At 41.4% G+C, this 288,358-nt stretch overlaps 5 protein-coding genes, 1 long non-coding RNA gene, 1 other non-coding gene and 4 pseudogenes across 13 annotated transcripts; 3 read left to right on the top strand and 8 right to left on the bottom strand.

Moving 5' to 3' along the window:
* Nucleotides 1-17,828: 17,828 nt before the first annotated feature.
* On the bottom strand, nt 17,829-18,366 carry LOC102540348 (large ribosomal subunit protein P1 pseudogene; annotated as a pseudogene).
* A 41,379-nt stretch (nt 18,367-59,745) lies between these two features.
* Nucleotides 59,746-59,847, bottom strand: LOC116277055 (U6 spliceosomal RNA). The gene has a single exon (XR_004186521.1). It is a non-coding gene; the product is annotated as a U6 spliceosomal RNA (small nuclear RNA).
* Nucleotides 59,848-63,201: 3,354 nt separating this feature from the next.
* ECHDC3 (enoyl-CoA hydratase domain containing 3) lies at nt 63,202-84,561 on the bottom strand. 4 transcript variants are annotated; one of them, XM_072955178.1, is made up of 7 exons: nt 82,078-82,209; nt 80,769-80,942; nt 79,781-79,918; nt 71,777-71,898; nt 70,159-70,256; nt 67,986-68,186; nt 63,202-64,052 (listed from the first exon to the last, which is right to left on the bottom strand). In XM_072955178.1, the coding sequence occupies exons 3-7, from the start codon at nt 79,786-79,788 to the stop codon at nt 63,741-63,743; spliced, it is 741 nt and encodes a 246-aa protein (XP_072811279.1). In that variant the 5' UTR covers nt 79,789-79,918; nt 80,769-80,942; nt 82,078-82,209; the 3' UTR covers nt 63,202-63,740. The 4 variants fall into 4 exon arrangements, with proteins under 4 accessions (XP_072811279.1, XP_072811278.1, XP_015102410.1 ...); XM_072955177.1 differs by lacking the exons at nt 79,781-79,918; nt 80,769-80,942 and adding an exon at nt 84,426-84,561 and having other exon boundaries at nt 82,078-82,288; XM_015246924.3 differs by lacking the exon at nt 80,769-80,942 and having other exon boundaries at nt 82,078-82,199.
* A 280-nt stretch (nt 84,562-84,841) lies between these two features.
* LOC140691482 (coiled-coil domain-containing protein 144A-like) lies at nt 84,842-93,244 on the bottom strand. The gene is made up of 4 exons (XM_072955120.1): nt 93,189-93,244; nt 89,892-90,672; nt 87,949-88,103; nt 84,842-84,881 (listed from the first exon to the last, which is right to left on the bottom strand). Exons 1-4 carry the CDS (start codon nt 93,242-93,244, stop codon nt 84,842-84,844), a joined length of 1,032 nt encoding a protein of 343 aa, XP_072811221.1.
* On the bottom strand, nt 90,860-128,120 carry LOC116277021 (ankyrin repeat domain-containing protein 26-like). Its single transcript, XM_072955179.1, has 15 exons — nt 128,076-128,120; nt 118,110-118,237; nt 115,959-116,013; nt 113,597-113,716; nt 110,128-110,315; nt 107,882-107,996; nt 104,019-104,079; nt 103,743-103,930; nt 102,335-102,462; nt 101,861-101,922; nt 99,284-99,375; nt 96,552-96,624; nt 94,586-94,836; nt 92,058-92,131; nt 90,860-90,924 (listed from the first exon to the last, which is right to left on the bottom strand). The coding sequence occupies exons 4-9, from the start codon at nt 113,606-113,608 to the stop codon at nt 102,409-102,411; spliced, it is 618 nt and encodes a 205-aa protein (XP_072811280.1). The 5' UTR covers nt 113,609-113,716; nt 115,959-116,013; nt 118,110-118,237; nt 128,076-128,120; the 3' UTR covers nt 90,860-90,924; nt 92,058-92,131; nt 94,586-94,836; nt 96,552-96,624; nt 99,284-99,375; nt 101,861-101,922; nt 102,335-102,408.
* A 2,908-nt stretch (nt 128,121-131,028) lies between these two features.
* USP6NL (USP6 N-terminal like) lies at nt 131,029-258,691 on the bottom strand. Of its 4 annotated transcripts, XM_072955173.1 has the most exons (16): nt 255,760-255,924; nt 242,426-242,512; nt 217,226-217,336; nt 183,019-183,086; nt 180,908-180,990; nt 172,749-172,788; nt 164,769-164,849; nt 157,359-157,466; nt 155,039-155,148; nt 152,832-152,880; nt 151,900-152,020; nt 148,937-149,031; nt 148,229-148,294; nt 148,036-148,135; nt 145,331-145,483; nt 131,029-132,919 (listed from the first exon to the last, which is right to left on the bottom strand). In XM_072955173.1, the coding sequence occupies exons 3-16, from the start codon at nt 217,248-217,250 to the stop codon at nt 131,502-131,504; spliced, it is 2,517 nt and encodes an 838-aa protein (XP_072811274.1). In that variant the 5' UTR covers nt 217,251-217,336; nt 242,426-242,512; nt 255,760-255,924; the 3' UTR covers nt 131,029-131,501. The 4 variants fall into 4 exon arrangements, with proteins under 4 accessions (XP_072811274.1, XP_072811275.1, XP_072811276.1 ...); XM_072955174.1 differs by lacking the exons at nt 217,226-217,336; nt 255,760-255,924 and adding an exon at nt 258,554-258,691; XM_072955175.1 differs by lacking the exon at nt 217,226-217,336.
* On the top strand, nt 133,907-134,681 carry LOC102538881 (glutathione peroxidase 1 pseudogene; annotated as a pseudogene).
* Nucleotides 147,586-154,561, top strand: LOC140691526 (uncharacterized). The gene is made up of 2 exons (XR_012067236.1): nt 147,586-147,961; nt 154,038-154,561. It is a non-coding gene; the product is annotated as an uncharacterized lncRNA (long non-coding RNA).
* Nucleotides 258,414-259,056, top strand: LOC140691481 (uncharacterized). The gene has a single exon (XM_072955119.1). It carries the CDS (start codon nt 258,445-258,447, stop codon nt 259,054-259,056), a length of 612 nt encoding a protein of 203 aa, XP_072811220.1. The 5' UTR covers nt 258,414-258,444.
* An 11,705-nt stretch (nt 259,057-270,761) lies between these two features.
* LOC102540841 (mitochondrial glutathione transporter SLC25A39 pseudogene) lies at nt 270,762-271,873 on the bottom strand (annotated as a pseudogene).
* A 15,337-nt stretch (nt 271,874-287,210) lies between these two features.
* On the bottom strand, nt 287,211-287,794 carry LOC102541084 (large ribosomal subunit protein bL9m pseudogene; annotated as a pseudogene).
* Nucleotides 287,795-288,358: the final 564 nt, after the last annotated feature.

Below are 288,358 nucleotides of genomic sequence, written 5' to 3'. Positions count from 1 at the left end.
TTTTATTATTGCTGCATTTGGTCCCTGACTCCTGCTGAGAATTACAACCTTCTCACTACATTTAGTTCCATAAGTACTGATTCATTCGTTTTTGTAGTTTCGTGACACCAACTTTTTTATTATAATATGCTCAATATTTGTGGATCTAACATTAACCCAATATTTTTAGAAAGAAAAAAAATCATTACTGTAAAATTGTATTTTTATAGCTATGCTTTGTGCCAAATCACTAAGATATATTAAATTTTTTGAAGGGAGGTATGATTAAAAGATAGTGAACAAGCAAAGTCAACAACTTAAAAATGATTTTCCAGTGATAGAAAATGCAAAGTCTCTTTAACCAACATTATAGGGGTTACAGAAGAAATTCCAGTTATGTACTAAGGTTTACATATTTTCAAAAGTAGAAGTAAAGATGAATGCTATTAATAAGTATACTTTATCTTGTACTATCAGAAGAAAAACAAATGTCTTATCACAAAAACCATGTTAAAAACTCATAACAATTTTATACTATTTTCACAATGCTCAACTGGACCACAACTAAAAAAAGCAAGCAAAGCCTTAAGATTGGTCTGCTAAAAAAAAAAACATTGATAATTTACTCCAATAATTTAATTCTCAGTTTTTCATAAAATGATGATAAAAAATATTTACATAATTGACAGTTGATCATTACGCGGGAAACACAGACGAGATAAATAACAAGGCAGCCAGGACACCTCGTGTGTAAAAGTCCATGAAAATGTCCATCACTTAAGTTATTGGATGTTTTTCTCACATTAGTAAAATACTTCTTTAAACAATTCATTTTGTTTAAGGTTTTTAAATAATGGTTTTGGTTGAGTTTGAGATCAGATATATGTGAAAGTATAAGAACTGAATTTACTGAAGTCTTTGTTCATTCTTGCCACAGAGAATCCTTTGTAAGTAAACATTTATCATTTAATAAAGCTAAAAGTTAGAAAGTTAACAATAGAATTTATCACCGATTGTTGATATGTTCTTACAGATTGACCCAATACTAAACTTTAAAACTTACTAATTGCAGTTGAAATACTTTCCCTCATGCCTTTGGTCTAATAAAATCTGTAATCTCTGATTAGAGATGGGTGGTTTCCTTGAATTATTTTAAAAAGCAAAATAGAATTCTACTCACATAGAAGAGGAGAGGCATGTGGGATAAAGAGCTCAGAAGGTGGTATGTGGTGTTTAATTCTCAGTCATGAGACCCTAAGAGAACTGTATGAATTTGAATAGCATATACATTAACTCATCTTACATAGAATTGTATGATCTTCACCCCAGGTTAAAATCCATGCATTAATTTTTTAAATCTTCTATGTTACATATCAGTAATGATTTCCTTAAAGTCTGCATCTAAAATATTGAATAACCAGATATGGTTTGACAAAGTGAGGTTACAGCTCTCAGACCACAGAGAGACATGAAAAATACTCCGCTCAATTAAATTCAGCACAGTAATGAAACATGGGTGCCAAGGGGACATAGTTTGTCCCTGTATTTGCTGGATTTGATTTATATTTCAAATGGAAAACTAGACTCTGGTGTTTTTAGGGTGAATTGAGAGTTTCTGCAAAGTTTAACTATGCTATGGATAATAATTGCATTAAATTATACAAGAAGAGCAATGGAGTAGATTGAAACATGGGGTCACTCACTGACTTAGCTTTTATTTCTCTGGCCCATGGAAACTATGAGAATATGAACTAATCTACCACGTAAGAAAGTTATGGGGTGATGAAGCAACAGGTGCACACATCAGACTGAGCCACAGTCATACTGAGACCTGGGGTTAGCAAGGGATGTGCAGAAGTCATAGTCCATCATTTTCTCATACTGTACATACTCAAATTTCTCTCTCTATCCATCCAAGTATCTCTGCTACAATCAAGGGTTATGGGGAATCAAGGCTACAAAACTCTGGGCTATTGGACCAACTGTCCTATTCATGGGGGAACCCCTTGGACCTGTGAGGAAAGGTATTTTCAATACTAGATGGGGAAATGCAGGGGAAAAAAATACCAACAACTTCTGAGATAATGTTCTGTGTGGACAGAGAAATCACTTTCAGTTGGGATTAAACAGGAAACTGTTTAATGGCTGGATAAGAGGGGTGTTTTTTATTGAGTGCAGTTCATCCACTGAGCATTTTGCTGGTAGTAAAACGTGGAGAGTAATTCCTCACTGCAATATAGTTGTTAGCATTGGAAGAGATGGTGTTTGTAGAATATATGAGTTCAGCAAACATGAGGCCAGAGGGAGAAGCAGAGAGTCAGACTAGACTGCACAAAGGTCCACAGTGGGCTCCGTTATCCTGTGACTCCCTGCCCCTTGGGCCTCTGGAATCTGGTACTTACTCCTAAGCTCTTTGCAATGCACATTTTTTCTGTGTAAAACCTATTGCTATATATGGTTATCTAACTTTTCATTTAGCTACACAAGATTCAAAAAATACTGATACACATCTACTGCATTTCCAGCTGTGGGAACTCAGAGATGGATGAACAACATGGTGTTTTTGCCATACCCAAAAGACAAATTCAGAGTTTATTCTTTGGATGTGTAGGCTGGGGCAGGGATGGGCATGAGTGGAGAGCAAAGAGGGAAGGGAGGAGGGGAGACAAGCTTTGGAGCACAGCATCACATGTGTGCCCACAGATGACATTGGTATCTCTAGGCTGCTGTTGACTGGAGTACCAGGTTTTAGCAAAATCTGCACCCAGTGTTCTCCGTCCTAAAAATACTCACTTATTTTAAAACACGATTTCTTCACAGGTAGAGGTGACGAGGGCCATATTGTGTTTTTACAACTCTCAGAAAAGAAAAATTTCCAGCCACTCCTCTAATCATTGGGCTTTGCCTATGCATTAAAAAAAGAAATGCTACATAAGTGAGTTATCTAACTTCGATAGACGCCACTTGGCCATTCCAGATTATTTAGTTAGAATTACCTGGTCAGAGAAGGACTTAACTGCCATAATTTTTGGTGCCAAAATTATATATTACACACATACATATATCAACAAGTGAATTGCCTCTCTTTTCATACATATATACATACACATACATGTGCTTGGGATTGTTTACGTATATGAGACCAGGCATTAGAAAAACAACTCCTGGAAAGTCTTTAATTAAAGGAAAACCCACGGTGTTCAATTCTAAAGCCCAGGAGAGAAACAGAGAGGGAGACAGAGACAGAGAGCGAGAGAGATGTTAAGTGATTTCACTTGATCTTGAACTCGAATGCAGTTGTCTCCTAGGATATGTGAACGTGTGAGTGAAATTTATTTTCTAGATGAAGCAAGAGGAGAAAAGAAAACAGTTATGGAGTATGGTGTATAGACGGGGGTGGGAAAATACGAGAACATCAACCAACAAGGCAGACGCCCAGCTTGATGGGGGCTGGTTAGGGTGAAGTGTGTCGCGGAGTCTGAGCCACTAACCAAGGGCACAGCAACTACAGATTTGCATTTTCCCTCTAATTTCCAAGAGGAGGACGATGCGAGAACTCAAATTTACACACTGCATCACCGCTTCCTGTGCTGTCAGACAAGCAACTTGGGGGAACAAAATCCTTAGACACTACTGTTCTTCTGGATTCTTAAAGAGATTTGCTCTTCATTAATTTGGGTGTGACTTGGTGCAATTTAATGGATTTAATGTCCAAATGCCTCCCTCAGCTTCACTTGCTTTCCCACAGGAGCGCTACTTAAAGGTTTTAAATCACCTTAAATATACAGCCAAATTTTTCTTTCTCAGTTTTACTTTCTCTAGTTCAGGTTCCTCTCCCCATACTACGGACTCATATTTACTCCTAGAGTTTATGACAAATAGTTTGATGCTTCATTTTTTTCCCTACTGTTTCTGATTTTATAAGTGCGATTTTATAAACATTTTGAAGCTCAGAATCAAAACTTAAACTCCAATTTTTACAATTCAGTTTGGGAACTGACTCCTGAACCACTACGATTTCTCAGTCTCATAACTTGCATCACAGCTGAGACCACAGATAAGCAAGACAGGGCTGTATTTCTCATGATGTCTAACCACATTGATTCTCCATTGTTTGTTATTTTGCAAATGGATTAGAGAGAAATATTTGGCTAATTGGTAGAGCACCTATCTGATGGCTCAATAATCAATCTTCAATGGATCATAATAGAATACACCCTAAAGAAGCTTCTCCAGATAAGTGATAATGATATGAGTGACCTTAACTCTCAAGATATTCTTGCATGTCTTGAAGCTAATAGGAGGATCTGCAGGGCACATTAGGAAATTAACATAGATAAGCCTTACAGCTCCGGATTTATGTCTATTCCAGCTAAGAGTACCTGACTTCTGAGCATATGAGTAATTGCGTTTGTATGCATCATTCGCCTCTTTATAACAGTATTTTTTGCATAAATGAAACTATGGAATTTTCAAGTTTCTATTTCATTTTTCTAGCATGCGTATAGATTCTGGTATCATGTATATATTCGTTAGAAACAAAATTATTAATCTTTGAATTAACCAAGTTATCAAATCCATCATTATATTAAAGATTATTCCAATTAGCCACTTAATGAGTTGAGAGATGAAAAGGGAAAAAAAAACATTTAATGTTAACTAGAACTATTTTCTTGGAAAGCTGTTAAATTGTGTTTCTGTCCAACAATTGTGTATCTATCTTCTCTGAAACATTGGTACTAGCTAATATCTACATGTTAAAGGGCTCAACCTGTCTGTCAAGGCATAGAAGAGAGATTATACAGTGATGTGGATAACAGCAAGGACTTGCAGCCAGATAGTCTGGTTTAAATCTAGACTGTCCCTTATTTGCTGTGTGACATCGGGAAGATTGCCTAACCTCTCTGCTTCTCATTTTCCTCACTCACCTGTAAAGAAACTTTAGAAACGTTAAATTAACTAATGTTTATAGCAATGCCTGGCTCGCAGTTGGTGCTACAAAAGGGTTTACTATTACTATTGTTGTCATATTATTATTGTTATTAACTTACTGAAGTGTCATCCCAATACAGGCTAATAACAAAGATTCTCAAGGAAGCTGCTAAGAAAATAGATTTGTCTTGACCTCAAACGTAGAAATTCAAAACGTCCTTATTGACTAGATGGCTATCGCAACATGGCTTACCACAGGTCATGGTTTTCAGTGATGAGGCTGGGCAACGTTGTCAGTCACTCAGTGACTAGATTTTATGATTGCTATTTGGCCTCCCAAGCTTGCTGAGTTTCTTTCCTCTTATACATGACAAAGATAAACCAATGATGTTTTTGTTTTGATTCCTCAAAGGAAGCACTTCATGACGCTTTTGCACACATGCTTTTAAGATGTGTGAGAATGTGTGAATGATATTCTTTGACTGACATTTATAGAACCTATTTTGATATTAGCAGGAAAGCATACATGTGGTTAAATAAGGCCACTATGTCTCTATAGGTTAAACCAGATAGAGTTCAATATAATTTTTTCTTGAATTGTAACCAACCTTCCATTTTTAACATTGTATATTTTCTTCCACAAAACACAATATTGCTGGCACCATACTAATTAATGTTACATCTACAGCAAATATGTAATTGTCTTAAATGGTATTTCCTGAGCCAAAGTTTTCCAGGTAAACCTAGGCATTAAGACATCAGAAGGTTTTCATGTAAATCAGTAATGGGGGCCCCCTGCCCATGAACGTGACCCTGACCTCTTATGAGCACAGCTGCTGTGAACTTTTTTATTTCACTAATGTCTATAAATTGTACTGAATTTTATCACTTAATCGTTCATGTCTCATTGGCATACGTGCATGAGACAAGGTGTGAAATCTTTTAAATATCATGACGATGAGGAGACAAAGTTTCGTTTCTTTGTCTCAACCTTAATATACATGAACTGACACCAATGAGATTGCGTCTCATCTCGTCTTACTTATGACGTATTATCTCATTGATATGTGGGTTGATGTGTAGGTTATAAATAGCTAAATGCATTTTTTTCTGTTGAGCTTTTAATTGGACATGACCTTTCTTCTTTTTTGTTCACTGAGATTCTGTGAGTACTCAGGTCATCACATGCTCTCAACTTCACCAGAACAACATGGATGCTGAGGATAAATGTGGCCACTTGTGCACATAAGTGATGGGCAGAGCCATAACTAAAACCCACTTCAACAGGGTTTCAACTTTTATTAATTAAAATGAGCCAGTGGATCTTTTGCCCAACACTAAGATGTTTATATTGAGTCAGAAAGAAGAAAAAATTTTTTATTCATTGAATAACTCTATTAGAGTAAGTACCAGAGAATGTAAACTGATACAATTTTATACGTCATTTAAACATTTTTAAAGCAAAATTTTATCTTATTAAAATTTAAAACTACTTTTATCAAAGTTTAAAAGTGCATATTTGTTGGTCTAGCAGTTGATTTTTTAAGGTAAAATATTTTTTAAAAAATACTAAAAATATTTCTTTAAAATATTTTTTAAACTTTTTTTAAAAATGATGTTCACTGCAGCTTTGATTTTGAAAGAAAAAGTAATATTATACAGCTATTCAAAAGAATGGCATAGCCCTACAGGTAGTGACATGGAAATTGATAAAGTTCTAGGCAGACACTATCTTTGCAGAAAGGCATGTAAAGTATTGTTCTATAATTTTAAAAAGAAGAATGAATATTTGCATGTGAGTGTGTGTGTGTGTCTGTATGAAATACTCATCCCAAAGCTTTACCAGTGACTATCTAGGAGTAACCTGTGAATTGGCAGAGAGAGAGGAAATAGAAAACCTTCCATTTTTGGTTTACATGCTTTACAGCACTTAGATCTTCATAAACATGCGTGTATTAATGTTATAACTGAACATAAAGACCCAACCACACAAAACTGTTAAATGTATTAGATGAAATGCAATTTGCCAGGTTGTAACATCCTCCCAGACATGTCTCACGTGAGTGCCCAGCACCACAGAAATGGGAACAAAAATGGGCAGCTCTGACCAGTATAAGGTCACCTCCAAGCTTAAATACAACAACCAATGGAAACAAATATTACATTCTACATCCAGCAAGAAAATTCAGCCACAGCCTTTGGGAGATAATTCCAAAATCTCACCAGCACGGTCAGCTGAACCCAGGTTCGTTTCATTCTCAGAATTTCATCTACATTTGCCTGAGATTTTAAATTGAATAATGGACTGACTGTGTGTGAGCAAAACACATGCATTTCTTTTATACTTTTTAAATAGCAGTGCAATCTGGGGAGACCCTGCTGAGGGAGCAGGGGGGCTGGGCGGCGGCAGGGGAATGGGTGCTGTGTGAGATAGGACTTAATGAGATAAGGGAATACGTATTTTTGTGAGGGGAAAAAAAACTTCATAACATTTTTTCATATGAAACATACACAGGAATAATGGAATAGATTGTATCTCCTGAAATGTGGCCCACAGTAAGTTACTGTTGCATGTCTTCCTTCCATAGAAAAGGAATGAATTGGAGACATTCACTTATAATGAAAATTGTCTGTATTTTTCTCAACTGAGAGCGTTCATTGAGACTTCATAGAGTAGTTTTATTATGTATTACATGGTAAGGAAAAAAACACATTTTTTTGTTCCAACAACAACCTTTTATCAGACACAACAATACACCTCCGCGGTACTCGTGTCAAAAAGAAACTGCTGCAGATTGAAATGGTCAAAATGCAGGGAGTTTAACTGGTGATCTGGTTTCTTTCCCAAGTGTCCTTCACTGCAGCTTTCAGCAAATGGACCACAGGCAGATTTGGGGGAATAAAAGCAGCATCTCCCTCTTCCACCACCACCGTGGTGCGGCCTCTCGTGTGTGTGTGTGTGTGTGTGTGTGTGTGTGTGTGTGTGTGTGTGTGTGTTGTTGTTAATGTTCCCCACCCCCAAAGCGTTCATCAAAGAGAAAGCGAAGGAGACGGGAAAAGACTGTGAACCTTCTGCTGCGTGCTGGTCATGCTCTGGAGGGTCTGAGAAGCCAGCCGTCAGCAGATGTGCAGAGATAGGGCAGACGCCGCGCGTTAGCTGCGTTTCTGTCCCACCAAGAGCCCCGGCCTCTCATGCTTTATTACAACCTGTCATCTCACCCACATTTTCAAGGTGGCCCCACGTCTTCTAGGTGCTCCTTCTCAAACAGTTCTCATGTTTCTTCATGGTTCTTTTTCTTTTGTTTTGTTTTCTTTCTTTTTTTTTTTTTTTTTTTTTTTTTTGAGCTGTTCCAAACACTTCTGAGCATGGCTTTTAAGAGCTATTTTTTCGTAAAACCCATCCTGACAATATTTCCCCTGACGCTCCTGATGGAGCAACACCAAGTGGCAGCATGTCTCCTGAAACCACTCCTTCCCCTGCCACTCAGTTCAGTGTCCATTGATTACTCGTCAGTGACACTGGCATTTGCTAGATTTGGGTTTTGTTTTTAACATGTTTCATTTGTTACCAACATTGGTATAAAGTGTTCTTCTTCTTATTATACTTTCCTGAAAAAAATATTTTGTAATTTCCTCTTTGTCCAGAGATTCTTTGGGAGATGTGTTTCAAATCCAAGCAGTTAAGAAGTTTTCATTTATTTTTGTTATTTATTTCTAATATCTGGGATTACACTCATACCACGTGGGTCTTAAATGCTCTACTCCGTGGAATGTATCTAAATTTTCTTTGAGGCTAAGTACCTGGGCAATTCTTGCAAATCTTCCATGGCTCTAAGAAACGAATTTATATTCTTTCTTTGCTTGGGACAGTGCTTTATGTGAAAATATTTATTACATTGAGCTTGTTGGTTATATTATTTAAATCTCTGAGTTTGCTTTTTTTTCTGTTCATTCACAAAGAAAAAACATGGCATCTTCCTCTATAATTTTGTAGGCAATTTCTCCATCAATCACTAGAATAAATTTCCATATGCATTTTGTTTTATGTCTGGTGCACAAAAGTTTACGATCCTACAGTCATGGCGAGTGGTGGTGATTTTCACATGTGAATGTCTTCCTGGTTCTGTTTAAAGCTCTTGGCATGAATTCTATTTCCCACCTTTTCATAGTCTGCCACTCTATATGTCTTTGTTCATTTTCACTTGCTAATGTCATCTATTCCAATCTTTACTTAAAAATTTGGTGGTGACAGATTTTCAGTTGCAGGAAAACTAACTTAATTATTATCATTGGTTCATGGCACACTGAAATCTAATTTAAAAAAAAATTAATAAAGCAACAAGAACCCACAAAGCTACCAGGCAAAATTTTTGGCAATAAGATCTTGGCAATAATCTTCATTTAATCATATTGCCCTCCTACCAACCCATCTCCCTAATTTTCGCTACCCAAAGGAGCATGATCCTAAAATCTGTGTTCATTTTTCCTTGCTTTCCTTTTTGTAGACTTTAATTGCATCAATATACATTACTTGAGATACATAATTTAAAAACTGAATGTGTCACTCCATTTATAAAATGGATGTCATACTGTATGCAGAAATCTGTGACTAATAATGCTGACACTTATCCAAGCTGTTGTGTTGCTCTCGTTCACTTATTTTGACTGTTACATAGTGTTTCATTTAGTAAGCATCCTGCAGTTTATTCACTGCTCCCTCCTAATGGGTATTTGTGTTGTTCTGCATTTTCAGTTCAGATTTTTTTTTTTTTTGCTAATACTATAATTATAAATTTTACCCCATCTATTCCATTTGCTTTTTCTCACAAACCTCTCACTCCTGTAGTTCCTGGGTCCCTCCTGCAAGTTGCTTATTATCTTTTCCCCTCTGCTGTTCATCTCTTTGGTCTCTTTGTGTATTTGCTTTTTGGTTTGTGTTATGAAGGTTTATTTTACTTTATCTGGTAAATTGACAATCTTTTTCTTTTCAGTTCCTCTATCAAATTTTTAAATTTGAACATTTCTCTTTACTTCTCCAAGAAATATCGGGGGGGAGGGAGGTGTGCAGGGGGTGGATGTGGATGTGTGTGTGATCTACATACATCTACTTGATCAGTCGCATTACTTTCTCTTTTTTGTCCAAGTTATCATGTGACTCTCCAATTAATTCTACTTCAGTTGGAGCTACCAGCTGCCTTAGGTCACTGAGACCCTTAACCAGGTGGTAATTCTCCTTTGCCTAATCAAAGTTTTCAATTCCCTCACCACCCATAGAGGCCAGGTCATTTGCATTTCTCAAGCACGGGAGACAGTGTAACAGTTTGCTCTCTGCAGACTGATGAGGAGCTCACTGACAAACCCTTCTTCCTCTGTGCAGTGCTATGGAAATGGGGATCCTCAGCTCCCCGTTTCTCCTAGAGCAAGTGTCTGCCTTCTCTGAAGTTTAAAAAAAAAAATGAGAGCAATTCAGATCACCAGTTAAACCCCCTGTATTTTGACTGCGATCACGTAGCTCAGAGAATCACAGCCAGGGCAAGACAAAACAAATGTGTTGGGAAGATGAAACTTTTCCCTAAGGGGCCCAGAGACTTTGTGGGTGGCCATTAAACCCCAGAGAGGGACGCTCTCTGCTGCCACTGACAGCTTGCTGGCAGGGACCAGAAGAGAGACCACAGTGTTTCCGAGAAGAGCAAGGGAAACTTAGAACTCAGTTGGGAGGGTTAAAGAACACTCTACGTTCCTGATACAGAGGAAAATAGGAGTGCCTTCTCATGCCAACTCAGAGAACAATTTAAAGTTTTACTTTCACCTCTAGGACATTCTACATCTGGTCCCTTAAGAAAGCAAACCCTCTTCTACATTTTATCTCTGTCTTACAGTGCAAACTTCTTAAGGCCATGAGTTTTATCTTTGACTATGTTATATACAAGACTGATCACAGAGCTGGAGCTAATTAGTGGTTTCATGTCATCCTCATCATTACCATTTTAAGTGTAGGTGTATATCAACCTGACAACTCAAATTTATAGGATAGATAAACGGAGAACATTTACTCACTTTGCAAAAGAGGTCTGCCCAGGGTTTATTACATCTCTCATTCTTTCAAGTTTTATCAACATAGCATAGGACATTTCAGGAACACACGCAATTTTATAAAGTGGAGAATGCAACCTAAGCCAGATTAAAAAAATAAATGCAAGTTTCCATCCTGCATTTCCCTTTTTAAGATCACATTCACACGGGATGTGCCTGGTGCTGCCTCTTCAGGACCCTCTCACCTTCAGACATCAATGGATTGAGCAACTTCTCCCGTCACCATTGGCACTCCCTGTCTACCTCCTTCTTAGACCCACTTTTCTAGGAGATTCTGGATTATTTTTGACTGGATCTAGAGATCTCACCAGAGTTGTTCGTTCATTCATTCGATTTTTGTGGGGTTTACTTTGGTTGTTGATTTCATAGCAGACACCTGACAATCATTTGATCATATTTTAGACACCTTCTATTGCAACAAGCACAATGATATTGTGTTACTAAAAAAAAAAAAAAGAACACCACTATCACTGTGAGATACCACTGATTCTGAGATGAACTCTCGTTACAGTGCTCAAATGTGAAAGCATCGATAATACACAAGTGATGAAATACAGAAGCGAGCATTTCCCAGCTTACAGCACAGAAACTTCAGGGCTAGTTTTACGCCTGCAGGGTACCAAGTCTTAGAACAGCTTGCTGCCTGCCACGTTCATAATCAACTGTTCCTAATTTCCGAATCAACTTTACCATAACTGGGAATACAGAACAATCTCTGCCCCACCCGTTGTGGGGTCCTGGTAAGTCTAGTTTCCTTAAACAGGATTAGTCCTGGGAATCTGTGTCCTTAGAAGTCCCCCTTTTCTCTTTCTGATCACATTACGGTTTGTTTCATTTGTTTTTAATAACTTTATCTCTGTTTTCCCACTTGGCATGTCAGCCTCCTCATCGAGGCTGTACAAAGCTCACACTGATGTCTTAGTCTGTTCGAGCTGCTCTGACAGAAATACCTTAGACTGGGCGGCTGACCATCAACAGGCATTTATTCTGCTCTGGAGCCTGGGAGTCTCGGATCAGGGCGCCAGCACAGTTGGGTGCTGGTGAGGGTCCTCTCCAGGCTGCAGACTACTGAGTTCTCTTTCTATCCTCACGTGGCAGAGAGGGGAGAGGGGAAGTCTGCTCTCTCCTGACTCTTCTAAGGGCACTAATCCCACTTGAGGTGGCTCCACTCTCATGACCTCACCTAACCCTAATTACCTGGCAGGGACCTCATCTCCTGATACCGTCGCATTGAGGAGTAGGGTTTCAACCTATGAAGTTCAGGTGCGTGGTTGAGGTCACATTCAGTCCATGACAACTGTCTGGATTGGAAACCTAGGATTCTGTGGGGCTCATTCTAGTTCCTTCAGCATGGGAGTTGGGAAGAATCCTGTACTTTACCGAGGCTGCACTTAAGAGAACTGCTTGTTGCCAGGTGCCTCCGTTTCCCATTCCCCACATCCACCTCCTCAGAGATCAGTACGTTTTAGAATCGAAGCCATGATCATTCCACTCGCCCAGGTCCTATGTTGTTTTGCTGGATTCCCAATGCCAGGGATCAGCTCTTCTCCAGAGCAGTGCTTGAAACTTGCAACCATCCCAGCGGTGCTAGACCGTGCGTTTCTAGGTCTCAGACAGCCTGCCTTTGGGGGCAAGCCAGAGCCTGGCGGTTAGCATGACGAGAATAGTGCCTCTCCCACCCTCGTCAACATGAGGTTCTGAACTACTGGCCGGAACTCAACGTTAATAAGATAAATAAAAAGCTCGTCTATCCTGCACACTTTCAGATTCCCAGATCAGAGATCCTCTAATTCACAGCACATTGTTTTCTATTTAGTGTGGACTCAAAACTCGGCTGCCAACACAGAATTCCCTTGCATCGGTACAGACCAATGTGCTGTGTGGACTTCAGTGCTGTGATCCAGCTGGGCTCGGGTGGCCCCATCTCCCTATCTCCTGCCCTGCCAATGCTTCCCTGGGTCTCTGTGGAAGGAAGGAAGAAGAAGAAAAGAGCAATCTTCCCTTTGTTCAAAAGACTTTTGTCACTCTCTTTAGAGCACATAAAATGTAGGAGAGGGAACAGTGATTTGGCGCTGGGAGACCTGGGTTGAAACTAGCAACTGCCGCTGACCATCCAGGAGACTGTAAAGGAGCCTCCTCTCTCTGAGACTCGGTTTCCCCCTTGGAAACCAAGGGCCGAATCTGCCCTGTGTGCAGCATTCAAGTGAGACGGAGGATCGAAATAAAAATGACATCATAAACGTGAAAAAACCTGTGAACTTTCAGGTGCCACGCACCTGAAAAAGATGAGAGATAATCATCCTAATGGGGACTGTCTCGTCACATGATGTCCATTTTCTGTGCCCTCTTGTTTTCTCTCCTGGCCCCAGTACTCTTAAGTCTCTCCGGCCACTCTGGGATTTGATGACCTTACCTATGGGTGGTGGAGCATGAATTCATGCAGGATTCACAGACTGACAGCTGCCCCTGAGGAACAAATTTTAAGTTAGGAGTAGACGGGAGGAAGGTGAGACTGCCTGAATGTGGAAGGCAGACTTGAAGCTGCTGCACGCCAGTTCAAGGCTGAGATTAAAAACGGTGTCCTTGAGCCACACACCCCCTCTCACCACACTTAATTCTGAAACACACTTCAGTCACATGCTTTTCTGCAGCCTGAACAATAAAATCACACTGTTCGTGCACAAAGAGTTTTCACATCTAAGAAACAGGCCCATTGTACATTTTTATTCACTTTTATCCACATTTTTCCATAAAATCTATTTGTATGTAGGAAATGCCCACTCTTCAGACTGTTTCACTGAGCGATCTTTAAGCAATGGTCAATCCTATTTGTGTTACATTTACAGGAATCCTTGAATTTCCTAAACTAAAGAGGAGAATCTGCTGTTTGGCTAAGAAATCTGTTCAACTTAATACAGATTTTATACCTCCTTTCAAATCCCAGACTGAGCTCTTCTTTTTCGGATTTTCAGAAACCAAGAAGAACTTATTTCCAACAAAACTGTGAATGTAGCACATATCTCTGTCATTAAAGGCAAACAGGATCTTTCTTGTATAAAAAGCATATGAGTCATCAGCCCTAAATCTGATCTGGTCCTAATTCAATTAAATCATTACATTCTTGTCTTTCCACTGATTTTCCTGCCTACAGAAAACCATGCAATGAATGTGTTAAACGGCCATTTTAAAATACTATGCACATCCAAAGAGGGGGAAAAAACACAATTTAATGCTAAGGAGGGGAATAAACTGCTGATCTTTTTTTTTTTTTTTAACAAATGGCTGGGAGGGTTATAATGTATTAGATTTTTTTTCCAGAGGTAATCTTAGATGTGGAGTGAATGAAGTGAAGTCTGTTATCAATCCATAACATCTGCCGCAGTGTCAAGTGATGAAATGGGCGACTCCGGAGCCCAAGACAGCTGGGACGGCTTTCTTAATGCAAGAGGGTATTGTGCAAACAAACAGACACTGATACGGTCTATGGTTGTCACAATTATTCAGGCTGGCGATACATCTTCCCGTATTAGCTGCTTGAGCAGTCCTATTTCTTTTAAAAAGTAAACTACTGTGTAACAATCACCATCCTGGCCTGTGAGTCAGTGGGAACAAACAGAATAAATACTCTGGAAATAAAACTTAAATATAAATTAAAATCTATCACCAGAGCAATAAACTGAAAAACAGACGCAAGATGAAGCAAAAGCAGACAGAACACACAGAGCAAAAGGGAGGGGAGAGAATAAGCAAAAACAAATAAATAAATAGACAGATAAAAATTCAAAACACTACTTAAAAAAAACAACTAAGAATTGGTAATAATTTTCTTTAAGCTTTATCGTGTTAGGGATTCCCATGTATTTTTAAGTTAAGGTTATTAAAAAATTGTTAGTGCAGCTAATTTTAATTAATTCGTGCTCTTGCTGAGGTCTGTGATCAGCATTACAGGGATGATTATTAAAAATGATGAGCCTAAGTTTTAAACATGAGTAAAGATTCTATAAAAGTAAGAAAAATATTCAGTCAATAATTTATTATTTACATAAATCTATATCTAAAGAAGGTACTGAATTCAATTACAAATGGAGGCTTCATTTCATCCAGATAAGCTTCCTGGTGGATATGGAAATGATTCAAATTGGAAATTTTACAGCCTGCACATGAGCTCCGGTTCAAATATTACACAACACGTTCTCAAACACATAACCTAGCTTTTGGATAAATAATCTGGAACCCACTGCAAGAATTATTATACATTCAAGTTCTCTGTGCACTGGGCACTGAGAATAATTGAAAGCAAGGCTGTTTTCATGAGACCTGAAAGCTCATCTAGTCTCGTCTAATAATTGTGCAGATGTGAAAGGTAACGTCGAAGAGTTAAAGATGCTCCTAGCAGGCCATTTACTTTGTGCTGTGTGCTTATTCCATCATGTTAAGCTGCCTCTTTCTCTGTTACTGATGTACCTATGGTGGGATCAAAAGTAAGCCATTTTCAGATTTTGTTAACAAGATGACTACCTGAAAACTAAACACAAGTGGGAAATTAAATCCAGGTTCCTCAGCTTTGACTGAGACATATTGTTTCTTAAAAATAAGGGTAACAAACCCCACATATCCATTCAGAAATTTTTATTTCAAATTTTACTAAGTGTATACTGATACGAGTTTTATACCAAACATTTTCTAGTACATGTTCATTCATGATTAAGTTAAGTCCAAGTGCCATGAAGGCTCCGAAATGCCTGAACTATTTCTGTAAGGAAAAAGTATCACCTTATTTGTCATTGTATGTTTCTCAACACATCATATAATGCTTGGTAAATGACAGCTATTCGTTGAATGCTGATTTTTTGTTGTTATTGTTGTTGTTGTTATGAAGAAGCCAAAATAAACTCAATTCATCTCAGAAGTTAGATGTAAATATTATGAGAAGACTTCCTCTCTGACCATGGAGCATAGTTGCTCATTCATTCATTCAACAAAGACTTGCTGAGCACCTCCTGTATGGCCCGCTCAACTCAACACGTTAAGGGTAAAACTGTGGAACAGTGAACAAGACAGAAACAGCTCCTGACCTTAGCAAGCTTTCCATCTCTCAGAAAGGACCAACAACAAGCTTGTGATCACGAACATCGCAAAGGAGAAATTCAGGGAACCATATCTGTATGTAAAAGGGAATTCAACCCAGTGTGGGTGGAGGCCCCTATGGAATCACAGATGATTTCCCTAAGGACCTGGCCTGTAAGGTGAGGGCCACGGAAAGAATAGGAGTTAGATATGCAAAGGTCTGGGTCACAAGGATGTCATTCTAGATAGAAAGGCATAAGCAAGAAAGAGCATGGTGAGTTTCCAAGCCAAAAAAAAAAGCAGGTGTGACTGAGGGACAGAGATGCTGGAAAAGGAGGAGGCAAGGTGCACAAAGACAGCATGGCTACATAAAATCAGTCTTGAAAGACCAACATGGTCATATTGTATAGGGACTTAGAAATAGGAGTAATATTCAAAATAGATAACAATAATTAAAGCACAGGCAACAATCATTACAGCATTGACATCAATCATATAGGAAAGACCCCTATCTTGCCCTCTAACCCTAATCTTGGCCCCCCACAAAAAAAAATCAATATAGCAGCAGTTACATATAGGAATGTGGGGTATAGGACAAAAAATTGGGTCTCTAAATAATGGCCTATAGCCAAGCAGTCCGACTGGCCTTGACTTATTAGCTCAAGCCAAGTGTTATATGTGTGAAAAATAAACATTTATATGATTTAAACCACTATATCTGTGGGTGTCTTTGATAGTCGCAGGTTAGCTTTACCCTAAGATGGCTACATAGCATGTTCAGGGTAAAGACAGAATTACAGCTTCAAGAGAATGACTTACCTTGTCCATAAATATTCTGGCAGTGAATAGCCAAATACTCATCACCTTTCAGAAAGTGATGTTTTACAAATGGTACCCCAAAGAATCATCACCGAGATGTGTAACAGTTGAGATAAAGGGAGGCTTTATACAAAATAAATCCCTATTTGTTTCTGTATTTTGAGCAGTTAAAAAAATTACTTGACCTAAGACAAGCATATACTAAAGCAGAGGTTTTAGAACCCTAGGACTGCTTTGGGACCTCCCAAATGGCCACGCCCTTTTATGTCTAAAGTGAAAAATATTTCATGTGGCCTACAAGCAGGACTGATTTTTCAGGGAGTATGCACAAGCTGTTTAATATCTGCATTTGTACTGATTGGTCTGAGAAGACTTTTCAGGAATGGCGTCCTCTCTATAAAGCTACCCGACCCCACTAGCGCTCCACACACCCCTCTCCTTGCCCCACTTGTATTTCTTTCCGTAGCATTTTGTTTTTATATCCCACTTTGTAACTTACTCACTTACAGTCCTGCCTGCTTACTGTGTTTCCACACTGGAATAAAAGCTACACCAAGGAGAGGATCTTCATCTGTTTCCACTTGTTGATGTATTCCAAAGAACAACTAGAAAAGGATTTCTTACCCTTTTGTAACTGGAAGGGAGTTCACACTACATGAACGACAAACCTGTACCAACAGTTCATATGCTTATTCATTTTCCAAATAATATTGTAAGATAAGTGTTGTTGTTAAAGTGTCTGTGCATCTGAATACTGTTCCCAGCTTCACCCAGCTTACAGATGCAAGGTCCAGGATTTGAATCTAGGTCAGTCCAAATCCAGAACCAAAACTTGTTCTAAATAGCAACATAATTCACTACTCATTCATTCATTTGCTCTTTTCTTTTTTTTTTTTTTTAAGAGCTCAGCTTTTTATTGGATGTGTTCCTGCAGAGGTTTAGTCAAAAAGACCAAAGCCCATGTCGTCATCAGACTCCTCGGCCTCTTCTTTCTTCGCGTCCACTTTCTTCTCAGCCGGGGCGGGGCCTCCGGCGGGGGCGGGGCCTCCGGCGGGAGGGGGCGGGGCCTCCTGCCGGGAGGGGGCGGGGCCTCCGGAGGGGGCGGGGCCCTGCGGGCGCACCGGCCCCCACGGTGCAGAGGAGGCTCCCGATGCCGACGCTGGCCAGAGCCTTTGCAAACAAGCCCGGCCAGAACGGCTCGACGTTCGCGCCGGCTGCTTTAATGAGGGCGCTGATCTTGCCCTCCGTGACGGTCACCTCCTCATCGTGCAGGATGAGGGCCGCGTAGATGCAGGCGAGCGCGGAGACCGAGGCCGCGGCGCGGGAGAGCTCCAGGCGGGCGCTGCCGGGCGCGGTGCTCGTCGCCGGAGGAAGGGAGGGCCTCACCCCATCGCGGCCTTCGCTCCCTCGGAGAACCGAGCACCTTGGCGGCAGCTGAGGGGAGAGCCATTTGTTCTTATTTTTTAATTTAAACATTCATGTGTAGATACAAGCAGTTAAGGGACAGCGACCTCATCTGTCTTATTTACAGTGACATTCTCAGTGCTTTAAACACTGCTGACAGGGTTAAACATTCAATAAAACTTTGTTGAATGAATAATTGAGTGTGTAATGGTTGGACACCTATAGTGTTCGAAACACTGTTGGATCCTATTGGGGTACAACTTTGAGGGTATAAGCTCTCTTAAGTCATAAAGCCTTAAGAGTCTAAAATGGAAAATACATATTGTACAAATAATGCCACAATAATACCGAAGAGAAAAGTTGCAATGCTGTCAGTGCAAAGCAGAGAAGGAGAAGCCATCCATGTGAGAAACTCACCCCAGTCTTCTTTGAAGATGTGACAAATGAGCCAGACATTGCAGAAGAGATTGAATGTCTACAAGTCAAGTTCAGGAGTTGACAGGAAGTTTATGACTGATAAACAAGACAGCATATTCAAAGATACTGAGATAGAAACACAAGGACAGTACATTCAGAGAATAGTAAATACTCTTGAAAAGCATTCATCTTTCCCCAAACAGCTATACTGGATGCATCTGTATCATTTGTGATAGCTACGTAGGTGGTTCCATGATATGGATGGTCATACGTGAGGACCACTGAATCTACCAGAGAATATTTATCCATGAAATCCTTTCTAATGATAATGGTATAGAGCGGTGGAACTCTGATTTAGCCTCTTTCTCATTTAGTGATTTTTAAAAGTTTGTTTCAAAGTTTTCCAGAGATATCCTATACATATGACTGAGCATGACCTCAAAATACAAGATGCTCAGTTTTGTTTCACTTTTTTAACTTTGTAACTAACTCAACCAAATAACTGAATTGATTGTGTTGGGATGGCTATGGCTTACCATCCTCCTGAGAACCAACTCATGAGTTTGTGGTCCGATTATTTTTTAGGATACTAAGTGATGCTAAGCTGATCTATTCACTTAGCAGAGTCTCACTGAGTAGTTACGGTGTCAGAGGCCCAGTGCTAAGTGATGGTCATACAAAGATAAATAAAATATAATCCCTGACCCTGAGAAGTCATCATCTATATAGGGCAGTCTTTCAACTAGCTTAGTAAAAAAAAAAATCTCCTACTAAGCTAATCATGTACAAATCACAATCCATAGAGAACTTTCACTCTAGAATGATCTAGTATGAACCGCAAATTTTGAAATTAATTTAGCTAAGCTCTAGATCAGTTTGTAACATTTCTTTTGTACCCAATCTCTTAAAAGAGGCAGATTTCACAAAATTTAAAAAAAAAATCTTTTGTACATCAATAGCAAATACTAGCAATTGGTCTTCCTTCCCTTTCCGTCTCTCTTTATGTCTTTCTGTGTTTCTTATGCGTTGAATCCAGTACTTCCCTTATGACAAGACTAACTGATATTTTTGAAAAACAGTTTCTCATGACCTAAATATTCAGGAAGTTTCTCTAATATTTGTGATGCTTTAAGTGAGCAGCACAAAAAAACATCTCTTCAAATGGACTTGATGAAAATGGGGGTTGTTACACCAAGGTATCTCAACCAAGCTTGATAATTTTTTTTAAATTGATTTCTTACATTAGTATTTGTATCACCCAATTTCTCTAGCTGAAAATGCATTCACAGACTTAAGAAGGTATGCCACAATTTGCTGTTTTTCACTCTGATTGAGAATCATCATTGAGTGGTTAAATCAATTTTGTAGGTGAAGACTAGTTTTTTTTTTCCCCAAATGAAAGAAAGCATATTAGAATAAAATAGAATAGAGGTGAAAAATATCAACTGCATTGCCTGGAGAAAGTATGAGCTTTGTTTTATATGGAACATTTTTAATGTGGCTATGTATGTTGAGTCAGGATGTAATTCTTATTTTGGGAAACAGAATAGCTGGAAGAAAACACTTCATTTAGGCACTGATAATTGAGAGTGGTTGGAGGGAAGAATTATTTTTCTTCTAAATAGTTAGGACACTGGTGCTCTGGGCCATGGAGGTCAATCACTTGGTAAAGATCTCTCGCTGGGTCTGCAATGATAATGGAAGCCACAAAGTAATTGATATTCTTTGAAATGGCTCCTGCAGGTGATTTCTCCAGTGACTTTTTCTCATACATGACTGAGTCTGCCACTATCTTTCCAAAACCAGAAATATATTTCTTGCTTGAAAACTAGGCATAAATTTGGCTTTTCTTTCCTCAAGGGAAAAAAAGGCCAAACTGCATTGGTATCACAGTACAGAGTGCTGTGTCCCATCTGTTGTCTTGAAAGGCTTTACGGCACCATCTACATTCGTCAACTTTCTAGTCTTTTATCTTGGACACCTTCGTCAACATCAGTGGAATGATTATTATTCAGGACTTCGCACTTTTTCCAGAATTTGCTAAACTCTGGGTTTAACCACTTGTTTCAAATATTGCGATCAAAAATCTATACACAGCCAAACAGATTCTCCCATTCATAATCTGTTGTTCTCTTCTTAGTTGGTTTTGACTGAAAAGGAAAGTTGCTTTAACCATATTCTCATTTGTTCTGAATCCATTGGTGTTTTGACATGAGTTACATCCCTTTAAAAAGTTAGTTGGAGGCAGAAAAGAAATGATCTTTTCCTCAATCTCACCCACTGCCTTTACTTTTCATTGCTAGACATAATTACTATGTCATTTAGGTCTCAATACAATGCCTATGTTGCTAAATTGCGCTAGAAAGCCGCTGATAAAGTCTTTTGATTAGTGGCAGACAGCTTCTGTGGATGTCAGCTCGTGTTCACGGCTGGCGTCTTTCAAGCAATTCAGTTCTTCAGTAACTTTGTGTACTCCTTCAGTTAATTACTGCCCGTGCAGTCTGGGGAAGGAGTTGAACTGATGAATGTCATTACCCTTTCAGGATGCTAAATAGATGGTTCCACAAATTCTGAAGGTGCCCGAGGTAACACTAGTAGAATTATCTGTAGCTATATTTTCTAACTTGCACGGGGAAGTCCAGGTAACACGTACCTTCTACCTTGTTTGGATCCCTGATATCTTTTGTGAAAACTTTTGTCTCCCCTAATCTAACACAATTCCCTATGTGACTCTATTAGAGATTTACTCCTAGGAATGGGCCTTTTTTCCAGTTATCACCTAATAGAATACAATTATCCCAAAATATATTAACACTCTATAAAGCATTACCTTCTCGAGAAGAATGTGTTAGTTCCATCATTTCCTAGAAGGACGTAACGGTTTTGTGGAAAAGAGCATGTTTTTAGAAACAGAAGGTTTGGGCTCTCTTTCTAGGTCTCCCACATTCCAGCTACTGCACAGGAAAAGTCGCCTCCCCTCTCTGTCGGTCAGGCCAGAGTAAACCTACTTGCCCCACCTACCTTCCTCACGGGGCAGTTGTTCGTATTAGGTAAGTGAGGGCAGGTGCAGGAAGAGAAGTGGGATTGTTCGGTGACTAAGGGCACAGGCCCTGGAGCAAGCGTCCCTGGGTTCCGATTCCACTGAGGCTCTGAGTGCTGACTGGCAACCTGTCTGCGTTCAGGCACCTCACCAGCAGAGCAGAAATAACAACAGCAACTAACTGTGCATGGGTGACTATGAGAGACACAGAATACGCGTGGGGCGCTCAGAGCAGCGACTAGCACACAGCGAGCACAACAACTCTGCTGGCTGCTACTGAGTGAGCACACTTGGGGCGCTGAAAATGTAGCAACTACATAGGAGACCTTACGATGGCTAGCGAGTCACAGCCCCTGTGAAGATGAATCAGTCCTTGTAAGTTTAGATGGAGCGAGTTTGAAGAAAATGGACCTTCCAACCTGAAAGCATGAGAAGCAGATCTCGGTAAAGTTTTATCATGGGGAGCTCTGGGTCTCAGAAAACAACAAGAAAATAATTCAGAAAAGAGAAAGCGGATTTGGAGGACAATGGCAATTGGAGAGGACTGACAGGAGGCCCACACTGGACTGCTGAGCCTGCAGTGGCCTCACAGTCTGCTTCCCGTGTTCTCACGTGCAACGGAAAACGCCTGAGGACGTAACGAGAAAATTTTTAGAGATTAAAAGAATTTCAACACCTTACATGTATATTTATCTCCTTGTGTCACGTTTTCGCTTACCCCATCCTACCAGGAATAATTTTTACAAAAGAAGCCTGAAAATGATACGCATTAAAAAAAAAAACCTACCAGAAATTGCACACATAAATGTAAGTTTTTCTTCAAAGTAAACATCTCCATTCAATTATAATAGCCAAATAAAAATTTTCTATAAACTCATAATAAATATGAAACATAATAAATAACTTATTCAGCTATTCCAGTAATGCAGCCATTGCTCAAGCTATTCTTAGAACTTTTTTCTTGAATCGCTTTGAGTCAATTTTGAGCTACAAGAAGAAATCAGTAGTGTTAATTTAATAACTACCTAATTATTTCATTGCATTTTTTATTAATCAGTTGGCTTATCTCTTTTGAAGGTTTCTGTTTGCTTTAAGGCTACCAACCTAATGTCTTTTCTCCTGTGATCAATGATCTCTTTTGTTCCCAAAGAATTTATTTCACTCAATGATCAAACAACTTTATCTGCACAGGTCTAGATAATAAATACTTCAGGTTTCGAGGGCCATCTGTTTCTGGTCACAATTACACAACTCACCTGTTTTACCTTGAAATCAGTTAGGGACTACATGTAAATGAAGTGGTATGTTGTGGTTCTAATAAAACTTTATTTACAAAAACAGGAGGTGGGCTGGATTTTTAACACTTCAAATATTGATGAGACTAATTTGCCTTCCTTTTAGGAATAAGAATTAAATAATGATGTAACAGTATCTGACACATCGAAGACACGCAAGACATGCCTTTCTTCCCTTCCCAGCAGCGGTACCAGCAGCGGTAATGTAGCAGAAATCACATGAGCTTGAGTCCACAAGACTGTTTAAGTTCTGGCACCAATTAGCTATGCAATTCTCTGAGGTTCAGATCTGTAAAATGGAACCATCTTTTGTCACCATATGGGACTCTTATGAAACGTAAGTGTGACAAAGCATCCAACATTTCTGCTCAGAGAAGCTATAGTAAAAAAAAAAAAAAACTATTTTAAACTCTCCTTGAAGGGTAGGAAGGGATAAATTGGGAATTTGAGATTTGCAGATACTAACTACTATATATAAAATAGGTATACAACAGGTTTCTTCTGTCTAGCACAGGGAACTACATTCAGTATCTTGTAGTAACCTATCATGAAAAAGAATATGAAAATTAACATATGTATGTATATGTATGACTGACTGAAACATTATGCTGTACACCAGAAACTGACACACTGTAAACTGACTACACTTCTATACACACACACTCACACACATACATATAAACAAAATTAACTCTCCCTGAGGATTTCCATTTCAAAGTCCTGTCCAAAATATTTCCTGAATGGCAAATGTATCAACTTTATTATATCTCAGCAGCAGCAGCAGCAGCAGATTTTGGAATTCTCAACTGGTCTTTTGCTAGAAATCAGGTTCCATGGGAGAGAAATTAAGACATCTCTTCCTCACATCTCATAGAACTTTAGAACTAAAACCACTGTCAAGATCAGCCCATCATTATCACCTTACAGGTAAAGAAACCCAGACTCCTAGAGATTAAATGACACACTCAGAGTAACTCAGAGACTCGGGAAGGGTTCAGACCAGGCCTCCGTGCTCAGGACTCTCACTCCAGCATGCTCACAGCCACCCCACTTCACTGGTTTCCACACCAAGTAAGGCTCGAAGCCCGTTCTGTGCTCTTTGGGCCACCTGGTTATATGTGTCAGAGTTGGCAAGTGCAGAATTATTTAACCTATTTGTATTGCAAAGGAATGGGCTCTAGCCAACTGCAGAGAAGGGAGCTCAGTAAAAGGGGAGGATACTGACTGCACCTCCACCATATCAAGTGAGGCACTTAGAAGATAGACTGGCTGACATCTATTGCTGGAGGTAGGGTTTCGGTGACATCACTGAACGTGTGCACTTGGATTTCATGGGACCGCATCCTGGAGGGCCCAGGACACTCTTCACACCATTCTTCCCCACTGAAAGAACTTAGAAAATGTCATTGCACAGACCATGCAGCATAAGTGGCATTTTGAACACACAGAACAATGGCGTGACATTTTGAGCTGCTGAGAGCAAGCCACTTGTGTGTAGCTATACTACACACGTCCTAAGTAACACCCCTGTCCTGCCCTCCCCTCTCCTGCTTGCTCTCAAGCATCCTTACTTCTTCTGCTGACTCAGTTCTACATTTTGTCCCTTCATCAGCTCAACTCACCGAGAGAGTTATTAACATGAAATCCTCATGCTCTTTACAGCATTTGAACACTTTCTTTCTAGTTTGCTTCTCTTTTTTCATTGTTACTTTTCACATAAACAGACATCTAGGAATCGAGATGCTCTTCAAATAATTTTCCAAAGAAAGAAAGACCTTCTTGGTTGCTAGGATTAGAATCTTTATTGTTTTTGTTTGAGTGTAAAAGTGTAGAGATGTGTGTGTATTTGTCATATATGACATGTTTGTTCTTGTCAATGTATCCCAAATGCTTATTATAGATCTTGTGTACGTGCCAAGGGCCATCTCTGTAAATTAGTTTTTAGAAGTATAATTATTTTTCAAAAATGTTGAGTCTCTACATTTTCTTATTAGTTAAAAAAAAAACTCCATTTAATCAAACTTGTAAAATTCAGCATCCATGTTTGAAATGGCTAATGTTAAAGTATACTTTTTAAGTGCATTTATTTTTACATGGATATATTTTATATACCAATTTGCTTGTTCTGCCTTCTTTCACACTGCCCCCCTCCCCCGGATTAAAATGTTCTGACAATTACATCTGCAATAAAAATCAAACACATAACCATGCATATTTTTAAGAAGAACAATGAATATACCTTCCTTTTCTCATTTATGTTCTCAAAAGTTCTATTGTTTTCTGAAGACAAATGTTAATTGATATGTGATTGAGGGATTAAGAGAAATGTAGGCCCTCTGTTAGCCGTTTTATATCACTGTATTTTTTCCCATGTCTGGAAATTTTGAGTTAGGAGGCACACAGATGATACTGAGTGACTTGTGGCATGGCCAAGCTGCCACTCCGTCGCAGACTCTCATCCCAACACCACATTTTCCATTAGGATGTTTCCATCAGGATCAAGTTCCTCTTCAGGGATAAGAGTGGCTCATCTTGTCTCCCTGTGCTTCATAAAGGCAGCCTGAGAAAGCCCATAATCAGCAGAGTTATCAGTAGCTGATTTAGCTCCTCCTAAATGTATTGGTAAAAGAAATATCTGCGGGTCATTTTAGCCACTCACTCCTGATACCTCCCTGTCTCAGCAGCCGCCCCCATCTCTCTCTACTAATGTACTTAGTAGGCGGAGTATCTGTACCAGTTCAACCTCATTGAGAGGCTTCACAATTGTGCTCCTGCTCCTAATTCTAAACCAAGATTTTAACCATGTGTGACTGAGTTCAGAATAAAAGAGCAGAGTATTTATTAAGATAAATAAAAACAAAACTGTCCCTCCCCAAAAAACATACACAAAGCAGCCAAATAATGAAACAGAAATATTTGGGTTTAAATTATCCAAGTCATATTCCAAATAATTCATTTTAATTTGATGGCACAAAAGCTTTAAAGAAAATAAAGGACAAAGTATATGAAGAATTAATTTTCAGTAATTTATTCATCATCAAAAATTATTATTTTTCTCCGTTGCACCTTGATCTATAATCTTAAACCTGTCTGCCATCCAAACCTATAAAACACCAGCAACTTTAGTGTCAATATCCACATTTTAATACTTGTTTGGGCCTAATAATTTGAAATGAATTGTGGTCCTAGTATTTATAATATTTGGTAGCTCTTTTGGTTTCATTAAAACATATTAAAGATTTTTCTTTTGATGTAAATATTTTATGTCTAAATATAATTTTATATGAAAATACATTTGTTGTATTCATTATCAGTTCTTGATATAGGATTTTAAAAGATACATTTGTTATGCTAAATTTGGTAGCACTTTGGAATTCAATCAGAAGGACTGAGATTTGAAACCAGGAAATTTGGGGAAATAAATGTTGCCAATTCAAAAAAGCCCCAATCTAATACAGTAAAGAATGAGGCTACATGGCAAAGGGAAGTGACTATTACAATTTAAAATTATATTTCCATTAGCACTTTGTAAAGAATCTTGTTCTTTCTGACTTGGTAATGAGACGAAAGTTTCGGAAAGAGCAGGCTCTGAAGATGTTTGTGAACACGATAAGGAAATGAAAGGGAAAAGAACAAGAGGTGCTAAAAAGGAGCAAAAAGGGAACATTATAAAACACCTTTTCACAGGTCTTCTCATGCACAATATTTAAATACAAACAGTAACTAGTGTTACACCAGCTGCTCTCGGGTTGGCAAAATATATCAAAGTACAGCATATTGGAAGGAGTCCTGAGTCTCCATTTACTGTATCTATCCAGACACATCAATTCTTTTCACTCCAGCCTGATAAAGTGGAACTGCAGCAGACAAATGAGCCAGTGGAGCTGACATAATGTGTTTGTCACAAAGAAGCACTGGATGAAAAAGCATGACTTTGATCCTCAGTGAGGTTACTGTTTTACAGTACCATGAATTTAATTCTAATTTGATGCCTTAAGTCACCGTTCACTGTTTATTGGCCAAAGTTTATTCCCATTTCATCTCCAGCTGTTAAAAGGCTAACTCCAGCAATCCTTACACAAGTAAAACTCCACCCCCAACCAAAAAAAAAAAAAAAAGAAACAAACAAACAAAAAGAAAAGGATGGAAATTTACATGCAAAGGGTTGACTTATGATCTTTTAACCCGATAAAACTACCATGGGTTGATGACAAGAGGTTAACTAGCAGGTGGATGACAACTGTTCCCAAACCCAAGGTGGAAGCTTGATTTGAATTTAAATAATGATACATGCCAGACAGTTGCCAGAGAATTATATACTGTCTGAATATATATTTTTCTGAAATTTTCATATATAAAAAGCTATTCTTTCTTTTTATAATGACTTGAATATTTTTGAAAGTAAAGGTTTGGATTTGAGTTCTGAATGACATGAACTATTTCATCACTATTCTCCTTTAACCAAGTAAACTGATTCCGTGATTTTCTTTAGCTCATCAGACAAATAATAATACCACAGGTGGAGTCTGTCACTGGTGAACTGGGATGGGGCAGCACAGAACAATGGGCTCCCAGGACCAAGGCTCTGAGCAGATGAGTAAACACTGCCTTGAACAATTGTCATGGGGTGGAAGATTCTTTCTTGATACTTAGTACTGCAGCCTCGCAGATTTTTTCCTTTTAATTTCTTTAGAGTGCGTGGACGATTAGCTCAGCAGATGAAGAGCTGAAATGTAATGAATTAAAATTGGTTTTGTGAACCCAGATCAATAAATGAATCCCAGCCTGGCTATAAAGCACATGTTAACATAGTAGGCAGAAGACAAGCAGAAAGAAAATACCGTCCCTGCCAGCAATCTTTAATAATTAAAATGTATCTCTCCAATCAAATGTTTGGCTGAAATATACTGAAGGAATTATAATACAGCCATATTGCAAGGTTATGCTTACATTCTACACAGGGTTAGTTATTGCTTGGTAAAATAATTAAAATAACATGCCTGCTCATGATCTCTTAAATAATCTTTTTATTGTATACTTTTTGGATGATGGACAGCAATCTTTACAACACACATCTCCATCTCTCAATAAAGATGGGTATCTTTGTTAATGACAGACAGCAATCTTTACAACACGCCTCTCCATCGCTTTTCACAATAACTTGAATTACAGCCACATTTTTGGCCATCCAAAAAACTCTCTATAGACTCTGTAGATACATCAGCAGTCTCAGTTTCTTCATGGCTGGACACACCCAGGATGACAGGGACACAGAGGTGAGTGGGATCTTTTAGGGGAGGCAAGAGCAGAAGGTCCAGAGAAACCACGATACTTAGAAGTTAGGTTTATCACGTAGAGGGGCTTTGATGGCTCCAAGCCAAGAGAGTTTGGTCATGAAGAAAAAGGTCACTACATTCCTGTTTTTCTCCACGATCAACTGGTAAGATGTGGTTAGCTGATAAGTATTTTAAAGTTAAAACTATCTGCCTCACCAGGGCAGTAGAGCAAGATTCATTTTGATTTGATTTCTGAAACAAGATTAGAAAATGAGAAGGAAAAAAAAGCGTGCTCAAGGTCCATGTTAAGACTATGTCCTAAGATTTCTGGGAAACCTAAAGAAATGCAGAAGTTGCCATCTGTTGGTGTCTAGGTTCTTTAAGGATACGTGAGCCAGGGATGTCACTGTTTCTCACAGCCATTACCTGCTCATGGACTGATGCTGAGGACCAAGAGGACCAATAGCACGTAACCAACTACCCCGGTGCAAATCCTCATGGCACCAAAAATGGATAGCGGTGGTAGCCAGGAACAGAACATTGTGTCTTCTGTTGGCCCGGCAGCGCATGAACCAAGGATGTTCAGCGTGCCCACGGCAAAGAACAGTAGCACAATACAGCCAGTACGTGCCGAAGCAGGCTGCGAGAGGACTCCGGGCCAAGGAGGCAATGTACGCCACACTCCTGCTCTAGGCCGCTGTGCTGATGGCCAGCTTTCTATCTGGTTGAGTGAGCTGGGCCCAGCGAATGGCTTGCAGCCAGTTTTTCAAGCAGTTTCATCTCTGTCCCTCATCAAGCAGCAAAAACATCGTGTTGGTAAAAGAGACGGTCAGTGGACGAAGCTTCTCCGGGCTGGAGCTGGGAATCGAGCTGACGGAGAAATGGAAACTGCTCTTCCTGAGATGTTAACCCCGCTCTGAGATGCTGGCTATCAACTGGCAAAAGAAGATACTACTGCCCTCATGAAACTTCTGTGAGATCAGTCAACATGATGTTAATTTTGTAAAATTCAGATCTGAAGCCGAGAGAGACTAAACAGGCTTTCTTAACATCACTCAGCTAGCAAGTGGTGCAACAAGGATTTGAATCCAGGTCTCTTCAGCCTGGTTCCCTCTTGTTTCTAGTATGTCCCACTGTTACTGCTTCTGCCCGACCGCCTATGATTCAGCCCAGACAAATTACTGGACATAGATTTAGCAAGGCTGATAGAGGGCAAGCCACAGAAAGAACTTGAGAACAGTAGAGAAATTCAGTTCTCTTTAGGCTGACACTATTGTTGAGACAAGTAACATGTCAAATAACAAAATTCACATGGGAAGAGGGAGGAGGGGCTGATTCGTTCACTCATTCTCTTTAATGTAGAACTATTTACATTCATAGAAAAGTCATCTAAACCAAGAAACATGTGGGCATATCAAACAAGAAAATAAAATGTATGCTTTGTTTTAAAATCACCTATACATTCATCGAAAAATATTAGACTCAGATGGAAATCAATAACCCTCCAAAAGGTAGTAGAATATAAAAACTGCCTATTATAACTTCAAATCTAGGGAAATGTGAGTTAAACAAATTTGGCTTTGAATTCATTTAATGGCTTTAGAGTGAAGCCTGACATCCTGTGGCCTCTCGAAATATTACATGTTTATTTGAAAATAGAGATTTTTTTTAACTTGATTGTTATGTCAGTCTCCACAATGATTAGGAAATTCTCCACATTTGATTAGGAAACCTTTTGTAGAATCTGATTACAGTCATTAGCGATCATAAAGATGAACGTGTTGAATCTCTAATCTAAGAGTCGGATCATACGGATAATTGGGATCTGGGTTTATCCAGGCAATTAAAAGTAAGGACCTTTTACCGACACTATCCTCAAAGCCTATGCCAACGGAGTGCTTTACAAGCACAATTGTCATACAGTGATGTTCACAGGTTCCCCTCTGCGGTGACAGGCGACATGAACGATTCCAACGAGGTTGCAGCACTGTCATTCAGGTTCCTCAACCAGAAGGGATGGTGCAACTGAGTTCCGGTGTTGTTAATAAGGCACAGGTGATGAGAAAATCCTCCTATACCAAGGCACAGGCATCGCATAAAAGCTTTGGGAAAAGCCAAGTCTGCAGCACCATCAGTCTTATATAAATATATAGAAGTGGCAGGTGCCTTCTGTGTACCACGGTGACAGCAAACTCTACTGCAAAGAGCATTCTGCATTAGGCCAAAACCTTCTGCCTTGTCATTTTAGACCCATTGCAAGGTACAACAAACATGCCTTCTGATTTTCCTTGAAGACAGTGTGTTTCTACAAGAATTATTTTCACCCTCTTAAATATTCTGTGTTTGACATGATTCTTTTCCCATGATTCTTTCATAAAATTATATATCAGAAACATTTTACATTAAAAATCAGTAGATAAGGTTAAGAGCACTTTTTTCAGAACAGACGGTCATGAAATATGTATTTTTAACTTTGACATACACTAATTGTACAGAAATTGTCATAAAGGATTTAGTTCTCAACATGCTTAACTCTACTGAATGTGGGGCGTGCTTCCATAAAACTCTAGGGAGAAAGCAAGCGCGCCAATTTAAAACAAATCGTGGCAGACAGTGACATCTGGTGGATGAAATGATTATAAATTTAATAAGGTTTTCCAAAAAATGCTTTTAAGTACAAGTTTACCATATAAATATATTAGGTTAACACTATCTTTTTAAGTTGGTTATTTGGGATTGGGGATACTTTGTGCGCACAGAAATAATGTATATGGAGGTTAACACAAAATCCTAACTAACTTGCAAAGAGATTTTGAAATGTCGTTTACTTTCAAAAACCTTAATTATGGAGTCTTAGAGCTGAATGGCACTGGACAGAACTATTCCAGACTAACCATGTTACAGATGATTACAGATGAGGAAACTGAGGCCCCAGGGGATTAGGTAACCTCACATCAGTCAGGCTGTAGGGTAATCATTTAAGGCTAGAGTGAATATCTCAGATTCTTTTGACCACATCCTACCGCCTGAATCATATGTCCCAGAGTATCCTGCACAGATAGCAATGCTTCTTTGAAGATAAGAAATCAAAGTTTCAAAGTATAATGTTAAGAATATGTACCCTTAGTCTTTTCTAACTCTGCATCTTGAGTAGAAGGATCAAAGATTTCTTTTTTTAACATTATTTTAATTGAGTTGTAGTCATTTTACACTGTTGTGTCAAATTCCAGTGTAGAGCACAATTTTTCAGTTATACATGAACATATATATATTCATTGTCACATTTTTTTCTCTGTGAGCTACTACAAGATCTTGTATATATTTCCCTGTGCTATACAGTATAATCTGGTGTATCTGTTCTACATTTTGAAATCCCAGTCTGTCCCTTCCCACCCCCGCCCCCTTGGCAACTGCAAGTTTGTATTCTATGTCTATGAGTCTATTTCTGTTTTGTATTTATGTTTTGGGTTTTTTGTTTGTTTGTTTTAGATTCCACATATGAGCGATCTCATATGGTATTTTTCTTTCTCTTTCTGGCTTACTTCACTTAGAATGACATTCTCCAGGAGCATCCATGTTGCTGCAAATGGCGTTATATTGTTGGTTTTTATGGCTGAGTAGTACTCCATTGTATAAATATACCATTTCTTTATCCAGTCATCCGTTGATGGACATTTAGGCTGTCTCCATGTCTTGGCTATTGTAAATAGTGCTGCTATGAACATTGGGGTGCAGGTGTCATACTGAAGTAGGGTTCCTTCTGGATATATGCCCAGGAGCAGGATTCCTGGGTCATATGGTAAGTCTATTCCTAGTCTTTTGAGGAATCTCCATACTGTTTCCCACAGTGGCTGCACCAAACTGCATTTCCACCAGTGGTGTAGGAGGGTTCCCTTTTCTTCACAGCCAGAAATCAAAGATTTCTGACCACTTTTAACTAAAGCTGATAAAAACTTCCATTTCTAATTCACTGGTGGTGACTCCCATGGAAGGCGGCTCAGCCTAAGTAGAGATCGGAGGAATGTAAAAGGGAAGACTGAACATTCATGAATTTTGTTTTAGTGAGGAGGCTGTTAATTGAGGCTTCATGTATTTAGAAACCGCACAGATTATTTTTGCTGTCTGCCTATTTGTTCTCAATAACACCTACTCCCCAGGCCACCAATCAAAACAAAACAGAATTCCAAAGGAACTGACCCACTGGTTATTGATCGCTCCGTTAGGACACTTGGAAGTGTTATAAACAGATGCCAAAGTCTCTTTGTGCTGGCTCGCTGAGAATCAGAAAATATCCACACACTCTAACAAGTCCTTGGATGCCAAAAAGATTGTATCCTAATGTTAACAAAGCTCTTCATTCCACAGACAGTATTTGTACAACCTGTTTTATCCTGACTTGGACTTCGTTAATCTAGAACAATTACTTCCACCAAGATTCTCAGTGTTTCCTTGTCAAATTCATTGGTTAAATCACTTCACAGTCTTGTCCTCTGTCTTCTTAGAATAACAATGGCCTTTAAAGAACAGCTTGTCATTTTCCATCGGAAAGACCTAGGGTTGTGCCTCTACTGGGCAACTTGCATACGGTGACTGAATGGCAGGGAGAGGGCAAGACCAGCCCACTGGGCAGCCCACTGGGGCTCCCCGCTGGGCTTGCCAAGACTTTGTTGAGTCTACATCTTAGTTCAGCTTCTCTCTTTGCCCAATCCTGCTTCCTCTTCTCCTTTTCATGGGTGCTAATCCCAAATAAATATCTTGTGGATTATTTCAATTCACAGTTAAGATTAACGAAAAATCATAGAGGAACCACTACAAGCAGATTTAAGTCCAGCCTGTACTGGTCTGCCTCGGGCCCTAATCTGGTACAGCTGGAGCGACTCCACGCACCCGTGCAGGCTTAGACTTCCCACACGCCCAGGATTCAGTCTTACTCCCACGCGAAGGGAGGTTACAGATATGTCTTTCGGGTGATTCAGCTTCTGGTGGATCTTAGCCAGTGCGGCTCTGATCTTACACTCAAATCTAACAACTGATGTCAGCGTTTCTTTCTATAACAGGATCCTAATCTTATAGAACAAGGGCCATAGTTAAGTCCCTGATTTGTTCCTGTGTGACTAATTCCTGCTTCGATACACAGTGGTACCCTAGTTCCTTCAGAATTGTTGTGCTGAGTGTTTCACGTTGCTGTTCCTGGGGACAGAATTACTGTAGCTGGACAACATGGTAGCTGGCCGTCTGCAAACCAGGCACAGGCATTGCCACAGCGGCCTCTCGGGCTATTTCCAACTCTGAATCCCCACCGCCCTGATGCGATCTTGGCTGGACTTCCTTGAGTTAATGATATTCCTCACTCAGAGCCTGGCATTTAGATCCTCCCATAAAATTTGCTTCAAGCTCCTACCTCGCCTTACAGACACTTCTTCATCAGAAGCTGCCCCCCCCCCCCCCGCCCAAAATCTGGCATGAGCTCTGCTTTCACTTTTACTCTCCTCTTCCCACCATTGAAACAATACATTTTCCTCTTCTAATGCCCTCCGGGCGACCGCCCTGCAGTCCGGTCCCTCTGCTTCTTTTAAAGGTTTCTCTTTTCTTCTCCTTTGTTTTGTTTCTAAGGCATTTTGCTTTGCCCTTAAGGGACATTTGCATAGAGCAGCAGAGCCCTCTACTGGTCATTCAGGTCAACTTCCTAAAATGCTCAGTTAATATTAAATACTGATTTTCTCCACTTTCTTCTCTGTTGGTTGGCGATGGTGTTTAATATGACCGAGGTCACAGCAAATGCAAACCCAGATTTCTGTATGTCTTGTGGGCTAGAAGGACTTAGGGTGCTGAGCTGCTGAGTGAATATCCACAGCAAAGCAAAGGAAATTAGACAGAGTAGATCACAAATGAAGTGACAGTTTACAAACAATACAGGCAAAGCTGATGTGACGCTCCATATGGGCAGTTCCGGAAGGGTAAATGATTCTAGCAAAAGGTGCCATGAAGTGGAAAAGTGGAATGCTTACCAGATTTCCTTAATTTTTTGTTTTATTTTTTAACTTTATGTATTTATTTTATAATATTTTTTAAGCTGAAGTACAGTTGATGTACACTATATGTTACAGGCATACAATACAGTGATTCACAATTTTTAACGGTTAGGGTATAGTTATTACATAAACTATTGGCTCTAGTCCCCATGTTGCACAGCACATCCTTGTAGCTTATTTTATACCTGACACTTTGTACCTCTTCAGCCTCCACATCTATCTTGCTGATTCCCTATTTTTTTAACATTTTTTATTGAGTTATAGTCATTTTACAATGTGTCAAATTCCAGTGTAGAGCATAATTTTTCAGTTATATGTGAACATATATATATTCATTGTCACATTCTTTTCTCTGTGAGCTACCATAAGATCTTGTGTATATTTCCCTGTGCTGTACAGTATAATCTTGTTTATCTATTCTACAATTTTGAAATGATTTCCCTATTTTTGATGCAACAAAATTTGAAGTTCTGAGAGAGTTAATCCTCAGGGAATTTGCTGATGCACAGCAGGTGGTTATGCATACTTATTAAAACATTTCATGAGCAAAACATAGTTCTTCTAATAGAATTACTTGGATATTCTAGCAGGCTAAGTTCTTATTTGAGATATATACACTGATATTAAAAAAGGTAAAAAAGAACATTCCTCAGATCCATAGAGATCTCTGACTTTGATAGAAACTGGGTGGGTGGCATTGTAAGGTTCTGTGTGGGAGGGAGCAGCTGAGAGACAGAGACAGAGCGAGGAGACCGAGAGAGAAATTAGTGTTTCAAAACCTTCAAGGAGAGCAGGGTACTTAAAACACGCTGAGTGAAATTTTCAAGATTCATAGTGAACTGAAGGTTGGTTAGCGTTTCTTCTAAAATTTGCTGGAAGAACTTGTGTTCTGTGTGGTCAATGATCTTTACGATACGATTATTCCACACCGTCCTCCACACTGAACCTTGAGTAATCCCAGCCAGCTTCCTACTCTTAACAGTTCATTTCTAGCAAATTACCTTGTAAAAGGCATCCTTGTGGGTCCTTACGGATACGGCGGATGAGAGCGCAGCTGCTCCTGAAGCTTAACCTACTGCCAACATGTGATTCTATTTAGTCTGTCTACATACAACTCACTGGAAAGGTGGAGCCCTGTTTTGTTCCCAGCTGGTTGGTGACAAAATAACATTCTGAGCAGAAGTGACATGAATTAGGCCACTCCCTCACTTTACTATTTAATGGAAAATGAGTCAAAATGACATGTGATAGGACAAAAGGCTAGTTCTTAGGGCTTATCACTGCTATCACTGAGGATGGCATTCACGTGATTCTAACAAGCATTTTTACCAGGGGGAAGACGACATATTGGGAAAACTTTGAGTTTCTGTGTCTGTCCCAGCTCTGCCTCTTAGTTGCTGGCTGGCATGTTAACTTTAGTGAAGACGAGGAATCATGGACCCTAAATGACACAAGGTCCACGGGGCACGGAAATAAGGGGAGTATTTTTCCACAGCCAATAAAATAATATTTAAAAGACTGTATTTAAATGCTTACCATAAATCAGTCAGATTTAGTATAAGATGGGGAGGCACAAATGTCATTTTTGTCTTGGCCAAGACATTAAACTATTTTATTTAGCTGAATAATAGTTATAGCTTCAAAGAAAAGACTGGGGTTGTTCACGTTCCATTTTTGTCCCTATTGTCTGGGGACAAAGTCTAAGCTAGCTCTGTGGCATTAAGTTTCTTAGTCACGTTGGCTGCAAACGTAAAAGTGGTCCAAAAACATGGCGAGGCCTGCAAAGCAAGGGGAAACGGCTAAAAAGTGACACTGCTCAGTAACTGCAAGTGTCCATGGGATTATTGTGAGGGAATGGACACGCTCTTCACCCGTCTGTCTTCGTGAATACAAAACCATTTAAATGATACTGTCTGTTTCAGAGAGAAATGACACCAACAGTCTCATAAAAATAACTTTCATGAAGCATGCACATTTAATAACAATGCCCATTTTCATACGAGTTTATCATCTTGAAAGCGGTCCCCCCAAGATACCACATCTACCCACACTAGCAGCCCGAGTCCGGCAAAGCGAAATTCGTTTCCATGCAACACTGTGAAGACGCTGAGACAGGGCTTGGGGGTTCCTGACTTCTAGTCGGTCTCTTTTTGCTGCACTACGACGCTTCATTCCACAGAGACAAGTCATGCCTCCTACCAGACAGGGGACCGTGGCCCCTGCAAAACAACTTCTCCAGGCAACCTTGGGGTGGGGCTATGCAAACTATTCCACTGGCCAGTCAGAAAATACCCAGTGACTCAGTTAAATAATCAACTCTAGTACCAGAGTAAATGTGTGGCAAGAACATCTCTGGTGCAATGAATAAGAAAGCACAGAACTGCCAACAGGCGGCAAAGCCCAGGGGTAATTGTTTTTATATTGACTGGAATCGTGCTTACTGTGACATCTTCCTGATTGTGTCAGGATGAGGGTTTGCTGCTGAACTGGGGGTTGGCTACCCACGGGATGATTTCCAGTGCCTCTCTTCCCATCGGGAGATTATTTCTTGGCGTGCCAATAGTTATTCTGTTGCTGGAGGGATTTCTTGTAGCTGGTTGTCTCCGTTTGATGCTTATCGGGAAGGATTTGGGCCAGCCTTGCACCTGCAGGGCTCAGGAGAGTAACCTTCATCTTTCCGCTCACAGACAAGCCATCACGGGATACATCCGGGGCCGCTCATGGCCTTGGTTTCTGTTCTTCACACTGTCTCATTTTTGGCAGTTTTGAGATATATCCTGCAAGAGAAACTCGAAAGATTATTTGAAGACATCAACATTCTCTTATATTGAGGTATTTACTGCTTAAACCTCGCAATCCTGGGGAAAGAGAGCGGGCTGTCACGCTTTGACACATTTAACCTCCTCAGCGCTGGATGTTTACATACTGAAGAGCCATCTACACAGCCCTAATTAGTCACAAAACTTTGGAAAATTAGAACAGAATACAGTCAAGCACTCTGATTGGTGGATCCTGGGGTACCTCAGAGCCAGGACTCAAACTGATGAATTTTGAAACGGGGTGTAATTTCACAAATATAATGATCAACATCATTTGGCCCTACAGGGAATATTGAACTATTATTAGCATGGAATAGTCATGAGAGCCTCAGAGTCCAAACATTTTTGAATCTGGTTTGGTTTCTGCTCCTCATTAAATTTATGACCTCCAAACCTCCATTTAACCATCTGTAAGTTGAAATAGAGCGCTACGCCTTCAGAGGGGCCTAAATCCACGGGGCCATACCCATGCCCCGTATTAAGATCCCTCTAGGTTATCCCAAAGTACAGTTAGGACTGACAAAACACCACCTGTAGCTTAGTTCATTGTGTGCCACAAAACGGACGTTTGGTATCAAAGTAAATTATTGTCGAATGTAGTCAAGTAGATAACTTTCCAAGATATTCCTACCGAAAGCAGTTACAACTGGTTCTTTTTCTCTACTGTATTTGCATGAAGTTAAAAAGTAAACTTCTCATAAATGATAGTTAACACAGAAAGTTAGAATTAATTTGAAATTTGAAATTACATTACCCCCCAAATTAAAACAAAATGGAGACACACACGCAGAAACTCACAGGTAAGGCTTTGGTCCTTCTTTCTCACTAATCATGCACTGCCAGTTATATATATGGAAAAACAGGGGACTACATTCTTTTTTTTTTTAACTTTTTTTATTGAGATATAGTCATTTTACCATGTTGTGTCAAATTCCAGTGTAGAGCACAATTTTTCAGTTATACATGAACATACATATACTCATTGTCACATTTTTTTTTGCTGTGAGCTACCACAAGATCTTGTATATATTTCCCTGTGCTATACAGTATAATCTGGTTTATTTTTTCTACATTTTGAAATCTCAGTCTGTCCCTTCCCACCCCCCATCCCCTTGGCAACTGCAAGTTTGTATTCTGTGTTTATGAGTCTGTTTCTGTTTGGTATTTATGTTTTGTTTTGTTTTATTTTGTTTTGTTTTTTAGATTCCACATATGAGCAATCTCATACGGTATTTTTCTCTTTCTGGCTTACTTCACTTAGAATGACATCCTCCAGGGACATCCATGTTGCTGCAAATGGCATTATGTTGTCAGGTTTTATGGCTGAATAGTACTCCATTGTATAAATATACCACCTCTTCTTTATCCAGTCATCTGTCGATGGACATTTAGGCTGTTTCCATGTTTTGACTATTGTAAATAGTGCTGCTATGAACACTGGGATGCAGGTGTCATTTTGAAGTAGGGTTCCTTCTGGATATATGCCCAGGAGCGGGATTACTGGGTCATATAGTAAATCTACTCCTTGTCTTTTGAGGAATCTCCATGCTGTTTCCCACAATGGCTGCACCAAACTGCATTCCCACCAGCAGTGTAGGAGAGTTAAGAGGGGACTACATTCTTGAGGCTCAGGAAGAAAAATGTTTAAGAAGGAAGTTTTCATTTTCTTCTCTAATTATCCATGTCCTGGGTGAAAATAATAAAGGAAAACCTGATTATGAGACGATCTATTCACTGGATTGTTAATTTAAATTAAAAATTAAAATTTCCCTTGGAGTTTCCCTTTGGTTTTCCATGCAATGACATTAGGTTGGATTAAATGTGACTTTGGTCAGCTACTATCTGCTTAACTCTAAGTGAGCACCCCTGGACAAGCTACCCAGGTCATTGCTCTGAATTTTATTCCCATTCATTTTCTCACTTTCTCAAAAGGCAGTGAATTTTAGAAATTTCTGAAAAATTTATCATGGGAAGTACCAGCAAAAGTATTGATAATCTCAACATTCATATTTTAAATTATAGACTATTTGATAATGATGTTGTGAATGTATGGTATTCAAAACCCACCAAACTGAAGCCAGATATTTAAGGAAACTGTGTGTACATTAGTTAGAAGAGTATGTGTGTTAAGACTTACTAGGTTAGTTAAATCAAGGGAAGGAATCAAGGTTGAAGGAAATAAGTTTGTAGCACATAAAACAAAGTACACTGAAGCAGTGCTTTTTTAATAATGTTTTATGGCCATTACGCTTTTGTTTTTCCTGTGAGAGTAGAGAAAAAGAAAGGATTATAACCTTTCTAAGGCCTTTAAAGATATGTGCGTTCATTTAATTTTAATAATAAGAACTTTAACCAAAATCTCACAATGGCATTCTTTGAGGGGCACAATGAATACAGTGTGTGGCACAAAAATGCTTGATATAATATGTATAATATGTGCTTTATTTTCTTAAATTAGCATGATATTGCTCTTGAGAATTCAAAAGGGTAAATGATTCTATAAGAATCATGAGGCTCGGAACTATATTTCCATTCCTTTTGCTCACTTCCTCAAAAGGTAGTGAATTCTCGAAATATTATTATATTTTAATATTAGTTAATTTAAAATGTTCACATATTATATCGTAGTATTTTAGGAGTCAGTTTATAAGGGGAGGGGGGTCTTAACGCTGGTGTGGCCGTCCCCGCCTTTTTAAAGTTGCCCACTAAGAACCTAAACCTTCTGTTTTTTTCAACTTCTTCATCTATAAAATAGGCTTGAGAGTATTATTTTAAATAACATCACAAGAGATAATTGAATATATTTGCTCATTCATATCCTATAATGACTGCTTTCTTAACAGCAGATTTTGTTATGATGACTTGTAGGACAAATTTCATCTTCATAGCTCAAGAATGTATGAAAAAAGAGGTTGATTAAATACATAAATACATCAAGGATAATGGGCATCAAGTGTCTTACCGTCCATATGAGACAGGATGGAAGGGGGAAGGGCACAGCCATTCAAGGAATGCCACAGCAATTAACATAAAAATGGAAGATTCAGCCCCCAGGAGGCCTTGAGGCTCAGGATGCTGAGAGATTTCCCTTCTAGCAGATCTTGAACTTCATTATACGCCCATTGTAATACATTAACATGGTGAATAACATGCCCACAGGCACCATGGCAGTCCCAAGGCTAGCCACAAAAGGCCAAAGAGTGGGAAATGGCCAACTTCCTGGGAAGCCCAGCCCCTTCCCCTTAGACTGGTCCTTCCACTTAGCATATGAAGCCACCAAGCCCATAGAAACCAGCAACACGGCGCCTCACCGGTGGCCCCTCTCTCTCCCTCTTCCGAGATGGCCCACACTCTGTCTATGGAGTGTGTACCTACTTTTAATCTGAGCACCAACCCCCACACCTTGTGGCCTTTCTCTTGCCTTTCAGTGTATCTTTCTGAATAAATCTACCTTCACTCAACTGTGCCTCACTCTTGAATTCTTTCCTGTGCAAAGCCAAGGACCCACACTTGACGGGGCACATCCCAGGGGCTCAACCGAGACCTGGGACATGGCCCTTCTCATGCCCCATGTCTGTTTTCCTGCATCACATAGAGGGGGTTACATGTATTGAAAGCAGGGAAATGAAAAATAAATCTAGGAGGTTAGACAGGAATTGGAATAATAATGTGATCTCATACTTTTTACTTTTTATTTGCTGATGTTTGTTAGAAAAAAAACTTATTTAAAATGCATGCAATGTAAGAATCCATTCTATTGTTTTAGAGAACATGAAAGGTGAACTAGAATTCAGAATGATAATTTCGAGGAAAATCTGACGTGTTTACCCATTCTGTCAATACCCAAAGCAGCGCTATGCACCTAGTAGCAGTTTTCTGAATTTTAAGCTGACTCTCTGATAATGTAAATATTTCAACAAAGTTTGCCTTGCAAACACAAAACCTGATGAATGAAGTAAAAATATATTCACTGTGAATATATGGATCAATCCATTTAAGATAGTAAATAAAGAATTAAGGCAAGAAAAGAAAAAGAAAGCCAAATAAAAACTTCTTATCAGCTCAAAATTTCCTTTCATTTAATTTTGATAACAAGGGGGAAAAGTGTATTCAAACTTGAAAAAAAAATTCTTGGGTCAATTTTTTTTTCCACTAATATTCTTCCTGGTGCTCTAGGCAGAGTCTACCATATGTAACCAAGAGTATACTCTTGATTGAAAATGTCTCTGGCTTCTTTTTGAGTCAAACTAAAAGAATTTGCATGTGAGTCATTCAGAGATACTAATGCAATCCTGCAGAAGACCTTTTTATAACTGTATCTTTCCTTGACTTCTATGGAATAAAGTTATAAAAATCCTATTCTAATGAAATCAATACATTATTTTTCAAGCAGCCATTCACCATTGAAAATATCTTTTTAGTCAAATCTAATAATCTTTTTTTTTTTTAATCTCTTTTCTTCCTTTCCCCATGAGTCTGCGCATTTCAATTGTCAGGTATGGCTGAGGTTAGGAACGAGAGAGGGAAGCCACCAGGAATAATCTTGGTTCTTTCAAATGCTTCCAATTTCCTTTGTTAAAATCTAAAGTATGTCTTATCAAAAGAAAGGGGCTTTGGCTTTTCCTTTGCATGTGTATGAATTGGTCACAAAAATTCCTTGCTGAGAATAAACATTCCTTACTATTCTGGGTCATGGGTGCATCTATATGTTCAAAATGTGTCATTTACTCTAAAGTCAATGCATATATTTCATTCTATAAACAGACTATGTTAGCACTCTCCTGAAAAATATGGTTCTTGGATGTTTAAATCTAAGTAAAAATTTGCTTTGTTTGAAAATGAACACTTATTTTTCCACAGTTATATGGTGAAACTTAGTAAGTTAATAACTATGGCCCCTTAATTTATTAATTAAACAGAGCATTTTGTGTGCAGTCTCTCTGTAATCCATCCTTGCCAGGGCTCATTAGAGCATGCACAGAACTGCCTACCTCCAGATGTGGCTTCTTTCTTAAATACATTTTTATCAAAAATAACATTTTGACTATTTAAACTCTTTATTTCATCAATAATAATAATAAGAGGTATATAAACCTGGAATTCAGGCAGAACCTCTCTAGCCATGGGCCCCACTCACACCTGCCAGCCTCTGAATGAAGCGAAAAAGGGACGGGTCAGGGCCATATTTGATGTGTGGTATCCTCTGTGACAGACTCACAGAGTGCTGTGTATTTTTCTCAGTGCCAGGAGATGTGAGTGGCTGCTATTACTTGTCCATAACTTAGAGGTGATATCCTGACAAAATCCAAACCACTGGACACTAAAAAAAATTCATTAACTGACTGGCCTTTACATTTCTGCGATGTCTGTCGGCCACTTCCTGGTATGCATCTGCTACCTTAGGTCTGCTGGGCACTCAACACTTTCCACTCACCAAGTCTAGTAGCGTGCTGTCACGGGCAGAGCGGACCAGTGCAATATCCTCTGGAGAATTAAGATGCTCAAAGTCCCCGAGACAACTTCATGACAGAGTGTGCAGTAGTTAGCATAGCTGAAAGGGGAAAGAGTTGATTCATGTTGCTCCATCAAGTAGTTTTTGTTCTTTCCTGCAGCTGTGAATACATAACTCATTCACCAGATCTACATACAGCATGTGAAGTGCTATAAACCGTATCAATCAGCCTAGTGCCTAGCCTAATTTCCAGTAACTCACCATCATTTGCCTTGTTCTGATTTTCTTCCCCAGGGACTAAACGGATATGTTGAAAGAGACATTATGAGCATCACCACTCAGGCTTCTGTCAGCTCTTCTGGGGTAGTCCGGATCTCGGACGCACACAACTAAGTTTTCCGGGATGTAATATTGCTTCTATTTTGACTGGGGTGGGTAGGAGGCTTTTTCATGGGATTCCATTTGGCCACATTAAAATTATGACCCTTACTCCATAGGTCACAGAACCACAATATGGGTTCTGCCAGGTGCTAAGTTTGTGTGTTCCAATTATATGTTTGCGTTAGGAGGAAATAACCACAGGTAGGTCTATGAACCTAGTAGACTCGCTGTAAGATAGATTTTGGCCAAATTCTATTTATCACCTCCATAAACCTATCCCCACTTTTACCAGAAAACCTGCAAATGACTCAGACCCTATTTGTGAAAGATAAAAGGAACATTTAACAAAGATATTAGTGACCATCATCATGGTGGCCAGCTTGCTCTTTCATCAGTGGGCTACAGCTCTGTGAATGGAGTTAGATCTGGATATTGATTGAAAGATGCCAATGAGCCACCGTAGCAGCTGAGATAAGCCTTTTGCTCACCAGGCCTTGAATTTTTAAATTATGCAAATTAAGTAACCCTCTAGTCCACGGTCCCTTTATCTCATGCGTAAGACCTCCAAGATGTACTAGCTTTCACCACAGGTCTTTACAGATCAAGACACTTGGCTGCAAATCATGTCTTTCTGATCATAATGGTTCCTAAGCGACTGCGCCTGTGGCAGTTACGTGCTGCCTAATCCCTGCCACGCCAGCATCCTACTGCCCTCATTTAGATGATGGGGTCCCGCTCTCCACCGTGTTTCAGCCATCAACCATAACCCTTGAAGATGATGAAAGGAATGTACTCCAGGCCCTTCAAGGGAACACAGTTATGTAGTATGTTTGAAGGTCTTAAGTTGAAAACCATTTTAATATATCTACTCTCCTGAACTCTCTGACTGCATCTCAATAATATGCCAACGAAGTTTTGGCGTCTTTATTTTATTTCCTTTAGGTCTTCACCATGTTCAAGATTCAAGAAACCATAGTTAAATACATACAAATACATACAAAAATACACAGATGTATATTTATATTAGCAGTGTCATAAATGGTGGTGGGGAGAATTTGGGATGCTCTGTTGTAAGGCCCTGCACCAGACCTGAAGTGGTATAGTGCTATGTGAGGCGACCTTATTATTCAAAAAACAGTTACCTGTATTTACAGTTATAAGTAACTGTATCTGTAGTCTGACTAAACAGGGATTAGCATACACACGTATATTAACCTCCTCTGTCAGCCGCGAGGGCCTAGAAGCGATGACATCCTGTAGCAATAAGCATACCTACCAGATCTTGGTTTCTAACACCACTTTGCAATAATAGGACCCATGACTCCTTGGAAAAATAGCTAAATCCATGACTGGAATGACAAATATAGATAAGATGATCCTAGAACAGCATGTAGTTCCCGCAGGTGGGGATGTACTCAAAACAAACCAAGACAAAATAAACCCCCACAATAATGGGGGTTTGGCAAAGAGACACTGACACACTGATACATTCTTAGTAGAAATTAATGGTTTAAAAATTATATATATATATATGGAGCATACAAATCTTCCATGCAAAACAATCACAAACAATTTGTGCAGCTACTCCTCCCTCCAGGAGGTTAAACGTAACTCCTACTAATTAAATGTAGGCTGCACGTACACACTTCCTTCCAAAGAGTACAGTGTGAGTGTGTGTGTGTGGGGGGGGGTGTTTGTGTGTAGGAGGGTAAGTTCAGTAGAGAAACCAAAGTCATCAACACCAAAAAATCTGAGAAACTGTCACAGCCAATAGATACCTAAAGAAAGATGAGGACTCATCAAAAATACAGTTTAATACCAACTCGAGTGGATCATTCAGAACCCAGAAAAAATGCAGAAACTTAAATGAAAGAAAAGTCCTGTGAGAACTGTTATGCCTTATGTTTAAACCTCTCTGATGGGCCAGGGCTGGGGGACAAGATGAAGAATGGTAGGGCAGGAGTCAGAAGTACCCCCGACGTCAGAAAGAGGCCAGCCCTGGAGGAACAAGGCTACGCACCTAACAGTGCTTGGAGTAGCACCGCGGTTCCATGAGAACGTATCCAAAAACAGTTTCCTGACCAGAATCTGGGACATACGGAGAATAGCTTTGGGTCAGATAGCAAGTCAGGGACACGGTTTTGAAAGTAGATTCTTGGAAGCTTGAGCTCATTGTGGAAGGTGAGGCAAAGAATTAGAACAGAAAAGAACCTCGGGGGGGATGTGCATGTGCGTGTAAGGGTGAGTGGAATACCTATTTCTGAAAATTACAATACAGCCCATGAGTGAAAATTTGTAAGGCAGATGAACTATCTTAGATCTAAAATAATGATGGTTTTATTTTTTTCATTAAAAGGAGAGATTTTTTCCCATTAAGAACAAAGCTTTACATTAAAGAGACACTTTTCTTTCCATAATAATCGACTTCTTGTTACACATGATATGTGTTCACGCAGCAGTCAGTTTAATCTTTTTTTTTTTTTCTCTTTTTCATTTAGGAAGGATATGCTCTCCTCTTCTTGAATTTAATCAAGAGAATGAGGATAGTGGTAGTGGAGTTTCTGGATGCCTCCTTACTGCTTCATTCCAACAGAGACATCTGACAAGTCAGAGAAATCCCCTGATTAAGAAGTAAAAAAGGAGCTTGATATGTTATGAGATGGCAGCAATATGTGCTTATTAAACAGCATGTCACAAAATAATGACCTGACAGTTGCCTAATATCATACAGTTCCTCATTTCCCATGAATGCCTTTACTTTTCTGTTTCTCAGAAGACAGAGAAATGAAATGACTTTTTTTTTTTTTTTTTTTTTGCCCCAGCAAGTGTGTTTGTGCTGATCACACAGCTCTGGAACCCACAGTGTAAAAGCAATCAGTTACTTAGAAGATTTTGTAAATTAAGCCCCTTTGTGCCTTGGAGACCGTGTGATCTAGGTCGCTTACAGAGCAAGTTAATACAAAGAAAAGTAACACTGGCTTTCTCAAGCGCAGCTTCACTGAGCATCCTATTTTCTGCTGTGGACTGCGCACGTCTGGGAGCACAGACCTGGAGACAGCAGACCTCCACAAAGGGAGGCACCGAGTAGCAGGCTCTCTTTTATTTCACTATCTTGGCCCAGGTTCCAAGTGCATGGTTTCAAATAGTAGAAGCAGAATAGCCCTTCCCAGAGCACAATGAATAAAAAAGCACCTCGTATTCGATGAGCGCGGCTCTCAGAGGGCCGCGGAGAGGTGGGTGTTCATGTTTGCAGCATTGTCACAAGGTCCCAAAGTGATAAAGTTAGTAACTCTTAAAATGAAAGTTGCGTTTATAGTCTTGACCCTTTGGTGATACAATAAAAGCTGGGGATGTGGGTCTTCTGCTAAATAATCTCCTTTTGTTCACTTTCAATATTCCAGTATCATTATGTAAATGTTTTTATCATACAAATAGAATATAGCTGGATTTATTTTACTGAAAATATTTTTTTCTCAATGTAGGAATATAACCCCTTACAACTATTTTGAATACTCATGTGTTTGTACTTACCCATTGTCAATTACTTTTTACTTATAATTCATAAATCCCCATATATGAAATGAGATACTAATAGTTCAGAGTGATATTATAATTATTATGTGAACAGTTATATATAAAGAACATATAATTGTCAGGTGAAAAATAAAGGATATTTTTCCTTCATTTTCCTCCATTCTTTGGAGGTACTGAATCTTATTTTTATTGTTCCAATGGTCACAATGAAAGCTTACCCAAACATATTTTAACATCTATTCAAGCATCACAGTAAAATGAGGAATATATACAGACTTCCTGTTCCGAACAAGCCAGGATTTTGAGCACCATCCCACATAACTTCCATCATTTAAATATATGATTCCACTTCAGACAATTTTTTCCATCAGAAGGCAATTCTTAAAAAAAAAAAGGCAATTCTTTCTGAATAATATCAGTAATCTTCACTTTTATATTATAAATGCATTTTAAGATTTAATGATTCCTTTTTACTATTTATTGATTCTCTCTGTTCCTTAAACCCTGGTTCTTTCTCTTTCTTACATTTTATTTTGCTGCAGTGGATCTTATTTTTCCTAAGACAGCTTTGTTGGTGACATTTTTTTGGTGGGGAAGGTAATTAAGTTTATTTATTTATTTATTTATTTATTTATTTTATTTATTTATTTTTAATGGAGGTGCTGGGGCTTGAACCCAGGACTTCTGCAGGCCAGGCACACACTCTACCACTGAGCTATATCCTGCTCGCTTGCTGGTGACATTTTTTAGTCTTTAACACGTTCTTTTCTTATGATTTGGAGGGATAAAAAATTCTAACTTCAGATAATTTTTCCTTCATCTTAAAAAATGTGAATGACATTTTGTCAGCTAGATTTTCAATAAGAAATCTTCTGCTAACTGTTCTGATTTGTTTCCCTACATTTTTTTTTTTTTAGTTCATAAGCTCAAAAATATATGTTTAGGTAAGGGTCTTTTAATTTTTTATCTTCATTGCTGTTCAAAGATCTACTTTATTCTCAAGATTTGTTCTGGTTTTTCAGTTTGTAGAAATTCTTCTTCAATGAATTCTTGACTTAGTCACAATGATTACTTTCCCCTCCACAATTCCATAACCCCTCCCACATAATCATGTATTTTCCCTCTTTTCCTGGGAGCTGTGCTACATGGATTTTGGATCTGCTCCATCTATTCTCCACGATTCTTTCCTCTCAGCTCTTGCGTGTCTCTCTCTCTCTTTTCTCCTCTGTTCCGGGCAATTTTTTTGACCCTATCTTGCAAAATGCTAATTCCCTTTGACAGAGAGCTGACTACTGCCTCTACAGCTCATGAGCTGAGTGCCTACACAGGTAGGTTCTCCGTGACAGCGTTTGGGTGAGACGCAAGAAAGGAATTTGGGGAAGTGCGTAATTGCCAGTATAAAGAAACTTGACATTCACTGTGGGGAATTTTAGTGTATTTCATTAATAGCCAGGGCTGTCTTCTCCCTGCCCCCCACCCCATACTATTTTGGAGTTTTGGAATTTTCTCTTCTGTTATCTCTCTTTATCGTCCACCCTCAGGCCTGCTTTCTGGACCCCTCACCCTCCCACAGGTCTCTTACTTCGCTCCCAGGGCTGCTTTTCAGCGCTTCAGGCTGAGGACAGACTCTCCAGCCCACCACTGTGAAGGCATGGGACCAGGGGGAGGGGGCGTGGCTGATAGGCCTTTTATTGACTCTTCCTGTGACTACCCGATGGCCAGTCTGACCCCTTGCCCTTGTCTACCAGTCCTTGGAGTTACTCCACGTCGTGAGAGCTCCTCTGAAGAAAGGTCTTAGGCCAGCAGCGGCCCTTTTCTCTGTGCGGGGCTGTTGTTACTGCTTTGGTTTCTGACTCAGGCCTGCCTTCGTTAGCTGCCCCCCGTTGCCCATCCATCTCTTGGAATGTCCAAATGAATCTTTTTTCTATTTCTTCCTTTGACTTCTTTCAGCTCTATTACTGATTTACGTGTGTTCTATAGTTTTTTTTTTTAATTGAGAATCTTAAAAAAAAGAGGAAGTAAGCAATTGTGCTTAGTCCGGCATGTTGAAGAGGAAGCTCGGCAGAACCTGGCCAAGCTGCATTAGCTGGGTCAGCTTTCAGTTACAGCCTCCTTCCCCTCTGTCAGCTTTTATTATCGAATTTATACGATCGGGAAATGAGAGAATTGCCAGCCTCCTTTGCAGGGGCTGTGTGACTCAGTTCTGGACAAAGAGATGCAGGCAGAAATCTCGGGGAGGTGGGTTCCTTTCGCAAATAAAGAGTGAATGCGCTTTACCTTTTTTGCCCCCTCCTATTTTTACATTTTCTTTATTTCTCTTTTCATCTGGCAATCTTTAGAGTACAAACGTAGCATCCAATCCAACATTCCAAGGATGGTGGGACAACAAAAAGCTTGGTCTCTGATAGAATAAATGAACACCTGAACCGACATAAACAGTATTTTCCCCAGGTCTTCTTTTGGGGCGGGTAACAATCTTATTTTTAAAAGCTACTTGTTCACAAAAGAGCTGTGTGCATACCTCAACTTCAAACCTCACGCACGTATGCCAACATAGACAAGGCCCTGTTTTGCTTGTTGTATTTGCAGGAATAGTTTGATTGCAAACCACAGAAACCCAATATGTTGAACATTAAGGAGAAAATGAATTGGCCCAGGTACCACGTGACAGGGGCGACAAAGACGGTGCCTCTATCAGGGAGGGCAGAGGGGGCGACAGGATTATAAAACTGGACCCCATGAGTGTTTGGGCTCTGGGCCTCTTTTCTTTGATACTGTCTGCAGGGAGGTTATTCTCTAATTTTTGCTCCACCACATAGAAGGACACATGCTGTGGACCGCACTGGACAGACAGACATACAGCTTATAATGGAAGAGAAAAAAACACCTTCTGTTAATCATCCATGTTTGAAAATCTCCGAGGAGCTGCCCACTAGGCCAGTCTGAGCCACACGCTCAGCCCACAAGCTACTGCTCCCGCCTGTCATGTGAGGAGAGTGGGTGAGGACATTGGGGGTCATAAACTGACTCTTGTGACCAGAAGGGTAGCATTCTGTGACTGTCATTCTCATCCAGACAAAAAGTAAGATGGGCAGACACTGGGGAGTCAACACAATGCATGGATGTATATGTTGTACATTGTTGTTTCCCACCATAGATGTAATAATAATGGGGACCTCACAGCACTTTTGTGAGAGCTGGGTGACGTATAGGGGAGGGGTTCGACATTTATAAAGCAGCACACTACATGAGGTTGTTTCTCTAATATGGTTACAGGTACCTAAAATATTGCAGTTACCTTCTTTACCACTAGATGACAAACACAGGGCTTCGAGCTCCACGTGTCTGTCCTCTGCCGCAGCGGTCCTGACTGCCCAGTGTCTGAGGCCGCGTGGCGTCTCCCTCGGAACAGAGGATGCACCAAATGGCTCAGCTGAAAACGAAAGGCGGGGGTGCAGCTGGCCCCTTGCCTGGCCCCTGAGGGCAGGTGCCACTGCTGTTCTCTGGCGTCTGCCACCTACCCTGGATCCACATGTGGGTTAGGGTGATCATTACCTTTCCCCACCTGCCAACAGGGCTGGCTTAGGCTCCCACCCACAGCCCAGGCTGCCCTGAGGGCTGGTTCAGAAATCACTGTTGGCCAAGAGAGGCTTGGCTCTCATGGGGGGCCACCCCTCCATTGTCACCCTTCCCAACCAGATGGAGGAGGAGCCTTGATGTGCAGGAGGTGCCCCAGCAGTGTCGCCCCCCCCCCACCCAGTGACAGAGCAGGAGCCCAGGGGGCAGAAAGGATGTGAATGAGACAACAGAGAGGGTATGGGATGCTAGGATGGAATCCTGAGAGAGGCTGAAGGGCGGAGACACTGGTCTAGCCTGGCTCAGATCCAGCAGAGAAAACTGACCTGTCCGTTAGGAACCCGGGAAAATGCTTTCTGTTCAAGCTTACAGCAGGTTGCTGTTTTGAAAGATGACTGCCGTCTTTGATTTGCTGTCTTGGTGGTTTGACTGAAGGGGAAAAGCCCCCTGTGGTGTTGACTTAAGACTTGCCAGCCTGGTGTCACCTCTGTACTTCTGGAGCCAGCCCACCTGTGCTGTGACATTCCAGCCACGGGGCCTTAGAAGCGTTCCTTCTTTCCCCTTTGAAGTGACAAGCCCGGCATTCCGGCGTCCGGCTCCGTCGGGGCCGAGCGCAGTGAGGGAAGCTGGTCATGTGGGGCCTGACCCCTCCAGGCGCAGACAAGGGAGCCCCTCACGGTCAAGGCCAGAGCGGCACGGGGACCTCGCGCAGACAGCCTCGTGGCTTCCAGAGACGCCGCCCCTGAAACAGATGTCTGTCTCCTTGTCCCCTTGTCGGGAATACCTGCCTTTCTCCTGGGAAGGCTTCGCCTGAGGAGTTCCTTCTCCCCTGAGGGGAGACCAGACTCAAGTCCGACGCCAGTGAGGACACGTGGGAGTTTGAATCCCAGGAGCAGGGTGGGGTCAGAGGATGGAAAATGGAAGGCATGCGTTAGATGGAGAGCTTTTAGAAATAGAAATACCTTTCCTTTTTTTAAAATTGAAGTAAAGTTGATTTACAATATTATGTTAGTTTCAGATATACAACATGGTAATTCAAAAATTTTATAGATTATAGTCCATTTACATATATTACGGATACTGGCTACATTCCCTGTGCTGTACAGTATATCCTTGTTGTGTATTTATTTTTATATGTAGTAATTTATATCTTTTAATCCCATACCCTAATTTGTCCCTCCCCTTCCTTCTCCCCACTGGTAACCACTAGTTTGTATCTCTGAATCTGTTTCTGTTTCATTATATACATTTATTTGTTTTATTTTTAGAGTCCACATATAAGGGATAGTATAGAGTGTCTTTTTCTGTCTGAATCATTTCACTAAGCATAATACCTTCCAGGTCTATCCATGTTGTTGTAAATGGCAAAAGTTTCATTGTTTTTGATGGCTGAGTAGTATTCCATTGTAATATGCCTTTCCTTTTTTAACCATAAGAATGTGTTACCTATTCAGACACTTAAATAAGATGTGATAAAAACACTCAAAGACAAGGCAGACCATTTTCAAAAGAGTGATAATTACACTGATTTCTCAGAATAGCAGCAGTGAAAACCACACACAGTTGAATATCTTCAATGTGTTGGGGGAAAACTATCAATCTAGAGTTGTGTGTGCTATAAAAATGTTTTTCAAGAACAAGGGCAAAACAGTGTGGGAAATGCATATTTCTAGGAGTTCTCTGTTCCCTCTAATCCAAGATATGTTAAATGCATACATAGATGTATATAAAATTGCTAAAGGTTATAACTGATGAAAATTTATACCTGGTTTAAAAAATATGTTTGTAGAGAGAAAAAAGGACAAGGGGAAAATATTAAAGGTTTACATTTTCATGTAAGGAAAAACAGAGGGAGTCTGCCACCAATAGACCCCCATTAAAAATAGAGAAAGGGCTTATATTTCAGGAAAGAAATCCCAAATGGAACATATAAGATGCAACAAAGAATGATGATACAAAAAAGTAGTAAATATGTAAGTACATCTAAACAAGTACTGACCATATGAAAAAGTAGAGGTTTTTTTCCTCTAGAATTAAAAAGGAAGAACTAAAATACACAATACCAACAGCACACACATTGGGAGGGAGGTGATCTGAGTTTTGCAGGAAGGTAAAAATATTGGTAAACTCTTGTTTTGTTTTGGGGAGGAGGTAATTAGCTATATTTATTTACTTGTTTTATTTTATTTATTTATTGATGGAGGCATGGGGGATTGAACCCAGGACCCCGTGCATGCTAAGCACACACTCTACCACTGAGCTATGCCCTCCCCTCTTGATTAACTTTTTAATTTTATAAGCATTCATGTTAAAATTTCCAGGGAAACCACTAAGAGAATAGAAATAGAGTATTCAGTGTCCACAACAGAGGAGGGAATAAGTGGAATTGAAAAATAAATTCCAAAAGAAGGAAGAAAAAAGAAAACAAAAAGCAAAAACATAGGCTAGGACAAATAAAAAGTACAAATTACGACAAAAAATAAAACAACTCCAAGTATTTGAGTAATTGGAATAAATGTAATGGAAGATGATCCAGTTAAAAGACAAAAATTGGGTTTTTCTTAAAATGCAGCTGGATGTTGCTTATGTGAGCTGGGGAAGGACACAGAATAAATGAAATCAAAAGGAAAAAATAAGATTTCCCAGGCAAATACTAATTAAAAAGGAAGCTGGAATCATTACAACAATATCAGACAAAAAGGATGAAGGCAAAAATGAATTACTAGAAAAAAGAGGATCACATCAAAATGATAAAAAATCCAATTTACCTGCATGTACCTCAAAGATAAATAACACAAGTTAACAAACCCACCACTACAGTGGGAGATTTGCACACACCTCTCTTAATGATTGATAGATCTAGCAAACTGCAAATATAGAAGATTTAAACAACACAATTAACAAGTTTGGTCTAATCAGCATTTACAACACACTAAACGCAGCAACTTCACAATACCCTTCTTTTGTGTTCACATAGAAAACATATGAAAACTGATGACGTCCTAAGCCAGAAAGCAAGTCTCGGCAAATTTCAAAAGACTGGTGGTATCAGAAAACACATTATTTTACTAGAAAGCAATTAAATTGGAAATCAGTGGTCCAAAGACAATCAGAAGAATCCATGTGTGTAGTCATTAGGAATTTATATTTCTAAGTAACTCGTAGAAATACTACTAGAAAGTAGAAAGTATTTAGAACTCCATGAAAGTAAAAATATTACATATCAATACCTGTGGCTGCAGCTAAAACATGATTTAAATGTTTACAATATTAGAAAAGAAGGCTGGGATTTAATGAACCAAGTAAGTAACTTTTAAATTAAAAAAAAATAAATGAAAGAATAAACAGAATAGACAAGAAAAAATAGGAATGGGAAACTAAACAGAAAAACAGTATAGAGAATTAAATTTCAAATTTCAGTGTTTTGAAAATGCTAATAAAATTGACAAGCTTTTGGTAGAACAGATCCAGAAAAAATAGACAGTATCAAAATGAAAAGGGAAATGTAACTATAGGTGTCACAGGTATTGAAAAGAGAGTATTATGAACGATTTTATGTCAGTAAATTTGAAAGCATAGATGAAATGGACAAATTCCTAAAAGAGCTTATCCAAGAATAAAAGGAAAATTATTTCTTTAATGGCCATCTGAATAGTCATATAATCATTAAAGAAAATGAATCGGTATCTAAAAATCTTATGACAAAGAAAACAGCACATCCAGAAAGTTTTGCTAGAGAGTTCTATGAAACACTCAAGGAACAAACAACTCTAAATTTACACAAACTTTTGCAGAGAAGAGAAAAAGTAGAAACAAACTCATCTTATTTTGAGGCCATTAAGCCCTTGATGCCAAAACCCAAAGAATGTATGAGGAAGAAAAAACTACAGGTTGGTGTCATTCATGAACACAGGTGCAAAGTCCTAAACACAATTTTTAGTAAGCTGGGTCTAGAAAGCAAATAATGACCAATATGAGTTAGTCCCAAGTATGTAAGGTTGGGATAACATTAATTTTCCAATGGAAAGTATGACATAAATTGATTAAAGGAGAAAATACTTACGAAAAAGGAGAAAAATCATAGTCATCTCAGTAGATGACAAAAAAGCATTGGATGAACTTAACATTATGCATGACTTTTATAAATGTTGCAAACTTTTTAACCCAATAAAAGATATCCATAAAAAATAGAAAACATCATATTTAATGGCAAAACATTAAAACCACTCCCATCATCACCCCCCACTCTTTATTCTATATTGTATTTTAAGTCCTAACCCACAGATAAGGTAAGAAGAAAAATGTAACAGGAATTGAAAAATATTCCCCTCCCCACATCGGGCCACCCCCTGGGCCAGATCTGTGTCCACACCAACATCCGACTCTTGTCATCATCTCTTCTCTTCGATTTCCATTCACAGGAATTCTCTGAAAGATCTGTTCCCAAACCTAGAAAAACAGTCTTAGGACAGAAATGATCTTTAAATCTATACCCTGAGAAATCCCAGTATGATGATTTAACAGCCGGACCGCAAAAGATAAGTTTTTCTCCACCTTCAAGGACATTAAAAATGAAGGACCTTCACCGTGGGAACTGTTTCTGAGTCATTGCTGCTCATTACCACGCATGGGCTTCTCCTATGGTTAAACAGTGGATGAAAGTAAAAAGAAGAGCCATTTTTAATGGAGCATATACACTCTTAGATGAAATAATCAGAGAACACAAAATAACCACTGTTAGCTTTAGTGCCAGTGGCTCCTGACAGCCTTCCTTTGAACAAGTACTGAAGTGACAGGCGCTCTGCTCCGAGTTACTCAAAGAAGATGGGAGTCTTCCCTTTGTGGTTTTCAACCTGGTTCTGTGCTAATTCCTATTTTTATGGAAAGGACGTGCGTTCACAAAAATGAGTTTTATAATGAGAAATTACCCAGAAGATGAAGCTGTGATTGACGACTCTTCTCTAATGTTTTGGTAACCCAGTCCATAAGTTAAAAGGAAACAGAGTATGGGCAGTGTTTCTTTTCTGCTCTTCAACTTAATTAGGGCTTCACTAACATTCTCAGACTCCATTAATCATTTTCATTTCTCCCCTAAAAGTAATTTATAGACTAAAGCCCTGAAAATGATTGTGCTTTAGTCATCACAACATATCCGACAACACATCTCTCAGCCCCAGCTCCCATTTCACACCTGTAGTCTCTGACACCTCCCACCCCTTGTGGTACCAAAGATGCACATTTAGAAACAATCGTACAGAGCTGATCTGGCAGGCCGGTTAAAGTAGTTTGGGGTCCTGGAGTTCATGTTCTTCCAAGCTTTCTGTTCTCAAAAACTATGTTAAAAATAAAACAAAGACTCAGGGAGCGGCAGTGTAGCTTAGCGGTAGAGGGCATGCCTAGCACGCACAAGGTCCTGGGTTCAATCCCCAGTACCTCCGTTTAAACTAAATACACCTAATTACCTCCCCCGCCAATAACAACAAAAAAGATTTAAAAGTTTTTTTTAAATAAGTAAAACAGAGTCAGTGCAGCATCCACCAGTGAACTGCAAGATCCTAATTAACCTTTCTGAAATCCTGGATGCCTTTTGGGACCACGGGCCTGGCGGAGTCGGCTGTTTTCATTTTCCTAACCCAGACGGCCAGCCTGTAAGAACACAGGGCTCTGAGTGTCTCCGGAATCCGGCCTCACCTTGTCTCTTCAGCCTCCTTTTCTATCACACAAGCCCGCTCATCCGGCCTAATGCTCTGCTTGGGTGGGAGCCATGTGTGGACTGCACTCCCCTCCCCGTCTTCAAAGCCGAGCTCAAAGTCCACGGCAAACCTCGTCAAACTCCATCGCCGCCCCTCCAGCTGGCTCCCCCGTCCTTACTGCCTATTTTCCACTGCTTGGTAACGACGTGATGCCACCTTTGTCACTGTGATACAGCTCGCCATGTCAGATTTCATTATGCACACAATCCCTTTTCCTCAGTGAGACTATAGGCTCCTCGTAGGCAGAGTTCTTTTTTTCCTTAAACTGCAGCCACAGGATTTTGGAAAACATTTGTCACAAAATATTGACTTAGAACTTATTACTTAACCAAAATTTATACTTTATTTTGTATTTTTTATGGAGGTATAGTTGATTTACAATATTGTGTTAGCTTTAGGTGTACAGCATAGTGATTCAGTATTTTTGCAAATTATATTCCATTACAGGTTATTACAAGATAATGGCTGTACATCCTTGTGCTACACAGTACCTCCTAGTTGCTTATCTGCTTTATATTTAGTAGTCTGAGTCTGTTAATCACATACCCCTAATTTGTCCCTCCCCTCCTCCCTTTCTTCCCTTTGGTAACCATAAGTTTGTCTTCTATGTCTGTGAGTCTGTTTCTGTTCTGTATATACATTCATTTGTATTATTTTCTTCAGAATGGTCTGGAGCAGGGCGGGGTGGGAGGAGTGGGGACGGGCAGATGACGCAAGATTGGCCGTGATGATGGATTAATTCTCCACTGATGATAGTTAAAGCTGGACCAGGGGCACGTGGGGGTTTACTATATGTTCTCTCGATTTTCCCATTTGCAATTGCTCATATTAAACAAAACAAAACAAAAACCAAACTTTTTTGGGAAAACAGCCATTCCAGGCTGGATTCATGTATCTGGCTGTAGGAAGGTCGGCATCAGTGCTGATGCGTGGCAGGAGCCTTAGACGTCTCCGAGGGTCTTCCTAAGGCACCACTGTGTTAATTAGTGCATTTCAGGGGCGAGCTAAACAGTCCATTAAGGAAACTGGACACCTTCCTCCAACACCTGCTGGTCAGGCTTTCTCAAGGCAGACTTGTCATTCATGGTGAGAATCTGTCATCTCTAAGAAGTAAGTCCTGGTAATTATTTCACCAACAAGTTATCCATTATTCATTTTTTAAAGAAACAGAGACTATCAAACCTGAAATATGTCTTTAAAGGAATGGGGAGGCACCAAGCCAGAAGATGCGCCGTTAACTCAAGGCTGGTCGTTCATCTGAATTCTGTGTGCGAGCCCCGGGGCAGCTGTCAGCGCAGGAGTGTTTAAGTGGGATTATCTGAGCTCTTTGCTGCTGCCAAGACGGATGGTTTCTAAGTGGAACCTCTTCTCCTCACAGTGACCAGGAATGATACTGAGTAAAATAACGGTCACAAAGAACATCACCAGGCCCCTAATGAGAAGCTGTTGACAGAAAAATTGCTCTAACATTCATCAAAAAGCCAGTGAATGTCAAGGAAGGAACCAGAGATGTAGCAGCTCATAAACTTCTCCAGGGGCCTCCAGAGGGGAGTCGGGGGACAACACACGGCTTCTCCTTTTTCCTGAATGCTGCTGAGTAAACTTCCAGAAAGCTTGGAACATTTATGGGGCAGCTCACTCTGACAGTCACCAGGGAGGGTGCCCCAGCTTTCAGTCAGAGCATCCTGTTTTGGGTACCAGTACTGGCTAGGTCAGTATCTTTTTCGTCATTTAGACCTTGTCTGTGTGATGTGACAATCTATAAGGTAACTGGGCACTGAGGTCTCGTCCGGCTTGAAAAGCCAAAGCTTCCCATAGACAGTTCCACGTGCTCACGAATGGGTCGGAGTGGAATTTTCCTCTCGATTTCTGTCATATTAGTTGCCTGTGGGGTTCATTTAGCAACCAGTCCTGTGGCCTCACTGTAACACATCTTCCTTTGCTCAACTTTGTTTCCACTTTTTGTGTGTGTGAGGGGAGGGCATGTTCCCTGAGTGGCTGATGCGAATCTGCCCCTTGACTTAGTTTGGTTTCCCCAAAGGCAGACCCCCAATCAAGGACTTGTGGGAAGGTGGTTTATTTGGAAAGTCACCCCAGGAGGCACAGACGAGGGCCGGGGGCCAGGTGAGGTGGGAAAACAGATGGAGTTTGTGCTAATGAGCAGGTCGGTGCTGCGGGTGGTGGGCTTGGCTCTGCTGGGCCCCGGAGGGTTGGACTGGTCTTATGCTTAAGAAAACCCACCCCATGGTGCCCAGCACAGTGCTTTGCAGTTAAGTAGGCACTTAATAAACACATGTATGGATCTTTAAAAATCCTTTCAACTTTTTTTTAAACTCAGAAGAAAAAATCCAAGCAACTAAAATAAAGGAAGTTGAATCTGATTCCCTGGGAACATGGTAACCTGTGAGGGAGGGGTCACCACTGGAAGCCCAGCGGGAGGAGGGTGTGAGGGGTCCCTGTGGGGTGTGGGCTGGGGGTGCGAGGCACAGTGAGTGACCCTGGCAACTGTCCATCCCCCTTAGGGACGGGGAGGGGCTGCTGATGTGGAACTAAGGGCCTTGAAGAAACTTCATGGGTGAAAAGCTGGGCAGACCAACTGGCTGTCATACGGGATAATTACCAAAGGATCAGAGCAATAACCCTGACGGCAGTGAGAAATGGACCAAATTTGGCTTCAGGTTTAAATCGGCATATTAACCATTTCAATAGATTCTGTCAAGAGCAAATCTGTTAGCTGTCTTCACCCCTTGCCAACCAGCCGTGTGTCCTCTCTACCTGAAGAACGTGGAAGCAGGTGGAGGCCACCACTGTGCTTTAAAGAAAGGAAACGGGCTTTTTGGAAACCCTGGGCCTGATTTCATCCACGTGGAGCAACGTGATTCCCGAATATAAGCCTACACTTGCTGACGGCCCTGGATCTACAGAGAAAACAAGGACTTATTTCAGTTTCTACTCAGCTATGTAACTTTACAGAACTGATTTAGAAGATGTGGTCTGAGGATTTGGAGCCATTTCTTATGTCTATATACATGTGAGTCCGTACGGGGTGGGCTGCACCCGGACAACACTGAACTGGACCCAGCGAATCCCCTGGAAGGTCTGCTCTGTGCTGGGCAGTGTCCAGGCCTGAGGATGAAACAGGAACGAGGACTCATGTGGCCCTGCAGGAACGCACACTCCTGTTGGGGGGCAGAGAGCATGACGCACTAGGCTGTGATGTGAAAATGGTACTTCAGGGTGCTTCCTGCACAACTGAAGTGTCTACAAAGTGATGGAATGTCGCTGTCACATAAAGCCAGTAAGCAGGGTGGCCTGGGGCAGAGCCCAGCTCACAACTGGGCCCCCTGGGTTTTAAACCCAGCCCCGCCCCCTCCTGGCTGTGTGATGACGGGCAAGTCACTTAGTATCTTTGTGTTTTAGTTTCTCTTCTGTAGTGTGGGGTTCATAAGGCCTACTGCACAGAGATTTTGTGAGGATTAGCGTATTAACATCCATCAAATGCTTAAAACAGTGCCTGGCACAGAGCAATCACTAAATGAATTGGAGCTTTAATAAGCTCTAAATCAAACTCCACTTTGACCAATTCATTTTTGTTTCCTTTTTCCAAATACCTAGAATTTTTTTTACAATGGTAAAGACAGATTTTATTCCAGTTTAATTTTTTAATTGAAGTATGGTGTATTTAGAGTATTTTGTTATTTTCTGGTGTACACCACAGGCATTCCATTTTACAGATATATATTCCTTTTCCTGTTCTTTTTCATTGTAGGTTTTTACAAGATTTTGAATAGAGTTTCCTGTGCTACACAGTAGGTCCTTGTTGTTTATCTGTTTTATATATAGTAATGCGTATCTGCAAATCCCAAACTCCCATTTAAAAACATGGAACACTTCACAAGTTTGCACGTCATCTTTGCACAGGGGCCGTGCTAATCTCTGTGTCGTTCCAGTTTTAGTATACGCGCGGCTGACGCCAGCACTACGTTCCTAGAAATTTCTAAAACTGTCAAGTACCATCTCAGTACAGAATTTGGTAAGATAAATATTGAAAACATACAACATATAAGAGGAAAAGTTCTTATATGTGTAAACAAATACTTGCAAACTGATTTGGGGGTCAGTGCGAGGGACCTTCCCGGGCAGAACAGGGGATCCGAAGGAAATATTGCACTGAAATCAACCAGGATGTCTGAAGATGGCCATGCCGGGGCCCTAAACCCTAACTTGGACTCACTCACCCCGCAGCCTCCTTCCTCCCCTCCACCTGAGCCGGAGGGCCGGGACCATCCCACCCAGAGACCCTGCGGGCCCAGCACAGACAGCTTGCAGCTTCTTCCGGGCCTCTGTTTGCGACCTGAAAGATATCTTTTGGGCTCTAAAACAGGAAAGAAAGACTCTTGCAAGACTGAAACTTTGTATTTTATTAACTGTAACAGGTCAACACCAGTCAGGCTGAATTGAACTCTTACCTCTTGATGACTGCCAAGAAATAACCATCATTTGTTAATCAAATATTTTAAAGCCATTTCAAAACAAATTATTCAACCCCTTTCCCTAAACAGAATGACATTTAGTGCAGGATGTGAGTGTATTCTGATGTTCCATGTGACACGTGAGCACCTGGTTGCTAGGAAGGCCCTGAAACTGCCCAATTGCTCAAGTCCCCGCCCCCACGTTCCTCTCCAGTGACTGCCCACAACTTCAACACAAGAGCCACACCACCTCCACCTTTTAAACTACAGATACTGCTGGAGAGATACCTGTCACTTCCACCCTGAGGCAGGGGTTCACACATTTTAGCGTGCAGCAGAAGCACTTGGAAATCTTTTTTTAAATGCATATTTTGGGTCCCAGAAATCAGAATTTGTGATTCAGCAAGTCTGGGGAGGAGCCCGGTCGCCCAGGGAACATACTTTGGAAACCCTACTTAGTGCAGTGGGTTTTCAGAGGATGGAGCGAAGAAAGGGGGCACCTGGACCAAACTAGGGGGGCTGCCGGTTTGGGTAGAGCCCTGCCCACTGTAGGCCCTTCCCAGCCGAAGACATCTTCTAAAGGTTCAGATGTGGCCCCCAGGCTCTGGACATCTGTAACGATTTCTCGTTCTCCAATGTCATTTACACTTTCCAGGTAAAAGGCCCATCTTCTCCATTTGTAAAAGAGCATTTTCTTTGAATAAAAGCTACCTGTTTCAGGTTTTGCAGTGAGTTTCCAATCCCAGCATGGTAGAATCCGGAATGCCAGAACGAGGACGACCAGGGGGTCCCAGGGGGTCATTTTTACAGAAGGGGACCTGAGCGCTGAGAGAGGTCCCGTCACCTGCACAGTCTTACAGCTAGTTCATGGCAGGCCTGGCACTTGAACCCCTTTGAGGTCAGATCTGTGCTCTCCCCCGAATCCCCTTTGGTAAGCAAAGCTGTGCGGCCTTGGCTTGGCCCTTCCTGATCGGTTTCCTCTGAGTGTACCGGTGGTGGTCTCTCCAGGCCGGAATGGTAAACTTTTCAGTACACTGGGAGCAATACAGTGTGGTGGTCAGGAATCATGTAGATCCAAACCTGCATGCTGGCCCGACTGCGGCCAGTGCCTTAACTTCTCTGAGCCTCGTACCGTACATACCAGGGCGGGCAGTGACAGCTGCTTCGTAGGGCTGCCTGGCGAGTTTCGGCTCATTTAATCACCGCACATTCTTGCCTGGCGGGTCCCCCCACATTCACTGGTGTAAAATTAATCTGTCACTCACTCCATCTGTTTCTGTTCTCTGGGGCCCAGGCTAGCCTTCAGAATGATCTCTCACCCAGGCCGAGCAGCGGAAATGCCCATTTCACTGACTTTCGAGCCCCTGCCCCTGCTGGCACGTGGTCTGCTGGGCTGAGCTCAGCAAAGCTCCCTGAGAAGTAAACGGGGCGGACGGAGAGATGAACACACGAGGATTTCCAAAAGCAACCATCACGTGTGGTCATCGGAACGTCTTCATCAGCTATCCCAGTGGAAGGAAGCAGCGATGCAAATTAACCTCAAATTGGTATTTGCCTTGGGGATGAATTGTATGGCGCTGCTGGTTGGGTAGCAGGTTTTCCTTCTGGATTATTTTCTGCACCGGCGATTATTAAGATTTATGGCGAGTCCCCTAGGGGGCTGCAGCTCACAGGCTGGGAAGCCAGCCTAGAGGCCCAGGACTTCCTGGTTTGAGGCTACGGTGCAGCTCCTGCAGGAATCCGAGATGCAGCCTCTGGTTTTCATCTGCCCAATGTGTGAGGCTTTGCTACTTCGGGGGGCTCCACTGAGGCGGTACTTCTGAGCAGACCGCCACAGCTCTGTCCTCCACAACTCGGTTTGGTATTTCAGCCAGTGGGTTATCAGCGTCAAGGTAAAAGCTCTCCGGCAGGTAAAAAGCTCTCTCGGTCCAGCCTTGGGTCTGGAAAGCCACATGGTGCAGGGGTCAAGCCTTCAGGCCAGCCTCACTGCAGCCCAGGCGCCCCCACAAGGCGGGCGGCCGGGGAAAGGGCATCCCGGCTTTCTGGGGCGGATGGAGCCTGGACCCCTCTCTCCCCCCGTTCTCACTGACTGACCTTCGACAGATGGGTCTTAGACTCCCATCCGTAAACTGGAGATGACAGTGGGCCCTGCCCCGCTGGACTCTGATGGGGGTTCAATGTTGGAGTCAATACCACGGGTGCCTGGAGTGTCCTGGGGGCCAGTGAATGGTGGCTCTGATGGCCTTTCCTCTCCTGGAGGAACATTCTTAGCCTCCTGCACCTCCTTTCCAGGAAAACACTCTTCTGAACTCTGACCAGTCTCAACAGAAACCCTCGAGACACCTCCCGTGCAGGGGCTGCCGGCCCCTATGATCAGAATGAGAACCACTGTGTGGAGCCTCGTGGTTCTCTGTCTTGGCACTCATCACATTCATGGCCACATTCGCCTCATAGGTTAAAAAAAAAAAATGACTTAAAGAAAGAAAGAAAAACAGATCAGCCCCAGGGTGCAAGCTGGAGAACAAGAGATCCAGGACATTTCTGGGGCTTCACTGGACCGGAAGCCAGATGCTCAGGTCCTCATCCAAACACTCCCTCGGTTAAGGAACTCGAATGGCTGATGCTGGTTTGGAATCTGCCAGAAGCAGAGCAGGTCATTACCTCGTGGTACAATGTGTGTTCTGCATCCCTCCCTCCCCTCCCCAGTGCTTCCCTCCGCGAGCCCAGGGCCTGGTTTCCTTCATCACAGAAGCACCAGGCACCTATGAGATGTCCACAGTCCAGGCATCAAAGAGTTATTTGATTTTCTTCTTTCAACCAGTTTACAGTCTGGTTGGGAAGACAAAATTAGCAGTCTCTCTAAACATGTAAACTTTAATCACGTAAGATTATCCCAAAGCCATAGGCATGATGATTTCTCAACAGAATCAAGATGTTCAGAGTGGGGAGTATCTCGTGGAGATCTGAGATGTGTCACCTGGAGCAGACAAGTGGCCCCACCTCACGTTAGAGGCCCTTTTTGGTAACAGTCAGGCTGAATTTCTTCCTTCATTCCTCAGTTTACCACCACCTCCTCCCCTGTGAGGGCAACCCCACACCTCAGGGCCTGGGCAGGGGCACATCACAGCTCGCTTCCCAACACTGCTGGCCCAGCCTAGAAGCCCCTGGCCCTTCTGCTCACATCAGCACCTGAGTCTCCATTTCACTCCTTCCCCAGGGGATCGTGGCTCTTAATACAGACCATGTGCCCTGTAACCATCACTAATGCGGTAAAAGCAGGCTGACTTGTGCAGCAGTCACCAGACAGTGGCGGTGGCTGGGGACCCGAAGGCCGGGGCGAGCAGGTTTCCTGAGCGCTGCCCACTGGGCTTATGCCCCTGGGTCCTCTGATGAGGCCACTCAGTGTGACCAGACAGGTTTTCTCTTCTGGAGGAAGGCCTTGATCCCCTCCTGCCCATCCGGCAGGCCCAGGTTGTCCACCATGGTCTGGGAGGCGAGGTGGTAGGCGGTCCTGAGGTCCTGGGCCAGCTGCCTGTAGAAGGCGGCTTTGCCCAGAGATACCACGGGACGGCTCAGTGAGGCCACCTTTCTCGCTATCCTCATGGTCTCTTCCTCCAGCCGCTCCTCCGGCACCACCCGGCTCAGCAGCCCGTGGAGCAGGGCCTCCTGTGCAGACATGGCCTCCCCGGTGAACAGCATCTCTAAGGCCACCTGAGGGAGGAGACAGGTGCGGTTATTAAGGCACTGACTGTCCCGGGACCCAGGCCCATTGCCTCAGCCCATTTACCTGCCCCTCAAACTTCATGTCTCCCATCACCCCTAAGGCCTTCAGGCCCCCGACTCCCGCCAGGGACGGGATCCCAGGGTGCCCAGGAGAGGGAAGGACCCTTCGTGTCCTGCTCCTTCCCCAGATCGGGGGCCCTGGCCTCTGTCCAAGGAAGAGGATTCCATCACCTGCCTCTCGAGGGGGCCAAGCAAGGACCGAAAACGCTGTGGCAGTGAGCCCACCGCTCCCATCACCCACTGCAGGGGCCACTTTCTGCCCCCTCAGCCTGCTGTGAAAGGAGCCGTCAGGGGCGCAGACGGAACACACAGCGGGCTGGCCACCGGGCACAAGGTGACATTGGCCCCATTTTCTCCTCTGCAAAGCCAGGGCAGTGGACTAAACCCAGCGCTGCCCAGTTTTGGAAACTTGATGATGACATGTTGGCGGCAGGAACTGCTGCCTGTGGACCACTTTAGAGACTACTCTGTAACTGAGCAGGAAGAGATTCATCACTGCGAAGCGTGGCTGAAGCCCTGTCTGAAAGGGGAGCGAAAACCCAGTGCTGCTGGCTCAGGGCTGTCGAGTAGGACCCCGCAGAAGGCTCGCAGGAGCCCCAGCGCAGGGGAAGGGGCCAGGAATCGGCAGAGTGCCCCTTCTCCCGGGACCCGTGTTCCCGGCCCCCCGGCAGCTTCCTACGCGATCCCGCCCTGCATGTGCCCCGCTCTGGCCGCGGGGCCCTCACCCGCCTGGTGGGCTCACGCTACTTCGCACGTATAGATTTATAGGGGTCGTACCCAGACAGATTAAATAACGGATGGGCAGTCCCTGAGGAAAGGAAAGCCTATTTTATTGTCAATCAGCACAACCTTTACTTACTGTTTAAGTTTCCCCTACAACTTCAGATAAGAGAATAAAATACCTCCTCTCGCCCTTTTCCATAAGCAACTCCTGCAGCCTGGTAGGGCGGCACCTCCTGGGTCCCCCTGACAGAAGGTGGCGGCTTCATGCTTCCTCTTCCCGGGAGATTTGCATTAAAAGCAACAAAAAGTGCTTGAGGCCAAGGCTGGGCCCGGAGGCTGGTGTCCCCAAACTCTAATCCCAGATTGGCCACGCACTAACCACAAGACTTTAAGGGGCTGATTTAACGCATCTAAGTCTATCTCCTCATCTGAAAAATGGAAGTCAAGACCTCCCTCCTCCTGCAGAATTGTGAAGACGGAGAATCTGTGTAAAGCTTAGACTGCAGTGCCGGGCACTCAGCAGGCACCTAATAAGTGCAGTGGCTGTTATTAGCACACTTCCTCCTGTAAATCTGTACAACTTACTAATGTTGGCTTCAGGTATCACAGCCCCAGAATGGGGGGGTCATTTAAGGCAGAGTGGTCTTTGGGTCCCCTCAGGTCACACGTAGGACAAGAACCAGCATCAGGGGCTGCTATGCGGCAGGACTTGGAGGGGAAGGAACTGACCAATTAGCTGGGCGACATTCGGTGAGTCACCGAGACCCCCAGTCCCTCCAGTGAGGTGCGGTGCTGAACCCTGCTCCCTGGTGGCCGCGTGAATCACCGTTAACAGTTACATGCAGATTCTGATGCGGCCGGTCGGGGGCCCTGAGACCCTCATTTCCCCAGACTCTCTGGTGACCAGCACACAGGCTGACCAGCACACAGGCTGAGGACCAAGGTTTTCACTTAACACTCTCACCAGCTTGGAGGTTGTACTCTGATCTAACGAGACAATTAGGAAATCAGATTCCCCAGGTGCAGAGTTACGGCAGGCAAACAGGTGGAAGCAGGTGTTCCCGCGTGGCGACCTGACTGGTTTGGGAAGAGGGGGCTCTGGTTTTTGATGTGCTCCCCCAGGTATCCACTGCTCGAGGGGCTGGCTCTACGTTTCCAAGCAACATCAACTGTGACTGGGGAAGGGAAGGGAGCAGCTGCACCAGGCAGGTTGTTTATACGGTGCAGCGAAGATGCATATTTAACTCACATGGGGAGGGAGCACTTTACACTGTGGGAAATTATTCATGCCCAGACTCAGTCTGGCTTGAACACAAGGGCTCCCAGTGGACAAGAGGCAGCATTTCCTGCACAGCTGAGCAGTTCCCCAAGGTGACCAGCAGAGGACACTGGTGACCCACGCCTGCGACCTCAGCTGGCGTGAGAGGCATGGAGCTTCCCGGCCAGGCCGCTTGGCAAAGGCACCTGCTTGTTCGCTTCCCGGGGATGCAAGCCGGGTCGCAGGCCGTGTATGGACCTGTCCCTGCGGTGTGACCAAGCAATGACCACAGGCAGGTGCGTTCCCATCAGGTTTATATTTTTGTGAACCCCTAGTTTTCCTCCTAGAGGGGACCACACAGGCGAGGTTTCTGCAACATGGTTCCGGGACTTTAAGGCCTGTTCCCGTCATATTTTCTCCCTCTTTCTTCTCAAAAAGGAATTTAAAATTGGACACATATAACACATTCTGTAAGTTTCTAGGACTCAGTTTCTAAGCCTTGATTTTAAGTTTGTTTTAAGAAAGAATGGATTCTTGTCCCAACAGTAAGGCTGATTTAAAAGTTTCAAATGCCTCATCATGGAACCTTCCAGAATGTCAGGTGTTGACACTGAACAGCAGCAGGTAGGCCAGGCTGACAACCACCTTTAATGTGCAAAAGGTCTCAGAGATTTGATTTGCACAATTGTAAGACAGCTCATGAATGAGCTCCAACAATAACTTGGTAATGCACTTTAACTTAATGTCCCGGCCCTGAGTAGGGACTTAAGAAGTATTTCTCGAATTAATATGTAACATTTAAGGTAAATGTGATTCCGGGCAGGATCCAAGTCCCCCCCGAGTCTGAGGATGCTGGAGTGACCTGCTGGGTTTTGAGGGTCACCTTTTCCAACATGGTGCCATTGGGCTGGGTTTCTTAAGTGTGTGCATTTGTAGTTATCTGTCTGCAGGATCTTCTCACAAACACACATTTGTGTAAAAACGAATGAGGAGGCACACGGAAGGGAGGAGTGCTTCCCTGGACTTTCTTCTTAGTCCTGTGCCTTGACTTCCCTCGGTCTCATTTCTCTAGTGCCCTAGGCATTTGAGCAGCTGCTAATATTCCTAGTTGATGCTAAAATAGATAATGTATTCTAGAAAGCAATTTAGGTTCCCTACTTGCTATGACTTTGGTCCCCACCTTTAAAAACAGATTTCCAGTTGAGAACAAGGATGCATTTTTCTGGAACAAGGAAACCACCAGTTTCCACTTAAGAGATGCTCAGTTAAACCTTTAACGATGTTATAGGAAAGAGGACAGCTTTGTGAAGAAAGTGGACTTCACTCTGGTTAGCGATGACAGAGCACTTTTGGCAATGTGGCTCCTTTTGGGGTCGACACACCATGAACAGGATGTTCCTGCAACCACTGCAAACCTCACACACGCAGTGTATCGGCTACTTTCAGTCCGTTCGGGAACGAGGCAGACTGTCAGCAATCAGCCAGTGACACTAGTGTCCCAGCCTGGCCGATGTCACCAGGCTATTCTATCTCATGGCCCACCTTTCTGTGCAATAAAACTGGTCTCAACTGCATTTCGAGTATGAGTGCAAAAAATGTGCACCTTTGGGAAAACAATGCAAATCCAAAACCTAACCAGCTGTGCTGAGGCGCAGGTAAGAGTGAAATGCTGTGATTTACAAACTGCAGGCCCCTGGGAGGAGCCACAGAGGAACAGGAAGCTGGCCATCCCTCCCCAGTCCAGACAGGAGCAGGAACACGTGGCGTATCAGCCAGGCTGTTCTGAACCAAACGGCACCTTGAACCAGAAAGTCCTGGAACTGACCTCCCAGGCACTGGAGGATCACAACCAGCGGGGTGCGTGCGGGCAGTTCCCTTACCTTTCTCGGCACCGCTCTCCCCAAGGCAACCCCGGGGGTGGAGCAGAAGAGCCCGATGTTCACGCCCGGCGTGGCAAAGGAGGACTTGTCACTCGCCACAGCAATGTCACAGCTGGCCACCAGCTGGCACCCGGCCGCGGTGGCCAAGCCGTTCACCATCGCGATGACGGGGACCGGGTGATTCTGGATCATCATCATGACCTGGAGAAGCAAACACACCGGCTTCACATCATCCAAGCGTGAGGTGCGACATTAATGCCTGTTATCTCCTGTGACTCTGCTGTTCTAAGAGCCCTTTTCAATGCATGGGTGTGTCTGAGACTATGAAAAATGGGTAGAGGAAGCCACACAGAGCATTAACTTGCATTAAATAGCGACTGTGAACCAGACCGCACAGCTTGGCCGTCCTAAGACTCAGGAGGAAGGAACCAGGACACCAGGCTCAGAGGGGAAGAGACCCCCTAAGGCCACTAGATCTGCAGGGGTGTCTGTGGGGTCTGCGCCATCTCTGTCCGACTCCAGGCCCTCGCGTGTCCACCCAGCATGGCTTCCACGAGGATGCTGTCCCCACTGCTGCTCCCCTAGCAACCCCGCCAGAGCAGAGGGCTGACCCTGACCTCTGGGAACGAGCAGTTCTGTTCTGACGTCCCTGCATGAGCTCTGGCATTAAAAGTCAGAAACTGGTATTGGGTACTTCCTTGAAAAATTAAGGTGGGAAAGGACTGGTCAACAAATTTCCTTAGTGATTACCTCTCAAATCACCACCATGGACACGCTCTCAGTTCTATTAAGATGGGGGGAACACCCTGCTGTCATCAAAATCAATAGGATTCCTAAGACAGAGCCATTGGCACAGAGGGGGAGCCAGAAGCTGGCCCGTGTGGGGCCTCCCCCCAGATCTTCAGCACTTTGACTTATTTTTGCAGCTGATGAAATAAATTGACTAACTTCTCCATTTTTCTCCCTGACACTCTAAGCAGATTGTGCCGCTATGGGAACTTCAGTTTATAAATGGTTGCCCTTCGACCCTGGCGGGAGGGGGACGGGAACCACCTCTGGGCTGGCATCCCACGCGGCAACGCCAAGCAAAACGACTTTCAGGGGTTCGAAGATTTTGCCTGAAGAAGTCTCATCTCTGTGTTCATGAACCCCTGTGCTTGCCAGCTTTATCATAAAGTGACCAACTATCTATGTAAGGATATAGTATCATATTTTTGACTTTTTTGGAGGGTGGCCTTTTGAGAATCTGGTAACTGACCCTCCCGGAGGAGAATGCACATACTTTCTCCTCGGCTGGTGGGCTTGGGGGGCCGTGCATGTAGGGGAGGGGGAGGGGCAGCACCCCTTCTCACTGGACCTCCAATACCGAGGAGAAGTGCAGGGGCGTCTGAAGCCTTCCTGCAAAGACAGAAAAGGTCTGTGTCGGGTCTGGGTGTCATGCGCCACCTAGCCTGCTGAAGGTACGGCTTGGCTGTGGCTGTGGCTTGGGTTGCACAGTCTGTCTCCTGTCTGTCGTCCAGGAGGGGCTAGGATTCCGCACAAGCTGCTGGGAACTACTTAGGGAATCCAGTGTATCAGCAGCATTAAAATATCCCTACCTTCGATCTAGGAATTCGCCTTCCACGAAACAATCTGAAACAGGGTGAAAAGCTATCTGGATAAAGACGTCTGCCAAATCATCATTTTATAATAGTGAAAACTATAAATATATAAAAACAAGTAAATGGCTATATAAACTGAACCATCTCCATGCCGTGGAATGCTGTATTCTCATTACAATGAAATTTCCCAGGAGAAGTATCAGCACGGTGGTCTGGAACCAGGCTGCTGGGGTTTGCTACCCCACCTGTCACTTCCTTGCTGCCCATCCCTCAATCTTAACATCTGTAAAATGGGTATAATCACAATAACCATCTTACAGAACACGAGAATTACAGAAATTAGCATATCTGGAGTTCTCAAAATATTACCTGGCACACAGTAAGCATGAAATGAGAAGTCCAAACCAAACAGTTGCTTGGGTGAAGGGCTCACCAATGACCACAGGAGTGTCACAGTTCTGCAGTGGTTACATGTCCTGGCTAAAACCTTATCTGTAAACTAGGGGGCTAGTGCAATGTTTAATATGATGATCATTCCCAGGCTTGTGATGTCGACCGCCACCCTGGCTTACCTCCGAACAGGTTCGAAATACTTCAGCGTGATAATCTGGGCCTTGTTCATCCGTCAGTTCCTTTAAGTCATGCCCAGAGGAGAATACAGGCCCCTCAGCTGCCAGTGTTTCCAATTGAGAAAAGAAAAGAAAAAGATGTAAATAACCCGAGTGGGGACGTTCACTTCCTTGTCCACTGAGTAACTGGAGGGAGCGAGCCTATGCATGCTGTGGGCACTTAGAGTTAATGGCCAGATTTTGATAAGAATAGTTCCAGTCAGCTTGAAGAGCTATGGCCAGTATCCTGTGATGACAGCGCAGGAGTCATGGAAACCAGGGGCAGCGCGTGTCTACAAAGAGGAGGCTGTGACCAAGGCTGCACTTTGCTCAGAGTTGTCCCTTTGGTGTGTCACTCCTTTGTTTTTGGACTCGGCCTGGCTTGAGTGTGTGGACTCATCCAGGGCTGTGTAAACCACCGGGCCTTCCGCAGCGGCCCTGCCATTTAGTCTACAGATGCGGCCACCCCTCGGGTTGGCATCAGGAAGGTCAGAGCATGAAGACAGTCCCTTTACTTTATAAACAAGAGATGGCAGGATGTGGTTTTATTGTCACGGTTGTCATTAACAACAACAAAATGTAATTCCACTGATAAGCTGATAACACTTTCTCATCTTTCCTTTGGTGGCCTGGTTCTGACAGGCAGTGTTGGTCCCTTCAAACAAGTGAGGAGACGGTGTGGTTGGAAGTGAGCTGCCTTGGCCGCACCCAGGTTACACCCCCACTCCCCCCACCCTCAGCTGCTGACCTGACCTCTACCAGCTCTGTTTCTTTTCCCTTCCCCACATAGAACAGTTGGAAGCGTATGTTCCACCATTGATAAGATGGTCACATTCTCCAAAAATACTGAACCCTAATTAGGAAAAAAAAGCATCACAGAGCATCATCCACGTTTCTTGTCTGTAGATGCTTTAAAATGCTGACATCGTAGGGGGAGAGCTGAGTGGTAGAGCACATGCTCACCATGCACGAGGTCCTGGGTTCCATCCCCAGCACCTCCATTTAAAAAAATAATAAAATAAAATACAGACATTACTATTACTTATACCACCGCCATCATCATCAGGTAATTTGATAAAAATTCTTACTGGAAAGAGAGCAAGGAAAGAAATGGGTAAATAGGGCACGCTTTCAGGCACCGTTCAAGAAGACTGCGGCTCTCAGTTGAAAGCTTGGTCAGAACAGAGAGACAAACCAATCAAGGGCCCTAGCAGCCTGGTCCCAGCTTCCAGGCAGTCCTCCAAAGGGCCCGGCGTAAACCCACTGGAGAAGGTCCGTGAGGAAATCAACTCTCTGATTTTAACAGGAAGACCAGCAGAACCGCGTGGGGCAATGTTTAGTATCCGACAAAAAGGAAAAGACACATATTTTCACTGCATGGTAATCTTCGCTGTAATTTCCACAGCCAACAGTGTTAGGACCACAGTTCCAACTACACACAAGTTCTCCATAATTAATTTCTTGTAAAGGAGCTCCAAAACAATTCTCCCTTTGAATGAGAGAATGCCCCAGTTAACCAAAGAATTTTGAGACACCTCCTCTGGGTTCTGCAGAACACTGAGGATGGACATCAGATAAATACCTGAAATGACAATGACCTTCAGATCTTGGCTCTCGGCTTCATGAAGAATGTCTTTTTGGAGAGATTTCAGCATCGCCAGCGACAGTGCATTTCTTTTCTTTGGATTGCTTAAGACAATGCTCCTGCGAAGATCATTTTATAATTACTGGGTCGTGCGCCAGTCAAGACAAGAGAGGACCCCTGAAATTCCTTTCTACTTTGGGGGCTATTTTTAAAACATCAGAGAAGAGAGCTGTGGGAGCTGAGAGGCCAGTGAGAGAGTCTGTCAACTCTCTGGAGGGACAGCTAAGTCAAAACAAAGGGACTGCCAGAAGCACAGATGGGTTTTCTCCTGTTTCCCTAGATATGTTTCCCTTTTTCTCTAGATTTGCTGTCACAACCCCTATTGCCACCTCCACAGGAAGGGCAAGTCACAGCGGTTCCAAAAGCATCACCCTCCACCCTGCAAGGCTGCGAGCTTTGTCAGTCTGCGGGAACCGGAGGGACGTGACACACGGTGCTACCTTCAACTTACTTCCATTGTTCTTTGGAAAAAATAAGGTTAGGAAAGGAGCCAGGAACAAAAACAGGCCCCCATATCTCCTCCCACCCGCCCCATGGAAGAGATGGCCAAGGTGCAGCTGCCGATACAGATGTATGACAGCATTTTTCCATCTTCTCTGCCGTGGCATCCTGTAATTCTGCAAAAGAATTTATGCTGCCCGAGAATAGGACGATATGTGAAAAACAAAGTGACAGGACTGTACAGCGCGAGGGCTCTCCTGGCCACGTCATCCCCTCAAAGCGGGTGTTCAGAGCCTGCTCACTGTTTTAAGGTCCCCCACATGCTGATCATAACAACATGTATTGTCATCTTACTGCCTGGACACAGAAATGTCTTATTTTTGCTCTTATAAGGCACGGGCAATGAGCCAGACACCAGATGATAGTTATGTACTTTCTGTTTCCCATCAGTCTGTGCCCACATGTTTTCAGCCTCCGTCAATCCTCTTGGAATATGACATTCCCACTGCTGTGTGTCAACTTGGATCCTCTGTCAAAGCCTTCTGTATCACTGTTTTCTGGGAAACCACTTTGGTGACTGAATTGACTTCAGTGCAGTAAGAATAACCATTTTCTTGGGAATGCCACTTTGGCTTGGCTGCTATCTTCAGGTGGCTGTGACAGTCGTCCTTTTGTTTCTCATAACAGGTTCTCTCCCAAATACAAAAGTGACTTGTAGCTGACGTGCTGATAGACCCGGAAACCTCTGTTGTGGGGGGTGGTAGCGAGAGACTGCTGAGAAACCAACCTTCCAATAAAATGAGTGTGCTCACTGTAGCGAACCTAAAAAGCTGCCACCCCATTGGTGACATGTTTAAATTCTAAGGCTTCAGGCAAAATTGTGTAAAACAGATGCCAGCCCTCAACTCCCTTGACCCTTCACATGTCCCATTTGACCTCTGACCCTGCCAGAGTGCTCTAAATTGCCAAGTTCACTCTTTAACCCAGCATAACAAGGTTTCTATTCCTGCCACTCCACTAAAACTGTTAAGACCGGAAGCTCCTAACTGCCAGAACCAAATCCAGTGGCCATTGTATCATGTGCTCCTCCTGGAAGCACATTCTTCCTCTCCTAGTTCCTCTGGCCACTCCTCCGTGACTTCTGCATGGGCCCCTAGCCTTCTGCTCACCCCCAGATGCCAGCGATCCTCAGGGTTCCCTCTTCTGCCTTTGCTTATCCAATACACTCTTCCTAGGCAACTTCACCATGGCCTTGGCATCAACCGCTACCTCCGTGCTGATGCCGCCCAACCTTTGTCCTACTTCTCTACTACTTTCCTTCTATTCTCCGAGCTGCAGACCCACAAGTTCATCCACATGTCTCCTGGACTTCTCCGGGGATGCCACGGTGTCCCTCGGGCATCTTCGCCCCCCCCCCCCCCCCGGGACCAAACCCGCCCCTCCCCTCTCTGCTGACCTCAGAAAGCCATCTGAGCTTGCTGTTCAACTCGCTGAGAACTGATCCCTCTCCTCCTTCTCATTCAGCTGGTCACCACCCCCGGTGGATTCCTCCAGAACATCTCATGGACCTGAACTCTCATGGTGGCTGCCTTGGCTCAAAGCACGGGATGTCTTCCACCTGGAGCTTTAATACCACCCTGGAGAGCCTTGCCCAGGCCTGCTTCCAGCGGGGCCCCTCCCAACGAGCCAGGAGTCCACTGGGGTATTGAGACGGGGATATCACCTGGAAATCCCCACACTCTTCCAAACCCCACTGCAGTCACCTGAGCCCCTGGGATTCCCTGCGCCCTTAGACCCAGGTGGCCAAGAGCAGTTGTGTGTAGGGGGAGAAGGATTAGACTGTATGCATGCTGCTGCATGGGGTGTCTGCAGACCTGTGTGCCAAGCCCCTGGCAGAGAGTAAGAGGGGGCAAGCACAGAGTGGGAAGACAAGAACAGAGCTGCAGGCTGGCACCTGGCTCCCCAGCGCTTTGGGGGAGGTCCTAGGAGCGAGAGGATCGTAAATTCAAACAGCCTTCCAGGTTTATGAAGGCCTGCTTGTCAGGGGAGGAGGAGAAAACAGGTTTTGCAGTTGGCTTGGTTTGAAACATCTAAGTACTTAGACACATTGTTTAGCCTGCCCCACCCCCTCCCCCTGTACCCGTGCCCCGGCCAGACCAACGCGGGGGCTGGGGCCCTTCTGCACTTACTGCCCGGGTTGTTTGCTTGAAGGGTTTTTGGCTTGTTGAGCCAAAGGGCAGAGCTCAGAACAGTGTGCCCTCCATCCGGTTTATTTGCCCGCCCCCACGAGGGCACTTCTGGGTGAGGGCCAAGGAGCAGCTCAGCTAGGCCTGATCTCGCCTTGGAGCCGGGTCAAGTTTGTGAGCACAGAACCCTCACTGCAAGGCTTTCTCAGAGGCACAGCGACGGTGGGGCCACCAGCAGGGCTGCCCACACCGACCCCGGGGGTTTAGAGGAAGTGCTGGCGCCGCCCCAGGAGGTCCCACCCAAGTCCTCCGCGTGAGTCCCGCAGGGTCCCAAAGGCCACCGAGCCCGGCCGCGGGACCTCTGCCAGCACGGCAGCCGCGGATTCCCTCCCGTCGGACACCCCAGCCAGCGCGATCGGCTGCAGTGGCTACACGGGGGTCCGCGGCGGGCGGAGCTGACCGCTGGCCCGGCCTCCCCCGTCCCGGCTCGTCCCGGGCCCGCCGGCCGGCCCCCCGGGGAGCGGCCCCCACGCCCGCGGGCCCGGAGGGCCTGGGCGCCCGGCGGCCCGGCGCTGACCTGATGCCGTCCCGCTGCCGCGCGCTGGTGGGTCGCGGCCCCGGCTCCGGCCGCTCGGCCTCGGCCGGCCCTCGGCTGCAGAAGCCGGCGGCGAGCGGCGCCCACGGGCCCCGGCGCAGCCAGCCGGGCCCCTTCGCCCCCAAGGCCCGCACGCCGGCGGCGGCCATGGCGGCCAGAGACGCGCGCGGACGCGGGAGGCCGAGCGCTGCGAGGGGCGCTGCTGCGAGCCGGGCCGCTGCGCGTGCACCGCTCGCGGCCGCGGGCAAAACCGGGCCGGGGATCCCGGGCCCAGGCCTCGATCGGACGCGTCTCCCGGGGGCCCCTCCCCCACCGCCCCGCCCCCAGTCAGCCTGGCCCCGGTCACTCCGCCCCCGAGGCCCCGACCCCGTCACACCCGCCCAGAGGCCTCGCCTCCGCCACCCTGCCGCCGCCCCTGGAGCCCCGCCCGCGGAGGAGCTGAGGGCTGGGGCCTGGGTGACGGACTCTTAACCTGCAGGCGGGCTCCAAGGTTTGTTTGCCTTAGCAGGGTCGGATGAAAGGGCTTAAGGGAGGCGAGCAGAGGTTTGGCTTGTCCCGTTTTGCAACACCAAGACATAGTGGTTTGCCTAGATAAGAAAAATGAGTGTCATCAGGCGGCGAATGTGTGAGCTAGGGACGCCACTGTTTTACAAATTGCTTCATCCTACCCTGGGAAACCCTCCCAGGTCACTACGTGAGCTGAATCCCACTCAGGCATTGGCTTTTGAGTGCTTTGTGTCCTCTCTTATCGAGAACTCATGGGATCTACGTTTATACCTTGCTTTTTTCCAAAGCACCCAGGTGGCAAAGGAACTCCCTTTTCAGGTCTAAGTGGCTGACACGAGACAGAGCACATCCTGCGGCTGAAAGCTTAAGTGTGATGAGAAGATCCTCGTCATTTGCTAGTTAACTGCTTCCTGGGTTCGTTAAATTTCCAGTCTGGAGATTTGCAGGAAACTTGGAAGGAATGGTCTGTGTCTTCAAAGATCTTCCAGTCTCTAGGGGAGACACCATGCCCAGGGCCCTCCTCGGGCTTTCTAAAAGCAAGTTTAAGTGCCTCAAACAACGCAGCCTCATTTCTGACTCACACCACTGTTCTCCTGCAGATCAGCTGAAAGCTCTTTGGCCAGGTTAGCACTGTCCTCTGTTTGGACAGCTGTCTCTATAGCAGAGGAAAAAGAAAGAATGGAAGAAGCAGGAACTGGCACATAAAGCTTCTTTCCGGAAACGCCACTTGCCCTCGTGTTTCATTTGCCAAAGCAAATCACACAGCCACACTTGACTTCAGACGTGCAGGGAACTACAGCCTCCCCGTGTGTTTGGAAGAATCAAGTCTTTCTGAGGCGTGACCACCTAATGGTTAGCACAGCTGCCCAAGCACAGAGCCTTGACATTATAAACCATCTGATGCTTATTACTCAGCAGTCAGGGACAGAATTCCACGTGGGCTTAGATTAAGTTTCTGCCACCGGGAAGAATGGAGTTTTGAAATACAAATAAGCTGAGAAATTACAGGAAGTTAAATTTCTAGAACACTCGAGTTTGTGTACTGGGGTTTGTGTCCCCTCTCAGTCATACATGCTCCCTGAGGACCATGCAGGATCAAGAAGTCTGATTAGAATCATCACCATCACCACGGGAGGACATTTCTCACCTTCTTACAAAGGTGAGTCTCACTGGCAGGGAGGAGTGTAGGGCCTGGAGGAGAGGAGAGACATGGAGGACAGGGCTTTGAGAGAAGGAACTAGGAGGACACTCAGAGCCTGAATGTCACAGACGAAAATGGGAGGTTCCACACCTGCTTCTGAATTTTACTTAATACTAATGACAGTCGTCCTCTGTGAAGTCCCCCACTCTGCCATTTTGCTTACACCTTCTCAGGACAACTTGTGAGGCAGGCTCCATCATCCCAGTCCGGAGAGCCCCACTCGCTCTCGGCGCTGCGGTTTCAAAGGTGGGACTGGGCGCTGGAGGTCACCTGAAGGGCGCTGTTGCGGAAGAGGTTTCGGGCCCATCTGAATTCCTGTGCCTGCTCTCCCATCCCTTTCATGTCCCCTCCCTCCTCACGTGTCCTTCAGAGCCTCAAGCCCTGGTCTGGGAGTGGAGGAACACACAAAGAAGGGAGAGAAGATGGACAGCCATCGCATTATCCGAGCAGGAGCTAGCATCACTTGCTGAAACACTCGCCCATCATTAAGAGCTGCGAGAACCTTTTCATTCAAGCTGTCTCTCCAGGCCTCCTCTGCCTCTCGTTAATTTTGGTAGGGCTGCTTTCCTTTCTTCTCTCTTGTTCAGTGCCTTTCTAACCTGTTTTTCCTTCCCCTGGACACAATTTGATTTCCAGGTTGCTAGCAGGCTTCTCTCTGGCTTTGATTCATGTGTGTCTTCCCTGTGCCACATGTCTTTGCCATACATACATGTCTTCACTACCTTTTCGCAGTCCCTTTAAAGACCCACCGATGCTCGGCAGAACGTCGCAGGAGTAACGTACAACAAAAGACAGTTCTAGGGAGCCTGGCGTCTCAGGCTGGATGTCGGAATGCAGGAAGACTTAGAACTCCTCAGGGTGCAGAGGAAGCACAGTGAAGGGCAGATTCCCCAGCTGTCCATGGAGCGGTTGTCGAACTTCTTTTTGTTGACTTCAGGCCCTTCTCAGACAGGCGTGTGATGCCATGGTTCACAGGCCCAATGCGAAAGACGTGGGAGCTTGGCTTCAGCGGAGAGTTCTCTGGCATCCGGCTGCCTCTCCTGCTCTAGCTTTCCGGCCGCATTCTCCCCACATCTGTCCCTCGTCCCCCCCAGCAAAAAGGATCACAGGAGGGTCAGGCACGCACAAACCAGCATGTTTGGGACATTCATGGTTTCACAGCTGCAGATGCTTTTCAGTGCCCGGGTTTTATTTTGTATTTTATTTGTAATCCACCAGTCATTATCCAAACGTCTTTTGCGAACCTAAAACTTCTTTGCAAAGACCCATGCCTCAGGTTGGGTGAAAGTTAATTGAGAAATGAAATGGAGGAGGTAGGATGCATGGATGAAGTGAACTTCCTTTATCCCCTTTAGCACAAATTCTTGAGTTTGCTCATATGGCTTAAACCTGAGGAACTCAGTAACTTCAGGCAAAGGATAAGGCAAAGTGGTACAAACTGATGGGAGGGGTGTGCATGGACGATGTTTTGAATGATCTTGCAAAGGGTCTAGTGGTGGAATTGATAGAGACTTTTTGGAGATGCTGGTCTTGGACGAGGCATCAGTGGAGGTGTGGAGGGGGAAGTGAGCAGTGGAGTCCGCTTCCATTTGGAAGGTAGAGAGGACCGAGGTGCTGTTGCATTGGATGTGGGTGTGAGAGAGACAGGACCAAGGATGACTCTTAAGCGTTTTGCGGTGAGCAACTTTTTTTAACCCCAAAGTTGTCGTGGTTATTCTACAACTTGAAAAGTGGTACAGAAGTTGTGGATGAGCCTGGACAGGGATCCAAATAGCCTGGATTCAGATCCTTGCATTGCCACTTACTTGTTGTGCGAACCAGAGCATCTCACTTAACCTCTCTGTTTCCATTTTGCCACCTGCGAAGTGGTGATAACAGGGCCACCTACCCCTCAAGTCAATAAATACATGTAAAATGCTCAGCACTGGGCCTGGCATCCAGCAAGCACCATATAAATGTTTGCCATTATTATGTTAAATGATGCACATGGAATGTGCGTCGTGTATGTGTATGTGTATTAAGAGCTTGGGAAACACAATGCTTAGCGACTATTATTAATTTTTTCAACAAAAATGTATTAAGGTGAAAGTTATAAGAACAGAAACCAAAAAGATTCTAGTCCAGTTTTCCAGATGCTCACAACTTAAGGGGACATGCGTGAACCTACAGACAATAATTTGCATATGACAACAGTAAGCACTGAAATGGTTATTTACGCAAATATAATAGGAGCCTATGGAAAGGTCTGTGCTGGGGGGGGGTGTTAATGGAGGACTTCCTGAAGGAGGGAGCATATGAACTGCACCTTAAAAGATGACTTAAAAGAAGTGAAGTGACTATGAAGCCACATGACTGACTAGGAGCAGATGCAGAAGGAAAACACTAAAACCTCAGAGCTTACACGAGCTGTAGGAGGGCCAGCAGCTAGGGCTGACTTCTCTGGGGTTCTTACAGGGAGCTTTAGGCCCATACAGAGCGAAAAACATTAAGAGGGCGGGTGTGAGCCAGTCCCCCCATGTGGCAGCCTTCTATCTGGGGGTCCCTCTGGTAAGCCCCTGTGCAGGGCTGAGCGGCTCTAAAGCCCTGGGTCTTTTTTTTTTTTTTTTTTTAATTGAGGTGTACTTGATGCTTTTTCTCCTTACCATCAGTGGAAATGATAAAGTAACCTCTCTATTCATCTATCAAGGGAGTGAGATCACTGCCAGAAACTAGAATGCTTGCTGTTAACAATTTTGAGATTATGGAAAGTTCATCAATTCCTATGGAAAATATTAACAGCCTCTCCTTGGATGAGGCCACTGTGAATGTCACTACGTCACTGTTGCAGGCAAATGGATTTGAATTCAAAATATTACTTTATCCAATGGACCAGAAATGAAACCCCCAGAAAAGAAATATACACATATACAGGCTTTAAAAACCCTCTATACTTTCTGTACATATAGTATTGGTTTTTAAAATATGTAAATATACAAATTCATACACACACATGTTTGAAAATGACTAAATACCTCAGCATTCATTTTCTTATTAGCCTTTTCTGCCTCCTTTTATTGGGAAAGATGATGGGTCAGGATTTCGTCTTGTATTACTCTGGCATTCTGCTTTTGAGAAAGTTGCCTCTGAGCGTCATTTCACTCTTCTAAACTCTGGAGACATATTTCATTAGGTTTTGGGTTTTGTAACATAAAAAAATTCAAAAAAAGCTTAGAAGGAGAATCTTTAAAAAATTTTTTTAAACTGTTAAAAAGAAGTAGCCTTTTTAAGCACAGGGATTTTTAATGCACATAAATAACTCAAATTCTAATATAAATGACAGCTAAACTTATTACAGAGCAAAAACACAAGGGATGTAGTATCGTGAAAGAAATTTTTTTAAACATTTTTTTAATTGAGTTATAGTCATTTTACAATGTTGTGTCAAATTCCAGTGTAGAGTACAATTTTTCAGATGTACATGAACATACATATATTCGTTGTGACAAATTTTTGGTGTTGTGAGCTACCACAAGATCTTGTAGATATTTCCCTGTGCTATACAGTATAATCTTGTTTGTCTATTCTGCATATTGCTGTCAGTATCTACAAATTTTGAAATCCCAGTGAAAGAAAATTTCTTTATAAGGCATTTAACCAGTTCCATCACAGTCTGAAGGCAATTTAGCTTGGATTTTAACTTCAAAAAGCCAAAATTAACACATGGATTTGAATTAAGACTGTAACTTTGTTGAATGGACAAAAACCATCAATCCTTATGTTAATGATTAAGCTCAATTTACCTTCCATTCCTTCATTCAGAAAAGAGCATCTACTAGATGCCAAGAACACCAAGAAATTAGTAAGTTAAGCTCTAAATGTCATAGTTCATATTTATGATGATAACTTTTTTATTTTTTATTTGTTTTAAATGAAAATATAGATTAATTCAAAGGCATATTATAAATAATATTGATGAAATAGTGTTAGAGATAATGAAAATTTCACCTATGACTAATTTACCTGATTTGGTTTATTCTTTATGCTCTTCAGTTCGAACTCTAGTGCTCGGACAGTGCTTTCAAGTTGCTATTTCTGGTAAACTTGTTCATTGTATTCTTTTTCCTTTTTAAATCTTCCTTAGTTTTTTCATATAATATGTAAGCATTTTTCTTTGTTTCTTGTTTTAATGTGAATCTGCAGTGAAATATGCTTATCTTAAAATTTATTTTGTTAGAAAATAAAAAGTTCATTTTATGATCTGGTTCTTCACATGCCGATTTATTACCCTAATGGAATTTCTATGTTCTCAATTTTTTTTTTCATTTCTAAGTCTCACATTTTAAATTCCTCACTTCAATGTCTTCATAAAGATATATATATTTGAAAAGTAGCAATGAACAGACATAATGTTACTGAGTTTCAGTCAAGAGTAACTCTGGTGAATAGTGGAGGAAAGAAATTTTGCAATTATTCAGTAAGGTTTGAGCTGAAGATTACCATTTTTTTCCCCACATAGTCACAAATTACTCCTTCATTAGGACAGAGAATTTAGTTACTAATTAAAAGAGAAGTTGCTGTTTAGAAACAAGTTTATAAGTTCATGAGAAATAAAATTTCAACTTCATGAAGTATTACAGGGACTCCTACATGATCTCCAGCGGAAGGTAACATCCGCAGGCGTCTTTTCCAGAACACAGACCCGCTAATTAGCATAATCCAAGGCGAGGCTGGGGAGTCTACTCCCTGATGCCCTACATTTTATGTTTCTTCTTTTGCAACACTTTGAACTTACCTTGTTTATTATTAGTAAATCATTTTCAAATCCCTTTTGGAACAAGGCAGGATCCATATTAAGTAATTACACAATAAAGAGTAATCCGTGCTTTCAGCATAGACCTTTGAACTGACCTTATCTCCGCATGAGAGAGATGCTGAAGAAACTAACCAGTAATCACCTTCCACTTTACTTTTTATTCATCCATTCATATGTTAAGAATCAAACTGCATAATTTTTTTTTAAGTTTCTGCCTTGAGAAAAATGGTCATTTCATAATTCTGCAAGTGGGAATGTAAAGTAATATAAACTTTCTGGAGGATAATTGAGAGATAAGGATCAAAGATCTTTTTTTAAAGAAATATAGAATGAGAATATATGTGTATATATATTGCTGTATTATTTCCAAGAGTCTCATATTCCACAATATTAATGAAATTTTCTCCTCTGTAAAATCCCAAAAGGTCAGTTAGCAATGATAAAACTTCTCCTACGTATCTACAGTATTAAATATAAAGAGTTCAAATATTTCTTTAAAACCAAGAAATTCAGTACCTCACACTGCAGAGCTCTCGTTCCCACGCCACATTTTGATCCAACTGTGAATTCGTTTCTCTTGTTTCCAACTGTTCTTTTTGTAGCCTGTTAACCTTATTTTCCATTTTTTTAAGTCTTCCTCTAAGTAGTTCATAGTCAGCTTCTTTACTTTCTATTAATCTTCTGAATGAATGAACTGCATTCTGAATTTTGAATAACCTAACAGAATCTGCATTAGGAAGAAAGCAAAAATAAAAATAAAATGTATGAGTAATTTTTGTGTATAAAGGACTGTGCATTTCACATTCACTCATCCATACATTGAACAGATGGTGCTGAGCATCTATTCTGTGGAAGACATTCTTCTAAGCTCTGCAGATATTAAAAGAATGACAAAGTAATATTGTGAACATTATGCAAATAAATTTGACAATTCAGATGAAGTGGGTAAATTCCTTGAAAGAGAGAAATTATAGAAGCTCAATTAAGAAAGAGCACATAAGCTAATAAGCCCTATATCTTAAAAACCAAAACGGAAGTCCTATTTAAAGACCTGACCACAAAGACAATTCCAGTCCCAATGGCTACACTGGTGAATTCTACCCAATATTTTAGGAAAATTTAATACCAACTCTACACAAATTCTCCTCAAAAAATGAAGAGGAAGAAATATGTCCTCATTCTACAAAACAAGCATTAACCTGAATCCAAAACCAGACAAAGATATTACAAGAAAGAAAACTAATGTCATGAAAATGGAGGTAAAAATTCTAAACAAAACATTAGCAAATTAAGTCCAACAATACAGGATAATTCGTCACGACCAAGTCGGGTGTATCCCAAGAGTGCAGGGCTGTTTTAACACGTAAAAATCAATGTTATTCATCATATTAACAAACTAGAAAAGAAACACCATATGATCATGTCAGTGGATAAAAAGAGGCACTTCCCAAATCTCAACATCTATTCCTGATAAAAACTTCCAGCAAACTAGGAACTAAGGGAACGTCTTCACTATGGCAAAGATCTGTGCTAGTCTTACAGCTGACACCATATGCAGTGGTGGAAAACGGAATGCTTTTCCCAGAAGGTGAGGAACCGGACAGGAATGGCTTCTCTTACTCCTATTCAGCACTATACTGGAGCCAGTGCAATCAGGCAAAACAAAGAAACAAAAAGCATGTGGGTAGGAAATGAAGAGGTAAAACTGTTTGCTAATCAGCGGGGAATATGATTACATGGTGTGAGTCAGCTAACTCCAAGCTGTGGGCTGGGTTGCTTGCTGTGGTAAATAAAGTGTTACTGAAATACAGCCACGTCCATTAACTTCTGTATTGTCTATGGCTACTCTTGTTGCAACAGTGACAGAGCTGATTAGCTGTGACAGAGAATGTATTTATTGGCTGCAAGTCTTAAATGTGAACTATCTTTAGTAAGACAGTAGTTTAAAGAAGAAAAAGCTTGACCACCTTTGGTTACATAAAAAATCGGAGAGAATCCATAAAAAGGCTACTAGAACTAATCAATGGGCTCAGCCAGGTTGGAGGGCACAGAGTCAGCATACAGAAATCAGCTGTATTTCTATCATCAGAACCTAAAATTTAAATTACATTATTTTAAAACAAACAAATAAAAATATACTACTTACAACCGCACTGAAAAATAAGAAATACAGGTAAACTCATAAAAGACGGAAAGACCCAGACACTAAAAACTCTAAGATATTACTGAGAAAATCAAGGAAGACCTATATAAACGGAGAAATAAACTTTGTTCGGGGTTAAAAACTCCATATTGTTAAGAGGTCAAGTCTCCCCAAGTTAATCTACAGATTCAACATTATCTACATCTAATCTCCAGGACACAACAGACTTTTTTTTTTTTTTTACATTGACAAGCTGGTTCTAAAATTCATGTGGAAAGAAGGGTAATAAAAGAAAACAAGATGAAGCCAGAGGACTGTGGCCTTTAACCACGGAGCTGTGAGAAGCAGGAGCTGGATTTTAAGCAAGGGGGTAACATGTTGAGGTCTAGTAATCACGGTTGCGGTGTAGACCAAGGTCCCAGGAGGGGGAACGGCGGAGCAGAAAGTCCTGAGGTGATTTCAGCGTTCTAGGAGGGAAGCAGTGATACCCTGACCTTGGGTGAAGGCGTAGGGGCAGCAGAGTCAACAGAACGCACAGGGAGTGGGAACGGCCACAGCCCCTGGCTGGCAGCGCGCAACACGACTGATTCTGCTTTAACACAAAGCAGGTTTCTGAGGCGCAGCGGACTGTGACGTATCCGTGCTCCCTAGGGCAGTACTGGGTGCGCACACGTTACCACGAGACACTTAAAAAGGGTGTGAAGTCACACGGGGGTCCTACCTGTACTCTCTGGGCCAAGTCGTTCGATTAGCCTCAGGGTGTTCTTATAATTAGGGTAAAGCGACTCGCAGTCCTCAGAAGCTGTTTCCGGTGACAGAGTTAAGTCATCGAGGTCATCCACAGAATTCACCTGCTCTTTGACCTACAAATAAATAATGCTATTTCACAGTGTCTCCAACATAGTTAGAAAATATGCTCAGTGTACTGAGGTGATAAATATCCATTTTTTTATGAGAGCAAAAACACAGACACTTCTTGAAAGAACCGATCTTTGTCAAAAGGCTAACTTTATCAATAGTGTTTCTCAATTATTTTTACGTAAATGTCTCTACAACAAAGGAGGATTTTGTTTTTCCACTCTATTTTTTATAAAGTATTTTCTACTGCAGGATAATATTTTTATAATTAATATTTTACTATATCTTGTCCCTCTTAGTAGACATTTTCTTTGAAGACCTAAGGGGAAAAAAAAGCAATTTATTTCAGCCAAATACTAAATGTTGAAAATACAAGAAATATGTAAACCTATTATTTTTTATATAAAATCTTTGCATTAATAATTAATTTTCAATAAAAGATCTTAAACAAAAAATGGAAACTGACATTAAAGGACAAAGAAAGTATACCAATTATATTATTAACAAAGTATTAAATTTAGATCAAGCAGACAAGCAAAGGAAAAGGAAAAATGTAACGTTACCTGCATTATTTGATAGGAAAAAATATACCAGGATTTTCTTGTTGTTGTCATTTTCAATAAAAACTGGCTTTTATGGCACTAAAACCTATTTGGAAAGTATTACTTAAGTCCTTATATGAAAGAAACCCTTTTCTAATAACCATGATACTAGCTTTTTTGAGGACTTAGTGTGCAACCGCTGTGCATTATTATCAGCACTTTACATGTCTTAAAGACATTTTAATCCTCACAACAATTCTGGGAGGTAGGTAATACATTAGGTACTTTACCCAGGAAGAAAATGAGGCACAGAAAGGCTAAGTCACTTGCCGAAGCCCCTATGTCTGCCCAGAATTCCAACCCAGGCAATCTGGCTTCAATACTTGCATTTCACAATGTGCTAAGAAAGTACTATTTATTTTTAAGTATTTTTAACTAATATAGTAAATGAATCTCTATTATTATTCTATGTCTAGGTATAATTATAAATAATAATTTCTGGGGCATATATCCAGAAGGAACCCTACTTCAAAATGACACCTGCACCCCAATATTCATAGCAGCACTATTTACAATTGTCAAGACATGGAGACAGCCTAAATGTCCATCAACAGATGACTGTGTAAAGAAGACATGGTATATATATACAATGGAATACTATTTAGCCATAAAACTGAATAACATAATACCATTTGCAGCAACATGAATGTTCCTGGAGAATGTCATTCTAAGTGAAGTAAGCCAGAAAGAGAAAGAAAAATACCATATAAGATTGCACGTATGTGGAATCTTAAAAAAATAAATACAAAACAGAAATAAACTCATAGACATAGAAGACAAACTTGTGGTTGCCAAGGGGGTGGGGGGTGGGAAGAGATAGACTGGGATTTCAAAATGTAGAACAGATAAACAAGATTATACTGTAGAGCACATGGAAATATATACAAGATCTTATGGTAGCTCACAGCGAAAAAAAATGTGACAATGAATATTACGTATGCTCATGTATAACTGAAAAATTGTGCTCTACACTGGAATTTGAAACAACATGGTAAAATGACTATCACTCAATAAAAATGTTAAAATAATAATAATTTCTGAATCTTAACACCTATTTTTTAAAAATAAAAAGACTTTAGACCTAGGCAATACTGGAAATCTACTTTCAATAAAGATTTGCTTTTGCTAAAGAAATTAATCAGCGGCATGCATTATCCATTCAGCTGTTTGTTCATGCATTTGACATGTCCTTATGGAGCAAACAAAACATGTTAATGACACTTTTGGTACAGGAATGATGGCTTTTGTAATTTAGAACTTAGTAATCCAAAAGTAATCATTTCTGATAGATTGTTAATAGTTTATTATTCTATTGTATATAAACAAAACCTTCCCTTTCTTCCTAGAATCTAAACAAATATTAAGTTAATATAATCTGATAGTTTACAATAGCATACAAAACCATAGCCACCCATGATGATACTGTCAAAGACACTATAATATCTAGAATCATCAAGGAATGATTAAACCCTATTCAATATGGCCTAAGTGTTTGTATAGTTATTATGAGTATACAATTTAAAAAAATCTATATACAATGGTGTAACTTTAAAGTCATTATCTGCATATTCAATTGTGTAAGAATATTATGCTTCAGAACCAATGAATAAGCCCTTACAACAAAACCATATATGAATAGAAGTTTACTACAATATTTTAAAGATAACGTAATACAATTAATACACTTTCTAATAACGGAAATGCAAACAAGATGAAATTGAAAAACACGTCTTCTATGGAATCACATCCAACAGCATACAGGCATGCTCTACAAACTACCATCTTATCATTAAGAAAAGAAAGGGAACCCCCACGAGCCCCACGTTCCCCTTCAGTTATCGCCCAGTCCTCTCCTGCCTTCCCAGGGAATGTTCTCTAAGGGGCTGTTCACACTGATTCACTGCAGCCTGGCTTCCATGGAGACGTATTATTGAAACTACTTCTGGTCAAAGGCACTTGTCCTCAGCTTAACCTTTCGGCGAGTTCCTCTGATACAGTTGAGAATTCTCTTGCCTTGGCCTTTACACTATATGATGCTGTTCTATTTCCAGAGAAGGTGATCACTGCTAATACGTCTTCACCTAGAAATAAAGAATTTACAGATCTTCCCTGCCATGACCTAGATCTCCTTCACTTAAACTGCTGTTGTCATTCATGGGTAGCAGACCACCAGCTAGTAAGGCAGGCTTCTCAAATACATGTGAAGTCACAGATGCTTTTAACGTCTGTTTTCCACTTTCATTCTTTACTTCCTTCATATGCAAGCCAGGACAGCTACTTTAAAACAATCCATTAAAAAGCCAATTTTTAAAAATAATTCTACTGATTCTACTGAATTCTACTGAAAAAAACAATTTTTGTAAAATTCCAAATCTCACCCATCTTCAGTCATTTATTAATTCACAAAATGGTTATCAAGTGCCAATCATATGCAAGGAAACACAAATTCTTGCTTCAAAGACAGATACACAATTATGATACAATGTGATACGCAAGAGCTGACATATGGAAAGTAGTAAGTGAGTATGAGGAAGGCTTTACAGAAGAGGGGAAATAAACAGGAGATCATGAGCAAAACAGGAGGTCAGGAGGAAATTATTCTACTTAAGAGATGAGAATGTGAGCACAAAGATTAGGCACATGGCATCTAGGTGTGTCCTCGGAACCTGGAAGGAAGAGTGCAAAATACATGGAAGCAAGTAGAGAGATGAGTCTGGGAAGAAATTCTGAACAATATCTAGGAAAATAATAATTACCTACTGTTGAACACTGATCTAGGCTTACCTATCAGAATTTCCTTTCTGCAGGGCAGGAAACTGCTGGTCATCAGTTTTTCCCCTCTTCCTCCGCTGAGTTAGTCCTTTATAACAGTTGCCATCACACATGGTTTCTGATGCTTTCAGTTCACCACTTTTGTTCCTGTTCTCTTCTATTTCAACCTTCAGTGAAAGTTTGATACAAAGGGTAATTATTACTTTATTCATGATAAAGACTTTTTCATTCACTTTATTATTTGACTCAGAGTTTGCCCTAATTTCAATTGATTAAAATAGTTTTGTGCTTATTTTAATTTTATCATTTCAAGTCATTGAAATGTTTGTAAATTCTGCTTCTTTCTGTTTGAGGAAAAGAAACAGAATTTCCAAAATTTAAAAAAGGACTTTCTTAATGTTGTGCTCTTACATCCACTCTTCCCCATGTGAATGGCAGAGACAGAGAAATAAAAAGACAAAGGCATAAAATTTGGCCTCTTCTGTCTTTACCACCTAGATTTTGTATTAAACAGCCAGACTTAGAAGATGTCACACCTTGGTGCTTCAGTAACAGAAAGGGAACATTCTTCTTTCTGTGCTAAAGCTATCCTTTCCCCACTACTTTTTTTAATTCTTGTTTCATTTGGATCCTGGGGTATCAAAAAAGTGGTGTTCAATAAAACATGTAAACCCAAGTTTACCGAAAGGAGCAGAGTGAAACTGATGAATTGCCAGTTAGTGTGGAATTCTGCAAAAGGAATAATGCTACCCAATTTCACATTCAATAACCACGACCATTTTATAGCTAGAGGGCATAGGAGTAAAGAGTGATCTACCTTAGCCCCACTGTCTACTGATAACGGGAACACAACCAAGAAAGGTTAAGTGATTTGTCCAAAGCCCCTAAAGCAGCAATCTTCAGCATTTCACGGTGTCAAAAGAGACGATACACTTCTGTAACACTGAATCTAATACACTACCAAATAAATTCATCAAACTGATCAGGTAAGTTAAAAGTGTGACTTTGGCAAAGCTGGTGGCAGGGCTCATCTCCTTTTTCTATTAAAGGAGAACACCTTCAGATTTCTGTCTATCTTTCATACTCTTTGCACCTCACACAAAAGCACAAACACATTTTAAAAATCTATTACTAGAAGTAAAAAAAAAACCATTCAGTGCACCTCAAAATTCAAGTTTTCTCCTTTGGAGATAAATACTGAACTTTTTTTGCTGAGGGTTCATACTACCTACATGATAAAATCATACATGTCAAAACTTAGTACTATTAAATAATATAAAGTAAGGGTCTGACTCAACAGAAACACCCGAGAGTGGTGATTCAAGAAGATGTGGGAGCACATGTATTTGTTCTTAAGAATATCTCAAAGCGGCCATGATGGAATTCTGAGCGCCCAGTGATCAGTGAGACAGATAAGCCCGCACTCACTAACGCACAATACACGGATCAGTTTAGTGGGAGTGTGTGCTTATATCCCTTCTCTCAGTCACTGCTTCCTTCCCATTCTATGGAAGTGCAACTTATATTTAAGCCAATAGATTAAAACAAAACAAAACAAAACCCTTGAGCTTATTGTATTTCCTAAGCCATTTCACTCGCATTTATTCCGGCTCAGACGGTCACGTGGCACACAGCTGAATTACTTTCCCACTACATATGAAAGACTGGCACAGAGACTTAGGTTGATTAAGGAACAAAACCCAGGAAAACACTTCCCTGAGTTCCTGTTATTTAGATGGCAGAAATAGTCTGTTTCTACACGATTACATATTTAGATGACCCCATTTTATACATAAGCTATTTTCATAAGTGGAAAATCAGATCAGATATGGATCAGAATGGAAGAGATTATTGATAAAAAGAAAAACCAGAGTAGCAGCAAAGGAACTTCTACCTCTTTTTGAAGCTGAATTTTCTTTTTCCAAAGCCAAGAATTCTACTTGTAACATGCCTACCTCATTCTTAAACCTTTGCATATCTTTGTGTAACTCTTTTAGATATACTTTGGATGTTCTGTTACCATTTGACGGCAAAGAACTCACATCTCCTAATTCGGGGTCCATGATTTTAGAGTTATTAGCACCGCAGTTATCTGCAAGCAATGGCTTCTGGAGCTGGTCTTGTATTGGTTTGGTTTTCTTATAAGTATTTGAAACAGCAGACATAGCGTGACTTTTTATCTGAATCGTGTGTTTCATCTCACCGGGGCGGGAAGGCCACAAGCCAGGAAGGCTTTCTGGGTCACTGACCTGAGGTGCGTGTCCAGTGTCTGATTTCCAGGGAGCACTCTGGTTCCTTTTTTGTTTTCTTTTTGTATCAAATTCTTGGTCTTCTTTCACTTTAAATGGAACTCGATCCCTTACTTCATTTTCTCTATCATTATAAAAACCCTCCTCATTTTTGTTAAAAACATGTTCAGTGTCTGGTTTATCATTTTCATTTAACTTATTTTCATTTAAAGAAAGTTTTGGAGATGACTGGCAGCCATACTTTCTTGACTCAGACTTGAAGTAAGATGGAAAAACACTTTCAAGACTGGGCTCTTTGTGTGGAGGGAGCGCCTGGGATCCTACAGAGACGGAGGCTCCAGGTGCAACTTTTTCTTCAGAATCAAATATATTATTTGTCACATTGGAAGGTAGTTCCTTTAAGTCACCATGTAGTTCAGAGTTGTCATGTAGTGGCGCTACCTTACTATGAAGAATTTTTGCATTTTTCACCGTTTTTACTGACTTTCTGATTTAACTTCTTTGTGATAAATTTTATATTAATTTTCCAGTCTAATTTGCCTTCTTTGACCCACGTGTCCTCATGCTTCTCCACACAAGAATGTTTTGAAGATACAGGTATGTCCTTTCTGTCATGTTCCTTATTCATTCCCGGTTCTCCAGGCATTTTTTGCAGATGCACAAGTGGAAGATTACTGTGCCTGATTTGATCTTCAGATTTCTTTTCTTTCACAGTACATGCTTGTAAAACACATTTGTCCTTAAGTAGTCAAGTACGGATAAAAAAAAATTAGAAAATAATTAAAATTTAACAAACTTCTTAATCTACATTTGGCTACTCACAAACTAAGAAGTGAAAAATAACTTGCCTTAGCCTTGAAATAGGAGAAAAACAGGAACTCAGAAACCTAACTTTGTCACTGTTTGTTTCAACTAAACAATTCATACATGTTAAATCTACCAAGAATTAGAGATTAGGTTTTTAACATTACAAAGGCTTCCTCACTAAAAAATATTTCACCTCACATACCCTAAATAGTGAGCCCCTCCAGTGCATGTAAAGATTTTTTAAAAGGACTAATAACTGGAGAATAGGCAAACTGTAAATTATTAGGCACCAAAATCAATTAACATCAATCGGAAAGAGGAACAAATTCCTAAATTTTAATGCAAACGATATACTATGATAGTGATCTATCTCAATATGTATTCTCTGCATCCATCAAGTTGTATCATACTCTAATATTCACTAGTGAGAGTGAATAAAAGAATTTTTAATAATATTTACTGATTTTCTACCCTGAAATGAAATAAATTAGAAAGGTTGTTTGTTCCCTAACAGCAAAGGTCCAATCCTGGAAGGTTTGATTCTCTTACCAGGCAGTTGGGTTGACTCTATGACCCCTATTCTCTCCCTGAGTGTAGATTCTGAAATCGATTACATAGAGATCACAAGACAGAAGAAATCTTTCATCTTGGCATCAATGACTTGCAATTTGAAACTGCAAATTTTGGACCACTGCGAATGACTCTTCCTTACATGAAACTTAACTCGGTGGCCATCACTGCTATATTGCTTACAATTTCAACTACTTAATCACATGATTTAATATCACCTTCTTTATCATGTGAGGAAGTTATAAAAATGGAAGCAGCAAACAATATTCAGGAAGGTTTTTTGCCTCAATTCCAAGGATAAAGTTTACTATAAATTATTATAAATAGACCCTAACAATACTTTAAGCTTTGTAACTAGATAAAATGCTATTAAAAACTAAATATTAAATAATTACTTATTGACTCTAAAAGTCTAGTTTGAAAGGCAATTTCTTTTGAACTGTGTTATTAAAGCACAGTATTAAACCAGAAATTTAAATTTACAGTTTTACATACGTGTGAGTGGTTATTTTCACTTCCATCAAGTCTTTCTTGCTCTTCCTCAGATGTCCTTTGTAAGTCTAGGTCTGCTGAAAAATGAATATGCTTAGTTAAAATCCACTACTTAGAACAGCTAGATAAAAGGCATAATCTTTATAAAAACAGATAAAAAACATTTCATCAATTGACAGTTTAAATTAAGCTTAATCTTTAGCTGGATATTTACTTCTTTAAGAAATACTTCTAATTATCTAAAACTTCAACAAAATATTTGGGAAATACTAGATGTTCCCAGATTAAAGGCATACAAACATCTCAAAGTTTCATTCACAAGTTCATCCACCAGACATGAACAAAACAAAGAGAAATAAAACAAAATTTAAAACTACAGTAGAAACATACAAAGTCACAATAGACTCTATTCTCTACCTCCTAACAGTACCTTTTTACCAACATACCAAGCTTCAAGAGCAACGTTATTCATGGTTTCCAAAATTACAGTTACTTTTTATGATTTTATCTTGCCTTAATCTGAAATGTCTCCCTCTACTGTTCTGACAAATTCCTTTTTCTCTTTTAAGACTCAGCTGCTCTGTGAAGTCCTCCTTTATTACAGGTGTCTTTCCACGGAGACACAGGGATCTCTTTCCTCGGAGCTACCTTGGTACTTCACAGATTTTTCTAGTGTATCTTCACCAGCTGAACTGTAAACTATTTCTTTACATGTCTATTCTCTTTGCTCCTATGCTGTAGAGGACAAACTCTACAAAGAAAAGTACCTTTGTATAAACAGTCTTTATTTATTTTACTCAATAATTACTTATTGAGTTCCTGCTTTAGCAGTAGGTACTGAAGTTTAAAGAAGATTGTGTTTAAAAGGTGTCAGGGATGGCTCTTCTGGAGAATGCCTGAGCTGAGACTTCAACAATGAGGTCAGCCAGCTTCCCAGGAACGCGGGGCAGGAAAGGAAGAGAGCACGCAAGGCTGGGAAGGAAGGGAGAGACGCACACGAGAGGGTCAATATTTGTGTGAAATACAGGGCAGGTGAAGAGGGCATCACCAGCAGTTCAGAACACCAGAGCAAAGGACAGACAGAGGGCGCTAGAGAAGGAGAGCCAGGCAGAAGTCAGACCACGAAAGCCTTACCTGTCCCTGTAAGATGCCTGGACATTAATATGCTTTAAAGAGTGTTTCATGGTCATGTGTGCATTTGAGATAGATCACTCTACGTGCTGCGGGAGGGATGAATTTAAAGGGCATAAAAATAAATGGAGGGAGACAAATTTGAAGGCATTAATAATGCAAAAAAAGAAAAAAAATGCAGGCTTGAACTGAGGGAAGCTTTCCAGAAATATTTAGGATTTAAGATTATCAGGGCCCAGCACAGAATCTTTATTAAATAAATAAATGCATGACTACTGGGTCCCTGGAGAACTAGACTCTGCTTATTACTACATAAAAGGTATCAACTGAGAAGAGACATGATCTGCATGAACTATTTTCAGTTGCTTCTACTTCTCTTGTAGCTTTTCTGTTTCACATCTTCCCGTGTTGAGGGAGCTCATGTAGGTGTCTTAAGTCCTGCTTTCTGGATCTCCCAAGCTTATGAAGAAACAAGAGCAAACAAATCACTTGTTTGGTTAAAAAAAACTTGAGTTTATAGCCTGTAGTCACTACTGTAGGAGATAATTGAGAATCTTTTGTAAATATGACATTAATTCTACAGGTAAGGAAAGAAAAGAAGATAAAACTATAGGAATAGAAAAAATATTGTACAATTTATTACTACAGCTCTGATCATATCACTGATTAAGGTACTAAATTAATTGGTATATAAAGTAGAACACATATTAGATGTGGTTAATCAACAGACTGGGTATCCTAGAAGAACTAGAATTGATATTCCATACATTATTTTTAAGTGATAAAGCACTCCTTAAAAACCAATATCCTTTTTGACCGATCAGTCCATCAAAAATAATAAAACAAGCTGATACACTATGTGGACAGTTAAGAAGGAGGTCCTGTGTAGCAAATTCCCAATGACTGCCACTACTGCTGGGAAAGCCATTTCTAAAGTACAGAAAGTCAGAGAATATACTAGAAATATTTTGATATTTAGTTGCAGAGGTGCTTTTTCAGTTACACTGAATATAGCTATAACTAATGCTTATAAATTCAGAGCTAGATAAAAATAAAGCTAAGAAGCCGTACTTTGAGAAGGGAATCTTTGGATGTCCACCTAGGTTTCCCAACCGGTCACAAAGCTCTAGACACCATCCTCCTACCCGCTCCCAGGACTGTGCTAAATACTAGTCTGAACGGACTCACTTTCTCCTAACCCTCTTTGCTATTTAATACGCTGCTTTGGTCAGAGGATGAATGTAAATGTCATGCCAAAAGGTCTCGTCTGGTTGCAGGTTGCATAAAAGGAGTAAATACAAAGGCGATCATGCCGCAAAGTGATTTCTGCAAAGTCAGAGTATGGTGAAGCCATGCACAGGTGGACTATGGCTAGCTCTCTATGCTGCTTTATTACCTACTTTGCTGCTTCTGTTCTCTGGCAGTTGTGACTCACACAGGCCACGGAGCGCTGCATTTTCTGACAGAGACACGGCTCCAATATTCATCCGGTCTTTATCTACTAGGGCCGTCTGCCTCAGTCCTGTGGGTGCTGACTGGTTTGTGGTCACTGATTGTGATACCAGTGGACATTTATCAACTTTCAAATGCTCGCCACTTTAACCAGCCTCATTATTGAGGCTCAAACTAGTAGAATCCCAGTCTGAAGGATCTGAAAACAAAGTTTCCAGTTATTAGAATGTGAATAGCCATACAAACGTGACTAACTTGTACAAATTCTCTTTGCAGAGCAGCAGCCCCACGTCCTGCTCTCCCCCCAAACACACTGCTCCCTCCCAGCTGGCTGTACTTTACATGTCACTGCTGTTCACATAGGGAACCACTGTCTCTCTTTTTTCTACTTTTAATTTTCTAGTATTACTTATTTGGATTCACTCACACTCTCTATTAAACAGTCAATATTCTGTAAGAGCTTTATGAATAAACATGACTCTTCAACATATGAATTTTTTCATTAACAAAATGTATGTCTAACCAGCCATTTACTGGACGTTTAAATATGCATGACAGTATTGTGTCCTAGAGACATGGGCTTTAAGAAAACTTACTGAATGGTACTACTTAAATTACAATGAGACAGTCTTTCCTCAGTGTACCAGTATCTTCAGAATTCTTTCCTTAAGGCGGATAAACATCATAAATTTATTTAAGAAAGGATAGCCTTGAGTGACTAATTTTTTTCATATACAAATAGGGTAAGTCCAGGTACAAACTAGATCCAAAGAGCACAGGGTGCCACGAGACAGGAAATATGTAACAAAAATGTTTTCCTTTTTTTTCAAAAGAATTAAGTTGTCAGATTTGAACTTTTTAAGACAAGTTAAAGAAAAAAGGCAAGAAATGTAGAAGTGAACTTTAAAGCCCGTTTCATCACAAGGGCTCCTTTATCATTTCACATCCATGAACCCTGTTTAAAACCGCAGTTCTCAAGTGTCATCTGAGAAGCCCTGGAGCCCCAAGTTCCCTCCATCTAGGGAGTCCATGAAGTCAAAACTATTTTCACAATAATACTGAAAGCTATTTTCATTCTCATTCTCCGCTAAGTGTGCAGTGGAGGTTTCCAGATACATGACATGTGATAACATCATAGCTCTAATGGCTAATGGAATGTTTGCATGTGCTTGTATTTTAAATCTTTCAGTTTTATTTTCTAATATAATAAACATCAATAGGTACAACCCACTTAAAAGTTCTTCAGAATTCTCAATAATTTTTAGTAGTATAAAAAAAAAATCCTAAACCCCGAAACTTTCAGGATTGCTGTTTTAAAAGATCATGTCTACCAAATATTAAGGTAGGACTAATTACTTCCATCATTTTTAATAATCAAAGACACCACCCCCCCCCACACACACACAGAGCTAATCAAAGCATCCAGTTGGCTTAAGATCTTTGGGGGAGGGAAATAGCTCAGTGGCAATCCCCAGGAGCTCCATTAGTAAATAAATACATAAATAAATAAATATCATCAATGTGACGGCACTTAAAATGAAATAATTCAAGTGAAATATGACTGACATGCTAGCCAGTGAAGCTTTACTCTATGTGAAAGTCAGATTCAATTAAGCATTTTAAAACTCTGGAAAAATCTTAGAACCTAATAATCAATCTCTCAGAATCCCTAAGAAGTATAGGGATTCCAAACTGAGAACTTTAGTGTCTCCCAACGTTAAGAGAAACATCTGAGCTAACTGACATTTTAAAAAATCTTTTTCTTATGCTTATATATTTTTTTCAAACATGGATACCAATAATAACATCTGCCTTACTTACATCGTCTTTCAATTAAATTTGAAAAAATAAAAGGAATTAGGAATAAGAAGACGGTACTTCATTTCAGAGTTAAATTTGTATTGCAAAATTTACCTGATTTGAATCTTTGTAAATTCTTCATTTCGCCTGTTTTATTAGGAACAGAATCTTTCACTCCAACTGCAGGCTGAATGATTTTGAAACAAACCGATTAATAATGTACATTTGATACAATCTGTAGCAATAATTCAAGGGGGGAGGGTCTCGCTCAGTGGCAGAGTGCCTGCTTAGCAGTGCATGAGGTCCTAGGCTAAATTCCCAGTACCCTCATTCAAAAAAAATTCCAGATAAAAGTATAAAAGTTTTTACTTTCAAGTGAGGAAATTTTTCAGTAGAATCTAAAAGCCAAAAGGGACACATAATCAATTATATGTACATATGAAAGCCAACTATCCATTCACGCAGCATTAGTACTGAGCGCAATCCTCACGCTTGCTTTGGAAATGAACACGTTAGGTTTCGGTGTTTTGTTTTTCAGGAGCAGTTAGGACAGCAACAAGACCGAAACACGAATCCATTATAGATACTGAATAAAGAGCAGGAATATAGGTTTAACAAAACATGCAGTTAAGATTTCAAAAGTACGATTATGTTTCAAATGACTTTATAAAATAGAAACATGCACATATACAAATGTGAACATGCTGCCTGAGGAGGAGAAAAGCCATCTTTAATCAGAGGAACAAATCATGGCTCCAAGAAGACAAATGTGAAAGCTGATGGTAAAATGCAACAGCACATCTTTAATGCGACTGACACCATTAGACTACAAGTATTTATCATGCTCTTCAATTTGTCCTGTAATTTAGGAAGTCCACAGTTGTGATGGTGGTTCATTTGAATGTGTAATTCAACTTCTTGTCAGGGAAAAGTGTTATGAATTGATCAGCTTGGGTACACACTTGTAGAATAATAGTTCACAAAAATATTCATTTTTTTCCATACCCACGTGGGCTATTGGTATGCCTACATTTCTTGGATCCTCTAGCCATCAAAGTTTTTGATCCACTCATAAAGAAGGTATATAAGACACATCTAAGAAAGAATGTATACTGAGTGTTCAATATTGAAATCTAATGATCAAAAAAAATTAATTGCTACAGAATTATTAGATATTAAAAGTCTTCTGTATTTCAAAATCTGTGTTGAAAATAACATTGAAAATAACACTTTTGGCATTTATGGAATGAACCCTATTAATTTCATTTCCAAAATTAGTTTGGTTTGGTAAATCAGACTAATGTTTAAAAGGATTTTTGTGAAACAACTATCTTATCAAAATATTAGCTATCCTTAAAAAAAAAAAACACAGCCAATGCTTCATATTCAAATTAATCTCACTTGAATAACAACTACTGATGCAACATGTATCTTTGAAACCTGATAGGAGGAGTGGCTGTGGTGTACCCAATTCTAGGCCCCCTCCTGATTCCGGTATTCTCTGGAGTGGCAATGACCTAACCTTGCTTCAGTGCAAATACACTGATGCCATCGATAAGGAGTTCTCTCAAGTTACCTCCTCAATTCCAAAATCACCTACCTGCGGCTTTTTTTTCCTCCTTCCTTCCTTTCACTTTCCTCTCCAAAGGTACCTCTAGATCTGTGGCCTTAATTCTTCCCCTTTTCTATTCTTTTGACGGATGATCCCCACCACTTCTTTTTCCTCTCTGCTTAGCAGCAGTAGCTTACACCTCTAATTTCTACTTCAACTCTTTGCCTCCCTCTGGCTATGAACGTGCTCAGAAAGAAAAACACAATCATGCTTTTCCTTGATGCTGTTGTGTCTTTAAGTCCCCAGTGGCTCTTCTTCCAGATTCCCCTAAACACAAGTCTACCTCTGAGGTGGTCTGAAGACCAGCAACAAGAGTGTCACCTGAGAGCTTGTTAGAAACGCAGACCCACTGCTCAGAATGTGCACTTTTCACTGAGTCCCCAGGTGACGGAGGAAAATGTGAGAAACTCTGGTCTATACCGAGTCTGCTTCTACAGCACTCGGACTTAACTGATCCTTCTGAAATCCAGCCTCACACGTCTCACTGTAACACTTCCCCAAAAGCTACATCAGAAGTTGCAGACTTTCCAACGGACTTTTTACCAGGCTCCAGCTCCCCTGACCTCCCTGGAATGCACCCTGCTCTCTTCCTCTTTCCCACTCTCTTCTGTTGGCCTATGAGACACCATCCTATAAGGCAGCAACACGCTGCATGACACGAAGGTCCAGACATTGACAGCTGACCACACATGCCTGTGCTCACCCACGGCAGGCACACCCAGCTCTGCGTGATCAGGTACCGCAGTCCTCACTGCCTTCCTAATGATCAGGGGGCGGGGGAGTGGAACATTCTGCTGTGCTTCCCAGACAAGCTTTAGTGCTGGAAGCAGCTCACTTCATACTCATCTCATTTCAAACACTCTTCTCTTCTTTCTTCTAAAGAGCTATTCTACATTACCACCTCCTGCCAGGGACCCCCCCCCCTTTTCCTTCATTTACTCCCCTCCTCCCTGCCTCTCTCATTCTTCACTCCCTCCTTCCCTCCTCCTGGCTTCCTGACTGTCCTCAGGTCACAAAGCATCTTGAAAGCAAGCTAACAACTGAGCTCCTTAAACAGCATTCTAGTTTAATCTGTTGCTGACAACTGGTAAGATATACAATTTACCTCTTTTTCTCCTCTTTTTCCTCACTATATGTTCAACAGGTGATTTTCTTTGGCTGAGAGAATAGATCCAAATCCATGTTTTAAATCAACATTCTGTCAAATGACTTTTTTATACAATCCAGTGCTTACTTTCTATTTGTCCATTTAATGTATTTTTTTCTCCTTGACGTGCAGCTCCAGATAACTGATCAACATAGTTTGGTAGTTGAATCTCGGAGATACTGTTAAAATTAATATTAATAATGAGTTGCATAAAGATTTCCTAATCGCTTTCTAAGAAAATACCTGCGTTTCCTACCTTATTTTTTTTTTAAATTTCCTACTTTAAAAGCAATTAGATTTAAAAACAATATAAGCATATCCTGGAAACCCAAACATTTAAATAGAAAATTTCATATACACTCTCTAGATCAAGTCTATCTTTTATCTTCAGTTGGCTTTTGACTCTGTAAACTGAGCATGGAAATCCAGAGCAAATATTTTCACAGACAAAATACTGACTTACATGCAGATTTCAACAAAGAATTAACTTCAAAATACCTAATTCCATTTTGCATTCCTCAACAAAATAAGAGGACTTTTTTTAAAAATACGTATTTTTATATGTATAACTGAATTGCTTTGCTGTATACTTGAAACTAGCATTATAAACTGACTACACTTCAATAAAAAATAAAATTAAAAATATGCATAAATATATGCTTTGATAAGTATACGTGCTATAAATTTAAAATGTTTCTTAGGACAGATATTGTTTTTAATATTAAAATAACATACTTGGCATGAAAAGAAGCCTTGGAGTCTGTCATGTTGAGTATTAACAGAACACTGTGGAAACTGCTACATTTCAGTAAACAAAGGCTTAGCAGAACCTAACTATTATTTGATAAAACTTTTATTGATAGGAAAAATAGCTGAATAAAATAGCAAAGTAGAAAGAAAAACATTTATGTTTAAATTAACAGCAGAAAATTTTTAAATGTAGCTATGCAGCTCTTCAAAAAAGTACCATAAGCTTTACTTTAACAAGGGAAGAATAAGAACACTGCTTAGTGACCACCCGCACATGCCAGGCCCTTATCATGCACATTCTCTTCTCTACACACAGCAATTATAAAAGTAATTCTAAGGACGGTTACCCACTTGCTGCTTCCTGGCCACTCCGAGATGCTGGAGCACCGTGATGAGCAGACGGGATCCGCTGTTCTCTCTGTCCGGAACATCCCTCCCCGGGACCTTCGTGTGACTGGCTCCTTCCTGTCCATCACCTGGCAGCTTTGGTCACACTCAGCTCTTTTCTGACTACCTGAATTCCACCCTTACTCCACCCTCGTCCTAACTACAAACTCCCCCACTGTTGTCTAACCTAACGCTCTCCACGTTCCTTAGATGAAGGACCTACTGTCCCTGAAAAAGGGTTCGTTTACTTGTCCTTCTGTTCCTGCCACTAAAGCCTAACCCCTCAACTGCTACATTCAGTGTCTAACTGCCTGGTGCTAGTTGGTGTTCAGGAACAGGAATTTATTTAAGGTCAAAACATCTAAAATCCCCAGAAGGCATCAAGTACCAAAGCACTACATACCTATCAGAGATCTCCGATAACAGCCTACTGACACTCAACATACCCCAAATGAGAAATCCCCGTGTCCGCTCTAACTTCCCCATTTTATTGGCCTTCAGATTTTAAAAAAGTGTCCTCAACATTTCAGTAGGTCACTAGTGGGCACTGTGATCATTCTGTCTTACATTTCTATAGCACTCTTTACAGTTGACAGTGTGTTTTCACACTTGTTACCACATTTTTGTTCACGACACATAACCGGAGAGGCAGGTATCAGTACCACGTTTTTGAACGAGGTCACTGACAATCAAACAAGTCAGACAAGTTTTTCCTAGATCCCACAGTGGGTCAGAACCAGGATGCTACCACGTCTGCTGACTTCAAGTACAGTGCTGTGCCACTAGGCAGGAGCTGCCGAGATCCAAGGGCTCAGGCTCTTCTGACCTCTTTCCACGGCTATCACCTTGGAATAGGTCATCACTACCCTGCACTTAGCTGCCTTCAAGTTCGGTTGCCATAAAGGTACTTAGTGCACGCTATTTTCCCTGCCCAAAATGGGCTGTCCTCAGTAAAACATCACTCAACCAAACTGCTAGTATTTTAACCCCACATATTTATTATTATTCCCCAATGCGTCTGCTTCTCCTGAAATATTCCTTGCAGATCTACTTGACAATCCAAATATAATACTTCCAAGTCACAGGCACTGTCTTTTCAAGGTCAAAGTGGTTAAACAAACAAAAACATTTTTTTTTTAATACAACCTGTTTCTCTTTGAATCTAAGAGTTTTTCACATCCATTTGTAACAAAGAAACAAACATCTGGTCACAGGCTGACCAAGAATAATTCTTTAGTTTTTAGAAAATGTAACTTCAGAGCCCAAACCAATTCCCTGTGATTTCTAAGCCTTGGTTTTTGCGCTACATACACCAGTTTCATTAGGTGAGTCTGGAAAACTAACAGAAGTGCACTCTGCAGTGGTTTGACATGTAGCGTGGAATGACTTTACTAAGTGTAGGTTAAAAACATGAGGAAAAAATTTTGCTGCACAAACGCAAAAGTAAGAAAGTAAAGTCAAAATATCCCTCCATTTTTGTTTTAACATCACACAATGCTTATATCTGAAAATAATAGAAGACAGTACCTCAGAATCCCAGGATAGTTCTACACCTTCCTTTTCTCCTAATCCTAATGCTGAGGCTGCACCTACAAAATGCAGTCACAGATACATTAATGAGAACATGTACCACTGGGGAGTTTAAATACATATATAAGTCTATCTCCATTCATGACTATGTCAACAAAATAAAGTGGCAGAAAAGAATTTCAGAGGGTTGAAGCATTTTCTGGAAGAAAACTTGGTCATAGTTGGGACATTTATGAAGAAAGGTGGCAAAAGAAAAACACTTAAAAAGAAATGGTTATCATACTTGGATCTACACACTTCAGATTTTTTACACTAGCTTTTTTTTTTTTTTTTTTTACTGGAGGTACTGGGAATTGAACCCAGGACCTCGTGCATGCTAGGCATGCGCTCTCCCACTGAGCTATACCCTCCCCCCCCAACCACACTAGCTTTTAAGCTGAGAAGAAAATCCACAGATGTTCACTAACTTACCACCTCTGTCACTTTCGTGTGCTCCCTCAGTAGAAATCAATGTGTTGTGATCTGCTTGCTCCTTTAGGACGTTTTTAATAGTCCAAGTGCCGTCCTCTTTTCCCCGTTTTTGGCTTTGTTGTTCCTTCCTATAAAAAAAAACAAAATGTAACAAAAACCCGGCTTCAGAAAACATCGTATTCCTACACTTGGTCATTCAATCAATCAGTCAGGAAGACAACATATATTGACTGTATCCATCAGATCATAGGCATTATCCTGGGAGAAGCTGGCAATATATATAAAAGACAGATTCTGCTCTGTATTCTAGGGGAGGTGGAGACACATGAAAACGAATCAGCACAGACAAGTATCATTCAACAGCTCTACACCTGAAGTGAACAGATACAGTAAAGGCACAAAGGAGAGAAGAGACCTGTTGCATGTCAATAGCTCAGGGAATGCTGGGAAGACCAGACTGTGTCTTAAAAGACAGACCCAGTGCAAAGAGCGGATGTGAAGAGGATTCTAAAAAGGGCAGACTGAGCCAAAGGTCGAGGTGTGAAACAGCATGATAAGTCACATGGAAAACTAGAACGCAGTTACTGGGGATGGAATGGAGAGACAAAATTTGCTAGATTAAATGTAAGACATCACTTCATTAATTTAAATGTGAGGATTTCTAAAAAAAGAAATAACTTCAAGTTAAAACTAACTTCCATAGGGAACTATATTCAATATCTCATAATAAACTATAATGGAAAAGAAAAAAAATAATTTAGATATATACATATATAACCAAATCACTGTACTGCACACCCGTAACACGTACAATACTGCACATCAACTACATTTCAATTAAAAAAACAAAATTCTATAACCACACAGAAAAAGGGTGAGGATCAAATTTTTCTTTCCGTTGTTCATAAAATCAGCTATATGTCCTTCAGAAGAGTCTGAGCACTTTTTTCCATGACCTGACTTCTCCTTCTCTTAATTTGAATTTGAGATAATTTCTATCGTAATTTGTACTATAGAGCTCCTGCTCTCACTTAACCCCACTATTTCTGCTGTGTTTGTATAATAATCTCTCTCATTTTGACACTCACTTATCTTTATATTCATCTTGTCCTTATTAAGCGAATCCTTCCCCTTTGTATTCCTGCCCATCTTCATATTCATCTGGCTGTTCTTTCCAGTTGCTTTCTTCTTCTTTCCTTTCTTAATGGCACACTTGAGAACTGTTTATTGCCACCAACCTTTACAAACCTCAGTCCTGCACATGTGCCTCTCTTGTTATCACGCTGTTTTCTATTGTGCTCTTGAGGACTTCCATTTCTTGTGTAGGATCTTTTCCATCCCCACGAGAATCAGGGGGACGGTAAGTGAAAAAGCACAGGAAGGAAAAGTTAAAAACAAAACGTCTTACCTCTGTAACACCAAGGACTGCTGAAGATGTGAGAGGTTCCGGTGCTGGGAAGGCAGGATGAGAAAAGCCTGGAACTTCGGTTGATGGCTGGGGAAAGGTTGTAACCACATCTTCATTTTTATTATCAGAATTATTGTCCTCAAAGGAGGTGCTAGTTCCTGGTTTCAAAACCCCATCTTTTGTCTCTGCTGTAATGAAAACAAGGTATGGCAGATGAAATTATCTATAATTTCTAGTCAGTGAAAACACAAGAAGGACAGTCTTCAAATAACTCACTGTTTATCATGGGTTCTTGCCAGGCCTGAATTAGCTTTGCGAAGCTTGGATGCTGGACTTTCTAGAGAAGAAAATAACAGCTTTAAGAACAACAAATATGAAATTGAATAAAATAACTGTAACATTCCCCATTCCTAGATGATCTAACACAAAGAGCACTGGCTTTGGAGTCATTCAGATATGGATTCAAGTCCTGGGTCTGACATTTACCAACCTACATCTTCTCATGGGGTGAGGATTATGAGAGATGACCTCAGGGGTCCCAAAATGTTACTTTCTTTACCCCTCATTGATTTATTATACAAACACTATGGTATCCATTAGATGACTTTCTTGACCAAAATGATCTAGAACAAAAGCTTATCCCTGATAGTTTAGAGTCCTATTGAAAAATCTAACATTAAGAAATTTAAAGTAAGTGTTCTATTTTGAAACGTGCTTGCATGATTTATATATGTATGAATGATCTCTCATGGGGGAAATATGAGAGTTTACTTTTTAGCAGTATCTTATTTGGATGAGTTAGAACAGCAAACAGTATAAAGAATAAAGTAAATAAAAAGTAGCCCCTTCCTCCTCTCCCCTCTGTGCTCCTTCTCTTTAAAAGGTTCCTCCTTGACCTCTTCGAAAGTTTCTCTGTGAAGTCATTCTCTAAAACGCATTTCAGACATTTGCTGGTTCCAAAAACCTTTGCTTCTATCACAGTGTCTCTCAGGCATTCTGTAGTTACCTTACTGCTCAACGACTACTCCTGACACTCTAAACACTGCTCCAGAGAGAACCATGTAGCTAATGAATCAGGCATTTCTAAGGAGCCACGCTGAGGAGAAAGATACCATACTGTCCGCAACATGTGTAACCTATCCAATTACAACTAGGACTAATCTCATAAAGCTTGCAGACATTCCAATGGGAATATGATTATTTGCATGTAAAGAAAAAGGTTTTCTTAAACCAACTTATAAATTCTAATTTGAAAAATTCCATCCCACTCTTAAGGGGTCATTATAAAATATGAAATAGACTATAAACTAATACAGTCTTTAAAATCTTGAAATATTTATCAAAATATGTTATACAACAGGAATTGTAAATTCAAATGCTTACAGAGGCAACGTAGGTGACCTGAGTAAGTGAAGGTCCCAGGTGAGGACAGCAAACCGGAGAACACATGCCCCACCGAGAAGGGGCCACCTGTGCAGGGCAGACGGCATAGGAGCCTGGGCTCAAGGGGGACCAGATTTGATTCTTTAGGAGAAGTTCTGAAATGCAGATTTCTGCACAAGTCTCCTAAATTTTAAATGTTGACTCAATGTATGGAGGCAAACAACATATCCAGGGGCCATGTTTAGTTTATAGCCCACTTGTGTTCTTATGTTTGCTGTGTTTCCAAACAGTTGGGTATAAATCAAGTATTTGTATGTAAAACCTTGCCTTTCTTTGGTATCACATATCTCACAAACAAAAACACTGGGCCCCAACATGTAATAAAAATTGCGATTAAGACTCATCATACCCACTTCAAGGATTTTTCCAATGCCTACTAAAACTACAATCTATCTGTATTGAATTCTCCCTGATTGTTAATCAAATGGATAATTAGGCTTAAGGATTAAGAGGTATAAACAATCAAGCACAAAATAAGCTACAAGGATGTATTGACATCATGGGGAATAGAGCCAATAGTTTATTATAACTATAAGTGGAGCATAACCTTTAAAAATTTGTGAATCACTAAACTGCATACCTGTAACATATAATATTGTACATCGACTATACCTCAGTTAAAAAAATATGATACTGTAAAATAAATACATTTAAAAAAGGCTCATAATACCCCCTTCAAGAATTTTTCCAATGCCTACTAAAACTACAATCTACCTGTATCTAATTCTCCCTGATTGTTAATCAAATGGATAATTAGTTCACAAGACAGCTGAAACTAAATTATTAAAACAATTCCCATTTGTTACTAACATCATGGGTTTTGATGTTTAAAACTGCCATCTTGTATGGTGTACTTATATATAATGGAATATGACTCAGCCATAAAAAAGAATGGAATAATGCCATTTGCAGCAACATGAATGGACCTAGAGATTCTCATACTGAATGAGGTAAGTCAGAGAGTGAAAGACAAATCCAGTACGGTATCACTTAATACGTGGAATCTAAAATATCACACAAATGAACTTATTTACAAAACAGAAATGGACTCACAGACATAGAAAACAAACTGACAGGGGAAGAGGATTTGGGGAGGAATAAATTAGAGGTTTTGGACTAGCAGATACAAACTACTATATATAAAATAGATAAACAACAAGGTCCTACTATATATACTACAGGGAACTATACTCAATATCATGTAGTAAACCATAATGGAAAAGAATATGAATATATATATATAAATGAGTAAGAATATATATAAAAATTGAATCACTTTGCTGTACATGAGAAACTAACACAACACTGTAAATCAACTAGACTTTTAAAAAAGACTGTCATCTTGATTATGCTAGGGCTCAGTGAATCTAACAGATACACTGCAAGAGTCTGTCACACGCTTTAACCAAAAGAAGGCTCATGATTTCCTATTACTGCAATCAGAAAAACCCTGTTGACCTAATGACCTGGATGGGAACAAAAGGTGCAAAATCTTTAAAGGTTCTGGCTCTACTTATTAAATCACTCACCCCAAGCAAATTTCTAAGACTGTCTAAGTGCTACTGAATGATCAGCGGTTAGAAGGAAAAAGGAGCTATTCTTCAAGCCAATAGATATTGCCAGTAATATTGCCAGTAAACTCCTCAATCACAGAGGAAGAGACAGATAAAAGTCAGGCTAACATGGCTGGAAAGGAGAGCACTGAAAGAAGCGGCATCTATCAAACTCCCGCTCTTCTAGAGATGTCTTATTTTTGAGATCTGTGAATTTACCTGTATTACACGTATCCATTCAACGAGCATGGAAGACCCCAAGGTGAAGGTGTACATGGAGAGCCATGTGGCCACCAGCACAAGTGAATGCCCCTGCTGGCTGTCAAACATGACCTGACCTCACTTGCCCAGATTCTAGAACCTGGGGTCCTGGGGCGCTCAGGGCCTGTGGCTTGCTGCCTCCCTTGCCCAGGTGCAGTCACCCAGCTCCCCCTGCTGCTACTGGGTTCCTTCCTCCTCCCACCCATCCCCAGTAGCACCCCTGCCCCTGCAGGCAGCCAGCCCTTGCCATCACTTCACTCCCCACAAGCCTTCATCTTCTGTAGGCCCTGAGCCTACCACCCACTCCCAGGCACCTCCTAACGGGAAGCTGTTCCTTCTGGGGTAGAAGTGTGGCTGGGAGACAGAGCTCTGCCCTTTCTGTGGGCACTACCTCTGGCCCCCGGCCTTGGCTTTGGAGTTGCTTCCATGGTAACAGGGCCTGATGTATTGTATTCAGTATACATATTACTATAAATAAAACACCTGTAGCTAGAAAAGACCCTGTATTTCAAATATCTTGTACATAAAGTTAGTTGAGCTATATATCTCATTTATCGCCTCGATATTTGCATTACAGCGGAGCAGCTGTGTTGCAATTGACGTATTCTCAGCCAAGACGGTGTAATGGAGAGCAGTGTTTTGACTGTCGTCCTCAAGATTTGGGTCAGCACCATGTTCCAGCAAGATAATGACACATCCATCATTCTGGCATTGTACAGCCTGTTGGTATCACGCCAAGAAACAGACTGTAAGTGCTAGGCATTCCAAGTTAACATTCCCCAAGTTCCATCAGTTCGTTATATTTAAAACAGATAAATTCATTTTTATTCTAAGTAATTAAACCAGATCCATCTCACATGGACATGTTTGGCTGCTACACACCTTGATGAGAGCTGTCTTGCTTTCCTTGTCACAAGCATCCAGATTACAATTCCACTGGATAAGGAGAGCCACCACTGATGACTGGCTGCTGATGCAGGCTAAGTGTAGGGCAGTCCTGCGAACATGAGGGGACTTTTTAGGAAATTAGAGCATACTAGTTCAAAGATACAATTACTCACGTAACTGTAAACATTCAACAAACAGCATGCTATTTCTACCCCTTTAAAACTAACATTTAGTCTTCTTATCTTAGTTCTTTCTATGGAGAAACAACCATATTTATTATTACTCTTATTACTTACCACATTAATGGAAGAACAACCTGCTTGAATAGAAAGGGCATGACATTGAAATTCAGCTCAACTTGGGTCTGACTTCTACTTTAACTCTCACTTATTAGCTGTCACTTAGCCTGTCTGTGCCTCAATTTCCTCATCAACAAAATGGGCATGAAGTAGTAGTTATCTCATAGGGTGCCACTGTGATGCTTAAATGCAAAGTGTCTGGCAGTTCCTTGCACAAAATAACAGCTCAATAATTGTTAAATAATATTATAATTGTTATTGTTACTACTATTTTACAAAGACAATATTTCAATTAAGTAAAATGATAGTATACCTACTTTGCTGCTGCAAGGATGAGAGAGAACACTGTACTTCAATGACTCTAACATGCTCATTTGCTCACACTTCAACATCTCTGACATGCGAAGGCAATTTAAAATTCGTCTTACAACCATAGTTGGCAGCATTTTTTTGTTTTACTGCTTCTCATTTTTCCTGTTTGTCTAATTATCATACTGTCTTTTTGTCTCATGTTGCTTTTTGATTGTTGTTGACGTATAACATTACTACATAAATTACAGGTGTATAATATAGTGATTCTCCATTTTTAAAAGTTATACTCCATTTGTAGTTATTATAAAATATTGGCTATATTTCCCATGTTGTACAATAGACCCCTGTAGCTTATTTTAAACCTAACAGTTTGTACCTTTTAGCCCCCTTACCCCTATATTGCCCTTCGACGCTTCCCTCTCTCCATGGTGAACCATCAGTTTGTCCTCTTTATCTGTGAGTTGGCAACATTTAAAACGTCTTATTGGCACATAAAATAGCACGGCGTCATACAACCCATGGTGCCTTCCAGTAAGTGAAGTAAGGACCCACACAACAGGTCTACTGCAGTTCCAGTCACATGCGTGGCTTTTAAATAAACTTTAGTTCTTAAAAGCATTATAGGCAATATTGTAAATCAAGTATACTTCAGTTTAAAAAATGATAAAACAAAAGCATTATGAGGAAAGAGAACTAAAATAACAAAACAAAACAAGAATTCTGGAAAAAGCCACTCTTACTCTGATTTTCAAGAAACTTTAAACCCAAGGGAATTCAGGATTCGAATGAAGTGGGATGGCTCATTTTATTTGGTATTTAGATTTATACATTGTTATGAAATCAAACATTTCCAATGATCAATATTAATATTTAACATTATAAATGTTCAAAGGGCAGGTAAAGGTTATCTTTTACAATTTTCTACCTTCAGACAAGCTTTCATTTGATAGAAGGGAGGAGCAGCTTTAATTGGAAATGAAGTGTTAATACCTCAGTTTTTAAGGTCTCATCTTGCTTATAGGGGGTAACATGAAGTTTTTAAGGATGAAAGGGCTCTGAGAGACAGACAAAGGGTCCTGAGTAGTCTGTCTACTACATAATAGGTATTCAAGTTATATTTGATGAATAAATGGATTGAAAGAATGAAAAAATATAGTTGGAGAGTTCAGTCTTTTTAAACTTTTAGAAAGGAAAGCAATACTTTTGCAATAGTAACAGTCACTTGCATTTGCTATTTTTGCCTTTATTTTCATAAGGACACAACTAAAACTTTACAAACTTTTACAATATTAATAATCATTTATTTTACTATTTTTTATTTCCATATGAATATATAATATATAATATGATGGTATAAAAAATGTGCACATTAAAAACAAGATGCTGTTTTATTACATTTAATTTTGTTGCTGTCATTATTGATATGCAGTTCAATCACGTAAAAACTATCAGTAAAGTGCTCTGTAAGGGGAATCATGAGCGGGCCCAAAACCAGCTAAAGCTTTTGCCGCCCAGCACGTCTGCGGGGCCCTGGGCCCCGTGTCAGTTTCCAGGAGCCTCGGAGGGAAAACTGACAGGGGGGTCTGGCCGGGGGCTGCTCCCAGGCCCGCCCCGCCCCGCCGCTGTTACCTGTTCTTCCCGTCTCTGCTGTTCATGAGACTTTTCTTGCATGACAGCAACTCCTCCACTGTGTAACTACCGCCTATACATGCAGCTCTGTGGAGCTGCTTTAGCTCGCTATCGTGGACTGACACCCAGGCACGGGGTTCTGACGATTCCAGCAGTCTCCCTGCCGGCTGCTGGAGATCCTCCGGCTCCTGAAGTTAAAAACTTTTTTCATAATCTGGCCTATTGCCTTCCAACATCGCTCACTTCCCTCCTGGCCTCTTGCCACCTTCCGATCTCAGCACTGGTGCTACAGAGCCACAGAGGTCTTGCTGCCACACCTTGGCTGCAAAGCTCTATGACTTCAAATGTTCTGTCCATAACAGTCATAGCCTAGCAACAGCACTGACCCTCAACTGTCCCTCAATTGTCCCTCCAGAGCCAGTGTCCCTGTGAGCGGGCACAGAGGCCCGGAGGCCCAGTGTGCCTGGTGCGCACGTGGGAGCCTGAGGTGTTTCAAATCTCTGCGGTTGCTTGTGGGCCACTTTGGATTCCCTTCAAATGTTGGTGCTAGGGGGCTGAGTGTTTCGGGACATTCCCAGAAGTGAGGCTTGCCCCTGAGAAAGTCATGTTTGTATGCGACTGTGGTTAGAGTGGGGTGGAACCACAGGATGCCGAAGGCCTAGTCCCCCAGCGCTCCCCACCCCCGCCAAAATCTCTACATCTCCTTACCCCTCAGTTTATTCCTTTCCACATCCCTCTGGGCCCCAGCCAGTCTCCAGGGAATTTAGCAGATGCAAACAGCAGAAAGCTGTTTTCATGGTTTCAGAGATTGTGGCAATATGTATCATTAAGTACAAACTTGAGGAACCAATACACACTCTCCAGATGAAGTGAAAATGCTTCCGCATGCCTGCTGCCCCTGCTCTGTGGCTCAGCCTTACGTTTAGACGCGTTCTTCACTTTTATTTTTTGCTTTTATTTCCACCAATTAAATTTTTAATCAGTCCAAGATTTATTTAGGAGCATGGTATAACATTTGAGAACTTTTTAACCACGTAACTACAAAAACACCACGTCAGTTACTCAGCGAGGCCAGGCTGCTGGCTGACCACTTGCAGGAGGGGTGGAAGGCAGGGCAGGCCTCTTCTTCCTGCCTACCTCCATCCTTCCTCCCTCAGCTGGCTAATTATGGCTTCTGGCCCTGCCAGGGTCAAAACTGCAGGGGGCGGCAGAGTTCCTAAGTGGCTGACACTCCTGGGAGCTGGTCTTGAGTGGACTGGACCTGGCAAGTGTTTTGAAGCTGACTCTCTCAGGGGCATTTCTGGGCCCACACCTGCCCTCGCCTGCAACTCCCCTGACCTAAGGGAATGTGGTGTTACTAACTTCCCCTTTTAAGCTATCTTTTCTAGTAGCATATACTGTTATTTCCCTCACCTTGAAAAAAAAAGATGCGCTCACCCTCCCACTATGGCCCCGTTTCTCTGCTCTCCGGCACACACGCCTCCTGCCCCTGCGAAGGAGCTGTTCCCGTTCGCTTCCTCTGATTCCTCTCATTTTCCATCCAAGCAAGGTTGCCCACTCACTGCAACTGCTCACGACAGGGTCCCCCACCACCCACCAGGTTCTGACGCCACAGGGAGCTCTCAGTCCTCTCCCCTGCCGCTGCTCTCCCCGACTTCCCGAAGCCCTTTCCTCACGGGGCTCCCCGGCTCTCAGGCTGCTCTGGTTTCCTCCGACGGCCCTGGCCGGGCTTCTCAGTCCCAGCCCCCGAGTGCTGGCACTCAGCACCCCTGGGGCTCAGTCTTCCGGCCTCTGCTACCTTCTGCTGCCGCCCCCACCTGCCTTAGGGCTTTATGTGTTCTCGACAAGTTGACAACTTCCAAACTGCCATTTCCAACCAAGACCTCCCTCCTGTATTCCAGACTCAAATACCCACTGCCTCTCAACGTCATGTCTTGGAAGTCTAACAGGACTTCACGTTAATATATCTACAACTCAACCTCTGATTTTTCCCTGTAAAAGTTGCTCTTCCCAATAGTCATCCCTACCCAGCAGCTCCATCTTTCCAGTTCCTCTGGCCGAAAACCCAGTAACTCTTTCATTTTCACAACCCACATCCAGTCTATCGACAAGGCCAACAGCTCCACCTTAAGAACACATCCAGATGCTGACCAACTTCTTACCACCTCCACGGTTTACTGTCTCGTAAATGTCTCTCTGCTTCCGCCCTTGCCCTCTGACGGCCTGTTTTCAAAGTCACAGCCAAGGTAAGCAGCGAAGAGGCCAACGTCACTCCTCTGCTGAAAACATCCAGTGACTTCCCATCACGGGAGTAAAGGTGAAGTCCTGTCGGGCCCTGCAAACCTGCTCCACCAAGACACCCCGCCCCCACCCCCACCGCTCTGCTCTCTTTTCTCCTTCTTTCCTCCTCACTGAGTCTAGTTCCGCAAAATGATGGAGATTCTCAAACATCTCATTCAGCGTTCACTCTGAAATGCGAGTATATTTTACATCAGATTTTAACAAGAAGGGTATTACAAATAAGTCAGTGACACCCCAAATCTGATCAGCTGATTAGGCTGAGGTGGAATGAGTAACGTCTAACAGCACGGAGAAAACAAGCATTCAGAGCACATAATTCAGGCCTGAAAAAATGTACTTATCCTCAACCGGTCAATATCAGCACCCAAAGGAAGCAATTCTGGCACCTCCACTGAACGCACACCCCTCTTCCCAGCACACCCCTCTTCCCAACACACCCCTCTTCCCAGCACACCCCTGTGCCCAGCACACCCCTCTGCCCAGCACATCCCTCTGCCCAGCACACCCCTCTGCCCAGCACACCCCTCTGCCCAGACACCCCTCTGCCCAGCACACCCCTCTGCCCAGACACCCCTCTGCCCAGCACACCCCTCTGCCCAGACACCCCTCTGCCCAGCACACCCCTCTGCCCAGACACCCCTCTGCCCAGCACACCCCTCTGCCCAGACATCCCTCTGCCCAGCACACCCCTGTGCCCAGCACACCCCTCTGCCCAGCACATCCCTCTGCCCAGCACACCCCTCTGCCCAGACACCCCTCTGCCCAGCACACCCCTCTGCCCAGACACCCCTCTGCCCAGCACACCCCTCTGCCCAGACATCCCTCTGCCCAGCACACCCCTGTGCCCAGCACACCCCTCTGCCCAGCACATCCCTCTGCCCAGCACACCCCTCTGCCCAGCACACCCCTGTGCCCAGCACACCCCTCTGCCCAGCACATCCCTCTGCCCAGCACACCCCTCTGCCCAGACATCCCTCTGCCCAGCACACCCCTCTGCCCAGACACCCCTCTGCCCAGCACACCCCTCTGCCCAGCACACTGCAGGTCACTCAGACAAGCACTTCTTCCAGGAGTGCTTGTTTAAACAAATGCCTTTGTATAAAAACAAAACACAACAAATCCTTGCGCCCAGCACAAGGGGAGAGATCGAAGGTAAGGGCGGTCTCACCTGATCCTGCATCAGTGCCGCAACGTGTAAGGTTTCGCCTCCAGGGGCCGCACACAAATCCAGAATCCGCTGTCCCGGCTGAGGATCCAGAACATGAGCTACCACAGCAGATGGCGAATTCTACAGCGGCGGGCGGGAGGGGATCAGTCAATTATCATGATCAATTACCAACAACTCCATGTCATTTTAAATTTCATAATCATAGAACATGAAGATACCTTTGGGGGTAATCCAGTACAGCGCCCTCTGCCAAGAGTGTTTTTTCTAAATATACTAGTGTCAGGAAATTCACAATTTCCTAGGGCATCCTGTGATCCCACAGGACAGTCACACACACAGACACACACATGCATGACACATTTCCCCAGTCAACTCAGAAAAGGAAAAAAAAAAGCATATTGTTCTAATCTCAATTCAATGGTTCTCAATATTTTGGAGGCCAGAGACCTTTTAGAAGTATGAGAAAGCTTTAGATCTTTCTCCCAGAAAATGTACAGACTTTTGCAATATCAGGTGCTTCACCATCTAACTCTCCTTTAAAGAATCCTCATTTGGGGCTGTTAATGCCACTACAGGCGCACTTGGGTTCCTAGCTCCTACCACTTCCACACTCTAGTAGGAGAAAAGTAAAATGTGGAAAAAAACTTAGCTATTTCTGATTGGTACCTAGAAATATATTCTGAGATTGTATACAATCCGTCTATAGCAGTAAGTTTTATTAACTCATTAATTCATTATCAGTATTAATTATATGAAGACAGCTACTACAGGATGGCAGTCAGCCTTAAGTAAGACAGAATACCACCACAAAGAAATTCATTTTTTAAATTACTGGGCAAGAAAAAAAGAGGCTCACAAGCACAAGGCTAGTTATCATTTAAATTTAAAGGTTTCAGTTCATTCTCACACCAGAACACTTATGTCTGTTATTAGTATGGACTCAAGAAGTGTGTGAGGAGGTTACAAGGCTCTCAAGTGAACCCAAGGTCACCACCTCAGAACAGAAAATCAACGGTGAGATCGGAGACACCAGGGAGCAAGTTCTCCCCTCCCTGTGCATCAGTGAAGCATTAAAGTCAGAGCCAGTGGTTCCGGAACCTGAGGAGCAGTCCCTCCACGCCGTGCACGAAAAACAGCCCAGCCTGTTACAGGCACTTTTTCTCAACTGCCTAATTTATTCCAAAAATATTTTAAAAATTGAACTCCAATATAAAAATACTAAAACACACAAATGGCTACTGGAGATTCAGTGATTCTTTACCTAGAGTCAATGGCCATCCCGCACTCCTAATAGAGACAACATTAACGCAGTGGCCAAAGACGACAAATTTCCAATCAAATGTAAGACACTGAGAACCTGGTGGTTATGCAGTAAGTTGAAATCATGTAATAGCCCAAGTGGAAAGGCTTCCTGAAACATTTAAACGATGACAAAGTTCTCCTAGAACAGTTTATAGTCTACTACCTTTCTCTACAGTGTGTCTCAATCCTGGCTGCATGACAGAATCACCTGGTGAGTTTTTGTTTGTTTTGTTTTTCTCATGTGTGGTTTCTCATCTAGAACAGTTAAAAGCAGAATTTCTGGCAACAGGGCCTAGGCAGCAGTGTTTTTCGGATCCCGCCCCCCCACCCCCAGCTGACAGTCCAGCCAGATGTGCACCACTGCAATGCTACAGTGATTCACACCTTGGCTGCAAATTCAAATCACCTGGGAAAGCTTTTCACCATCCTGACTCAGACCCCACCCCAGCCAGACCAACTAACACCCATTCAGGTGGTAGGGGTCCAGGCAGCAGGATTTACTTAAAGCTCTCAGATCATCCATCCTCATCTGGCTCTAAAATCAATTACTTACAGAAACCAGGCAATGAGAAGATTAAGTTTCAAGCACCACGTTTAGATTTCAGGTAACCTAGCATATAACTGAAAACAGCATTTAAGTGCTAAACCTTTAACTGTCAGTTATTCCAAGTGAAGGGCATCGAAGGTTATTTTTATAATTCTGTGGACTGTGTTTCGGCAATGCAAGTTTCCTTTCTGATTTTGAAAAACCAGATAATCTTGCACAGTTACAATTTTCATGATTGTGTGCAACACTCCCATTAACTTTAAAAAGTGTACCCTTGTGTAACTTCAAGTGCCAAAGTGAGAAAGAATCATCACTGGCTTTTACGCCCCCGGCTCATGCACAAAGTGAAACCTTTCATTAGCTGCTGGAAACAACTAACAGTACAGATTTAGGGGTAATGGTTTCCAGAGAAAGGCAACGTAGGAGGTGGCCCAAAGCTGTCACTGGAAAACTGAGTAACCCAAGGTGATCCCAGGAAAATGGTCCTGATGGTCAAATACGTAGAAATGTTACCTGTCCTTCTGGACGATCACATGGCGTGGTGGCACAGGAAAGGCTCTGAGAAATCCTGTTTCAACAGAAGTAAAAAAAACTACTTTTATTGAGTTCCGTTTTCCAAATTTTATGCTCATGTTCTCTTTTCTCCCTTGTAAGTTTCTTTACTTATTGATTTTTGCATAATACCTTTTGCCAAACTACACTCCACCTTCACAAAATCAGAGATGTGGGTATGGGGTCTGATCTCATGGGAATCTGCCCAGACTGAGATGCTGGGAAGTCGGTCACAGTGCCAGGCCCTGAAGTGGAAAGTCCCCCAGTGTCAGCAAGCCTTTGCCAGCCAGTCGACTCTGCGGGGGGGGGGGGGGGGGTGCCGGGACCCATTTCCAGGCAGCGCCGAACAGTCCAAGGAATTGCTTCTGGTGGGACTCAGGCTCCTCTGTAGTTGCTCAGCTGCAGCAGACAGGAACTCCAGCTGTTAGCACTACTACATTTTGGCAACTGCCTCACGCGCTGGGACACGGTGGCCTTTAGCAAAAGTCTGTGCAGGGAACAAACTCAGTCAAGTGTAAGGAGACTACAAGTCTTCCCAGGAACCCCAGTGTACCAGGTACAGGGTCCCTGCTTATCCCTCCCCGGGCTCACTCAAGCTAGGCCCAGAATGGCTTTTCCCAATCAGCTGGCATCAGGCGAACCCCCCACGGTGCAGTCAGTGTCCTTACAGGAGGCTTTCAGACCCTGCTTGGAAGTACACTTGAATTCACTAGGACTCTCAGTTCCCCTCTAACAAAGCAATTATCCCTAGTCCTGCTTCCGCACATGGAACCCCAGGTGCCTTCATACTGGGGTCAGCAGCGTGAGCAGTCTGGGTGTGCCAGGACTAGAGCCACAACTGGCTTTACCAGGCACGGCGGCAGCTGGCTAGTCTAGTTGGTCCCAAATACCGCTGTCCCTCAGAGGAATTTGGAATTGTCTGTTGCTGTATCGAATCAGAAGGACAGCGATGTGAGGGCCTCCTTCTTGTCTACTGCTCAGCCTCCTTGCTGTTTCCTGACTTGCTAATACTGTTTTGCATCCCTGTGGGATTAACCACTTTATCACCTACTCTGATGTTACCATCCTGAGCCCCAGGGGGAAAAGATGTTTCCGGGCCTGGGGGTTTCCTGGTAATGACACAAATACGGGACTTAGTCTCAGAAAATCGGACCGCTCGCCTGCACATCACATCTCCACGTGTCTGACGTGACTTGCCAAGCACGGTAAGCACCGGGAAACTTTCCACTGGAAGTCCCTTATATAATTAGGCGGGTGTAATTATGAGGTCCCCGGACTATATCATAGGCTCCTATGTGGTTATAAAACATGCCAACAAATTCTTGGATTTATTTCCCAGAAATAGGTGGAGACTACAGTGAAAAAGGGCCAACTGTGGGCACTGACTTCTGACAATCAGACTGCAGCAGACCAGAGGGCTGCCCCTCCCCTGAGGTGAGCTCACATAAGGGGCATAGCTTCCTCCTGGGAAGTGTCACTGCTGTGAAGATGCCACGCTGGGAAGACCCTGAGTGGAGATCCCCCAGACAGAAATGCCTGAGGATGGCAAGCTCCAGCTGCTCCAGCTCAGACGCCACACGTGGGAGTGAAGAGCCTCTGAGATGTCCTCAGCTGCTCCTGAGACCATCATGGTTGTTAACAGACACTTAGTTCGGGGTGATCCATTACTCAGCACACACACAACTAACATACTTCTTAAGTGGGTTACAAGGGGAGCTCTTCCTCAGCACACACCGCTGGCCTCTTCAGGACTCTCCCAGCTAGTCAGGAACAGCAAAGCACGCCTGGCCTCCCAGACTAGCCTTAACGGCCATCCTCTCCATCACTCACACCTGACTTCTCACTGCTCACCCCAAGTGCTGGCTCATGCTTCCTATTTTTGATGCATCTGGTTATGAAGCCTAGTTGGTCACTTGGTTGCTAACCTTGAACACGCCACGCCCCTGCTTTTCAGCCTCCCATGCACCCACCATACGCCTGATCGATGGATGAACTGCATGTCTGGGCACACCCTTAGGCCCCATTCCTTGGCTTCTCCCCTCACAGGCGAGCAGCGCTGTCGGTCCAGGCCTGCGGCCAGCGCCTGCAGGTTCTGCAGGCTCACTCACTCACTTGGGTGTGGAAGCAGCGTCGATGTGACTCCAGGAGCAGAACAAAGCTGATAATCTCTCACTGTTCAGTGGTAGAAGGAGAAAACTCACATCTTCATCAACAGTGCTATGAGCCGGTACCAAGCACGACTGCGCAGTGAGGACAGAAAAGTTAGACAGGAGGTCTCGTCAGGCTGTGAATGGGCACAACTACCGATTTTCTTATCCCTAAAACAGAGATGATGACAGTGCTGGTGCAAGGACCAAACAGGACAGTATCTGCAAGATGCTTTGCCCAGGGCCCGACACACAGGAAGAGCTCAATAAATGCAGGCTGTTCTTCCTCGTATTCCATGTTGTCTCAAGCTTAATACACCCAACACTGAGGCCTCTGTATTTCCTGTTCCTCCCACATCTTCCCCATCCCAGTTAATGGCACACTATCCTTTGAGTTACTCACCCAAATAAAAAGAAACAAAGAAAAAGAAAAGAAAACCAAAAAAAAAAAAAAAACCCAAAACACCTAGAGTCATCCCCATCTCCTTTCCTTCACTCACATCCCACACCCAACTCAATAGCAAAGGTTTTTTGGTTCTGTCTTTAAGATATATCCAGAATCGACCACTTCTCACCCCTCACTGATCTGCCCTTGTCCAAGCTCTCGTCACCTCTCCTTAGTTTACAGCCAAGATGTGCGAACTCCCCAGCCTGCTGCGACCCACCTTCCACATGACCTGACCCACTCTTCAACCAGCAGCCAGGAGAACTATGTTTAAACGGAAGGCACATCAATTTCTTTTTTTTTTTTTTCCCTCAAACTCTTCCCATGATTTCCCATCCTGCTAATGACCTCACGATCTCATGATCCAGCCCCAGACCTTCTCCCTTGTCAATTCTGCAGCCCCTCACATATTCTCAGCTTCAGCCTCACTGGCCTTCCTATTGTTCCTGAAGCACATCAGCCACTCCTGCCTCAGGACATTTGCACTTGCTGTTCCGACTCTTCTCCAAATACCTAAATGACTTGCTCCTTCAGCTCCTTCAAAAGGTCAAATCCTCCCAAGGGGTCTTTGCCAATTATCCTAGCTAAAACCACACCTGCCAGCACTCTCCGTCCCTCTCCAGGCTTGAATCTTATTCCTCACCAGCCACTTCGCTATGTGTTGGCTTTGCCTTGTTGTTTCTCCCACTGGCGTGTGAGCCCCATGGTGCAGAGCTGCTGTTCACTGCTCTGTTCCCAGCGCCTAGAAACAGTGCCAAATACATGGTGCTCAGTAATTGTTCACTGAAGGGAGGGAGGGAAGGAAGGAAAAAAGGAAGGGGATACAGAGCACTACTTCTTTGCCTCTAATGACCTACAAAAAATCCAGGCTGATCAAATGTGGAGCCTTGCTTGGGTTCTACGCCAAAATGGAGGCCTCTGTACTTCCTTGGCAGGGAAGGGATGTGCGACGGCCCTTTGGGTACCTGTTCCTTCATATTTCACTTCTTGCAGCTACAGTGTAGTCACCATTAGTTTGTGGCTCCTGCTTTTGCTGATCTGAGGCACCTTCCCCATCATATACGGGGCAGAGGTGAACTTTTCAGATAAAAACTTTTGCCCAAGGTGAAGAGGAGAGCAGGCTCCAAGATCAAGTCTTCCTTCTGGGATGCTAGTTCTGAGGGAGGCCCGTTGGCTTTGGGGGGTGGTCAGTGGCAGGTCCCTGAGTTAATTTACTCATGGGCTCGCTCACAGCGGGGTAAATGTGGGTGGTGCCTAGTTCCTGGGTGGGTCAACAGCTTGGCAGGTTAGAAAGCGTGCTGAGCAGGGGGTTGGTGTCAGGACACGGGTTTTAGTCTAGACTCTGCTACCCACCAGATCTCATAGCTCCACCGTCTGAAGGAGGAACAGCTAAGGAACCTGCCACAGCCCCGTGACATGGGTTCCTCTTCACCTTCTCGGGGGACAACATCACAGCTGTCTCTACACACCCCCAGTAGGTTTGAGACCAGAGCCTTACACGTAATTGGTGAGGAAACAGGAAAACAACTAAGGTATTTGGTGTTGACACCATGGTTCATATACAAGAGCTTTTTCTTTCTTGATTTGTTTTCACTCATTCATTCAGTGAACACTTATGGAACATCCATCTAGGTAATGGAGGCAAATCTGCAAAGGGGTCTTGACTCCATTTTTCCTTTATCTCTGAGCTCTAACCCTCATGCTGCTCCCTGGAGTGGAGGCTAAGACCCCTCAGGCTAGAAAGGCGGTTGGCTTCTGTGCCAAATGGTTGACACAAATGCTTCTCTTTAGAGAAGGGACAGCCACCGTAAGGCTCAGATGAAGTCTGCTGCAGACGCCACATCCTGTAACCCAAAGGGCTGGCGACCTGTCTCAATGCGGGCTTCAGAACACACTCTGGGAGGGTGCAGAGGGGGAGGCAGGAGAGCAATGACTTCGGATTTGCTGGAAACAAGCATGGCAGGAGCTCTGGATCCCACAGGGATGGGTTTGTCAGAGTTGCCATCCTGCCATACGGCATGAGGCCCAGGCGTAGCAGGTGGCAAAGACACAGCCTTAATTACTAGCTTAATCAAGGAATTAGGTGGGTTATAAGTCCCAATCCACAGCTTGGGCTAGCTGAATTTCATCCTCTCCCTTCCCCACAGAAATGCGCGTCCGGAAGTAAACGAGAGTGGGTGTCATCCACGGGAGTACTTGTGCTGAACGGCCCGGTCTGTCTGCATACGTGGCTGGAAGAAAAGTGATGTGTTAAGGAGGAAATACCCGCAGGCAACCCCTCCACTCGCTGGAAGCTGCTCAGGAAGCTCCCAAGGTAGCATTTACCCTTTTCCCTGGAGGACTTGCTGAATTGCCTTCTGGAGAGGAGAAACACCATCTCCAGCAGCCAGATGAGCGCCTCCCAGGGGTCTGGACCTGGGAAAGGACTGAAGTCTGCAGAGACGTGGCGGACACACCCCGCCATCTCGTTTATGCCCATAAGCTCTCCAAGGCAACGACTGTGCGCTTCGTGCTGGGCAGCTGCCTCTGGCCCAGGAAACTGCTTGGCCCTTGGGTGTGGGTATCAGGGGGCATAGGAACCCTGACTGCTCAAGGGAACTTGGACTTGATCCTTGTAACTCACAGTGTGGTCCCCAGTCTAGCAGAGTCAACGTCACCCGGGAGCTTATAAGGATTAGAGAATCCTAGAGCAAACTGCAGACCTACAGAATCAAACCTGCATTTCAACAAGATCCCCAGGTGATTTCTATGCAAATTAAAGTTTCAGAACAAGTGACCTGGGTAACAGATGGTACAGTCCAACTCCCCATTAAAACTGTTTCCTCAAAAATTCTGTGTGACTTAAAATTGGATGAAAAGCAAGGTCTATGAAAAATCCAGGCCACTTAATAGTGACTCGTAACTGAGATTCGGTATCTGTATTTAAATACACATATGATGCTGGGGTTCTCAAGGGAAGTTATACCAGGTGGTAAGTCTCTAAGATATGGGGTGGTGGGGTACAAAGCAACAGCGGATGGACAGGGAGGGTGTGGGGGACATAAAGGCAAACCACGCTTTGTAATTCTGCCCATAGCCTGGTGGGTGACATCCTTCACGGCACCGTGGAAGGTCTTCCCACTGCACGGCAGGGCCTGTGGAGTTCAGAGTATCGACTTAAGCTACTGAAACCTGCAACCCATGAAGCTGGGTCAGCTGTACCCCACTGGTGATCTCTCAGCCAGCAAAGCCCGACTCACTTTCACACCAACACCCAACTTTGCTACTTCCGAACTCACTGCGGCCTGAGTCATTTCCAGAGACTCTGGGGCCCCAGAAAGCACAGACGGGAAAACCCTGCTGAAAGCAAGTTCACGGCACGCGTCACAGACAGCCGTGAAAGCTGGGCTGAACGATGGGTATTTAATGCGGCGGCCGTGGCGAGCCACTGAAGGCTTTTAAAGCAGGAAAAGGACAGAATCCAGGTTGGGTTTTCAAGCTACAACTTGATATTGTGCGGTTAGTAGAACGTTATTACCTTAATCCAGCAAGCGTTATGAAGACGTCAACTAAGAATTTTTGTTCTTTAATTGAATGCATAGCGAACAAAATGTGACTTTATTTTGATGGACAGTTACGGGCACAAACACTGTGTGAGTGACTCGGGGCACCACTGCACAGGCCAGTCCACACAGTGATGCAGGGAAACCCTCAGTCCGGCTGGGCTCTCCTCACCCATAGTGTCATTTCTTGAGTATCTGTGCCAGGGTTCGCTGGTTGGTTGGTTTTACACATCACTTGGTCTTCATCCTCCTTTCTCTCTCAGGCCGAGGGCGGTCCAGCTGCCGGCAGAGGGCATCCAACTCTGGACTGGCATCTTCAATCCACTTCGGGACAGAGCAGCAACAAGGAAAGGTGAGGCCCTGGGTAAGACACTGGACAATTCTGGGCTCGCTTCTTCATCTGTAAACCTTCTACCCTGCAAAGGGCATAACTTCAGGGACTGCCTGGCTTGAGTCCAGAGTGTGGCCTCCCGTCCTGAGAGGGTCCCCAACGGCAGTATTCCAGCCCTGCCATCCTGTGTGTGGAAGATTCCTTAGTTAGTTGGGCCAGTTCCTTCTGGCCTCTTGTCCTCAGGAGAAGATGCCAGGTGACCAGATTCTAAGTTGGTAAGTTGTCCCTGCTTCCCACCAACACATTTCATCTTAGAATATCTGGTTTTCTTTGCATGGATCTTAATTTCTTGTATCAGCTTCAATTAGTTTCTAGTTTTCCTGCCTCCTCTTGGCTTCTCTCAGACCCAACTCCGATGCAGTCGGGTTTTTTTTAATACACTACACAGATACTCCTTCTCAGGACTCTGATTAAACTCACACACTTCACCTGGCATTACAAAAGCTGTTTCAAGCCTGGATTCCTTCTCTGAGGTTATCTGTCAACAACCTATCCATAAATTAATAGTAATGGTATGTTTATTAGTTTCCAAGGACTTCTATTAGTATATTGATTCCGAGCAGAAGCTTAGCATCCGGTTTAGGTAAAGATTTAATTTCCTACAAACCACACAATCTAATCATATCATCTGGTGTTCAAACAAACACTAATTCAGTGGCCTTTGAATTCTGATGTGTGCACCAGGGCTGAGCCACACAGAGTCACAGAGTTTTCACCAGTCTGCTGTGACAATTTTTTTTTAAAAGAAAGGTCAACATAGTGGATTTTTAAAAAGCCAACTATATTCAGTTTAAAAGACTGTCCGTTTTTCTCAGTTTATGCTCTTACTTCCTTTTTTTGTGTTAGCAACATTCTTTAAGGTATTTTTCTCTTAATAAATATATTTGACAAAATACAAATGGACATTTCTGTAACAGTGCCACAAATTTTGGAGAATATTTTACTGAGCCATGAAATCCAAAATAGACTATCCCAGGCTAATGGGACATCCAGAGATTTTAAAAAGATGAGCCAAGTCCAGGTTTACAACCTCCCCACCGCTTTCTGGAATCATAAACACCCACCATTGTTTCTGGGGGGACAGGCAGGGAGGAGACGGGCTTCCCACACAGACGTTTAAACAGACCAAGTCCAACATCAAGTCCACATCCACGTGCTCAGCAGGAGACTGGCGGTGGGCGAGCTGACTCCCTGTCTCTCCAGGTCTTCACACTTCTGAGAGGCCTGCCTTTCAGAAACAACTATTATTGCCTTTCTTTCACTCACAGGGCAACACTTTGATCTTCAGCTTCCCTGGGAAAATGACAAAGTGCCCCTTCATCCCAGGTCGCACCAGCCTCAATCAGGGTGTGGCTTCCACTTGGTGTCCTGGGCTCAGGGCTCCCGGCTGGGACCACCTGCTGCCTCCCAGGGGAGCCCCAGGGACTGCTCTGATTTCCCTGTCCCCCCATCCCCCACTGGAGGACCAGCAAGGGAAGGAGCGGGCTGTTTGCAGGGAGGGAGCGGCAGGCTGCAGGCCTCTCCACCGCGGTCGGCACTTGCTGAGCTCCACCCCAAGGCCTGCCAGGCCCCCTCGGTCGGGGCCTTTAGTAGGTGACCCAAGTGGGAGGTCCACGCTCCGCCTCGCTCTCACCTCTGATTCCCGCCGACCGGGGCCCCCCCACCCCGTCAGGGGTCCTTCCCCCTCCTCAGCTCCCTGTCTCACTTCAGCGTGGCTCCTTCTTGCATCCCAGGGGCCTGCCCATCGGTTCTAAAACCTTCTTCACCATCTGTCCTTCAGGCTTCGAAGCCTCGTGTGCGTACAACTTCCCTGGTCCTCCTTGACAGCCCCCATCCCCAAATCTATAATGAGCCACCCTGTCCCCACACAACCCATGAACTTCAGCACCATGATGCTGAGTCAGCTTCAAGGTGGGCCTGAGGCGAAGGTGGGAGCCGGAAAGCCAATGGCTAAGTGAATGCTGTTTGTAGCTTGGTTCACTTAGCAATCAACCAGACATCTTTCCAGGTCAGTCCGTATCAGCATGGCTCTGTAGTTTTAATGGGTGAACAGTATTAACATTCTTTTATACGGTTATACTGTAATTTCACCTATCCTCGACTGACAGACATTCTGGTTATTTCCAATTTTTCTCTATCACAAACAAATCTCTCTGGAACTGTCAGACAGCATGACCCGTCAGTCCCCTATTCCTCATATCCTACACATCAAAACAGAAGCCACTTCCTCACCAAATCTAATCTGCCCCTTTCTCCTGAGTCCTTTTCATCGGATGGTGGCCCACTATCCACCCTACCCACTCAAGCTGGGAGCCGTGCAAGTCAACCTTGAGCCTTCTTCTCCCCGCAACAGTACAGGGGATGTTGAAGTACATCAGCTCTGAAGAGAACAATTCTATTTACAAGAGGAAGAAAAATAAAACACTTAGGAATAACTTTAACAAAGGATGTGCAAGACTAAAACTACAAAACCGTGCTAAGAGAAATTAAAGATCAAAATAAATGGAGAGACATGCAATGCTTATGGGAGACTCAACATTGTTAAGGTTCCTGAATTGATCTACAGATTCAAAACAATACCTATCAGAATCCTAACAGGTTTTTTTGTTTTTTGTTTTTTTGGCAGAAACTAACAAGCTCATCCTAAAATTTATACAGAAAAGCAAAGGACCCAGAATAGCCAAAACAATTTGAAAAAGAACCAAGTTGGAGGATGATTTCTTCCTGATTTCAAAACTTAGAGTACTTACATATATGGTCAATTGATTTTTGACACAGGTACCAAGAAAATTCAGTTGGGGAAAGCATAGTCTTTTAAACACATGGTACTGAGACCACTGGAAATCCACATATACTTCGATCTTTACCTCACACTTTATACAATAATTCAACATGGCTCATAGACCCATATGTAGGAGCTAAAACTATAAAACTTCTGGAATAAAACATCGGTGAAAATCATTTATGACCCTGGGTTAGGGAGAGAGACACAACACTAAAAGCATAATCCATGAAGAAAAAAATAATAAACCGGACCTCATTAATATTAAAAACATTCACAGTTCAAAAGACAACATTAAGAAACGGGAAAGATATGTCACAGACCAGGAGAAAACATCTTCAAACCATATGTCTTATAAAGGACTTGTATCCAGAGTATTTTAAAGAACTCTTTTCCAAAATAAGAAAACCCAATTAAAAGGTAAGCAAAAGATCTGAATAGTCATTTCACCAAAGAAGACACACGAATGATCTACAAACACATGGCAAGATGCTCATCATTAGCTACTCGAGAAACACAAATCAGAGCCGCAATGAGACATGGCTGCACACCCACCAGAACGGCCGTGACAGCAAAGCACAAACAGCAAGCGTTGGTGAGGGTGTAGAGACATCAGACCCCTCAGGCATTGTGGATGGACAGGGGAAACGGCGCAGACATTTTGGAAAAGAGTGTGGGAGTTTCTTAAAAGGTTAAACATATCATAAAAGCCAATAGCACTCCTAAGTATGTACCCGAGGGGAATGAAAACATGGCCACACGAACACTTACACACAAATGGTCATGGCAGCAGGTGAAAACAACCCAGCGTCTAGCAGCTGGTGGCTGCATAAACAGAACGTGACAGAGCTGCGCAACAGAAGACAATTCAGCAATAGAAAGGGTGTTACTGATACAGGCTCCACGGATGAACCTCAAAACATTATGCCAAGTGTGCCAGAAGCCAGAAGCAAAAACTAAGTATTATCCCATTCCATCCACAGGAAATGTCCAGAAAAGGCAAATCAGAAAAACAGAAGGTGTTTTAGTGGCTGCCTGAGGCTGGGGGTGGGAATGGAGACTGACTACAAATAGGCACAAGAGATCTTCTTGAGGTGACGGAAATGTTCTAAAATTGGTTTGCTGTAATGGTTGCACAACTCCGTAAACTGACTGAAAAAATCACTGATGTGCACACTTAACCAGGTGAGCTCTATGGTGGGTAAATTACACGTCCTTAAAACTGCTGGTGGGGGTGGGGAGTCCTGGCTCCACCCCCAACACGCCGGGAAAGTTACTGCAGCTCCCTGTGCCTTCAACTTCTCACCTGTGAACCAGGAAGTCAGGTAGTGCATGCCTCGAGGTCACTGCAAGCACCAACTGGATTAACACAGGTGAAATACTTAGCACAGTGCCAGATACGCCAGTAATGCCAGTGATTTTTTACTTAGTAGTGTTCAAATTAGTCACCATTCTTCATTACTTCTTCCCTGGTGTGAAGCTCTGGAACCCCCTTTAGACAGAAGACCTTAGACAGAACCCCTGCTGCCCTCACCCCAACGTCAGGCTTGCACCCCCACCTCTGCATCCAGCCCCAGGGCACATGAGGCCCTCCACAACCTGGTCTCTGCAGGACCCCCCCACCCCACCCCCACACCAAGTTCACACTTACCACGGCCACCCTCTCTGGGCAAATGCCCTTTCTTCTCCCTCTCCTCCATCTGCCCTGTGATTCCTCACCAGCTCAGCTAAGGCGACGCCCCTCACAGGCCCTCCCTGGTCCTCCTGAGCTGGGCCTTTCTGTGCCCGTAACAGTCACCACGCCCATCTCCACGCTGAGCTGAGACATGGATTACAAAACGCATCTCCTACCCTGAAGTATGAACCTGGCCCAGTCCCAGGGCAACCAGGACCCGGGAGGGGCTCGACCAAGTGCTGGCTGGCCGAGCAGGTGCCCGGCCTGTGCAGCCAAGTCTCGGCTCCTCACGTGGGGAAAATCACTCAGGCTTCCAGGGAGTGCAGGCTTCCTTCCAGCAAGTCACTTAAGCAAAGGGACAGAGGTTATGTAGGAAAATGGAAATAAATCTTCCTAGGGCTCTACCTATTTTGAAGAACTACGGTCAGCAGGAGTGAGAGCAAGTTCAGGGCTCAGGCCCCCTTCAGTGGAAGCTGTCCACACTTCCCACAGCTCTGGGCCCTCCATCAGCGTTCACAGACAGTTGGTCATGCCCATCTTTCCAGTGCAAGTTTTCCTAACTTACCTGAAATCAGAGTTTCTAAACTCTGAAACTGATCTGTTAAGAATTTTGGGGACCGCTCACAGTGAGCATATACAACAACTACTTTTTTTTCAAGTTCCCCAGATAATTCTAAAGACTAGAAGACTCAAGAGCTACTTTCAAGAAATCTAAAATTTGTTCCTCTGTTTTTCAGTGTTCTTATTGATAAAATGGTGGCAGTTATGCTTAGATTCATGGATAACTGAAATCCTTCTGAAAGTGCAATTCACAGATCAATGTTCAACGGAATTTTTTCCTCCTATTCTCAGTACCTTAGGTCACTGTCAAAGTCAAGTCCGACTTACTGAAACCATCTGGTCAGTAAGTATCAATATTCATATCAAAAATGTATTTAAAATCTACTAAAAGACAGTTAAGACAAAGGGAAAAAAAACACATTGCCACAATGAGTCTTACTAACCCACAATCAAGTGCATATTAAAATGAAGGTGTGAGTGCAAAAGGTAACCGAGAGTAGTAATATTTCTTGAAGACTAAGCTGTAGATCCTTACCTTGATCTTGGACTTGCAACCTCTATGAATAAATCCTGATTTGTGGACACGGAATGTTTTTCTCTAACCATGAAAATGGAAAGAAAGGAGATCTCAGCAAAGTACTAAGCAGGCATCATTTCTGTGCTTACGATCAGCGGGCCCTAAGGGAGATCTGAATGACGAACACAAAATCCCACGTTCAAGCTGACATTCAATGACATACAACAGCATTAGAGTTGTCTTAAAATGAAAAAAGTTAAGACGATCGATCACACTACATCTTGTAAACATCTGATTTTCTCTTCCAAAAATGTCCCACTGGTGGAATCTCTCTTCCTTCAAGAAACATTCTGTCACTGGCAACGAAGGAGATCAGAATGATTTTGAGCTAAAGACATTGGAGTTCCTGAAATCCCTGATCTGCCTAAAAGTAGAGCCTCCCCCAAAGGACTCAACGGTCATAAATCCCCTCCCGGCAGCTCTAACCTTCTCTCCTGGCGCCACAACCAAACTGACACCAACTATTCCATCTCCCATCTGCTCTCCTAAGTGTCCATTTATTTTCCGTAAGTGCCCTTCTTCCTCATCCCTTTCCCCTACCCCCCCGGCTAACTGTAGTACACAGACCCCAAGTCTAACCCTCCTGAGTGACTCATCACTGGGTACCACATGGACGCAGGATGCACATGTTACTAAAATTGTCTGTTTTTCTCCTGTTAATCTGTCTTTTGTCAGTCCAATTTATACCCAACATGGATCCAATCTGACAGATACAGGTATCTTCCAGCTCCAAATGCTATTTTAAAAAATTCTAAAAACAACGTAAGCACCTGAAAAAGTTGAAGTTTTAAAACCCTTTGAGACCCTGGGTCTAGTTTCTTTAACGTTTCAAAGTAAATATGAAAAAAGAAAAAAAAAAAACTATACCAAAGTGCTTATTGTGCTAAGCAAAGCAAAACTGCTACAAAGAAAAACGCTCAACAGTGGCAAAATATTTACCTACTGGACGTGCAGTTACAGAGTAAAATCAGTCTCCACACCGTGAAAAAAACCTATTTTTTTTATAAATATATTTAACCCACTTTATGAATATTATTTCATCTTTCATCATTATTTCATCATTTACCTTTTATTAAAACATAAATTTGAGAGAATAAAATTGTACTGAGGCAAAATAACTTCGAATTAAATTTTTCTTGACAAACTAACAGAGAGCTACATTTCACAATGAGGGAGACTGAGAAGACGACCTCATTATTACTCACGATTGAATAAAACAAAGGCAAGGTGAGGCGGGTCTAAATACAGAACTACTGGGAATTAGCAAAGCATGGAGCAGAGAACCGTGATCAAGCTGAAGTCACGTAGGCAAACACTGGGCACCATCTACTCAGAAGAGAATTAGCTTCCCAAGTATCAGAGATGCGGCACTTCTGACTTACGAAGAAAAAAGCACATAAAAGACACAGAACAAAATACTTAGTTAGCATGTTAAAAACAATCAAATCAAAAAAAGTATACAGATAAAAAATGTCATAGATGACATAAGAAAATAGTGTGTGTGTATATATATTTTGCATATATATATATAAATATAAATCTACAGTATTTCCACTGTTGATATATATATTTTGGAGCAGCTCAGAGGCTGCTATCATAAACTAAATTGTACAGCTTGGTTTTATTACAAGTCACAGAGTCATGGTTTAAGACTGGAATTCATATCCCCAGCTACATTTGTATATACATTTACTACTAAGCTTCCACATGATCTGAGTCAACGGCCTGGTGTGCCCGGATTTAGTCTGAGCTTCTGTGCAGTGCTTAACCGCGAACACACTGCGTTTGCTTTCCCATTTAATAACATCATGACCGAGTTGGTTAAAATTACATTAGACTCATTATATACATAAAAAACATTGTCACATTCAGGAGCTAAACGACTGTTACTCTCGTTTTAAAAGACACACCTCTGTACCTTGAAAGCTTAAAGTCTCAACTTGCAACAATAAGAGCCATCTATCTGAGGTTTTCTACTCTCTCTGAGGCAAACTGGAGCAAAGGAATGTTGACAACAAAGTCAGACTTTCTTGGAGTGCCCAAAACGTGGTCAGTGTTTTGGCAACTGTAGTGTAAAACAAAACTTTAAGAGACACTGCTGTCTTCGTTATGATGATCCTGAATTTTTTTCACTGAAGCGAACAAACAAAAAGATTTCTGAAAGTATGAAATTTACACTATTTAAAACAAAAAAGACCCAACTCTTAAGATTCCAGTAATAATTAGGATCGTTTTTTCACAATTTTACACAACGATAATTTAATGGCCTAAGTGCAGCAATATCCATTGACTACCTTCTTTAAAGATAGAGTGTCAGGAAAAGATCGTGTAAATGCCACCCGGGCCCTTTGCAAGGAGGCTCTGCAGGAATTCAAGGGGCAGAAGTAAGAAGCAACCGTATTGTTGATCCTGCTTTCAAACGAATTTCAGAGGAGCCTGCTCCGCCGCCCCATGTGAGTGCTTGATGGTAACGTGCAGCTTCTCCTGCTGGCGCCCACCGGACAGCTGCGCCGCAGCACTGTCTGGGCATCTGGCAAGGAATATTCTGCTCTGAGCTTTGCAAGAGTCAGACCAGAACAAAGGGCACAGATGCACTAAAACAGATCTCTTGGTGAACAAGGATCCTTTAAGCGCTGCACCTTTGGCCATCAACTTACTTTAACTGCCCCGATTTTTAAGCACCATTAAGTGGTTAGCCTTTCTCTCCAATGTCTTCAATTTTCAGATTCAAAGAAAATGCCAGCAACTGGATGAAAAAGCTGAGCATTCTGTGAGACACTGAATTAAGTCAGGGCAAACCCTTAAGTCAGTTTAGGACCTGGGTTAAAAATAAAAGGGGGGGGGGAATTTGACCAAAAGACAAGTTAGAGAGAAAAGAAGAATAAATTATTCCATGGATCTAGATTAAAAGTAGTTTCTTTCGTTAACATTTCTTTAGTTCTGTGTTCAAACGTGTAATGCACAGATGCCCATGGTATCTAGGGAAGGACACATACACTACACACAGCCTTAAAAGTAACTATTCAGCTCAGGTTTTCAGTGCTTTGTAACATCACTCAAAATAGAATGGGCTAACAGAGTACGAATATTCAGATGTCGGAGAAAGATACAAATGAAACCGAGCGTACGTCCCTAAATGCTATTGCTATGTTTCCACATTAAATTCCTTTTGACAGGTTCAGTGATGATGCAAGTTAAAAGCTCATCTTAAGCAGCATTTAGGTGGGGATGAAAACGCTCCCATATATTCTTATTACTAACATACATCCGAATTGTGTGAGTTGTTCACAATTGTATAAAATACTGCTTTGGCAATTATAAACACAGCAACGTAGGTTTCACACGGTTTCTATTCTCTTGTCTGTAGCAAGCACAGATAAATTCTCACAGCAATACTGATTCTTGGATGGAGAGTCCATCCCGATTTCTGTAGTGATGAGCCGGAAGCGAGGGCCCTGAATACTGATACCCAGATGAACTGGCATCTTCCAGCGCTGGGGAAGTTCTATACCGCACTGGACTATCTACAGAAACCGCTGGGAGGCTGTGGTCCTGAAAGGGTCCACGTTGAAAGGTGGAATATTTTGGTAAACTGCTTAAGTGGCTGTGGTCTGCATCTTGAGCCCACGACTGTCCATGCATCTCTGGTCTGAACGTGTAACCCATTTCCGACCATTTTCTGTTATCTGGCAAACGATCTGCTGGAGGAAGGATGTATTTTCCATTCTTCGGCGACCCTGAATTGCCCGAATACCCGCTGGCACCAGAATCCACAGGGAGAACTTCTATTCTACTGGATGGCAGGACGACTGGAGTCGGGCGGTGGGAGGGTTTCTCTGGAGAAGCATTGACTGAAAGAGTAGAACCATAAGGTCTCCTGGGAGGATTCATGTGAGTCCCAAGGGTGAACGGGGGAGGCACAAAGCTGCTGTGAGCAGCAGGGATGTGCCTGGGAGGAGGGTTTCCATGGTAACCGGGGGGATTACTGTAAGATGGGGGATGCCCTGTCCCACGATCTTCCCCATTGAACTGAGGTGGGTATTTTGCATAACCTGGAGGCTGTACTTTAAAAGTAAACTTGTTGGGTACTTTGGGTGGACTGGAGCTCGGCTCGGCATGCCTCCTGGGACTGTGCGAGTAAGCGACGCCCCTGGGGCTGTGCGAGGACGCCCGCTCGAGGGCCTCTTCCAGAGCAGCGCCATTCTCACTTTCAGGAACGTTATCGTACTGGGATGCATTCGAGCCCCGCTTCCCTTCGTCAGCATCCAAGACCTTCATCTTCTGCCTGACGCTGGGTACCCGAGCATCTGCTGAACTCGGGACGGTGATTCGAAGTGTGGGGTGGGCAGCTCTGCTTCTGCCTTCGACGGCGTATTTGGCAGCTTTTTCAATAGCTGACGTATCTGACGGTTTATTCCATTTGGGCACAAACTCCTTCCTGATGTTTGAAATGGCATTGCTATTCTGGTTAGCAGCTGCATGGTTATACTGCCTGGAACTGTCTTGCGGACCTGATGGAAGCCTTTTTTGAAAATCTGCCTCATCTTTAAGCTTTTTGCTTTCCTCGTCCACTGACTTCCGCCTTGGCTGCCTCACTCTTTCCGGGGTACCAGCTCTGCTCTGATGGTGAGGGGAGTGCTCGTGTGTCTTGTGAGGAGAGGAGCTGCTTTCCCTTCTGCTGCCTGTCTGGGGACTTGACTTGCCCACACTTCTCTGTCCGTTGCTCAGGTGACTGACGCCAGCCAGCTGACATTCAGGGGGAAGTTGTCCCAAAGGTTTCTTTGGAAATTCTTCCTCTTTACCTAAAGGGAAAGATAAGTTCATAAGCAACATAAATGCACAAGTGCATGGACCAAACAGAAGAAGTACATTGTGAGTAACTGTGTGCTTTTCACATGTGCACTCACACACACGTGCACACACACACACAGAGAGCATCAGAGGCTTAATACTTGATACTAAACCATACCAAAACGCAAGGTCTTACTAGGCAATATGCAAGTGGGAAGATTTACCACCTTATGAGTAAGGGTCATACAACTGCAATAACACATGATTCTTATATTTTGTTAAGACACACTGCTACATGATTTTTGAAGAACACAAGTCTGATGTTCTCATTTCTATTCCTAAAACAATCCTGCAGGTCAGTAGTTCAGTGTCTTACCATTACATTCCTTCCACTTTAGACTACCTCCACTAAAACGGTTCTGTAATCTCAGTAAACCTTTTCCTATCAACTTCAAGCAGGCCTGCCAAATTAAAAAGTCAACTGGTGACCAACCGTGGTCTCCAAGTTGTCCTCAAATAGCTTATTATTACCTCAAGTACCTTCCACAGAATAAAAAGAAATAATATTCTCCATTTCAAAATTAATATTCCAAAAGACTCAGACTTTAAGCCTGAGATTTGCAAATACTAACTACTATATATAAAACAGGTAAACAACAAGGTCCTACTGTACAGCACAGGGAAGTATATTCAGTATCTTGTAATAACCTAAAATGATAAGGAATATAGAAAGAATACACACACACACACACACACACACATATATGAGTATAACTGAATCACTATGCTGTATACCAGAAATTAATACTACATTGTAAATCAACTGTACTTCAATTAAAAACATTTAAAAAAGGCTTTTCTAGGCAGTGGCACTCCTTTATTTCTCCAAACCCACCCACGTGGCGCGGCTCGGCGCTCGGCGGCCCCGCGCTCTGCGTGCGCCTTCTCCGCGCGCCCGCGGGCCGGCGGGGAGCCGGGGAGCCGGGGAACCGGGGCGCCTGGGCGCCCTGCCGGGTAGGTGCTGCGCACTGAGAACGTGGCGTCGCTGAGGCACAACGGGCCGGGACTACACCCAGATGAATGAGCTGCAGCAGCGCCTCGGGCCCCGGGGCCTGGTCGTGCTGCGTTCCCCGTGCAACCAGTTTGGGTATCAGGAGAACGCGAAGAACGAGGAGATCCTAAACTGCCTCAAGTATGTCCGACCAGACGGCGGGTTCGAGCCCAACTTCGTGCTCTTTGAGAAATGCGACGTGGACGGCTCAGAGGCGCACCCGCTCTTCGCCTTTCTTCGTGAGGCCCTGCCCACTCCCAGGGACGACGCCACTGCCCTCATGACCGACCCCGAGTTCATCACCTGGTCTCCAGTATGCCGCAACGATGTCTCCTGGAACTTGGAGAAGTTCCCGGGGGGCCCAGATGGTGCACCTGTGCGCAGGTACAGCCGCCGCTTTCTGACCGTCGACATCGAGCCTGACATCGAAGCCCTGCTGTCCCAGGGGCCCAGCTCTGCCTAAGGGGCCCCTCCTATCCCTGCTGCTTGGCAGTCACAGCGCTGCCCTCTGGGGAGTCTACCCAGGAAGGTGTTTCCTCTAAACCTGCATGGAGGGAACGCCTGATGTCCAGGAAAATTCCTGAGATGGGTGCTGTCCTCTCTATCCCGGCTTCCCCTTTCCCAGACCACAGCATCTCACTAATAAATAAAGTGCTGGTTGTCAGCAGAAAAAAAAAATTAAAACGATGCTACTTTAAATGCAAAAATGGGGGAAAAGAATAAAAAAGAAAATCATATCATATACTTCTAGCTTTATATTTTAAATAACATTGGAAAATTAATGAGAAATTAAGGAAGGTGCAGTAAATTGGACATTTAGTAAACTGTTTAAAAATGATCTCTTGCAATATGGATACCCAGTAAATACCACCTTGAAAAAAACAAGACTTCACTTGTAAAAATTTCCTAGTATAAGATACATGTTTTTTACCTGTTACAACATAATAACATATTCTCACTTAAAAATAAGTTGTTGCTCTCTTCAAATACCCAGCCACCCGCCCATCTAACACAGATTTCCCGAGTAAGCACAAACCGTCAGTCGTGAGCAGGCAGACGCAGCCACTGTTTTCATGCAGCTAACGTTCTTGGTGATGACAATCGTATTATCTACCCACATATCATAATTTTCTTAAGATATTAAAAAAAATTCAATGAGCTTTTCTTTGTGAAGGGAGGGAGCAAAGAATGATGGAGACGCAATATCCTTTAAGTAGTGAAGATACCAGAATCAAAATTATTGAGCTAAAAATAACCTTTATGCTATTCTAGTTCAGTGGTTTTTTAAACTTTTTGAAATTAATCTTTTTAAAAAACCAAATTTCATATGAAACTCCAATATATAAAGAAAACATAAGCCAACTGCTCTAGTTAAAGTGGAAGGGCTCGGAGTACCTCCCATTCACCCCTTCTCCTCTTCCCTCAGCTGGGCAGCTTCTTAGAGCCTTGGGGTTCCAGAGAGATCCAGTACAGCCCGTGATTTATAGGAGGTGAAGCAACGTCTCAGAGAAAGAAGCCAAGTGATCTTTAGTGGCAGAAACTGAGTGAGAACCAGGACCCAATGTTTTCACTCCCACTTCACTGCTGTCTTCCACTATGCCATGTTCACTCAACCTGAGACACATGGGATGGTTTTAACTGCATTTAACCTCACTTTGACAATATTTATGTAAGCTTTTTATTTTATATATCTGAAAGTACACAAAGCATTAGAACTGACAATTACAGTCTGTTTCATTCATCCATCCATTCAACAAATACACACCTGTCAGCAACTACTGTAGCCAGGCACCGCTCTAGGTGCTGGCGATCCAAGGATGAAACTGGGGAGTGCCCTGTCCTCACGGAGCTGTGCTAGTTGTACAGAGGGCCATGAAGACAGTGCCAGGGTAAGGCAACTAAAATGACTTGGGGCCCGGGGGACAGAGCAGGGGAGAGTTCCGGAAATGCAAAGGCTCTCTGTGCCCAGAGTGGGTCCCCTGCAAAGTATTTATCAGCTCTACAAATAGGTATCCATTTAGTCCCAGATACATACATGAAGTCCTTCCTCCCTGTAGGTAAGTAACCCCAATGAACAGAAATTATCAAGAAGATATAAAGATCTACATAACAGAAAATCCAAATTTATCAATTTTCTTTTAGCTCCCCCTCTGACAGCTTTCTAAGCACTCAACATAGTAAATGAATGGCTGGTTTAATGGCTTGTTGATACTCCATCAGTATCAGCCAATCATCAAACCCCCTCTTCAGAGTGGAGGTGGAAGAAAGGACATGGGGAGGAAGGACTAAGGGAGAAAACTGAACATCTTTGGGGGGATAGGCCATATCTCATACTGTTTCTATGTCTTAATATTCATAGATTTCCATTCTGAAATCCTCTGGATATATAAAAGGCACTACCGTAAAGACTGCTAGGATACACAGGAAAATGTGGGATTACAAACATAAGGCATTTCTCAGGAGAAAGAGTGAAAAAAACTGAGAAGGAAGTAACAGACTGAGGCGGCAATTTCATGCCTGAAACAAAATGGAAAGGCACGCATCACACAGATGAGGGAGTTCTAGTTTTTTGTTACAGAGGGTGAGAAAAGTGTTCACTGTTCACTTAACCCTACTTTACATTCAGGTCAATACACAAATTTCTCTAAGGAAGAGACACTGATATTCTTTGCATCCACATGTTATATCAGAATTAGAAGAAAATTTTAGCACGTTCCATTTACTGAATGGTCTAGAGGTCAAAAGCCACACTATGAAAAACAAAAAAATCTGTGACTTCTACAGTTCCCCCAAAATAGCATCTTACAGTTCTTTCATGACAGCCCATAACATACTTCCCTTCCCCTGGTAGATGATAACCTGAAAGTGACTTCTACTTATTTTGCAGGTCTTCCTAAGGCGTCCAAAATTGCAACAGATGTATGGTTCTGACAAAACGTCCACCCATTCATATGTAACTAGTATGAATCTGAGTAATTTTAGACACATTGTTCCAATAAACAGTACAGAAACATGACAGTTATAAATATCCAAGAAACTAGATGCAGCAGGGTTTGCGGAAAAAACTTAGTGCAAACAGAAGGACATTGTGTCTATTAATTCCTGAATGTCAATCTCTCATTAGAAACCAGGACTATGTAAGAGGTACGTGGTAAATACTTCAACTGTACAAAGACATTTAGAGGACATGGCCTCTTGATCTCCATAAACATTTTCAATAAATACAGTAGAAAGAAAAGTAATTTGAAAGAGGCAGCAGATAAGGATATGAAAAAGAGCCTTCTAAAATGTAAGTGCATAAAAACCTAACTCCTTCCAACTTTAAGGACAGTGTTGCGTCAGGCTAGGAGGCCTCGCCCTGGACGCTGAGTGTACTGACTGCAGCACTCGGTCTCCCCAGTGGCCTGGCCTGTGACCAGGGAGCAGGTGGACCTAACGCAGCTGTGACCCCGGCAGCACTCCATCCGATCAGGAGCCGCTGACTGATGGCCCCTGGACGATGCTGCGTGCAGGTTCTTACTGCAACTGACCCACCACCTCCAGACAGTGTAAATCCTCAAATCCTTGGCAACTCAACAGCAATCAGATAGACACTTGGTATTTGCATTTCTAACAGCCTCGAGGGCAACCCTGACTGTGGGGAGGGCCCCTGTCTCTCAGGAGGAGGAAGGAGAGGGGGTGGAAAGAAAGGCCCAGAGAAGAGAGGGGAAGGGAGGGGAGGAGAGAAAGACAGGGAGGGAGGAGGAGGGAAAGGGGCAAGGAGGGGGAGGGAAGGCAGAGGCAGGGCTGGGGCTCTCCTGCCCCTCTGAGTGGGACCCACTTCACACCCGGCTTCACAGGACTGGGCAGGGAAGAGCCTCACCGCCACGGGGAGTGGGGGGGTTGGGGGGGGTGGCGCAAGCTGACCTCTGTGCCTAAGTACAAGGTTAACAAGAAAAATCTGCTCAACTTTGTCATTAAGGCAATTCTTTTTTGAAGATTAATTATTCAGCTGGCCCTGAGCTGAAGCTACATTGCGCAGACCCTCTAAGAAGGACCTAAGCACCGTCAGCCAGGTTTTCATGCACTCATGCTCTCTGCCTTTCCCCCAGAAGTACACCCAAACAATCACTAACCGTTCTGTACAATCTCTTCATGGGTGCCTCTCGCCCTCCTCCCCACCACCACTGCCGTCCTTGGTCTATGTTTAAGCATCTCCTTTCACCCCTAAGCAACTGACTGCCGAGAAGGTTCAAGCATCACTGATGTCAGAGCAGATGGCTACAAGCAGGCAGTAAGTATTCTACTACCACCCATACGTTCATCCTGGATTTCTTTTCAACAGACACAGTACTGTTTTGCTCACTCCACTAGAGCTCCAGGCCTCAAACTGTGTCCTTCCCTTCTTCCCCTGAAAGCCAGGAGTTTAAATGAAGACACAGGAAACCGACACAGTTCCCTTCAGATACAACAGGGCGCGCTTTTGTGAAAACAGCACATTCATGATATTCTTCCCTAGCGTTCTATTACATAAGCAGTATTTTTATGCCAGTGCCAACAATTAGACTACTCTACTGGAAAAACAAATAACTATAACTATGTATTTCAGAATAAGAGCAAAAATGTTTCTTGGCTATTTCTTTCTTAAACAACATTTTTTCCTTAAAAAAAAAAAAAGAAAAAAAACAAAAAACCAAATCAAAAACGAAACAAAACACCCCCCCCCAAAAAAACAACAGCCCAACAAAAAGAATACTCTGAAGCATCCCTAAAAAAGTCAGGGCAAGAGTCCATCTCTGCTCTTACTCAGGTGCCTGGCACCACCCACTGGACGCAACGCTCAACGCTCAATTGCAAGTCGTGCAGACAGACTGACACCGGAGAGGTAAACAGCTCCCTGCACCCAACAAGAGACCCAGTGACAGGAGCGTGCTCAAAGTGCACTCTCTGTGAGCAACATTCTTTTAAATTTCAGGAACAGAATATATGTACTCTGATTGCTCCAACTGTTTTCAGTGAGCAGTGGGGGAAATTATTTTGGGACGGGATCAACTTAGTCCCTTCTGGATTAAATATTAAGTCCAAATGAGTTTTAAAATATTGTCACAAAATTACTGATTTCAAATTTATACCTGAAAAATCAAGTGGTTTATTTCGGTTTAATGCACTATCCGCCAGAAGAGCATACAATTCAAACATCAGTACAGCCTTTAACAAGGTGACCAAAAGAAATACAGCATACTTTCTAATTTCTAGCTGTGATAGTTTTAAAAAGTCCAAACAAAACATTGTAGTTAGGTTCACAAGCTGGACTTCTTTTTTTTGAACAGATAAAACTTGAAAGAAAAGGGAAGCTGAAAGGAAATAATTATTTAAACGTATTTATTGTTATATACCTATTTTAATGCCACATAGATCTCTGTGAAATAACTTAATTTTTAAAACCTGAGCTCTGTGTCTCCTAGAGTTTCAATTCACATACGCATATGTAAAAATTGCTCACCGTGTGTAACATCAGTTTACATTATCTGAACAAATAAAACTGAAAACCCATTCAAATTCTCAAAAAGTGGGACAGTTTTTTTAAATCAACACAATGAATCTGACTTGTCTGTGTGTGCACAAGACACAGAAAGATTCCATCACCTCCAAAAACGACCTTATGCTAACCTTTTGCAGACAGTACGTTTTTAGTATCTAAAAAATATTATTGCAACTTCATTTGTTCATTAAAAAATACTGATTGAGTGCCTACTCTAAACTAGGCACTGTACTAGGTGCTGGTGACACACAGACATGGTCACTGTCCTGCCAGAACTCACTCTGTCTAACGCAGACACAGAACTAACTGACACGGGGAAACACGCTGAGTGTGGGACAGAAGCAGGCACAGGGCACGTTTCCAGCATGAAATACGGGTGACCAGATTTTATGAGTTTCGGGAGGCTGGGGACTGGCTGAGTCTGCAGGAAGAAGATGAGGCTTAAGCCAAGTCATGGACACCAAGCAGAACGGACGAGGCCAGAGGCGTCTGGAGAGCTGCTCAGGGAGGTCTTGGAGACACACATCAAAAGGCTGAGAACCAGGAGGGCGTGACCCTGGGCGGCGTGAACCACACGCCACAGCACCGGCCTGGGATGCCGCAGGTGCCGGCTTCACCTGTCAGGCCAGTCCCTCACAACCCTGGGCAAGTACTTAACCTTGCAGCCTAAGCTTCCTTGTCTATAAGCCACTAAGAGTAATCCTGATGGCAGAGTGACCGAGAAAGCTCATCAGAATTAAAATGATGCCCCCTTTGATGTAAGAATTACAGCCCTGCCAGGTAAGAAACAAGTGAAAAGCAGAGGATTCCGGCACGTTGGGAGCTCTTGCAAGGTCAAAGCTGACGGTAAAAGGCCAAGGAAGTGCAAAACCCCATCTTCCCAGGTGGGAAGACGCACACTTCCTCAAGGGGGAGGAAGAAGGTGGCGGTGTGCAACACAATCTACAGCATCTGGACTGAGATAATTCCAAACTGTGATGCCCAGAGAGCAGGGCTGTGGACAAACACAAATGAGCGTTTTCTTCCTGTGTTCCAGTAAAAAAATTCTGACTGCCATCACAAAAAAACATACAAAAATGAAAATGCAATACTGAGGCGAGAAATGGTTTTCTACGGATAAACAAACAAAAAATTCTTAATTTCTCTCGGGAAAAAAAAGGACATGTACCAGAGCCAAAAGCAACAAAATGCTCACTCGCTTGCTTTCAGTTTCCTATTTTCTGATACCTAAAACAAAAGATACACATTAAAATGGACCCCTCAACTATTCTTAGAAAAATTCTCTCTCCATTCTTCTAGACAGGTCATGAGCTGTATCTCTAGGGCAACTGGAAGTCACAGTGGTTTAACATAGGCTTTCTAACTGGAATGACTTTCCTACTTGACAAAATCTTGGCCAAATGGCTTCATCTGAATAGATGACAGCAGAGAACAAAGGGACATTTCCATCTAAAGCTCATCAGCCAGTGGGATACACAAGAAGCTATTTGAGTCACTTTAATATTTTGTCAACAAAAAATACTTTCATTTAAACTGAGGTCCTCAGAGTTGATTCACATTAAGAGATGGACAGCAAAACTTTATAAATGCTTTATACGTGTATGTTTATTACTAGCAATGGCCCCAAACAGGGGTATTATAGAAAAATCAATAAAACAGAAACAATACTGTTGTACACCTGAAACTAATATACTGTAAATCAATGATACTTCAATTTAAAACAAACAAACAAACAACATAGGACAGAACAGAAATGGCTGGAAATCAAGACTAGCAACACGATAAATGTTCTAAAAACACAAACACTGACATAGGGTTAAACTGTCAGCAAATCAGGAGTAGAAGGGAAGAGTCACTGATAAAGACATCTACAAAAACGCTACACACATTTACGTAGATGTGCGTGTCTACACGTGGGTTCACAGGTGAAAGAAAAGGAAAGGAGGAGACGCTGAAGCCCCAGGCCGCTGACAGCCACCCTGAAGGGGAGAACAGAAGCAATGGGAGCCCTCACACTCACCTGTCTACCTCAAGACTGTCTGACATTCTTATCAGGATGTATCTGGGCACCACTTATGTAATAAAACTGAGAAACAAGGAATTCTTAGGATGAGCCAGAGATAGCCTGTTGCACAGAAAAGAACGGAAATATTCCGAGACTCACCAGGCTGGGGCCACAGAACACAGGAATCTGTTTAAGGAGGTTCCACTGGCCAGATACAGAACAATTTGAGCGTTAAAACATTTAGATTGTATCGCATTCCACAGATTTGCAATGAAAGAGCAGAGACAAAAAGCTCGTTTGCTGCCACTGGACATAATCAAGACATGAACTCCTAATTCTGGACAACTGACACATTCAGCGTTTATTCTGTTGTTTCAGTAGCAAGCACATTTTAAGAAGACCAAAGAGCCCCTCTGGAAGGAGGAGGGAACGTGCTTTCTTACAGAAGGAAGTCTGATTTGATAAATGTAAAGCAAATAATGGAATCTGAAAAATCACTATTTTGTAACCTTGAATGAAATATTTCTTTTTGGCAAGGACTACCAGTGGAAGCTAAAACCATCAGGGGAAAGATTAAAAGGAAACTGGATATCTGTACAGTGTAAAAACACTGCACCACAAATCACTTGCTAACTGGAAAGTTTTTGTAATTAAAACAAAACACCACCACCTTATTTTTAAAATAAAAAGATCTGGTTATCACTACCTTTTATCCAGGGTTCAAGCTCAGTATCACTAACAGTAATAAAAACAGTCATACTGTGCCTGCTGTTTAATCTGAATCTGATTAATGTCTACATCTAACTTCTAGTTTGCAGAAAATACAGAAGCTAGAGGAACAAATTAAATGACCAAAGGAAAGAAAAACTAGACACCCCCAAATGAGACATTCCACAAGAAAACAGACTGATCTCTGTAACAAGTCAGTGTCAATGAACAAGAGAGGAAAACACAAGGCAGCCCCTCCCCCCACCGCAGGAGCCCTTTTCCCCCAGCTCCAGTGACCTCCAGAGGCTTTAAAGGGCCCCTGCCCTCTTCCTCCCTGTCCATCCCTTCATTTCTCCAAGTTCTGAAAGACAAAGAGAATCTTCAAAGCAGCAAAAGAGAAGTGACTTGTCACACATAAGGTACCCTCAGATAAGGCTATAAGCAGACTTCTCATCAGCTTCAGAGGCCAGAAGGCAGTAGGCTGATATACCTAACATGCTAAAAGGAAAAAAACTGTCAACCAAGCATCCTGTGTCAGGCAAAACTGTCCTTCCAAAGTGAGCGATAAATTAAGACAGTCCCAGAAGAAAGGTATACTGAAAACAAACAGCAAACTGACAGAAGTAAGGCCTTCCTCATCAGTAAGGCTTGGGAATTAACTTAACCAAACAGGTGCGAGACTTGCACAATTAAAACCGTAAGACGTTGCTGAAAGAAACTGGAGAAGACATAAGTAAGTGGAAACACATCCCATGTTGATAGATTGGAAGATTAACATTGTCAAGATGTTAATACATCCAAAGTGATCTACAAATTTAATGCAATCCCTGTCAAAATCCTAATGACTTTCTTTTTGTTGCATAAATAGAAAAACGCATTCTAAAATTCATATGGAACCTCAAGGGGCCCTGAATAGCTAAAACAATCTTTTTCAGCTGGAGGACTCACACTTTCTGGTTTCAAAGCTTACTCCATAGCTCTGGTGCTGGGACAAAGACAGACACCTTACGACCAATGGAGCAGAACGAAAGTTAATCCTTGTGTATGTGGTCAAATGAGTGTTTTTTCCTTTTTTTTTTTTTTTGGTGTGACTTTTTGGGGGGAGGGGTCATTAGGTTTATTTATTTATTCACTCTATTTTATTCACTTGTTAACGAAAGTGCTGTGGATTGAACACAGGATGTCGTGCATGCTAAGCACGTGCTCTACCACTAAGCTGTACCCTCCCCACCTTGGTCAAATGATTTTTGACAAGAGTGCCAAGACCATTCAATGGTCAATAGAAAAGTGGGCAGAAGATCAACTGGGAAGTTGTCAGAAAAACATTTAAAATGCACCATAAATATATAAGGCAGACACTGAACTTACTCAAAATTAAAGAAATGCAAATCAAAACAACGGAATACTCTGTCCAGCCAGGAAAAAAAAAAGTGTAACATTCCACGTGTTTGCGTGGGAGGGAAGACTGAGGCAGGAGAGACGTAACAAAAATGACAGGTATGGTGTTAAATTTCTCACTACAGTGTTGGTTTGGTTATCTTACTGTTCCACACAGAGCTTACAATAACGTAAAGACGGTAACAACGGGACGCTGTGGCAGCAGAAACGCAGATGAGGACAGATTATCATCCCGGAAAGTGCAGAGCGACCCACCGCGTCGCACCTTAACCACCAGAGTAGACAAGAAAGCAAGCAAAGCACCCGCCCTCTGCTGTCATCCCCTGCCTTACTCTAGGACCCCATCCTATCCTCTCCTAGTAAAGAGGCCTTACAAACTACTGCTACGAAGTTTCCTCCTGTGTAAAATGAGGATGAGTGAGTGCCTTTCCTTTCAGTTATTTTAGGGAGTAAATGAGATGTTCCCCATAGTACACGGCACAGAGGAAACATTCAATGAACATTAGCTGCTCATTAGATGCTAAATCGGCCCTTTGTGTTACACAGGCTGTTACTTTGTTCTCGTGTTTAAATAGTTCCGCTACATACATATAAATATGTATTTTCTGTATGTGTCTTTTACTAAAACTTGTCTTAAACTCTTTTTAAAAGTAGACAAGACACTTAAAAATAAATGGTAAAGTAGCCAGAATACAATTAGTAACTGCTGTCCCAAATGCATCCCCTGCTCCAGGAGAGAATGAGTAGAAAGTGGACACTACTGTTCTGAATGAGAGGGCTGACCTCACTTCGCAAAGGTGACGGCCTCACAGGCCAAGGCCCACACCCAGTTCTCTCAATTACTGCTGTGATGGTTTGTTCCCTAGGGAATCCGGATGGCCCGCAGCAGACCTCAGGAAACAATGACTACACCCTTGCAATTATGTAACTAACAGCAGAGCATCGTGCTTTTCACCAAAGAGGAAAAATCCTTCCTGCACTCTCCTCTCCTCTCGACCCGTACTGCTCTGCCCTTCGTCGGATCCTTCCCCGTGTATCCTGCTTCCAGCTCTGTGGGTGCCCCACTCACCACACTCTGTTATCATTTGTGTAAATTCTGTCTCTGCTCTGTGCACCCTGAGAGCATGAAGCGCGCCTTTCTTTTTCTTTTGAGTTAAATCCCCAACCCAGCATGCAGCAGAAAGCTGAACAGGAGGTCCTCCAAGAGGGTCTAAAATCAGTGAATAAAACATATTATCTACACTGCAACACCCTGCAAAGGGCCCTGGATGGGCAGACAGGACCCCTGGGCCCTGGCGTCAACGATGCTGTCTGCGGGTCCTGCAGCGACACATCAGCCCCTTAGTATCAGTTTCCTCGTCTGTAACATGGGACTTTCACGTGCTCTGCTACTGCACATGGTCTCACAAAATGAGATGAAGGAAGTAAAAAGTGTTTAGTACTATAGTAGCTTAGAGCAGCATGGTTACTTCTGATGAAACAACATTACTTGTCAAACAAACTTCCTAAACTAATAAGGAGGGACTCTCTTAGGAGAGGCTGATTTAATTAATATGTTTATTTGCTGCTTCTTAAAATAAGAATACAGCTATAAGCAGGTGATAAGACACTGATCTGCATGAAGCATGAATCCATCACAAGTACGCTTATGTTTTCAAACAACAATGGCCCAGGCTACTGGCAGCATGTCTGCGAATCTTAATTACAAGTCAGGTATAAATTGTTTAGAATCTCCTTACCAGGTTCTGGAAGATCTAATTTTGCCCGCTTTAGTTCTGCCATGGATATCTGAAGTTGCTCTATTACAAAGTCATCTTCGAAGAAAAAATCCTTCGCCAAGGTCTCCTGAAGAAACTCTACAAGTTCTTCCATAGACAGTTTCATAAGATGTTCTAAGAAAGGAAAAGAACAATAAACACCAGCTACTTCAGGCTGAGAAGATAACGTGTTCTATTCTGATGCATTTTTTTAAAGGGCACAGCACACAACATATACATGGCATTGCGAATACCACTGAAACTCAGTGAGACAAAAATGTTTTCTGATACTAGAGCAGTCACAGAGCAAAGCAGGTACTCCTGCGGGACTGGGGACAGATGAATACCGCTAAATCCCCTCTTGTTGCTTTGAGAATAACCACACTGAGGCATATTGACCCAGAGCAAGAGCTTCCTAGAGTCGGTAGACAGAGAAAGGCCACCAAGCGTGACGTGCACTTCCTGTTTTACTGGCACGGAGCTCCAACTTCACGGGCACATCCGCCTCCAGATCTGTATTTTCACTACTTCCAAATTTCCCCCAAATCTGGATTATTAATTATCTGTATTTCTACTTATGAAATTAGTTTCACTGAAAAAATTCAAGTTACAGATACAGAGCAGAAAGTAAAAATTAGCTCAGATCCATTAGTCACTGCCCTAGAAGCATGTGTGTGTCCATGTGTATCAATTGACAAAAATAAATGACACTTTCCACGTTACTTACCTTCTTGCTTTTCCCCCAACTCAGTATCGTGCATCACTGATACCTCTTACCTCAACAGATGTGATCTTACACCTTATTATTAACAACTGTAAGTCACCAACAACTACGTTAGAGTTCGTTGCATGTATGCTCTATACTTAATTGGTCTTCTAGTATCAGACATTTAGGTCATTTCTAATTTTTTTTATTATTTAAAAATCACTGTAACTTTTTTTTATAGTAACAATGTCTCTAAATACTAGTAAGGCAATCAGGAGAAAAACAAGAAAAAAAATCTTAGGAGTTTCTGCTGAATATTGGTCTAGACACAGTTTTTCAAGCATTATATGGTGAAAGAACTTTATTTAAGACTTTAAGCTTTGTCTTCCTAATGAAGAAAAAATACACAACAGGCAGTCTTCCCACAGCTTCTTTAGTCTGATGACATGGCAGGATACAAAGTAATGGTTATGCTTCAAGTTTATTTACAAAGGGTGAAAAACTTTCCACTTATCAAAATTAGTCAAGAATCATAGATAAAACGTAATTTAAGAGGAAGAAGGCTATGGAGAATATAAAACCATGTTTCTACTTTCTCACTGTTTAGGGAACACTGAACTAATAAGTATATATCTTAATAAAAAGTACACTTCTGTTCAACATCTTGGTCAGTTCATAATTCAGAAAGACAGAAAAAGAGTAAAGGGGAGGGAGGGAGAGGAGACTGACTGACTGATTCCCTGTGGTTACAATGACAGTCTTGGGAGGTAATTTGTTACCAAACTGTCTCATCTTGGTGCTGTGGTTTGCATGTTGGGGAGGGAGGGAAATGAACCACAACACTCCTGAATCCTCTTCTTTCAGAGTAAACGATACAGATGTGATTTTAAAGTTTTCATTCCTATCTAGAATGTGGATAATTCGGTGCTCTTTAAGTCCTTGCTTTGCAAGTGAGCAATCAAACAATCTTATACCAAAAGACCTCACATGTTCTTAGAACAAAGCCAAGCCCAGCAGGGAGAAACACTACAAAACACGACTGCAAGCACTCAGTCAGCCTATCATTTAGCTGAGAAACTGAACAGATGCATCAGTCAAGAACACAGGAAAGCAGATACAGGGAACGTGAAACGAGGTTCTGCCCTAGTTGGGACGTGCACGGGAGGCCCCAGAGTTTCAGGGAGTCTCCCCTCTGCACAGTTACACGGGGAGTCACCTACGTTTTGAGGTTGGATTGACACTTTGAGGGGTATTATAAGCTTCTTCATATTCATAAAGAAAAACTCTCACTTCTTGATTTTTTTTTGAGAATTTTTTTCACATTTTTTTTAACTGAGTTATAGTCATTTTACACTTCTTGAATTTTAAAGTAAGGCATCATACGTCAAATTTACAGAGCCCTTGAAATACCGCGACTGAAGACTTTTTAAAGACCTGTGTTGCATTTGGGCAACTAGACATGAGCTGTCCTTGCCCCTAGAGGCCACAAAGCAGTCAAAGAGGGGGAGGAGTGGAGGCACCCCTCGTCTGGGCTGGGTGCTTTATTCCTGGGTGAAGGAACCAGTCATGGGAAATGCCCCTCCCCAGCACTTTTAACTAAGGGGCCCAGCTTCTTTGGTGTCCCTCTCCTCCTACAAACCTGAGGTTCAGATTGATGAAAAGAGACAAGGGGTCCCCGTGGAAACAAACAATCAATAGAATGTCATCATTAACAAAACCAAGCTTTACATTCTACTTGTGTGAAGACGAAACCAATATGGAGAAAAGAATCAAAGACCTTGGCAATGTAAAGCTTTTGGTTATGAGACAGAACCAGTGAGACTAAATCACCAACTGAAGACAATTTCTTCACTGATTTTCAAGAATTTTCTTAACTTATTACCAAAAGGAAATGAATTTGAAGTTGGGTGAGTAATGAGAAATCAGAGTTAAAACAAGGCTAGACTTTCTGTGAAATCGTTGTAATTAAATGTTTTCTTACTTCTGTGTAATTTTAAGATGGTGTAAGACATAGCTGTAAGAACTCGCTCTCCTTCAAAGATGTAGATGTCCCATATTCTGAGGTTTAGTGTAAAGGGAGTCTACAATTAAAAACAAAACAGAAATAAGATGAACAGTTTGCCCTTGTCTGGTATTTGGAATTTTACGATTGAGTTTTCTAAGTAAATACTCACCCGATCAAGGAAACACTGAAAAAACCATTTCATTGTGTAAAAACTTGTGTAGATTTCTTGGGAATCCTGAAAAACACAAAGACTTCACAGTTTCCGGACTGCAGCAAACAAAACAGGACAATATAACACACATCAGGCAGCGGAGGCACCAGTCAAAGCTTAAGGACCCTTCACTCGGAATCCTTCTCGTGCTGGAGGATTTCACTTTGTCTGCCAACTCCCACTCCCGCTCCCCCTCCCTCGAGTTTACTTTTGAGAATCACTCTGAGAATAAACCCTTCTTGTGACAGGATTGGAACACACCACTTTGGTTCTAATACATTCTACAGGGAAGAACTCTGCTTCCCTAAATTACTGCGTTTTACAGGAGATCGTGTATGTGGTTCACTGAGGATGAGTTTGTATGACCCTTAAAATACTTCTAGAGCAATTTAAAAATCCTCCCAAATCACTGAGAAAGCATATATCCTTAAAAACTGTACTGCTGGTATATAGCAGCTTCAAAAAAGTGTGATTCTATGAGTTGGTGCTGTGACAGTTCATCAGTACTAAATCTCACAAATCTCATGTCCCTCGAGCACCTGGGAATTATAACTGCTTAGTAATAAAGTGGACGACACCGTAAATCAGTAAGGGAATTGGGACCAATGGCTGCACTCAAGTCTTCCAGCTTTATTCGTGCTGAAGGTCAATATCACATCTACCTACCAAGTGCTGCTTAAGCTTGGACAAAAATTTATTCAGTATTTTTTCATGATGTTCTTGAAACCTCAAGAGTTTGGGAAAACCATGGACAAAAAAACCTGGAATACAAACATAAAGACAATACTTCATTAAACAACATCCACAAAAGCCCTATCTTAAAATGCGACGTATTTCCTTCATTTTTTAACTGTCAACAACAACAGCAAATCCAGTGGTTACCAAAATATTTTTCCCTCCCACCGAGGGAACAATTGTCTGTAAGCTTTGGTTAATGAGACTTACAGTCTAGCATGTGTTTGCTAAGGATCTCTTATAATCTGGTAAAAATATAAATGAGGACAGAACACTTCTGCATTGAAAGAAACTAAGGGAAACTAAGAAGCTAAGAAAAAACGGAAGCGGAAGCCGTTTATTAAGATTATCTGCTCTCCTGAAGTATTCGGTTGTATCATTAGCGCACACATTTTTTATAAATTATTCTAATATTGATTACTTATCATTGCCTTACCGTTAGTACATTACACAACAAACAGCTGATGATGTTTTTCAGGCTTACTCTAACACCACCACCAGCGCCGTGTTTCCAGAGTTATTACTACTTTTTAATCCTTTCTGAAAGTGGTACCTAACATCAGCTAAAGCATACCGGCACTGTACGACCGATGCTAATGTATTTGATCACTACTGATGATACGACATAAAATCTGTAAGATTTTTAGGAGGTAACTAATTGTAAATGGGAAACTAATATTAATTTTGTGTATTTAACTCATGGAACTAAACATCTATTTTTAGTCCCAAGTTTCCTTTCAGATATTGTATATAACTCTTTAAAAAGGATGTTTACACAATGAATTTATGATTTCTCCACGTTACTGTTTTCCAAGGCAGGTTCTATGTAACTTTTAAAGATGTTAATAAATGTTCTATGTCTTTAAGAGAATCCAGGAGAACACTGTGTGTTCAATGTACTCTTCCTGTAAATACAAGCTCCTGAGGCCTAAGAGCTTCTGAATGTTCTTAAGTTGTTTTATAGACTAAAGAAACTTACTTAAGTTCTTTCTTTAACTCATATCCCAGCATTATTTGATCTTGGAGTCCATTTTTCCCCCACAGCACATCTGTTTCCAAAAAGTGGAACTATGCCCCTCCAAGAACACACTGCTGGGAAACACTGCTTTATAATCTTCAGGGGAGGGCTATTTCTTAACTAAATCTCAGTTTTCTAAGGTGTGTGTAAAAATTTCCAGAGATAGAAAATTCCTCCCTTAGTTAAGATTTTTCCAGTGAAATGATTTCATTAAAAAAAAATCCATCTCTCTCTTTCTGTGCCGCTTTCATGGTCAATCTGATAGGAATGGAAGTTGGAAGAATTTCAAGAAAAAGTCTAATTTTGAAAAAAGACAATCCCTTCAGTAATAAACACCAGTTCAAGGATGCTGGGATCCCTAACGCTGCTTCACTTTTCAGTGGTCCCCCAGACTTGGTATTTTACACCTCAATGCAAAGAGCCGAGGTAACCTTTAGGTATAAAATTCCACTGGCAGACCGAGAAACAAGTATCTCTAAGTACAGACTCACCCATAATGAAGATCCAAACTGTTCTGTAAATGTAAACATTGGGATAGTAAAATTAATATTGCCTTAGAGAGAAGACTGGTGACAGGAATTGGCAGTATTCCCCACAACGTCCTACTGAAAGAGTGGCACTCCACTGCGCGTCACAACAGATCAGCAACACTCCCTCATCGTAAAGCAAATAAAGACTGACAAGGAAGCGTTAGTGTCAAGATGCCTTTTTAAATGATACTGCCTACCAGCTGGCAACTCAATACAATGTGTCTTACTACTGGGTCTATTTATGGGATGCAAAGTGTCCAGAAACAGTTACCATGCAGGTGGTATTTATTTGAAAAAACATTCACAGGGAACACTGAGGGAGATGGCTAAGTGCAAATACACACACGCACACAACACCCCCACAATAACCATGTGGTAAGAAAGCGAGATTTAATAAACTATGGACTATGGAAAATCATACTTTTGAAAATGTAAAATACCACGTTAGCATGTGGCAGATTCTCTACCACATAAAGTTCCAACGTCCACAGACAGAACTTTGACGGTCCGCTCTTAGAGGGATTAGCATCAAAACTTGTTTATAATTGGGTGCTGTCACACGCAATGGCACTGGGAAAATTAATTCTGCATTGTATGGACAAATGCCACTTTTACTTCCAAGAGAAGCTGTGATCCAAACTCTCTCAAATAAAGTTTACTGCATATGCTTGCAGTTAACTTACTGCAAATATGAGGAAAAGGTTATTAAAAATAATCTTCTAATTTGAAAACCAAAAAACTATACAGATTTTAAAATACTAAATAATACAGTGCCCAGAATGTGTTATCAGTCTCCTTTTTATGTAAAATGGAATCAATTTTTAAGGATGAAAGAACTAAAAATACATACTTGATATACAAAACTACCTAATTATTATGTATCTTTCCGTTACACACCTAAGTGTCATTTCTCAATAATTATTCGTTAACAAAGAGGTACACATCCCAATATCCAGCTGACAGTAAGCATTTCACTCAAGGCATGACTGTCTAAAAGTTTTGATCCAAAGGCATCTCCTATTTCTCCAACAATACAGCTTTTCCTAAATTCCTCCAAACGTAAATTAGTTTCTTCTGGCCGGGGCAAGTAAGAAGGGAATTTTTAAATGCCAACAGTATACTTTGGAATAAACACAAAGGGATAGAAATGTGAACAGAAAAGCTTAGAAAAGTTCAAGAAGAATGAAATAAGAAATTAGTAACAAACACTAATTAACTCAACAAGCCCCCTAGGCATTGAATTTCTGTACTTCACTCTACCAAACATCTTCCAAAGTTCGACTTTGTTTGAATTTTCCTTTTTCTCCCTCATTTGTTGTCTCTGATCACCCGTGGGGTTTCCTTACCATGCATGGCATGTTTGGGGCCCGAGAAGAGTTTGACGAGGGCCCAGAAGGCGTCCTCTTCATTCATGTACATGAGGAGTAAGGCTGTGATCTGGCTCATCCCCTGACAGTATCCAACCTCCTATAGAGTAAATGACAGCAGGGAAACCGGGGGTTTTAAGATCAAACCACGTGTATACACACATATTTAAAAAAAAAAAATTGGTGTATAAAATAATCAGAAAATGCCTAAACAGATTATTTACAGAGAAATACTACCATCTTAACAGAGCTGAGCCACATGCTATCAAAGAATACATCCGTACCCAGGAGGAAGTGCAGAAGTACGGGCAAGTCCAAGCCCACGTGTGTCTTACTAGCCTCTGCTCAGTGTCATTACACCTGCTGTAAAGAGCACTATTTATTTTTCTGTTTAACGTGTGATTCTCAGCTCAATATTCCTCTTCTTTGCTCAGATGTTGGCAAAGTTGAGTTTTAGCCTGCTCCACCACACAGCAAGTAGGTACACAGGGTAGCCTCTCAGGACCTCACCTAGTGAATGGAGCACAACCTCCTGGGGCAATGAAGACTGATCGAGAGTCAGGCAAATTCATCTACCCACTACTTCCTGTCCTTCTAGTCCTGAGCATTCCCAGTCCCATTTGCTTAAAATAAAATAAACAGCAACAGAAAACATAACAGAACAATCTAGATAATGAGGGAAAGAGTGAGATTCACCGTCACACCATCATTTTTCCCATTTCCAAACCAGCCCTGCTCTAAGACCCCAGGGCTGCCACGGAGCCTCCAGAAGACCCACCGAGACCAGGAGACCATCCAGCCCCGAGATGAAGAAACGCTGGCCAAAAGGGTCATGTCAGGGAGGGGTCCCCAAAGACACGGTCCAGCTGCTCAGAGTACAACTCCACTGTGGGCAAGCGCGCCCCACTTACCGTGTTGTAAATAGAATAAGCAGCGAGAACGTGGAATAGGGATTGTTGCCTAGAAAAAAAGAAAACTTCCGTTGAACACGACTGAGTTATTTCACATATTTCTACAATTATACACTTAAAAAATAAACAACGGTTTGACTGAAGATAGACAGATAATCTATCTGGACTATCTACTATTATAATAAAGAAATGGTCCCAAGCTGAATGCAACAATACCCTGTACAGTCTAAATGTGAGGCTAGATAACGTTCATTCTGACGGAAAGAATTTATACCACAGTGCACAAAGGGCTTCACCGTTTTTAAAATGTGCTGCCCTCTTTCACTGAAGTATTCTCTACACGAAGTCATCCCACAACAGTGGCTAGCCTGAAGAACCGGGGAACACCATTCTGAAGCCTCATTCACAGCTGGGGGCTCCACCCCGCAGGGCTGGGGCCGTGTCCCCCAAGAGGCGGGACAGGCTGTGAATCAGCCTCCAAACTCAGGGCTGCCCCTCCTACAGCCAGGGTCCCAGGGCCCAAGACTCAAGGGTGGAAGTGGGGGTGGCTCCACCCTCACGACCGCTCATCGTCCCCCAACAAAGTGTGTGCTCCCTGTCCCATCACCCTCGGGCTCTGCTGGTCTAGAGGTCCTAGTGCCAAAGAGAGGAGTGTCGCCCCCAGGAGACACAACCATTCCCCAGAACTGGAAGCTGAGATGGTCACCCGGCCACTTTGGGCAACAAAAGAGATGACTATACTGAGTGACTGATCCTGGCAACCGGGGGCAATGAGCTGCCCGGACACGGTGGACAGAAGGAAGAGTGTGTCGAGAACACAGAGAACACGGAAGGTGCCTCTCAATAAAATCAAACCCTGTGATGAGAGTCAGTGGAAAACTACAACAGTCAAGTCCAGGCAGGACGTTATAATGGTCCCGACCCCTGAGGAGTAAAGGCTGCAGTCCCTCCACCAGGTGAAGAACCACGACCAGCTGAGGTACCTGCTGAGGGCAGAGGGAGAACGGACGGGTCGTGGGAAGGTAAATTATGAACCAGCAATGACCACACGCCCAGTACAGAAATGATGGCTGTAACTGTTACGAGGATTTCTTCCGTAGTTTGGCATGGACGTGTTTGTGTGCGTGCATTTTTTTAATGTGTTTTCTTCCTTCTTTTTTATCATCTAACGTAAGACGTTTAGTAACAGTTGACTTCACATCACAGCATTCAGGTAACAGAATATCAAAGCAGAAGAGTGAGCACCGCCCAGAGACCCCGCATCCTTCTGTGCAGAGGGGCTCAACACAAGGTCAGCCGTAAGCAGAACAGCGGCCCCGTGCCAGGCGGAAGTACGGCTTCGTTGTCTCATCTGGAAACTAAGCTGACAGGGGTGCCCTGTGACGGCCAGCTCTGCGCGCCCACCTAGCCAAGCTGCAGCCCGTTATCCAAACCCTAATCCAGGTGTTGCTGTGAAGAAATTTTGTAAATGTAACTGAAATACAGTCAGTTGAATTTAAATAGGGAAGATTAGCCTAGATAATCAGGGAACCCTGATTCCACCCATTAAAAGGCAGGAAGAGCAGATCTGAGGCTTCCCTGAAGAGGAACCTCCTCCCCTGGGCAGTGGCTTCAGCTCATCCCCAGAGCAGGCCCTTCCCGACGCCGCCTACGGTCTCAACTTGTCCAGTCTGTCCCTGCAGCTCTGTAAGCCAGCTCCTCACAATAAACCTCTGCGCTTCCATCCCTTACTGGTTTCCATTTCTTTGGTTGAACCCTGATACGGAGGTCAACAAAACTGTACCTTTCATTCATAAACTGCCACAGTCATTTCATCGCTCATTTTCCTTTTTTTCTCTTTTGTTCCATCAGTGTGTGGAGTCAAGATTATAGGGATATACAGATTACTGACACTGTTCTCAAAAGTAATGCAACCTCTCATTTCTTTTCTAAGAGTTTTAATAAAACTACCACATATTTAAGAATTCTCAGATCATAAAATGACTTTGTAGCAATTTTATAGCACCTACTATATGTCAAAGGTTAAAAATTTAAGTTAAATAGGTTCCTAAATTTTATAAAACATAGACAAAATGATCTGCCAAAACTTAAAACCTTCAGAACTGGATTCAAATTATAGTCTATACAAGCTACTCTAAACACATTTTAAGTTGACAAAGACGATTTATAAATGCTATTCATATTTTATAATATTAAACTTTACTTACTTAACGCCGTATCTGTCCCTAAACATGATGTGGTCCCTAAATGTGCGGTTGACATCAAGGTCTATTTGTCTGATATCAGGTGAACAACCCCGTGCTCTGTGTTTTAATTTCTGAAAAGGAAAAAGAAGGGAAGAAAGCACATTTTTATGGAAGTCAGTTGTTGAAAACCCTACGACGAACAGTAAAATAATTCTCATTAAAAACCTTTTTCTTTTTTTGATTTAGTAAAGCTATTTCCATGGTTCAAAAATGCAAACAATGTAACAAGGTACACAGTTACAGGTCTCTCTCTGGTCCGTGCCCACATCTTTCCTACTTCCAACCTCTCCCTCCTCCCTCCTCCCACCACCTCGTCTCACCCCATCCTGTCAATAGAGTAGATTTTCATTTTGGTTGGAGACGGATGACTGGGCCGGGCTAAGGCTGCAGGTACGCTGCTCACAACTAGAGGCAGACCTTGCTCACCTGTAAGACGGACCACTAGACCCAGCAGAGACAAGCGACAGTGAGATACAATGAAAAGAACAGGAGAAAGGAGTGGGTAAGAGCCCCAGCTCAGGAGCCAGCACATCTCACCGTGCGAGAAAAAGCTCAGCAGATTAAGAAAAAGTTGTTCCATGCCCACTGAACTTCCAACTTAAGGAGAGCAATTTATACCACATTTGGAAAGAGAGAGTAAGACGGTGACTGGGAAGGGAAGGCTTGGTGAAATGCTGGAGGAATCTCAAACAGTAAAAATAACGTTTATGGTATTATTGAAAATGATAAGCCTGCAAGTACCGGTGGGCAAGTCCTTTCTTTTGTTGTTGTTACTGTATGACTGGTTTTCACTGAATCGTTCTCTCATGTTAACCACTCATTGGATAACTTTATTCTACGCAGAGAAAGTCTAAAATGTAACTGAGAACCACAGTTCTAATATTAGCATGTGCACTGGGTTGAATAATGCCCCCCCCCACCGAATTGGTGTCTGCCCAGAACCTGTGAATGTGACCTGATTTGGAAATGGGGTCTTTCCAGGTGTACTCAGTTAAGAGGACATACTGGATCAGGGTGGACCCCAAATCCAATGACTAGTATCCTTGTAAGGTGAGACCCAGCGACACAGAGACACACAGGGCAAGGCCACGTGAAGACGGACGGAGAGGCTGGAGTGATGCAGCCTCAAGACAAAGAAGGCCAGGGATGCTGGCAAGTGCAGGACGGAGGAAGAGTCAAGGGAGGAGTCTTCCCTGGAGCCTCGAGAGAGAACACAGTCCTGATGACACCTTGGGTTCAGGCTTCTCTCCCCCAGAACTGCGAGACAACAAACTTCTGTTGTTTTAAGCCACTCAGTCCATGGTACTTTGTTATGGTGGCCTGAGAGAACTACTACAGCATGCTAAGTAAGATTTTCTTCTTTCATTAATTAAATAAGTAATTCCTGAGCACCTACCGTGTAACAGGTACAGTGTCCTAGGTGCTGGGGTTAGATTTCATGTATGTTCTCTCAGACAGCGTTTTCAACACTGGGTCTAAAGTTACGACGTTAAAAGCAAGTATCTAGGAGTGGGAGTGCTGGATTACATGGTAACGACCTTCAGTTCTTTAAGGAACCTCCATACTGTCTTCCATAGTGGCTGCACCAATTTATGTTCCCCCCAACAGTGTAGGGGGGTTCCCTTTTCTTCACACCCTTCTCCAGCACTTATCATTTGTGGACTTTTTACTGATGGCCATTCTGACCTGTGCCAGGTAAACCTAAATGTCCACTGACAGATGACCGAATAAAGACGAAGTGGTATGTATGTATGTGTGTACACACACACACACACACACACACACACACACACACACAGATACACAATGGAATACTACTCAGTCATAAAAAAGAATGAAATATTGCCCTTTGCAGCAACATAGATGGACCTAGAGATTATCATACTAAGTGAAGAAAGTCAGAGAAAGACAAATACCGTTCATTTATATGTGGAATGTAAAATATGATACAAATGAACTTATTTACAAAATAGAAACAGACTCACAGACATAGAAAACAAACTTAATGTTTACCAAAGGGAAAGGGGGTAAAGGGATAAACTAGGAGTTTGCAAATCACAGATAGAAACTGCTACATATAGAACAGATAAACAAGATTCTACTGTATAACACAGGGAACAATATTCATTATCCTGTAATGAACCATAATGGAAAAGAATATGAAAAAGAATAGGTATCTCTCTGAATCACTTTGCTGTACACCAGAAACTAACACAACATTATAAATCAACTATACTCTAATTTTGAATTTCAAATTAACAGGCTGGTTCTCAATACTCACACTATAAAGGTCTCTTGTTTCTTCCTTCATTTTAGGGATCTCCAGGAGTAGAGCCCAGACTTCACCTCTGAGCTGGAGTGGGATTCCTTTGTAAATTCTCCTATGAAACTTATCAAAAGAAATATAAATTGAAAGTCACAAACTGACAAAGCTTAGACTAGTCCCTTAAATCAAATGAATTAATATTTGTTAGTTTTTTATTGTCCAATTACTCCCAATAACTGATCTGATTTAACATGACACGTTTGCATCTTTTCATCTCTACTTTTCAGATCTGAACAGGGAGACACACACACACAGAGAGGAGAGAGAAAACAAGTAAGCAAGTGCCGAGTAAGCCCAGCGTCAGTATGTTCACACACTGCAAAGGTGTTCCTGCAGTGGCACGAAAGCATAGTCAGCGCTCTTTCTTAAGTCTTGAACATCTGATTTACAGTCCCCCATTGATACAACTGAGTTGTCATACTTTTTCTTCCTTTTGCCTTATACATTTAAAAGGCTCCAAATAGCAAAAGGGTTCTCTTGTGTCAAAGATTCTTCATGGAGGGCAGAGACTCTCTAGAACCTTCTATCACATAACTCAAAGTGACCCACAGTCTTCAGCCCCCTACCCACCCCCTCCAACCAACACACACACACGCACTCTTCCCTCTCCTCTTCTCAACTCTTGATAGTTTCTTTAGGAAAACTGTCGTCCTTTTCTTAAGTGACACTGACCCTATCTGACCAGACAGAAGTAGTGCTGAATCTCCATCAAGAAGCGACATCATCACTTTTGAATGAAATTACATATAAATTATCAGTATCATTAACTCTTGGGTCCTGAAAAGTACAGTTATCACTCTAGGAATCTTAAGATTCAACATACATCTCCATCTTCTTATAATTATTTCTTTTTCCTCAAGGCTAATTACGTATTCAAAATAATATATAAACCCATTATGCTCATTACAAAGTTGTACATAAGGAAACTCTGAAACTTAAAAGTAGATGAAACTTAAAGGGAAATGATTAAACAAATTAAGGCGGAAACTTAAGGAGTGAGTTAAGACTAAGTATATAGTTACCCTTATGATCAAAGTAATGTATTTAAATAGACTGGCTAAGAAAACAAGATGCAAGTTCTAGTAACTGAAATGTTGACGAGCTGTGAACTAATAAGCAGAGCTTCAACTTCTACGATTATATACTTAGATTTTTAAAACTGAAACCTGTAGTAACTAAGCATGATGGAGCTTTAGGAAACTCTAATTATGTGTGATTTTACATGAGTGATACAGCAGAGTAACTTCTGTGAAACAGTGAATACTATGAAGGTGATTCAGTTAGATAATTACATACATAAATTTCAGTTTTGTTCCTTTGGTATAGACACAGTATGTTTCAAATTTGAAATTTCAGCAGTGACTAGAAACATGGGAGCTTTAACTCCTGCAGCAGATGTAACTGGAGGAGCACACACAGGAAGCTTGTGTAAACTGGACTCCGCTGCTTCAGCTTTCCCACGCACCGAACATTTACCACCAACTGCAAACTCCGTGTGGTTTTTAAAAAAGTGAATTTAAGATTTCTTTTTCTAAAGACAGTTTATCTATATTCACTTCAAAATCACAATAAACATAACTTTTTAAAGGAATATCATCCACTAAAAGTTTCTTCAAATTATCTCCTGAATTTCTACAGTAAATATGCTAAAGTGTAATCAACATGAGTATCAGAACGTGGGAAGTACTGCAAGTGTGAGAAGTGAAACTGTGAAGTCAAATAAAATACAATGGCAAATAAACAGATAAACTTTGACAGACTTGACGGATGTTTTTCAATGAATAAAATTAAGAATCACGTGTACACCTTTTACTGTATTGCTTAAAAGACTTTACACATAACTTACTGCTTTCATTCAATTCTGTATTCAACAACTGTACATAAATTACTCTCTACTGTATATCCTGAAGTTAAACTAGATTTAGAAAAACAAAACAAACATCAGTCAGATTGCCATGATTTAACTAAGAAGAAACAACGGAGAAATTTCAGGTAGAAATAAAAAAGTCATGGTCCCAGTGTTATTCCAGGGCTAAAATGAAAAATGAGGCATGCGTGGCAAAAGCTGAAAAAGAAATATTGATACACTGTCATTATCATCAATAGTAACAATTAAAACCAGCTTTTCCTGAGATTTTACTATGTGCAGGAAATTCTAAAACTATTTTTATATATTGTCTCATCTAATCATGTTAACAATTTCATGAAATATTACTATCCCAATTTTACCGATGTTGAATTTGAAAATGAATCACAAAAAGATTAAATAACTTGCTCAAAAGTACATACAAGTTATCAGTTAGTAGAAGATACTGATTTTATGTTATAAAAAACAAAGATCATCTTTCTAACAGTAGGGTGTATGTAGTATCCACTGTTCTGCTCAATTGGACTCAGTAAAATAAAATATGTGAAATGGAAAATATTAAGGATATCAAAGAGCAGAAAGCATTAAAATAATGATAATAAAAACTGTATTCAAAACCTAAAAGGCAAATAAAAAGGTATGTATCTGGAATTCAAGCTATGGGAGGTAATGAAATGAAACATGTACAGAAAATAACAGCAGAAAAAGAATGAAACTATGAGATCCTAAAATAAGAATTTTAAATTATAATTCCATTTTAACTGGAAGGAATTCAAAGAACAGAGAAATGGCTTGTCTAGGCCAAGAATTCCATCTTCCTAGTCCTACTTCAGGGTATTTCTGCCAAATCACACTGCCTCTTAGAGATTATAACTTTATTAAAATAGTAGAATGTATCAGTAAAAGGTCATAGCTGGTCATCCCAACTAGTAAATAAACAAAATTCACTCATTCATTCTAAAAAGAAACTTTGTAATGACTTTCTGCTTTGTGGCCAACACTTGATAGGTACTATGGCTACAAACTTGAAAAAGTCCTGTGGCGTTCACAATGTAGTGGGACAGAGAATCACATAATCACCTAGTTATGGACGTACCACCTTCATAATCCAGTCACACAGACTACTGCTATCACAGCTGAGCATCACATCCCGGCAGGGAGCCCGAGTGGGAAAGGGGGACCAGCGGGCACTGCTCTATCTAGGTCTGCGGGGTGATTTCAGGGGGCAGTTGGCCCTAATGGAGGAGGACATGTGAGATTCTAAGGGGAAACCAGAAGACATTTAGGGTAAAGGTGCTGGAGACAAGGGCAGTGAATCTGCTGTGGCTGTCACTTCGTTATTGGTGCAGCACAGTGGGTCTCATCCTGAGACTACGTTAGAGATACTGGAGGAAGGAGGGATTAATTCTGCATGAGAGTTAGGAAAGATATCCTATAGAGAAGATGACAATAAACTCAATATTAAGGATATGCAAGAATTTGCAAGAAAGGAGAAATGAGGGTGGGGGTGAGGGTGGAGGTGACAGTGAGGATAATAATGATTTATTAGGAGCTGAGATACTAATTTCTAGATCAATTTATTTCTCCTAATATTTTTACACTCCTAAAGAGGCAGGTACTATGATTATCATGCCCATTTTACAGATGAGAAAATTAAGACATAGAAAAGATTAAGTAACTAGCTGGTCACACAAATGGTAAACTGAGGAAGAAGAACTGAAATACAGGTAATCTGACTTTATAGATCCTAGTCTGAACAACCATGATATAGAACTTCTATATGTTGGATTTTAACATTTTAATATTCCAACTTGAAAAGTACTACCTTTAAAATTCTGCTACAATTTTGTTTTATAGATATGATATATAAAGTCTTTAAATAAATAAGGTGGCCTGAAATCTTCCTTTGTTTCCAGGATCTCTTCACGTGCCAATAAAACCAATCTATTTCAGTCACACAGGTATATTTTTAAAATTCATCAACTAAAAAAAAAAAAAAATTCCACCAACTGACCTAATGTTTTCAACACATCTTCCCAACCTCAGTGATTTCAAAACATGAATAAATGTGCCAGTGTCCATGATCATGGTGCCAGTGAGTAGACCTGTCAGCCTGGCAAGTTTGGCTCAGTTTTGTGGGACTTTCATAACAGCAAGCATTCGCCACGAAACAAAAGCTCCCTCTCTGAGATGCTTGGGCTCTTCCTGGCCTCTCTGTGTCCTTCAATCACCCCTGCTCCACTGGTCCCTATGTCTCTGCCTCCAAATAGACAAGAGTCTCCTGAGTTTGGATCTGAAAAAGTCTTAAACCATCCACAAGGCCCTCTGTCTCTTAGGACCGCATTCTATTCCCTTCTGACCTTTTACTGACAGACATCAAAGGGGGCAGCTAGCAGAAAGACGGTGCAATAAACAAGCCCTGACATCTGGACATAGGATCCCTTGATGGTCACTAATAAACACCTTGAGAAACTGATTTTTAAAGGTTGTGCCTCCATTTTCACGTCAGTAAAATCAAATGTTGGCTAATACAAGTCTATTAGTTATCTGACCAACAAAGGTCCGTTCAGTTATTTGCCTCAAGAAAAAAATATGTGTTATCTGTAGTGACAGAACTTAGACACAATTATATCATGACTAGTTAAATCAGAACAGCCTCCACTTAGCAGACAGAACTTCATCTCTCCATTTAATAGACTGATTATATTTTAAAAATACAGTATGGCGTACATAGAGGGCAGTCACTGTGAAAACACACAGGCAATCAATCTTAATGGCAATTTTTTTCATTGAAGTTTGTATTCTAAAAACCCAGATATTCTCTATCAGAGCTATATTTTAACTTCAAGATATTTTAAGATATTTCTTTGTACTCCTACCACAGAAGTACAGAGTCTGTTGGGAGAAAACTTTAATCTCCCCTTGGAAGAGAAGAAAAATACATACTATTTTTTACTTCAATGCAATTTAAAGTTGGGTCTGAACTGAAAGCAGTAATCCTTTTAGAAGGTGCATTCTGTTTCATACCAGACTTGACCATATGTATATCATCAAATAATTCTAGCATTATAGTTGTGGGAAAGTGCTTTAAAATTATACCCCAAAGAAAGAGCTTTATTAAAATCTCTCTTACCGGGAAGTACATTAGCCAGAGTTGCTGTCAGGAGAATAAGGGGAACTGCTCATTTTCACAGGGGCTTATATACTTTCACAGACACACGTACACCAGAGGACAGAAAGCCATGTAATTCTACAAGTACTTCATTAGACTGAAGCTGAGATTAAAGCACAGATGCAATGCATCGAAATGCATCCTGTAATTAGCACATGAGCGATCTTTCCATAGAGACGGCAGGTGGAGCAGCTGTCAGCTCAGGGCAGCCGAGAGGAGCACGAGCTGAGCGAGAGCACGGGTGTCGTGACCAACATCCCACCCTGAGGTGCTTCCTGAAACACCTTAACGCAGTCAGCAGCCCGAGAGGAGCTCACTCCTGATGAAAATAAAACAGCAGGAGTCTAACAGACTTTAAATACGGATATTTAGGATGCTCAAAAAGACAAGTGACATTAGTCCTGTGAGATTCCCCGTGACGAACAGATTTTCATGGTTGAACAGTGTCACACAATTTAAGGTCCCTCAAAAATGTCTACCACATTGTAATATTAAAGAAACTGCAGAGACCTGGAGTAAAGAAACCTTGCTGACCTCTGTTTAGCTTTAATTCTTCCCAACTTTATTTCTCATGTAATAATATAAGTTACCGACTGCATATTAAGTACAGGCACTATTCTTTGTGCTTTACATGAATTAGCTTATTTAATCCTCAAAACAACTCTTTGAGGGAGGTATTAAGAGATAAGTAAACTAAGGTAGGAAGAGGTTAAATACCTTCCCCCAGGTCACACTGCTTGTAACGTGGCAGACTCGGGGTCCAAAGCTAGGATGGTCCATCAGGCAATACTGCTTCTATGTAACACCTGTTAGACCCCAAAGAACTGATGCTGCCTGGAATTCTTGGTAAATGCTGATTTATAACAATTTGTATCTATGTAAAAAGGAAAACAATTGCGCAGAAAGCAAGTGTGAGGAAACAGACCAAAAATTCTAAGAGTTACACCCAATTGTGTTTTGCTATAGGATTATGGAAGATTTCTTTTTTCCTTTCAACTTTTTTTATTGTCCAACCTTCCCTCAAAAAACTAACAGTGGTGGTTAACATTATTCAGTGCTTCCTATATGCAAAGTGCAGTGCCAAGTGCCTTACCTGCATGAAATCATTAAATTTTCATCTCTCGGAAAAGGGTTTTATCTTTTCCGTTTTACTGATGAGGAAACCAAGGCTTAGATGTCAGCAGCTCTCAAAGCACAGGCCATGAGGTCAAACACTATTTTCCTAATGATATTAAAATGTCATTTGCCTTTTTCACCGCCTTGACTTTTGCACCAAGAGCAGGAAAGCAATGGTGGTGAAGCTCCTGGCGCCAGGACACGGACGAAGCCACAGTTCTCTCTGCTCATAGTTTACAAAAGAAGTCGGTGCACTTAAGAAAGCCCAAGTGTCTCCACCCTTGATCCTGCACACGTCTTGCTAACAGTCTGGGTGACGAGACGGGATGCACACACGGCACTGTACCACACACAGAAGGACAGGGCTGGCCTCAGGAAAGAGCATTTACGCGGCCGTCTGCATCATCATCTGAGCCGAGCCCGTTTTCCGCGGCACACTGCTGTTACTGGAAAGGAAGACAGACCAACCAACTACGGTTGCTGAGACTTCGGTATTTGGGAGATATTTTCTCAAAAATAAACGAAGTAAGACTGTCGCTTTAAGGGAAATAACTGACTTATTTGTTGCCACTGTTTACATTTTCCCTTTCAAGCAGAAGTTAGAATTTTGGAAAGCCTGTACCCCTAGAAACTTGACAATATTTAAAGACTGACATGACTGGCATTCATATTAATATTTAAAACAGCACAAACTCGACACAGGAAAGACTTCAGGGGAGGTCAGCCAGAAGCTTCTCAAAGCACAGGCCATGAGGTCAAACACTAGGACAAGGAGAGTGGCTCCTGCTGCAGAGAAAGCTTTCCGACGTCAGCCCCTTGCTCCTCCTGGGTGATGTGACAGGTGGATGTGAAGCCTGGAATAAATGCAGCAATTCTGACCCTAAAGGGAAGCCGACCCCAACATAAGGCTGACAGCACTGCAGAGAAGACGGATGGGAAGAAACCACATCACAGGCAGCCTAACCAATGCCGAACTCAATCACTCCTGGAACCAATCTCCCTCTGGACTGTCCCATACGTCCAATTTGAACTGGGTATTCTGTTACAACAAAAAGACTCCATATTTGAGGCATTCCACTAAATTAAATTAAACTTACTTTTTTAAAAAAAGAATATGAATGTAATACTCTTATAATTAAAGAGGAGCTTCAAGTGGGAAAATCTACATTAAATTTGTATAGTTTCATAAGGAAGGAACATTTTTAATTACCTTTTCAGTGTTCTTGTATTTTTCCCATCCTTTTAGCATTTTCAACCATTTAGTAGTTCTTTCAATTTCCAGGTGCTTTTGCTAAAATAAAATTGAAATTCATTGTTACTGTTTGTTTGAGGCTTCTTAAGAATTACCAAAAAAAAAAAAAAAGGTCAAAATGCTGTTGAAAAACGGACTACTAAAAAAGTTATGCTATATTAGACAGCAAATACCCTAACATTTTAAAAAAGTTGGATAATTGATTACATTTGCATCAACATTATTCCTTAAAGTTAAGACATACAGATGTTCCACTGGGGTAGGCAAAGAAAAAGGAATCCTGTATTTTCTAACATTTAAAAATTAATCTCTGAAAACCCTGTGTATTCTACAAATTTAAGCCAAAAGGAAATTTTTTAGTATTTTAAAGTATTTTTATGAAACAACAAAAACACAACTTCAAAATTCCATTCTCTTCTTTCACATTTTACTAAATTCTGGCATCTTAATGTTTTCAGTGACAAAGGTGGTTTTTATAAAGGAGAACTGGGTATTTATTTGTGGAGAGATTATTATATAAGTAGCACCATGCTAGTGAAAAGTTGTACAAAAATAAGCAACAGTTGCTGCCCAAAAGAAAACTCCCCATCTGCTAAGGGCACCTGACGGAGCATACAGTGCTGTGGCCGGTGCTGCGGCCGAGAGGCGGAGATGGTGACCCCAGTGCTGGCGGAGGGAGCAGTCAATCCCACCCAGGGCAGTCAGACGGGCCTGAACGAAGACCTGGACGATGATGAGGGCTCTGACCTGGAAGGAGCACCCCGAGAAGCAGGGACAGGCATATTGCTCAGCCAGCTCAGCACCGCAGGGGCTAAAGAAACAGCATGGGCCCTCTCTCTCATCTCTTACTCACTCCTAAGGCAGCAGAGTGACTTACCTGATTTGTAAATTTCGAAAAGAACTGGCCAAAAACAGCCCTCTGTTCCTGTACTTTGGGAGCCCAGCTAGCCTCAAAAGCACATCTGCACCCCGTCCTCTCAGGCAGGAAAAAACACCCTCTTCAGTGGAGAAGTCTGGGTGATCCCTCCGCCCGGGCCCAGGCGAGTCCGTCTGTCCCCTCCTGGGCCCGCAGGGCCGCCCCCGCTGCCACGCCCACCTGCTCCCACGACGCCGAGATGTCCGCTGCCCCCCACCACCAGGGACGGTGTGGGCGGAGCACACACCTAACCCCCACCTGTTCCCCGGCACAAAGCCGACAGAACGCCTTCCTATGAGCGAGCGGAGATTCTGCTATTTTGGTAATTCTCCTCGGCCCCAGCATTTCCTTTTCTGAAGGCCTCTGTAAGTGTAGTAAGTGTATCTAAAAAGCAAGGAAATGGAAGACTACACAACAAAGAAAATCGTTCTGAAGATACATTTTGTGCTCAAAAATGTACGCTCCTTACACCCCTATGAGGTCGGTATAGTCTCCCCCACTCTACAGACAAGGAAACAGAGGCACACAGGGTTAATCAACTTATCCGAGTCCCCCTTCTCCTAAGTTCAAGGCCAGCCAGCTAGACTCCAGAACCTGCACCAGCTCCTATGCTGTTTCCACCGCGCCCCTGCTTCGGTCCTGGGACCGCAGCTCCCGGGTGAAAGGCGGCTCCTCGCTGACCGTCTTCAGCCCAGCTTCAGACAGACAGACAGACAGACAGCACCGGCCCGCCACCACCAGCTTCAGATTCAAAGGAAACACTAAAATCCCAAAGAAAACCCTGAATTTAGGAAAAGATTCCCACCAAGAATGTTTTCATAGAATTTTATTTTGGCGTCTTCTTCAAACTCTTGAATTACTTGTTAACTCTTTCTAAAAACTTTGATGGGTTTTTCTTAACCAAAGATGATCACCTGTGAGCAAAAGATATTCTGTCATGATTCTCATTTTTCAAAAGGTTAAGCATATTCTTCATTATATTAAGTGATAAAATGCTACAGATGGTTTCAGAAATCTGTTTAATTTTAAAACTCAGTGGGGCACTGAAATCTAATTAATGTTTCTGTTAAATGTGACTGTAGAGAAGGCCAAGCTGTGAAAAGTTAAGACTGATCCAGGATGCCATTTGGTACTTTCCTGTTCGTCTGCACTTCCTCCTCCGACTTCTTCAAAGTGTAATCCCTCTCTCCACCAACCGGAAAACACCAAAGAATTCAAGCCAACCCCGGAGTACAGTAACATACACTGTGCCGGGAAAAACCCTGCTGAGATGCAGCAGTCTTTCATGTCTATGACTATTAAATCATCAATGAATCACTTTAAGAAGTAGCTATTTTGTCTTAAGGCACTTTTTTTTTCTACTTCTAATGCTTTTCATATACAGGGAGAGTTATTTTAAATGCTACACATTCTCATGTGCAAGGACAAAAAACACGAATGATTTTAAGAATCATTAAGTATTCTTTTCTTTCCCCTACAGCGAATTTTAAAAAAGAGAAAAAAAGATACACCTTGGGAAAAGCTCTCAGGCTATAGGATTTTAAAATTCCACATCAGTAGTTCCATAAGGTTTAAGTGTTAACGCTATAATGCTGCCAGATCAACTACACCAGACATGAACGTACGTAAATGTCTTTTTTCCCCACCCATGCATCTATAATAAATGGGTAAAATATACTTTAACACCAAACATGTTACAGCTTAACTATTCCAGAATGCATTCTGAAGAAGTAACTGAAAACACATGTGACAAATGTGAACTAAAGCACTCTAGAAAAATGGGATAAGGAACACCATCTTCTATGGAATCAGTAACACCAAGACAAACTAGAATGTAACAGCAAGTTAGTCTCGATGGAGAAGTTCAGCAGACAGCTTCCAGCACAACACACCCAAGACGACTTCCCTACACATGTGGTTCTGACTTTCCCTTCCCTAATGTGAATTAACAGCACCACACCCGCCAAGCCAACCAACGGAGAACCTGAGGTTGTTTTCAGTCTTCCTTTATCTTCCTCCCACGCCCATTCGACACTCTGCTGCTTCCATCCATGTCTCCTGCTTCAGCAACCCTAATCCCTAGATGAAGGCAGTAACTCCTCACAGGGAGCCCGCCTGTCTTCAATCCAACCTCCACGCTGCTATGGCTTTCTAAATGGGTCCCAGGGTAAAATCTTTCAATGGCTACATGTTACCTACAAATAAAGTTCTAATCTCTAAATGGATAACCCTTTATAATATGGCCCAAACTCACCTTCCAGTTTCACTTCCTGTTACTTTTATGATCTGGCCACCTTGAACTATTTGTCTGATCTGACAGTAGTAAAATGGTGTGATGGGTTTTTTTCTATGATTCTTTCTGTATTATTAACTGATATTTTTCTATTAAGTTTTTTCTTTTGAGTTCCTCATTTTTAATTGTCACTATGGTATAAAGGCCTATTTCGTTCAGTGTCTTATAATCTATTATTATTATCATTATTCTTTTTGAAGCTCAAATTGCCCCAAATTTGGCTGGACTGCCTCATATTTGGAGACTTCCCCCTTTCAAATAGATCCTTTAGACATGCCCGATCTGGCACAAAATAATTCAGACTCACTTTTGACTTAGATCAGACATTCCTTTGAGAAACAGTGGTTCTCTTTAATGGGGAATGGTATTCAAAAGCTAAGGACTGGGTACTAGACATGTTCATTATTGCAATTTTAAAAATCATACAGCAGGACCCCAGTGCAAGAAGATTCTGTTCCCCTGAGAATGTGAGAACAACATGTATCAAAAGGAGAACGATGCAGAGGTTTACTCTCTGCCCAGCATTCCCTCTGCTCTCTCCCCATTACCTCCACTGACGACAAAAACAGTACATTGTTGTGTATTTCATTCCCCACAGGAGCTGTTTTCAGGAAAGGACTAAACTTCTGAAGTTTATGATCTGATTCCTGACTGTCTAAAATTGGTATTTCCTCCAGCTCAGGACTGGCCCTCCTACTGGGGCAAGGAGGGTGTCAGGATCAAAAATGGTGTCGTCCTTGTTGCCTCTTGTGATCTGAGACCACACTTCAACCCTCTGCAGGACCAGCTGAAGAGTAAGCACTTACGAACGGCTGCAGTGCCCACATCGTATGAACTTGCCCAGCAGTGGGTCCAACGGTCCTCCCCCACCAACACGATTAACAACCCAGACTGTAAAGGCTGAACATATACAATGCAGGATGGATACTAAACAGCCTTCTCTTCTAGAATAAGAAACCTTAGAACTTCACTGAAGTTCAAGTGTTCAGATGTTTTTGACTATTAGGATGTGTGCCTGGGGATAAAGCTGACCCAAGTCACGCATGCCTGGACCTCGCCAGCAGAGGTCAGGAGAGGATGAGAAGTGCAAGCAGTGAAGGGTCGTGTTCTGACAGAACGACACTGTAAAGTCTATCTGTCATGTATTCTGAGTAAGATTTCACACTACATAAAATTAAGACAGTTTTTAAAGATTTGAATAGGATCCAATATTCCATTAAGCATGCAAAATACTGCACTGCAAAAAGGCGTAGCTGGATCCATGGAAATTCATAGTTTTATGTAGCCTTTCCTCCTTATTAAAAACATCAATAAGCTCAAAGAAACAATATAATCCACTGTTAATAGTGTTCTCTGCAGAGTAAACTAAGTTGTTTGTTTATTTGTTTAAGTGCCTGTTCTGCCCAGAGCCCTCTGCAAAAATCAACACCAATCATCTGATGAGCAACTGCCTCCTCCCATTACTATTTTAAACAGAGAATTGTCGTCAGCAAAAACAGAAAAAACAACACTGGCAGAGCTGGAACCAAGGCCACGATGACTTGACCAGCCATCAGTGAACAAGTCTTCCCAAAAGGCAAGAAGCACGTGCGGCCCCGTGCGGCGGACACTCCGCGAAGACTCAGAAACTCAGAAACGCGCGTGCGCTTCAGCAAGGTGATCGCCTCCACTGGTTCCGCTCCGCGAGGCAACACGTGGACAATTTTGCTTCAGTTTCCGACAGCATTTTGAAGGGGGGTAAGGAGGTGGCATTGGAGAGAGAAGTCAATACTGGGTTGCCAGCGTGTTATTTTGCCAAATATGGATGTCTTTTGTTAAAAGATACCTTCCAACTCTTCTCTCCCTAATTTCTCAACTAAAGCACACTGTCACAAAGAACAGAGGACCAGCTCCACCAGCCCTCACCCCACACGGGCAGCAAAACGACACTGACCATACGGTCACCTGGCGGGTCCCTTGTTATGAGGCATGTCCTGCCCTAGGTTCTGGGGACACGAGTGAACACAGCAGATGAAACCCGCCTCACAGAGGTTACATCCTAGTGAGGAAACAAACAAAATAAAGATACAAATAAAATATTTACTATGTGAAATAGTGTTAGTGCTGAAGGAAAAATAAAGGAGGGGGTAGAATTAGCATGTGATGGGGGAGGGGGGCTGCCAGGAAGGGTCTCACTCTGAGGGAGACACTTGAGTAAATACCTGAAGAAGAGGAGGGGCCGCGCCGGGTACCTCGGGGTGGGGGGAGGGCTCCCAGGAGAGGAAGCCGCAGGGCGAAGGCCTGGAGGAGGACCGTGGCAGGCGCCGCCAGGGAACTTGGACGAGGCCAGAAGTGAGCAAGCGAGGGGGAGCAGGAGATGAGAGGGGAGACTAACAGAAACTAGGTCATAGGGGGCTCTGAGGTCAATCTAAGGACCTTCCCATTGACCATGGAGAAAGACCGTGGATAAGCCAGCATGTTCCCGTTAGGAGTGGCATGACCCTACTATTTTAACTGGATCATTCTGGCTCTTCGGGTGAACAGAGAGACTGGGGAGAAGGGAGGACCAGGGCAGGGGCAGGAGCAGGAAGCCCCACAAGACAAGTGACCTCGGGCCAGGAGGCAGAGCGGAGCTGCTGGGAGGGCCTCACAGTGAACCTCCCTGCAGGCCCAGCTCCCAGGACTACAAGGGACACAGTGTGGGTGTGAAAGGAGGAAGACAGACAGACACACAACTCACAAGTTTTTAGACTGAAAACTGGAAGGGTAGGGCTCCCATGGGCTGAGATGGGCAGGTTTGTTCACAGAACGGATTTGAAGAGAACAACAAAAGCCCAGTTCGGACATTTATTAGACACCAAAGTGTACAGAGTAAGTCAGACTCCGAAGTCTAGACACTGAAATGGACAGACAAGGACATGCAAGTTGGGCAGCTGGCATTTAAAGTAGAAAGACTGGATGGGATCACCCAGGAGGAAGTAGACAGGAAGGAGCAGTTCCAGGCCTGAGCCGCAGGGCGCCCTATGAAGGAGAAAGATCAGGGAGACGAGCAGGAACAAGCAGAGCGGGAAGAAGAGCACGTGGGGAGTGGGTCCTGAAGGCCAAGAAAAGAGCACGTGTCAGCTGGGGACACCAACCAACCACCTCGCATGTGCTGGGGAGTCCCTGGGAACTGACTCCTTGGCGGAACAGCGCAGAAATAAGAACGGAGAACAAAGCAGCAAGAACGTCAGCTGAGAGAGGACAGGGAAGGGGTTACTGGAGGCTTGGGAAGAGAAGGGAACGTGGCACTAGTTAAAATGGGAGCAGAAATTCACTAGGAAGAAATGGTATCATGTCCAGGCAGCATGAACGTCCAGCCACAGTCCGTGATCATGAACTTAACGTAAACCCACGCACCGTGGTTGAGAGTCTTTCCCCAGCTGCGCTGAGCTATGCAGGCGCAGGCACTGCAGCGGCAGAAAGCTTCGCCCAGAAGGAGCGACAAGGGTGAGGAAGTGGGGGTGCCGGCCTGCAGCAGAGCGCGGCTGGGAGAGAGGGGAGGAAGGCACGAGTGTGCCACGGGGCGTGGAGCAGTGGTGGGATCCACAGGGCCCAAGGATGAGCGAAGTCAGGGCACCAGCAGAGGGGTAATGGTCAGAGGGGGAGACAAAGAAATCCCTGTGTCCCCATTTCAAAGTTCACTGGAGGCAGGACAGAGAAGGTGCTGTCATCTGTCACTTCCTTCTCCTTCATCCCTGAGCCGCAAATCCCCCCTTCTCCACCACCAGCACTGCCACTGCATGTCACAGACACCCTGCTCCCGAAAGGCACCATCACCTCCCACCTGCTGTCTCACGGGACCGTCCTCTGGTCCTGCACCAACAGTGAGCATCTCAAAGGCAGAACCTGTCTTATCTGATCCTGACATTCCAGGCAGCACCTAGATTTCAGACCAGCACTTGATACACAGTTGCTGAGGAGTAATATCACTTACATTCCTGTGCCAAAACATCTGTTACAATACCGAGAGAGAATGAGGCAGGCACAGGAGGATTCGGCCACAGGGACATGCCAACAGGGATCTCTACGCAGCTCACGTAAAATGGCGTCTTGACCCACATCTCAGAGTTACGCTACCGTTTTTATTTTATTTTCAGAAGATTTTGATTTCAGAGAGATTTTCTAAAACATTTTTCAGATTCCAATTCCAATTTCACCTTCATTTTCTGAAACTCCTCCTGTCCAGAGGGCCTGACTCCCAGAGCAAGAGCATCAGAGCCCTGACTCAGCCCTGCCTGTGCTGCAGTCCCAGGTGGGGCACCACGTCCAGCAGGGGGTCACTGGGAACTGCCACCTCTCCTCTTTGGGAACTGCCATCTCTCCTCTTTGTGAAGTTCTTATTAGAAGTTCCACAATATCTCAAATTATCGCGCCATTCTTTCTTACTTTCTTGAAGTGACAGACTGAGGGTCAAATTTAACAGTGATGGCACCATTTACATATAATATGGCCCTCCAAATCATAAAGGTGGTAGGTTTTTAAATTTTTATTCATTTTTTTTATTATGTTTGGGGTGGGGTCGGAGGTAATTAGGTTTATTTATTTATTTTAACGGAGGCACTGGGGATAGAACCCAGGACCTCGTGCATGCTGAGCACACGCTCTGCCACTGAGCTGTATACCCTCCCCCCACCAAAGGTGGTAGGTTTTATTCCTCTGATAAACATAGTTTACTGGTAATTATAAATGAACACAGAGCTGGACTTACTCGTTCCACAGCTGCGTTATGATATGGGAGCTCTTCTTCACTGCAGAGGAAAAACAGTATGTGTCAAACAGTTGAAATCAGAGCAAATTCTGAAAAAATTATAAACCTGTAGGCACAGAGGATGTACAAACACTTATCATCACAAAAGTTACATAAACTTTCAATTCCATCGGATTCAACATAAAACAATTAGCTAGTCTGTAACCATATGGCCCCTGTCTTCAAATCTCTAGATCTGTACTGTCTAATCTAGTCATCTCTAGCCACATGTGGCTGTTTAATTTTAAATGTAAATTAAACTTAAAATTAATGTAACTCATTATCAGTCTCTCTAGCCACAGGTCAGCTGCCGTACTGAGCAGGGCAGACAGAGAAACAACATTCACCGCTGTGGACAAGACTGCTGTAGTCCAGGGGTCGACAACCTTTTCCGTAAAGGTAAATATTTAAATAGTAAATATTTTAGGCTTTGTGGATCATACAGTCTTTTTCATTACTTAACTCTGATGTTGGACTCTGAAAGCAAACACAACGACACGTAAACAGAGTCTGGTTTTGTTGCCACAAAACTTTTACAAAAACAAGTGGTAAGCAGACCTGGTCTACAGCCTCTTGTTTGCCATCCACTACTCTAGACCATCGCCTCCATTTTCTGGCTCAAACTATAGCCTAAAATAAATGGTTGTTCAAAAACGTTAGTATAGGGAAATAAAACTGCTTCCAATAGATTTATGAATTAAAAAGAAAACTTCAACTTTTATTCTGTAAATAGGGAAAGCTTCATAATGTCAAAAATTCAATGGGAATAATTTTTTAATGTACAATAAAAGATCAAATTCATTTCTCTTATACAGTAATTCTGATACCACCTGTAACATAAAACATTCCAAGACTCTTATGAGAACTGTCAGTAACACAAAAACGACGTGCTATCTGTAAACAAGGTTATGCTTTGAGTTGCTATGTATCAGCAGTCTCGATGTTCTGATGATACGTATGCCTTAGTTTCTCTTGAATCCAAGTCATAGCACTTTCAAGAGCACAATACACTAGTATTCTTGAGCCCAGGATCTTCAAAGGCCCTCTTCTGCTACTCTGGAGTCTTTAGGCGAACCATGAAGCTGCAGCCATGGGACTGACAAAAATGTGTAACGGCCAAGAGATCTCAGAGAGGCAGCGCAAACCCTCACTGGACAGATAAGAAAACGCACACTTCCCTTAGTCACAGTCACTTGTCCTAATACAGAGACGTCCAGCGCTACCTAACCCAGGGGCTTCAAACCAACGTAAGATCTTCACACTGTGCAGGAGTATATGAACAACAGGCTAAGAAACCGATTCTCAAGAAGAAAATGAAACCTGGAGGATTAAGCATCTTTTTTTTTTTTAAGTAAAGTGTCTGCTCACTTTTATTTATCTTTATACCTTTCGTTACGCTCTTAGCCACACTCTCCTCGCTTATATGTAATCCTGACCATGGGGGCCAGTGATGCACGAATGGCACAGGATGCAACTTCCAGTCTATAACTGCTCCCACCCACTCTTAACCTGCTGGCAGAAGGCTTGTCGACACCACTGGAAAGTACTCGCGGGGTGATCAGGTCAGCAGGGACATCCTGCAGGAATGAGGACATCCAGCAACCTCTGTGCGCCCCGACGGTACTTCTGGGGAGAGCCGACTGCCGTGGGAGAGAGCTTCTGCCCAGCTGACCTAAGCAGATCCTAGGCAATGCCAGTCAGGACACTCCTCACTGCAAATGAAGTGCCAGTTCTGGCTGCCACCACAGGACAAGTTCTTGGTGTCTTCCTAGTCACTGAACAAGACTAACAGACCTAACTGGGCCTAGTCTCAGCACTGAATCAAAACCCAGTTTTGCACCATCTGTTGAATGACTAGGAATCACCTGCTTGGGCTACGTGACCTGTGCTGGGCGGGTCTTACAGAATGAACTGCACCCCTGCCTCTGGTAGCCACCGACATGCTCCTGTGTGCATGAATCTGGGGTTTGGTTTTGTTTTTAGATTCCATGTTTAAGTGATACCACACAGTACTTGTCTTTCTCTGACTTATTTCACTTTCATGGTCCATCCATGTGGTTGCTAATGGTAGAATTTTCTTCTTTTTTATGGCTGAGTAATAGTCCATTATGTATGTATGTGTTTTCTTTATCCAGTCATCTGTTGATGGACACTTATGTTGTTTCCATGCCTTGGCTACTGTGAATACTGCTGCAGTGAACATGGGGGGGGGTGCACATGTGTGTGCGCAGATATGTGATAGTGTTTTCATTTCCTTCAGATAAATACTTGAAAGTGTAACTGCTGGATCATACAGTAGCTCTATTTTTAATTTTTTGAGGAGCCACCATACGGTTTTTCATAGTGCCTGCATCAAGTTACATCCCTAACAGACATGCACAAGGGCTCCCTTTTCTTCACATTCTTGGCAAAACTCATTACTTCTTGTCTTTTTGATGCTAGCCATTCTAAGAGGAGCAAGGTACGATCACCTTGTGGTTCTGATTTGCATTGCCCTGATGATTAGTGATGCTGAGCATCTTTCCATGTACCTGTTGGTCATCTGTATGTCTTCTTTGGAAAAAATATTTAGATCATCTGCTAATTTTTTAATTGGATTGTTTGATTTTTTTTTTTGTTCTTTATAAATTTTGGGTATTAATCCCTTATCAAATATATGATTTGCAAATATTTTCTCCCATTCAGTAGGCTGCCTTTTCATTACCTTCATGGTTTCCCTTGCTGTACAGAAACTTTTAGCTTGATGTAGTCTCTTTTTTTTTTATTTTGTTACCTTTGCTTTTGGTGTCAAATCTAAACAATCATCACCAAGACCTAAGACAAGAAGCATACTGCCTAAGTTTTCTTCTAGGAGTTCTATGGTTTCAGGTCTTACATTCAAGTCTTTAATTCAGTGCGAGTTGATTTTTGTGTATGGTTTAAAATAGTGGTCCAATTTCATTCTTTTGCATGTGGCTGCCCAGTTTTCCCCACATCATTTACTGAAGAGGCTGTCCTTTCCGCATTGTATATTCTTGGCTCCTTTGCCAAGAATTTGCTATAAATTCATTGACCATAGGTACGTGGGCTTATTGCTGGGCTCTCTGTTCTGTTCCACTGACCTATGTGTCTGTTTTTATACCAATAATTACACTGTTTTGATTACTACAGCTTATAATATAGTTTGAAATCAGGAAGCATGATGCCTCCAGCTTTGTTCTTCTTTCTCAAGATTGCTTTGGCTATTCAGGGTCTTCTATGGTTCCATACAAAGGTTAGGATGATTTGTTCCATTTATGTGAAACATGCCGATGTAATTTTGGTAGGGATTGCACTGAATCTGTAGATTGCTTTGGGTATACATTTTAACAATATTAATTCTTCTAATCTACAAGCACAGAATATCCCTCCATTTATTTGTGTCTTTTATTTCTTTCATCAACGTCATAGCTTTCAGTGTGAAGATCGTTCACCTCCTTGGTTAAACTGATTCCTAAGTATTTCATTTCGATGCAATCATAAGTGAGACTGTTTCCTTAATTTCTCTTTCTGATAGTTTGTTACTAGTGCATAGAAATGCAAATGCTTTGTGTATATTGACTGTATATCCTGCAACTTGACTAAATCTGTTTATTAGTTCTAACATTTAATGGAGTTTTTAGACTATATATAAGATGATATCACCTGCAAATAGAGACAGTTTTTACTTCTTCCCTTCCAATTTGGATGTGCTTTATTTCTTTTTCTTGCCTAACTGCTCTGGCTAGGACGTCTAACGCTGTGTTCAATAAAAGTGGTGAGAGCGGGCAACCCTGTCGTGTTCTCCACCTTAAAGGAAAAGGTTTCCGTTCTTCATCACTGAGTATGCTGTTAACTGTGAGCTTGTCACATACGGCCTTTATCACGCTGAGGTACTTCCACTCTATATCCTTTTTCCTGAGAGTTTTTATCATGAGCGGATTCTGAATTTTATAAAGTCTTGAGACTTCACAGATGGATGACAGAGCAAAAACGTGATGAGTGCACCACTGCTGCTGGTAAGTGTGTGAAAGGAAGGACAAACGCACACCTGCATGCACATGTGCATCTTTACCTTGCCACCTAAATATCCTCCAAGGAGAAGAAAGGCAAGATCAAATCTGGGTGAGCGCAGAGTGTTCCTTTAGGTCAGCAAACTACAGCCCCTGGATCAAATCTAGCCCACAGCCTGTTTTTGTAAATAAAGTTTTACTGGAACACTGCCACGCTCATTCATTTATGTATTGTCTATGACTGCTTTCATGCTACAATGGTAGAGTTGAATAGCTGTGACAAAGATCATGTGATCCACAAAGCCAAAATATATTTAGTATCTGGCTCTTTACAGAAAATGTTTGCCTACCCCTGCTGTAGGAAACAAAGGTTTGTCCTCTGATGGAAAGAGGCACCTAGAGACTGCTTAAAGAAAAGACCAAGCTGACAGTTAAGACACTATGACTCATGGAAATGCACTACATAAAAAGCAAAGCAACAACAAAAAGCAACATCACTGGAAAGACAGGGACCCTATCTGGATCTTCTTTTTTTTTCATCTGCTACTTAACATAAAAGAATTACTAATTAGAGTGTATGTGTCTTTAATTTTTCAACAGCTCAGGTGGAGTGTTTCTGCAACTGAAATAAACCTTCATTTGGAAACATCAAACTTAACGTGTTAAAATCAGCAAGTTGAATATATTGACTAAATTTTATTTCTGACTTTGTAGTAAATTTTGTCTTAGATTTCCTCTAACCTAATTATTGGAAGAGCAGAAAGAATTCTCAAGGCCTTGTCATTAAAATAATCTTCAAAAGCAAAAACATTGTAATTCTAAGTTTTATAAATGTACACATTTTGGTAAGTAGGTGAAAATTTGAAGCTTGATATTAATTTTATCTTTATTTTTGAGCCCATTTCCGTCTAATTCTTCTATTAATAACTTGTGGCCTAAAAGCATTATCTATCATTATCCAAATACCAAGCATTCTTTGTTGAGCAGACTAACAGTGACTATTTTTGATAAAACATGTTGGAAGTTCAAATGCTGAAAGTTCTCTAAGTTCTTAATAAGCCTGATTCTCCATTCTCCAGATGCACCTCCCTCACAGACACACAGTGGGGCCTGACTCCCCATTTCTGCATATTAAACAAAGACAATCCTGTTCCAGCAGCAAGCCAGGCTGGTTTGGCAACAGTTTTTATACTTGTTGTGAAATCTGTTATAAAACCAAGTTAGTCCAACACTGTATTCATTAATTACTGTCATTCTTCACACATCATAACAAGTAATTTAAAAGTTCCTTTAAAATTTAAAAGTAATTAGGTACAAAGTCAGCAGCCTTCAGAGAAGGCTACAAAGTTACTTTATACCATCTTACTGACGTTGACACTTAAAACCCATGTTTATCCCAGAACCAATCAAAAGTTACAAAAAACTAACACAGCAGAAAGAAACGCTTTTGATCATGGTGTGACAGGAGCAACACCTAAATGCCTCGGCCAAATTCACTAGGGCAAAAACTCCCCGTCTACAGTGACAAGCAATAAAAGGCACCAGCAGCAACCTCGGAAGAAAATGTTCTACTGCAGTGAGGCATTGTACCAAAAAACAGTGACTGGTGAAGTCTAGTAAGGCCTAACACCACGCTAAAATCCACTTCTGTGCTCCCTTATTTTCATCTGTGCTGCCTGCTTTAGGACTGCATCATGGAGTAAATTTTAAAAATCAGTTCTCAGTATGAGAACTGGTTCAGCTTCGTTTTCAAAGGCACGCTGAGCTCATCGGCTATCTGAGCACACGTCTCAGGAGACGTGATCACTTCAAAGAGCATCCCTCTCTTTAGGCACTCTTTCTCCTCCCTTTAGTTTTCTTTCTAGGCATTTCAAAGAGCTTCATCGGTATTTCTCTTATTAAAAATACAGGTAGTATAATTCAGAAGGTCAGAACTGAGGCTCTCCCATGAGGCGGCCAAGGTCAGTGCCCCGGATCCGACACTGTGAGCACAACCTGGGCAAGCTGCTTGACCTCTCTGTACTTCAGGGTCATCTAAGAAACCATACAAAGAGTGCCTAGCCCACAGAGCTCCTGAGAGGGATGAACGAGTAAATTCTTCTTGTAAAGAGCTTAGAACAGCTCCTGTCACACAGTAAGCGATCAATAAATGTTAGCTGATATTATTAAGGTAAATCACTGACTTTTTTCCCACTAGAGATAAAAGGACCTCAGCTCAGAGATAAGAAACAAACATGGAGTAAGTGGATGTGATTTTTATATTGCCAAATACAGGCCAGGCTCTTGGACCAGAATCCAGTTGCTTTCAGCAATGAGAAAAGAAAATCTGAGTAATTCCTAGACCCTTTTGGAATGCACAGGTTTTTCGAATGCATTTTATACTATATTAGATCATTTCATGATAAAAATCATCTTTTATACTGGTTTCACAGCACTTTTATTGGTTTCATCACGAATACTTGGGGAGGTGTAAATCACTGAGTTGTACCCTACTTTCTGAATCAAAATCTGAGACAGATCCCAGGTATCTATTTGAAAAGCAAACAGAGGGTAGAGGTATACAGCACAGTGATGGAGCGTGTGCTTAGCATGCACTGAGTCCTGGGTTCAATCCCCAGTAACTCCATTTAAAAAAGAAAAAATATCCCCAAAAGATATAAATAAATAAATATTTAAAAACCTAAACAAAGTAAAATTAAAAAAAAATAAAAACCTTTCCTAGCTAATTCTAATGTGCAGGAAAATTTGGGATCCACTGATCTTAACTGTGCTATATATATACTCAAATTGTCCTTCAGGACTTCATTCACACACCTCAGATCTGCACAGTAACCCACACAAACGTGTAGTCATTTCCTGCCATATTTGTGGCCAAGTCTGATTTATCTTAAAAAAAAAAAGTGGAAGTGAGGTTTATTTTAAGAACAGTATTTTCATCATAGTCAAATACTGCTGCTGTTAGTCTGTTGAAATTCAAAGCCTTCTTAGAGTCAGGAGGGGAACATTTCAGATGCGCTAGTACCGTTAGGTAGAATAATAACAACTTATATTTGCAAAGACCTTTATGTCGTGTTCTGTCATTTTACTTCTTCAGTGCTTCAACTACCCATCAGTATGTACAGCAATAACTGTTCTGTTTAACAGATGAGGCATGAGATAGCTGAGACCAGCAAAGCCTATCCCAGAACTATTTGTTTGTTTGCTTGCTTGTCTTACCCTGAGAAAAACATGATACAACAAAACACCTTCTAAAAGCAAGAAAGCTGAACGGAAAGGAAAAACATGGTCTGAGTACTATAAAGTTACTGCTATGAACTATACAAAACATTGTATTTTTCCTTCCAAATTTAATCGTATCATAAAATAAAAATCCCTGGCTTTTCCTACGTATAATAAATGAGACTAGAAAAGAATACACTGAATGAGTAGTGAAGTTAACCACTCAGTTATACAAAACCAAACAAACTATACAGATGAAGAAAAGTCTCCACCTGTGGGAAGCTGACTAAACGAAGCTGCACCCGAAACGGGCAGATTCACGTCACTGCAGGGTGGTTTTAGAAGTCCAAAAATCACTTTAACGACTGCTTTACAGGGTTCTAGACTCCTCTTGACTCTCTCTATACGTACTCAGGATAAATGGAATTAATTCTGAGAAGCAATAACACGAACACATCGCCAGCCATAAGGAAGATCAATGACATTTCTTTCCATTGCTCATTCTTAGGCTGCAAAATACTTAACTTCTAATTGCTAATTATTTTTAAAATGCATTTACATAAAATGAAATGTTTTATAATTATTTCTGAAATACAAGTTGTTATTGATTTGTTTAATTCTGCTAAATTATTAATACAACTCATTAATTGCACTTAATGTTCTTACTAAAACACAGTGCGTATTAAAGATTGTATTTTTAACCATAGTTCAATTTCAATCATAGACGTTAAAAATGCCAGTAATTTAATAAAAAGCGTGTTGCAGGACCGATCCTAGGATCTTACTCACAGTAATGCTATTTGAAGAAAAAAAAAAGAAAAGAAAATCAGTAATAAAAGGTGACCACAGAAACATAATTTTAAACATCAGCTTTCAAACTGTGCAACTTACTGTAAGAAGCCAAATCTATCTGTGACTCTGTAAACCAGGTAATCAGCATCCTCCCAAGGTTCAATCTCTGCGCCTTCTCGTCCCTACAGCAGGAGACAAAGGAGGAGGTAACTGGGAATGTATAAAACTGAAATCATTTCTTAAAAGAAAAAGACAAAAAAATTGTGTCTTTTTTTTTTAATAAAAATAAGAGCTGGAACTGAGGCATTATCAACCCTACTTGACTTAAAAAAAAAAACTATTTCTGGCAATAATCACTATTTCTTTGTTTCAAACTTTGGAAGATACTAACTAAGCCTTGAACCTAAGACTTGGGTTCAAGTGAGAAACTGGTAAAGAGGAAGCAATGGAGGGTTAGAAAGCCAGTCAAGAATGAACTGCCAAACTTGAAGGTTTTAGAGCAAACACGCCTTAGAAAAAACAGGTTTCTTGCCTTTTCATCCAAACTCCTCAGAAGAAGGGGCTCCCTTCAGAGCTTCACTGGTCCTGGCACTACTCTTGCCGAGGTCAGAGTGGCCCCCCACCCACCGTCAGGTCCCGGGGACATGCTTCCAGCCTCAACCAGTGGACTTTTCTGGCACACTTGTCAGCATTGCTCTGTCCCTGTTTCTCAAGCTCCAGGACCCTCATCTTTTGGTTCTACTCGTCCTTCCCCAACTTTTCCATGACAGGTTTGGCACAGGTACCTCTTGAGGGCTGGTGCCCGGAGCTCTGTCCTCAGCACTCCATCCTTCTCACTCCCCTCCCGAGGCTGCAGAGCAGCACCGACTAGCACGGGAACCCAGTGGAACCCAGGTCTGTGGGGACCAGTCCCTCCCAGTACCCAGCTGTGTCATGGAGCCTCCCCCTGAAGACACTGCTAACTGTCTGTGCACCTGCTCCCCTCCAAGCAGGCGACAGCGTCTCCTGGGCAAGGACTGCTGTAACTCACGCGTGTACGGTGAATTCCCAAGGCCTAGTAGCATGGGGCCTAGCCTGGTCACTAACTGCTAATTGCATTGGGAGAAAAAATGCAAGCAAGTTCTATTGGTTTTAAATTAGTTAAACAGTTAAATAAATTAATCAGGTTTTCATGGCCACGTTAAAATCTAATCATAATAATGGGACACTGTGTTTGATGTTCCAAACAACCAACTTAAAAACGAACTCTGGGAACATGACTATTAAATTGAGCACTGCCTGAATGCCTCCCTGGAAGCAGGGCGCAGTCCAGATGGCCTTCAATAATTTCATGTTCCTGTTATTCTCACAAACAATCAAAAATAACAGATATGAAATTACATGCAAGTGATATAAATATAAAACATGACATTTATAAATCATAGCTACAACTCATTATGGACCTCAAGAGATAAGGAAAGAATAAGGATACATGTAAATTGTCAATCCACTATGATTTTCTAGGGTATTAAAAACCAGATTCCATAACTAAAGGATAAAATGCTAACAGAGATCATACTTCACTTATAAATTCAAATTTTTAGATCCATGTTAAACTTTTAGTAGCACATATCATTTATAAATAAAATGGGTATTTAATTCCATACACTAATGTATTAAAATATTTATTGAATACTTAGTATGGGCCAGAACTATTGCAGGCATTTAGGATACCAGAGCAAATTAAATTAAATTCTAGGAGTGAGAACAGACAACAAAGTGTAATATAAAGTGTGCTGGTACAATAAATGTTACGATGAAAAATAAAGAAGAGAAGGGCGATAGAGAGCTGGGAGTGGAGGGGGTATTAAACAGTGTGAGAAGGTTTCACTAAGATGTAGCATCTAGGCAAAGAGCTGAAAGAGGAGGCAATGAGACATGAGGACATCCAGGATACAAATGCTCCAGGCGGAAGAAACAGTCAGTGCAAAGGTCCTGAGGCAGGAGCAAGCCTGTAAGAAGTGCTGGAAGAATAACAAGTGACTAGAGTAGCTGGAGCAGAGGGAAGGAGGGACAGAAAATAGAGATGAACACAGAAAAAAGATGACTTCAACACTCACAGGGAGTAGGCAAACAGCCTCTGTAATTTAAGCGCTCCAAAAAGCAAATCCATTTCTATTAATATGTTTTTTTAAATAAAGATTAGTCAAAGAGTAAATATGAATACTTACTCTGTCATATTTAGCAACTATTTCAGCTCGCTCCTGGGCAAGTTTGAATGCTACATCCTGGTCTGAATCTATGGAGAGATCAAATTTAAATGAATTGTTATTTCAAGATTTATAATTAATTATAAAACTAAGACAAAATGAATCAAAATAAAACAGTTAATCAATGCTGCCTGAAGTGACAAATCAGAAAAATCAAACAAACTTACAAGAATGAGTTAAGTATCTGTTAACTATAACTTTGAAATATCAACATAGCTACCATTTCAGTATTACATACGATACCCCAAAGGAAGCAAATTTGTTAGCATAGCATTAACTTAGGAGATATGATAAATTTTATCCCTCAAGAGTTAATTTTGGATCTAATTTCATAGAAATAAATATCAAAGTGGAAACTGGAACTGAGAACTCTAAGTTTTCAAATGAAACCCACTTGTGGGCATGACATGAAGAGCTTCCAAGGAGACTTGAAAAAACTGAGGTAATCTGCCCACAAAACAAACTCATGCAAGACAGACTTTTGGAGTTCAAAAATTATTTTTCTGATGTGATGAATATACTCACGTCTTCGTTTAGACTCTCAGGTCCCCTTTATCAACTGCCCCAACTACTGAAATAATCTCCAGTCTTACAACACACACCCCTCTTCCTTAGTACTGCCAGGTTATCTTTCAAAAGCACAAATACTGAGATCAAGACATGAGGTAGTACGGAGAAGACCACACATCCCAAGTACCACAAATAAAAATAGAAGACCAATGACTTACTGTATAAAAGGCACTTCTGACCAAGAAGAAAAAGCCAAGCATTCCAGTGGAAAACTGGGCAAAGGTCATGAGCAAGACATTTACAGGAGTAAAAACAGCAGAACAACTCTCTGTGTTCCTACTAAGTGTCTGGCAAACAGTAAGATCCCACCAGCAGCTGATGCTGTGAAAAGCACTTTACATGCTTTGTCACATTTAATTCTCACAGCAGCACTTGTCATACTAATCCTACTACACAGATGAAAAAAACGAGGTGGAGACATTTTAACCAACTTGTATATGGTCACAAGCCTACTAAATAGGAAAACTGAGATTCAAATTCAGACAGCGGTGACTGCACGGCCCACGATTTTAACCACTGTTGCGGAAAAAGGTGTTACAGCTAGGTGTTACAGCTCAGTTGTGACAGCAACCTGGAACCAGGAGAGAGACCAAGCAGGACTCAGAGAGTCGGAGACCTCAGGTTTATTACGCCAGCGGGCCCAAAGGAGTTAACACTCCAAGCTCTGAAACCAGTCTATAGGTTTACACAGGCCTTTTATAGGATGCCAGTTTTCCACTTTGCAACATCATATGCAAATAAAGTACAACAGAAGTTGACCAACCAGGAACAAGCTTTGTAGAAATAGACCAATCAGGAGTGAGCTCCATGCAAATGAAGTACTACAAATGGGCCAATCAGAAGTGAGAGTAATAACCAATCAGGAGTGAGTGTAACAACCAATCAGGAGTGAAAGAAAGTGAGCTCAGGGAACCAATAGAATTCTAGGTGTAAGCCGCTTTAGAGGCAAAAAGTGTGATAAAGCCTCTGAGCTAGGGATCCGGAAGATGCTGGGAGGAGAGCACACGGCATCGTCAAGCCTAGCACCTTACTCAAGCCAAATGAAATCAAATCATTTTAATCGGCTTCACATCTAATATAACAATGTTCCAAAGTATAAAAGGCATATTTTAAGCAGTAAAGACCAAAGATGTTTGGGTTAAATACTCAAGTATACAGGAAAACATCTCTGGAAACACATGTATGGAAAAAAAAATGACACAGTATTTAAGAAGGCTTTTTAAAATGACAACCATAACATTTTAAGAAGACCTCTAATTCCGTTTAAACATCAGCATTTTTAAGAGTCAAGTATCCACCTGAATTACATTTTTTAAAAGTAGGCACTGTAAGTTAATATCACAAAGTTAACTCCAAACTGTAATGAACAATTCAAAGTTATTAAATTTTAAATTCAATTCAATAAAACGAATTGATAGACCATTTTGTCTTGTGTACATTTTGACAGATCAATGTTTAAAAAATTATATATATATAAAATCAACAATCTCAATTTAGAAAGTACTTTACCCTTTGTGAGATAACCAGTCTGGCCTTGGGAATTAACAACAGCTTCAGTCCTCATAGAGTAAACTTATCTATTCCAAGATCTCATGGTCACTTTACAGTCCACAAGCACACCAAGAGTGCCGGGTGGCACCCCACACATTCTGTGACAAACTGAAACATAGAAGCGGAAGGCAGTTCTGCTTTAAACTATTTGTGAAACAAGCGGAAGGAGAAAAGGTCTGAGATACATTCTCAGGGAGAAAAAAGCCCTCGCTGTGGTTACATGGACTACAGATATTCAAACAAAGATGATGTTTGTTGAGGGTAAAAGCATGTCTTTCAGGCTGGGGCCCAGTAGGAACCACAGCAGCCTACACCCCGCATTCCACCTAATAACGAACAGGGGCTGTAACAAGGAGCTTCACAATGTGCCTTCACCCCGTACTTCAAAATTAGCCACGTTCTTATTACTTTTAATAAAAATTGTCTTGGAGCAACAAAGAAAAAAATTTATTTAAAACATCAGACTGCAGCTAAGTAGGACCACTCTTGTCCTCAAGCACACTGTGTAACAATCTGTAATTGGCACGCTTCAGCCCCGGGTTCAGACACTGCGCACTACGTTCTGGAAGGCTTCGGAAATTTTTAACACACCGCACGTACACAAGCGAAATAAACATTTCATGAAACAATACGTCTAACTACTGTCAGACGGCGCTGTGAAATGTCCTATTCCGTTCTACTGATTCTTTCCTTCTTCCTTTAATTGCTTATTTTTTTTTAAATGGAATGGAACCTACAATTTGGAAACCACTGTGCAAAAGTGACAGTCACATTAGAGGCATGCTTATGAACAGCAACTTCACTTACCTGGACACTAATGAATTAAGTTTACACTCAGCTTAAGCCAGGTGTAACATTCAAGACAGGCGAAAGTCTCAGAAGCTTAGAGAGAGGGAAAAACTTTTAAGCCATAAATCAAGGATTGAGAATCAAACTGGCATCATACTTCTTATCAGCTAGAAGATAACAAAGCACTTATTTTCAAAGTTCCAAGAAAAAAAATTATCCGAAGCTTGGAGCCAAACAACTGATCAAGTATGAGGAAAAATTAAAATGCTTTTAGATATTTACAAGGTGTGGTAAGCTAAAGAGTGACTCCCCAAAATACGTCCACATCCTAATCTCTCCAACTTGTGAACGTGCCCGATACGGCAGAAAGGATTTGCAGAGGTACTTAAGTAAGGACCTTGAGACGGGGAGGTGACGCTGGACCGTGCGGGCGTCACAGGCACCTTGTAGGGGAGATGAGAAGGTCAAAGGAGGAAGCAGATATGAGAACAGAAGCCAGAGGCTGGAGTGGTGTGAAGCAGGAAGGGGCCGTGAGCCAAGGAAAGCTGGCGGCCCCCGGAAGCTAGAAAAGGCGAGGGATCCCACTGTCTCCTAGCGACTCCAGAAGGAACCAGGCCTGCTGACACCGTGACGTTGCCCAGGGAAACTGATTTCAGACTTCTGGCCTCCAGAACCGTAAGAAAATAAATTTATGTGGTTTGAAGCCACCAAGTTTGTGACAGTTTTGTTACAAAAGCAACAGGATCTAACACAACGACGTGAAGTTCCCTGCCTAGACAGTTCTTCCTTGACAAAGACTCCCCTTGTCCAGACTGCAGCCTCTGCTTCACTAGGCCTCGACCCTGGCCTCCCGCCTGTCTCCCGCCTGCCTCCAGCCTGCCTAGCCCAGTTGTAGCAAGAATCCTGCTAAGTCAGTTTAGCGCGTGTCCGCCCACCCTTGACATCTCATCACCCTTGATATCTGGTCATACTCATCCCCCTCCCTTGATATCTGATTACCCAGGCCTGCCTCTACCAAAAATCTTGTTAAGGTGGTTTAGCAAGAATCCCCCTAACCTTGATGCCTCCTCTTGGTAATTTTCCATCCACCAGAGTCCTCACTCTGCTGGTTGACCATAAATGCCTTACTGTATTTGGAATCCAGTTTCTCTCCCCTGTTGTGATATTCTTGACACTTATTGCAACAGACCTGAATAAAATCTTCTTCATTGTTTTATAAGTATCAGAATAATTTTTTCTTTAACAGAAAAAGAGAGGCAGACACAGAATTCATGAACTTTCAGGAGGCTAAAGTCACACATTTCCAGATGCCCACTGTGTAGCTGCCCAGAGAGTGACCAGCCCACACTGGAACAGGGAATACCAGGTATCTTCAAAAAGAAAGTGAATTCTAGACACACATAGACCACGGATGCGGTTAGTGATACAGTAAAAGCTTACACACAAAAGACACCAAAAAGAGGGGAAGAGGACTATGAGAAATCTTAGGACAAGGCGGAGGGTAATAAAAGTCACAACCTAATACAAGGTAATATACAAAGCCGCCTGGCTATGAATTCGGTACATATGGGGAAAGTGAATTCACCTGACCTTGACACTCTTTAACATTAGGATTTTCTTTCTTTCCTCCATCTTTCACCCGGAAGAGGCCCTAAGCATCAATGGTGTCTAAACAATGTTTCAGTTACTGGCAATCATATTCTTAGTACACCATGGACTAAGATACATCAATAATAAAGATTCTTTTAATGATAAAATCTTGATGGCACCACTGCTAAAAACTTTGGCATTTATTTTGCCATGCTCCAGATCCAAGGCTAAGAGAGGAGAGATAAGCAGTTAAACAGATCAACAACAAAAAATAAACAAGATAAAGGAAGGCGCACCAGTCACAAGAGAACCTGAAATACCACTTATCTTAACTGGTCATTCTGTGAGAGGTGACATTATATAGGGCACTTAAAAGGGACAGATACCTGCCCTCCCCACAGGAAAGGTCATCCTGGAATAGCATCCCAGGAGACTCAGACATCCTCAGCCAACAGCATCACGTGCTGGTCCTGTGAGAAGAACTGACGCAGACTCTCCTCCAGTCCCTTTCACTCCTCCCGTCAGGAGGGGCGCTGTAATTCAGCACTCCTCGCTCCAGCACAGTTCCCCTTCCACCTCTCCTAAGTCAGTGAATTCCATATTAAACAAATGTCTTATCAAAAATGCACAACCTCAAAAGCCCATTTATCTCCTTCATCCCCCAGCAGTGTAATCATCTTAGAAAAATCATTTGGCTTCCTTCCCTCTTTCCATGTCAACTTGGGAACAACACAACAGCAAGATTCTGATCATAGCTGCAATTATAAAAATAGTATAAATACTCGTGATCAAGGAAGGGACAGCCAAAGGCTGGGAGTTAAACACGGGAAAGAACCAACGCCATAAACCCCAAATCCTCAGAAATGCCCAGATTCCCACTTTAAAAGAGCCACACATGTATCCACATACATGTTCATACTCCTGTGGTGTAACATGCATTGTCTGATATAATAAAGACGTTCAAAATAAGTAAGCTTAAATGCACTTCAATTTTAGCTTTTAATTATCAGCATAATTTATACCTTGCCATTCAAAACATTCCTATCACTAGCAGCATGATAGCAACATTTTCTATTATATCATGCTTTAAATTAAGTTTTTAAAATTTTCACTAAATTTGCAGAATACTTTTTTTTAATTGAAGTAAAGTCAGTTTACAATGTGTCAATTTCTGGTGTACAGCATAATGTTTCCGTATACATATGCATACATGTATTTGTTTCCATATTCTTTTTCATTATAGGTTACTGCAAGATCTTAAATATAGTTTCCTGTGCTATATAGAAGAAACGTGTTATCTGTTTTATATATAGTAGTTAATACTTGCAAATCTTGAACTCCCAATTTATCCCATCCCTTCCCATCCCTGTTGCCCTCCAGTAACCATAAGTTTGTTTACTACGTCTGTGAGTCTGTTTCTATTTTCCAGATAAGTTCATTAGTATCTTCTTTTTTTAGAACACATTTCTTTAAACAAAATCTTACGCAAAAGCCCAGTTTTCAAGCAAGAACGGCCAGTGGGGTTGAGGCGAGAGGTAGCAAAGGTTCCCCCTGGCTGGCATGTGAGTCACCTACTGCTCAAATGAGCTCCCTTCCAGTAGTTTCCCAACTGCCACCGCAGCCTCCTTCTCTCTGTGGAGAGACCCCCACAACTCTCCAGGTCCTTCTCTTGCTTTTACAAACAAAAAGATCAACGTTTTATAACTGGTAGGTGGTTTTGCTTTGTTTGCAATTATATACCTGTAAGACCTATAGGAACAGGACACATCTCCAATATCTTAAACATGGAGCACCCAGCATCAGGTAGATATTTAATATTTCCATAACTAATAAAATATTTTAAATTACAGCTTTAACAACAATTCCAGGGCATGCTTCTATTACTTGCTTCCTAATTTCTAGAAAGATGAGAAACAAAATAATTTTTGAAGACCTACAATTACTAACAAGGATTCATTACAACAGAAAGGATAATTTTCCCCCTGCAAATTTAATCATGAATTGTAGGCTTTCTAGAAGACCCACCTTACAGATGCCCACTGTCAAAAGGTAGAACTGGTCACTGCATCTTTAGATCTACTGTATTTATAATCTATTACCCATAATAATTTATTGAAAATATTTATTTCCATGTCTCTTCTATTCAACTGTAATCTCCATGAACAAAAGACAGTATCTCACTCATCTTGGTATCTCTTGCATCTATCAAAGTGACTGGCACATGGTAGCTGCTCACTAAATATTTCTTAAAAGAATTTTTAAAAATTACTCAAAATTAGTGACTAACATGAATTATTCAACCAAGTAAACACTTAACAATTTAGTTAAAAACCAGATTTACAAGCTATTGTCCAGACATACCTTTACTATAAAAAAAATATATATATATATTATATATGCCTTTGCTAAAGATTCTTAGGTTTCTCATATACTTTATTCTGCTTTTTAAAAACTTCTATTTCAAGGTAGCATTTGACATAGTATTAAGACTCAGACATAAGAGGTCACAATCTAGTTCTGATTAGCACTGCTGACTATTTATAAGACCTTCATATCCCTTAAGGAATGACAGATGAATGGATGAATGAATGAGTGTCTGTGGCTCCTGAAAGATGAAGGAATCAGAGAGCTGCCTGCTGTCCCCGTTCCAGCCTGCTCTCCCCACATCCAGCCTTCCTCTAGCTGCCCAGCCCCGCCTTCTTTCCCGGAGGCTCCTGTGCCCTGGGCTTGGTGCCCCTCTGTGCTTCACATCCCCATGGGGGCACTGCAGCTATAGTAACTTCCAACCTCTCCTGGCTCTCCCCTCACTCCTCTCTGGGAGCAGGAGGATCTGTCCCTCAGCAAAGGCTTTCGGATCTGCTCTTCCTGCTGGAAGGCACCCGTCCTGCGGGGAGGCCTAGGGCTGCCTGGGTTTACTGGTCACCCGATGGGTAAACCTGTGTAAGTCAAGAGCCTGGTAAGCCCTTTCTACTCCAGATCTAATGTCATGTCTTTCAATCAGCCAAAAGAGGAACCAGCTTAGACTCACAGACATAGAAAACAAATTTATGGTTTCTAAAGGGGAAGGGGGAGGGATAAATTAGTAGGAGTTTGAGATTAATACTACTACTATATATAAAATAAACAACAAATGCCTACAGGAAATTATATTCATTATCTTATAATAACTACAATGAAAAAGAACCTGCAAAAGAATACATACATATATGTAAAAAACTCAATCACTGTGATGTAACATAACATTGTAAATCAACTACACTATAAAAATTTTTTTTAAAGGTCATTGAGTGATTATGGGAAAACAACAATAACAAAACCAGAGCCATTCTGATCTCTATCTGCTAATCCCATGTGTCTTTCTCCTCAAAAAGGAACAGCATCACTGCCGGTTCCCTAGAACTCCCCAGATCAGACCAGGAACTGCTACGTTTCTGTGTAAGATGACTCACAGAGAAAAAAGGATATGAAGTGACGTAACAATGTTTAAATACCATTACTACTAATGAGAAACCTAATTACTAGTTGTTGAATGTGAATCTAATTCCCACATTTGTGGGCAGGGTTGAACGACAAAACTGCCAACAACAGCTCCTTAGAACCAAGACAAGCGCATGAGTCATTTTACTCATTTACACCGCCTACAGCTGCTGGCAAACTCAAAATCATACCTTAGCAATTTTTCTAGCAGCGTGATTGTATTAACAGATGACACAGGACTGGTTTGTAACAACTCCCTGTTTGTGGACACTTTATAACCTGTTTAGTGATGATTTAATATGTACCAGACATTTACTATGCATAATCTCACGTAATCCTCATGGCAACCTTCTCTGTTAGTTGTAAGACTCTCCCCAGTTCCCACGTGGGGAGTCTGGCACGTGGAGAGGTTACATGATTGAGGTCCTATGGGAAGAAAACGGAAGAGCAGGAATTAAGAGCCCAGCTGTCGTCTGACTGCAAAGCCCTGTGTCTAACCACCAGGCTGCCTGCTGAAGTACAGTGGATGATCTTTTTCTATTCTCACCTCTGCTAGTCCTTACAGTTCTTTTCTTAGAAACAAACGTATCTGTGATTCCCATGAATTTTAACAGTTGTGTTTTCTGAGTTCCAGTAGCCCTCCAAACTTAACACACTGAACTGTCAATTATTTGTGCAAAATGGAGTGACGGTGTTGTGCAGAAGCCCAGAACCATGTATAAAAGGATACATTCTTTGTGATCATAAGTACTACACCCCCTCTATTACATTTTAAGTGGTGCACTGTTGGGTAAAATAACAGGAAATGATCATGAAACAGGCAAAAAAAATTGATGGGATAATCACCAAATGGATCCCAAAATTAACTTTACTCAAATACTTTAGGCTTGTAGTAGCTACTAAATCAAATGCCTTCACGATTAACTTCTATGATTACAGAAAGAATTCTGTTGAATCAACTTCATTTCCTTAACTTTCCCAACTCTTTCAGCTCATTCAGAATTATAGACATGCAGTTTTACGAACAAACAACAAAATTTTGTGTTGAAATCAGTCCAAAGGGTATTAATAAGAAATAATACAATTACAGCAAATTCTTGACGACCAGATATAAGACAAAGGGGGTAGAAGAGAATTCACAGACTGCCCAACCAAATAGCAAATAACTAATTCCACAGATAGTTTGGCAAACCCTATTCTCAACCCAATGGTAATTTTTCTCCTCTTTAAATCAAAAATGCAAATATACAAAAACCAAACTGTGCCCAAAATGACACACAAAAACAAGAAGTACCACCCAGAGAAACTGAGTAGCAAACAGGAAGAACTGCATTAATACATGAACAAAAATACGAGCTATGCAAGGATGTGGCCCCTGCACAGGCCTTAGTTTCAGACTGGAACACAGACCATCAAAAGCCAGCAATTTGCGACATAATAAGTCTAAGTGCTCATATCACACCGAAGCTAGCATTCATTCAATCATTAAAAAAAAAAAAAAGAATGCCCTAAACTCCAAGCACAACATCACAGTTCTCCCAACATACAGCTGTATTCAACACACCTCACTTAACAAACCCTGAGAACACGATCTGTACCTCATGTGTATGTGTGTTAAATACAGCATGTATTCTTCACGTTGCTGCTGTTACTGTGCTGATAATGTTGTGTTAGGATGACTTGTGCAAATAAGATTTCTTTTACATAACAAACATCAAATGTGTCACACATATCGGGTAGTCCCTGATCAGGAGTCTGAATGAATCAAGTACCAACTAAGAGCCAGGCTCAGGAGTAACGGCTAGCATTTATTCTGCACAATCTAGAAGCCTTACTAATGTTATTTCATTAAACGTCCTCGTATCAAAACTGAGGTAGGTATCATTATCATTCACTTAACAGACAAGAAAATTGTTAGGGTAATGAACTTGCAAGGATCGCACAGCTTTGAAGTTAGAGTGGCAATCAGACCAAGGCAGCAGGGCTCCCTAGCGCTCTTACTCACTCCATGTGGTCTCTGAATAAACAAAACGGCAAGTAAATGAACAAAAGTTTAGCAAGACAATCTGTCAACAGGGATCCTCAAAATAGCATCAAATAAGGGCAAGAAGCCAAGGAAATGCCCTCCAGCCAAGAGAAAGCCAAGGTGCTTCTGCAGGGAAAAGCGGCCAGAGAAGCTGCGGAGAAGTGAAGTCTACCAGGAAGGAGGCAGTTGGCCTGGTAACAGCTCACACGCGCTGAGCTTTTACTGTATCCATTAGACACTGTGTTAGGTGCAGTTACTACCTCACTCAGTGCTCCAACAGCCCTACTGTCTTTTATACTTTACAGATGAGAAGAATGGAACTTGGAGGTCAAGCAACTTGTCCAAGGCTAAATTATTGTCAGAGCTCAACTCAAACCCACATGTGGACGGCTCCAAGGTCTGTGTCCTCCTGCCCACTCTGCCGGACGGAGAGACTGTGTCTGTGTGTCTGTAAGTTAATAAGCTGTAAGCTACCAAGAAACAGGTGCGCAGTCACCAGGCAGTCGGGGAGCTGACGTCAGCGTGCCCAGACCTGCTGTTCAGGTTGTGCTTCCACAAGCGTGAATCACCTACTGCAATAAAAAGAAAAATCTTCCGAGACTTGAAAACGATTACTTTCCGAAGCGACTTACTCCTGTACACTTCCAGGCACCTGAGCTTCCAAGGTTTTAGTCCACTGACACCACGAAGCTGTGACAGAGTTTTAAGGAAATACAATGCATTTTCTTACTGATTATGATCAACAAGTAAGTAAATTTTTCCAAATTTTAAATTGGGGCAGCTAAATATTGTTTTCATATACAACTAGATACAACCAAGCTTATGTTTGTATGCTCTACTAGCTCCCAGTGGCCAGACCCTGGGCAAGAAACAGGGAAACACGGGTTCCCACCAAGGGAGCTCCGCCACGGTTTTTAGTCCTTGTGTTACACACTCTATTCAATATAACCCAGTCCCAGACTTTTTAGTTCAAACTCTTTCAGCCACACCTTTATTTTTTTCTAGACACAACACATAACGTTCTTCAGAGCAGAGATTCATTATCACTGAAGTACATCAAACTTTCAAAAATAACATTACCAACACATCTACTGCCAGCACGTTGTGGTGCATAAACGTCACGCAAGGGCTTCAGTGCTTCCCCGACAAAGGCGTCTTAATAAAACAAAACAGACCTTGTTCGCCAAAGCTAGAGGAGCAGGCAGTGAATTTATTACACCATTGTTTCAACAGAGGCACGGCTGTCTCACACAACACCCACTTCCTAAAACTATTCACCAATTTAATCTGAGTATCATCTTGGAACATACATACATGTGCATAATTCAGAGAAAGATCAGATGCTTTCACAAATTCCTAACTCTTGACTTACACAAATACCAAAATAGAAGTAAAAGCACTTGCAAGCTGAGCTACTCACAGTCAGCCCTGCAGTGCGCCAGCACTGTCCTACCTTTAACAAGTAACTATTAGGACCAAGAAGCAAATCCTCATTTCTGGCATTTGTTGGTTACCAGCACAGTAGGTACTAAAGTTTCCTTAGCTTTACCCTTGGACAAAACCTGGAAGATAATTCTGAAAGTAAACACAACACATGCGCCATGTGTTCACCCAGCAGTGCTGATGGAGGGCCACCCAGGCGCCTGGGGCCACGCGGCGGAGACAGTCGGGGGCCTGGCCGCGGGAGCTCCAGGTGACCAGGGAGGAAGGGGGAAAGTCACACCACGCAGTGACGAAGGCTCAGGGGAAGGACACGCGATGTGCCGTGAGGACATGACACAGAGAGAAATCAATTCTGGCTGCGAGAGTCGGGAAAGACCTGAAAAAGGAGGGGACCCTCCCTCTGACATCTCGGCTGTACCTGACAATAGAAAATACTTCTTTGGTCTTGAAACTCACTGCCTAAACTGTACAATTTTCCCCAGTTCTTCTCCTACCTCCCTTTTGCTAACTTGTCTCAAGGGTCTGTGTTAATTCCTCCCCTTCCGCTGGCTCTCTGAATGTGAGGCTTCCTAGGAACTGTTCTCTAGGATTTACCCCATCTCATCCCGGGCGTTTGAACATGTTTAACACTTCCGTTTCAACACTGGAGCAACTGCTAAAGGCCGGGATGTGGAACAGCTGGTCCTTCTCGAGGCAGGACTCTGAACGGGGGATGAGCGTGCAGGCTGGTCACCCGATGCTGAGCGAGCCGGGATGCCCGCTTCTCTCCGCGTCATCACAGACACACCAGGTCCCTGCTGGGAGCGAAGAGAAACGAAGCAAACCCAAAACTTTAAAGGCCTCACCAAGAAAACAATCCAGTAATATTTTGGAAGTACTTCTGAACTGGGGGATTTGCTAACATTAAACCCCCTAGATGTGACCTCCTGAGGCCTCACACGAGGGATTTACCAGAACTGTGCACCTGAAGCCTACAGTTACTTCAACACCAAACAACAAACCATCAGCTACTGCTGAAAACTAAACAGACAACAAATGAACGAAAACCATGAACAGTAGACGGAAATGAAGTGTCCCAAAATGTTAACCACCATTTTAACCTCTGAAAGGAGGAAATACGAATGCTTGTGTTTTCTTCTTTACACTTTTGTATTTTTTCTAAATGAGCAGTAACAGGCATATTACTTTTATTATAAAATGTGTTTTTGAAATATAAAGACATAACATTGATATATGTTAGAAAAATTTTTTAAATTTTTCAAACACAGTGTAAGCTTTTTAATAAAATAGTGTGCTGTATGGAAAACAGACTTGCTCTCAGTTTGCTTATGAGGTTTTAGATGGAAAGCTATAAACTAATTTCTGAAGAAAGTCATCTACAGTCATCAAAATACTTCTGCCCTATCTCTATGGATACCCCAAAATTCCGTTTGAAACAACTAATAGTCATGTAAGTGGATGAAGGTCAGATTAAGAATATAAATACCAACTTTCCCTTGGGAAAATGAGGTGAATTAAATTTTCCAATATGTATCAATTCAAAAATTACTGAGCACAATTTATTCCATTGTACCACTGTACTGTGAATACATACGCATAAAACATAATTCTTCAAAAAGATCACAGTCTTCTGAGGGAGTCAGAAAAATAATCAACTGTTAACATGATAAAAACCCCTCAACAGATGTCTTTTTAAAATACTACAGAGAAGCCAGTAGGAAAAAAGCAAAATAAAAAAACCACTTTACCTACAAGGCAGCATTTGACCCAGGCCTTCAAAGAATGGTGGGAATTCACCATTTGGACAAGCACAGGAAGCCATGGAGTCCTAATAAAATGCTAGAGTCCACAGCAACTGGTACCGCCCTTTCAACAGCACCTATCTCAAGTCATTTTGGGGAAGAAAGATAGGTCTTCAAACTTTTATCATTTGACCTTCCCCTCTTTCTTCATAATATCCCACCCACCACAATTGGAACAGAGGTAATCTCTTGGAGCAAAAGTTAAGTGTACGCAGGAAATGGGGGGGGTGGGTGTAGTTCAGCGGCAGAGCACGTGCTTAGCATGCACAATGTCCTGGTTTCAGTCCCCAGTCCCTCCATTTAAAAAAAAAAAAAAGTTGAACCAACAAACAAAAACCAAAAACCAGAAAACAAAAAGTGTATGCAGGAAAATAAAAGGAAAAGATTTGCGGACTAGAAACTAGTTTGAAGTCATAAAGAAAATGAAACTTAACAACTAAGGTTTTTAAAAGCTAAAAACTTAACAACTCATGTTTTGATACTACTAACGTGTCATTATTATGGCTTCATGCATCATTACCTGGGTCATGCAGAATTGAATGACTAAGAGAATGGTAATGGGAAGTCTTTTTTAAAATGACATAAATTCTGCTCAAAATGTAAATTTTAAAAACAAGTCTGATCATATCCAAATATAAATTCCTTTAATATTATGAAACACCTATATAATGTATAGTATACACTATCTTCCTGATAATGAATGTAACATATTTGAGAAAACAGCAGTAGTAGAATGTAGATTTCCAAAGAAACTTGCAAGGTTACATTCAGGACTTAAAAACAAACAAAATAATAACCTTAAATACAACTGAAGAGAGAAAAGGGGAAAGGGCTGCCACTGGGCTCCAAGTAACATCCTGTCTAGAGCCTGAGAATTTACATTTAGGCTTCTTGCCAGTAACCTATAAATCCTGCTCCCATCCAATGCCTCACTCTCAGTTTACCTCAAACTTACATCCCAGGTTCATTCAGATTCTCAGTCTTTTTTTTTTTTAACTCAACAAAGAATAGAACTCTTTAAGAAGTCATTAAGTGGGGAAGGCCTCTCAGAATGCTGTACTTAATGGGTTATGCCAATTTCCACATAATAGATCACCATACCCCAAGGAGACTGACTGTAAAAACACATTTCACATAAAGGACCTGCTGTCCTTCTCATCATGGAAAATATTTCTTAGAAAGCACTGTTACCAAGCCATTGAGTAAACTAGCTGAGATCAGAGAGCGTACTTAGAGCAGTGCTCCAAATCCCCCCTTTACAAGCAAGATCAGCTTCACGGTGCAGCAAAAAAGACTGGAAATGACACAAATGCCCATTAATTCAGCTAATAGAAATCATGAAGCAACATTCTGTACTGATTGATTTGGATTCATCTTCAAGATATACTGTAAGTAGAGAAAAAAAAGGGCAAGGTTCAGAAGAGTGTGTATACCCCGCTCCTGGGGGTTAGGGATATACATAAACACACAAAGTTAGCGGGGTTGTCCTGGGGGAGATGAGTGAGAGACCCTTCTCTTCCACTGGACAACCTTCAGCACAACGTGAACTGCCTCCCGTGTATGTGCTGCCTCATCGAAACACACACATACAAGTTTTAACAACTGTAAAGATACTGAATAGGAGAAAAATCCCTCCTCGGGGAAAGGTTAAAGGTTTAATACTACTCCAAGTTAGCTACTTCTGCACAGGCAAAGGTCCCTTCTCACCAGGCACTTATTTTAGCCTCCAGTGGTCTGAAACAGCAGGGGGTCAAGCGCAAGGTCACCTCAGCTCTTTCTAATAGAACATCTTCACCTTCCAGTTTTCTTTGCTGCTCTAAAGGAAGGGAAGGAAGAATAGAAATTCAGAGATAGAACCTATGGTCAAGTGCAAAACTATTCCTTTCCTGTGACCAAAAGAAAACCAATTAATACTCTCCTTCCAGGAGCCCATGCAGGCAGGGGGCCTGAGTCAGTGCAGGAAGAAGAGATAAGTGTAGATTAGAAGGTAGATTACACTCTACCTTCCTGATACAGGAAAGAAAATCAGGCCAGAGAGAAACATACCCTCATCTACCGCAATAATCTGTAAAAGGATTAGCGCTTTACTGAGAAGTGCAAAAATTAAACAAAGGATAATACAAATGCTCAAGCCATTCCATTTTGTGCTATTAAGGGCTGGTTCAAATACTTTAAAAAAAAAAGTACAAGACAAGTAACAAAACTGACAGGAGAATATGGCTCAGCAGATCACACTACAACTTTCCTGATCAATGAATTTACCAGGTGAGGTTTTTATTGCTGACAAATCTGGGTTGTTTTGACATTGGATGCCTTACAGGACTTTCATTTAAAATGTTTTTGAAATGCCTTTAAGCCCTTTAGAGGATTTCTTTTTCCTTTAAACTCATATTTCCCTTATGACACTGATCTTACCAACTGTAGCTTTGCCAATAGCAGTCCTTTTCAAGAATATAACTTTAATAAACTTGCTGACAAACAGATTACATTTGTTATCTATTGTGAAGGGCAAATAGATCATTGTGAATGGTGAGTTACCTTAATTCACCATTTTTAATACAGACAATTTAATGGGTTCTTTGCTTTTCAAAAAAAGCCATCAACATTTTGACAATTTCACAAACTCACTATGTGCAAAGCTCTTTGCAAGTACTAATAAACACAGAATATTAAGACACAATCTGCCCTCAAGATGTTTACAACCTTCTAAATGAATCAAAGTATCCTTTCCCTAAGAGATGTGTTTACCACAAGACCTCACCAGCAATGAAGCAAGGCAAAAGTAACAATCCTCTCAAAGCACATCACACCATCTAGTTATATTACTACACAGCTCAAACTGTTTCTAACATGACCAGAAGCCTACAGAGCATTTCATGAAATAAGAGGTGATTATCTGAAGATAGAACAGAGTTTTAGTGAGATCATTTTTTTGTTTACTTCAATATTATAAATGAGAGTCAATTTGGATTTTTCTTCTAGGAGATGCCTTTAGTTTGACTTACATTCCTCGAGAAATCTAAGCACATCTAGAAATCAGAAGCTCAAACTGCTTGGCAAGTATACTGGAATGCCAACAGAAAGTTAATTGTCTACTTCCTTTCAAACACTAAACTTAATTGTCTACTTCCTTTCAAACACTATCAAGCACCATAAATCTTTTGGAAAATGTGGTTATCTTTATTTACAACATGCTTTAGTAAGGGCTTTCCTACTGATTTATGTCTGGAATGTGTGTACATACGTAAACACAAGCAAAAAGTCAAGCTTTCCCAAAATCTACAGTCAGTACTTTCACAACAGTCTGATGGATTCACTTAATAAATCAAAATGAGATCAATATTGTTTCACAAATTAATCCACATACCAGTAATTTTTGTTTCCATCCAATTTGATAGAATTCTTTATGACGGCTCTAAGAGTAATTACTGCAAACTTGGGCAAGTCACAACCTGGGTGAGCCTCAGTCTCCCTCCCAGTACAAGAGCAGTAATGACGGTGACAACCGGAGCGCTAGCTGACATTTATGAACGTCTATCATGGGTCAGGCGCTGTTCTAAGCAGAGCGTCATGTTCTAGGCATATACTCTCAAGCATATGATTGATCATATGTAAACTCCAACAACCCCGTGGTGTAGTCACTATTATTACCACCAAATTACAGACGAGGGGACAGAACCATTCAGAAATTTCCAAAGATTTCACAGCAAGTGCCAGAGGCTAGACAGTCTGGAATCCAGAATCCATACTTTAAATCATAAAGATACAGCTGCCAAAAAACTGTAAAATATGTCCTGTCTAACCTGTAGAATCCTTGTGAACATCCCATTTAATCAGGCTAATAGAACCAGTGGAGAACTATTAAGTGCCATTTAAGCAAAAATTAAAAAAAAAAAAAGCCAAAGGACTTGGAGGGAATCCTGAAGTGTATGTAGCTCAACCACCCACAAGTAATGACCTGTCCTCTCCAGCATTCTTACTAAGTGCTCACTGAATTTCCCTTTAAGGCTTCCACAGATGAAACCTCACAAGCTTACAAGTCAACCCCTTCCATCTTAAAATATTCTAATTATTATCAGAAATGTCTTCCTTTTGGTTCTAAACAAAATAAGGCTTTTCCACATGACCACTTACAAATACAAATCACTGATATATTCACACTGCTCAACACATGACATTTTATTAAAGTCCTCTTTGAAATCTGACATGTGGATTCAACACGACAGTCCAGAAAAGGTCTGATGTGAGGAAAACAGCAGCTCTATTTCCACCCTTGATCTGCAACCAAACCAGGCTGGCAAGTCAATATAATGGGCTCATAACTAGCATTTACTTAAGCTCTCCCAATCTTCCCCTGGGACTTGTCTCAATCTCAATACATAAGCTGACATTTCATCATTTTTAATCAAACATTCTTTTCATTTTGGTCCACTATTCAGGCCTGTAAAGTTGTCTGTAAATCTTCATTTCATAACTTTACTGTCAACTCTGTACCCTCCCGCTTCCTTCATTAATCTAATGATTAAACTGAATTTTTATCCTAGCCACTGAATAAGCTAAGGCTCTAGGACACACAGGCAAAGACCTTCACTCCAACACAAATAAGGTACTTTAAATCTAGTCCATCAATCAATTATAAAATTATAAATTTACATGACCTATCACTTCTCCTAGTCTATGGTGACATCATAGAGGACTTTATCAGATACCTTTCTGACACCCAAATAAAACCCACTTGTAACACTTCCTTAGGCTGGCTATTCAGTGACAGCAACAAAAAAAGAGGTTGCATTAGTCTGTCCTTATTACACCCAGAGAAGCTCCTAAAGATCTTTTCCTCTTAAGCCCATTCATAAGCTATTATTTAATAAAACCAAGCTAGAATTCTGATTCGAGTTATTTTGGTTCAATCATGTCTAGTTACCAGAATCGACCCTTGCTCCGACTTTCAGTTCAGTCTTCAAGTACCTTCGCCATGTTTTATTACGCTTACAAGATTATTCCCAAGTCCTCCAGAACAGACTAAGACTATATAACCTAACTTATCCTAAAGACCTGACTTAAACGGTGTTATCATCTCCTAACCTACCTCGGGCTTCAATTACCTTTCATTTCCATCCATTCTCTTACCTGTTTGAAGGCAATTCTGCTTTTAAAAACAAAAAGCAAAACAAAAAAGCAGATGGAAGCAAATGAGTCTGAGACTCAGATGCCTTCTCTCCCATGTTTACATGATATGACCTGCCCTGGGCAGCAGGCGGATCTGGTCATTACTGATCTTCAGGATCCAAATTATCCTTCTTAAGATGTTTTTAACATGCTCCACACTGTTCACAGGTGTCAGTTCATCTGTGCTTGATCCTTCCTGACACGTTTGTTATGTACCCACTACACTTTTTCACTCACTGGTTACAAATCTTTTCTTCTACCTTTCATTCAAGCCCTTGAACTCAAAGAGCACCTTAAGCAGCTACTTTATTTCATCTAAATCCTTTTATTTTTTCTGTCTCATCAGAATCAGTAGCCACTGTAGATTTTTCTTTTATTGACTGAGGTCTCCTTTTAGAGTCTGCGCACGTAAGTAAGCCCACCTTCATGCTAATATTTCACTAATTCATCTTCCTAAAGATCATCATGTATCACTAACTGGGTACTGAATTTTATTCCTTGGAATTTTACAAATCCTAAGGCATTGCCATCACTTCTACGTTACCAACAAACACTTCCTCATTAGCTTGAAACAGCCCTGGAAAGCAGTTCCCTTCTTGATTCCCCAAACATCCTAAAATATATACTCACCAGTATGATTACAAGATGGATTTATTTATACTTGAATAAGCCCTGTTGTCAGACTTAAATTCTTGGTGAAAGAAGATGGTTACAGATGACAGTAAAATCTCATAGTCTCAAAGGTGTCAAGATAATTCAATGGGGAAAGGACAGGCTTTTCAGTAAAAGGTGCTGGAATAACTAGATATTCACATGGGGGGAGATTAAACTTTGGTCCTCACCTCACACAGCACACAAAAATTAACTTGAAATAAATCACAGATCTGTATATACGAGCAAAAACTACAGAACTTCTAGAAGAAAATATAGGAGAAAATCTTTGTGACACTGAGTTAGACCAAGATTTCTTTTAACTAAAAGAAGCACAAACTATAAAAGAAATATTGATAGAATAGATCTCATCAAAATTAAAATAGACCATCAAAATTAAAAACTCTCGCTCTTCAAGAAATACAGTTAAGAAAATGAAATGCAAGCCACAGACAGAGAAAATATTTGTAAAATATCTGCCAAAGAGCTGGTGCCCAGAAAATATAAAGAATCCTTACAATGAAATAGTAAGAAGACAAACAGCAGAGTTTTTAAAAAATGGGCAAAAGATGTAACAGACACTTCAAATATTAAGCAGATATCTTCACAAAGAAGATACTCAAATGGCCAAAAAATAAAAATAAAAAGATGCTCAATATCATGTTATCAGGGAAATGCAAATTAAAATCATACTGAGAAACCACCACAGCTGAAGTTAAAAGGGTGTGAAACACCTAGAACCCTCACACAGGGCTGCTAGTGAGCATATAGAATGGTACAGTCATATTAGAAAAGAGCTTCTTATTTAAAAAAAAAAGTATCTTATTAAAAAAAAAGTATCTTATGAATAAAACATGAACTTTATTATACTACCCAGGAATCCAACTCTTAGGTATTTACCCAAAACGAAAACATATAGTCATAAAGATTTTTATGTCAATGTTCATATAAGTGTTATTCATAATAGCCAAAGACTAGAAACAACACAAATGTCCGTAAATTGCTGAATGGATAAACAAATCGTGGTTAATCTTTACTTGGGGATATTACTCAACTGTAGACAAAGAATGTTTTGATTTATCAGTAACCAAAGGATGTTGCAGCCATCAAGCCAACAGCCACTGCAGCCGCCCGCAGCTGTGCACCCTGAGGGGGTTCAGAATGGAGGAAAACAGGAGACTGGCCCCAGACAGTTAAGGTGCACATCAAAGGAATGAGCTCAATCGCCCAGACTCTTGCATCTTTCCACAGTAGAAAAGCACTCAATTCATTAGCTTGAGATGTTTTGCTTTATTTTTTTTTTTAATTAGCAGAACTCTTTTGATGTTCAACTACCTGGTTGCTTTTTGCAAAAGTCCTATATATCCTGGCTCCTCTCTTACCCCTTCCGAACAGCCCTCAGAGCTATCGGAGAGCCTGTCTCCTAGGCTTCAGTCCTCAGTATGTCCACCGAATACAACATAATTCTCAACTGTCAACAGAATACAAAGGAAGACGCTACTAACACATGCAATAACATGAATAAAAGTCAAACCAAAAGACCTCATAAGGAACTCCATTTATTATGAAATCCTAGAAAATACAAAATTATAGTGACAGAAAGCAGATTAGTGGCTGCCTGAGGTTGGTGGCCAAGGCAGAGAGACACCAGAAAACAAGACTTTTTAGGAGTCTTGATGGAACTTTTCTGCTTCAGGATATGGTGGCAGTTACATGACTATATATAATTATAAAAATTCATCAAGCTATGCTTCAAATGGATGCGTGTCACTGTACATAAACTATACCTCAGTATATATGAAAGAAGAGAAGAGAGTTTGTCATCTCGAGACAGGACGGAAGAGAGAGCAGGGCACACCAGTGAAGAGAGTGACAAAAGCCCAGCTATGGAGACACGGCACAAGGGGGTTAAAGGTCGCCTGGCCCGAGATGGTGGGATATTTGAGCTGGAGCCTCGTGAAAGGCTCACTGTAATACATTAGCTGCTAAATGACACGCCCACAGGCTGACCATAAAAGGCCAGAAGGTGGGCAGCGGCCCAAGTCCTGGAAATCCCAACTTCCTCCCCCAAAACCTCTGGGATAATTCTCTCACCTATTGGCCTATGAAATGGCCCAGACCACATACCCTGGGGCCACTCGCACCTTCTGAGATGGCCCACTTTCTGTGGAGTGTGTGTCTCTCTAAACAGAAGTGCTTTCACTTTACCATGGCTGGGTCTTAAATTCTTCTATGCATGAAGCCAAGGACCCTCACTTGGTGGCCCATCCCAGGAACTTGCCCAAGACCTGGGTCATGACCATCCTCTCACGCCCCCTTCTCCTGCAACAACATCTACACTTTTAACAATCACTAATCACTTTAACTTTTGTCCTTACTATCCTGTAACTTTCTGCTGGTTTTTGGAGAACTTTTAAATGCACAACCCAGTTTGCCACTTCTAGGTGTTTCTGTGAACAGTATGGAAAATAATCACCAAGCTCTGAATGAGGGCTTCAGCCCTCTTTAAAGAGTGCACGTGAGTTTTAATGCACTGACTTCACAGCATCTACTTTGGAAGCCACTTGCTTCTTTCAAGGCTTTAAGTGACAGCCCATAAGGTAACCTTTAAACAAAGGAGCATTATAATAGTAACAGTGATGGCAACCAACACTAGTCACGTCCCCTGCGCCGGGCCACACAGATCGCGAATAGCTATTTACCCCACTCTTCACCATTTGCAAGCAATACTCCAACCCACACAGGCCTTATTTTAGTTCTGACAGCACCCTCCCAACCCCTACTCTTTTTTTTCTTTTGCTCTGGGGCCATCCCACATCGGGCTCCCTCGGCCTTCCGCCTCCACCCTGATGGGCTGACTCCCACCACTCCCCCCTTGTCGATCTATGAGCTGCCTCTTCAGGGAGAGCTCCCCCCAGTAGTTCTCTTTCATGGTGCCTTGATATCTTCCTTGACAGAAAATACCACAACTTTAAATTATTTGTTTGCTTACCTCTTTGTTTTCTGTCTTCTCCATGTCCTTTCATTTACCACTGTAAACCAGTGCCAGTACAGTGCCTGCCACAAAACTGATGCTCAGTAAACGTACTGAATGACTAAATGAATGAACAAGTTGGGGAGGGTACAGCTCAGTGGTAGAGTATGTGCTCAGCATGCACGAGGTCCTGGGTTCGATCCCCAGTACCCCCATTAATAAATAAATAAATATTAAATAAACCTAATTACCTCCCCCTTCCAAAAACAAACAAAAAGTACATGAAACTTAGAACTAAATGAATGAACAAGAACTTCCTAATTCAGTCCCGATCACAACCCTAGTGACACAGGTACCACATGGAGATGAGAAAACCGAGACTCTGAGAGGTTAACACTGCCATGGCCATTACGCTGCCATTAAGTGGTGGTGCCACAACACAAACCCAGGCCTCTCCGTCTCCAAATCGCGTCGCCTAACTACACGTTAACGTCTATATGCAGCGTAGCAAAACTCACTGAATTTCTACAGTGGATTGTTAGTCTGCTCACCTCGTCTTAAGGTACTGGTCAGACCCTACCACGAACTCTCAGGACTGTTCAGATTACTTCCCTGGAATTTTGTCTGATCGCATATTCTTTGAAACAACTGAGCCAGCTCAACCGCTAAGCAGAAATATTTACTAGGCCTGACGGCACTTTCTGGAATAGGCTTTAATTGTTTAGTACACTCCTAAACAGTCAATGCGCATTTCCACTAGAGTAGATGATGTAGTATTTACACAGTCACCCTACTAACGACAGAGCCTGCTGGCTCACTGCTCTTACACACTCCCAGCTCTCCCTCCGCTGTGCTTCCTGCCGAGACTCAACAACAAAATGCCAGCCGTCGTAAGAAAAAGCCTCAAATATGCCTAGAGGCGTGGCTTATACACAGCAATTAAGGAAAAAAACAAAGGTTATATTCAGTAACGTGAGACTTACTACAATAATTCTATTCATCAGGAAAAAAAATTAAAGCCAGGAAAAGAACAGTGGAATAAAAGAGCTTTTGAATGACAGTGAACTTAAACAAGTCAGTCAGGATAGTGAGTCATTCTCAAGTGTATACCTCAAAAATGTGAACAGATACTACCACAAGTCCTAAGATGCTAATTATAATCTTCGTCAAAATAAGGAAATAATGCTGCTTTACGGAGAATTCCTGTTTTCAATGGGGTTATAGTTTTGCCACATGCATGAGAACTGTAAATGGTCTTAAGACTAGTTCCTGAAACACTGCCTACGGATGGGGCAGCTAGAGGGGATATAATGGAACACACAAGGGGAAAACAGCAACCAAAGGCCTGGTGAAGTTCTGTACTATCCTTCAGGGTGGGAATAAGATAAAGAAATTCTTTCATCTTGGTGTAATACCATTCACATCACGCAGAGAGCTCATACTCGCGAAGAGGAAGCATGCCAATTAAACATATTCTTAACTTTAAGTAATGAAACATTTTTTCTTGCAAGGAGCCCTTTCTAATTTACCTGTTTCTACCTATAGCATTGCCATGTCAGACTTTACGTTCAAAAGCTTAGTGTCATTTTTAACATTTTCATTTTCTTTCCGCAATCTAGGTGTAATCTCTCACTAATTTCCGAATTTCTTCTCAATCATCTCTTGCTCTTTTCACTTCCCCCACTACCACATTAGTCTACAACTGTATTTTGCTCATGGAATTGTATTTGTTGAATGAAAAGAAAATGTTGTTCCAAGACAGTGTCCAGTGATCTATTGGGATCATTTGGTAGGAATATCATAAATAACTTGCCAATCATAGTAACTAACAATACTTGAATTCAAGTCTTTCCCTATATTCTTCTCACTAACTTGGATTTCCATGTTTCCTTGCGTAGGAAATTAAAATGATGGCACTTGGGCAACTATGCCAGACATAACAGATAACCTGTCCATAAGACCATTCACTCAGGTGAATGTCACTTGTTACATATGTTACAACTATATAAAAAGCTGAAAATCAATGACCCTTACTGTGCTATGCTATGATCTATGAAGGTATATTGATACCAATTCCCTGAACCCTCACACTATTAATTAGTATTAGATATGCCTGGGTACAACACAAAACTTAAAGCAGCAAGGCTAAGACAAGAGAAAATATCGATTTCTCTCTGGATGTCTAGGAAATCTAGAGCTAAGACATCCAGGTCTGATCTGAGGACTCTAGAGTCAACACAATTCCAGGCTCTTTGGTCTCCTCCAGTATCCCCTTCCATCCTCAAAGTCACCTCATGGTCCAAAGGCGGTCGCTGGACCTCCAGCCATCACACAGACAGCAGGAATGAAGGACAATGGGTGGCAAGAGGAAGGAGTGTACAGGGGGAAGAGGGTAACAATACTGCTTGCCTCAGATAAAAACTTTCAGAGGAAGGGCTGGGAAGACAAACACTGGCGCTCACAGCACCTAAGACAGTCAGGGCCTGAGGGCTAAGACCAAACAGAGAAAGAAAGCAATGAGAAGTCAGTCTAAATCTCAGTTGCTTAAGTCTGCAATGCATTTGCCCATTCTTAAGCAGCACAGATTGGCAGAAGCCAAGCAGTGAGTAGCAACAGTAGTCAAAAAGCTAAACAGTTTCTGACAATCTCACAGTCCTGGGAAGACAAAAATGGAAGCTGAGGACCCACCACTGAGGCAGGAGGCTGGCAGGTGCCCCAGACTTCAGCTGAGGACCCTGAATGACCATACCACAGGCATAACGGAGAGCCAGAAATAAACAAGGCCTAATAAACACTAAAGTGCAGACGTGCAACTCAGGTTCAGACATAATGAACTACGTCACCCTGTCTCTCCTCTGCCTGCCGGAGGAAAAAAGTTTACCGATAACCTCTACACATCCTTCACGCAATAGCTGCTGCTCAACAGAAAATTACCAGGCATATGAAGAAACAGCACCAAGAAAAAAAAAAAACAAACAGAAAAAGGAAACACAGATTCACAAGGTAAGTCAAGATATTACCGTATCAGAGACAGATTTTTTAAAACTCTGTAATTAATACGTTGAGGAAGACCTAAGACGAGATAGATAATCTCGCCAAAGAGTTGGACTCTCTTTTTAATCATATGAAACTTCTAGGACTGAAAACTGCAATTACCGAAATTAAAACCTCAACAGCCTTAACAGCAGATCAGACACAGCAGCAGAGAGGACTAGTGCTCTGTAACATAAACTGGCACAAAATGCAGACTGAAACAAGAAGAGGAAAAAAGGCGGAAAATACATGAAAGAGAATGAGACACAGGAAACAGTCTAACTTACATGTAACTGGAGTCCCAGAAAAGGAAGGTAGAGACAATGGTGCAGAAGCAGTTTTTAAAGAGCTAATAAGCAAGAATGGTAACTCATAGATTCAAAAGGCAAAATAAACCCCAAGGAGGATAAATACAAAGAAAAAACCACCTGGACACGTCAGAGTGAAATTTCTGAAATCTAAAGACAAGGAAGACATCTTAAAAGCTGTCGGAGAAAAAGACATAATCTTCAAAGGAACAGCAAATTTCTAGAAGGGAACTATCAAAGTCAGGAGACAATGAAATAACACCTTTAAAGTGCTGAAAGAAAGTAACCAACAACTTAGAACTTCGACATTTTTAAAGCATCCTTTAAAATTGAATCAAAAAATAAAGACACTTCAGATCAACAATTGAGACATTTAATAGCTAAACACATACACTGAAATAATAAAGGGAATTCTTCAAGCAGAAGATTATGAGTCCTGATGGAAGAACACACATGAAGGAAGGAATAAAGAGCAATACAAAAAGCAGACATACAGATATGAAATACACACGACTTAAAAATACATGTACAATCAAAACATACATGAATGCTACCTAACGGCGGGCAGACATAAATGGAGTTGAAGTATTTTAAGGCTACCAGATTTTTTTTAGGAAATGGGTAACAGCACTAATTTACTATATATTCTAGTAAGTCAAGGACGAATAATGCCAGATAGAGCAACACTAAAAGACAGCAACAGAATTTGTAATTAACAAACTAGTAAATGTGAAAGTAGACATTAAAAATTATTTGAGTAATCTAAAAGATGGCAAGGAAAGACAGAAAAAAGATTTTTAAATAGGTGGGATGATAGAAAATCAGATGTAGATCCACATGACAGTAATATATGTATGCAGATTGAACACTGCAGTTAAAAGATAAAAATAATCAAAATAAACGTAAACATACAGATATATATTATTTATAAGAGATACATCCTAAATATAAGGACAGAAAAGTTTGAAAGGAAAAAAGGAGGTGGCGGATAGATATATCACGCAAACACAGATCTAAAGAAAGCTGGTATCACTCTACTTAGCTTAGACAAAGTCGATTTAGACAAGAATTACTACGAGAGATAAAAAGTTACATCTCAGAGCAACAGAAGAATCAATCTATGCAGAAAACATAAGAATGAACCTAATAATATAGCCTCAAAATATATAAGGAAAAAATTGACAAAATTGAAGGGAACAATGACCAATTTACATTCAGAGCAGAAAATGTTAACGTGGAGAAAGGTCAGGTAGTCCGATCTCTCCAGACCTCTTAACAATAAATCAATCATAGTCAATATTTTTGAGCAAATCAGTCTGGCTCTCAATTACAGAGGCACCACCAACTGAGGACCTAGATGTTACATAATCCTTGCATGAAAGAAGGAGGCCCACTGACTACTTCCTTTGGGGTCACAACCAGAGAATTTTTTAAAAATTCTAGAGCAACTTCATGTCCTCAAAAGAATTTTTAACAGATTACTGAAGCTAAAGCATACAACTCGTTATCAATTATGGATATGATTAATTATACATCAGATTAACTCTGCTGCATATTTTGTTGTCCTTCTACACTAAACTTCCTGCCTGCTAATTATCTTCAAGTTCACTCAGCTCCGTTATCCAACATATTAGAGAGCAACTTGAAACCATCTGCTTGATCAAAACTAGACAACTTCTTAGCAGTAGGAAAGATCAAAGAACAGTCACAAAAAGAGACCTCTGAAGCCCAATACTACGAAGCCAGCAGGAATGATAGCCAGCCGAAATGATACAACAGCAATTAAAATTTGTTACCATTTTTAATGCCTCTTTATGATATAACCATAGCAACTATAGACGATGGTAAAGTTTACACGTTTCTCTAAATATATTATACTTAGCAAAGGAAATTAGAGTGGTGTGAATAACATTCTACTTCAAGTTAAGACTTACGATTTTAAAAGCAAACTTCAAATTGAATTACCGCCAATGTTAAATTGAAGTCATGGGGCTGAAAGTCTGACTAAAGTGGATTTAAAAGAAAAATGGAAGAGGAAAAGTTGAAGACAATGAGCCCAGACAACTCCTTGGAGGGAATTTACTGCAAAAGGGAAGAGAGAAATGGAACACTTGCGGGCAAGAGGAGCAGAGTCAAAGGAAGTACTTTTTCATTTGATGAGAGAAATACCAGCACACGGTGTATGGTGGGAATGAGGCACTAGAGGAGGAAAACTGAGGACACGAGAAAGAACAGGGAGCTGAGTGAGCCCTGTTTATGTGTGCACGAGAGGACAGAGAATTTAGTGCAAAGGAGAGGGGCGAGCCTTACACGGGAGCGGAGACAGTTCGTGTGCAGCAGGAACAGGCAGTCCATGTGTTCAGTTGACGCGAAGAAGGTAACTAACAGTGCTAGTCTGTTAGTCCATTGAAGCAATTAGCTTCAAGCTTCTCAGTGAAAAAGATAATCAGCTGAGAACTGAATGGGCAAGAGATGTGGAAGGTTTGAGAAAAGCGAGGAAAATGCGATAGCCCCCAGCAGGAATGAAGCAGGGTAACACAGTATGCCTGCCAGGCAGCACCGAAAGCCCACCGAAGGCTGACAACCACGAATTTGGAGCACAACTAGCCAGAAGATGGGGCGTATTCTCCAGCCACATCTCGCTGCACAGGCACAAGCAAAGCAGCTGTAAAGTTGGCAAGAGCCTCCTGGGAAGTGACGGGTCAGACCAACTGCCAACAAGACTCTGAAGCCCTGGCCTCTTCATCCCCTCCTCCTCCGCCCCCTCGACTGCTTCCACTGCTACAAGGACATGCGCTGATGCCTGCCCAGAGGAACACCGTCATCTCAGGTCTCCTTCACTAGCAGTGTTCCTCTGGGTCTCTTTCCTTGTCTTCACTCCCTGTCATCAAGTTCTCCCACGAGTGATCACATCCACTCCCAAAATGATGAACCCTGCGCATCTGTGTCCCTGAACTCTATACTACCTACATGCTAAACTCATATTCCGATGCCTTCTGGAAGTCTACACCTGGATAGCCACAGGATAGATACCAGTGTGTCTAAAACAACCCTTGACAGTCTGGTTCTAGTCTGTGGCTGTGGAATTCCAAACACACCTCCTTAAGCCACTCCCTACCCAAGGACCTCATAATCAAGGCTCTCTGTACTTCCCCCTCAAACACACTCGGCTGTTTAATAACCCCACACCCCTGCAGATTATCACATCTACTTCACGTTAGTAACTTTATATAAACTATAGCCACTTAATCCTAGTCAAGTTGAAAGTCGTATCATCCTGAAGTTGTATATAAATATCTAAAGAACTCACGCAGATCCACTCAAGTTATATATAAATATCTAAAGAACTCACACAGATCCACTCTTCTGTGCTATAAATATGGAGCAAATACAGTATATTTCTTCTGGAGTTTTTGACAATGTCTAATTTCAAAGTATCCTGTCTACAATGAACCACAGCTCATCTTGCTTAATATTAGGACATGTTTTGTTCCTGCCTAGATGACATATTCAAGCCAACTACTCACACTTTTTTTTTAATCCTACTTCTGGAAAAAAATCATAAAAAGCAATACAAGCCGTGAAGTCAAGTTCGGTTATACACTTCTATAATCATGACAGTACAATTTCCAAATAGTGGAAATAAGAGACTGCCAAATTCCCTAACCTAAAGGTCCACACCTAATAGTGCGAAGAAGGTAAGTCCCCTCAAGAAGACAGATACGTGTCTGTGTGTGTGTGTGTGTGTACCTAAGGCACTGTGTAGGCAGTATACACTGTGTATTAGACAAACCAGTTTTTCAGGGAGTTTCTGAGGACTATAAACGAATGTGTAAATGCTTTAGGATGTTTCAATTGAAGTCAATATTTACTGACTCAAATAATGTCTTCCACTTCTCATTTTGAAAACATGAACAAAGAAATTACAATTTCAAAAATACCACAAAAACAATATGGCTGACAGTCATTTTTTGAGTATAATAAAACAGCAACTTTTAAGATCATTTTCCAAGCCACTCGGTAATTCAACACCCGAAGTGTACAAAGAGGGTATTCCAAGCACCGTCGTAAGGCTTTCTACAGGGTAGACAGTTAGGATTATGATGGAGCAGTACAAAGTCTCACTTTGACCTGAACTATTATTACAGCCTAGCACTGATGGAGCTTCAGACATGCCTATCACCTAAGTCACATTATACAATGATAATACATGGAAATACAATGCATTAAGCCCGAATCTATTCTGCTTTCTTAAACAATCACAAAGTATAACTTAAACCTTGATCAAACATCTTATAAATACAAACCGTTGCTACGTGATTAGAGAGATGACTGTTTTCAGTTGGGTGGGGCGGGGGGGGGGCCCTTCTCGTTCCTGATTATAAACCACTGCTTCACCACTGACTGGCAATTTATCCTCACCTCTCTCAGCCTCATTTCCAACATGGGAAGACTAAGATACCACCACATCGTGAAGTTTTTTGAAGGAATTAATCAGCCAACAGAGCAAGCAGTACTTGCATATAGAAGAAACAATGGAATGACAGACAATAAAATATTAACAGAGATCTTTCCTGAGTAAGGAAATCAAAAAGAGAATTTGTTAAAAAAAAAAAATCTTCGCTTTCTGTGTTCTGTGTTGTCCAGGTTTTCTGCATTAAGGATAATAGTTCTATAAAAACAAAATGAAAAAATAAAGTCTTGTTTTGTTCTAAAAAGCAGAATACATTATGCAAATCTCAAATTTCACGTTATTTTCTATAATAACAGTCACTAAATACTCACCGTGTGCCAGATACAGTACATAAATTATCTCACTTTATGCTCACAAGTAACCTCTGAATGTGTCAACCAGGCATTTATAAAATATGTACTAATATTAAGCAAAATAAGGTTTAAATATAAGAAAACTGAGGATCAGAAAGGTCGCTCAGCTAGTCCATGACAGAGCCAGGATTCAAACCCCAGTCTGATTTGTACGCTCCAGACACCGCATTTCACAGGGTTAATTATTAACTTGTCAACCAAAGCAAGAATCATCTTACTATTAAGGAACAGAAAGAAAATGCAAATATTTGAAGGCTCGGGGGCTTTTTTCCTATGTAACCCTGCCCTACAACACCCTCTTTCCTGTCCTTACTGCTGTAGTTAAGTGTCTCTAGAAGAGAAAGCGATACTGTTGGGTTATCTGTTCTTCAAAGATTCCTAAGTTTAGCAAACTTCATGCATCAAGCCGTTCAAACAACTAAAACACAGCTGAGAACAAAGCTAAACAAAGAAGAAAAAAGAGCTCTAAACAGTTTAAAAATAAAAGTGTTCCAACAATAACGAATTATAGTTTATGTATTTTTCCCATAAAGTCTCTCAAAACCTTCATTCAGAACTAATTTATCCTGTTTTTATTCAGAACTATTTTTAGACACAATTAAAACCATGCTGCTGGTTTTCATTCCCAAGTCAAAGAAGATTAAAGCAGAAAATCAGAAATAGGAAGGACTGTGAGAGGCAAATACACTGATACTGTACAAAAAGTACAGCCTGCCTGAGGAAGTCAAAGTTTAAAAATTTATAAGGAAGTGCTTAAAAAAAAAAAAGCTAAATCTATTTTGAGTATATTCAAGCAGCCCTGAATACCTCATTAGGCTCTGAGTTACTAAGAAAAAATAGTTAATATACTTCATGGCATAAAATTGCAAAATAAAAATGTAAGTAGTTTTATCCAAAATAGTTATAAAAGTATATGCTTCAAGCATCCAAAAAAATCACATTATACTTCATTTCCTAATTGAACAGTTGTTACATGCATGAAAACTAGTCAAGCAATATAGATGTATATAAAGAAAAGTGAAATCTCTTCCCACCTTCCTCCCTCCCAAACCCAATCCCCAGTAGTAACTGTTTTTGGTGTTCTTCCCTATTTCTCTTCTGCACAAGCTAAAACAGATACAACCACATCATGCACACATGCATAAGAACACACACATGTACACATACATACGTACTGGAGGGCAGGCAACAGGACCATACTGTGCATACTGGTCTGTACTTTCTTTTTCTACTCGCATATATTTTCTGGCTATGTTCCAGGCCTGTTCACATAAACCAAGCTTACTATTTTTATCAGCTGGCTGTATTATACTCCACTGAATGGATATACCATAGTGTATGAGCCTTTCTCCCACTAACAAACAATTAGACAATTTCTAGAGGTTTGATATTATGTAAACAATGCTACAGTGAAGATCTTTGTGCACACAGGCAGGGACAGCATTTCTATAGAATAGTGTCTCTGATATGACTGAACGGGCCAGATGAAACCCATTAATTTTGATAAAGAATACCACATTGCCAATTCAAAACATATACCAATTTTTCTCTTACATGTTAGTACCTTTTTATCATACTGGACATTATTTCTATTTTTCAAATTTTAGCCAATCATAGGCACACATGGAATTTCTCTACTGTTTACATGTGCACTCTCCAACAAACTCTGCTAGTTGCCACTACAATATTCCCACATCCTCCTTCCTAACAGAATCCCTAGTCTTTCTCAGCAAGAATGCTTCAAGTAAAAAAGCACTTGCTTCCCAGGCCTCCTTGCAGCTGCTGGCAGCATGTGACGTGGTTCTAGCTGACGGTTTAAGGAAAAGCCTTGGCATTCCTTCCACAGAGGACATCCACTCTGGATTTCCCACTCTCCTTTTTCTTCTGGCCTGGCTCTTGGACCTGAGGATGGCGATGCAGCAGCTATTTTGCAAACATGAGGACAAAGACTGAGTGTGACTGAGGAGAAAAATGAAAAGACCCAAGCTATTCAAGGCATTTCTTGACCTACTCTACCTGCCCTACTACCCGCCCTGGACTGTTCCAGCCATTCCACCTGACTTGAACTTACTTGCACCTGAATGTAATTCTAATTATAAACAGTTATCTGGTGACCAGTGACATTCAAAGTCCTTTCACAAGTTACTAGCCATTTGTGCTTCCGCTGTAACTTGGCTGCTATATCTGCTGACTTTCTACTTGGTTGCCTCTTCATCTGCAGACATGGAGTTTGCAGAACACCATCATATGGGAACTGACAAATTTCTCAATGTCTCGGTTTTATTAGTCATTAGCAAATAAGTTTTGAAGAAATAAAAGTATTGGTCTTTTGGTAGTTTCTGGAAAAACTAGACCTCTACTTACTGTTCAATCCACCAATCATATTCCTGGGTATTTATCGCAGGGAAATGAAAACTCATGTCTACACAAAAAACTGTATATGAATGCCCACAGCAGCTTTATTTGTACTGGTCAAAATCTTGAAACAATCCAAATATCCTTCAATGGGTGAATGGTTAAACAGACTCTGGTACATCAGTACTCAGCAAAACAAAACAAAAAACCCACAAATGGCTGATATATGAAACAGTCTGACCAAAAAAAAAGCCAATTCCCCAAAGTAACACAATATGTGATCCCATTTATATAATATTCTCAAAGTGACACAGTTATAAAGACCAGAAACAAATCAGTGTTTGCAAGGGATTAGGGAAGGACAGGGAGGGTGTAGGGGAACGGGTGTGGCTATAAAGGTGATGGAACAGTTCTTGGGTACCTTGATGGTGATGGTGGTTACAAGCACCCTATATTGTGACAAAACTATGTAAAACTATACACCACCACACACACACACACACAAAAGTGCACGTAAAACTGGTGAAGTCTGAATAAGGTCTGTGGACAGCACCAGTGCCAACATCCTGGTTCTGACCTTTAACCGCAGTTCTGTAACATGTTACCACTTGGGGGAAACGGGGTGAAGGGCACACAGGACCTCTCAGTACTACTTCTTGCAGCTTTCTGTGAATCTGTAATCATTTCATTTTTAGTACATGTGCTGTTTAGGCAAGCACTGCAATTGTTCCAAAATTTTAAAAGTATTTGGTCCCATTTTTGAAAACTTCATAGTCAATATACCCTTTCTCGCTTTTCAATTTTCTCGCAGCAGAGTCTGGGTAACTTTTTTCTTCCTTTCAACTCCACTCCAAGCCCTACATTTTCAGTCAAGGTTTCATATGATAATCAGAATGCATGAGAAAATCACTGCTTCCTTCAACCAGTTTTGTACACAGACAATTTCTAGCTGCTGATAATTCAGCCCATGGGCCTCCAGGACAAGCTGGTCTGTCCTTGGTATTTTTGATTGTTCACTTTACAGAAAGATAAGGGCTTTCTCACAATTATTTAAAATTTAAAGGAATATTAAAATGTTCTAAAGGAGTAATTTAGATGAGCCTAAGTCAGATTTTCAAAGTACAGCATCTGTATTGTGGTGGGTGTGCTGGGTAGCTGCAGTGATGAGGTTAGCAGATGTTCAGGTAATAGTCCTTAGAAGCTCTCCATGACTAAGTAGCATAATGACCTTTATCCATCACTGCATCTGGTGTCTGCCAAACAGGAGAGAAACAGTACTCAAGTAGCCAATTTTTAAAGGGTTACAAGTTACCTGAATGAAGACACTGCAGCACATTTAAATTAAATTTAAATTATATCAAGATAGTGGTACAAACAAACAATTAATTCCAAGTAGCACTCTAAGCATAGTAACTCACTGCAAATCTAATTGTTCTCTAGATAATGTTTATAGTATCTGCTGGGCAGTCTGTTTCAGTAACAAAATAATATCAAGTGAGAATTGAGTCCTCTCCATAATTAGGTAACTGATTAAATACACCAATTACCTACTATCCATATGCACATTCATCACTTGGGTGAAAAGCTACAGAGAAACAAATACCAGACAAGCTCCTGAACCACTGCATTCTTCAGAACCCACTTTTCTTCAAACGATGAATGAACTGTGGTCCTTGCCCTCAAGAAGCTCACGGCTTAATGAAGGCACAGCACTCTGAAAAGTAACCACAGGTATACACGTTAAGGGGAACAAGCAGTGATACTTGCAGAGGGCTCCTCTAAACCACTGCCAAGTCGAATTTGGTACCTCTGTCCTACAGTTCCCAACTAACCCCCTGGCCACCTCTGAAAAATCCAAGACCACAACACAGGATGCTGCATCAACGTCTCAAAGACAATGTCTCAGTATCTTCGATTACATTGCAAGACTGTATGTGTGTATATATGTTACTCACATTACTAGTTTTATAATACTCACTTTTTTTCCATCAGCATAACACAAGGCAGCTTGCACAACATACATGTGTGACACTACATGCAATCCAGCATGCAGCCACCCGTAGATATGGATTTGCCGTTGATGTTGTTATGTATCAAGTAACTTGTAATAAAATGCGGGAATCCTGCATGATCTTATTAGACCGCAGGCATACACCGCTCTACAATAGAAGTTTAGATTTTTTATACTCCTTTCCTCACATGGAGAAAATAACCTGTTTAAAGTGTAAAATAACCTAATTACATCTAGATGTCATTATTATAGAAACCCAAAAACTAAGTTGTGCTCGCTACAATAAATGCCTTTTCCCTTTTGAATGAATTTTTCCCCCTTTATTACATTCATATGATAAGAATTTGAGTACAATCAGGAAAAAAAGCACAGAAAGAAGCAACATACAGCAGACAAAGAATATGGGAGGTAACTTAAAAGTGAGTAAACCAAGATAAACCAGCATCCTTTCAGAATGCATCATCCAGAAAATCACCGAATTTGTCACCAAACGCTGGTACTTTACATGTCCCCCTGCTGCGGGGTAGTGACTACAGATGTGAGAACTATTACCCAGAGCCCTCCCCACTGGGACAGATACAGACAAGCAGGAGAGTCTTACAGAATGGGGCACATTTCTGACACTGACACCACAGATGGTGGGAGGGGTTTTAAATTCCTTTTTCTTCAGAGATTACTTGAGCAAATGTGTTTTGATATTAATAGAAATACTGCTTGCATTTCAAAAATGGAAGATTGTTTTGTTCAACAAGCATACCATGAGCATTTACTAAATGCACAGATCATGACACTACACATTCTGGGAGAGCTCATCCACCACGTGAAGAGGTGAAACCACCACCACTGAATATTTTTTAACAGCAAAGGCAGTGATTAACTGAAACAGGGAACAAAGGACTGGATGCAGAACTGGATGGTAGTGAAATGAGCTGGGAAGGGCAGGCTGGAGCTCCCAAAATGCCTGACAGAGGAACTTCGACTTCACCCGAAAGCCCTGAGCACTCCCAATGAATACTGAAGCCAGAGTGCACGACAGAAACATTACTCTTCAGTTGTGGTCAAATACAAACATTCAAATATAAAAAATTATTCAAGCAGGTAGGTATATACACGTTTTTTCCTCAAAAGGGCAATAAAAGATATGTAAAGGACAAAAGGATAATTCCTAAACATTAGTAAATTATAAAGCATAATAAATTTGAACATGATGCACATCTGTTTAACACACACACACACACACACACACACACGCCAGGTGCTGCCCCAAGCACTTTGCAGATGTTGATGCGTCTAGTCCACAGTGACGACGTCGGAGAACTCCCATCTGCTGGGCGTGGTCCACGTGTACATGTGTGGAGACTGAAGCACAGGACAGTGAAGTAGCTTGCCCAAGTCACATGACTACGAAGAGTTTAGGGAACGAGGGCCAGCAGTCTGGCTGTGCGTCGATCCAGTGCTGTCCAACAGAACTTTCTGAGATGCGGCTACTGAGCACTTAGGGTGTGGCCAGCATGACTGGGGCACTGAATTTTTTAAATAACCACGTATTAGTGGCTAGTGTACACGCTGGACAGAGTTCAGATCAGGCTCTTCATGACGACAGAGTACTGCCTCACTGACAAGGAGACTACTGTGTTCAGTTTAAAAAGTTTAAACAATGCAAAGAAAATCTTTCAAATAACTCAGTTTCAAGCAACGAGTGACTGCAAAATTCACTGCCTTCCTTCCAAAATCCTTTACCAAAGTTGAGACAACGATCCACTGGGCCAATGAGCTAACCAAAATGGGCCCATTTTTCTTTAAAACAATACTTAAAAACAGATTATCAATTAAAATCTGTACACAGAAATATATTTCACTAAAGGTTTTGATAAAATTTTAACAATTAACTTTGCCCACAATTATGACTTCCAATATTAATTTCTTTTTGTTTGTTTGTTTGTGGGGGAGGTAATTAGGTTTATTTATTTTTTTAGAGGAGGCCCTGGGGATTGAACCCAGGTCCTTGTGCAAGCTAACCATGCACTCTACCACTTGAGCTATAACTTCCCTTTCAATATTACATTTCTAAACTTAAAGAATAAATTTACAAACTGACATTGATATAAAGATGACCAAACATCACTGTATTGAACCAGACTACTGTCCACAGAACCCTGTGTTCTGTCCCCAACATGAAAACTATAAACAAGCTGTCAGCTGTCTAAGAGATCAGGAGTGCTACATCACCAGCAATAACAATAGTAAAAATAACAAAACCAACAAAAATATCACCGGAGACTGACATGTAGCCCTTAGTGTGTGCCAGCCACCGTGCAGAGTCCTTTACATGCCGTGTCGCTCCTTCACAACACTCCTGTCAAGGACACACCATTATTATCCCTACTCTTCAGACAAAGAATCTGATGCACAGGGAGGGTAAGTAATTTACCAAAGGTCACACAGCTAGTATGTGAGTAGCAAATCCAGGGTTGAGACCCAATGTGCCCAGTTATAGTCCTTGTTCTGACCACCCTCCCCAGTGCTGCAGTCACTCACGTAACTGTGTCTCGACATAGCAGTAAACTGAAAATCTCTAGAAGCTCTTTATAATTAGGCCAATTATACAACTTTCTAAGACTACTGTAACCCAATTTACTGTGTCTGTGTGTGAGAATGTGTGTGTGTGTATTTAGAAAGAACAAACATGGTCAGGGAGGCACTGAATTTGACATTTTGATTTAAGAGCTTACCACAAAAAAACAAAACTGGCTTTAAGAAAGGGAGTGGACTATGAATGCTCCATGAGATCACAGGGGACACCACATCATATAATAGATGGAAACCACAGTGACACAGAGACAGTCACTGACTTGCCTAAAGTCACACGGCGGTTCAACTAGACCACAGGACTTAAGACATCGCCAATGCCCCCCCCCACCGTGCTATAATGGCCACATCTGTGTTTCAGCTTAGGATACGTGCGGCTCCTCATTAAGACTGCCCAGCCGAACAAAGCACCTTGTAGCAGTGTTTGAGCCGCATGCTAAAAGACTATTAAAAAGATACCCGTGTGTGTGTGTGTGTTTTATCACATAGAATATCATACTTGTGAGGACTGCTTCAACTGCAAGTAATAAATGAAGTCTAGAGGTAAGTCAGAGTCGATGCAAATGCTCACTGGTTTCATTGATGTCTCTAGAGACCAGACTTGTTTCCCTTCCATCAGAGTCCTTCTGTCTTCATGGTTACATTACAGCTGCTGTTACTCCAAAAATTACATTCACATTCCAGGTAGAAAGAAGGATGTAAGAAGGAAGTGGGGGTGACAACTGTCTCCAAAGGCAAAACTTTCTGGAAGTCCCCAGCAGGCTTCTGCTTACGTCTCAGGAAACAGAGTTTATTTGTTGGTTTGTTTTTTAACTGAGCACAATCTCACTACAAACAAAATCAAGATCCTGTTGTTAGTAAAGATTTAAGGGAGAACAGACACTGGGTGGACAAAGAACAGTGTTTCTTGCAAGCAGCTGTTCCTCAACTTCTCATGAAATAATTCTTATCATGGTATCTTCTTTTTTTGGACAAGAGCATGAAACTCTGTAAGTCATAGGGAACGTCAAACAAACAACTAAATATAGTACACTAGATACTATGATCTCAGTTTCTCAAGCTTAAATAGTCAGCATGTAGCAAAATACGGGTACATTTTAAACATAAGCGGAAAGCCGTTATCTGTTGGACCATTACACAGTATTTTAAGGGGAAGCACACACTACTCTGTCCACTGTTAACCTTATCAGCTATAATATTTCGCTTACCTAAAGATCACTATCTAAACCATAGTTTAAAAACAGAATGGAAGGACAAAAAGTCCAGTGAGCCAAAACATCATTTCAATTAACATTTATTGGCCAATTCAATAAATATAATCATAAGGTCTTGTAGAATTTTAAAGGTGTAGTAACAGAGGCAAAATAAAATGCTAAGAGAATACAAAGAAAGAAATGACTCAGTCTGACCTCGAGGGGCAGGGGGAGAAAACATCAGGGAAGGCTTTTTTGGCAGGGGTAGCATTTGAGCCTTGTAGACTGATCTGATAAGCAATGTAAGCGCTGGAGAAGGCAGGGAAAGACTTGCCTTCCTGATGGAGCAGCATGTCTGGGAAATAGCAAGCTTCCCAGCAAAGCTTCCCTCTGTGTAGCTGCACAAATGGTGCATGGAGAGATGCAGTGATAATCACAGCTAGAAATAGAGGTTACGTCTAAATTCCAGGCTTTACGGGGAATTGTTTCACAAAGCCACCTCAGACAGCAGTGGAAGGATGGAATCCAGAGTTAAATGACTACATACAGCTGTCCAGTCTTCCCACCTTCTCCCACTATCACCTGAAGAGTATTTCCAAACTACTTCATGCAACACGTGAACTCACGGCTGGGCACCTGAGCTCTCCTCCGCTGTGTGTTTTGCCCGGGGTGCTCACGCCCCTGGCGTTCATGCATCCTCTGATACTTAGCTCAGATAAGGGCAACGGTCACTTCACTAAAGACTGAAGTTAATCCCTGAGCTCTCCTAACCACCAACCCAGGGCCAGGTTCCCCTGGGGTTCCCATGACACCCTGTCTCCTACAGTACCTGTCATACTATTGCAATGACTGCCTTTTGCCTCTTACCACTTGCATATGAGATCCTTGAGGATACATCTCTGTACCCTTGCATCTAAGATGGGATGAATGTTCAAAGCATGTTTATCAAACAAAATAAATGAGGAGGCTATTTTAATAACCCAGGGGAGAGATGCTGAAGGATGAAAGTGGGAAAGAAAAGCTCAGGGCAGATACCGAAGGCCGCGCGCTTTACCAACAGGAGACGCTCTCAGGGCTTCACTCTAAATCTACTCTTGTTTTAAGAATCACTTTAGTAAAAATGGTCATCAGGTTTTGTAACCTACAAAAAATATATTTTCTAATAAAGACCTTGAATCAGTAAGAAAAGACTGGCTTATATTCGCATACTCCTGTTTAGCCAGATAGAGAAATATGTACTATTTTCAAAACATTTTTGTCCAAATAAACATGAGGCCTGTAAAGGAGAAAACCAACTACAGTGATTACATCTGTGCCTACGTACATTTGAACAGATTTTATGGTTTTACTCCCAGTCTACTTGATGGGGTCAAGCTTGGCCATGGAGACGCAGGCTAATCAGGGCATTCCAGGGCAAAACTGTTAGGGTTTATTCTTCCATTTAGCACAGAATCACTTACCGCGTTCCTTTCCGTGGTCCACAAGATTAAATTGCTTTAACTGCCCATGATGATCTCACAGCAAATCACACAACTCACTACTCGGACTATACAAACGCCCCTTAGACTAGACTGTCTAAATGTATATCCTGTTCATTCATTCACTCAACAAACAGCTGAGGTTCCAGGCATGCGCAGGGACCGTATCTTACTTTGTATCCCAGTGGTTAGCCAAGTGTCCTACAAATGGTGAACACCCGATAAAGGTTTTACGGATGAATAAATGAGAGAATGATGAATGAACAACCAAACGAAAATATACACATGCATTTTTGACCCTCTTTCCCATAAGGCAAAGAGAGTTTTCCAAAGATCAATTTTTTTTTTGCCTAGTCCTTCTATTATTTTGCCCCAGATTGTATTACAAAGCATCCATTCCTATCCATTTCAACTACGTTACAAATGTCAATCATTTCCACCAGTTCCCCACAGCATGGTTAGAATAAAAATACGGATTCACGAAAATCATCCTTCAAATAATGTTCCTGTTTCTCTCCCTTTCTCATAGTGCTAACTGCTGCAAAAGTCTAACTCCCTTGAAGAGCATTAGCATGAACTCTTAGCACTGCATTCCACTGAGTTCTGGAAGGTCGGAATACTTGATTAACATTCCTACTAAATGACAAAGCAGTGATTTGGCAGGTATTTTGAAATTTTTAGAGAAAATATTCATAAATATTCTGTAATTTCTCTCCTTCCCCCAAATAATTCTTAGTCATGCCCTTGGATCCCACTTAAAACATATTAAGTTTGTTTCCTATCTCACACCAAGGAAGACTAACAGATGAAGACTCCTCAAACCATCTATCCTAAGTACGTCCATCCCAGTTTCTCCACACTGTTTCCTAATATTAATGCGAATACAATGCTTTGAAATGCTGCTCTTTCTACAGACATCCTAATTCACAGCATATCTTAAAGAATGAGTTAAAAACTCTGTGGGTCGTTGTCTCGTATTTGTCAGTAGGATTTTCTTTCTCAAACAGTTCATCAATATTAAAAATTGGTAAAACATAGCAATACTTTGCAAAAAGACAAAACTAACGGTAAATACATTAGCTAACTGATTAAAAACACTATTAGAATAGTTTGAAAAAAACAAGCTTCTAAGAAAAAAGTCTATGTACAAGCTGCCTCTCCTGGTCATGGAAAATTGTCTGAAAATACAGGGGGAAAAATCTAAGAATCAAAGCTATTCTACTATCTTAGTATATAGTATCTTTTAGTATTATTTTTCCCATATTCATATGACATTTCCTGTCAGTACAACTGCATTATTTATAAGTGTACATGTGTGTGTGGAAGCATTAGGAAAGGCAAGAAAAATACTATTCTTTCCCCAGGTATATTTCAAGTAACTATGATTATGACTGAAAACACATAAACTAGAAGAAACATTCCAATTAAAAAAAAAACAAACCTGACTGCCTGTAAAGGTCAAACTGTATGAATCTGACATTTCCAAACAGATTAGGATTAAATTATATTTCCCTGAAATAGTAAAAGCAATAAACTTTTTTTAAATGCCTAATTGTTAGAATCCTGCTATTCAAGAGATAAAAACAACCTTCTGTTTCGGAAGAAAGGGAAGGAGAAATAAGTATAAAACAGGAGATAAATAAACGTAAAATATCCTCAATAACACTATCACAATTTCAGAGGTTAACGACAACAGTTTCTCTACTTTTTAAGATGCATTTTTGTCCATTTAAATACCATGTTCTTCCAACTACAATAAAGGTGTTATAAACAGATAAACAAACAAACAAATACTATGTTCTTCCATAAAATGAGAAGAGTCAAAAATATTTCCAAGGTTTCTTTCAGTTATAATATTCTGTATATGGTTGATTAAACTACTTGTTTAGCTTAGTACAGGGAGGGTATAGCTTAGTACAGAGTGTGTGCTTAGCATTCATGAGGTCCTGGGTTCAATCCCCAGTACCTCTGTTAAAAAATTAATAAATCCAATTATCCCCCCAAAAATCTTTTTAAATTTTTAAAAAGAAATTATGTGTTACAATATTATTTCATACCATCACCCTAAATCATTTTACACAGGACTTAAGGAATCTTATAGGCTTTACTTTAAATACAGATCATGTCAAGTTTTTAAAAATCCAGAATAATCTATATTTTATACCATCTGAGGTATACGGATGCTCATCGAATCACATAAAGATAGAATGCTATGTCTTACATATGAAAAGGCTGATATATAAATTTATCGACTGACTGATTTTAAACCACAGATTAAATCAGTGAAACTGCAGTGTTATAAACACAGCTGATGGCCTATACTTTTTTCAGTTCCTAATGTCTGTTTTGGAGATTTGCTATTTCAAACGTTTAAAAAGCAAAATATACAAGTATCTCTTCAAAGATGTATCTGCCCTAGTTCGTGTTAAGATCTGTAAGTCAGGCATGCAATTAAAAAAGATTCTGAAAATGTATTTCAGCACATCCCAAACTGACACAGGTTATAAATACAGGACTATTTTAAATATAAACAGCATTGATTAAGCATGTAATCATAAATAGAAAGAAGTAATTATTCACTGAAAAAGGCAATAAAATCTACCACTCACTGGCTAAATTCCTATTTATTACTCTTATTTTATCAGCTATTTCCACAAATCGGAATCATCCAGTTCTTTCACCCTGCTATAGGCAGAATCCTAGCCGGTTCTTGTCTGATTTCTGCCATGAACATTTCTATTCTAAAATTAAAAGAAAAGAGGATTGTTTACATTCTTCTTCTACCTCCAAAATAAATAATGCAAGAGGATCTTTACAACCTGAAAAATACTGTTGAAGCAGATGATGTCATAACCTCTCCTCACTCACCGCACCTTGTAATAAAACGATATGCTTCTAATTTGTGGTCTAAAAACAGTAGTGATGAGGCGTGTTAACAGTTATGCCTTTACCTGATCCTGTTCAGATACCGAAACACACCAGAACAGCAAAAGCATACGTGATAACTCAAAATTCCTTTTTCATAGCTGTTCTTCAGGTCGGTATTTGTAAAAACCTCTAAGTGCCTGAAACTGCTCCGATGCTTCATCCTGACGATGTCCCTACCTTCCTTCACTCTGGCTGCTTTTTGCCTGGATGGTGTCACCAGCTCCTTTACAATCTGCAAGACTTGAATCATTGCTACTTAACAAGCCAAAGGCTCCAGCTGCTTCCTCCAGAAATCCAACAGGTTTCATCACCAAGAGCTCACTGCGTCTCTGCTTTCAGGAAGCTCGGTCGTGAACACAGTTCAACTTCAGAGAAATAAACGCTCTGCTCAGCTCTCCCTGAAGGCTCTGAAGCAGTTAATAAGAAACAACGAAAGGGATGGGCTGTATCTTCTCAGAATGCTGGATTCAAAGTGATTTCAGCACATGTGAAAACCACCATCCTCAAAGTCCAAAATGTATGATTTTGCAGAGCATTAACTAGTCAGAAACAAAACAAAACAGGGGTGATCTTCTGTAAATCACCAGGCGCAATGAAAACATTTTCTTCCAAAAGTCATGACAGGAAAAATAAAGTGCTCTGCTATAAATTCTCATACAGTGCATCACAGATGCCATGCGCAAGTTTTCAAAAACACACTCAGAAACAGGCATCCAGAACACCCTGCACTGTCAAAGCCTTGAGACTTTTTTCCAATATCTCAAAAACCTCGTATTTGAAATACAGAAAATACAACGTGGATAAAAATACAACTCGATCTTGCTAACTCCAAGCTCCCACATCTGCATATAAGATATGGTACCTCCAAAAATATCCTATAAATCCCTTGCCCTCCTCCTCGCACACACCTCTCTGACATTCTAGTCCTTGAAGAGAAGTCTGAGTTCCGCTGCACACTAGAAATCCCCAGAAAGGTCTGTAAATTCGTTGGTCTCACCATCAGAGGCATGGGCTAGACAATTTCAGTTCAAGCATAACCACTGTTTCTGCCACGTGATTTGTAACAGTCAAGTTGCAATAATGCTCAATTAATATTTAATACCTTTGCTACATGTTCTATTTATCACGTAGCAGCCCTTTTCAAAGGAAACTACAGAGTTAGTTAAAAGAGAAAAGTGACCTTCAGGTTAATAGAGTTAAATGTTACATTTCCTAAAGAGCTTCTCCACCGGTAATGTGTTCCTCTCACTGCACTGCTGACTTGCCTCTCCTAGTTTTCTTTCTTTCCCATTTATTATTTGGATATCCTGAATGACTCATAAAATGATGGCTCCCAGAGCAAATCAAAGGCAGTTCCTTTGTCTCCATGAAGTTAAAGGCTTACTTGTTTTGTTTTTTTTTTAAGTTGAAGTATAGCTGATTCACACTGCTGTGTCGGTTTTAAAGGCTGGCTTGGTATGTTCCCACTCATCACCTGGACAACTGAGATACACGGTGAACCAACCATGGCTGGAAGTAAAACACAGGATCGGAAAGCTTCTGCTTTCTATGACACCAAGTCTCTTCCGTAAAAATGTATCATTTTGAAATTCAGCTCTTCAAAGAAGAGGCACTATCTCATGAGCATGTATGTCCATCCATAATGCATTCTCCACACCGGGTGTTAATTTAGGACGTAAGTGTTACAAATCAATGGTGATGAGAAAATATTTGCAAATGGAGGACAAAGCACAACAATTATCCTAACCGCCTGTATTATCTCTGAAGATTTTTTTTTCACTTGCAAACCAAACCAGAATTCAGATGGGTCAAAGACCAAGTTTTAAACCTCAAATCAAAGCTGTGCTTTTCAGTGACACGCTTTGAAGATCTGATACAGACAAATCAACATTTAAATCAAACTCTTCAAAACAAGCTCCCCTAATTCTTTCTATCCCTTGCTCCATTTCCTAGGGCAATTCTGAACATGAAACAGGTGTTAAGTATCTACTGGCTTTACTTTCCAGTTCTTTGCATTTCTAGCTGCTGAGAAATTACTTCCACTTTTCTGGGGGAACAGTACTTCTGTTAGCTTCGCTTTCTCTCGTTATTTTCCTCTGTCTCTGCAAAGAAGGGGAAGTACAGGACACCATCCCCTCAGTCAGCTCTGTCCTCCACATCTGACCAGTGGAGGGAGGAACACCTGGACTCATGTTTCCATAAATTTCAATTATCACCACCCCTTGTCTCCCTGCTATCAGTATTGGTTTTGAAAATGAAAATCATACAACCATCAGTTTGAACACACAGGTTCACTACTGTCACGCTTTCACTTCTAAGCAACCAACAGCTTTTTCTTGTTTCTTTCATTCTCTTCCCATGTTGTTATCACACATTGCATCAGCAAAATCTGAGCACATATTCTAATACATGGAACTGAGCTGTACTCTAAAATCAAGATCATGCAAGACAGAGACAGACTGAGGAACAATTACAGGTTAGAGGAGAGAAGGGTTGGTATAACTAAATGGAACACAAGATCCAGACTAGATATTGGGCCAGAAGGGATGAGAAAATACATGACATTTTGCAACAACTGGTAAAATTTGAACACAACCTATAATTCTCATTGTTAATCTCCTGACTATGACCGTTCCATGGTAGCTATGTAACAGAACATGGTGGATTTTATGAAATACACCCTGAAGTATTTAAGGGTAAACACTTTCTCACTCTCTAATGGTTCAAAAATAATAACCGTATTTATTAGAATGAGAAAGCAGATGTGGTAACATTTGGCAAATAACAAAGAAAAAAAAATCGAATGTTACCAATGATTTTTCCTCTGAATAGTGGCACTATAAACATTTACTATCTTCTTTTGCTATACTTTTCTACAGAGAACGCATTTTACTACTGGTTTTTTTTTAAGGAATTACATTTTGGTTTTTAAAAAATCTGTATCATCTCACCAAAACAGATATATAGATGACAAATAAATATAGGAAAAGTGGCTCAACATTCTATGTCATCAGGGAATTTCAAAATAAGACAACGAGACACCACTACACCTCTATTAGAATGGCTAAAATCCAAAACACTGACAGTATCAAATGCTGACAAGGATGTGGAACAACAGGAACTCTCATTCATTGGTGGTGGGAACACAAAACGGCACAGCCACTTTGGAAGACAGTTCGGCGTTTTCTCACAAAACTAAATATACCGCTATAATACACTGATACGGTCTAGCAATTGTGCTCTCTGGTATTTACCCAAATGGGCTGAAAACGTACGTCCACACAAAACCCTATACATGAATGTCTACAGCAGTTTTATTCATGACTGCCAAAACGTGGAAACAACCAAGACATTCTTCAGTCGGTAGATTTTGGATAAACAAACTATGCTACATCCAGGCAATGGAATATTATTCAGCAATAAAAGGAAATGAGCCATTAAGCCACAAGACATGGAAGAATCTTAAACGCATAATGTAAGTGAAAGAAGCCAGTGTGATTCCAAACATACAACATTCTGGAAAAGACAAATCTATGGAAACAATAAAATGAACACTAGCTGCCAGGAATTTGGGAAGAGGGAGAGGAGGATGAACGTGTGGAGCACGGAGACTTTTTAGGGCAGTGAAACTACTCTGTATGACATTGTAGAGACAGACACACGCCATCACACAGTTGTCAAAACTCACAGAGACTGAACCCTAATGCAAACAATGGACTTTAGTTAACAATATTAGCTTCAATATTAGCTCGTCAACTGCAGAAAATGCACCACGCTGTTGTAAGCTGTTAGACACGGGGCCCTGGGAAGGTGTGGAACATCGTCAGGGATTATTAGGGAACCCTTGGGAACTTCCACTCAATTTTTCCACAAACCTAAAACTGTTCTAAAAAAAAATCTTTTCAAAAAATTACAAGGGAAGTCTGTTTAAATATACATTTAAATCTATAACTTACTCTTTAGACTTTACCTGAAATACAAAGATAAAGACAAAGAGTACAGAGTCTTCCGGAGAGAGTGCTTAAATCAAAAATACCCATTGCCTACATACATGAGAGAGCCAGGTGGCCTAGTGGACGAGAAATGTGATAGCTGCCCTTGCAATGGGCTGCTCGCAAACAGTCGTGAATTACTTCTTTTTTTAACAGAAAAATTCTCACCTCAATCTTGTTTCCCACACTTGTATTTCTGTTATATGTGGCCACCCCCAAAACCACTAACTTCTGGCTCAGTCCCCAAACCACCGATTTACTTTTCCTCCCCATTGCTTGCAAACAGCATTCCAAGAGCAGGACACAGCGGACAAAGCCCAGGAGAGGAGGAGGAAGAGACCAGGACAGAGAGAGATGCGGCGGGCTGGGAACACAGCCCTCCCTACTTCTGCCACTGTCCTTTCTCCAGATGAAAACACAAGGCAAAAATCAACTTCTTTCAGATGAAAAGGGATCAAAAACAGGAACTGTATGACAAATGACATAAAGAAAACAACAGCTTGGCAGAGAAAGAAATCTTTTCCCATCATTCCTCGCTCGCCGGAAAAAAGAAAGAAAGAAACAGGAAGAGAGAAAGAACAAGATTGAATCTGATCTCATTTGTATTCTTTCTCTCATTCATTTAACAAAACCATGAACAAGTTCACTGGAGTATCCTTCCTGGCCCTTAGTGAAAGAAGTACAGGAGAAGCCACATATCCCACAGCAGTTACACTCCTATTCAGAACAAATAATGTTACAGTTACTTCAAAACAAGTCCTTAAAAGCCATCTGCTTGCTTCCTTTTGTCAATATACAGCTTTAATAGTTTCTCTCATTACAAAAAGAATGCAAGTTCACTGCAGAAAACAAGTATCCAAAAATAAGCCAAAAGAAAATAAAAACCTCTCTCAGGCCCACTGTACAGAGGTAACATTACTAATAACCTTTTAGACTTAAACTTATGTACTTTCGTTCCTTGGTTCTACAAAAATGGGGTAACAGTATGCATACTTGTTTGGAAAGTGGTATGTGTTTTCACAATTTAGAATATTTCATCAAGATCATTTTTATAAAATAAACACAGACAAGGATATTTGCACTGTGCTCTGTCCACAAATTTTTTTTGATCAAATGAATAACAATCCAGCATCTTTTCATTCTTGGCAATGATTCAGATTTTTTCTACCCACTTTTCAGAAAACTTCTTTGGTTTTCCTGGAAATATATTTTAGAATTAAATTACTGTCATTCTTCTTCAGAACATGCAGATAAATGAGAAGAAAAAAATGTGAGAGGCCACACTTCTTGGGACAAAAATAATCTTCAAGATGTCTATCAGCCTGCAGATAGAAAAACACTATTGAATATTAAACTATAAACCCACTTCTGACTGGTCTCCTCTTGGGTTAATAAACCAGTTAATATTCTACACTTTGTCATTCTACTTTGATTTTAAGAGTGAGATATAATCACTTTGTTCTAGAATTTTGAAAATCAATCTCTGCAAACTCATCAATATAAAATACAACATACGTTGTTTTAAAAAATAAAAGTAGTGCATCTTTTTCTGTCCCTAAAATCTATGCTATTTTCTGTCCAAATAGCGCTCAGGTGCTTTTGCAGTAATCCCTAATAACTGGCTCTGGGTATTCAACAATTAACACTGTCAACTGTTCATCAACTATCTTCACAGATTTTTTTTTTAATATAGAAAAAAAGTAACACAAAGCAAAGGACGTAAGAAGTAAATGTCCTGAAGGTGCAGGATGTGGAAAGAGCCACAGAATGTGTGCTTATGCGTAACAACATTATCTTACTTCCACGTAATCTCAAAGCATCTTAGATACAGTAACTGTTTATGAACAAAGTATCTGTACTCATGTAAATAAGTTCGCAGTTCTTTCAAAACCAGTTTTTAAAAATATTTTACCAAAAGGCAATTAATTTGGTTTATGAAAAGTAGCCAGTGAACTTCTCAACTCTGTAGCTCAGTGGAAACTGCCCTAAATGTGCCCAAGATGCCTCACAGACATGGGAAATACAAGTGTGTTATCCCAGGGCGTCTCCTCAAACCTAGAAATTCTTAATGTACATACTGCACACCGCAGGTGCACATCAAGGCAGTAAAATCTTGTTCACCCACACAGACTGTACTAAGCACCTAGTATGGATGTGCACTGCCTAGCAGGCACCTAGTAGGTACAGTGCAGTGGCTGGTTGCTACAGGGTGATCAACCTCCGTCCACTCTACAGAGAGAAACTGGCACTAAACACATAATTACACAATTAATTACTGAATTACAACTGACATGACTACTGCAAGTAAGCACCACATGACTGGAGATGTGCCCTACGTGGAAAAACAGTGTGAATTAGAGGCCATACACAGTACATTGTAACTGAAAACATTTCAATTTCTGAATTACCACATTTCGAATTTTTAAAGCAAGCTTCCCTTTGTGCAGAAATGACCTTTCTTTTGACTTTCCCAAGCCACAGGCAAATAAATGCACAGAAGATATGGAAGGAAGAGACTTTCTAGTCATAACAAGGAAATTTATGACTTTATTTTCAAAATCAAGCACTCAGAGAAAACACAGCATCTAGGCAATACGACCTACTCTAGATTCTAACAAAACTAAGAAATAACATTATTAGTTTTTAAAAAATTATTCGCATTAAAAAACACGTGTTAAAAATCATTTAAGTCTATATTTATCCCTTAAAATAAATCACAACTCAATTTGGAATAAATCATAGTATAATAATATAAAAATAATATTATATCATATTTAAGATCAAATGTTCCTATGTGGACATACATACATATATATTATACAAATATAAAAACATAGGTATTTCTATAGAATTCACAAAAATGCTTGTGTACATAAAGAAGTCCCTTTAACATTCAAAGAGATCTTTCCAGAGTTTCCTGAATATAAAATCTGTAATCACCACAACACATGAATCACAACAGGGAAGACCACCAACAGCCTTTGAAAGAACAGCACAGAACTGCTCTGTGGTCCCATCACTCTGCCCCTCTTCCTCTCTGAAGCCTCTCCTTCCTCTCCCTTCGCCCGATGCCATGCTTGCTCTCGCCTCTGACCATCGCAAAGTGACCCGTGTCCCAAAATGAACAGATAAAATTTCAATAAACTACACTGTCTCATAATAAATTTTTGGAGAAACAAAAGCATCATCCAGGGTTAAAATCTGTGATTTTCCAATTAAGCATTTTGGAAGAAAAGAGTATTTTTAGAAGGATATGATGCAACAGAAAATCCAAGTAGTGAACACGTGAAAAAGTTATCCTAACAATGAGATACCACCTCTGTACCCATTAGGATGGCTGCCATCAAAAACAAAACAAAACAAAACAAAACAAAGCAAAACAAAGCCAACCCAGAAAAAAAAAAGTGTTGGCAAGGGGGTGAAGAAATTCTAATTTCAATTTTTTTATTGAACCATTCCAAATAATAAAAAACAGGGAAATAGTTAAATAAGTTACTATGCATCCTTACCTTTAAGAAAGATAATAATGAATTCTAATTATAAAAACAATTACTGAAATATAACTATGATAGCTATCCAAATACAGTTCAATGTTAGAAATCCAAATATAAAATTGCATACATACTATAAACCCAATTATATAAAAATACATACTAACTGTACAATATCAGAGTCATATGCAAAAAAGCAAACAAGTGGGGCTATCAGTGACTTTCCCTACCATTTCCAAATATATTTATTTTAATGTTATGGTTATACTTTAAAACAACAACAACAACAAAGGGGGATTGGAGAAGATGAATAAAACATTAGTTTAGATGAGCTTAAGTAAGCTTAGGTATAAAATAGAAGAAACGGGAAGGTGTTTCTCTAACGTTACCAACTTAATCCCCAACCACCTACTTCTACCAATGCTGAATTTTCTTTAATTATTTAATCTCAACCTCTCAATTTTAGATCTTCACCTATGTTGTTCCTTCTGTTTAGACCCCACTCCCTCTCCCTCTTCACCTAGCGAGGCCCCAGCTGGAATATGATTTCCTAAGGGTGGTCTTCCTGCCCTCCCTGGAGAGAGGTTCCCTGCCCCTGCAGACGCCTGCATTTCCCTTTTGTGTTAACAATATTGTGCTACCTTTGCGGTATCCTGCCTTCCCCCATTGGGTTCTGTGCTCTGTGAGGCCAGGGGCCACACTGGTCTTGCTCTTGTCTACGTCCCCAAAGACCAACACAGCAGCAGTGCACAGCGAGGTGCTCATTAAACATCTGTTAATACTAATGTAAAAAACATTGCTAGTCTTTATTCTAAATCATCTCCCCTTCCTTAAAATTTGTTTCAAAATTAGACTCAAACACCATGACGCTTGAAATATTTTTAAGAAATTATAGTATCATGTCTCAACGTTGTCTAAAAACAAGATGTGAATCTCTTATATTTTGCAATGTTCCAAGTTCATTTTCTAGCTTCCAATTATACCTTCCAATTATTAAACTTTTAAGAGTTATCACTATAGATGGTAAGTATCTTGACATTTCACATTAAAATCTAATATAACTCATAAATCTCTTAAACCTAATGAGAATGAGTCTTGATATGTTCATTTATTCTATTTTTAGCTAAAGAAAATTTATTAGGACAGAGAAGCACCAGGTTATGAGAAGGTCTAATCTTTAGTGAAGCAATCTCAATTTATATATGAAGAGCTACAGCTGGTTTCTTGTTATAAAAAAAATTAAATTCAATAGTGCTGTACCTTATACCTTCAGAGTATTTGATCAAGAGCATCTTGAGATTTTTGTCAATGTAATTCAAGACAGGAATTGCACAAAAGGAATTTCTCTTGAAAAAAGCCAAATGTAGGCTCGTTTCAAGGTCATCTCATATTCTACAAAATATTTCATCTCCATCTTTCTCTAGCTTTCATAATAAAAGCAAAACAGAAACAATAAAGCAGAACAATAAATTCTGTTCTTATGTAAGAGATTCAAATCCTGTTTCAATTAAAGAAGAAATGGGAAATTTTTCTGTGAAAGAATCAGGTGGGAAGGAACTTGAGAGATCAGCACGTGGTCTATGTGCCCCTCCAGACGGGCATCCTGGAGGGGTGTCCCACACCAGGCACACACGCCAGGACAGCGCCCAGGAGAGGAGCCCTCAGACGGCCCCAACCTGGGGGACACTCTGTGAAAGAATTGGTCTGCGTTCTTCTAAAATGCCACATCCTAGACGATAAAGAACATCTGAGGAACCTTCCAGATTAGAGGAAACTAAAGAGACTGGACAGCTAAATGCCAGGCGGGAATGACACTCAGCTGGATTCTGCACTGGAGGGACAGGACTACTAGAAAGGCCATTATCAGGGAAACTGTCAACAACAGGGTAAGGATGGTAGACCAGATAAACATAATTTATCTATCTAATAATTTTACTGTGGTCACATAAGAGAACATCCTTGTTCTTCAGAACTACACGATGAAATACAAAATGGGGCATGATATGTGCAACCTACTTTCCAATGGTTGCAAAATAAATAATATGTATTTTTAAAATACATATGCAGAAACTGAAAAATAAAGAATTGACCCCATGGGAAAAATAAAGTTGGACTGGTTGGGAAGGAGAGATAGAATTTCATGGTATCAGAGGCACAATTTCACCTGCTGAGAACAGGTGCGGACTAAACAGAAAAAAATAACTTCAGAAGGAAAACTCTGCAGACCTAGGTGCTGTTATTCTCCATCAGAACCCAGCTCAGCGCTGAGCTAGAAACGCATGTATTTTCGGTTAGACTAAAACCTCTGATGGCTAACAATTTTTACACCACATTTTAGGGGGAAAAAGAGTGAAGACTCCACTTTTATAGTACAAATCAACATTTTTAAGTAGCTTTCTTAAGTGCAGTTACTTCTACTAAGGAATCATCTGAGATCCAAGTCCTTTTAACAAAGTCAGTTTGGGTACCAAAATGTGGGGGCAGAGTTTTTCTCCTGTCCTGGGCAAATTTTCCCATACATACAGGTACATATATCTATAGGTACAAATTGACACACAGTTCCATGAAAGGTATAAGGCTGATTTTTATTTTTTAATCACAACGGTCCTATACCACTGGGTGTGGTAATCTGGACCAACACCATGTGCAACCTCCATGGCCACGGAGAAGCATCTTTCCTAACCCAAAAGAGGCACTCTAGCAGTACAGAGATGCTTTCACTGTGGTCAGCAGTAAGGAAACCTCCTTTTATATAGCTTCTAGGTTACTCCTACCACCAGAAATAAGATTTTTGATAATAAAGCATACCAGTGAAACACATCGTAGTGATGATATAATAACAGCCTGACTCAATCATTTAGCATATAATCTTGTATTATTGCAGCTAAAACAATAAATGCAAGCAGGTTTGAAAATCAAGTACAAATTTTGTTGTGCCGTAATTGTCACAAGTAAACAAGTCTGCAATGTTCTTCCAACACTGGTAACAATGAATTCCTTTCCTGATACAGAACACTTCACAAGGCATCTTCAACTACATATATAAGAAAATTAACAGAAAGTTATTACCTAAAGAAAATACACAGACCAAGTATTGTAAGTTCACCTAAAAACTTAATACACATATATGTGTTTGCTTTTTCAAATTTCTTTTATGTCAAGTCAAGCAAACATATTCTGCCTTCCTTTGTATTTATTAGACCATAATGAGGTTAACCAGTGAGGAGATCAAACACAGGACTTCATAGCGTCAAAATCTTTACTAATGCATCCAATAAATTCCATTTCTATTTCATTCTTCTAGAATCTGAAACAGGCAACTGTACTTTTAAAAAGACATTGCAACTTCAATCACCCCACAATTTAACGTAAATGTACATGAGTGTACATTAGCGTCTCACCGTATCTTTTCACACTGCATTGTTTAAATTTTAACACCTGAATCTCCAAATGTGTAAGGGGAGAGAAATCTGTTGCAACTCTGGGGATACGCAGGTGATGCCAGCAGAAGTCAGCTTCTGAGTTTAGGGGGAAAAGCAGCACTCCACAGCCACCTGCCTGTACGCTGACCACCATCTCTGAACCTGAAAGAGCACTCATACAAGTCCTCAATTCAACTTCACCTCCTGACTTCTGACTACAGTAACGATACAAACATATACGGTTTCTTTTTTAAAAACTAACTAGCTTATGGCTCAGCGCTTGATGTAGGGGTGGGAGCCTGGGGTGAGTGGGACTAGGAAGATCTTTCTGCTCTATTCTTGATCCTTTCTAGCCAAAGGCATCAAAGAAAGGCTTTGAATATTATTTTAATTTTATTTTAATATTTAATACTATGTTTAAATAAATAATAAAAAGAATTATTTCAAAGTCACGTATCTCCAAAGAAAGGGAAAAAAATGAACACCAAAATACTATTTTAGATCAGTTTTGAGGGAGAAAGCTCAAGGCTAGGAAATTGATATCAATCCCACACATTGGGGAAATGAGAAGACAACTAGACGATGACATCCATCATTTACACTGACAGGCTCAAATTCCCTTAAGAGAAAATGTCTCTCTGACTTAATGCAAAAAAGTGGTAATATACAGCTATCCAGACACTGTTAAAAAAAAAAGTTAATTACATGTAGGTTTATTAATTACAGACCATGTAAGAAATACCACTTACTAAGTTGTACTTTCCACTGTATGTCTTTTGATAAATGAGATATACTAAAGCGTCATACCTATAATATTCTCATATAGAAATTTTTTTGTAGAAGTTAATGTTAAAGAGATGTGGAATTTTTCAAACTAGTACATCAATTCTAAAACAACAGATTCAAGAAAAAATGATAAAAATCAAACTCTATTTTCTGAAATTAATGTCCTTTACAAGGGGATTTTTTTCAATATCTTGTTAACATAGACACCAGTATTTAAAATGCAGTTCAACTTAAATTTTCTTTTAACTTCTGCCCAACTCCTGAGGTACACAGCTATTCCATTAAACAAGATACATATCTATATAGGCAGCTGTTACAGAGAGAAGTTTTAGCCAATACTTAGGGAAAGTATCTCACTTGCTGCATGACTTTTTTATTTAAGACTCAGAAGAATCCTTATGCCACCACTAGAGATTAGTAAACTACTCAATTATTTATAATATTATCTGTTCTAAAAATTGTTAAACAAGTGTTCTTCATTTCAGCTTCAACTCTCGGTCAACCGCACCAATGAACAGAGATATTTACTCCTACCTTTATTAGAAAGCCACAAATACACTGCATCCCAAATTACTTGCTGCCATTACTTTTTCCTCAGATAAAAGAGAAATATTTCATATCCAGAAATGACCTCAAAAAATGCACTCTGTTATTTAGGCCAAAGGGCAGGATCAAATATTCCAACACAATAGATTCACTCCTGGATTGCCCAGGCAACACCCAAAAAGACTCTCTTAGGGAACACTTCATGTAATTAGTTACACAGCAAAACTTTCCAAAGAAAGTAAAATAAAGATTAAAAATTTTAAATGTAGCAGGTAAGCTTTATTTTTTGTTTTAACTTCCAACTTGGGAAAAGAAAGGTAAGTAGTACCCTAAATTACCACTTTTCTTTGCCTTTTTTTTTTTTGGTGTTTTGCCTTTTTTTAAAACATGCTTCACCAAAATCATCATCAAAAAATTGTTAAGCATCGCTCTTTATACAAACTACTCTTGTTGTTATAATCTCCATTAGAGATCAAAGAAAATCTGTTTCAAATTACAGCCACACTTTAAAAATAACTATTTTATCTTTGGAATCATCTGACAAAATAAAATTTTTAGCAAACCTGATAAATCTGTAACATTGCTAAATATGCAAATATTGAAAATTAAGAACAATTTAAATACTGAAAATCAAAAAGGCTTTTTGTAGATTATAACAAAGTTAACAATCCACAATGAAACGCACATCATAGTAGCATCATATACATTTTCTACAAGATAAATATTCATCCCCAGAATTTCACATAATATATAAAAATGGGGACTAAAAGCAGAAAAATACCTTAAAGCATTTAACAAATTCTCTAGGCCTTATGGTTGGGGCATCCCAACTCGTGTGTCAGGGTGTGCAGAAAAATCGATCCCCTTTGGCCTGGTCTGAGGTGCCAGAGCCGGTTGCCCCCAAGCCCCCAACACCTCCAACAGTTTATCCCACACGGTGTACAACTGCTACCGTGTCCACAAGGTTCATGACATGGGAAGGTTTAGGAAATCCTACAGAGATAAACCCAACCAGACATACAAGTATCCAAACGTTTTTTAAAATCTCTTCAGAAATATTGAAAAAAAATTTAGTTGCCCATCATTCTCACCCAAACTAGGTTTTTTTGTCTAATTATTACTTTAATAACATGTCTTTCTTCCTATTTTGTAACCTGTACCATGCTTCTCAAATATTTTTTTAAAAAATAGGAACTCTGATATACTCAGTTCCCTCCCACTTTTATGAAAACTTGCAAACCCCTAGAAACCACAGCATAACAGACACTACAGCACTCCCTAACCATGGTTATAGCCGTCTACCCAAGGATGAGTCCCACCGCTAGAATCACGTTGGCAAAAAGAAAAAAACAGGAAAAAAAAAGAAAAGAACATCACTCAAAGTTTATTTCAAGGGGAGCAAGGAAAGAGTAAAAGCTAAGAACAAAGCTAGAAAGGGCAGAGACCACCTGTAACCAGTCTTTTTAATTTACATCCAACAAAAATGTCTCCTTGTCAGACTAATTTCTCCAGAATAAAATCTTAAATTGTTCCCCTGAAGTCTTTCCATCGTTCCTTAAGCCCTGCTGAAATGTACATGACCTGGACCCCGATTCCGTCTCCGGCAGCTTACTTTCTCTCTGTCTCCCTCTTCGGCTCTGCACCCCAGAAAGTTCACCCACAAGGCGACACCTATGTGGAGTTAGACCTTCAAGCCTTCCTCACACTGCTCCCCTACGTGAACTGCTTTACCCTATGCCGCACGCTCTCTCTTCTCATGGAAGCAGCTCAAATTCCACCTAAAAATAGTAACACGTGGACCGGCCACCACATACGAAGGATGTTACTTGGGGACACTCAAATCTATGCACCATTCATTGAGCATCCGAGCACCAGGAACAGTGCTTAGCACTAGGAATGAAAGTCTTTGCCCTTAAGGAGTTTTCAGGTTAAAGATGAGAGCAACGCGTCGGGTTTTCACAGAGTAAGCGGGTTCTAGAATGACCAAGCCGAGGGTGGTGAAGGGTGACTGGACTGGCCTAGCAAGTGAAGCGGCGTGCAGATGACGAAGAGGAACTCCGGAACTAAGCAGAAACTGATTAGAAAGAAATCCAAAATGTGGAGTGAGGCGTCTGGACTTCACTGCAATCCTGGTGGTTAAACCCCCGATGGCACTGTTCATTCTTCACGACTCCCCTTTCTTCATAACAAACACAGAAACTACAGATTAAATATAAAAATGGATGACCAAAATGACAGACCTATGCCCCCAACATGCTAACCATCTCTATGGATGGGAATCTGACAGGAACCCAAAGTGGGGGCCACGAGGAACCCACAGCAGAAAAGGTGGCAGGAAGCTGCTCCCAATGCTGGGTTGGTCCCCTAGGGTCACCAAGGCCCCAGGGCAAGTAGGGCAGGAGCCAAGCTCTTTGCTTAAAACCAGGGACTGGGGTGGCACTCTTCCTTGATTACAACATTAGACTGAAAAGGACTTCTGCTAACTGCACTGAGGCTGCAGCTGAGGAAGCTGCTGACCTAATGCCAGCTGACTTGTGAGCGAACGTGCGACGTCCCCAACATCACCGTGGGGCCAGGGCTCTGAGCCACTAACACAAGACCTGATTCTCATCTGGGAACTCCGAAGCCAGGCACAGACAATGGCAAATCTGCTAGACCAGCAGGGAAATCACAAAGAGAAGAAGAGAGAGAGACACACACACACACAGGAAAAAGGAAAAAAAAAAACTGCCATCAGAATGTGCCTGCAAAATTAAAGAACATGATGAAAACATCAAATATCAACAACCACAACATAAATTCACTCCAGACCAAAAAAAAAAAAAATCTGAAAAAGACTAAAATAAGCATGTACAAGGTCCCCAAAGAGATGAAGAAATAATAAAAGAACCAAAAAAAATTAAATGCAAACAAGCAGAAACGAGAAATGAGCTAGTGGATATAAAAAAAGAACCAATTAAAAATCTTGCAAATGAAGTATAACCATTGTAATTTACAAACAAAAGATGGTACGTGGCTCAGATACTTCTTACGAGTTGCTTAATAAGCCATGCCTCCCTCTGCCTTCGTCCTAACAGGGCCCTGGGCTTTGGGGGCCAGCTGTGTTAAACGCTGAGATTCCAAACTGAAAGATACACAGTACCTGTCCTCAAAGAACTTGCCATCCGTAACAGTGATGCTACCACAACACTACGATTACAAAGTAGAACAGAATTCAGTTAAATTTCCAAAAGGGTACAAGCATTTTTTAAGTTAAAATGCTCCTAGTTTTCATGAACTCATATTACCGTCTTCACTAGAGTTTACACTTTACATCAGATAAATACTCTTACAAATGTCATATGAATGCAGCTGAAATGACAAAAGCTGTTTCTTTCTTAATCTGTATTTGAACTTATCCAGCAACTATCTTTGTTTATTCAAAGCACACCACCAAAGAAGCAATCCACTCAGAGTGTCCAAAACCAAAGACTACTGCTTGCAGCATTATTTTTAGTAGAAAGCAAAGATTTCATAATAACAACAGCTTAATTTTCAGCTATCAGCTGCCTAACTACTTAAACTGATGAGCAAAACTGCTCTATTCATAGTAAGGTAAACATAATCAATATGAATAATATGTGAAAAATTTTACACTCTCTAATGTTATATTCCAATAAGGAAATGCTCACTCCATCCCAAAGTTTCCATAATCAAAAAAAAAAAGCTGTATTCTAAAAGTACATCCAAACTGTCACAGGATCCCAAGTTAGGATAAAATCTTAATTCTTTCTTCACTCTCTAAAAGTAAACAGTTTACACAAAATAGTAAAATCCAGTTATCCTGTTCCCAAGCAGAACTGGAAAGGAATGACAGAAAAGATGACACATACTCTCCTCTTACAACTGAGAAGACAAAATCTATATGAAAAGATAAACTCTATAGGATAGACTTGGTTCCTTGTTCCATCAAAGATGTTAATAAAGAGATTTTTTTTGCTTAGATATTAACTCAATGATTACATTTCAGACAATAAAATGTCTGCTAATTATGGTCAAGTGCACCTTTCTCTCTTCACATTTGTAGAGAGTCATTTTCCAATGGCTAGTCAATAGAAAATTTCAGAAAACAGAACTAAATCAGCCAAGGAGCTGATGACACGGATTTATTCTCATCACTTCTAACTTCCTAGAATAAGTCAAACATCAAAAGGCATCTCCTTGTTTAAATAGAAGCAAGCATACAGTTTTGGGCTGAACCAAATTATTTGATCTCTGATGAAGTAACATTATTCCCATGTGTCCAGCAACAAATTATTTTCTTTTTTTGAGTACAACGCGGCAGATGCTCCCAAGAGCACCAACGTGAAACAAAGGAGAACACTCACCCATGACTGGAGATGTCTCTGTATGTGGCCCCGATCAGGTGCTGCACCCAAATCTGCTGTCCAGCGTTTCTCAGAGGAATACATGTCCTGGTCAGAACACAAAGAGAAAGAAGTCGTATTTTCTAAAGGTCAGTATTTAAAGTTGTCTAAAAGGAATTAAAATAATTTATTTACAAAAATTTTCTATTTTCAAAGGAACCCCTTGACGTTATTGAAACACAAAAAATTGCGAATCTTTGGAACATCGTGATTCCATTCATACTTTTCTTTTTCTATAAGCAGTTACCTCAAAAGTAAATTACACGTATTCAGTGGTTTACCACACGGAAACTTACTAACAGGTGTCCTCTGTCTTCCGCTCCCTCCCCCATTCCCAAATGAATAAGCCCTAGAAATGAAGCGCTCCATCTCGGGTGAATTAAGCGCATCACACCCGATAAATGTATTCCGACTACAATCGATGATTTATACACACCATCAAATAAAGATTACCAGTTATTGCTGTAGACTTTCTCTAGTAATGGTCATTCTCCTCAGTATAAAAGTAATGTGGTTTCATTGTTTAAAAAAAAAAATTGGACAGCAAAGCAGAAAGGAAAAATTCTCTCACAAAACAACGCCGCAACGCCTACCCAACCATTCGGGGCATGTTTCCTCTCCACAAATTTTTTGTGTGTATTTTTAAAACATATTTTATAAATACCACATACAAAACTTTGTATTTGGTTCTTTTCGGTTGGTTGCAACACAAAGCATCACGCTGTATTATTATAAATACAAACTTGACCCTTGACTAAGATTTACATTGTAAACTTTCCTCACTCGATAATATATTAAAGAAAATGAGGCATAAATTAATACTAATGCTACATTTAAACATAACCATGGCAAATGCCTCCCCAAATGTAACATGTGAAATTGCACAAATAAGGTAACATCGGATTTAATACAAGATCGACACCTGTGCCACCTTACGTGTAGTTTCCTTCATAAGCTGATAAGCTACTTGTCACTTGGTGATTATTTTCTAAGTCAATCACGAAAACAGGTAATACTAAGGACCCCTGCTTCGGAAACAGATTAAAGTTAGGAAACATTTTTTGAAGAGAGAATGCTTGCCTCACCTATAAAACATCCTGATGCATGCTGTATAATATACATAAAAAGTATAAATTTACGAAACAGAAATTCTGTTATGTACTGCCTGGTTCACATACTGCAATTAGTAGGCGCACATAATCCCAGCCCTGCCACGAAAAAAGCCACCTGACCCCCACCCCACATGCTTTCCTCTTCCTCTATGCAGCAGACACTATTAAAGACACCATTAAATGATTCTCATTTCATACAACCCAGTTATCCCAAAGAAAATGAGAAGCTGTACAGAAAATTTAAAACAACATATAACCTACACATTAATTTTAGAATACTAAACGGTGTATTTAGTGATCAATGTTTCTCACAACGAGGACACTTTCTTCCTGGCGCTTCTCAGAGTCTGTTAGATTTGTTTTCCCTCCCAGGAAACGAGGTGGAACCTGACCCCTGGAGCAGCTGAAGGAGGCGATGGATGGGAAGGTGCCCGCGGCACGAGCACGCAGAGCAGGTTAACTGCTGGCAGATGACCCAGGAGCTCACGCCTGTGGACTCTGTCTCTGCCCAGCGACTTTTCTCTTTGTTCATGTTTATATCAGAGTTTTTTTTCTTAAGTTTAAAATTCCTAAATGGCAACATCAAAGCACTTAGTACTAAGCCATGCACCCCTCCTCCCCGTAACTGTAAACTGCCAAATAAATACTCATTCAAGGACTGAAGCTCCTGAGATACCAAGAGTTTTCTCAGCCCTAAAAATAGTAACTTCAAAAACCCCAGGATACTAAGACTTATGCACACTGGATTTACAGCCCTACCATCTGGGGCGATAAATACAAAGTGCAACGATGTGTGCGTTGGAATTAATTTTGGGGAGTGGTTCTTAGAAGCATTTTTTAATGGCTTATATCTGAAGTCACTTGTTCAGGATTCTTTAAGCTTAAATCACAGCTTTGAAATGCAGACCCTCCACCTGCTTTCAAAGTAGCTGGTCTACCAATTCTTTTCAGCAATGAGGAAGTTCAGTAGCACAAATGATAAAACTTTCCGATTCCCTTTCTCCTCCTCCAAATGCTATCACCTGGACATATAATGAAGAAAGAAAAACCTTGTTGTTTTTCACACCATCTAACAGGGAAAAAGTACTTTGTCTTAAACAATCTCCACATCAATGGTATTATTTGGGTATTTCTCCAAAATCTGGCCTTTAAACTCATTTTCTGGAAACTTGAGCCACTGATACTTATTCTCAGCAATGAGGATTTATCCTGGTGCTAACGTACTACTGGTTCTTTCAAGTGACTCCTCCAACTGTTGTGACGAAATTCAATACGCAAGAACCGTAAGGCAACAGCGGCCTGAGGACCACGCATCACCACAGGGAGCTGGGGGTCTGGTTAAGAGGAAGGCAGACTCCACCAGAGCCTTCTCTTCGCTGAAGGCATGAAACACAGCCCCAGAGTAATTTCTGCCCTTATGGTCTACAAGGATTCCCAGCTTTGACAACATCGGATAACCTATTCTAGAACTAGTGCAACAGTCCCAATTTTCATCATCTTAAAATTTAATTTAACAGAGTTACAAACTACAACATACGTATCACATTCTATTGTTTCCAATGACATTCTTTCTGGAGATCAAATTCACATTTAACTTATTTCATTGTACAGTAACTTCTCCCTCAAAGAAAATACACACAAAAAACGAATCTCCCCTAAAAGCTGATGTGATCTCAATTTGTTTTTTTTTTTTACTCTCATCACAAACTACAATTTTAAAAACTCAAATTTAATCTTTAAGATATTGTGCTAAGTGAAATAAGCAAGTCATGGTGGGACAAGTACTCTGTGATTCCACTTACATGGGGTTCCAGGCAGAAAGCAGAATGGTGGGGGCTGGGGGCCAGAGGACAGGAAACGGGTAGTCAGTGTTTACTGGGTAAAGAGATTGATTTTGGGAAGATGAGAAAAGGTCTGGAGATGAATGGTGACAGATGTACATCAGTGTGAATGTTCTCAAGGCCACACAATCGCACACTTAAACGTGGTTAAAATGGGAAATCTTATGTGTATTTCACCACAGTAAAAAAAAAATTAAGAAATAGGATCAAATTTACCTATGGTTTCAAAAGAGTAAGTAAATCCTTAAGTAACAGAAATGTATTACAAAGAATCTAGAGGTTTTTAAATAAACATTAAAAACCAACTGCACATTTCTAAAATATTTGGCTATTAAGGAAAAAGAAGTGTCCACACAAGAAATGGCTAGGACTCATAGTTTTTTTTAAATCTTTACAACTGAATTACTAACACAGACCCCTGTTAAATCCAGACGCAAAACAAATGCTGTTACCAATGAATGTCCAGAACCTTTTTCTATTCCTCCAATACCACCATCCACTATGATCTCTCAAGCCCATTTGTTTTTCTCCTGTCCACTTTCAAAATATTTTTCTCTCTAACCACATACATACTTTTTCATTCATGCACTCTCGCATAAACAAACAGCACTTACTGGTACCAGGAAGCTGAAGACACTGTATAAGGCTTTAAAAACCTTAGCCACAGTTTTTTTTTCATTTTTTAGCATCCTCGTATATTTTGTAGAATAAGGAGGACAGAGTAATTCTTTAATTAATTCTTTCTCATAATTTTTAACCTCATGGTCAGTTTCCACTTAAAGAACCCCTACCACTCTGCTATGAACTTTACAATGTTTATCATTCAAGATAAGGACTTCACCGACTAAAAATAAAACTGCCAGGAGTTTCTCTTTCTGCAATTCTTGTATCTAAATGGCTTATGAACTCTCTTGCTATGTGACACCTAGAAAGAGAGAGTGATAGGTGGGCAATGATGCCAGTAATCGCCCTAGAGGCCCTGACAATTTCCCATAACCAAGCTACACTGTCGAGTGCTGGAGCCACTAGCCACACATAGCTCTTTAATTTTAAATTAATTTAAAGCATCTAAAATTTAAAATTCAGTTCCACAGTCACACTGGCCACATTTCAAACACGACTACTGGCTGCCGTATTAGCACAGATGTATAATCTTTCCATTATCATGGGAAATTCTACTGGACAATGCTGGAGAGCTTCCAGTGTTAACAGCACGCGTGGGGCAAAGCCCAAGGTTCACGCTATGCAACATGGGAAGCCAGACTACAGATAAGCACGTACAGCCTGGCCCCTGAAGGACAGGTCTTCACTAGGAAGAATAAACTATGAAAAAACCACCTACCCCACAGGGAGACTTGAAGGAAAATTGCACCTACCTGTGTACTGAGAGGAGGAGGGGCGTATCCCCTGGAAATTTGTACCCAAAACTGGCTTTCACACAGGTTTCAAGTTCAAATCTATACACTTGTATACTGTGAAAACCTCAAGCCTGGACACTAAATGGCCTGGGTTGACAGTGTCCTCAATTGCAATTTCTCTCTGGGAGAAAGCACTCTTAATCTAGGTCTCAAAAGAATTTCCACTGATAAAGTTACAATAAAAATGAGCTCAAATTTTAAAACAAAGCATAATTAGCAAGATTCAACAGAATTAAGTAGGTTAATCATTTTTTTATAAAAGGTAAAATACAGTAATCATGTTTCAAAACACAAGCTGAAATGGAAAATATGAGTAAAAAAGAAGGCAACAGATTTTTAGAAGAATCAAGTGAAAAACAGGTTAACTAAAATTAAATCTTAATGGGTAAAGTAAGTTCAGCAACTAAATGCTGCTAAAGAGAGAATTAACAACACAGATGATGTGAAATTATCCAGAATGCAACAAGACAGACAGATTAAGAGACAAGAAAAATATCTTGTATGTATAACATATGTATAACATACATATAACATTAAAACATCTAATATGTATACCTAATTGGAGTTTTAGAAAGAGAACATAAAGAATGAGGGAGAGATGACATGCTCAAAAGGAGACTAGCTGAGAATTTTCCTGAATTGATGAAAGACAGTTAACATTGAAGGTCAGCAAATTCCAGGAAGTATAAATTTAAAAAAAAAAAAGAAGAAGAACAGGAAATTGACACCCGAGACATCATCGTGAAACTGAAAATCATTAATGACAGAGTGCTTCAAACCAACCAGAAGCAAAAGACAGACTACTCACAAAGCAACAATTAGACTTGACGGCTGATTTATCAGCTGCAACAATGAAAACCAGAAGACATTAGAATAATATCTCCAAAGCTCTAAGAGAAATAACTGTTAAGCTATAATTATGTACCCAACTCAGCTAAACTATTTAAAAAAAAAAAAAAACCAAAAAGGGCAAAATAAAGAAAATTTCACACACAAACTGAGGAAATACACTGTAAAAGGACCCTCATTAAGGATGCTTCCAAAACTGTAATTCACAAAGATGGCAAACGATGTCAAAAAGAAGGTCTGAAATACAGGAAGAAGGTGAGAAAAGGAAATTGTAAACATGAGGAAATGCAAATATTAGGGGTACAACTTCTAAATTAGGAGTTACAAAAACAAACAATACACCTAAAATACTGAACAAAAGCAGCAGCATGTAAGGTAGAAGGGAGATAACATGAAGGGAAATATTCCAAGTTTCTTACGCTGTTTTACAGGAGGAAGATGTGGCAGGCACCATCTTTTGTTCATGTGTCTTTCATCACTTGCCACCCTCACTGTGGCTTCCCTGGGGGTGGAATGTACTCCCCACCTCATGGATGTGGGAGCCTGGGACACGTGACATGTTGGAATGTGAACAGAACTGACACTGTGCCAGTTCTAACTGGAGGTTCTGAGAGCAATGGGCTTGTCTGTGTTCTCTTGTACTCCTACAATGCACCCCAGGTCACTGCTGGTCTCAGAATGAGCAGAGGCCTAGCACACAGCTGAACCCAACCCACAGGCTACAGCCAACCCAGCCAGCCCAGCCACATCCAGGAGAAGGCCACCAAACCTGGGAGCTAGAAATAAATGTCTGTCACTGTACATCACTGAAATTTTTCAGTGGTTTGTTACACAGCATTATTACAGCAAAAGATGACTCATATACAGGGTAAAGGCATCAACTGAATGTAAATTCAATTTGTGAGTTTTAGTTTCATTAAAAAATTTTACTCACTAGATTTGTGAACATACATATATAAATACATATATACACACACACACAAAATGATACCATATATATAAAGTTCAAAAATATGCAAAATTGGCAATATGTTCTATAGGTACCTGTATATATGTACCATAACTACTAAAAAAAAAAGCAGGAGAATGCCAGACTCCAAAGTTGAGGATGACCGTTTTCTCAGGACAGTAGTTAAGACAGAGCAAGAGGGAGATGTGACCCCAGAAGATATTACTACTGTTCTATCACTCAGTTTGACGGGAGAGAGAGTATAAACATCATTATGTTAGATCTTACATAACACATACTACATATAGTCCTTTGTACGAATATAATGTTATATTTTAACATGAAAAAGCAAAAACTTTCCAACAAAATTCAGAAATGAATATAAAGAAAAATAACATAGGTAACCACATGTATTAAAAAGTTAAATGCATTTATAATCTTTAAGCCATAATTAAGAGGTAGAAACAGTTGTAGTGACTCACTTATTCTTTAGAAGAAAAAGACAAAGACAAATGATAGCCAGGTCCACTACAAAATGCAAGAGAGCTTTTACGTGAAAAGACTGATGACTGCACATGAGTCAAACGTAGGAGCAGCTGGCCTACCCAAAGAGCTGTGTCATTTGTGCTGTCAGCTCTCAGCTGTCTGTGCATTGAAGATTCTGATCTCACTTCACAGATACATAATACAAATTTATTTTCTAATAGAAATTCCTAGGTCCTGTTTTGTCAAATTGCTGTGTTGAACAGCCATCCAAAGAAAAACCTTAAGACAATTTTCTTAATTGAAACATTATTTGTAACAGCAAAAAAATCATAAACAACTTAAATATACCGTAATAGGGGAGGGACTAAATGAACCGCTGTTAATTTATATATAACAGAGTCTCATGTACCCATTTAAAAATGTCTCAGAGAAATTTAATGACTGAATAAATGAAGGCTCTGCAATGAGTTTTATGTAACCTCACAATCAGCAAGTATCAGAAATGATGCCTCGTGCCATTTCTCCAAAGGTTTATAAACCAATACTTAAATAATTAATACTAAATTTTTAAATTTAAAACAGAGATGACAAATTTACTATTCATTCAATAAGTATGTACTGAGCAGCTAGCAGCAGCCAGACAGTGTTCTAGGCTCTGCAACACAGCCATGAAAAAAGACCCCATCCCCATGGAACTTACATCTGAGCAATACTAGTACCTTTCTTTCTTAATTCAGATTCACAGTTCATTAGCTCAAATATATATCAGGGCAGATTCCAGGGTAACGTCTTCTCATGCCAAAAAAAGAAATAACTTTAGTTCATTAAAGTCATTATCCATTGACACGGACCGTCTCATCACTGCGCTTTCACAATTCCTGGGCTTTCCCAGAGAATCCTCTTTCTGCAATTCACGCTGCCTGAGACACAATGCTAAATTCCCAGGGCTTCCAGTATCTTCCCTGCTCAAGAGAAGTAAAGCACATCTTCTATCACAGCTTGAGAAAAAGGTTTACTTATCCCATTCACTAATTCAACAAAGTACTTCCTGCTAATAAGACCTGAGAAGAAGAGAGACAAAATGTTTGGTTTCCTAGGCTTGTTAACACGTGTGTGTTAACGAAGCATCAGATAAGAATGAGGTCTGATTTCCCCTCTACAGGGAGAATTTAAGTTAGGTTTCCAGGACTTATCAAATTCTAGTAGCTTTACACTGGTCAGCATGTCAACTTCTAGGTATTTAGGAAAACAAATGTGCCTCCCAGGGCTTCCTTTCTTATCTCGGTTACAGAAAGGCAGGGCCTTTCCAAGGTAGCTTATAATCTGTTTACATGTTACACGTTTGCCTAATGCACTTGATGCATGCTTTCAGAACTATACATAATGCCTGAGCTGTACAGATAAAAGCTAAAATGAAGGACACAGTACCTCATTTTCAGGGGTCTGGTTTCATTTTAAAAGTCTGTAAAAAATTCCAGACCACGAAGGCTGAGCAGCAGCACTACAGCAGACACCAAGGGGGCTATAAAGAAAAGAAGGCATGGCTCCGGGCCCGCTTTAAGGAATTTATATCTAGTTGGATTCTAAAGAATGTATATATCCATCCACTCAGGAAATACTAACTCAGCTCTACAACACGCAAAAACTTCTCAAAGGGCTTGACATATGACAATCAAGACAAACCTGGACCCAACCACCCTGCCTCTAACAGGACAAAAGACTAAGGAACATGGCTGTCAACGGCTTCCGCTCATGCAAAGGCCCTCTACTGAATTTAAATGAGTAAATTTATGGGCCAAAAATGTAAAAATGCACAGGTAAAAAGAGGAAAAGTCATGTAGGATGCCAGTAAAATTGGCATTCAGCAAGCTGATGGCAGACTATGAGCCCTGCAGGAAAATCACTGTGCACATAGCAAATCCAAGATGTGAGTGGCGCAGCTCGCCATTAGCCGGCTCTAGGAATTCAGACCAAGTCATTTCACTGCTCTGAGCCCCGGTTTCTTTACCTGTAAAATGAAAGTTAAAATTTTCAACCTGGCTACTGCTCAAGATCATCAAGGGATTACGAATGAAAAAAAAATGTTTTTGTAAACTAAGTATTTTATAGATTTGACACATGTATTAGCACTGATCCATGTTTGGTCTTTTTATAAAATAAAGGAGTTGAAACACAATTTTTAAGTTTTCTTTCTAGCCCTCTAACATTTGTAACCTAAAAACTCATTTTAATTCAACAAGTAACTAAGAAAGGTTCTACCTTCCTTAGCGCTGTAAGCAGAATCAATCAGTAAAGTATTGCAGTAAACCAGGTGTGAGCTGAAACAAACTGGTCTAAAATGTCAGTTATATTTAAAAAGGGGGGGGGGGGCGGCAAATTCACAGGAAACTTGGAAGAAAGTCAAAATGACTATGAACGGTGAAGTAATAATCAAAGATAACCCCAGGCTTATTCTTTCAGCAATCCCCAGTGATGGCAAATCATCAACTTTGAAGGAAAAAGGTTTTGTGAAAGAAATAATATTTCCCAGGCAGGTGTGATGAATGAGCTTAGAACTCAAACTGATAATAAAATGTGATAAAACCTAATGAGAGATGGAGCTCAATATTTTCAAAAAGCCACTTCTGAAAAGAAATTTCAGAATGTTCTCTTCAGCAAAAATGCAGTTGGCCAATGGTAACTGAACTTCGTACTAATTTGAACGCATGCTCTAAAATGCTGCCTTCAAAGTTAGTCTATCGCTTCACAATCAGATTATTCCACCTAGTCCCTGTTTTCCAATAACTAAGCATCCAGCTGGGAAAGGAAAACACAAACACACGGAAGTGACATGAAAGACAAGGGACTTGAATTTCTGTCAAAGCTGGGCCACACACTACACACCAACCTTCTTGCTTAAAGGCAAAAAGCTACATTAAATATATATTAAATATATACACACACATATAAATCTGTATGTATGTATACGCATTAAGTATATACTTTAATTATTAAAAATATCAGAAGCTATAAATTGGTAGAGCCACTTCGAAAAACTGGTAGTAACTACAAGAGTTAAGTATTTATCTACCTATTACTCAACAATTCCACCCCTAGGGATATTTCCAAAAGAAAGGACTGTTTATGTCCAACAAAATACATGCATAAGAATGTTCACAGCAGCTTCACTTTAACAGCCCGATATTGGAAATAATGCAGCTGGCAAAGTAGAACAGATAAATAAATTGTGGCCCATTCACATATGAGGCGACCACCACGAGAGACTGCATTTCCCAGTAACAGGCACTGCAGCCTCTCTCATCTCACGTGCTCTTCCAGAATATTCTCCCCATCAAGAGATGGAGTCTGCTTCCCCTCTTCTCTAAATCTGGGTAGGCCCATAACTGCCTCCAAGAACAGAATGCAGTGGAAGTAAAACTGCATGAGCTTCAAGGCCAAGTCCTAGCAGGTGACCTGGCATCCGCCTGGCTCTACCCCAACCCCCACGTGGGCAGGATGTGCGCCCCGGGGACCCCTGTCATCCCCCCCAGATGCGGGAGCAAACCTTCCAATGACGCAGGGCCCATCTTCCAGCCGCCCTACCTGAAACCACATGAAGCAGAGACAAGTGTTGGCCAAACTGCAGTTGTGTGAGGACAGTAAAGGTTGTCACTGTTTACGTCGCTGAGTTTTGAGACAATTTTTTAGATGCCACAGTAACTAGAAAAAGTATAGGGCAACGAAAAAGACTACTGCAACTTGCAACAACACAGCGAAATCTCACAGAATCCCAGACAAGAGAGCACGTGATGCACGACTTTTCTGACAAAAAACTAGAAAATGCAAAGCTAATCTCTGGTGGTAGAACACTGAGTAACTGATACTTGAGGCAGGCGGCATGGATGGGGAAGGAGTGTGACAGCCCTGTGAGGTGACAAAAACATTCTACCTGTGAAACTGGGTGTACATTTAATTACATCTATAACAATTCTTCAGGGCATGCATGAAAGATCAGGGCACATTATTATTTGTATATTATACCTTAATTTTTTAAAGGTGGGGGATAGGGTGGGGCAAAGAGCTAAAGAGATAATGAGGAATTACCAGCCACAGTTTGAGAGAGGAGAGGAATGCACCCCAGGGCATCTTTCCTCCTGGAAAGGGCTGCCCACTCACAGGAGGTGCCTGAGGGGCTACCTACACTTAGGCAGCCTTGCGAGCCTGGAAGACAAAATGTCAAGAGTACAAGATCCACCACGGGGGCCATCCCAGGCTTTGGAATAATATCTCAAAAAGCTAAATCCCAGAAGAAAGGGTAACACAAAAACAAATTAAAGCAGCCCTTGCATAGACCCTAGAAAAATCTCAATTTGGATTAAAGTGACCCTAAGTGCCTGGCAAAAGCAACAGAAAAATCCTTATCCAAATCTATAACTACTTCTAGAACTAATTTTTCAAACACAGTGAACAGCACACCATCAACAACAAGCAGGCGTACAAGGAGACCAGACTCCTCGAGAAACAGCCGACCTGCAGGACCCTGGGATGGAGCAACCCTGCTTACTCTGTCCACAGACACAGGTGCAAAGCTTGAAAAGCTGGATAGGGAATTAAAAACTATAAAAGTGGCATAGTAGATTTTAAGAAGAAATTTTCAATTTCAAATTGAAACTCTAGAATGAAAAAATACGACAACCAAAATCAAGAACCCAGAGAATACATTTAAAAGTAGATTAGACAGAGATGAAGACTAACTTAGTAAACTGGAAGATGGGCCAGAAGAAAATGTCCAGAACAAAAAGGAACAAAAGCGTGCAAAACACAGAAGACAGGTGAAATACACAGAGGAGTCAGTGAGACCTAACACTGAGTAACTGAAGTCCCAGGAAGATTAAGCAAGAGAAACAGGGAGAAGCAGCATCTGCGGAGCTGACAGCTGAGAACTACCCAAGACTGATGACAGAGACAAGTCACAGCATTTCTGCTCAACTCCCCGAGCAAGAAGGGCAGAGAGGCAGGGGAAAGCACCCGAAATCAAATCTGAAATAGAATAGTCTCTTCTCCAAAGAACTAATACATAAATATATGTATGTATCTCCAGTCTGGAATTCTACGCCTAGCAAAGTGCACCTCTCAAGAATGCAGGTGAAATAAAAACACTCTCACACTAAAAGTTTGAAAAGTTGTCAGTCCAAGATCCACTCTAAAGAAAAAACTAAAGGGTATTTTTGGAGAAGAAGGAAAATTATTCCAGATGGAAGGTCAGTAACTCACGAAGGAAAGAAGGAAAATAAAATGCAGTAAGTCTAACCGAATAGTAACAGTGGAAAACAACAGAAATAGATCTCTGGGGTGTAAAATACACATGCACTGAAAAACACGGTAACAATGAAATAGGTAAAAAAAAAAAAAAAAAGGGAAAGAAATTGACTTAAATGTTTTTAAAGGCTTATATTTTCTGGGAAAAGGGTGAAACTCTCAATGACTATCATACTTTGGTAAGTCCATAAAACATTAGTGTTTCTTCAGCAAAAGGAATAGTAGAATATACAATCCCAAGCTAATAAAAAAGGAGGAAATAGAATAATTATTTTTTAAAGTCAATCCAAAACAAATCTAGAAAGAGCAAAAAGGAACATGGAACAAGTGAGACAAACAGACTTTCTTAAATTTTTAGACATTAATGTCAATAAAGTTATTATCTGCCAATTCACTTTTATAATAGGCATCAGCAAAATACACAGAAATACCTAGCCCCCACACACATACCAAGCCTTTATAAATTTTAACTTCCGCATCCACTCCGTTTTTTCACTGTCACTGACTTTTCAAAGTCTTAGGTCCCCTTTATCTTTTCTTACCTAACTACAGATATGCTAACAAGCATTAAAATGTCCAAAAACCGAAAAAAACAAACAGGAGCAAAAAGCCCATAGAGGCAACTGGCTTATAAATGCTGCATTAATTCTACAATAAAATACTAATTTGCCATTACTGATCTATGTAACATTACTAACTGAAATTAATACATTAAAAAGCTTAAAAACAATGTTCTTTCACTTCATGAAAAAATGTTACTATTTTTTTTTAATTCTAATTTTTTTAATTCACCTGTTAATTCAGTGAAGAAGAATTTAAGGATAAAATTATAACTTTTTCCACACTCACATCCATGTCGGCAAGAGATGGGTGCAACGTTACCTCTATCAGAGGATAAGTAAATCATCTCTTTAGCGCCAGAAACACTTAAGCAAACAAGATATGGAACTCCAGAGTCACTCCTGATCTTCCTATAACCAGATGAAACTACCTGCCACTTACAAAATATATATATATATTGTTTTTTTAATTTTAGGATGGATTGCTACTAGCATTTTGTGAATAGATATTTTAAATAAGGTAATCTAAGCTCTTCCAAGGGAAAATGCTATCAAAATTAAATCAAGACACTATACTGACATCATAGCGTGTCTCTGTAAAGAAATCAAAGAACCTTTAATTTAACATTTAACCCGTTTTAGAGATAGAAACTAACAAGTAATTGGTGCCAGTTATAAAAATGGACACCAAAGTGGACAGAGAGTCACTCCCAGCTCTAGCGAGGGTACAGTCAACTAGACGGACCCCCTTTACAATGGCTACAGCACAGGGCAGGGGCTACCTGATTCAGATGATGAGAGTAGGTGCCGAGAGCCTTCCTTCTCTGTACAAACAGCAGCAGCAGCTCACATGCCTTGCAGGGAACTAATACACAAGCATCCTGATCTAACCGGCATGACAGTCTCTTCAGGGACTGCAGACCTGCTCTCCCTCACACTCAGTGTCCCACCCTCCCACCTCCTCCTCATCCTTCAGGTCCTACCGGCCGCTTCCTCAGCACAGCTTGCCCTGCCACTCCCCATCAAGTCAGGTTCCCTAATGACAGGCTTTATAGCTCCTTGTACTTTACTTCAAAGGCCTTAGCCCCTCTGTTGTTGAAAACAAGGTCGTGGGTAGAAGGCACTCAAGTATTTGCTGAGTCAACAAACAAATCTGAACTGATGATCCCCCCTCCAATTTTACGAAGAAACAATCTTTTAAAAAATTACTTGCATGAAAGATAATCTGGAATTGGCAGAAACCAGCTGAGACTCCAAGTGTCTGTGACTGTAATTCCAATGCTCTAATAATACCCATGTATCACAAGGAAGTGTTTGAGAAGTCAGATTCTTTCCAATGAATATTACTCTCATATTGATTTCCACAGTAAAACTTGAGATACTTCTTAAAGAAAAAAAATGAGACTCTAAATATAAGTAAATCATATCTAACAATGCAATATGCCTTTCAAAAATCACACTGAAGGGACAAACTACACCTTTCTGGTAATAAATGGTCTGAGTATTGTTGATAACAATACCACTGCACTAAAACAAAACAAGGATGGTGGAAGTGAAATTGCAAACATAAACCAGAAAATGCAGATCACTGATCACTTTCTATAACTGAAGCGAAAATTCCCAAAGTTTTAGCATTGTGGTTAAGTCTTTTGCCAGCTTCAAACTGCCTTAACATTCCTAGTACTTTTTAACCAAAGTAATTTTGTTTGTTTTCAATTTGCCATTGGCTTAAATTTACTAGCCTCTTTTTCACCCATCTTCATCTGCTACAAAATGTAACAATTAAGTTAAGATCGATGCGTACATGGGGCAAAGAGTGACCAGTGCAACCTCTGCTTGGCACTAGAGGCCCAGACTGGATCTGTCGTACCAAGAAGTTGCGCTGGTTCCCAAGGCTGACCAAACATGGTGCCAAAGCCGACACCTCTACTTACTGGCTTGTTCAACTAATGACAGTTGTCCTCTGAGGAGCTATTTCATGTCAAAACAAGCTTATAACTGGAAATGGGCTATCCTTACCAGAAACAAGTACACTGGAGAGTCAGATAGGCTAGCTACCACCAAGACTCAGGGCACATGTTCTTAATGCCTGGTAAATGATGCTTCTTTGTGACAACTCAGTAATTCTTCAAATACATAATCAGCAAAGGAATTTCTGTTAACTCCGAACACCTGTACTTGTGATTAAGCCTCTGGTCTTCCTGTAAGAATTACTTTGTATTTTTATCAGTACACCTGTTTTTTTATATTTTGACACATCTCAGCTGCTTAGGTAGCATATAACAGGATCAACATCCACTTTAAGTAAAGACTTTATGAAATTTACCACTAAAAAAAAAAACCCAGCAAACTCAGAAATGTTTTTCTTAATGCTAGGGTCTGACAGAGTGAGAAATAAAAGCAAATAAACCACTGTTCATCTGATGCTGGCTAATTTGATTCTTATTAAGATGACTTCACAAAAGAAAAAAGTACCCCAACTTCCCTGTTAACAGAACCTCCCATAGACTCCACATATGAGAGAGTTGGTCAGGGTGATCGCTACAGTTCTGCACAACTTTTCTGTACTACAAAATAATAAATATCTATCCATAAGATTTACTTGTATTTATTAATGGATTAATACAGGATCGAAATCACTTTCTTCCAGTAAGCAAGATATTTAAGATTGTGTCCCCACTTTTTTTCCCCAGGTGTCACATTATTTCCAATGACAGGGTACTGCCCCAATTCAAAACTCCTTCCCAGTCCCATACGGGATTCATTTAACTCATGTTAAACACTTCTGACTCAAAAGCATCTGCGGATTAAAATGAGGGGCGACGGTAGGGGTCGGCACACATTTAATTTTCAATGTATACTAATGTCTACCCGCATTCATAGACTCCTCGCATTTCTTGGCGTTTAAATACTTGCGAGGAATCATGCTCCCGCATCAGGACTGCCGCATCAACACCTGGTTGTGAGCTCCAAACTATTCTGCAAACTTTGCAAAGGCACAGACTTCAGATTTCCAGGCTCCCCAAAGCCCTCATTCACCCCATCCTCCCCTTGCCTAGTCGACACAAAGTTCCGCAGCAGGCAGGCAGTAATTTAAAAGAACGAAGTTTGCCTCAGTCCTGCCCACTTGGACTCTGGAGGACGCAACTGAAAGTTGCAAGGGAGACACGTCTCCCGGGGACTGAAACTTGCTCGGGGGGAGGGGGAGGCAGCGGGCCTGCCCTCCCCGCGGCCCCGGCCCCCCCCCCACCAGCCGTCTCCCCCGGCCAGCAGGTCCCCTCCCGCGACGGCCCCGCCAGACCCTCCCCGCGCGCCCCCCGCGCCCCCCACCCCGCCGCTCACAGCCGCACGCCCGCGGTCCGGGTCCCCGGGGGTGGGCGCCCGGCGGCCGCACGCGCTCCCGGAGCCGGGCCCCCCCGAGGCGGGGGCGGGGAGCGCCGCTCCGTCCACCTCCCCCGGGGCCGGGAATGGCGGCGTCCGGCTCCCCGGGGCCAACTCCGAGTCCCTGCCGGAGGAAGCCCGCGGAGCCGCGCCGCCGCCGGCCGCTCGCTGTGGGAGAGGAGGAAATGAATTTACCCCCGGACGGTCCCGTCGGCGGAGGCTGCCGGCGGGGGCAGCGCGGGGAGTCCCGGGGGCCGAGCAGGTCCCGGCGCGGCGGCGGCTACCGCAGTGCCCTCCGCCCCATTGTTTCCCTTCCAAGAGGATCCCGGCGAAGCCGAGCCCGGGAACCAGGAAGTTCCCCGGCGCGACACCTCCTGCCGCCGCTATGGAAACGGCCTCCGCCTCCCAGGGCGGCTCGCCCGGGACCCCGCCTCCGCGCCGCCAACCGTCGCCGCTGCGGCCGCGGCCACCGCCATCTTGGCGCGGCCCGGGCGGCCCCTTCCCGGCGGCACGTGCGCGCCGTTCCCGCGTTCCCGGCGGCCGCGGGGGCGCGCTGGCCGGCCGGCCGGGTGCGGGCGCAGCTCTCGGGGGGCCCAGCCCCTCGCCGCGCCGGGGGAGGGCGGGCCCGGGCCGGACCGGAGAGGCAGCCCCTGGCCCAGGGCTTCGAGGCATTGCCCGGACAGACCGGCTTCAGCTGATCAATGGATGGCTGCGGCCAGGCCCGAGGTCAGCAAACAGAGCGGTGGCCAAGAGCATGGTTTCTGCCCCCAAATTGCCTCCTGTTTCTTTTCTGGCGCAGCCACCCACCAGCTGCAGAGCTGGAACGCGCTGTTTAATTTCCTCAGTTTCCCCATCTGTAAAGTGGCATAGTAATAGTACCTGCCTCATAGGATTGTTACCGGGAAGTCAGTGCATGGTACTTAGTGAAAAATATTCATTCATTCAATAAAATAGCATGCTTCGGACAAAGGTCACCTTTCTGTCATTTTCCGGGAACTTAATCTAAAGGTTCAGATCAGCACCACTTTAAGTAGGCTTCTGTGTAAGATCCCATTGCTGCCTGAAACTTCTCAAATGTTCATCTTTGTCCCATCTTTCTCTAGGTCAGCTTTCCTTTTTTATATCATGGAAATTGTCAAGAGTTTTAATCTCCAAAATAGTCCATCAAGAGGTTCCATAAAAAGATGAATGATGTAAACTTTCCAACTCTGTAATTAGCTGACGGTTAAGTGATTTATTCAGTAGAAGCTAGCAAAGTTAGGGTGCACAAATAACTAAAAGGCTTCCTGTCCTTGATTCCAGGAACTAGAATTACTAAAGCTGGCAACTCTGCATGGTTGCTATTATCTTTTTCCCAGCTGGTGAAAACTGACACCAAGAAACTGGGTGCTGTGTGCACTCTGGGAGGAGGGGTGGAAGGAGGAGATGGGGTCACTGGCTCTTCCAAAGGATGCAACTTTGAGAACCATGCATGAGTTTAGGTCTCAAATGGTTTCTAAGACTTCTAGCTCACAAGTGTTGTGACTTTGTACACTTTTTAAGAGAAAACAAATGAATACTTCCCTTTGAGTCTTCCTTCATACATTTAAACTAGATTTGCGAAGACTAATGTTTATTTTAATGATCCTGATCCCACAATGGCATAAATAGTTTGATATATGAATTAGGGTAAAAACATATCAGGAGTTGGCAGGGCGTGAGTAACTTTTTCAACACCCAAACACTTCCCCAAAATGTGTGGCATGCTCTGATTAGCGATCACCCAGCTGGAGAGATTCTGAATTTATGAAAAGCAGGAGCCCCTACTCCTACAGCCTTGTAGCCCCCATGGTACCAGCAGATTGCTTAGTATATGGTAAGCCCTCAAGAAATATTTATTGAATTAAGTTGCCATGTTTGTGGTTGAGCTCTCATCCTGTCAGGAGTCCTTGGGGACCACAGAGACATGCAAGAGATGTTACTCAAGGGACATCCTTGCAAACATCATAAAAAAGAACCCCAAGTCACTGGTTAATGAGTTAATGGGATTTTGGATGAGCAACCCCAGCCCTAGACTTATTTGGCAAAATGAAGTGGAAACTTTAGATATGTTTTTCCGTAAGTTATATGGGCAATTTTTTGAAAACGTTATGTGGGACCTAATTATGAGCGCTATTGACTCCATTTTATGCTACAATAACAGCATGATTAAAGTTCAGAAATCCCCATATTTTCCCCCCAAGTCAAAGTGTCACCAATGAATTGTGTCACCTCAGTGTAAAGATCTGCATTTGTTCTTAGGTATAACTTCAGGGGCTTACCATAATTTTTTTTTTATTATTAACCATCTTGGAGCTGTTGTCACACTGTTAACACAAATTTTTGTCTTTATATCCCCAGCAAAGTGCTTGACATGTGAATTTGTATTAGGCATATATATTCAGGGGCAAATTTTTTCTTAAAGGGGAAAGACAGTGAACCTGTGACCACCATGGATAATATGTAAAAGCATGAGCGTGCCTGTGCTTCACTAAAAATTTATTATGAAAATAAGTGGACTTGACCCACAGGGCCAAATTTACCAACCCCCTAAATAATCAGATTACACTCACCCCATTTTTATATTCATTCCAATGAAATAACCAGATATTAAAAATACCCTTTTATGTCATACCTTTTGGAGAAGTGTTTGGGTGTTTTATAAAAGCTTGATATCCATAAAGCACCTAAAAGTGAAAAGGCATATGGTGTAACAGTTTATGTTACTGATTAAAATATTTGGCAAATAACAAAGGCTTAGAATGATATCTCACATCTTATGATGGAATAAGATAGCTGGATATTTGTAAAGTTCATTCTTGCAAAAGTTATGCATTATGCTAATGCAAAAAACTTAAAATGTTGTCAGAGGTAAAAGTACATGTTTAAATCCCCACGAGATGACATAATAACTAAGGCCAGAAGTACAATTTGTGGTGAGAACATAGGGACACAGGCCATAGAGAAAAAAAAATCTCCAAAGCAAATCATACATCCTTCACTATAATCTTCAAAATATAGATGAAAGAGTAGGTTCCTAGAGTCTCCTATAAACTGAGATTTTGAAATGTGACTCCATGGCTATTTGATCCATTTACTTTTTTTTTTTTTTTTAAATAAGGGTAAGCACAGAGCTCTCTGGTAGGGGAAGTTTTGGGTTTTGGGGCTTTTTTTGTTTTTTCAGTAAAGCTCTGGAAAGCCTTGCAGTGCACATTTTCATGGTCACCAACAGCAATACCTTCTGAAATTTCATAAAAAACCAGTGCTCTTCTATCCAGTAATTGTTCTTCCCTGTTGAAAATGACTCAGTCCAGTCTGTGTACCCAGTATAAGTAAAAAAGCAACGGAAAACCAACAACCACATCCACACTGTTCATGTGAAAAAGCTATCCTTTGGTTTCAAAATTATTGATTGCAGAGCAAGGAAAAAGAGTCCATGGCAGGACCGTAAACCCCATAAAATTGTATACAAGACGCTGTGTACACAATTTATTACTTATAAACATTTGGGGTTGTCTTGTTTGTTTACTGTGTACTAGGTATTTTTCTCCCTATCTGAAGAACAGACACACCATGAGACAGGGGGGCAGATCTGCCTTCTTCCTTACTCTATCCCTTGGTCCAGATCAGCAACTGATACAGAATTGGCTCTCTATAAACCATTGTAGAAAGAATGAAGGGAGGTGGGAAGAAAGAGCGGGAAGAAAGAATGAAGGAACAAAATTATACAGATTACATTTTCTTAAAATAATATTGTACATCAAGTATATTTTAATTTAAAAAAACATATTTTTTTCTGGGCAAAAAGTTTCCTAACTTTTCTCATTTCCTCAAAAGGGTCTGTGACTCAAAGAAAATAAAAAAGATGGAAATGACTGGTTTTCAACTACAAAAGCTGCCTCTCATTATCTCCTCTGCTCTTTTGTTCACAAGCCACCCTGATTACATACCAGAATGGTTATCCTGCTTTGCCAGAGACTATAATGATGCCATATCATTTGAAAAGTAGCTCCGTATGTTTTCATAGCTTTAGATTTTCTTCTGTCTGGTCCACTTAGAGTTTCCATGCTCCAGTTTGACCACCTCTTTGATGTCATTCGTGCCATTTATTCTCCATTTTTCGCTTGTGTCATCAAGCAGGGTTGTGTTAAAAAGCATTATAAGATATGGAAAAATTAAAGTATAATTTCAAGGCATTTTTGTCCCTAGAGTAGGATGATAAATCTTTTGCCTCTGTGCATGTGATTTTTTAATTCACTTTTGAACTCTTATGCACATACATCTTGTGTACATTGCATGGGAGCTGCTTTTCAAGGATGCCCCCCCCCACAGTGAGTCATATTCCAGTACTGACATCCTTTGATATCAGCCTCCTCTTGACTCTGGGCCACTCTGTGACTCACTTGTGACAGAAAAGAATTGAGTAGAAGTGATATAAAGTGGTTTCTAAGGCTAGATCATAAGAAGTCTTGAAGCTTCTGCCTGAATCTCTGAAATATTTGCCATTAGTGCCCGCCCCTCCCTGAACTCAGCCATCATACTGGAAGAGGCCCAGGCCACACAGAGGCCACATACAGGTGGTCTGAATGACAGCCTTGGCTGACCCCCCAGCCAACAGCTAGCGTTAGCTGTTAGCCATGTGTGTGAGCCATCTTGGATACCCAGCAAGGTCAAGCCTTCAAGATGCCTTAAGCCCCAGCTCTGCAATCCCATGAGAAATCCCAAATGAGGACATCTCAACCCACAGAACTCGCAGAACTAGGAGAGTAATAATAAGTTATTTTAAGCCATTGAGTTTATTGTGGCTTGTTACCCACTTCCAGATAACTGGAATAAACTGATTAAAAATAAAGTACTACACTATTATACATAAAATAGATAAACAACAAGGGCCTACTGTATTCAACACAAGGGACTGTTGTATTGAATATAATAACTTATATTGGAAAAGAATCTGAAAAACTATATATATATGTCTGTGTGTGTGTTTGTGTGTAATTGAATCACTTTGCTGTACACTCAGAACTAACATAGCATTGTATATCAACCACACTTCAAAAAAAAATAAAGGATTAAAGCTGTATTTAGCTATATTATAGCTAAAATCGTAATAAATAAATAACTTCATCAAGATTAACAGAAATACTTTGTAAGAAGGTCAAGTTGCAGAAGAACAGGATGACCTGTAACAGATTCCTAGGTATTCCCAGCATGTTTCTTCACTACTAAGTTGCTGATTTTGTGAGGTGCTTTCTTTGAAGAGGGTAACGTGCTGGGCATTGTGAAACAACATGATGACCGTCACCTTTTGCTGTCTGCAGAGTAAATATTCTCGCAATTACATTTGACTTAAATAGATATGAAATAAGCCCTTGCCCACAGGATTTGGCTGAAAAACGAAAGAAGGAGTGGTCACAAGGAGCCAGACCGAAGACTCAGTTAAAATAAGGTGGTAGATGGAAAAAATATTTTTTTAATCTACTCAGCTTCTTTCTGTTTGCTAATACTTTATAAAAAAATGCAGGTCCATAAGATCTAATCTGCAGTTTTGAAATCCACAAAGCTCAGAAAGCCAAAAATTTGGTTCCTAAATTTGGCACCTAAATCCATTCGGTAGCAACTGAACTTTCCTTTGGCTACTTATTATGGTCTTCATCTTACTTAATAAGAACATGTGTGTGTGAACTAAAAATACTGCAAACCATATAAGTAAACAAAGGATGCTGAAACCATCAAGTCATCAGCAGCTGCCTCGACTCCCTAGCGAAGACAAGCCTGCAGCCCGTCCTCTGCAGCCGCTCAAGATGGTGCATTCTGAGGGGATAATAAAGGACAAGATACTGGCCCTAGATAGCTAGATGCTTGTCAAAGGAATGAATTCAATGAGCCCAGATGTTTGCTTCTTCCCATATATAGAAAAGCACTAAATTCTTTAACTTGAGATGCCTGTTTTTCTTTAGATAACAAGTAATCTTTTATTGTTCCAACTACCTGGTCTTTGTTGTAAAGCTCCTATATATCCCAGCTCGTCCCCTTACCTCTTCAGAGCAGTCCCTCAGAGCGATCTTTGAGGCTGTCAGTCCTCCCACCAAATAAAACATAACTGTCAACTTCCAGGCTGCATATTTATTTCAGTCGACACATGTCATCGCAGAACGATTAGTGTGCTTGATTACAAGACCGTGTCCCAGATCCCATTTATGCTGCCCCCCGCAAGTAACATGCAGTATACGGGCTGCGTCCCCCTTCTAAAAATTGAAGCTTCTGAATTCCGGAAGACTTCTGGTTTCAGACCTGAAGTAGACTTGATTGGAGAACGAAAGTAACCTTTTTTTGCAGGGGGAAGGGCAGTCTAGTGTGGAGTCACTGAGCACACTGGATTCAGACAAGCCTGAGTTCAAACCCCATCACTGCTGCTGGCCCTCTCTGAGACCTGAGTTAGTGTGTAACCCTCTGCCTCAGTTTCCTCCTCTGCAGAATGAGGATAGTAATCAAACTTGCCTTGAAGGGTTCTCAAGAGAAATGAGATTATGCATGCAAAATGCTCCACCCAGTGACTAGTAGTAAATACTCAACAAATGGCAACTCTTATTGTATTATTATTAAATATGGTTTTTTATAAATTCAATGAAACAAATATTATTTCAGTTAGGACTCAGTGAGGAAAGAAGAAACTGCTCAAGAGATGACCAGTAGAAAACTGTTCAATCCAGGGAATCAGATGCGTTCAAAGTCTTTGGAAGGAGTGGATGGGGACAGTTGAGCGGGACTTAAAGTAACTTTCGTGTTACTCCATACCTGCTGCGCCCAGAGATCAGAAGTTGCAGGAAATGATAGGAAGTCACTGCCAATGTTACATCTGCCCTGCAGCTTAGAAGCGGGTGCCTGTCAGGGGCACTCTTTGCAGTCTAGCTTCACTGCAAAAATTTATGTCTGTCAAACCCTCGTGTCAGCTACTGCTGTTGGAAGAATGACATGCGTCTCACTGGCAGAACCTAAAGCTTATCAGAACTGTCCTGACAAAGGACTCTGGGAAATACAGGCCTGAGATACAGGCAGTACCCAACACAAACAGTAATTTAATGATAATAATTTACATTTGTAAAGTATTTGCCATAAAAGCTCAGATCCTCATATTTCAAATCTAGAATGGATTTTTTACGCCAGTGTCCTGTTCAGTCATCTGGGTCGTACATTAACCGTCAAATCTTTGTACCATTTATATTATTATTTCTTCATTGTTTTCCTCTAAGTAGACTCACATTTCTACTTAGATTAATTCAAAGAGGAATTTTTGCATCACTATCTAAAGTATGATGCAAATCACTAAAGTGGAAAATAGGCAGCATGTGACATTAACAGAAGATAAAAATAAAAATAAACACACTGAAAACAATGATATTAAAACCACTTGGATAATATTGCCCAGAGGGCTCTGAGCCTGAAGCCTGCTCTCTCTTTGGTTGAAAAGGGAGATTAGCATATATTAGAGATGTTAAATGTGCTAACAACAAACATCCTAGCACTAATTTGAGACTGTCATTGATGTATTCACAAGGACTAAAAGGTGACTGAAATCTCTGAAAAGAAAGTAAGTTTCTCACTATGTAAGACAATGTTATTTAAAGCCTCTTCCGTCCTGCCTGTCATCAGTGGAGTACATCCCACACTTCGGGTAACACTGCTTTCTGACATATCAGTACTGAAAGTTTAACTGAGAATCCAAGTATCTATTGAATCAATTTTGAAAACTACTTCGTAGCTGAGTATTAAATGCATGCCACTGTTTTGCTCCTACTGACTCATTCACATAAGATTTTTTGATGTGGTTGAGGTGAAATTCACATAACATAAAATTAACCATTTTAGAGTAAACAATTCAGTAACATTTAGTGCATTCACAATGCTGAACAGTTGCCACCTTTATGTGGTTCTGAAACATTTCCATCACCCCAAAAGGAAACTCAGTATCTATTGGCAGTTACACTCCATTTCCTCTCTCCCCAGCCCCTGGCAACCAGTAATCCACTTTCTGTCTCTATGGATCTATGCCTCCATATAAATGTAATGGAATCATGTAATATGTGACCTTTGTCTCTGTCTTCTTTGGCTTAGTATGAGGTTTATACATGTTGGAGCATGTATCAGTACTTCATTCATTTTTATGGCTAAATAATATTCCACTGTATGGTTATATCACATTTTGTTTACCCATTCATCCATTGGTGGACATTTGGGTTGTCTCTACTTTTTAACTTGTGGATAGTGCTGCTATGAACTTGTGTGTACATGTGTTTGTTTCAGTACTGTTTTTCCAGTTATTTTGGATATCTACTTAGCAATGGAACTGATGAGTCTTATGGTTATTCTAGGATTAACTTAAGAAACTGTCAAGTTTTTTCCATAGTGGGTGAACCATATTACACTCCCATGGTAATGTACAGGGGTTCCAATTTCTCCATGTCCCTGCCAATATTCTGCTATTGTGATTGTAGTCATCCTTGTGAGTATGAAGTGGTGTCTCGTGGTTTTGATTTGCATTTCCCTAAAGGCTAATGATGCTGAGCATCTTTTCATGTGCTTGTTGGCCATTGGTAAGTCTTCTTTGATTTTTTTTTTTTAATGGTGGTACTGGGGATTGAACCCAAGACCTCATGCATGCAAGGCACACACTCTACCATTGAGCTATTCCCACCCACCTTGTAAGTCTTCTTTGGAGAAAAATCTACTCAAGCTCTTTGCCCATTTTGAAAATTGGGTTGTCTGTCTTTGTATTGTGGACTTGTAAGAGTTCTTTATGTATTCGGACCCTTCTCAGGTATATGATTTGCAAATACTTTCTCCCATTCTGTAGACTGCCTTTTCACTTAATAGATAATGTCCTTTGATGGACAAAAGTATTCAATTTTGATGAAGTCCAATTTAGCCATTTTTGTCTCTTATTGTTCTGTTTTCAGTGTCATATCTAAGAATTGATTGCCTAAGCTCAGGTCATGGATATTTACCCTTTTGTTTTCTTATAGGAGTTTTATGCCTGAGCTTTTATATTTATATAAGAATTTTAAACCACACTAAAATTTTCATAGAAATAAGGTAAATCCTTTGACTTAAATTAACTCTGTAACCACTGAAATTTACTCAACCTTGATTCATTTATTTCCTTAATAAATTGGTTTGTTTAGCGATGACTATGGATAAATCACTGTACTAGAGTGTACGCAGTATACAGGTATTTATAGGATATATATATGTGTATGTATGTATATTTGTTAGTGTATATAGTATGTTTATTAGTATAGTACATTATTCCTATATACCAATAGAGGAAGTATATAGAAAGTGCTGGGAGAAAGTGCTTAGGTGAGGGACTGGATCGGACTTATAAGAAGACAGGTAGTTGCAAATAACAACAACAAAAAAGCCAACTTAAATTGGGCTGTGTAATAAAGCTGCTCTATTGGCTCACATCACATTACAACACAACACATCACTGCAAGCCTACGAGAAGATGGGCTTGGTAGGATTCAATGCTACTGTCAAGGACCAGCTTCCTTCTCTGCCTCCCGTGATGTCAGCTCCATTCAGCCAAGATGACTGCCAACAGTTCCCAGGGTTTCCTGCCGCCTCATCTCGATCGGAGAAAGTGAGCAACCCTGCACACACACTTGTCTCTGTCTCAGGCTCTGGTATGAAGCAGATCACATTTCCATTGCTGAATCAACATGCATGGCCAGGATACAGGATTATGTTCATGGCTTTCACCCCCGGTTAGCACCAGAAATGGAGTTAGGCTTTGTCCCATGAGGGGAAGGCACGGTTCTCAAATGGAAAGCTGGACCAATAACAAAGAAAAGAGGAAAGGAAATGGGGAGGTCATTACAAAGCTCACCACGGGGGATCTTAGAGAAGTCATAACACAGGAGATGGGATTTGACCTGGCCACGGGGAATCAAATAGCAGAAGGGTTTAGAGGTCCATTTTTAAAAATCAGGAATAATTATCCATTTTGGCTGGACCACTGGTGTCAGGTGAAGATTAGTAACCCTGGGAAGATAACTTGGGAGCATGTCATATGCCTGACTAAGGAGTTTAGAGTTAATTCACTAGGCAGCGAAAAGAAAATGACTTTACTCTCAGAAAAAACAAAAACAAGTTTCTCTAATTAAAACCGTTGTAAGTCGAAAGAATTTTAGAAAAAAATGTGTTTTAATGCTAGGTCTTGGCATTTGATAAGTTATACTCATTTATGGAAATTCATCCACAATGGTTTAATCAGCAGGTACATAATGAGTGCCTCAAGTGTGCTGGGCACTGTCCTGCCAATAGCTGGTGATTCAGTGGTTAAAATGTCAGGTCCTCACCCTTGGGGAGATTATAGGTCACTGGAGAGCCTGTACATGTTACCATGTCATCAGATTCTAATGTTTCACCTGCCTTTGGAAGGCATTGGTTCATCGTGGACCAGAAGAGAGTCATGTCACCTGAATCACTCACACTCAACGGAAAGAAAAGTAAGAAAGCATTGGAATCATAGTCAACCAAGAGACCAAAAACTGTCTCAAAATCTCCGGGTCGCTTACCAAGTTAATCTGTTCCCATCATGAGTTTTTTGAGTCTGGTTCACACTTCACTGCAGAGAGATCACTCTTTAATGAAAGGTCAGGAGCTACAACCAAAGGTCTTCTTTACCTTCAGCTCAACACACTTATTTAAAAAACAGATGACTTTTGCATTACCTCACTTACAGACCTAAATATTGTCATGTGAAAATCAAAGCAGAGACTGGATAATTAAGTTAAGTAACCCATAATGTACTTGAAAGTTTCCTTCTTTTCTTTCTCCACCTGCCTCCCCTTTTCAACAAAGCTTAGTTGTTTTTGTTTTTTGTTTTTTTTTAATTGAAGCATAGACAGTTATAATATGTCCATTTCTGGTGTACGGCATCATGTTTCAGTCATACATACACATACATATATTTGTTTTCATATCCTTTTTCATTATAAGTTACTACAAGATACTGAATATAGTTCCCAGTGCTATACAGAAGAAATTTGTGTTTTTTAATCTATTTTATATGCAGTATTTAGCATTTGCAAATTTCGAACTCCCAGTTTATCCCTTCCCAGACCCTTTTCCCCAGTAACTGTAAGTTTGTTTACTATGTCTGTGTCTGTTTCTGTTTTCAAGAAAGCTTATTGAGTACTTAAAAGAGGCAAGACTTGAGAACAGCTACTAAAGTCCCTTACCTGCCCCACCCCCATCTTTTTTATGTGTCACTCCTTTCTTCCCTGTGTCACCTGAGCTGAGAAGGATGCATTTGAAATTTAAACCATTCTTTTCCCAGCCCAGAAAACATCTATTTACCTCAGTCTGAGAAGTGAAACTGCCCAACTTAAGTTCACAGTAAGAAGGCAGTTTTACATTCAAAGGAGAATTTCTAAGAAACAGTGAAAGGCTACATAGTGTACGATTCCAACTATATGACATTCTGGAAAAGGCAAAACTATGGAGACAGCAAAATGATCAGTGGTTGCCAGGGGTTAGTGAGGAATGAGGCATCACTAGGAGGAGCACAGAGGATTTTTAGGGCAGTGAAAACACTGTATGATACTGAAGGGTGGATACAGGTCATCACACGTTTGTCCAAATACACAGTAGATACAAGAGAGAACCCTAATGTAAACCATGGACTCTTGGTGATGATGTCATGTCAGTGCACGCTCATCAGGTGTAACAAATGTCCCGTCTGGTGAGGGATGTTGATAATGGGGGAGGCTGTGGGGGACAGGAGCAGGAGGTATATGGGAAATCTCTGTACCCTCCATTCAATTTTGCTGTGAGCTTAACACTGCTTTAAAAAATAAAGTCTAGTTTTTAAAAAGAAATGAAAAGGGGAGGGGAGTGTATTAATCCAGCCAATACTTATTAAGCCCCCAGATGTGCCAAGTATAATGTGGAACACATTATAGCATCAGAGATGAACAAGAAGTATTTGGTTTCAGCCCTCACAGAATTCACACTTCTGTGTGTGTGTGTGTTTTTTTTTCCCTCCCACTGGAGAGCAGTTTATCATCTTTAGACTCAAGAAATTAACAGGAGTGGGTTCAGACTATGCCAGGCCCAGGGTTTTGTGGCTCCTGGGGACAGGCCCAGCTACCACAACGTACAGGGAAATGGGGGGGGGGGGCAGCAGTTAGCAGATTTGGTCTTGAACTTGGGGAGAAGGAGTGATGATTCTTGGGGCTGGGGAGCAGAAGAAAAAAAGTGGTCTGAGGAAAAAAGTGGTCTGAGGTGGACCCCGGAGGGGCGGAGTTGAAAGGAAAGAGAAAGGAGGCCCCTCCCCCCAGTGCTGAGGAAAAGGCACGTGGCTCAGTCTCCCCCTGCCCCACCCCCATCCACAGAAGAGAGGGGGTCCTTGTTTCCTTCTCCTTTCAGGGGCCCAGAGGCTGTTCCCGGTTGAGCCTCTGGAAGAAGCTTTTGCCGAACTCATAGGTGCTGATCATGATGGCACAGGAGGGGGCAGCCTTGATGATCCTCGGGAGGATGTCTGTGAAGAGTCCTCTGGTGCCCAATCGGCCTGGGTCCTCCGCAGCAGCAGCCAGATGGATTGGGTGTGTGGGGGCAACGCTCTTACTGCCTCCACGGCTCCCAGCGCTACCTGGCCTTGAGTCTTCACCACATCGAAGGGTAGAGTTAGGGTGGCTGCCACCGTCCCTGCGATGCTGCCAGCCACAAAGCTGATGCCCACGGAGGTCTGGTCCTTTGGCCTGAGCCCGCAAAACCAGCTCTTCACCAGCTCATAATTGAACCAGTACAGGGCTGAGAAGGTCACATCCCGAAGGGCAGTGGGACCCCAGCCCAACCACAGCAAGTGCCAGCTGCCCTGAGCCACAGCAGCTCGGACACAGGTGCCCAGCTCCCAGTACGACAGCTGCCGAGCCAGCAGCTTTGTCTGCACCAGCTCCAGGGGACTGGCCACAGTCACCGTGCCCAGGCGGGCCAATGCACTGGCCACTATGGGTGCTTAGAGGTCAGAGGTCAGGGCTGGACCACACAGGAAGGCCTTGAGTTGGTCGTAGGCAGTGAAGCAGATGGCAGCCGCTGGTATAGTCATCACCAGGGTGGCTGGGAGGCCACTCCGCAGGGTCCTGGTGCCCTCGTGTCTCACAGTCTTCACAAAGGCATCCATGGTGCCAGTGAAGCGAGTTGGGTCCTGAAACCAGGTGGCCCAGTGGGCACCATTTGGGCACAGGTACAGGGGCTCTAGGACACCACTGCAGCACAGAAGGCACTTCCCTGTGGATTGGAGAGAGGAGGGGCATTTGGTTTGGAGAGGCTCCAGAGTCTGGCAGGAGGCATTAGCTCACGGGCTCCGGAGGGGCACTGAGACTGCCAGCGGACCTTTACCACGTCCAGGGGGGTCATGAAGAGGGAGGTGACCACAGCCCCAGCTCCCGAGGCCACCATTTGTTGGAGGGGGCTAATGCACCCAGGGTCCTGGTCAACCGTCTGGTAGCTTCAGTTCTGGCCCTAGGCCGGGGCTCACGCGGCGCAGTGCTCAGGGCCGGGCGGGCCCATGTGGCCACGCAGCCCACGCGGGGTCCGCGTGCCCACACTGCTGTGTTAACCAGATTCGGTTTCACCCTAAATACTGCCGGTGACCGTTGTTGTTATGTGGTCTTGGTGTAGTCAGAGTCAGTATGGACACGCCAATAGAAAATTGGGCGACCCCCAAGGTCCGTGGTGAGGAAGATCATGAGAACCAGGAACGGAGATGCTGATCACTTGTTCTGCCTCACAAGTGATCAAACCGAAATGGAGGCCGAGAGAATGTAATTACTCATCTATCACGTTGGCAAAGATTTTAAAACACCCAGAAAATGTGGAGAATCTGGTGATACGGGCACTCCTGTCTATTGCTGGCAGGCGTGTAAACTGGTAGAATTTAACTAAAGGGCACTTTGGCAATATATATTAGATTTTATAATATAAATACATTCATCTAGTAATTTACTTTCTAGGCTTTTTTTTTTTTTGAGGAAATAACTCACACACAAAAAGGCCCCACAAAGATCTGTATATTAAAAGACCATTTGTCACAGCCTTGCTTATAATATAAAAAACTGGAAGCCACCTTCTTGTCTGTAAAGAATTGGTTAAAATAGAGTACACCTCACCTAACAGAATGCCATTTCATTCAAAATTATGTCCATCTATATTTATTAACAATGGGAATATAACTTTAACTGACGTTTTTAAAAAGATATTTTTTGAAGAGTGATGTTTTTACTTGGGTTATTTTTGGGGGGAGGGCAGGGAAGAAGGTAATTAGGTTTATTTATTTCTTTGTTTTTAGAGGCAGTACAGGGGACCTCGTGCATGCTAAGCATGTGCTCTGCCACTGAGCTATACCCTCCCTTCTTAACTTTTTAAAAACAACCTATATAGTATAATCTTATTTTCAAATAAAATATGTGTGAGCCACATAGACCAAAGTGGGAAAGAAATTATTGACAACATCAACAGTGGTAACTTCTGGATAATCATTACTGAAAATGTTCTTGTATTTATACATTTATTACATTTTCTGAATAATTTCTACAGCGAGTATATATTACTTTTAAAAATCCCCTCCCCCTCTAAAACCCTTTGCCTTTTATGAAATAAACCTCCTCACATGTTACACCTATTTGCATGGGAATTTTCTTTGAAGGAACAGTGTGGAAGGCAGTGTGGGGACCCCTGTATAAAGGAGATGGGAGGCATGAAGATGCTGGAGGAAGAGGCCAGCCGGGGTCTAACCTACAGCCCCGGCCCCCAGACTAGGTCTGAGAGATCCCAAGCAAGGGCAGAAAGAGATGTTTTCTCAGGGGACACTATGAGACACAGAGGCATAAACAGAATGACTTCCATGCCCAACAGGTCATAGGGCAGGTGACTCAGAGTGGGACAGAGTCTTTCTCCTCAATTCAGAGCAGCTGGAAGGAGCAGTGAGGACATGTGGGGACATCCTGATACTGTGAGGCCAGAAAACTGGAGTGTCCTTTGGATGTGGTGACATAAAAAACTCAGATGCTTTAGCAAAAGCCAGCTCAGTAGAGGGCGGAGCCAGGTTGGAAGGGGTGAGGGGACCTCAGAGGATTTTCCAAGACAGGAAACATGAGAGCAGGTTTCACTGCTGATAAATCATCCCATTGTAGGAGGAGCTTTATTCCACTCACGGGCTAATTTTTAAACTATCACGTGTACGGGAATGCTCAAACTGCCACACTTACAGCTGGAGCCCAGGCACATGATAGAATTTATTAAATAGATGAAACTTTCTGCTGATGGCCGGACCCAAGTAATTAACCCATCACATCCTTCTCAGCAATCGCTCTGCTATGAACTTAACCACACACACACCCCTCCATTTTTCTTTTCATATTCACATTCAGGAAATGACACCTCCATCCACCTAACTGTCCAGGCCAACCCCCTGGGCATCCTCCTCAGTGCTCCTTCTCATCTGTCCCCATAACCAACAAGTCAGCAGATGTAGATTTTATCTTCCAATCACTCCTAAATCTATTCCTTCCTCCTCATTCCCACCACCACGGTTTTCATTCCATCTCCCATCACTTCGCATTAAGGTCACTACAAATCTTTTCTATCTCCCAGCTATTCCTCAATCTGTCACACACTGTGAACAGTATGATTCGCCTGTAAGTTAAATCTGACCACGTCACTTACCTGCCCCTTCAGAGCTGCAAAATAAAGTGCACGGTGAACACTCGGGAAATGCCTGACAGGCTGACTGAATAAAGGAATGACTGGATTCAAAACACAACTGTCAGTCCTTCCCCGTCTGGGATGACATTGGGCTAAGAATCCTTTATTATAATAACCTGCTTCCTCCTGGACTCTAAAGACTCAAAACAGGTGTCTATTGTCCAGGAACACCGTTCTCCAGTTTTATTACATGTTACTTGTTCATTTTTTACTCTTTAGCAAGAATAGTATGAGGGGCCCACAAGAGTATAGTATTTGGTCATGACAATTCTTTTGTGGATGTAATGGAAGACCCACAGTGCCTACTACTTTTTAAAGTGGAAAAAATGAAAAATGGCTTTGGGAATTACATATCATGCATTTATCGTTGCTACCTGGGAGATACTGAGATAAACTACGAAAAAAACCCATTTCCAAATAAAAGGAGGAACCCCAACCTGCCCCCCCAAATACTGAGGAGCAGAGAAAAGTACAAAAGAACAGAGCTTTGAACAGAGCAAACTGTGTGAAGGTAATTTCATTTCCTTCTGGGATAAAGTGGGGGCTATGCTAATAAGAAGCAGGGCTATATGTGATATAATCCTTCTTCAGTAGAGGTTCTGATGTGACTTTATCATCAAGAAGCTGAGAAGATACAGTTCAGTCGAAGACCCACTAATGACAGATACACATGTGGTACCGGCATTAAGCCATTTCTCAAGAAATACCAAATATGCACTTTTTGACAAAGAAAGTGTGAAGATTCACCTTTTTCAATGTTGCAAAATCTAGGACCAAGAAGCATGCACGCACCAGCATGGGCACTGAGAGGCGTGTCCCACACCTGGTCATCCACAGAGCAGCCCTGTGATGGGACACAAGATACAGATGGTGCTCCCAGGTTGCACCTGCATCAGGCTGGTCAGAGACTGCACACAAGAGATGTGAAATGGCACAAAAGGAGACATCCAACTCACCATCTACTTAAAATTGCAAATATCTCACTCCAGAATTTCTTATCCTTCTTTTTTAAAATTTCTTTTTAAATTGAACTATAGTCGGTTTACAATATTATGTTAGTTTCTGGTGTACAGCATAGTGTTTCAGTTATATGTATATATATCTATATATATATATATATTCCTTTTCATGTTCTTTGCCATTATAGGTTATTACCACATATTGAATATAGTTCCCTGTGCTATACAGTAGAACATTGTTTTTTATCTATTTTATATATAGTAGTTAGTATCTGCAAATCCTAAACTCCCAATTTATCCCTTCCCTCTCTCCCTGCTCTGGTACCCATAAGTTTTCTTTGTCTGTTTCTGTCTTGTAAATAAGTTCATTTGTGCCATATATATATTTTTTTATTTCACATATTAGTGATATCATATGGTATTTTTCTTTCTCTTTCTGGCTTACTTCACTTTGTATGACAATCTTCAGGTCCATCCATGTTGCTGCAAGTGGCATTATTTTTTGCTTTTGTTTCTTTTTTGGAGGAGGGAAGTAATTAGGTTTATTTATTTGTCTATTTATTATTTTTTTGTCAGTCCTGGGGAATTGAACCCAGGACCCTGTGCACGCTAAGCATGCACTCTGCCTCTGAGCTATACCCTCCCTCCCCCGTTTTATTCTCTTTCTTATGGCTGAGTAGTATGGAATTTCTTATTCTTCTACCCTGCTTAGTTTTCTCCATTTCATTTATCACCATCAAATATGCAATATAATTTACTTATTTAGTTTATTCTGTCTCCCCCTACTAGGATGGAAATTCCAGAGAGGCAAGAATTTTTCTTTTATTAACGGCTACATCTCAATGTTTAGAACAGTGTCTGGCATATAGTAGGTCCTCTATAAAAATTGTTTTTTAACTTTTCATTATGGTAAAATATCAAATGTGTAGAAAATTTGCAAAAAAAATTATAAGGAACTCATATGCTTTACTCAAATTCACCACTGTTGACGTTTTTTTATTATTTTTCTCTCTCACACACACACATTTTGAACCATTCGAGAATAGTACGTAAATATCATGCTCCTTTAGTTTCAAATACTTAAGCATTTTCCAAGAATAAGGACCTTCTCTAATGTCATCACGAGACAGTTAACAAAATCAAGAAACTTCACGTTTTATTGAATATACAGTTCATACGGAAATTTTGTCAATGATCTCAATAATGTCTCTTACAGCAAAAATTTCCCTAACTCAAGATTCAGTCCTCAGTCACGCCTTGAACTTGATGGATCTCCTTAGTCTCTTTAATCTAAGGTAGTTCCCTAGCCTTTCTTTACCGTTTGTAACATTAACATTTTGAAGACTACAGGCTTGTTATTTTGTAGACAGATCGCTTGGTTTAGATGAGCTTGACGTACTGTCATGACTGGATTCAGATGATAAGAAATACATAAACAAATCATTCTTATCAGACATGGTTGTTTTCAAAACACAGGGCTCATTCTCCCCCTAGGACTCACAGACCCCATGCCACACCTTCTCATGAAATACCTAAACTCTGACCCCCAGGAGCTGACACATTTCCTGGCTGCCCCCAAATTCCTTACTTCCCAACTCTTGATCCATCTCCATGTGCAAGGCCAGCGCTCCCAGTCCTGTTCCCCAGTACCTCCTGCCTATAGAACTTCACACTTTTATGGCAAAATCAGGGAAGAAATCTGCTCCCCCCACCACAGCCCACTAGGGGTTACTTCATACTCCTGTCAGGACGCCTGGGAGACAGTCCCCATCTGGAGATAAGCCATTGCCCTGAGATTCCTCTCAGTATGACCATGTGGGAAGCACTCATGTAGTCATATAACCCACGCAGAAACAGAGAGAGGAAAATCCCCAGGACAACTCCTAATTTCAAGAGAAAAGAAGCTTCAGTGAAGTACCCAATGGGACTTTTCTGTTGCCCAAAGGAAAACATAACTTTTCCCCTCCAGAGACTAGGGTGCTCCAACATAGGAAGCTCAAAAGTGTATGAAAAAGCATGTGTGTACCCAATGCCATGAATACTGTGTATCCCCCACAAGGTCACTGATTAAATGAGTCCATTGTTTTGACAACTTTACATTGAGAAACATCAATCAGTTCATCATTAACAGGGAAAGCACACTCAGTTTTAGCTGCACGTGAGCTGAAAGCTCACTGATAATGGTTTGAGTCGAAGACGGCTGGTTATCACATGCTGTTCATTCTCACCTTCCCCCTTCCATATCCTCTTGGGGTGACACCACACGCAGTGGACACAACACATTTTCCAACCTTCTTTGCAACAGGAGTAGCTTACGAAATACAAACTGAAATCACTGATTCAGGCTTCTGGCTTTCTCTGTCCTTTCCTCATCTCCTATCTTCCTGCCGGAAATCCAGATCCATTGTGGGGAGGGTACAGCTTAAGTGACAGAGCACATGCTTAGCATGCACGAGGTCCTGGGGTCAATCCCCAGTACCTCCATTTAAAAAAAAAAAAAACTAAAAATAAGAAATCCAGATACATTGGTAAGTTCTACAACAGCTGTCTTGTGTCCACAAGGAGGACATTTATAATAGTAGCACCATACTTCACCTAGACTGCCTACTTTGTTTTTTATAATACTTGAGAGAAAATAATATTTTATCTTAAGTGACTGATACTTGGATTTTTAAACCTAGAATTAATTGATAGAATAGTTGAGTATATAGATTTTTGGTGTACATTTCTCATGAATTTGAGTGTTTGTATCATATTTGCCACCATAGGGAAGAACGTATTTTTGGAACTAAACGTATGGAGAAATTAAAGTGATGAAAAATGTGTTTTAATAGTAAGGCTCATCCCCCACATAGTTTGATTGTAAGTTTTATTGTATAACCACCAGAATGCCTTTGTGCAAAAGTTTTTCCCAGTGATTCTAACTTTTCTACAGATACTCACATTTTTTTTTTAAAACAGCTTTCCCTTGAAAGTATTTATGGCTTTTCTTGATTATAAGACAATGTCTCAAACATGCTACAACACAGATGCAATTTGAGGACATGATGCTAAGTGGAATCAACCAGTCACAGAAAGACAAATACTGCATGATTCCAGCTATATGAAGTACTCAGAGCAGTCAAATTCCTAGAAACAGAAAGTAGAGTGGTGGCTGCCAGGGGCTGGGGCTGGAACTGGTGGGTTGTTGTTTAATGGAGTTTCAATTTGCAAGATGAACTAAGTTCTGGAGATTGGTTGCACAGTAAATATGAACATATTTAACACTACTGAACGGTACACCTAGAAATGTTTAAGATGACAGATTTTATGGTTTTAACCACAATTAAATTTTTAAAAACTAATATGTCTCCTTCTCTTGATTTTTTCCCCACTTCTCTCTGCCCCTCGGGCCCCCCCCCCACCCTCCTCAGACCACTTGTTTCCTGCTGCTCCCCATGGCTTGGCCATTGCTGACTGTTTCTCCTCTGCCCACATTTTAAATGCAGCAACATTGTTGCCAGGACCTCCCAGCAGAGTCTTTTACTTTGTATCCTCCTCCAGCTCACCTTCTCTTCATAGCCAAGCTTCTAGGAAGAGCTGTCTTCATGTGTTTTCTCCGCTTCCTCACCTCCCATTCATTCCTTATTCTGTAAAATCTGGATCTTGCCCCCACACTCTACCGAAACTGCACCTATGACCTCCTAGCTCTCAGATCCCACCAAACACTCTTGAGTCCTTATGGAGTGTGTTTCTTAATAGGCAACAACACACAGACTAAGAATTTTTTTTTTTTTTGCTTCTTTCTCAAGGCTTTTTTGAGGGAGAAAATAATCCAGTGAGAGTGTTCTGTCAACTACACACATCTCTGTACCCTCCCGCTCAAAGCATTTCAAGAAATCTGTCTCCCTCCCTTGACTCGAAGCCTTTCAACAGACAGCTCGGTCATCCTCAGCTCTGGATCCAACATCTTGACGTCCACCCCCAGGGCCCGGCACACAAAGTGAGGATTCAACATGTGTCTGAATTGAACAGAACCTCATCCTGGTAGGATAAAGTCCATCTTGCTCACATCCATGACCGAGGCTGCAGGCCATCCCCCACCTCTGGAGACCCCGCGTCACCCAAACGCTGCTCCCGGCTCGATCAGCCCCGATGGTGCCATGCTGCGGGGAGGGCGGCCGGGCCCTCGCGGACCCGGGAAGGCGGCAGCCGCGGCAGGACCAAGGCTGGTCCGGCGAAAATATTAGGATTTTATCTACATAACCTCATTTAATCATTCTCTATAGATGAGAAAACCAAGTAATTAAATAGCATTCCAATGTCAACGCTAGTAAGAGCATCACCAATTTCAGAGTTGTCTGACTCCCATACCTACATTCCTTATACACTGACTCCCATAAAGGCTTTGCCATGGAAAGGTTTTTACAGATGCTCTTTAGACAGTACTGATACCTCACATATGAGATGTGCTATTAGACTGTCTCTTCTAAATGGTGGATAGGAGATATAAAATAAACTTTGTTTAAAAGGAAAAATATCAACAGAGATCATGACAGTTACTCAAATGATGGGAATCATGCTCAAAATTAAAATAAGCACACCAACAAGTGAAATCACAAGACATATAAATAGATTGTCTACTATTAACTCGAATAGCAGTGATTTTATTTCAGCAAAACAATACCATCTGTCATACTGAATGCCAATTTCTATTTTATGCATTTTGTAGTGTTGTTAGTACTTAATAGCTTTTGATTTCATAATTGTATAAGAGTTAGAAACATAAGTTTACAGCTGGTTTTAAATATTCAAATGTATATAGTGTCAAAAATCTTTCTGTTATAAATGACAAAAATCCAAATCAGCCTGGTTGTGTTCATGCCTCATTTCCTGGCTAAAATCAGTGTCTTAGTCTAAGATGTCAGGAGCGTCTCTTCCCTGACACCGCACAACAAAATAATAGGCATCATCCAAGATTCTGTCCTCAGTCCTCTTTTCTTCTTCCTCTATGTACTTTCATCTGGGGGGGGAGGGCTCATCCACTCATGCAGCTATGATTGTGAAACAGCTCCCCAATTTCCACGTCACTATCCATCATCTCTTCAAACCCACATTTCCAATTGCCCGGTGGACCTCTCTACCTCCTGATTAATGGAACAGTAATAGGTTCTCCCTGGCCATCTCTCTCCTTGTCTCTGTCTCTCCTTTCTTTTTTAAGGTAAGGTACTTTAACTATAATCAGTTAGGACCATTGTCTCTTTCCTCTTGGATTTCCTCCCCATCCTGCTTCCCTTTGCACGGATACCACTGGAGTAGCGGTGGCATTTTGGGTTCCAGCTCAGGGGAAGTTGAGTGAGGGACACCTCTTACTGGGTTTGGTGGCCTATCTCCATGTGGCTCACAGTCACTTGGGTCTATGGTTATTGCTAGCCATCCTGGTGTAGGAACGGCTTCCAGGAATGCTCCTTATTGTCCATTGGGCTGAGTCACCCAGAAGGCATGTCATGATACGAATGTGTCCTCCTGCACCCAGCTCTGAAAGGATGCAGGTGGTGAGAGGAAACAAGTCTGAAACACACAACCACCTCTCCCTGAAGCCCAGTCAGAAAAGGAGTTCTCTCTTTCTGCCTCCTACAGGGTTAGGAGTACTCCATGCAGCAAAGACCATTTTAGATGCACCACTGTTTTTTGTTGTTGTTGTTGTTGTTTTGATGGGAATTGTGTGAAACAGAATGGTCATTAATTCTGTATGTATAGGACTCAAACTGCAATAGAACTACAAACCTCAAGGACCTCTGTAAAAGCTCATGTATAAAGAAAGTTATCTATATTTCCAGAATTAAAATCTACCAAATAAAATATGAGATAATCTACAAAATAAGTCTGTGAAGAATGTTTTGTCTCGTACATGATCTTATTTGATTTCAGTTGCATAAATGAAGAGAGAATATTTCCCCCAATTTTCAGATAAGACCCAAAGTAATTGTCCAAGCTGGAGCTGGGACCCAACTTCCTATTTTCTTACAGTATGGAAGGAAACTCAGCCCTTGACCAGCTGGTCTACCAATCCGGCCTCACTTTTCTTGCAAGCCCACACTGGGGACAGGTGCCCATCTCACACCACTGTCTGCTGTCAGCTCTGCTCTGCTCACCATGACTGAGGGTGCTGGCCACACAGATCGGGAGATACATGAATGATATCGAAGAGCCAGGTGGCATGTCTGCTGCTTCAGGGGTAGTGCCAATCAAGCTAGAGAGACTTTCTGCCCTTGGTGTGCCACTGTATTCCTCCTTGATGTGTGACTTCAGCTAGCAAAACTTTTCCCCCCCAATTTTTATTTTTCCTATTTGCAATTAATCAGTAACCTATGGGGTGATAAATGGAGACTTTGTAAATTGTGTGAATGTCCTGTTTCCTGGCAACCTCTAACTCAATGTTTTAGTATCATTATTACACTGGTGGCTGTAAAAATGGTAAATTTTCTTGTCCTATTATTCTGTCTACATTTATTGGCTGGCATTCCTCTTAAAGTTTTCCCTTCCATGCATACACTTCTTTTCAGTATCACTATAAACTCGTGGATTCTTTTTTAATCCCTTGTTTTATAATTCGTTGCTATTATTATTATTTTTTAGTGCTCGGACTGTCCCAAAATTAACCAGCAAAAGCGCCTGCAAGCTGGCTCTTCTGAAATTTAACACAACTCCCAGTAACAGGGCCAGCTTCTTCCTTCTGTTAAAACACCCAGTCACTCTGTGCAGATCAGCATCGAGCTGAGCTCTTTCCCTCTGGTCAGTGGTTACTGAATAAAATCTGTTTTCACAGCTTTAACTAATGTCCCACTTTAACAGTAGATAGAAATGCAAAATCATGAATTCATACTGATACGCTCATTTCTCATGCAGGAACACATCACCAGCCCACAGTTACCCCCACTCTGCATAACCCCCCACTACAGGGAGAGCCTTAGGTCACCCCACACAACCCATGTATTTATTCCTTTGCTGCATCCTACAATCCACACAAGGAAGGTTCAGCATGATGACACAAATATTACTGCCGTTTACTAGCTTAACTCATAAGCCTCCTGCAGGTCTTTTCCCCCTTAGAATGTACCCCACTAGTCAGAGCACAGGGTGCAAACTTTACATGTAATTCTTACCTCTGAGTTGTTTTGCTATCAATTTGCTAACAACATAAACTCCTTTGCTTCTGTTTGCATTTAACCTTAAGGTTTTTTCTTTTTAACTCCTCTTAGACTTTTTTTCCCAGAAGTTGCAAAAGTGTTTATTATTATTAATATTAGTAGTAGTAATAGTAATATTACACTTTTCATTTACTGGATCATTTAAAATAAATTGCAGATATTATAACCCTTCACATCAAATACTGAGCACATATTTCTTAAGAACAAAGAGAATGTTCCTATAACCATAGTTCAGGACACAATTCAAGACATTTAACATTGCTACAATATTATTACCTAATAGTCCATATTCATAATTAGGATTGTTAGGATTCAATCATTTATAGCAACCGTTTTTTCTAGTCTTTAATCTAACCCAAGATCACAGTAGCATTTAGTTGTTGTTTATCTTTTGTCATGCACTCAGTTTTTTTTTTTTAATATTTAAGACATTTACATGGTTCAGAATTTAAAACTGCATAAAAAGATACACTCAGAGAAGTGAAAACTATCACCCTCATCCATACTCCTTCCACTCTGTTCACACCTATGACTAATAGGTAATCATTTTTATTTGTTTCTCTTTTATTTTTCATATGATTCTTGTGAAAACAAACAAAACACAAACACACATTCTCATCCTCCTCCCAACCTTTTATTTACATAAATGGTAACAAGCTTTATATATTATTTTCCACATTGCTTTTATTCACTTAATAATATAGCTTGAAAATCTTTTCATATCAGGTCATGGAGATTCAATCATTCCTATTTATGGCTGCATTATACTCCATGACTTGGCTGTTCCATGATGGATTCACTCAGTCTCTTTTGGACAAGAACTTAGACTGTGCTTTCAATGTTTTGCTATTATAAGAAATTCCATGATCAATAACCTTTCTCATATGTTGCTTTGCATTTGGGGGATGGTTTCCCCAGAGTAAATTAATCTAAGCTGAATTGCTGGATCAAAAGGAACACGGCCCTGCTGACACCTTGATTCCACCTTGGTGAGATCCAGTGAAGAAATCCACCCCCCACTCCCTTAGTCACTAAGCTGCTTTGTACTCTTGCCAGCAATGCCTGAAAGTACCTCTTTCAGCCTGTGGAAATGCTGACATAGAGAAGCGTACCTGTTGCAGGTGCCTGAGAGAGGACGGTTTATTCTGTGGTATTGTCATCCCCAGAAAGCCGGTCTTTTCATCCTTCTCACCACCAGACTCTAATGTTTGTGTGTCCAACAAGACTGAAATTAGAGCTCATTCAGGTAATAAAAAGGCTACAAAGGACAGCAACACCTTTAATGATGGATGGATTGGACTTTAAACCACCTGTAGGGAGAACCCTAAAAACGGACTGTGGAGACTCAGAAGTGGGCACAGCACTGGTCTCTCAAAGAAGCTCAAGGAAGCTGCAAAATGAGAATCCAGACACTCCATTAATTAAGGAATTGGTGTGAAAGTAGCTGCACAGGAACCAAGATTTTAAAACCACGCAACTCCTGCAGCAGCGAAAGCAGGTGTAAAGGCCCGGCCCTGCTTTAGCTGGTGTGTTTTCCGCTAGTGTGAGGAAGTTGAGCAGTTTAATCAAGGCGCTCATCGATAAAATTTACAGGTATGAATTTATGTACAGTATTTAAGGTAATTCTAAACAGCTTCACATTTTAAATCCAGAATTTAGCTGCCTTTGCTCCAAACTCATAACACCCGCGTGTATTGGTTTCCAATTGCTGCTGTAACAAATGACCACAAACCTAGTGGCTTAAACAGCACAGACTATCTTCCAGCCCTGAGGGTTAGAAGTCTGCGATAGGTCTTGCTGGGCTAAAATCAGGGTGTTGGAAGGGATTTTCCAGCTTCCAGGGCCTGCTGCGTTCCCTGGCTTGTGGTCTCACTCTGCCCTCAAAGCCAGTCAAGAGACTCTCACACCCCCTCACTCTGCCGCAGACTCCTCTGCCTCCATCTTCCCCAGTTAATATCCTGTGATCACACCGGGCCGACCCAGATAAGCCAGGATAATCTTATTTCAAGGTCAGCTGATTGCCAACCTTCATTCTATCTGCAAACTTAATTCCCGTTTCCACGGGACCTAGCAGTTGGGAGCTCTAGGGACTGAGATGTGAACCTCTTTGGGGTGACGATTCTCTCTTGTTCCTAACTGTGGTCCAACTTAGTGTCATATTCAAAGTTCCACAAACAGCCTGGAAAATAAAGTGAGCTTTCCTAACGGTCCCTTGAGACACTGGGAGGGGGGTTTTAGGTCTCTACGCAGTAAATCCTCTTCAGATGGCTCTTGTTCCTGAGGTTTCTTCCCTCCGTTCCTCATTGGAACCGTCCAGTCTCTCAGCTTTCTCTTCATTTTCTCTCTCCAGCTCTCTCTCCTTCCAGGTCTATTTTCCCTCCGGAGTATCTCCCACACCCTTTCACTCTTGGAGGAACTCAGCCCACCCCGCTCTCACCTTCCCCACCTTGCATCCTCATTCACCCCACACTGAACTCCTTGTAGAAAGCGGGTAGCCAGGATGTGCTGTTTGCTTCTCCAGAGCCAGTCTCCAACCTTGCCCACCATGCTCTGTGCTCGGGAAGGCCAGTCTCGCCCTCTGGCTCCTGGTTGGGCTGGATTGTGCAAAGCATGTGCAGAAGATTGAAGGATGTGGGGGCAAGGGAAGTGGGGGTCTCTTCTCCCCTCTCCCCAGGTCTTCAGCTCCTGTATGGTGGGCCTACTCCAGGTACAATCCTCCCTCCAGGTTCTGGTGGTCATCACTCACTCCTCGCCCTTTTGCCCCTCACTGTTAGTTCTCAGGGGGGCCTCACCAACCCTTGTTGGTTTCCTTAAACCCACACCCTTATAAATAGTTTCTTCATTATATTCTGCTCAATATCCATGTCAATATCCAAAGCCATGTCTATGTTGCCTGTAGGGGACCCTGACAATATAGTGCCGATGGAGCCTTGTAAATACATAGAATTAAACACACACACACACACACACACACACACTTCAGACACGTGTCACATCAGGGATGAACCTTGGAAACATTATGCTAAGTGAAGTAAGCCAGACACAAAAGGACAGATACCTTATGGTCCCACTCTGTGAGGGCCCAGAACAGTCAAAGGCATAGAGACAGTCAGTTGAATGGGCTTGCCAGGGACTGGGGGAAAGAGGAGCGTGGAGCTTGGTTTAACTGGCACAGAGTCTTCACTTGGAAAGATGGCTGTGACGGCTGCACAATACAAACGTACTTAACGCGACTGACCCATACGTGTAAAAATGGGCAAGATGGTAACTTTCGTATTATGTATTTTTAACCACAATTAAAAGAAAAAGAAACAGAAAACTTTTAAAGTTCCTGTCACACACACAAGAGGGATCTCAGCTTGAGTTCAGGCCGTAAGCATGTCCTGCAATGAGGTGCACTTGGGAAGGTCTGGGAACGCACTGGAAAGGAAAGAAGACCCCAGCACCAGGAACCACTGAATTGCACATTTTAAGTGGATGGCTTGTACGATATGTGAATTGTATCTTCATAAAGCTGTTACCAAAAACACAACTCGCAATGAGGGGAAAGGGGGAAAAAGAAGAAGTCGGTGTAGGGGGAAATGAACCATGAGGCTGAGAGACATCAGAGGGGAATCAAGAGAGGGTTTTTAGGAGGAAGGTAAAAATATGTTCTTAAAAAATATAGAGCTTTTCACCCAATTCCTGAGACGACTGCTGCCTCCCAACTGTGTTCTGGAAACTTCAGGAAGGGAGGGAAAAAAGAATGGATCAATGTGGCAAAAGTGGGAAACAGACAGAGGGCAAGGCCGACAGCGGGCCAGACACCCCAAAGTGGGGCGTCCGAACCTCAGGAAGCAGAGCAGACAAGACAGCCTGGAACAGAGACAGGAGAAGAGATTTGAAATAAAAATTAAGTTCAGTGAGACGAGAGGGCCCACTCTCTTTCTCCTGGTCTTTTTTTTTTTTTTTAACATCCCCCTCTCCTGCACACATACCTCACTCTCTGTCTCCCTCTCATTCTCTCCCAGTTGGGTTTCCTATCTCAGCTTTGACCACTACAAGGCTCAAGCAGGGCCCTGCCCCTTCTGGTCCCCCAGAACATCCTTCCTGGAGAGCCCCGTGCCTGGCTTGGATGGACAAGCCCGGGAAGGCACAGGCCTTAGAACACACACTGGGCTGAGAAGGGGTGCTGGCCTGGCATGAGTTCCACCAACATCCAGCTTCTGAGCATCAGTGTCCCTGGCCCTCACCAGAAGGTTACCCATGGATGGAGCCAGGCAGAAACCGTCTTTGCAAAGTGCCCAGGAAAGTCCCCTGATGCCAGACCAGCTGGCAGCTCGCAAGAGCAGACAGATTTTTGGAGCTCGTTCCTTCTACTTCCTCTCTCGCCGAACATCTGGCCTGGGTACTGGACCATACGGCAGGAAGTCCTGAGCTCTTTTTACTTTTTTTTAAGCTGTGATAAGAGCTCTGAGGGCACGTCCTTTAAACATGGGGCTCACTTTTATTGTGCATTCATGCAGCAACTTTTTTTTTTTTAAAGAACACAACCTCTTTATTTCTCCTTAAGATGCAAATGCTCAGTGTGGATAAGAATGAGCTAGCTCTTCCATTTGTTCCAATGAATTCCAGTCGAGGAAGAGATTAAACAGATCTAGACTCTTGGTCTGTTAACACTCAGCTCATCAAATCTACAGCCTGGTGCTCCTGGAGCAGGACTGCCACAGGGAGGCCAGCTGTGCTGAACTGTCAAAGATGAAGATGGCAAATATGGGCAAGTCAACATGTGTGTGCATGCCTGTGTCCAGCATCACCACATGCTCTCTAAAATTCCATGTCTGGCCAGAGCTGGGAGCGATATCACGGTGCTGGCCCATCTTTGCTCCTCGGATTCTGCTTCGCTGCTTTCGAGGGAGAAAAGCTGCACATTGTCTAGGAGCTGGTGGGAGCCATTCCCTTGACAGCTTGCTGGGCTAACCAGTACGTGCATCTTTTGGTCTTGGGCCCCTCCAAGTTCACCACAGACATAGGTCCCCTCACGGGGTCCAGTCCATTCACCGTCACCTCACACCACTACTCGCCCCACTGTGGGATGGTCTCGTCTGGTAATTTTAGTGCATGTGGGGCGACCACAACACCAAGATTTTTGAGGAAGTGGTGAGCAACTATTTCAGGCTTTAGCTCCCATTTGACATTGCTCTTCATCCCCACCTCCAGGTGACAACTTCTCAGAAATTTCACTGTCACCTCACCTGCCTTGGTTTGGATCATCTCTAATCTTCCTTCTTGCCTCAGCAATTCCTCCTCTTCAAATGGCTTCTTGTTTTCAGGAGATGCATATATAGCCAGTCCTGGAGGAAGTAGCCGATTATGTTCACCTCAAACTCCAAGTTCCTCCACTGACTGCATGAGGAGGAGCTCCAGGTTGTCTTTGACCAGTGTTTCATGTCCTCCACCAGCTTGTAGACGTGATGTCGCCGGTGCAGGCGCAGCTTCTGGCCCTCTCCTGCCGTCATGTTCTCCGGCACCATGCAGCAACTTTTTTTCCTGAGTTGCTCAGGGTGGCAGACAGTAATCCTGGCTGTGTCAGGGTTCCCAGCTCACAACTCTGAAATTTGAACAGGGAAACCAATGGTCTCCATGTCACAAAGTGAGACCCTGGGTGGGGCCAGGATAAGAATGTCTCTGTCCCCAGACCCAGGTCTTGTCAAAAAGGCCTAGGATAATTGTTTGAGTGACATACTGATAATTCCTGGAGAGGAAGGACTTAAAATTCTAAGATGTATTACATTAGTCTACTTAACACCTGTTCTACTGTGAGCGCTCTGGAGCTTAGAAAGCTTAAGTTGCCTCAACAAAAACAAATAACAAATAGAAACCCATAGCTTTTTCCAGCTCCAAATCCTATATACCTCCTCTAATTTATCTAGTCTTCAAATAATACATACATCCACCTCCCTCCCCAGCAAATGTCACCCTTCTTTTCAAAAATTCTTTCAATTGTAGAAATTTATTATTTAAAATAAAAAATCTGACATAAGGCAAGGTACCCTGGCATTATAAAGACTTGAGAGCCTGGG

The sequence above is a fragment of the Vicugna pacos genome, chromosome 35 (genome assembly GCF_048564905.1).
Source record: "Vicugna pacos chromosome 35, VicPac4, whole genome shotgun sequence".
Lineage (NCBI taxonomy): Eukaryota > Metazoa > Chordata > Mammalia > Artiodactyla > Camelidae > Vicugna > Vicugna pacos.
This window is presented reverse-complemented; position numbering and strand designations above follow the sequence as displayed.

Excerpts from the sequence above, each read along its gene's own strand:
- LOC116277021 (XM_072955179.1), bottom strand. Across the intron at positions 107,997-110,127 it reads AGCAGAGACGGGAAGAACAG|GACTGCCCTACACTTAGCCT; the intron begins GTAACAGCGGCG and ends TCATGTTCGCAG. Across the intron at positions 104,080-107,881 it reads GCAAGACAGCTCTCATCAAG|AAAGTCCAGCATCCAAGCTT; the intron begins GTGTGTAGCAGC and ends TTTCTTCTCTAG.
- ECHDC3 (XM_072955176.1), bottom strand. The coding sequence starts at position 75,210 with ATGGCCGCCGCCGGCGTGCGGGCCTTGGGGGCGAAGGGGCCCGGCTGG. Across the intron at positions 70,257-71,776 it reads GAAGGTCATTGTCATTTCAG|CTGAGGGGCCTGTATTCTCC; the intron begins GTATTTATCTGA and ends AAACACTGGCAG. Across the intron at positions 68,187-70,158 it reads TATTTCGAACCTGTTCGGAG|GTCATGATGATGATCCAGAA; the intron begins GTAAGCCAGGGT and ends TTGCTTCTCCAG.
- LOC140691481 (XM_072955119.1), top strand. The coding sequence starts at position 258,445 with ATGGCGGCGTCCGGCTCCCCGGGGCCAACTCCGAGTCCCTGCCGGAGG.
- USP6NL (XM_072955172.1), bottom strand. The coding sequence starts at position 185,191 with ATGAGGACTGAAGCTGTTGTTAATTCCCAAGGCCAGACTGGTTATCTC. Across the intron at positions 149,032-151,899 it reads CCCCAAACATGCCATGCATG|GTTTTTTTGTCCATGGTTTT; the intron begins GTAAGGAAACCC and ends TTTGTATTCCAG. Across the intron at positions 148,136-148,228 it reads TTCAGTGTTTCCTTGATCGG|ACTCCCTTTACACTAAACCT; the intron begins GTGAGTATTTAC and ends TTTTAATTGTAG.
- LOC140691482 (XM_072955120.1), bottom strand. The coding sequence starts at position 93,244 with ATGACCATGAAACACTCTTTAAAGCATATTAATGTCCAGGCATCTTAC. Across the intron at positions 90,673-93,188 it reads CAGGCATCTTACAGGGACAG|AAAGTCAGTAAAAACGGTGA; the intron begins GTAAGGCTTTCG and ends AAGTTAAATCAG. Across the intron at positions 84,882-87,948 it reads CAGAAAGGAAATTCTGATAG|GTCTTCAAAGAAAATGTCTA; the intron begins GTAAGCCTAGAT and ends TTTTCCCCTTAG.